At 43.1% G+C, this 288358-nt stretch overlaps 5 protein-coding genes across 8 annotated transcripts; 3 read left to right on the forward strand and 2 right to left on the reverse strand.

Annotated features, from left to right (window-relative positions):
* Positions 1 to 15449: 15449 nt before the first annotated feature.
* On the reverse strand, positions 15450 to 16763 carry FOXD1 (forkhead box D1; the record flags this gene model as incomplete). Its single annotated transcript, XM_082497044.1, has 1 exon — positions 15450 to 16763. The coding sequence occupies one exon, from the start codon at positions 16761 to 16763 to the stop codon at positions 15450 to 15452; it is 1314 nt and encodes a 437-aa protein (XP_082353170.1).
* A 9620-nt stretch (positions 16764 to 26383) lies between these two features.
* BTF3 (basic transcription factor 3) lies at positions 26384 to 34248 on the forward strand. 2 transcript variants are annotated; one of them, XM_082497880.1, is made up of 6 exons: positions 26384 to 26486; positions 26930 to 26998; positions 29864 to 29977; positions 30173 to 30374; positions 33449 to 33505; positions 33888 to 34248. In XM_082497880.1, exons 2-6 carry the CDS (start codon positions 26930 to 26932, stop codon positions 33932 to 33934), a joined length of 489 nt encoding a protein of 162 aa, XP_082354006.1. In that variant the 5' UTR covers positions 26384 to 26486; the 3' UTR covers positions 33935 to 34248. The 2 variants fall into 2 exon arrangements, with proteins under 2 accessions (XP_082354006.1, XP_082354007.1); XM_082497881.1 differs by having other exon boundaries at positions 26480 to 26555.
* A 13309-nt stretch (positions 34249 to 47557) lies between these two features.
* ANKRA2 (ankyrin repeat family A member 2) lies at positions 47558 to 55001 on the reverse strand. 3 transcript variants are annotated; one of them, XM_082496933.1, is made up of 9 exons: positions 54982 to 55001; positions 53844 to 54247; positions 51632 to 51790; positions 50881 to 50946; positions 50124 to 50221; positions 49829 to 49954; positions 49367 to 49433; positions 49195 to 49275; positions 47558 to 48141 (listed from the first exon to the last, which is right to left on the reverse strand). In XM_082496933.1, the coding sequence occupies exons 2-9, from the start codon at positions 54130 to 54132 to the stop codon at positions 48086 to 48088; spliced, it is 942 nt and encodes a 313-aa protein (XP_082353059.1). In that variant the 5' UTR covers positions 54133 to 54247; positions 54982 to 55001; the 3' UTR covers positions 47558 to 48085. The 3 variants fall into 3 exon arrangements, with proteins under 3 accessions (XP_082353059.1, XP_082353061.1, XP_082353060.1); XM_082496935.1 differs by lacking the exon at positions 54982 to 55001 and adding an exon at positions 54669 to 54721; XM_082496934.1 differs by lacking the exon at positions 54982 to 55001 and having other exon boundaries at positions 53844 to 54377.
* A 183-nt stretch (positions 55002 to 55184) lies between these two features.
* On the forward strand, positions 55185 to 67313 carry UTP15 (UTP15 small subunit processome component). The gene is made up of 12 exons (XM_082497413.1): positions 55185 to 55421; positions 55969 to 56061; positions 56146 to 56330; positions 57492 to 57670; positions 59636 to 59761; positions 60389 to 60524; positions 61685 to 61769; positions 64325 to 64474; positions 64654 to 64755; positions 64955 to 65088; positions 66107 to 66165; positions 66659 to 67313. Exons 1-12 carry the CDS (start codon positions 55332 to 55334, stop codon positions 66886 to 66888), a joined length of 1569 nt encoding a protein of 522 aa, XP_082353539.1. The 5' UTR covers positions 55185 to 55331; the 3' UTR covers positions 66889 to 67313.
* An 18816-nt stretch (positions 67314 to 86129) lies between these two features.
* Positions 86130 to 204458, forward strand: ARHGEF28 (Rho guanine nucleotide exchange factor 28; the record flags this gene model as incomplete). Its single annotated transcript, XM_082497905.1, has 36 exons — positions 86130 to 86162; positions 107384 to 107531; positions 109376 to 109669; positions 119818 to 120001; positions 121201 to 121381; positions 124682 to 124754; positions 128776 to 128822; positions 130359 to 130419; positions 149857 to 149987; positions 153317 to 153618; positions 156062 to 156206; positions 157470 to 157581; positions 160135 to 160215; positions 161171 to 161210; positions 161742 to 161862; positions 163252 to 163384; positions 163762 to 163817; positions 165336 to 165387; positions 166014 to 166161; positions 166268 to 166389; positions 167278 to 167418; positions 167893 to 168143; positions 169185 to 169307; positions 169700 to 169817; positions 170691 to 170945; positions 171265 to 171341; positions 172124 to 172302; positions 172978 to 173066; positions 173945 to 174127; positions 176778 to 176897; positions 177620 to 177705; positions 181322 to 181360; positions 181448 to 181495; positions 183324 to 183803; positions 186741 to 187041; positions 203218 to 204458. The coding sequence occupies 36 exons, from the start codon at positions 86130 to 86132 to the stop codon at positions 203376 to 203378; spliced, it is 5115 nt and encodes a 1704-aa protein (XP_082354031.1). The 3' UTR covers positions 203379 to 204458.
* Between the last annotated feature and the right edge of the window lie 83900 nt (positions 204459 to 288358).

Genomic DNA, 288358 nt, shown 5'->3' on the forward strand with positions numbered 1-288358 from the left:
TACTGGAAAAAAATAAATGTGCGTACGAGGTAAAAAGTTTCCGTTACAGAACTGCGCCCCACTCTACTTTCCTCATCGAAGCCTTTCACAAAGTGTTATTTCCTTGGGAGGACGGTATCCCTGGGCAGAGAGCACCGTCCCTTAGCGTGAGAAACCCTTTCCACCCAAGACATCTAATGCTCTGAAATACCCTAGGAAAGCAGTCCTGTTCTCCTCGAGGAGAAGAGGACATCTCCGCTCGGCCCTGCAGTTGCTCCCGCCCCGAGCAGGCCCGCTCTGTCCCCACCAGCCCGGCATGGCGCACCGGACGGGGGCGGGAGAGGAGGGGACACACCCGTTCAGTTCAAGCCACCAAACCCCTCTTTATTGCTTTAATGACATACAGTCTATTTTCTTTCCCTGAAGTATACAGTCAGAGCTATCCCGTTTGAAGCAGCCGCTGTGCAGCCTGACCGCAGGCCAAGAGAAGAAGTTTAACAATGTTTTTCGGGGAAATGTGTGTACTCTTCGCTTGAAATGTGCTCCTGGTCAGAAACACGGGTATCCCTCACGCAGCAGCTCTGCTGCCGGGCATCTCTGCTTCTTTTGGAGCAAGGCACTATCACCTTCACTTCGATCAGCAATGCCAAATCAGGAAAATGAGGTGGCACCTGTACTGGCTCGTGCATAACCGCGATAGTTTAATGTCGTCTGACTAGCAGACCTGCTATTTCCGACAGCCCAGTGTTTTCGGAGACCGGAAGCATGCCAGGGTTGCGTGAAGATATCAGGTTGGCTTTCCAGCGATTAGGGAAACTCAGCTGCCTTCAAGCAGCCTGACTCACCCACCCGCACTGGCACTGCCTCGGGGGGGGGAGGGGAGGGGGGACGTGGACGAGGAAGGTCCCCTTCCCGCCAACCCTCACGGAGGGGAAAAACCCATCGACGACAGCTTTTTTATTCCGCTGCACAGCGGGTGCCGGGTCGGGGGGAACACCAGGAGCAATGCAGGGAGGCCCGGCGCACCCCTCACGCCGGGGCGGGGGCGCCGTGGGCACCGCCGCCCACGCAGGAAGACCGAGGGGAAAGGGATGCGGGGGAGCACTGATGTATTTCAGAGGGGAGCCGGGGGGCCGGGGCCGGGCTGTCGCTCGCCGGCGGTGCAGAGGGGAGAGGAGGGAAGCCGGGTTCCCGCGGAGCGGCGGTGGCGGCAGGGATACCCACACCCCTGGGCTTTCGGTACAGACCGGCAGTAGCGAAACTTCGAGTGGGAGCACCCGCGCCGTGGCCCCGCTCCCTGGAGACCAAACCTGTTTGGAAACCGGTGCGGGGTAAAAAAAAAAAAAAAAAAAACAAAAAAAAAAAAAAAAACCCTAAAAAAAATCAACCCCAAACCTGCCGCAACATCAGGATGTGAAATTGGGATTTCGCCAGAGGCACAGTAGGCGGGCACGGCTGCCTGCCGCGCATAGAGGCTGAGAGCCCACGCACCGGCCGGGGACCGCTGCAACCCTCCCGGGCCTCCCCGTAGCCATCGCCCGTGGGGCTCCTACCTGCCGGCCGGCTCCGCGGGCTCCCCACGGGCGCTGCCGGCGCGTCCCGCCGTCCTCCGCTCTGCCCTCCCCGGGCAGAGGGCTTCCCTGGTGGGGCGCCTCAGTCCCCGCTCCCTCGGCCGCCGTGGGGCACGCGTGGGGGCAGGGCGGGGGGGTCCCGCCGCGCTGCCGGCACCAGGCCCGTGAGCACTTGCCGCGGTTTCTGCGTGTCTCGTAGGGCAAAAGGCATTAGAAAATAAAATACCCCGGGCCAATAAATTCCCTCAGCGCGACGCGGAGTAGGCTTCTCATTTTAGAAGTTCTCCCCGTGTAAAGAGGTATTTGGGTTGTCTCCGAAATAATAAATCCCAACAGCAGACAATAAAATTTACTATCACAGGAGTAACAGAAGCCTAAAATATTCTGAACATGTTCCTTGAACAAATAACATAATCCCTGGCACACTGGAACACATGGTTTGCTTCAAACATGTTTCATTTTGTCATCGCATTGAGTGTACAGTATTTCTCTTTGGGTGCAAGAGTGATTGATATCTTTGGAAGAATTGTTTGCAAGAACATGAAAGTTGCCAAAGCAAACACGTTGGAGGGAAGTGTGCAGAAGGGGGAGCAGAAGTATTTGGAGTAGATCTGGGTTTGGGGAGTTCACACAGAGGTGAGACAGCTAGAAGTAGAACAAATAAAAACATTCTGCACACTTCATCTAAATAAATTATATACAAAAATTGCCCTTTTGTAGCCGGCAACAGCACAGTTACCACGCTTCCCTCATGCCCCTATAGAATGTGGGCTGGAAGCCAACTTTCTTCAGCTAATGATTTGTAACTTTTGCTCCACTTGAATGAATCTATTAATATTTAGATCTCTCCAATTCTGCACCATACGAGCTGTCAGCATTGTTAAACAAAATAATCTATTTACCTTCTGTTGTACGTGTCCAGCAGTGGCTTGCGTGGCTCGATGATGTACGTTAATAGGTTTTTCTTACGCTCCACTGCACCGGCCAAAGGCAAAACTTCACATATTTTGATCTTTCTTTTTAAAAAATAATGTTTGACAAAACTCATTAGGTCGCGCAAACTTTGGGGTGTTAATTTAATAACTTCCATTCCTGAAGGACAAATATTTATTTTAATTCCCCTTTTATCTCTTTCTGCCATCAACATCTGGAGAAAGTCCTTGCTCTGGCTGGTTGAGACAGCCAGACCACAAAGGGTACTTTGGCAGGGCATGGTGAGGGTTGCCGTATTTTCAGACACGTATTTCCGAGGCAAGACCCCTTGTTTGGGCAGACGTCAGTCCCTCCGAAGCTCCCCTTCGTAAAGCCCCGCATCCAGATGCGCCCCACTTTCACCGCGGCAGCCGCCCCCGGAGCCCTGGGAAGGGCCGTACCCCAGCGGGGTGGGGTGGGGGGGTGTCTCGGGGCCTCCTGCATCAACCCACTAACCAGTCACTTTTGGTATGTTTCCCTCAGGAGCACCCGGGGGGCGGGGTGGGAGGTGGGAGGTGTTGAGGGGGAAACCAAAACAACCACCCCAAAAAAACAAAAAAGCCCACCCACAGCTCCGTACATCTCGGAGAGTTCCCACTTCCCCCGGGAAGAAATTCCCCGGCCGCGGGGTGGCTTTGACCCTGTGCCCCCCTGCGCGGGATTTTTACCGAGGGCTGGATTTCAGAAAGTCTTAACCCATCTTTTCCTCCTGCCCTCAGCCTCCCCGCCCCTAAAATATCCAATCCTCCACCTCTTCCCTTCCTGCACAGCCCGAGGTGAATGGCATAACTGCACAAGGGACCCCCGGGGCGAGGGCACGGCCAGGACTCGCAGTAGAGGAGCGGTCTGGTGCCGGGGCACAGGTTTCAGCTAAACCTTTCAAACCGGAGCTCTGGCCCTATGTTCTATATCACTCAGAAAAAGAAAAAGAAAAAGAAAAAGAAAAAGAAAAAGAAAAAGAAAAAGAAAAAGAAAAAGAAAAAGAAAAAGAAAAAGAAAAAGAAAAAGAAAAAGAAAAAGAAAAAGAAAAAGAAAAAGAAAAAGAAAAAGAAAAAGAAAAAGAAAAAGAAAAAGAAAAAGAAAAAGAAAAAGAAAAAGAAAAAGAAAAAGAAAAGGAAAAGGAAAAAGAAAAAGAAAAAGAAAAAGAAAAAGAAAAAAGAAAAAGAAAAAGAAAAAGAAAAAGAAAAAGAAAAAGAAAAAGGAAAAAGAAAAGGAAAAAGAAAAAGAAAAAGAAAAAGAAAAAGAAAAAGAAAAAAAAAAAGAAAAAGAAAAGAAAAAGAAAAAGAAAAAGAAAAAGAAAAAGAAAAAGAAAAAAAAAGAAAAAAGAAAAAGAAAAAAAAAAGAAAAAGAAAGAAAAAGAAAAAGAAAAAGAAAAAGAAAAAGAAAGAAAAAGAAAAAGAAAAAGAAAAAGAAAAAGAAAAAAGAAAAAAGAAAAAAGAAAGGAAAGTTCCCAGTGCTAAGAAGGAAACTTGCTGTATAACGCCCACGAGGAAAGCAATGTGAAACATGTAAAATGTAGACAAACATCAGCCACCTGCTGATTGCAAGGAACTACCAGACATACAGCTGCAGCTGCCCCTTGGTCTGGAAAGGGAGCATCCTCATCCTTCATCTACTTATTTTCCGAAAGAGAGAGGTCGCCAGCATCAGGGTTTCCCCTGGGGCTCCAGAAGTGTAGATACGGACCCTGGGAAGATGCTGCACTCTCTAAAATTAAGAAAACTAAAACTGAGTAAAACCCAGCAAACTCTCAACTACTTCTCACGCTGTCCTTTGATCTTGGCAGGCCGGGAACCCTCTCCTGACTGTCTCTTGAGCACCTCCGGAGCTGCATTCCGTGGCAAAGGGCCCCAGAAGCTGTCCGTGCTGGTGCGGGCAGGGGCAGAGCCCACGAGCAGGGACAAACGACAAGACCGCCTTTTGGGAAGGGGTGGCCTCCCTCCTTCCATCCTCAGCGTCCCGGTTCGGCAGCCGGGAGAAAGTTTCCTGCCCGGCCCCCGGGGCCGAACACCCCTCCCTGGCGGAGGGGGCTCCCCTCTCACTCCCTGAGGTGGACGCTGGAAGCGCCCCTCACCCTGCGGACCCCAGCGGAGCAGGGGTGAGGTCCTCCGGGAGCATTAAGTGGAGAGATGCGCTCTCTGCAACTGAACAGATCTGTCCTCTGCAAGGTTGGGGGGGGGGGGGGGGGGGGGCGGGGCGGGGGGGGGAAGTAAATTCTATATCACTCAGGGAAATGTTTGATCGGTTTTGTCCCTCGGACTTGTCCTGTTGAGTTCACTGGGATTAGACGTGGTACAGCGTGCGCAGCTGCCCGCCTGGCCGAAGGCAGAGGACAGCGCGCTTGAAAGAGCGCGGCAGACGCGGGACACGGCGGGGGCTGCCCGGTTTCCCACCTGCCTGCCCACCCGGGGGCTCAGCGGCAGTCCTTCCCCCGCCGGCAGCGCCGCCTGATTGCTGGGGCAAAGGGAAACACACCAAGCAGATCCTTCCAATTCTCCCCCCCTTTCCCCTCCCCACCACAGGGGTCTCTGGAGAAAGTGACTCCGGACGCTTGGAAGAAAAGGGAAGATGCCACCGGGTTTTCCGCACTTGCCACTCCCGTAGGTCTTTCTCCCACAAGATCCCACCCGCCAGCGGCTCAAAGGGGCCTCTCCTGGGGGCCGGCAGGGAGAACGGGACGCAGGTAATTTCCCCTGGCAGGGAAATTACTGTTTCTCCAGAGGGGCCCACACGGTCGTTCTTTAAGAAAAACAAAACAAAACAAAACAAAACAAAAACTGCCACCCCAACTTCACCCCACTCTGCTGACACGTGGTGCGCTGCAACCACCAAAGACCCCGGGGAGAAATCCGCACCGCCGGCCTCCCCGGCCCCCGCCTCGACGGCACGGAGGGGGCCGCAGGCGCCCTAGCGCCCTTGTTTGAGGGCACAAGGGGGGTGCGCCCCCCCCGGGTGAGCGCCGTTTCGGCACCGGCTGTCGGGGGTTCGCCGCCTGCCAAGTCATAATTGCGAGCTCTTTTCAGGCACTTTTGGTGATATCTATCCCGTAAATTAAAGCATCTGGGTGTAGCAGGCTAGTGTTAATGAAGAGAACATTTTCTTCCTCCCTTCCCCCGTCAGCACCAATCTTTTATTCGCGTTTATGAGGACGAAAATCCCTCTATCGTACAGGGAAGAAGCGGCGCCGCAGATTTACGAGGTGCTCAGTCACCGCAGTGCTCCGCCGGGGCTGCCCTCCCCCCCCCCCGCCCGCCCCCTCCAGCAGCAGGGCGCCCCGAGGGCTGGCAGGGGCCGGTGCGGTAGAACACCCAGCTCTGAGCTTCTCCGGGGGTTGCACAGGCGTGTGTGCCGGTTGAAGAGCGCCGGGGGTGTTCCCCGCTCCGAGCCGGCGGCACAGGGCACCCCGGAGCGAGTTCTCCAGCCGCCCTTCCTTCCTCACCCGTTGGAAACTGCTGCTCCTCCTGGCTTCCCGCAAGGCAGCGTTTTGGGGGCAGGAGCCGCACCCCCCCCGGTGGGTGACCTTTCCCTACCCGCCCTCCGCCCCCTTTTTACCCCGGCGGTGCTTTCCGACCCAAGACAGAGCGGCACAGCGCAGCGCGGAGGCGGAGCGTGGCGAGGCGGGGAGCCGGGACCCGGTCTCCGCACCTGCGCAAGCACGGCGGCCGCGGGGGCGCTGGACGAGGGGACGGGGGGGGGAGGGGGGGGGCGACAGGGGAACAGCCTTCTCCCCTTCCCCGAGCTCCCTCCTGGCTGGCAGTAGGCAGCGGAGCAGCAGCTGGGGAGCCCAATCCAGACCCCCTCCCCTATCGCTCCGCCGGGGCGGGAGCATCCCAGCCTCTGAGAAACCCCGAGGACAGAGAGCCTGGGCCTGTGAGGACAGGGAGGACCTCGGCCTAGCGCCATTTTTCTGCCTTCCATTTTTATAGCCACCTTATCTCTCCCCCCCCTTCGCCCCCCCCCCTTTCTTTTTTCGAGGTGGGGGCTGGTTGGGGGTTGAGAGAAGTAATTCTGCTGCACAGAAAAGCCAGGCCCGGGAAGGAGTTTCTTTTGACTGCTCAGGGTGATCTATCCAGGCCCTCTAATTAGAGAGGGATCCAGGGTGGCATTAGTTTCCAAACATTTTAATCGAGCTTTAAGCAGAGCTCTTTTCAATGGCAGGAGATAAATGTAGCAACTGTTACCGTCCCCCTGAATGGCCGCCTCCCATGGTGGGCATTCAGCCTTCCTTTCACAAGCCCTAAGCAGTTTAGTCTATGGACCCAGCAACACTCCACATATCTTCTAATTAGTCTAATTAGAAAGGTGGATTGATAGATGCAAGGAGGACAGAGTTAAGTTAGGAAGATGCTCAATGCTGCCAATCTGCGCCGGGGACCGGCTTATTCTCTGTGGGAGGAAAAAGAAATAAAGGAAAAGAAAGAAAAATTAAAAAAAAAAAAAATAAAAAAAAAAGAGAGAGAAAGGAAAGAGAGAAAGCAGGAGAATCTCGGAGCCTAACACGAAGGACAAGTCCCGCAGAATCCGAGGGGCAGGAGCTGCTGTCTCTTAATTGGGGGGGAGGGGGGGAACGGACACGGGACACGACGACACACAATTAAGGTGTCTTTCCTGGCCGGGTTTTCCACCAGTGGGTTTGGCTGTTTGCCGTCCCGGGCTGGAAGGGCTCCCCGCAGCACGGCACAGTCCCGGGCCTGGCCGTGCCGTCGGGGGACCGCTCCGGACCCCGCCGGCTCGCCGCTGGGATGCGGGGCCCCGCGATCACACATGCGTGGAGGAGTGTGAAGAGAAAGGGGAAGGTGCAAAGAAGCAGCTTGCTTCCCGGATCCCCATCTCGGCCCGTCGCCTCTCAGTCTGTCGGCGGGGAGCCGGGACCCGCGGAGACCCCGTCGAGGCTGCGTTTGGACAGAGATGCGTGATAGGGGTCTGGTCGGGGTGCAGGGGCAGGCAGGGGGCTGAGGAGGGTCTCCGCCCCACATTCCAGCCCACCACCGCCTCCTCGCAGGGAGGAAGGTGCGGAGGGAAACAGCGCGGGTGGCTTGAGGAAGGCTGAACCTTTAATTGGGCGATAAATCAGGGAGAGGAGCATGGGGCAGTGCGCGCAGGTGTCAAAACAGAGGAAAAGTCGGTCGGCCAGCACGGCAGGGCAGGGCCTCCTGGCCCCCTCCCCCGCTAATGTCACCCTGGTAAGTCCGCAGACGGGACGGGGAGGGGAGCGGGGGGACAAGGCAAGATCGCGAGTCCCTCCGGGCCACGGAGTGGGAGGAGGACTGGTCCGCGCCTGGGGTCCTCTCCTCGCCACGGCCTGGGCAAGCGTGACACCGGTGGTCTTTCCCCTTCTCTTTCTCCCGCCAGGCCGGCACAAAAGCCCGCAGGAGAAGCATGGCGGAAGGAAAGGCCCCCACCACTCATTTCGTTACCCGGAGGCAACTGCGCCCTCACCCCACTCCCCGCCCGCTTTCCTTGCTCCTTCCCCCCCTACCTGTCTTTCCTCGCACTTGCTCGCTCTCTGGCAGATTGGGATTACGGACCAAATTGTGAGCGATTTCAAATTCAATACTTCGCTCGAGAAAAGGGGGGGTGGGGGTGGAATTAAGACCCAGCCTGTCAAAGTCCCTAATCAAATTGCTGGCGAAAGGGGAATCGTAGACAAAAGGAAACAATGGAAGTCTCGTTAGATCATTTTTCTGGACATTGTTTATGGTCTGGAAGGGATCAATCGTTTCAAAATGTTACCAGTAAAAATGATCCTGTGTGGAATGCAGCTAATCCTTTTAGGTTCCTGTCAACTGTTTCCACTCAAGGAATCCGATTTTTCAAATCAAAGGTGCAGAACTCAATTGCCGAGGGATTTATAGTGCCGGCACCGGGCTCCCCGCCCCCTCCCCCCCCAGCCTCCCCGGCCCACAGTGTCTCCAACCGCCCTGCGTGGGTGCCGAAGGCAGGACCGAGCTGGGCCACGGGTTGTCCGTGTCGTGGCAGGTTATCAACGCCGGGGGTTCCCTCGACGGCAGCTATGGTTTGCTCTGGCGGTTGCCCAGCGCAGCCGAGGCAGAGCGGCAGCGTACCTGGGGGCGGGAGGAAGCACGGAGACGCCGGTCCCCCCCCAGCCGGGCTCCCCGCGGCGCCCCCGTCTCTCCCCCAGCTCGAAGGTTTGCGCCCTTCGCCCGGGCGAACCGCGCCGTCTCGCAGCCGCAGCGCCGGGGCTGGGTTCAAAAGCTCTTGTGGGAGCGCTGGGTTTGGCTTGCCCGTGTGTTAGCACGTTGTTGCGGGCTTCTTCTGGGTGGGGAGGAGACTGGAGGGGAAGGAGGTCAGTTTTAGAGCAGAGACATCCCACGTCGCTTGTCGGGTGTGCGGGATGGTGATCTGCTTCACGGGCGAGCGGGCGGGACCGGGGTCTCCCCCGAAAAACGTGTCCCGGTCGGCAGATATGTGAACACCCAGGGAAGAGCCATCGAGAGGGGAGTCGTGCTGAAAGCGATCTAAAGAGGTTAATTTCCCGAGAAGGGCCGCCCTTTGGCTTCTCGAACAGAAGCGGGAGGCAGAGGGGAGGAGGTCTGCGGTTTGGTGTTAGCGGGGCCGCCGGCTGCCCAGCGTTTGCGGGACACTACGAGGACACACACCCGAGTGCGCTGCCCCACACGCAGCGCCGTCTGCACGGGGAAAGACAAGCTAAGGACTTCCAGGAAGGCGAGGAAGATGTTTGACAGAACCCACCGAGCTGCCCCAGGCGGGATTTTGTGCAGAGGCAGGCTGGAATGAACAGTATAAATTATTTTCCACGGTCCGTAATTTCCGACCCCGTCCACTTTCGGGCAACCCGGTCACCTGACATACCCTACCCCTCCTCGTTCTGCGCTGGACAATGTTTTTTTTTTCCACCAATGGTCCCTTTAATCGTGAACTATCGATGCGAAGAGACTGCTTTCCTTTACCCCTCCCTTCGGGCAGCCGACAGGTGGAATTTCACTGCATACACCTTTATTAGAAAGCTATCCGTTTCGTCTAGCGGTTGCTAAATAAGCAGACGTGACAGTGTTTATTTTACGAAAAGAAAACCCAGGGAAGACACCTCATTTATCTTGATTGTGTGTATTTAATGTATTTGGTGTATACAGGTGTGCATATGCTCTCCCGTACTGAAAGTTGAGAAGCAGAGCTACGTCCACCGCGGTAGGAAGAGACATATTCCCGGGTTTTACGAAGACTTCCCAAAGCGTGGGCATTTGCTGGAGCGACCACAGCAGTGCCACAGATGCGCAGGCGCGGTTCGGTGGCACCACCGGGGCCCGGGCACACACGCCTGAACGTACAGACGCGTTTCGATGCACGCAGATGGTTTTCTGTTGCGCGGAGGGTAAAGAAATACCTTCGGGTTAACTGTGGATAAGGCTTTCCCAGTCTGAGACAACGAATTAATGCAACAACTGAAATCTCTATTTATCCTTTTGCGTCCAACATAAATTGTATAATTTATCATCTAAATATGGGGCCCCGCAGACTTCTGCATGCCGTTTTGCTCCATCAACGAAAGGGAAACTTAGAATCAATTCAGCAGGTCTCTTGTGGTTTGGAGAAGGGCAAGTTTAATTATTTTGATTAAAAAAAACAACACAACTTTCCCTCTGAATTCAGCTCAGTGATATAATTTCTGGAATTGGCTAGACATTGCCTTTAAAAAAAAATAAAATTAAAAAGTCTTCCTTACAGTCCAGTCCATATTTTTTTCTACTTTCTGGGCACTCCGGAGCCTAGCCCGTCGGTCTCTCCTCTCCTCCGAGGCGGAGACCGCAGCGGAAGCCCCGCGGCCCCTCTACGCGGCGGCCCGCGGAGCCGGAGCCCTGCACTGAAGGCACACCTTCATACGAGGTGCATCTTCCGCGGGGTTCCCGCGGTGATTCCCGCCCAGCCGCCGCCGGGTGCTTCCCCGCTCCTACGGGCGGGCTGAGCGCGGAGCACCGCCGGGGCCGCGGAGGCTCTGCCCCGCTGCGCAGCCGCGCACAGCCCGCGGTGCCACCCGCGCTGCTACAGCCGGGAGGGCCACGAGTTTTGCCGCGGGGCTCCCTGCGGGACCCTTCCCCATAGCCCCCCAACCCTCTGCCTCTCCTCTTTTGGGTCGCGCCGGGAGTTCGATGGCGAGCTGGGCCAGGCGGCGGGAAGGGGGCCGGAGGGCCTGCGGGGCCGATAGCCCGCAGCACCCCTCCAGGTGGGCACCGGCGGCGGGGCACGACGCTCTTCTGCAAGAGAAAAACAGGAACAAGGAGTTTACCGATTTGGGGGTCGCCTGCAGGCCTCCTTCCCCCTCTCCCCCCAAATCGATGGGCACCCATGTACGCTGCACATTCGCTGTACGAGCACATTCGCTGCCGCAGCGCGCGTCCGAAAGCAGCTCGTTACCGCCGGGAGTGACATTTTCCTGCCCACACGTACACGCACACAGTTGTGCACGAATCTTCCCTCCGCATCTCAGTCGTGCTTTGCAGCGAGGGAAGGGGCGGCGAGCAGATAGCCCACGGCGGCTACTCGCCCTGGCTCCCACGGTGGGGGCTGCGGCGGGGAAAGGACTTACGGAGAATGGCGGAGAAAGCCCTGCAGTCACCTGAGGCCGGTGACCGGGGCCGTGCGGGTGAGGGGCGGCGGGAGCGGAGGGCGAGCAGACACCTACCTGCTGGGGAGGCGCCCGGCTGCGGGCACACGGCGGCGGGTGCCCGCCGGTTCCCGGGTCCCGGCGGTGCCTGCGGCCCGATGCCGCGCCGACAGGGAAGCGAGAAGAAACTTCGCTGCGGATGGGGGAGCCGCGGGTAACAAGCTGAAAAACGGATCTGCTTTGGTTAGCAAGTCCCAGCGCAGGGAGCGTTTGGCCACGGTCATAATTTCCATGATTTCTGTCAAATACAATATTATCAGAGACTACCGAAATACTTACTGTAAGTAATGAGTGAAAGTATTACATACGGAGCGGAGCCTCCGGGCCGTGCCAAGGGACTATTAAACCACTTTCCAACAGATCCCCCGCACAGGCCTCAGTCTCGGTGGAGCCGACCGTGTGCTCTGCCCTCGCCACCAGCGCTACAAGAAAGGGAGCAGCTGAGAGCAGGTGAGGCCCTCGCCCCCCCTTTCACCCTCCGGAATCGGGGACGGGGCTGGCCCTGTGTACTTGAAACCAACCCGCAAGGACGGGGGGTACACCAGCCGACACCCCGCTGTCCCTCAGGGGTGCCTCTCGCTGCACCAGAAAAATAACCAGGAGCGAATGTATGGCCAGAAGGAGCTGCTGATGGGGAAGGTTTGGGAGCAGACCAGCTTCAGGCCTGGGGAGCCGCGCACGGGGGCCCCGCGGCTCTGCCGGACCCCCGGGCTGCGCTGCCCACGCCGGTGCCGGCGGAGCCGGCGGGGTGTCGGTCCCCTGTGCACAAGGCGGGGGGAGCGCTTCGGCGGGAAGGGCGCAGTGCGCGGACGTGCAAACTAATCAGCTTCGAAACGGGGGAGGGAAGGGGAACCTTCTTTTATAGGGGATGTGGGAAGGGACCTAACACAGTCCTGCTTGCGAGAAACGTTATACAAGATGCTTGAAAAGAAATAATTTAAAAAAACCCGTAATTAAAAATATATAAATCACCCAACAGAAACAAAGAAATATGTGGAAGGAAACGTTTCTGGATAGAGACACTGTGTGTGGCATAAAAAGCGATTGAATACATAAGGGCTTCATTAAATTCCCAATAGATAACATTTGGCTAAATCTATCCCTAGATTAAAACTCTGCATAATAGCACCATAAACTAAAAAGTTTCTTTTTGTGTGGTCCTTCTGGAGGAACTGATTGAAACATTAGCCCCCTTTTAGAGCAATCCCCTCCCAATTCAGCTCCAGTAATTCGTCTCTCAGCCCTACGGGGATATGATGAGAAAAGGAGACGGGTTAATGAATCCACACTTTGTAGCTGGGAGGAGGAGAAGGAGGCGACACCATCCTGTTTGTCCCACCAGCTTGTTTATTAGGGGCCAGCCTATTTTGGAGGAGTTGTTCGTCCTGCGAGGACTACACGTCCCCTCTGTTCGCCTTGAAAGCCGGGGGGGGGGGGGGGGGGGAGCACGGCGGGCCATTTGCATGCGAATGGGGTGCTGCGGCCCGGCGGTGCTGCGAGCCCCTCAAAGAGCTGCGGGGCCGCCGCCTTTTCTGGCGGCACCTGCTCCGCCGCCGCCGCCATCCACCACGCAGCGTAGCGGCGGGGGGAACCGGGACCGCCGGTTCCCGGGGCCAAGGCCGGCTGTTTTCCACGCGGACTCGGAGAAAACTAGCGAAGGGGTCTTCCCCCAGCACCACAGACCCCTCCCCTAACCTCTTTCCTCAGCGCTTAAAAAAAAAAATATTAAAAAAACAAAGCTACACCACGTATTGCAACTTGCTCCTGCCAACTTCCCTACCAACTCCCAGGTGAAGGCCCTGCCCGCACAGGGTGCAGACGACCGGCATAAAGCGTGGAAGGAACAAGTGGCCGAGCCGTTTCCTTACCATATATATACACCTTTGAGCACGTTTTTCCGCTGAAGAGACCCGAGGGAAGGGCGGCGGGCACGCCCGGACCCCGCCGCCAGCCGGGCCGGGCCGGCCTCCGCGCAGGGCAGGTCGCCGGGGTTTGCTGCGAGAAAGCCAAAAGAAACAAATACCGGGTCGCCGGGACCTGCTCTTCCCGTCTAACTGCGCGGTGACAGGACTCACATGGCCTCTCGCCCTGGGCCGCCGCTCCAGCAGACAGCAGCCGGACCGACCGCAAGCAGCATCCCTCCTCGGGGAGCCCGGTACTGCCGCGCTCCCGGCTACAGCCGCCTTCAACCTCTCAAAAACCTTTCCCTCCTTCCTTTTAGCCGCATCGCCGAGGGGCGCCTCAGACGAGTTCGGTACACCGCGCTGGACCGGCCCGGAACATCCCCCGGCCGGGGGCCCGGGGAAAGGGAGTTAATCGGTCCCTCGAGAAAAGGATGCGTTCTCCCCGAAGGGTATGTACGCGGTGCCTCTGGGATCTTTCCCTTTTAGTTTTAGAAATTAAACTGGACGCTACTTCCTTGTCCTCGAAGGGACCCTGGATATCCAAAGAGGCCCTCCAGCTGCAGACTGCAAATGGAGCCCAGCGGAGATCTCACGTCCAGTCTTTTCTGCTTATTGAAAACCATTAATTTAACCCTGGATCGCTACAAACGAAACAGAAAAGCATCACTTTTCTATCCACGAGAATACTTAAAGCCAAAGCGATGAGGTACTTCCATATGTAAAAGCATCTAACCGCACAACCTTCCTCTCCTCACTCCAAACAGTACTAAAAGGCATCCGTCCCATTTCTTTTTCTTTTTCTTTTTTTTTTTTTTCGAAAATTCACGTATTTTATCCCTGAATCTACTAAATTGTTATAAACACAGTCGTACTTGAAAAGCACCTCCCTGATTTGAAAAACGCTCGTTCCTAGTCCACAACAAGCAACTACGTGCCTACTCTTAAAACCTGCCGTTCTCTTTTCATGCCTAAGCTCCGAATATTTCAGGCGGGCTTTTTGGTTAAAAATTAATTTTAGTCTATGAAATAGATATCTATCGGCCTTATGCGGGTTAAGATGAGAGTTCAGAATCGGAAAAAGCTGCTTTCACGGTTTGTTTCGTACACTTACATATATATCCTTATTTCAATAGCTCGTGCACTTAATCAGCTTGTCACACGAGGATATTCCAATGCTCATTTTATATTATATGTATTGAAAAGTAGAAACACATGTCCCTATTATCGTCACAGAAACATAAGTCTCTAGGACAAATCTCTCTGAAGTTCAGTACGTGCCCCTTATTAGTAGTATTTTCCTTTGGGCCTCTTGGAAACCAAACTCTGATGCAGTTGTGACTTAGAACACACCCAAAAGTATAAAAATAGTTTTAAAACGGCTTTTTAATCAACCCCCTGATTGGTGCCTTACAGAATTGGGCTTTACTCCCGCGAGCGAGACCTCTATTTCTATTTATCTCCTCTTTTGTCCTTGCTCCTTTTTTTTTTTTTTTGTCTTTCATTCTCTGATAGGGTTAACAATGGTTTGACTGCAAAGATCATATTCTGATCTTCTTCGCTGTCAAATCCAGACAATAAATTTCAAGCTATAAAATTCCTTGTGCTATTAATCCCGAAGAAAAAAATATCAATGTCCCAAAGAAGGGAGAAGCATTAAGGAGGGAAGGGTCCGAAGCCAATTGTTTGGCTGGGCTCCTTTGGTCTTTGGGTTTGGTTTTGGTTTTTCTTTCTTGGTTTTTTTTTTTTTTGAAAATTAAAAATTTTATTTTTGAAAATGTGTAAAAATTTTACATTAAAATGGTACAATAATACTTGCCAGTAATTTTTAACAATATTCCTTGTAAAGAATACGCATAAAGTACAAAATAAAAAACTCCGTAAGTCTATTATAATACAAAACACAGGTTAAAATAAGAAATGATAATCTTGACTTTCTTCTGTGTAAACATGTTAATCTTTTCTTTTATAAAAGTACATGAGACAAGTGTACTAAAATGAAAAAGTATTGCTTTGCTGTCCTCCCTCAAGCCTTTTTTTTTTCCTGTACATTACTGTTTTCAAGCTCCTAGACCTGAGAATCTCTGAACTTTTACGGTTTAGAGACATTATTTATCACCAATTTTTTTTTTCTCTTTTTTCTTTTTTTTTTTTTTTTTCTTTTTAAGGAGTAAGGAGTAACTTTCCAATAGCGTGACCGCCTGCCCGTGCAGCATCTAGACCCGGCTTTGCAAAAATACCGCGGCGGTCGCTCCCCGAGCCCCCACCGCGCAATCCCCGTGCAAAGCCCGCAGCCTGTCCGGGCGGCGTCCGCCGAGCATCCGAGCGGCGGTGCAAGGCGACAGATCCCCAGGTCCTACCTTCGGAAAGACTCCCAAACCCTTAACAGTTAGAGATCCGGGCCGCGAAGCCGGGGGCGGCGGGCAGGGCGGCGGCGGGGGGCAGGCCGCCCCCGGCACTCCCCAGCGAGCGGGACAGCCCCGGCGCCGCGGCCGACTGCGAGGCGCAGCTGCTGCCCGCCCCGGGGCCGGGACCCGGACCGGCGCCGGCCCCGGGGCCGGCCCCCCCCCCGATGATGCTCTCGATGGAGAAGGGCGAGCGGGCCAGAGCCGCGCCGCTGCCGGGCTTGGCGGCGTGCAGCGAGGCCGCCAGCGCCGGGCCCAGCGGGTGAGCGTAGCCGAAGGGCGTCCGTGCCAGCTCCGCCGCCGGCAGCAAGGGGCCCGGCGGCGCGGCGGCGGCGGCGGCGGCAGCGGCGGCGGCGGCCGCGGCGGCGGGGGGCAGCGCCGCGCCGGGGGCGCTGCCGGGGGCGGCGGGGGGCTGGCGGGGCGGCGGGGTGGGGTGGTGGAAGGCGAAGAGGGCGGAGTGGGGGTGGTAGGGCTGGAGCTGGAGGCCGTAGCCGCAGCCGTAGGGTCCGTAGGCGCAGGGCGGCTGCTGCGGGGGCTGAGGCGGGGGCTGCGGGAGGAAGGCGGCGGGGTCCACGGCGCGCAGCAGCAGCTCAGGCGCCGGGAGCTGCTGCCGCTTGAAGCGCTTTCGGCGGCGCAGGAAGCTCCCGTTGTCGAACATGTCGGCGGACTCGGGGTCCAGCGTCCAGTAGTTGCCCTTGCCCGGGTTGCCGGGCTCCCGGGGGATCTTGACGAAGCAGTCGTTGAGGGAGAGGTTGTGGCGGATGCTGTTCTGCCAGGCGGGGAACTTCTCCCGGTAGTATGGGAAGCGCCCGCTGATGAACTCGCAGATCTCGCTCAGCGTCAGCCGCTTCTTGGGGCTCTGCAGGATGGCCATGGTGATGAGGGCGATGTAGGAGTAGGGCGGCTTCACCAGGCTGTTCTTGCCGCCGCCGCCCGCCCCGCCGCTGCCGCCGCCGCCGCCCGCCCCGCCGCCGCCCGCCGCCGCCTTCTGCGGGCCGCCCCGCGAGGGGGGCCGAGAGCCGCCGGCACCGTCTCCGCCGCCCGCCCCGCCGCCGCCGCCGCCTCCGCCGCGCACGGGCGACCGCGGCAGCAGGGCGTCGTCGTGGAGGTCGCCCACATCCTCCTCGTCCTCTTCCTCCTCCTCCTCCTCCTCCTCCTCGGCGTAGGAGCGCCGGCGGCGGCGGGGCTGCGGCTCTTCGTCGTCCTCCTCGTCGTCCTCCTCGCCCACGACATCGATGTCGGTCTCCTCAGCCAGCGCCGACGCCTCCGACATCTCCGAGCTCAGGGTCATGGCGCGGCGGCGGGGCAGCGCATCGGTGGCGGCCGGCGCGGCGCGGCGGGCGGGCGGGCGCCCTCCCAGCCGCCGCCAGGCCCCCGCGCCGCTCGGCGGAGAGCCGCCCCGCCGCCGCGGGCAGGCCGGCCGCTCCGAGCCGCGCCGGCCACCAGCGCCGCCGCCGCCGCCGCCGCTCTCCCGCCGCTCGCTCGGAGGCGGCGGCTGGTTTGCGTTTTGTTTCGGGATATTTTTTGCTGCTTTTTGGATTTCTCTCTCTCTTTTTTTTTTTTCCCCCTCTCCCCTCCCCCTTTTTCGGGGTCTTTGGGTTGATTTTTTTTTTTTGGTTGGGGTCGGGGTTTGGGGGGCGGGGGTGGCTGTGCTGCCGCGCCTGGAAGTCAGTTCCCCCTTCTTCCTCCTCACCTCAGCCCCCAGACATTAATGGATGTGGGGCAGGAGGGAGCGCGCCTAGTCTTGGGAGGAGGAGAGGGGAGGAGGCTGGCGAGGAGGGAGGGCGGAGGGGGCGGCTTGCCGGGCCTTAGGAAAGACGGTGAAAAGGCTGGGGCCGAGTCCCAGAGAGGGCGGCCTTCCTCCCCGCCTTATAGCGAGGGGGCCATCACATGGCTCCCGGCGTCAGAGCGCGGCGGGGCGAGCGGTGGCCCCGGGCGGCGCCGTGGCCTGCCCCCCCACCTCCCCGAGGCGGGGTGCCTTGCCGCCTGCCCCGGCCCCCCGCCCTCGCCCCGCCAGGAGGGGCTCTGGGGGGCGGGGGGCGCGGGGCCACCGGGGATGTCTTTAGTGGAAAAGGGGGGAAATAAAGACAACTCCCCTCCCCCCGAGGAAAAAAAAAAAAAAAAAAGAAAAAAAAATCAAGTCTGTCCCAAAGTGCCGGAGCATCTTCTCAGGAGCCGTACGGAGGGTGCCGGGAGCTCTTGCGTCTTCCTGGGCTGCCCCCAGGGACGGGGTCCTGCTTCCCGTGGGAAGGAGGGGGAAAAAAAATCAGGCCGGAGAGGGAGGGAGGCGGTGAGTTAATAAACTTCAGACTTCTGTCCGCGGGATGGTTTAGAGACATCTTCCTTCCCCCTCAGCCCCCCCCCCCCCCCGCCCCCCCCCGAGTTTAATTAATTTAAGAATGAAATCAAATATCTTTCGATGTCGACCTCGCAAACTCTCAAAGAACGGCCTCCAAAGCACACCGCTAATCTCGTAGTTTATTTGTAAGACTTGTTTTTAACGGGAGAGAAGCAGCTCCCTCCATTATGGGAAACACTAACAGACAATTAGCGTTACCTCTTTCGTATGCAAAGGGAAACAATCCACCGACCTTTAAAACGCTAATTCTGCTCTAAGTGTAGGAGCAACACCTCCGAGAAAGCGACACAAAGGATCGCTTCCTAATTAAGTCCCACCGTTCCCAGTTTCAGGTGATACATGCGAGCACAGCAGCAGAACGGGCACTCTCTTTATGCGAGGGCTGGCAGGGGAAAAAAAAAAACAAACCCCAAACTTGGACATAAGTGCAATCACCGTGGTCTTGAAAAGAAAAGCTTTGAAAATTCCTATCGCTCCCAGCTCTGGCAGGATAACCCACGATCAGGATCCGATTGGGCTGGGAGGAGTAGGAGAGCATTTTGTGTTCCGGCAGAAATCGTCGTGAGAAGGGCGGACTGATGCCTAGCGTCTTTACTGCTCAAATCTCGCTTCTCAAACAACTCTCACACACCATTTTCTTGAAATACGTTTTCGATATATTGTCCTAATCCAAAGCTACAAGCCACCCTGTTTCAAACCCAGTTCCATGGATTTACAACATAATCCTTTCTACTATTTCCAAATAATCCTATTTACATTTTGTTCACTACTAAGGAGCCTGCAAGAGAATACCAACAAAAGTTACAAAAGAGGAGAAAAAAAAAAGAAGAAGAAAGAACCCCCAAACCCAGTAACTGACTACTATTTTTTCCTGTAGAAGGATTGATAATGTCACTCGAGATTTACAGTTCATATGAAGTAAAATGCCTCTTTGAATTATTTTGGGGGTCCTAGGGCAAGTTACTTAAAGGAAGGCAACAAGAGGACTTTTCGTCTCCGAGAGGTTTCTCCTACTTACAAAGAATTAGTATTTTTCCTTTTTACTCCCTTTTTGTTCTTTTTATTCTTTCTCTCCTCTTGGTCTTTTCAGATGTGCCCGAACGTTTAAAACCGTCTTAAAAACAAACCCCACACTCTTAAATAGGAAGAACGGTGGAGTTTAAAAATTTATGGGGAAAAACTGCTATGGCGAGAAACCAGAAGAGCCGTATCTTCCCGCCATCTCTCGCTAACGCCCACGCAGGACGCTCCAGTGTTTCACTGAGCGTGTGACACCGGCGGCTCTACGGCAGCACCGGGTCCCCGGGAGCAGCGCGGGGGAGCCCCGGCTGGGACGCGGGTCCTCCTGGACGTGGCCGGCCGGGGTGGCTTCGGCGCGGTAGGGGTGGTGGTGGGGTACGGGGACGACGACGCACACTGGGGACCCGCCGGCAGACTTGGGCAATACTGTAAGCCCTCGTCTGTCGCCGTGGTGGTGGCAGTGAGGGTCTTGCTTTCTGGGGGTCATCTGAGCCAGCTCCCAGCGCGGATAATTAAGACCTGGTGTAATTGTAGCCCCTGGAGATCGCGACTTGTCGTTGTGCATCTTCCGCTCCCTCCCGTCCCAGCCCGGCAGGTGCCTTCTCAAAGGGGCAAGAAAGAAAAGAAGGAAGGCGAGCAGCAGCGGCACAGCCATGAGCAGCGTTTCCGCGGGTGAGACCCCGCCGTCCGCCGCCCCCGGGGCCGCGGGGTTCGCCCTGTCCCCCGCCCCGCTGTCGGCCCCGCGCCGCTGCCGGCGGTGCTCTGCGCGGACGGGGGATGCCACCTACCGGCAAGGAGCGCCGGGCGGAGGCGGGTCGGCCCGGCTCCGGGACGCCGTGTACCGGAGCAGGGTGCCTGGCGTGGCCCTCTGCCCCAAAGCAGCCCCCGGGGAGGGCAGGGCGGGCAGGGCAGCATCTCCCCTCCCGGGGACTGAACGGGACCCGAGACTCTAAGGAAAAGCAGCGTTTTGGGTGGAATCCGAGAAACCCCTCTCCATGGAAAGGCTGGAACTTCCCCGACCACCTTCCCACCCCCGCCCTGCGGCTCTGCTGTCCTGCAGTCCCCCTCGGGGCAGCGGGGTTGCCCCCCTTTTGGGCCACACGCCCACCCGTGAAACAGCCACCCCGGGCTCAGGACCTCGAGGGCTGTCTTCCGTGATTTCTTGTTGGTTGTGAATGATGTGCTATTATATCATGCACCTAAAACCACAGCAGCACAGATGTGAGATGTGCAATACAGGTACGCAGGTAGGGTTGTTTGGGTTTGGTTTTTTTTTTTTTTTTTTTTTTTACTGCTTAGGTTTATTAATATTAATTATGAATTTGAATTATATATTATACACACAATTACTGCATGCATGTACACAACACCCCACATTCTATCAACGCAGTGCATGCATGGGATCAAAGCCCTCTGATAACCCATACAAGCAATCCTGGTGGCTCCTCCTCTTCACCCAAGCCCATAACCTTCCCTGGCAGCAAGGCAGGGACAGCCCCTGCTGTCCACAGCTCCTGCAGGACATCGAGGACAGGAAATTCCCCCCAAAGCCTCATCCCTCAGGTCCAAACCTGAGAATGGGTTGGGTATTTTTGCAGCTCTGTGCTGCTGGAGGTGGCCAGACCAGGGACATTCTGGCTCAGTTGGTGTGTCCAGGGAGACCGGGCAGGAGCCAGACTAGGTGGACCTACCATTATATCCCCTTGATATTCCCCTTGTTCTGGGGGCCAGTGTCCCTTGGGACCCCCACAGAACCCCAGGCCACACACCTTTCTACAGCTGAGGAACCTGTGCCCAAGTAGAGTACCCAGGAATCCACACTGGGACAGGGGATAGATGACCCTACAGACCTTCCGTGGCCCTTTACTCAAAACCAAAGAGCACTGTGGGCACCACCTAGGGTACTTTCAAGCAGCCACACTGGCACACTGGTTGAGGTGCTCTGGGTTTTTCAGAGCTGACCCTGATCATGAAGAAGGACTCCAGAGCCGCCTTCATCACCACATGGGTCAGGTGCCTGGTGGTGGTGTGCACCCCTGGGTGATTTGTTGAGTATCTGGCTAGGTGCAGCCTGTGGAAAATGATGTAGATCCTTGCCACCACCTACACACACTGGAGCTGCAGAGCCTTCTCCAGTCCTGCTGCACCTTGCAAGACTCCAACAACAAAGGCTGCACTTCTTTTGGCACGCCTCGTACATCTCCACACCCAGATCCGAGTCTTAACTGCAGAGATGGACTTTCTGTTATTGAAATAAAACCATTTCCTGAATATTTACACTTTCTGTCAATGTAGTTCCTTGGGCCAAAGATTGGATGGGATTCTGAGCTGCTTGTCTCATGGAAAGAATAAATCCTTCAGCAATGACCACACAACAGGATGGTGACGTCCATGACAGGGACCATTGCAGCGATAGCTGTGGTCTCCGTTGCCCAGTATCACAGTGACCACCATTTTAGCTCCACATTTTTGTGGGTTTATTCCCCCCTTCCCTTTCTGCGTAGTTTTGGGGGGAGGTAACACTTCCCTTAAGCCTTCTGCAGAGGCAGGCTGGAATTACAAACAGTGTCTGTGTGACCAGGCCAAAAAGCAATGCATCAGTGAGAGGTGGCAGCAGTCACCTGCAAAGCTGTAGAAGATCCTCGGGTCTCCTGCCACACCTACTGCTGAAAAAGAGTTTGTTGCCTTTGGACATGACCTTACTTCCCCCCAACCCCCTTTGCCAAACTGTTTTTTTCTTCTTGACCAAATTCATGGCTGGTTTTTTAATTTTTTTTTTCTTTCCTTTTGCCTTTTGTTCTATTAATTCTTGCAGGGCATATACATTTGCTTGGACAGGCGAAAGTCACTTCCTTTAAGGCCCTTTTGGGTCTTTAATTTCTGTAAAATGTGATTCAATGTTCTCAAGACCCCTCTGCACTTCTGATCTAACAGAACACAAGAAGAGTTTATATACCAGTTTAGATCAAGACCCTTCTAGCAGCATAAGCTGACCTCAACATTGGCCAATACCAGATGTTTAGGGAAGAACATAAGAACAGCAGAAGTGTGTAAAATTGATTCCTAGCTGCCAGAAATCTAGGTTTCTTTTTTTTTTTTTTTTAAGCCAGAGATAACATCTGAATTTAAAAGCTTGTGATGAAATTTCTTCTGTGATTTTTTCCAGTCACTTTTTGAAATCATGTACATTTACACCTCTGAACATGTTCTGTGGTGAAATGTTCCCCAGCTCTAACCACGCTTGGTGTGAAGCGTCTCTTTTTGTTTGCTTAAAGCCAGTCACCCGCTCATTTAATCCAATGTGCTCTCATTTTTGTACTAGGAGAGGCAAGCAACAACTGTTGTTAACCACCCTCTCCCTGCTGTTCATGACTTTGTAGATTTTATCACAATTTTTTTCATTGGTCAGATCTTTTTCAGGCCGAGGGGTTCAGCTTCAGAATCATTGGATTAGGCAGAAGTAATTCTGTACCCCTGACAATCCTTGCCATCCTCCCCACCTTTTTACATTCAGCTCAGGCTGATTATTATTGTAATAATCCTCCAGAACAGCATGAGATGCCTGAATTTATTTTTCCAGTTTTCATTTAAACTTATTATTTCTACTCTTTTAAACCAGTCTCTATTCCCAATGCTAGTGGAGGGCTATCTGATTTTCAAAATGGAGCACTGGCCACCAGAGCTGATACAGCAGGGCACTTGGCACATGAACAAATCATATTTGTTTAGGTTACATTTGATTTCATGACTCCACTGACTGTTGGCCACCTTTCTAACATTCTATGCATAAGCCCTGAATTCTTTGTTGTAGACAAGCTCTGCCAAATTAGGAGGGAGATTCCGTAATTATAGTCTCAGATATTTGAGATATTTTCCATTTAATTCCTTAGTGATGCAAGTAAGCCCCAAAGGAGTATGAATCCATTCATAAATGCAGTGAATATTGGCAGGTATGCACTTTGTTCACTTAGAAATCCTTGGGGACAAGCTATACTGTGATCAAAGATAGAGAAAATTGATTTTTCCATCTAAAAGTAAGTGGTTGGTGCATTCCTGCCTGGCTTGAGCAGAAATAACAGATAGCTGCTGCAGAAGGAGGAAGGCCCTCGCCTTGTCCAGCCTCCCCATCTCTGGACACCTGTGCTCACCACTTACCTCCTGCCAAGCACCAAGCTGGACCAGGAGAACTAGAAAGCCAAAGGCAAAATCCAGGATGAATCGCACCCTCACAGCTGCCAAGATGTTAGTCAAAGGTGACACATTGACAGCTACTCATCTAAAGCTGGGCAAATTTAGTCCTGATTCATCCTGGGCTAAACATGCCATCTTTGGGTGGGACTATGCTGATTTTGGGTCATGTCTTAACGACGTTTCTGACTTGTAACTAACTGTCTTAGCAGGGGCCAAAACATTTCTGTGATCATGGCTTAAATGATCAAGTTCTCTTGAATTCTCTGTATAGGATGTCTACAGGAATAATCTGTTTGTTTGGGTCCCTGACACCTGTGCGTGTACTTGTACTTAAGGTACCATCTTTTTCATGCACAGCCAGTGAGGAATGTGGTGACTTCTGACTTTCACCTGTTCTCTAGCAAGATCTTCATTGTTAACTAACATGAAAGCCTTCCTAGGCGGGCCTTTACCAGTCCCATTGATGTGAACTCCCAAGTATTCAGCAAAGCCTGTTTGAACCATGTTGAGTGAAAGCAGGGGATTCTTCATGTAGCACTTCTCCGACTACTCTCCAGTCGACCCCTGCAGGGTGTTATAAACAGAGAGAGGCATCCCACAGCTCATGAAAGGCTTGTGATGTGGCTTGAAGCCCAGGTATTTTGGGTTGCTGAGTTTAAGAGTTACAGGCATGGTGAGAAAAGGTGTTTGCTGAGGAGCGCTGTCTCTTCCTTGACACTGAAGTGTGTTATGGATTATTCCATACAATTCACTAGCACGTGGTACAACGCTGTAATATATGAGATGAAAATAAATCTTCACTTAAGTTCTATCTTCCTGGGCTCCATTCAATGTTTATATATTTAGTATCTCTCAAAAAGTTAAGAATTCTTCAGTGAGCTTTATGTCTAGACTTAGAGATGGTTTCTTTTCTATTCATACCTCCCACAACTCTTGCTCCTGTACTCCATAATGTCGCTACTTTCCTCCGTTAAATTACTACTAACATATACACATATTTTTCCAAATAACTTAGTGCTTTTCCCCTTATGTCCTGGAGCATCTACATTAGGAATGATAACATTATTATTCCCTGTGGTGCCCTGCTGATGTGCCATATACTTCTGCTTTCTTGAGTGCTGAATACGGCATTTTTTTGAACAAACATTTCCTAACAAGATTTTGAATATCAGACAGATTTCCTTCACTCCCTGAAAACACTCTGAATACGTGTTCTTTGTAGTCACTGGCAATCAGGGCAAATATTACTTCATTATAGCCTGATCACTTATGTTTATGACCTGTGATTCGTTTCCTGAATACGATAATAACTTAACACTTCTTCTCAACATACCCTGTTATTACTTATTCGGCACTGGCTGTGTCTTTCAGGAGAGCTTTTCCACTGGCATTTTGACAGCAAATGTTGTCATTCTTCTGCCTTTAAACTTCTATATAATTTAGGAGAAAATTTTCCTGAGTAACTAAGTTAATGGTCTTTTTTCCACTCCTATGTAGCTTCTGTGCAGCTAATAAACTTTACTTTAGCAATGTATATTCTTTAACGGTTTTGAGATCCTAACTTTCACCCTTTTTCAGAACGGAAAAGATGTTTACTGAGCTCAGGTTCTGTTTCAGTGCTACAGGCTTTGGATCTGTTTAATTTCTCAACAGAAGTTCCTCAGCTACATCTAAATCCAGGTTTACGTTTATGTTTCCCATTATGCAATTACACAAAAAGGACTGGAGAAAAGAAGCCAATACTATTTTAGCATTCTAAAATTGTTTTTCTGTGATGCAAAGTTTGTTTTTTGAAGGTCTGCTGTTTGATCCAGGAAATGTAATCAAATCTTGCAGAGTTCCTTGAACTGCAGTTCTTGAACTGCTCCAGTTGATTCCTGATACAACTCAGTGATGTGGTTTTCAGCATAATTTGTCTTTGAAATCTCACATGAGGGAATATGAGATCATACCTCCAGCCCAGTTAATCCTAGGCTGACAGCTGGGACGGCACTTTCTACAGCTTCTATCTTGGAATAATCTTTCTGTGACTCATTTTCACTTCAGTATTTCAGCCTATTAAAACATTTTGCGTGTTTGTAATCATCAGTTGGCCTAGTAATTCTGAAATCTTTCTTATATATTGATGGCAGACTGTGTTAAATCTGAAGCTGAAGTATTTATTTCTTTTACTTTCAATATCCTGCAGTGATTCAGCTTTTTTTTGGTGGTGTTTTTTTTTTTTGTTGTTCATCTTGGCTGTATTCCCTTTTGCTGCAGGTACATTGCCAATTTCATCTTGCAACAAATTTATAAGATTTCTTTTTACTTTAGAACAAACTCTGTCCTCCACAAATCCCTCCCCAGATCCCCCCTTCTCTGAAATCCATTTTGTTCCTTTCCTTCTGAATGAAATACTAGGTTTGCTAGTTCAGATACAGTAATATGGGCTTTTGCCTCCCCCCCCACTTCTTTTCTGAGCAAACTGATTCACTTTTCCAGTTTTACAGATATGCTGGATCAAATTTCTGCAGGTCCCCCACCATGCTTTACAGCTGTTTGACTGTTCTTCAATTTTCGGCTGTGATGTCAGTCTGCTGAGAGGCACAGGTTGCTCTTCAGCAGCACTTTTTGAATCATAACCTCCCCGAGACCTTCTGTCGCCACCAGATGGCGTAATTTCGTGTTTAGCATTCATTTTCACTAATTGCATATGTCTCGATTTTAACAGCGATCAGAATCTTCTGTACAAATTAACAATCAGGTCTGGTGTAGTGAAAAGATACCATAAGAGCAAATAAAATTTATACACACATGAAAAATAAGCCTTGGCTCTGGGAATTACTAACATGGGAGCCTTAACATTAATCAATAAAGAAGGATAAATTAATTATTAACATAGCCTTACAGAAACAAGAACAAAGGGAATAGTTTATCGAGGCTACTCCAGAGAAGAACCGGTTTAAGAGCCATTAAAACACAGGATGAGATGGCAAGGCCAGCAGTGTTCCTGACGCCAGGAGGCCCCCCAGGTTCGGTGGTGGTGATGATGGGGGCCGGGGCCACGGGAGGGGCACGGCTTCTCCTCTCTTGTGTCACCCAGTGAGCACGTGTCGCACGGGTGGGAACGCCACCCTTCTTCCCCCACACATACCACCTTTGGGCGACGGGTGGCACCTCACAGCCCCCCCCGCACCGGCCGCGCTAACCGAGCGCGGGGCGGTGGCCCCCACCTCTACCGCGCCCCGTCCCCCGCCGCGGCCACGCCCCTCGCCGAGAAGGCTCCACCCCGCCCCGCCCATCCCGGAAGTGGCGCATGCGCGGTGCGGTGCGCTGTGCCTTCCTTCCGGCCGCCATCTTGTTTCCCTCCTCGTGCTGCGCCCGGTCCTGCGCCCGGTCCTGCGCCCCGCCCGCGGCCCTCGTCTTTCTCTCCGGTTCCGGCGCTGCCGCCTCCACCCCGGGAGGGTACAAAGAGGGCGCCTGGGAGGGGGTTTTTGCGTGGCTGAGGATTGATGGGTGGCGGCGGCGGCGGAGGTGGTGTTGGTTGGGGGAAGGGAAGGTAGTTACGGGCTGGGCCTGAGGGGAGCTTTGCCTCAGCGGTGCTGCGCGAGCAGACCCTTTCCCGCCCTGTGGCGTGGCTCGGCCGCCCCCTTGCTGGGGCGTAGGGGTGTGGGGGCGTAGGGGAGTGGTGGGGGTGCGGGTGCGTGGGGGGGTGCGCGCGCGCGTGGGGGGGATGCGCGCGCGCGTGGTGGGGGGGGGTGCGCGTGTGTGCGTGGTGGGGGAGGTGCAGGTGGGGGGTGCAGGTGTGTATTGAGGGGTGGTCGGGGAGTCCCTTGCGCCCAGCTGCCCAGCCTGCTGCTGTGCACTGCCTGACCCGCTTTCTGTGGGCGCTCTTGTTGCTTCCGCAGATGAAAGAAACAATCATGAACCAAGAAAAGCTCGCCAAGCTGCAGGCCCAAGTGCGGATCGGTGGCAAGGTAGGAGCCCCCTCCTTACTTTGCCCTCTGGACTACATGTCCCTGCATGCACACCAGGCCTAGCACGAGGGGCCTGAAAACGGGTGGGGAGCAGCCCTAAGTGCTCTCAGTGTGGCTTGGATGTCCTCAGGGGAAGCTGTGCTGCTGCAGGGATCTTGAGAGTCAGTTCCGTAGAAACAGTATGTGGTAGCTGAACTGCCAGTCTTTTCTCTTTGGGTTTGTTACAGTATGTTACAGGAGATTTGCAGCCTATATTTAGAAGGAGTGTAGGATTTGAAGTGAGTAGACCGTACAGCAGGTGAGCTCGGGTATAGTTTTCATAGCAGCTTGTAGAGAGTTATGTTCCAGACTCTCATGAGAAGTCTTAAAGATGCCCATGGCTGTTTTTTTTTTGCCTTTTAGGACAAAGTTGGAAGTTATGTTCTTGTCATGGTCTTGTAATTGTAGAGGAACATGCTCAGATGACTTTTTTATTTTGTTATGATATCTGAATATAAGTAGCTGTGTGATTACTTATAATCTGAAAATAAAAAAATGTTTAATGTAGTCATATGGTAGTAAAGTTTTTAATTATAGTGTCAGTTTTAAGGCAAGAATTGGTAGTAATTTTTTTATACCTGAGGAGGTGTACAGAAAATATTTTAGAATACAAGCTATTCAACAGAACTCTTGCTGGCAGAGTTTCCAGGAACTTTCATTCCCATGTTGAATTTTTTTTTGCCTTTAGCTGCAGATTTAGGCAGCCTTAAGTCAGGGTTAATGCAGTAATTAACTGGCTTGGTGATTTTGTGTTTTCTTTGCATGGGTTACTGGTTAAGTAGAAAACTGCTGTATTATATTGATGTTTTTGTGCATGTTAGCAGCGTATGTTTATTGACTATAGAGCCTTTTAATGTTTGTCATGTAAGAGTATGCATTCAGATTAAAGCTCTTACAGCTCACTGGTCAATATAGGTCTTTTAGAGATGTTAAGCAAAGCTTAGAATATGCTGGTAGTGCTGTGATTCAGTTTTAAAATTGGCCTGTGAAGTACTTTGAATGCTTGAACTTGACTTCTTTTGTGTTTTGTAACTGGAAATTATTATTGGGATTCTTCATGGCATTGTCACCATTTAAGTTGAGATGGGTGTGGAGGGTGCAAAGGAGCAGGAATCGCTTTTCCCTGGGGGAAGAGGTTCCACGTTGCATCCACTGGGAGATTTTCATAATGTTGCAAGGCTTCAGATCTTGGAAATAAGCTAAAAATTATGATTAGTTGTAGGGCTATTGAAGATTTTTGTGTGGAACACAGCTACAGGTAAGTGTCATGGTGCTTCTTCCAAATGTTTTTAGGGGAGTGGCAGATGAGTCTGTAGTATTCCATTGGTGGCTTGCTGTACCCACTCCTTTTTATTATAGAGGTAGAGGGGTGTGAAGAGCATGTCTCAGCACGATCAGGGTAGAATTTGCTTAGTAAAACCCTGTAATCTTCAGAAGCTTAAATCTCCAGACATGAAAGCAGCAGCCGTTCATTTAAATTAAATTCAGATTATCTGAAGTTTGATATCTATGTTTAATACAGGTAAAAAGGAGGTATACGTTCCTACATAGCCTTTGATTCAAAACGTCATTTTTTGAAATTAATTGAGAGGTCTTTTGTCCAGAGAGACTTAATGTATACCTTATGTGGCTCAATTCCTGGGTAGTCAAGGTACTAAAGTAAATCCATTTCTGTTTTTTTAGTAGTTTTCAAATCCCTGTATGTGCTAACCTGACAGTAGCAGGGAATGAATACCAAGCTTTCTAGACAAATGACTAAACTTTTCAGCTGTAGTCTTCCAAGTGTTAGTTTCATGTGAATTTCATTAGCATTCCTCATTGTAACTGGATTATGTTAGAGGGGTTAGTGTCCAGCCAGTTTTCTAACTTCCGCTAGTTAACTGAAAAGGTATTGCAGCTATTTATACAGCTAGGCAGCAACACATTCCCTTATTGCTAGCAGGTGGCAAGTGGGCAAGTGGAATAGGAGGACTTAGATTAGTAGTTACAGTGTGTCAAAAAGGAGCTTAGTTTTACCTATACTGAGACATTTTATGTCAGATTTTACTGAAGCGTTATGGTTGTGCGAGTAAGTATAGAATGACAGTTTCTGCTTTTTTGTACGTTTATATATCTTCAAATATGGGACAGTTATTTCCCTGGAGAAATCTAGTGCTCTGGGTCTGTAGGGTAACTTAACCTTTGCTTGATTTGCTTTCTAAGCAGAAGTGGTCTGGAATACTATGTAGAAGTATTTGTTTAAACACGTTTATAAAATATTTTTGGAAAACAAGTCTTCTTCAAATATGTAAGTCTGTCAGATGGGAGATGTCTATTTGGAATAAAAATTGAGTATTTTGAGTTTTCTCATATTCATTTAGTAATGATGTGTTGATAACTTTATGGCCTCTCACTATTACCAAAATTTGGTTACAGTTTAAGAATGGTGGTCTAAGGGAAAATTTATAAGCTTCAGAAGTTACCTGGAACTGTGCTCATTATTCTGTTTTATGCCTATGATAACAGACAAAGGTAAACCTGTAATTTTTCTTTTGTTATAGGGATTCTCCAGCATCTCAGAATTGTAGAATAAACATTCCCTGACGCATTGCTTCCTAAAACCTTACGCTTCTCACAGACATGCAAAGCTTGCCTTACAGCAAGCGAAAGACTGCTGCAGTGCAGTTGGAAGGGTGGGGTTGTGTGCACTGCAACACCCAAGTAGAACTTTGTATGTTAAGTTGATTTGTAGATGGCTGCAAAGTAGTTACACTGTCCTGAGGATTAGAATTTGAAGAACTACTTAAGTTTTCATTTGTCACCTTTTATTTTTTTCTTTTTGCAAAGGGTACTGCCCGCAGAAAGAAGAAGGTTGTTCACAGAACAGCTACAGCAGATGACAAGAAACTTCAGTTTTCTTTGAAGAAACTGGGAGTCAACAATATTTCTGGAATTGAAGAGGTAATTGCTTCAAAAGAAAAAATAGTTTTGTACATAGAAATAGAAAATGTATCAAAATCAGATTCCTGGTAAGTAATGTCTTAAACTTGTCTGTAAATTAACAGTAGGTCTTTGATGAGCTTTAAGAACTTCAGTTTCCTGTTGAATTGAAAAATCTTGTTAAACTGCTTCTAATAATGGATTTTTTTCTTGCAGGTAAACATGTTTACCAACCAAGGAACAGTCATTCACTTCAATAACCCTAAAGTTCAGGCATCTCTGGCTGCTAACACTTTCACTATCACTGGCCACGCTGAGACAAAGCAGCTGACAGAAATGCTTCCTAGCATCTTAAACCAGCTTGGAGCTGACAGTCTGACCAGCCTGAGGAGATTGGCAGAAGCCCTGCCCAAGCAACGTAAGTTGAAACTTGAAAGCGTTTCGTGCTGGCAGCTGACGTGAAGCTCATTTGTATAGCAGGAGTGAAATTCAGTGTGCTCTTGCATTCTGCAAGCATATTATAAAATGCTTATAAAGTAAATGGAACCCTTAGATCTTATTTAAAGTTCAAATCCAATGACAAGTAAAAGTGAATAAAGCAGAGACACCTGTTAGCATATTTTGCAGATGGTTTAAGACTGGAAAGCTGTAGTCAGACTTGATTTTGTGCTAGTTTACTTTTTGATGTGGCTACCATATTTTGACATACCTCTTTCATTAAAGCTAGGTAGATGAGTTATTCTGGAAGAGTTAGGTTTTGAAGAAAGATAAACTTTGAGTATGTCTGTTTTCATACTTTGAATGGAAACAAAAGTAATGGGGAAAGGGACTTGAGGACAGACATCTTGCAACTGCTTTGCTGTCTCACAGGTGTGGTGAAGGTATTTCTTGCATGGGTTTTTTGATAACTAGGAGGGAATGACAGTATTTTAAGGAAGCTACACACAAAGCATCTTTTGTGTGTAGAACAGTGTAGAGACCAGGACTAGCATGAGGGTAGATACACTAACTTCCCATTCCATCCTCACGTTAGTAAAAGAACATGAACACTTGTTCTTCCTAAAACTGTGTGGGAAAAGTAGAGGAGGGACTTAAGCATGTGGTGTTTGGCAAAGGTGCTGCTAGAGGGTGAGATTTAGGAGTGAAAGACAGGCTTGTTGACACTGGAAACATTCCTTGTGTCCCGCATGTACTGTCTTCCAGTTTTTCTGAAATATCTTAAGCCCGTTCCTTCCAAGGTATGTAACATCCTAAACACAGAGAAAATGGGAGAAGCATATCATTATGTCCAGTTTCTGGTAGTTCTAAACTTGATTGCTATATTTTTTTGTCTTCCTGTGCTTTGCTGCCAGCAAGACCACCTCTTTTTCTAAAGTTGATGATACTTCCTTTCTGTCAACTTTCCACTGAAAAAGTCCTGCTAGAAGTAGTCTTCAGGAAGTGGGGTAGACTGCTTCTTTCCCCATGGGGCTTAGGTCCTTCCTTCCAACCTGTGTAGCTTCCTTGTCGTAGTAGTAGGGCTTGGGTGGAAAAAAAAAAAAATCAAAAAAACTCAAAGATCTCTCATAAGAAGGTGGGTATATTGTGGATAAGCTAAATTGTGCAGTTTTAATATTAGGGAAGCTTGTTTAAAGTGCTTGCTTTGTATGACCTAGTAAATGGCTATTCCTTTCCACTTTGCGTGGATGCCAGACTAGTTGCACAAACCTTTCCATTCAGCATTGTCCGCTAGATTTGTTGTGGTTGACACTGAGGATGTCGGGCACCTCAGATGGGACCAACAGATGCTCCCCTTCACCTGTCTCCAAAGAGAGAGGCAGAGGAGGGAAAATACCAAGCTCCCAGGATGACAGTCACATCACTGGCTTGCACTGGGGAAGCCCCAGACTGAACTGGATTCTGGATCTGCATTCAGGATCGGGATCAAAGGGAGAGTCTTCTTCAGACGTCGGCCATTGAAGAAAGAGGCTGACCCTTTGATCCCTCAGCTTTATACTGAGCATGAGGCAGATGGGATGGAATACCCTCTTGGTCAGTTTTGGGTCACCTGTCTTGTCTGCTCTACCCCACAGGTGGGACCCCTCTACTCTTTTCCACTTCCGACCCTATAACGGGGCAAATAAACAAGTTATCTGGCCTTGGGTATTACAGCAATAAGTATGATAAGCAAGAGCCTCTCTGCATACTCTTCCTCGGCATCCACTATAAACATAGGTCTTACCACTCTGAGAGCGAATATTGTCTGCACAATATGCTTTTAATTTCAGTAGTTAGAAGAGGCCCAGCTAAGAAGCAGAGTTACTGAACAAAATTGGTTCTGTTTGACCTCAAGCCAAAAAGTGTTTGTGATGACAGCATTTGCAGGTGCTAAAGTAAACTTAGTCTGGTCTTGGGGATGAGAAAGAATGCAGACGATTTAGGAGGAAATAAAATGGTTTGCTTTTAAAATGTCATATTTGACATTGAGATAACACTTAAGCTGTAACAATTTTCTGCTGTTAAAAAAAAAACAGAAGGAGAACTAGTGGTGACCTTGTCCCAAGCCCTTTCAGACCAAAGTTTATGCATTCATCTGGTTTTGTTCTCTAGAAATCAGGGTACAGGTCTAGTATCAACCCATCTCTTTTCTCATGGATTTTCTTGAAAACTGAGGAGGATTAATTAGGATAAAGCTGAGGTGCTAGAGAGTATGAGACAGCTTACCCTTGGTAGTATAGCTAAGAATAGCAGTAAAAGTAGTGGCACAGGCACTTGGGGACCTGAGATACCTATTCTTAGCATTGTACTGCTGCAGTTCAGCAGATGCTCGTTGGTTTGCTGCAGTGGACATGGTTAAGTCTCACTAGATCTACCAAATATGATGGGAATGGTTAAGAAGTTACTGAGTCAGCAGCAATGTGGACCAGAACATGTGGTTACGTCAACCACCTAAGTGTAAAATTGTGCATCCAGTTCCATATTCCTCTGATGTTGCCAGGAAACAAGATCTTTAAGTACCTGTAGTCATGTGTATCTGTCTGCAGCTTCACAATTATACCTCAGTTTTCCTTGAATATCTAGGATCATTAGGTCCTTTCTTTTCCTTAAAACTTCATGATGTCAAATACATAAACCTTGAGAAGCATGGAGTAATCAATAAACCAAACTGCTTTTAAGAGAAATTGGTAAAATCAGTCTCTGCAGTCGTGACTGAAAATTATTACCATGCAAGGTGCTCAGTATACCTAGATGCAAGATAGTGACTAGTTAAGTTGGTTCAGCATGCATCTTCACATTTCCCTGCTGGGTTGTTTGAGCATTATTGAAACAAAATAACAAAGGGAATGTGAACTTCCTAGGTTTGCTGAATATTTTTATTCAGCAGGGGAACTGGATAAAGCATTTCAGTTTAGCTCAGAATCTTTAATTTTTCAAAAAACACAAAGCAAAACCAACTAATTAAGATGCCTATGGTGAGCTAGACTGATGCTCTTGAACTACTTGCTCTTGCAGCTGTGGATGGAAAAGCACCACTTGCTACTGGTGAAGATGATGATGATGAAGTTCCAGGTAAGAACAAACATGCAGTGGAGGAGAGGGAAGTGAATTTTGCTGAGAGATTTTGTTAAGATAATTACTTAATATTCAATAAGAAGGGTGGGAAGAAACTGCCTTCTTGGTATCGCTTTGCCCAGTTGTGGGTATAGTGAGGTTAAATGCTCTTAGAATTGTGCTTTATATTGAGCCCTCCAAAACTTACTTTGTTGAGCAAGAAGAGTGAACCATGAAGCTCTTAAATTATTCTGTTTGTATTTTATAAGCTGAAAATTTTTTATGTTGGAAGCACTTCATACGAAGTGGAGATTTGGGGGGAAAAAAAAAACCAACCACCAAAGCATTTGGCAAAGCGGCAGTGAGTCAAAATTTAATTTCAACATTCTTCTTTTTCTAGATCTTGTTGAAAACTTCGATGAAGCTTCAAAGAATGAGGCCAACTGAACTAAGTGTCACTTTCTGAATAAAGTTAAAACTTGAAAATGCTACATGGAGCTGCTATTTTATATTGTGACTGCTTTGGTTTGATTTCTATTTCCTGATGAGATCTCAAGATCTGTGATATTTGGAAACTCCTTGAACCCGCAGCTCTTCAGTTACTGCTTGTACACAATATTATTTTTGTGGCCCAATTGAACAAACCTATGCTTTGAAATAAGTCAGATTGCTAACAAATCTCTGCCTAGACACAATTTTTGAGTAACTTGTATACAAGCAAAACCCTATCTTTAATGAACTTTGGCATACAATAAAAATATAAAAGAAACTTTATGGTGTGGCTTTTTATTGGAAAGCAGGAAAAAATGGCCATAAATATTAAACAATCATAAAAGGTTGTGCTTTTTTGCACAGCATCTTCCTTTTGTTGTGTTAGAGAACTGGCTTCTAAAAAAAACTTTCTGTACATAATGGAGCATTTCTGACTTAATTGATGAATTCACAGTGTTTGCAAGTCAGAGCTACCACCTATTAAGAAATAGATCTGTATTCTATAAATAATTATGGGTGGTTTAATATTATATAAAACATGCAAGTTGAGTGAGAACTTTGGCCTTGAAGAACAATGGCAAGCTCTTGGCATCTTGGGGGAACTAGATAGTAATGTTAAATTTTTTTTTTCTTCAGGGAATGTTTAATAGGGTGTAAATATTCAGTGAGTTAAATAGTAATTTCCTGGTATTTTAATTTTACTTATCTTAAAATGTCAATTGTGTGGGGGAATAAACTATAGAAGGGGGAAAAGCCTTAACAGAATTTATAATGGCTCTTAATTTCTGTATTTAGCATCTTCCGATCTGTTAACTAATAACTACATTTGGATGTTTTCAGGAGTATGTTCTTTCTATTGCTTTTCTGTGTTCCAGAGAAAACGAGAACTTGTTTTTTGGGTTCAAGGAATACTTTTCAAATTCCAGTTTGACCTTTGCATAGCTGGAGCCTTCAGGGGTGAGGGCTGAACTTCATGTCTGGGAGTCTTTGGTGTGAATGATAGATGAGAACGCTTCCATAACAGAAGCTAAGCTAGGACAGAAGAGCACTCAACTAACAGCCTTCTAAGGTGGTCTCTAGAGCAAATACTTCCAGAAGGGGAAATTCATCCTGACTTGTGCAGGATAAAATTCAGGGTAGAACTTTGCTATAGCCATAACAAGAGTTCTCCTTGTGCCTGGGAAAGGGTGGGGCTGTGCCTGACTTGCCGAGCATGTTTGTCATAGTGTAAGTCATTGCTCTTGGGAAACAGTGGAGGAACTTGTTCAAGCTGTGCAACTCCTGTGGTTTGAGGTAAGACAGCAGTCGTGACATGGCTGAAGTCAGGTGCAAGAACTTGCAGTAAGAATTTCAGTTTACTTGTCATAGTTTGCAAGTACTTTATCTGTAAATTACATTTTTAGCATTGAATTAAAATAAAAAAGTGCACTCATTGAATTGTGGCAATAAGGTAGAAAAAGTAAACTGTGCAAATTTTGAGTTTTGAAATGAGATGGTGACTTTAGGCTAATTGCCATGGAAAAGGTAAAAACCAAATTCTCCGGAGTTGTTTACCGCACTTTGTTACCTGTCGAGTCAATAAGTGTGCACTGACTTTTTTTTTTTTTGAGAAATCAATAAACTAATTGTCCATTCTGTGACTCAAATATGTAAGTCCTCAGAAGTACATCCTTTAAGCCACTGTAGACTTGCTTATGAAATGTTTCATGCTGGTTTCTGTCTCATGAAGTGACTTTGTGTCTTGCATAAGGTCCTTGCTAAAATAGTATCTTTGAAATGCAAAATAATGCTAATCCACTGATAAGCAGCCGTGTGACATGTCTGTGGAAGTGTATGTGCTAGGTGCACTCACAGTCAGGAAATACTGGCATATTTCCACATCCCTGAACTGTCACTGAGGACCAACATATAATCAAAATGCTTTTTTGATTATAGCAATTTTTAAATGGAACGAGTTCTCTTGTTGGAAGTTTATAGTAGTCTTTATGTCTAACAATTAAATGCTCAGACCTGGACTCAACGCTGTGATTATTTTCTCTTAGTAAGGAGCTTGGTTATGGTCTTCCTAGTCTGTCATTAACTGCTAGAAACTGAAAAAAGTTGTGTTGATGTTTTTCATTAGCTTGAACTTCTATGTAACTATGCTGTAATTATGCCATTATGGGTTCACATCTGTAGTCTTGCTCAAGGAAAGTGGCTTCATATCTCCATTCCAAATATCTTGGATAATGGAGAAACTAAAACAGATGCCTGCATTTCTATTGAAACAAAGGTTGGTTTGAGCTTTTTATTTTTAAAAAGCTAAGGGAATGTTCTGGTTCTGTCACATTAAGCTTTGCAACAGCTTGGCTCCAACGCAGTAGTGGGTACTAGTGAGATTTTTTTCATTGTTTTTGCAATAGATTTGTAGAAGTAGCTTCATAATTGTTAATCTCATTCGTCAAGGGATTTGCTCTAGGTTAAAATTAGTATATTCTAATAAAAAAAAATCCTTTTGGAAGATGGTGAAACTATGTATTTTATTAAGGTAGTGTGGTGCCTATATAAAAAGAAAAAGCTTCCTGCTGTGGTTTTAAAATAACATTGTTTTTAAATCTCTAGAAGGTGTTTTTTTTAAGTCTTGTGAGTTTGAGGTCGTGTCTCTCAAGAAATGTTCCCAGTGAGAATTTCACATAATTAGTAGTGCATATTTAACATATGTGACCAAGGAAGATCACTTGACTTGGTTTAAAACGTTCACAGCTCAATAATTCAAATAACAAATCAATACTTGAGTATCTCACTGTGTTGATTTGCTGGGGCTCTGGGGGGAGTTCATGCAGTTCCCAGTTCTGTGAAATTTTGTGCTAATAACTGTGATTGAGAAGCCAGAACATGGAAGCTGGTTGATCATCCTTTTTGTGAGAATGGATTCGAACAAGTCATGAAACTACAGAGTTAATATTCAACACTGGTAGGAAAGCCTACAGGGAAGTCTGTATTGATGATGACTAGATTACAGCCTTAGGTGATTGGCAAGATGGTGGTACATGTAAAGAAGAGAGATTTTTAAGGTAGGTATTTTAAATGTTAGTAGGTACTCAACATGTCTTGGACTTCAACACATGCAGTGTGGCTCCTGATTTTTCTAAGCTACTCTTTGTTCCTTTTCAGATCTATCATTTCAGCTGCATCCAGCAATTTGTGAGAGTTGCTGAAAATATTTTTCACTGGATGTGATAGCTGAAAGATCCTGACCTGTAATTGAGATTGGACTCTGGGAGGAAGTCTTTTTTACACAAAAAAGAGCTGATAGGTGAACAGTCTGGCACGAGGGAGTAGCATGATTAGTTTGACTGTGAGTTGGACTCTTAACTTTAATGATGCATAAAGTGGATGCATCTACAAGCTCTGAGAATCAGGAGTGTAACTATTTCTGAGTATTCTAATAAACTTCAAACTGTTTTTTGGTAGCATAAACTACTTGTCTCATCATGAAAGTCTTTCAGTGCTCTGTTAATACTATGCCTTCATGCATGGATAATCATTAGAGAATAATGTTACTGAATAGAAGGAAGAAATCTTAAGTAATACTGTTACTGTTTTTTTTTTTTTTTTTGTGAGAAATAGATTTAACAGATGCAATTTACGTATTGCCTTTATATTGCAGTGAAGGCATCCTGGCGATGAAAAAGTCATTTGAACAGTGTTTCTGTAGTGCAGGGATTAATAGTACTTTTACAGATGAGTTACAACGCAACCTTTTGCATTACTAATGAATCTGAACAAGTCATGGGTTAATTAGTGTTGTAATGGTAGAAGCACTAATCATTATTTGTTATAGTGTATGTCTAGTATTTCTTATGTAGATGGAAGGCAGAATTCTAGGACATCTGCTGTTCAGATCCTGGGCTGGTTGGAGGTCAGTTTGATCTTGCAACACAGTACTTTTGCTTTTGATATCCACTAACCAACATTTGCAACACTTTACTCAGAGTCAGGGATTTGATGTGCTATGTAGGATATTGGCAGATAGTGGTGCAAGTCATTGCTGCGCTTGAAATCCCTGTTCTACATTTCTGTTAAGTATGAGTAGTGAGTTTAGGGTGTTTTTTTGGGTGCTGGAAAAATGTAGATGTGGGTTATGCCCTACTCTCCCAGTTTTTAGAAGATGCCTGAGATTTAGTTGTACAAGTCTTACTTTCTTCAGTTGGAGGCTTCTATAAGCGTTCATGGAGCTGCAACCGAGTTAATGATGTCTTTTGGGCTTGTGCTGGATTCGCAAAAAATTTAGCCCTGTACATCTGAGCGATCTCCTGCTTCACAAGCAAGATGTAACTTGGGGCAAATGTTCGCACCTGCTTATTATCACTGGGTTTAAAATGTTGCAGTAAGATTAAGCAAGATTTGAAGGTGTTGGAAGTATCTACTTAAACAGGAGGAACTCTGGGTTTAAGCCACAGCTCTAGGAACTGTGGTTAGTCCTGCTATGCTTTCCTGCTGTTTCCAGCAACTCCATCAGGCAATTGCAGAGGTAACCAAGTATGGCTTGAGAGTCAGATCTCTCAGCAGTAGCATTCTGTGGGCTGCAGTTCTGCAATGAGTTCCTAATAACCTTGCAAAAGTAAGGCTACCATTACCTTTAAGGACCCAACTGAGATGCAGGAGGGCTTCTTGCACTCTTAACTTGTGACTATGCAGAACAAAGATAATATAAAGGTAGTTGTGTGAGCCAAAATCTATGCTAGAACTGTGACCTTAGTGTTTGACACCCGACATCTGTGGCACTACACATCTGTTGAGTGTAACTGGCAGTCGCAGTAGAATGGTGTTGGTAATGTGTGTGGGGATGATCTTCCTTGTCTCCTCAGTATTGCTGCCTCTGCAGGACTGCCAGGAGTTAAAAGCGGTAATGCCTCAATAGAGCCACTTACTGATAAATAGGGAGCAGACTTGAGTGGGTAGGAACCATGTTTACAATATTTATTATGATCAACTACCTTTTAAGGACTTCTGCATTTGTGCTCATTTCTCACATGGTTTGGCTTCACCTGTACAGGTCAGTCAGCTCACATTTTGTTGTTACAGTTGGGGGATTCATCTGCCCCCACTGGGCATGAGTCTTGTGTAAACATACGGTGAGAGACAGCTACTGCCTCAAGGCTCCTGATCCTATAAAGGTAATGCAAACATGAGTGTTTGCAGTATCTGTACCTGAACTGAAAATGAGATTAAATGAAAAAATTGAACAGTTGTGGCAGCAGAGTGGCAGATTCATTGATTTGAGGTGTCTGTTAGAAGTTTTTATCCCTGACACTTGGTGTCCAAGCAGCAGGGAGTTAATGTGCAAATTCACTTATTTCACTTCTGGTTGCCTTGCATCATTTAGTGATAGGAATCGGGAGATGGTGCAGTTCTTTCTGGTTTAGGGAAGTTCCTAAACAACGTGAAACCAGCATAGCCAGCTCTTGCAGCTGGGGTTTGCCTTCAGCATATGTCGGGGGCAGCATTTAGATAAACAATCCTCACATACATCTGCAGCATTTCATGCTCCAGTAATTCCTACCCGGCAGTGATGATCTTTAAGATTTTTTTTTTTTTCTGTGTGTTTTTTAGTCTTTGTAGAAGCTGGAGTAGCCTACAGGTCTCAGGATCCACTGAGTCGTCTTCTACCAGCATACAAAAATCAGACTTGCTTAGATGTGACCTCGTGCACGTATACACTGGTGTCTAGGCTGACCTCTGTCAGGAACTGTTGACAAGATGGATTGTCATTCTGTTTTAGTGTGTCAGCCTTCTCACGTTTGTAGAATAGACCCTCTACTCCCATTAAACTTGTTCCTCGTATTTCAGCATTGTCTTATTTTAACTATTTGTACCTTGAACATTGAGCACTATTATTTGTTTCAAAACCTGAAATTGTTTTTACTTTTGCTTTTTCAATTTTGTCTCATCTCTGTAGGTCTCTGGTTTCATTAGGAAATGCGGTATATTTGACAGACAAACTATGTCAGTAGTCTGTAAGTTAAATTCCAAGGGAGACTTGAGCCTTCAAGGATGCATCAGTATATTTTCTGGGAGGCTGTGGATCTTCTTGAAACCATCGCATTTTATATGAGCAGAAAAGCATAACGCTTCTAAACAAAAGCCTTTTTGGAGACAATGGCAATGTTGTTATGCCTGTGATCTTACCCTGTACTCGTGACAGACGTTATAACGCAGATGCAGAATAGCTAGGCAAGCTGGTTTTGTGATGCATTTTCAGAAGCAATTGTATTTTGAGTCCTTTAGATTATAACATTTAAGATAATCTAGGTGTAGACTAACGGCTACAGGTGCAGGGATTTATAGGGTTTAGCCTGAGCTCGCTCATTTTTAAGCTGTGGTAGAAGCCTGGCTAAGTGCTAGCAGATCAAGTTTGCCTGCAGATTGCACATCGTCCAGCGTCCTCTAGCTGACAGTAATGTAGAAAGGTTGAGTCAAGCCATTGGATGGTACGATAGGTCCTCCTGAAATACTTGCAAGTGATATATACTAGAATTCATGTGAAAATAGTACTGTCCTGTAAGCTATATTTTCTGTTTATGAAGTAGAAATGCTGATGTGCTAGAAAATTTGTGGGCTGTGAAAAGCCTGTCATGTGGCTGTATTTGCCACGTTTTGATTTCAGTACTAAAACAAGAGCATGTGCAGTTGGCGTAATGAATCAAAACAATATTCCCCACAATGCAGGTCAGGATATTTTTTTCAGAGGATTATTCAGAGATTATTTAGGCTTCTTCTCGCAGGAAAGAGATGAGCTGTACAGTGTGGTCCCACAGCTGTAATCCACCTTGTTGCTGTGCCCAGTTTACATCTCCCTTTCTGTTGGGCTCTGCAACCTTTCCCGCAGATTTCTGCGTGCATGGTTGGCTTCATCACTGCTCATCTGCTGAAGACTGACTGACATGCTTTACAGTCCTGTATGCCTGGAGAGCTGCTAGCTTAATTTGGTGACAAATCAACCCCAACAGAACAATCTATTCAGACGTCATTCCTAGGACTAAGCCCTAACAATATCTTTGATCTTTAAAGTTCCAAGTGACTGGATTCCTAATTCACCCAGTTATACATTCATTGCCAGACAGAGCAGCGTACTTCCTGAAAGCGTTATGTGCTGCACAGCAGGAGGTGCATGCAAGCGGAACTGCTATAACAATACTAATGATGATCATTCTAGTGATGGGCTGTGTCTGCACTCCAGTGTTTTATACTGTTGTTGTGAAGGAAAAAACGTCTGGTCCACAACATTCAGGAAAAACTCTGCTGGAATGCCTCTAACAATCAGCTTCCTCGTGAAAAATGCAAAACAGATTTAAGACTATCATCCCAGTAAATACAATCTTTCTCCTTTTTTTTTTGCTATCCCTTATCCTTGACAGGTTCATGAGAACATGGAATTGCATCTGGTTCATGCTAGGGATTAGCTAGAGCTGTGAATGTGAACTGCTTGGGCAGAACAAGTTACCTAGATTTAGCATAAACTTTCATGGTTGCTCTACTTCTGACACTTTTTGTTCCAAGTACTGTTATAAAACAGTTGTGGAAAATAAATAGTAGTTCTGGCCTTAGTTTACAGCTGTCTCTTCAGGCCATGAGTTAAGTAGCATCATCAGAGTTTAAAGAAGTGAGCTTCAAGATTGCTTAAAGGTTACTGGAAGACTGTAGGACCAAGGCACAGTAAACCAGCTTTGGAAATCCAAAACTGGTGCATGCCATAAGTAAAAGTTTCTCTACGTTGTTTCTTAGCCAAGTAAGAATAAAGTTCAGTGGCTGATTTCCATCTCCTTGGAGTTGAGTCACAGTATTGCTCTCTGCAGGAATACTGTTGGGAATTCTCTGAAAGAAGAGAGTGGCACGGGGGAAGCCTTGCATCATGGCCCTGGGACAGTTCGCCTCTGGTGCCACAGTGGGGACCTGTGATCACCTTGCGTGGGTCTTGGGAAAGGTAGAGAGCAGCGGTCCAATCTTCAGTCTCTTAGCTCCCTGCTGTGGGCACCAGCTCCCTGTGTAGCATGAGGTGTAGGATACTGATACTTTTTTTTTAATACCAAAGAAAAACCCAGAGGAGGCTGAAGGGAGGTGAGGCTCTACCCTGGGAAGATCTGGTAGGAGGTTGCTGCTTTCTGTAGCTGTCTCAGGAACACAAGTGGGGAATTCAAAGTACAAGGCAGCTGAACAAAGAAGGCAACAGAGTGGAACTAGTAACAGCCCCAGGGAAAACCAGAACAGACAGGGCTGGGGTGTTACAAACTGATCATCAAATTTCCATGCAAATAGTAATGCTAACATTGTACATTATTAACTCCTCATTTGACTGATCCTGCCTGGATGAAAATGTATAGATTTAAAGTTATGTTTCTGTCAACCAACACTGAGGGGTCAGACAGGGTCTTTTAGGGATCTTTGGCAGAATGATGGTGGCACTATGCTGTAGTTAGAATTAAAACCTTTTTTTTCTTAACAGGCTGTTATGAATAGTATAGCACAGAATTTTTGACTAGAATGGCATAGGATTTCTTCAAGCAGCATCAATGCTGTATGATTTATAAGTAGCATAATACAGATTTGTAATACAGCTTAATTTATAATTTCTAATCTGTCGGGAGAATTGGAACTTTGACCTCTTTTGCAGGTAACAAGATATTAATACATGGTTTTCTGTATCAACATAGCAATCATAATCTAGACTACAAAATCATGTAAAAGAAAACGAGCCGCTCCCTCAGGCCTCGGAGGAAGCAAACGATGGCGGAGGCTTCCCTGGCCACCGGGAGGTCACGTTCTCACTGTCCGGCAGCAGTTCTGGTCCGAGTCCCCTTAGGACTTGCAACTGCTTGGTTTTACTGACAGTGCTCTGGGTGCTGTGACGCTTGTCCCTGTTCTGTGGTGGGGTCATCAACACCACCAGGTTGGCCTGGGACCTTCAAGGCCAGCAAGGAAGGGAGTGATTGGCCTGGCACCCAGGAACCTGGAGGCCGGTAGGGAGGGGAAGCAGAAATCTGTTTGGTTTGTGTACTCGGTGCACAGGGCCTTCAGGGCCTGATGATGAGGGGAAAAGAAATCAATGCGTGGCCCACTGGGTCCCAGAGAATGGCCGCTCGCCTTATAAAATGGTGTTAGTTATGATAACCGCATTTCCAGGGTGGGGAGCAAGAGGTACTGGTCACCGTTCCTTTCAGAACGGCTTTACAGACTTTAGCATCTTAAACTTCTTTTAATCAAATATTAACAATCTATTTATGGTTATTCTTCATTGTCTTTGTTCATTCAGTTTCTGTCTCAGCCATTGCCTAACTGTGAGAAAGTAGAATTCCTTTGAGCAAAGTGGATGTGTAAATTTTGTTTTCTCCTTCTTCTTACTTTACACCTACGTTATTGCCCTCTATGAACATAGCTGCTTGCTTCTTTAGCTTTCGTTTACCTCCCTGCCAGACAGATAAAGCCTGCCTGTCTTGCACTGTAAGGTTGCTGAGCTGTTTCAGCCAGTAGCAGCTGTGAATGAATGTTAATTCTGACAAATGTCATACCCACTGCATTGCAGACTAGAGTTCATTTGTTGCGTACGCCTGCTGTTAAGTAGACCAGAATACCCTGCAAAGTCAAACGTGAGTGAATGAGACAAAGACTTTGTGCGACTCTGAAGCATTTGGCTGTTACTAGTACATGGAAGTGTGCTAGCCAGTCTGCTTTGTGAGGCAGAGTTCATGACATCTGTCATTGGATTTGGCAAGAATAGTTTAGTTAATTGGGAAAAGCAACTTGTTTGCTCACACTCTGGAATACAGTATGCTGTCATTCAAGTTCAAATGTAAAATACTTTAATAATGCTCCTGTAAGAAATTACATTAGCAAGAGCTTTAGGTAAAAAGTGTTGGCGAGAATCAACTTGGAGTTAAGATTTTAGCTGCAGAATTTTCAGACTCCTCTGGTCAGGTGGCATGCAGTGGCAAGGAAACCCTACTGCCTCCAGACCTGTGTGTGTGGTTCACAGGTCGCTCCTGGTGTTTTCTCCCTGCTGTCACAGAAATTGGTCACTGAAACAAGATCAGCAGGCTGACATTTCAAAACAGTTACCAATGCTGAATCAGGGGCTTTACAATTTTTACCACTATAAACAAAGAAAACTGAATGCTGAGAAGCATTTACAGCAAGAGAAACAAAAATTCATCGTTGTGCCTCAGAGAAACACAATGTGAAGCATGCTGTTAATATTGCATAATCAACAGTTGTCTGTGCTTTCTTGACAGTGATTTTTTTCCAGTGAATAAAGCTTTATCTTTGCATAGATTTTTTTTTTTTTTTTCCCCTCCTAGTTTGCTAACTCAAAGTTTTCCTCAGGGTGATTGAATCATAGCTTATGAAATACTGCTGGCTGTTCCCTGCAGGGCCCTCACAAGAGCCACAGCAAGCTTCGGTTCCACGTTTATTGCCTTAGCAGCATCATGTTATGCTATAGAAAGGGCTCCTAATGCAAGAAACAGCTTCTTGAAGATGACCATTTTGTACTCACTTCTGTGGGATGCCTGGTGATGACTATGTGACAATTGCTCGAAATTCTACAGAAAAAAGATGGAAGCAATTTTCCATTTTGCTGTCTTAATCTACATTTCTTTGTTTCAGTATCTTCCCATGTAATCCAAAAATGCATTTTCTAGGATACATTTTTGGGCAGTAGTTAAGAATCGGTCAGTTTATTTCCTATATATTAAATCAATGCTGACTGAACTTCAAGACAAAATACAAAGCAGATATTGAAGGTTCATCATTTAGAACAAGTACTTTCCTGTAACACAAATAATACAGAAAAGGAAATTCTGTTCTTTATGCATACTTATATAACATGTCTACACATAAGATGTCTTAAAAATTAATCAGAAATGGTTCAGGTTATGCTATTTCAAGAAAATAAAGGGTGCATTTCATTTGTGTTGCTTTTCAACAAACCTGGAAGTCCAAGATTTGTTTTTACAAAGGCTGTTCATCATAGTTTCAGTTAGGATGGAGGTGGCTTTCTTACTAGCAGCTGGTATGGTGCTGTTTTGGATTTGGGATGGGAAACAGTGTTTGTAGCATGCTGGTGGCTTTGGTTGTGGCTAAGCTCTCAAAGCCTTTTCTGCTCCTCACACTGTCCACCAACGAGGAGGTGGGGGTGCACAAGAAGTTGGGAGGGGACACAGCCAGGACAACTCACCCCAGCTGACCACAGTGATATCCCATACCACATGACATCATGCTCAGCATATAAAGCTGGGGGAAGAAGAAGGAAAGGGGGAGGGGAACATCTGGAGTTATGGCATTTGTCTTCCCAAGTCATCATTATGCGTGATGGAGCCCTGCTTTCCTGGAGATGGCTAAACACCTGCCTGCTGACGGTAAGCAGTGAATGAATTCCTTCTTTTACTTTGCTTGTGTGCCCAGCTTTTGCTTTACCCGTTAAACTGTCTTTATTTCAACCCACAAGTCTTTCCTCACTTTTACTCTTCCAATTCTCTCCCCCATCCCACCTGGGGGAAGTGAGCCAGCACCTGCATGGTCCTAGCTGTTGGGGTTAAACCACAACACTGTTAAATTTCAGTATTTCTAATATGCATTTTTACAGTAATTGCCATTTCATGTTATTTTAAAATCACTTAAAACTTATTTTTCTAGATTTTTATTATTTTCCCTCTCTTGCTTCCAAAGCCTGTCGCATTTACTGTTTATTTCATCTGATTTAGTCATGGATGATACAGTAGAATTGGTGTACTTTTATGTAGGGTTTACAAGTGTCAAAGCCTGGGAGACAGGTAATACTCACTTAAATGCAGCATGGATTTCATCAACACCCATGAGATGAGTTACATTTTCTTGCTTCGACTCCCTTAAGGTTCATTCCATTTAGGATTTCAGCTTCATGAAAGAAATGGATCTCTGGACTGGTTCTCACACAACCAACCTTTCAGAGCTTAATTCTCACCCGATTTACACCTTCGGTACACCACAGATGTTTCAGTACAGAGTCAGAGAGAAAATTGGCCAGAAATTCAGGTTTAATCGATGTTGGTTTGAAATTCTTTTTTTTCTACATTTTCCCCTATTGTGTATTCAGTCACTTCGAAATAACAAATTTAGCATTTTGAATTATTTCTCTGGCTCTGACTCAAAGAACTTGGCTGGCTTATTCCCCAGCCTTCCAGTACCTTCAGTCAGGACCACAGTGCATGTAGTTTAAACAGTATTGATTTCCTTTGCATATGGAATGATTTTCAAGTAGAAAAATAAAACATGGTAGGAGACACTATACTAGGTGTACAGTAAGTTACCTAGGTCCACTCATGTCACGTGAACTCTGGGTGGAAAGTCAGTTGGAGATTGAGCTCGCTACCCATGGCCTGGGGAAGGAAGGTGGGGACTAGGGGTGTATGTACGTGAATAGATGCCAGACCTTTAGTGGACACAACAGATAAATGCTTATGGAAGCACATCAACACCACATGGGGGATGCACATGTACTATCAAGGGAAATGCTGAAAAGTCTCTTTCACAAGCTTATCTGTTATTTGTGCAAAACTATCACATGTCCCATCACTCCATGTAGTTTTGATTAAGTGCAGGGGTCCCAGAAAATCAGTTAACATTGCCTGCTTTTTCAACTAATTTCAAAATCATACTTGCTGTTCTAACTGAACAGCTACACTAGGACATCCCTCCAAACAAGAGGCAGGAGAGCAGCTCTACAGAAGGGGTTCAGGTTGATGGCAAGTTGAATATGAGTCAGTGTGCTCTGCTAGCCGAAAGGGCCAACCACATCCTGGGATGCATCAAGCACTGCATAGCTGTCTGGTTGAGGGAGGGAATTGTCCCACTCTCCACTGCACTGGTGCAGCCCCACCTCAAGTACTGTGTGCAGTTTGGGGTGCCTCATTATAAGAAGGACATCAAACTATTAGAGTTTGTCCAGAGGAGAGGAAGCAAGGTGGTAAAATGTCTCAAGGGCAAGACTTAGGAGGACCAGCTGAGGTCATATGACTTGCTCAGCTTGGAGAAGAGAAGGCTGAGGGGTGATCTTATCACAGTCTACTTCCTCAAGGGGCCAGCAGAGGAGGAGGTGCTGATCTCTTCTTTCTGGTCACCAGCAACAGGACATGTGGAAACGGAATGGAGCTGTATCAGGGGAAGGTTCTTCATCGATAAGGTGGTCAGTTGCTGGAACAGGCTCCCCCTAGGGAATTGGTTACTACATCTAGTCCAGGAGCATCTGGATGACACTCCAAGTCATATGATTTAGCTTTATGTAGTTGGACTTGATGATGCCTTTTGGTCCCTTCCAACTCAAGATATACTATGATTCTGGGATCCAAAGGACTACACTTTGGATGAAGAAGACTGGAATGCAGTAGGCTCTGGCTTCTCCTCCTATGTCTACTTCCAGCGACTGCAGGGAAGATATTTAATGAGCTAGGAATTCTGCACTTGCAATTAGACTTCCTTACTAGAGAAATTTCTACTGGCCTACTTGTTTCAGGACTACAACAGGAAGGCAGAGGCAGCTGGAAAGAAATTGAGTAGGAATTAAACTACCATCAAAGTCCTTCAATTTATTACCAACTTCTTAAAAATCAGACAAAGCCAAAAGCTGACACAGTAACATTAACTAGGGATACTGAAAACAATCACACATGGTGCACAATTTGGTATTATTAACAGTAAAAACATCTATCTTCTATGGTGAGATACTTCAATAGCTAAACAAATTTCTTCCTGTGACCATGTACCAATAAGGTGATGAAGTAGGACACTTGGCACAGTGCCACCTACTGCACTCAGTGTAAACATTTAGATGGTCAAAACTGGTTTTATTTACAAAAGTTTTTCAAGCACAACTGACTTTTTCTTCTAAAATTATATACAATATATTTTAAAAAGGATGACATATTTCTATGAACAATGAAAGAAGAAGAATAAGAATAAAAAGCTTAACTAAAACCAGCAAATAGTTGAATTGAGGTAAGGTTAGAAAACAACCAACCTTCATCACTGATTAGAGGGCTAAAAAGCACTTCAAATCTCCAAGCCAAGAACTGACACCCGCAGAAGAGCCAACCATTATTCCTTGATATTTTGAAGTAGCCTTAATAAATGAGACTCAATAACCTGTTGAACTAAAGCAGAGGAAAAAAAAAATCATATTAATCAGCATTCAATGTTTTTTTTCACATTTTTCAGGTTGTACTATTTTTTTTCTTGGCAGATGCTGGCTTGTCCTGTACAATCATTTAATAAAAAAAGACATGAATAAATTCACCCTGGGAAGACAGTTTGCATCCTTTCAGAAATAAAAGTCTCATGTAATGCAAAACAAATACATGCAATGAAGCAGATTATTTTTTTTTGGAGGTTATGATCTGTTCTCTGGTTTGAGTAGGCAGATAGCATACAGAAAGCAAAATTGTAAGCCTATAAATGGAAAGTAGGCAAAATATTTATTAGAAACTACTTCTCTGGAATGTTCTGAGATTGAATTCTTGAAGTAGTCCTACATCTAGACATCTGTGAAACTACTGGCCTTCCCATTAGCACAGGGCTCTGCTTGGAGAAGCTACACATGCAGTGCTGGGCTTATTTTAGGAATCAGTTCATTTCTGTAATGGCAGACATTTCACAGCTTTCAAAATGAAGGCAGCATGAGGGAAAAAACAATGGTGAGTCCCTTCTTCGCCTCTGTTTTCCAAAATCAAGTAAGGTAGCCTAATTCACTGATTCTGGCAGTACTACTGTCTGCCTCCAAGATAAACTGGAGCTAGAAGGGAATGTTTTGCAAACTAAATCACATCATGCCTATCAACAGAGCACCAGGGTGAGGAGTTCAGGAGGGCTGCAGGCCTCTTATCACTGTCCAGTGCAACACACACTCCTTTGTACAGGGTGGGGGAGGAGCAGCTCAGCTTCCCTTGTCCGGATCATGGCTGCATCAGCCTTACACACCATTAATTGTGCCCACGCATGCAGATCCAGGTCAGTGACATTCTCTTACTAGGTACCTGGCTTTCTGAGACAGGGACAGAGAGCTGAGAGCTGATATATTTAGCTGTATTAACACTTGTACGACAGGGATCTTCCTACAGCTGCAAAACCTCTACTAGGCCATTACAGCAGCTATATAAACAAGGAGCAGTAAAAATAAAAATCAAAGAATTTACATTTGCAATACTCACCACTCCGATAGCCCAAGGCTACAGCCAAATCCATGGAATTGTAGCCAGCGTCTGTTTCAATAGTTGGATCAGCACCACTTTCTATGTAAAATAGGAAAAGAAACTCATATTTCCAACAAAGAGAACTGACAGTAAATTGTTACAGGTAATTCAGTTTGGGCAGTCTGCTTACCAAGGAGAATTTTTACACACTTCACGTGGTTCCCATGTACTGCATATAGTAAAGGTGTGCCTCCATTCTGCAAAAGCAGGGAAAAGCCTTAGACATTTAATGATTGAGTAATCTGCAACTGTGATTCCTTAACACATGAGTATAATTCTTTGGCTCAGTAAGAGACTTCACAGGTTTTCTAAAAATTAGGTTCTGTTTTGGTTCTTCACAACTTCCACCTTTTTTTTGTCTACTGTTTAGACTGCAAGCTCACCCTTCTACAAGGACTCAGTGTTGGTCTCATTCTGTTTTTACAAAGAAGTCAGAACCAGTAGGGCCAAATTCTCTTATCCTGTGGAAGTCTTTAAACTCTCAAGTATTTCAAAAGAGGTAGAACAATTTTCAAACCCAAGCCAGTGCTGTGGCCTGTTTCAAATTTCTGACCAAAGCACCCTCTGATATAAACTCAAGCTAGAGTCTTACCCAGTCATACTCATTGACATCAACTCCACAGTCAAGCAGCATTTTGACAATATCTGTGTATCCTTTACTGCAAGCCAGTGAGAGGGCACTTTCTCGTCCTTTCCCCAAAATCTGAGGATCTGCACCCTGAAAAAAAAAAAAAAAAAATTAACCATGCTTTTTTTTTTTTTTTTTTAATATGAGGATTTACACAGACCTTAACTTAAAAGTTTTAAGTGTGTAGCAGTATTGAAAAACTTAGGAAGGCAAACTGAACTAAATAGTAAGTAAGTTTAAGTGTGTTTTTTTTCCTTACATTTTGGAGGAGAAATTCCACTACTGCTATCTGCCCATGAGCTGCAGCCCACATCAGAGGAGTAAATCCTTCTTCATCCTTATGATTGATTACATTTTCTGTTCAAAGAGAAATATGCAACTTAGTAATCCCTTTCACTAAAGCACTGTAAGAGCTGGTGAAATACACTGACAGTACTCATAGTACAATAAGAATATACTATTAACGGTCTCAATTCAGTATGTTACATAGACAAAATCTCAACTGTACATATTACGGATGCACAAACGTCACACTGAAGACTATCCCACAAATCAGAATAAGTAGCACTATTATATTGCAGGTGTGAGCCATGGCTTAAATCACCAACATATAGCTCTCTATGTCGATTAATTAAATAGAACTGGAAAGCCACCATTAATAAAAGTGTTTTCTAAATTACAAAGATAATTTTAAAAAAATTAACTCTTCTGATAGAACTAACAGATTCTCCCTTCTCATTTCCATGGATTACCTATCTAGCTGGGGAGCAGTGGGAGGAAGGGATCTACTTACAACTCTCATTAACGTTAATGTTTAATTAAAAAGCCAAATCATAGCAATGAATGAATAAAAAAAACTGATGTGAAACAACAGTCCACATCTGCGAAGAACAAATACCTCAAATATCCTTCAATTTGTACTAGGACTGAGGATTTTTTTTTTTTTATACAGCTTTGGGGAAAAAGTCAAGCACAACAGGGTATAAAGGAAGGCATTTAACCTCCCTCTGTCTCACCTTGTTCAATACGTGTGGCCAGATATAACATTTCTCCCTGAGCAGCCAGCTGATGAACTGATAAAGCTGTAAAAAGGGAAGCAAAGGCATGTGTTACACCCACCAATTTTCATTCTGCTCTATTTGGCACTGGGCATAACACATCCATTAGCTTGAGCAATACAGAACTTGGATTTGCGAGTGTAGATAGGTTTCACCTTATACTCTGAACTGGAATCACTATCTTAAAAACAGAAAAGTCTCCCAGAGTTTTATAGGTTTAGGTAATTTTTAACCAATGTATAAATCATACTAGAAAGCAAAGATACTTCCTACACTAACTCTTCACAAGGCAACATGCTCTCTTCTCTGCTGCTTGGTCAGCAACAATCCATGACAATCACGACATTTGTAGTAGTCTATAGCACCAATTATCTAAATTTAATAAATTACACAAGATGCACAACTTCTGAAAACAAACATATGAAGTATATTAACTTAAAGCTTAGAAAGGATCAGAAAAATCTTTACCTATATTTTTTAAATCAAGAATTGAACCATTTCCGGAAAATATGCTGCAGTCATGAATTCAATACAGCAGGTGGATTACTATTTTATGGTAGGAACCATGTGAAATTAGACAAGAGTATCTCAATATTTTCTTCCTATATTAAAGTTTATTACAACACCAAAGAAAAAATGGGAAAAATCTGTCAAGCACCTAACATACAGTTCACAAAACAATTATTAACAGTAAGGCAAAGATACTTACAGTTTACAAGCAGAGGTGTTGTAGAGACTTCGTTTCCCCTGTGTTTGTTAGTTAGGGTAGTTGATTGTTTTATTGGTGAGAAATGCTTAGTAGTTGAGGGAGTATAAACGTGTCTTACTTGGATACCAGGGGAAGGAGAAGTGTGGATGTTGCATTCAGCTACATTGAACAGAGAAAACAGACAGGATTTTAGTACTAGTAAGAGCATTAAAAGCAAGCCACAGATTCTAAGTCAAACTAGAAAGCACCAGTATCAAAAGATCTTTAAAAACTGCGTTAAATAAGCTTTGTGATGTGTGGTTTTTCCACTATGTATTATAAAAGTTGAATAAAGGGCTATATTCATTTCTAGCATAGAACAATGCTGCTACCCCGCACACTCAGTATGGCGTAATGTCACCCAGAGACAAGGTGGTGTCTAAATGCAGTAAGCCTTCGTCTAGACTTTCAACACGCCTGGCATGGATTTACCAGGAAAGATGACCCCACTTAGCCTGTTATATCCTTACTAACACTCTCCAATGCAATAACATGATGCAGCTCTGGTCAGCCATGCAGTCAGGTAACTGCTCAGCTCATCCCTTTCCCCACTCCCTAACCAGTTTATCAAGCAGAGATGACCTTCACTAATTTTCTTCACCAGGAATTTATCTACTCCTGTTGGATAAAATTGTAACTGCATTATAAATACTTATCCAGCAGGAAGAGAGATATTCCATGCTAATTTACATAAAATGCAACAGCAGGTCACCACTTAGACTTCCAGAAGTCAGTGCTGCTTAATTTTGAACTAACATTTGTACTAACTTTCCTAGCTTTCTATTAGAATCTAATGGCATTTATTACAGAATACATATACATTATCTTGACTTCTAATTCTCGAAAGTAGCTTTAGATTTTAAGAAGTAGCTGAGAAGCCAAATAAGATGCTAACTGATTAAATACTAGAAAGGCATATTGAAGGATTAAACTCCATTATTTGCTAAATTGACTCAACACCAGTGTGCACTAGTAATTAATAACTGGAAGCTAATTAACATGCACACTGAATTCACACCATAAAGAACTGCATGATCATAAACCCAAGTGCAAATCTAGGGAGAGAACCAATTAAAAGAAGTAGAGGGTAACAAGATGAAAATGAGATTACATTTTGTTTGCCAATCAAATTGCTACAGCTGATATGATCAAATTAATAGACCTACCAGGGGTTTTTGACCTGCGGTCCCTGGATCCGCAGGACTACTTCTAAAGGGTTCACAAATATTACCTAAGAAAAACAACCCTATCGCTGATGGGTCTAAATTTGCCATTCAGGTCTGCAGCTCCACTAGTAAGCATTTAGGGCCTGCAAATCAAAAAAGTTTGAAAATTACAATGGCTGAACTGCAGCCAAACAATACAAATCAGAGAAACCATCAAAATCCACAACAAGTCAGTGTTTGCATTTGTTACAGGAAATGGGTCAAATTCAACCTCACAAAAAGATACATCACTAGTAGTCTGAAATACAGCAGTGAGCACTGGAAATCACAATTGTTAAGGGGAAATAGATGGAAGCCCTAATTCTGTTGCCCGTTGATATGCTCAGTCATGAAAAAGTACGGATCAATTCTGATGAAGCTGCCCAGCAATGGCTGGAGATTAGCTGCAGTGATCCAGAACTGGAGCAACCTTCACTTTTAAGTACTGCGAAGCTAAACTAGCAAACTAATCACTACAACTACTACAGGCTTTGTACAGCCATATTGATAAAACAAAGTCAACCACATGACCTATGTTATTTCGCTATTGCACTAGTGAAAAGAAAATGTGCTGCAGAAAGCTGAAGTTCAAATGATCATATAGTGTTCAGTAACGTTCTGTAAAGACACACACATTCAACAATGCGTAGCACGTTGTAGGACATGTGACACAAAACACGTAAGCGTTTTCATAACCAGCATCACCTCTTATTAAATTACACTAGAAACTTTCTGTGCTTCTACTTTTTCAATTAAAAAATAATTAAAATTTTGATTTTAAAAAAATAATCTTGGGGAAAATTAATTTTAAATTAATATTCCATTAAGCATAGAGTAAAAGTGCTAGGGGAAGAAATCTTAGAAAACTATTACTGATTAACACACATAAGGCAGAGGCTTTTAAAAAAAAACCAAACATAACAGGATGACAGAGTTCACACATAACAATTTGTACTATAAAGTTCAACCTTTAAATAAGACAGATGCCACTTCAAGGTCAGAGTTAACTTGGTCTTGAATATTTTTACTGTCCTCCTCATTCAAAGATTTCACAAATCGTGAGCAGACATTCATATCAAATCTATTGGGCAAAATGAATTTCATTCCCATTGCGACACTCTGAGCTGGGCCTTCCTCTGTGCTAGAGTCAAGCTGATTCTCCACTTTAATGTCCGGCATAGGCGGAAGGCTGTAGCTAGTGGGACATTCTTCTACAATTAGCTGGGCCTCAGCATCTAAGTTTGCTGAAGATGCCATGGCCTCAGTCACGTAGCAGTCTTATGGAAATTGTTTCTTCATAGTTTCTAGCCCAGAGCAGTTCCAGCCAGCCAAGCTGTATCTAAAGAGATCTGGACGTTTGAACAACCTGCAACTGAACACATGTAACATAGGTTAACAACATTCTGGTGAAGTAATACCTAAACATACACCAAACTTGACTTAGTTTAAGCTTATGGTATTTGGTTTTGATAGTCAAAACCTTGGGGAAATAATAAACTTACTGCTGTCACAAGATGTTGACCAAACCATCCATTTAAATTTTACCACATGGATATCTAAGCCAAAGTCCGTAACGAAGCTAGCAGGAGTTTCATCTAAGTATCATTTCAGAATATTAGCCTGGTTGCAACAAAAAAAACCTCACCACAAACCCAACCACATTTATAGCAAGACAGAAATAGGCTATAAAAAGAAGATGAGTTCATTTCCTAAAAACGTTACACTTGAAGGAAAAATTAAAGTGACTTTATGTCTTTTCATAACCTGAGTAAAATAAATGGCTGCTACCATACACGTAAGAAATCAACAAATCCCTTTTACACGGACGACAGCAAAAACATCCCAGGATACCGGGTCTTTTTCACAGCGCCGCGGGAAGCCTAACGTCGGGCCGGGCTCAGCAGCAGCGCCTGGCAGGCGGAGCGGCCTGGCAGCCCTGGGCGCTCCCGGAGCCCTCCCACCGCGCCGCTGGCCGCCGGCTCCAGGACGAAAGGCCCGAAAGCGAGCTGCCGCTGCCGCTCTCCACGGACACCGCGGAGCACCCACCGCCCAGGAACCCCTCCGGCCGAGCGGGCCCATAACCCCACTCCCACAGACCCGCCTCACCTGGGCCCCTCCGTTTTGGCCGCTGGGGGAAAGGCGGAAGTGACGCATTACCGCCACGCCGCGGTGGCGATTGGCTAGAGAGAGTCGCCCTCCGATGACGTGTGGCGGAGGCGGAGGTGTTGGCTGCGCTCGAAGCAGGCGTGGGGCTCGCCATAGCGGCGTTGACGGCGGCGTGGCCCTCGGCCCTTGAGGCGGCGGGGATCGGTTCGGCCCTCCCTGGTCTCTTCCCGGAGAGCCGCCCGCCTGCCCGCGCCCGCAGGCGGCAGCGCGACTCGGCGGCGGCCGCTGCTCCCTGAGGAGGCGCCGCGCAGGCCTTCACCTCGCCTGGCGGCCCCCGCTCCCCGGCGGCCATGGCCACGTACAAACCGGTGGTGGTTCAGACCTTCCCCAAGCTCGGGGAGAGGATCACGCAGGACACGGTGTACTGGCGGGGCTACAAGGTAGGAGGCCGCCCTCAGCGGCGCGGGGAGACGTGGGGCAGCGGGGCGGCCCGGCCCGGCCCGTGCGACTGGGTGGCTGGCGCGGGATCTGCGCTCTGCTCTGTGCCCGTCCTGTCGGCTCCTGCCGCTTCGGCTTGGAAGGGGGTCTTTGATACTGCCCTGAAGCCTATTAAACGGCTTCCTGGGAAGCCAGGCTGACTTGTGCCCCACATTGGCCCAACGGACGTAGTTACTGTCTCAAAATATTATTATTTTTTTTTTACTTTCGTGCGACCAATTAATGTATTTGTAAGTGTTCGTGAGTGAATAAGGTTGTTTTTTCCTCAGAACACGTAATGGGTAAGTTGTAATGCGTGAATTGGAAAAAAAAATTATAAGAGCAGGAGTAGCCTGGCAGAAGAGAAACTTAGAAGATTGTATTTCAAAAATAATCCGGTTCTAAATGGAGTTTTGACCTCTCTGCAGGAAGACTAGGTTTTGTTTTGCTGTTTTCATTTTTGATGGTGTGCTTATGTGTACTTAATGATCTTCATTACAATTGTTTTAGACACCTGTTCAGATAAAGGAATTTGGTGCAGTAACTAAAATTGACTTCTCCCCGGTTTCTCCATATAACTATGCTGTCACAGCCTCCTCAAGGGTAAGTGGCTTTTCCGAGATCTTTATGCTCCTGTCCTTCAGTTGGTATCATGTGAGCAAACTTAATGTCTTCTTCTTTTGTTAGATCCACATTTATGGCCGTTACTCTCAGGAACCAATCAAAACATTTTCTCGCTTCAAAGATGCTGCTTATTGTGCCACATACAGAGATGATGGCAATCTGCTCGTTGCTGGCAGCGAGGAAGGGAGTATTCGCCTCTTTGACCTTAGTGGAAGAGCACCGCTGAGACAATTTGATGGTCATACTAAGTAAGACAGTGTTGTTTTTTTCTTTGTGTGCATAAGCTTGTTTGGTGTATTTACATATGGCTGCTTTGCACGTTGCTGGAAATCTGAATAATACTGATCTGTGTTGCTCACAACTGTCTCATGTAGATCTTACTAAAAATAAGATTTTTAAATTGAATTCAAAACTAGAGTGATTTTTTTTTAAATTCTAAGTATGAATTAAGCACATGGAAGAATAAATACATTTTCTAATTCAGGTAGGTGCCTGTTAATACGTAGTGTAGACATAGTCTTATCACTATCTGGCACTGATAAGTACATTTTCTTTGATGCTGGCAGGAAAAGAGTTCTAAAAATTTGTTAAAAAAACAGTGAAGAAATACTCCAGGAAGAGCAGGAATCCCTTAAAAAACCCAACAAAACCAAAGAAAAAAAAAAACAAAAACAGAAAAAGTGCATGATGGCAAGGTGGGCTTGAGGTGGGGAAGGAGTTAGAAGAGTTCTGATGTACCGGTGAGAAGACAATGATAATGCTTAGAATAAACAGATTGCTGTGCTATGGAAGACCAGTACGTGTTTTATGTGTCTAGAACAACAACAACAAACACCCTTTCACTGGAAAGCACACAGGCAGACCTTGAGATTTTTCTACTTGAGGTCTGTGTTTGTGGATTGGGTATTATCTTACATCCTAACCACTAGGGTAATGGTAGTAAGATTTAGGGTATCTGCATTTTCTGTCAAAGTCATTCTCTGTTGGGATGTTATGATGATAATACAGATTCAAATAGTGATTTTAAGTGATGAGAAGACTGTCCAACCTAGTCACGCTTAAAATTCACTATTATAATCTTTTTCTAAAGGACAGTGCTGGTATACAGACCTCTAAGTAACAAGTGCAGAATTTACAGCTTTTGAATGAGCATCTAGTAGAACTGTAAAACATTCAAGGCAGATCACATCAGTTCTTAGCTAAGCATCTGTCAGCATGATCCTTTTCTGACTGGAAATATGGTAACTAAAGTGTTTTTAACTTCTAAAGTGAGGCTTTGTAACTTCCAACAGTAAACACTTTGCACTTTTAAGTTAGAGGGAACACTTTAATAAGGTCTTCGTACAGACTAACTCTTCTGGAAAGAAGTGTGTATTTTAACTTTGGCTATTGTGGACTTTGGTTTCTAGAGCTGTTCATGTAGTGGGCTTCCTATCTGATAAATACCGAATATTTTCTGGTGGTGATGATTATTCATCAAGTCTGTGGGATATTCCGAGTGCTACAGAAATCGTCTCATACAGTGAACATACTGACTATGTGAGATGCGGCTGTGCAAGTAAAGTGAATGCAGATGTCTTTATAACAGGTTTGATTTTATTTTTTATATATGCTTCTTTTAGACTGAATTGAAGAAAAAATGCAGGAAGGTAATTTTTGATATAGAATCACAGAATGGTAGGGGTTGGAAGGGACTAGAGAGATCTAGAGATCATCTAGTCCAACCCCTCTGCTAATGCAGGTTCACCTACAGCAGGTTGGACAGGAATGCATCCAGGCAGACTCCACAGCCTCTCTGGTCAGCCCCTCTGGTCAGCCTGTTCCAGTGCTCAGTCACCCTCAAAGTAAAAAAGTTTTTCCTCATATTCAGGTGGAATTTCCTGTGTTCCGGTTTGTGCCCATTGCCCCCTGTCCTGTTGCTGGGCACCACTGAAAGGAGTCTGGCCCCATCCTCTTGACACCTGCCCTTTAGATATTTGTAAGCATTGATGAGATCCTCTCTTAATCTTCTTTAGGCTAAACAGACCCAGGTCTCTCAGCCTTTCCTCATAAGAGAGATGCTGCAGTCTGTTGATCTTCTTTGTAGCCCTCCACTGGACTCTCTCCAGCAGTTCCTTGTCTTTCTTGAACAGGGGAGCCCAGAACTGGACGCAGTACTCCAGATGTGGCCTCACCAGGGCAGAGTGGAGGGGGAGGATGACCTCCCTCGACATGCTGGCTGCGCTCTTTTCAGTGCACTCCGAGATACTATTGGCCTTCTTGGCCACAAGGGCACATTGCTGCCTCATGGTCAACTTGTTGTCCACCAGGACTCCCAAGTCCTCCGCAGAGCTGCTTTCCAGCAGGTCAACCCCTAACCTGTACCAGTGCATGGGGTTATTCCTCCCCAGGTGCAGTACCCTACACTTGCCCTTGTTGAACTTCATTAAGTTCCTCTCTGCCCAACTCTCCAGCCTGTCCTGGTCTCGATGGATGGCTGCAGGGCCTTCTGCTGTGTCAGCCACTCTTCCCAGGTTTGTGTCATCTACAAACTTACTGAGGGTACACTCTGTCCCCTCATCCAGGTCCTTGATGAATATGTTGAACAAAGCTGGACCCAATACTGACCCCGGGGGAACACTGCTAGTTACAGGCCTTCAACTAGACTCTGTGCCGCTGATTATAACCCTCTGAGTTCTGCCATTCAGCCAGTTCTCAGTCCACCTCACTGTCCACTCATCTAACCCACACTTCCTAAGCTTACCTTTGAGGATGTTATGGGAGACAGTGTCAATAGCCTCGCTAAAGTCGAGGTAGACAACATCGACTGCTCTGTGAATGCAGAGGACACAGTAGAATCTTGTTTATTGTATTTTAAACATGGGGGATCTGTCTTCCTACTCAGTGCTTACTTTGTTGTTTCCTTGCTTGACAGTGATATTTGCAGGGAAATTCTTGAGTGAACTAATTTTTAACATCTTTTTGCTTTAGCCTGTTAGGGCTAACAGGACTGTTGTGACTGGCCTTTGAAAGTTTTAAGAAACTCCTGTGAATGTATCCTTTAGTTAGGATTGAATGAAGTGTTTTATTAGGTTTACAGAGGAGGACGATAGTTCTATTGCAGTTTGTACAGCCCAAAACTGTCAGACGCAAAAATGAAAGGTCATGTGAGGAGTTACTTGAAACCAGTTGCTTTTGGTTTTCCTAGCAGTAGCTTTCTATTAATCTGTGGTAAACTGCTATGAAAAAACTAGTATTCCTTACTTCTGGAGGCACAAGAGACTAGGTTTCATCAGGTTGCCTGATATTTATTGTTATAAATACACTTGATTAATGGAAGGGAAATTAAAACTTAAATTACTTTTTAGGCCTGACACATTGCTAGGGCTAGAATTAGAAGACTTATGTTGCCTGAAGGCTGAAAATTAACCAAGGTAAACCACAAGGTATTCTAAGTGTATGGTTTAAAACTTTCCATTTGGCAGAAAATACTTTAGATTGTAGGATGCAGCTGTTTTAGTTCCTGAAATAATTGAAATTATGAAACTGAAGCTAATTATGGTGGTGTTTGCAGGTTCCTATGATCACACTGTGAAACTATTTGATGCACGAACAAAAAGCAGTGTCATGACAATAGAACATGGCCAGCCTGTGGAGAGTGTGCTTCTTTTCCCTTCTGGTGGGCTTCTGGTATCTGCAGGTACTCAATAAAATCAAATTTCGTTTCTGTGGCCCTGATTTGTGGGAAATAGTTCAGCTGCTTCTTTCTTGTGTGGTGTTTTCATTTGGTAATGAAGTGGTAAGTGATGTAACTGAGGGGTTTCTCAAAGGTCTTCTTCAGGAATCTGTGTTGATCTGGAGGGTGAAGTTAGGGGTCTTTTTATTTCTGATGTGATTTTCTTGTAGTTGGTCCAAAAGAAGAAAAAAGGACATTTTTAGTGACAATATACAGACTTTAATTAGCTGAGTGCTAAAGTGAAGGCATGAACATAATTAAGAAATTTTGAAAAGATGAGACTATCTTTTTCTTAATCGTGACAAAGTTTTTTAGTCTTTTCTTGCCATTTCATCGGAAGTCCTGTATCCCAGTGGTGTCTGGATTTCTTTTTTTGGTAAGGAGTATCATTCAGCTGTGCCTGCGGAATGGCCTAAAAAAGAGCAGGCTTGTAATGTGTCTTGTCCCAGGAGATAGTCATAGTGGATGGGGATGGTGAGTAGGTACAGAAAACTGTGTCACGAAGGAGGCACTGTATCACTGTGAAAACTTCTGCAGAGAAGCGTAAATGTGTATGTATGTCAAACTGTTTTGTGTGCTTCCTTCTCACAGGAGGTCGATATGTCAAAGTTTGGGATGTACTAAAAGGCGGACAATTACTTGTTTCACTTAAAAATCACCATAAAACTGTAACTTGTTTATGCCTAAACAGCTCTGGACAAAGGTTATTGTCAGGATCCCTGGACAGGTTAGTATATTTTGTGGCTTTTTGTGATTTAAATTCTTTAGGACTTTTTTTCCTTTGAAAGTTACTATTCATCAAATCTGTGCATGTTTTTTGTGCTTAAACACTTCTTACTGTTAGAGATGTAACTTACTTGAAAACATGTCTTGGGGTTAAGGTACATGCTGCGATATACGTTAACCTTTTCCTCTTATTAGCCTGAATGTCAGTAAGGGTTGCACGTGCCATTTGAGAACGTGTACAGGGAACTTCTGAATAAGCATTCATTTTTCTAAATCTTTAAATTGACCTTTGCAGTCTCCGTAAAGTAACTCTTCTTAACTTCACCTTAATACAGTTTAAATAACTGAAAGTGTATTGGTGTTCACCTTTAAAGAGCCTGGTTTTTGTGTCTCTGTGCTGTTGCCTTTTGAACGCAAGGTGCAGAGGTGAAATATGTCCTCCTTGCTTTTTTGTTTGGTTGGGTTGAGTTGCTGAGTACTGGTACACAATCTGTTGGCTCAAACACATTAGAAATATGAAGTGGTCTGAAAGGACAGTAGTCTGTTTTCTTCCTCCTTCCCCCCCTCCTGTACTTCCTGGGCTTCCTCAGGCTTTACAATTACAAAGCACAAGCTGAAGGATCACACTAGCTGTGCAGCTATTTGTCACTCAGTGCTCACAACAATAAAGTTCATTGTTGTAAGATAATGTTTTGTTTTCCCATTAGTTTAATATTTCCTACCTTCAACCAAATCATTAAAGAGCAGCCATATACAAGAATATCTCTCTGGATTTACTTCCAGAAATTGTCAATAGATCTGACATTTAAGTTTTAAGAACAAATTTCAAGAAATGCTGTCTTCGTGTTTCCTAATAAGCATTCCTGAAGTCAGATGGTCACTACATCTGCCTTCAATTTCTTCTTCTGTCCTTGCCCCATTTTCATCTTTTTTGGGTAAGTCCTTTCTTGACTTTTGTATATCTTTTGTATATCTTTTAACAGAACTTTTCTGTTGCAGGAGAGGTAATAACGAAGCAGCTCAGTGGTAGTCTGAAGAATGCTTTGTATAAATACTCAGTTTGCTTAAATGATCTATAGAAGTTGAGAGTGATGAAATTCCTGTGTGGTGTGTACAATAAGGCATTAGTAACGAGGTTTTAATCATTACTCTTCTGTACAGGCATGTGAAGATTTACAGTACTACTTCCTACAAAGTAGTCCACAGCTTTAACTATGCAACATCCATCCTCAGTCTTGCGTTGTCAGTAAGTACATTAGAAATCTTTCTAGATGAGGTAATTAGTGCTATCTTTTAAGTCATGGAAATAATTCATTTTTGCTTTCATTACTATTGGGTTTTTCAGAAGAATGCTGTACATGCTAGGTGTGATGACTGAATATAGTCTTCCTGAGTAGAAAATGCATTAAGAGGTTTTAAACATTCAGATACCACGTTACGTGATTAGATCTGTGCAAAACTGTAGTTATCAAGGACGGTATATATCATAGGGAAAGTATACAGTATAGAAGGGAGGTCCTTTGACTTTAAGAAGATTGTACTCATCTTTTGCATTTCAAGAACCTTGTGAGTCCTCTTGTGTGGCAGTGATAAAAGGAAAAAAGCAGTTCATTTGTTGAGAAATTTAGAATAAGGTGAACTTGCCTTAAAAGTTGTTGGTGTCAGGTTGGTCTGAGGAAGAAAAGAGGAAAGGCCGTGAGGTATGAGCATAAACAAACTTGTTTGCCAAGGCATGCATCTTACTGTCTTGGAGACGGAAAACAGACTCATCTTTCTGAAACATTTGATTTCTAACAGGTAAGTGACCTGCTGGCCAGAAATTTGGACACTAGCACCCCTTTTTAATGTAGTCACCATCTTAAGTAGCCTCTGAAGGACGTGTAAAAGGGACTGAGGAGTCTTCACTACCCTTGCTACTTTACTATTGTCCTGCCCTTCTGGAACTTAGGGGAATGCCTGTGAGGAGGGGGTGTCTTCCTTCGTTTCCCACCTTGCTCCCTAGGGAGTAGAGCTAAATGAGTTTTGAATTATTTTGGTTGAGGAGAAGAGTACAGAACCAAAATACCCTTCAGGCCTCTACAGCAGCTGCAAAATGTGCAATACCTGTAATTTGGCATCTCTGGAGCTGTGTATCTTTTGAAACATAATCTTTTGTTTCTTTTTGACTAAAGCCCTTGAGTTTTAAATGGTCATATGAGAACATAAGACTGGCTCTGCCGAGTCAAACCAGCGGCTAGTCTAATTCCAGATGCTGCTTCTGACTGTTGCCATAAGCAGATGCATATGGAAAATGAAAAACAGGGCAAGTGTATAGATAAGTTTCCTGATATTCTCCCAAACTCGCATTTTCAGATGAGAAATTAGCTCAACAGAGTGTAATTCAGTCTGTGCAATTCAAAGAATTTCTCTTACATAAACCTGTTCAGTCTCTCCTTGAGCTTGGACAAACTTTTAACCTTCAGTAGATTCCTTGACAAGGAGTTCCACATTTCTGCTACTTGCTGTGTGAAGAATTGCCTCCTTTTGTTCAGTTTGAACCTTCATTAGCTTTATTTGATTCCCCTAAACAAGACATTGATGAGACATCTCCATCCATACCTGTAATAATTCTGTAGGCTTTTGTAGTATCCCTCCTCAGTTATCTTTCCCATGCTGAAGAGTTCTGTCTCAAATCAAGCCAATCTTTGATTCTTCTTGGTGTTTCTTTATTCTTTTAGTCTGAATTTGCTACTGTTCTTTGAGAATGACTCGTGTAGGATTTAAGGTGTGGGTAAACAATGGATTCAGTGGCATGATGACTTTCTAGTTTTTACTTCTTCTGTAGTAATTCCTAACGCTTTTTTTTTTTTTTCTTACCAACTATTGAGCGTTCAGCTAATGTTTAATGTTTTCATAGAATTATCTGTTAACAGGCCAGAACTTACAGTTTTATATGTGAAGTCAGTGTTTTTCTCCAGTGCATCATTTAAAATTACAATGTTTAGCATCAAATACACGCAACCTTTGTTATGTAGGTGAAATTTATACCAATGACTGGTATTTTGAACGACTTTCACTTGTTTGTCAGAATCCTGCTGTTCCATGATAGCTTTCTCATAGGTGGTGTTCATGTCTGCTGTATGGCATGCAGTAGCAAAACGCAGTTGTACACCATTGAAAAAAACCCAAACCCGTCATAGATTATACATACAGAACGATGTTAAAGCATATTAGAGCTTGATTCAGTAGTCAAGCTTTAGTCCCTCTAGGATTTTGTTAAAGGTTTATTAAATGGATAACGTTGCTTACGATCATAGCCTTGAATTTGTCCATGTTTTGAACAAGGTATTTGACCACAGACCCTCATAGAGGTGCCTTCTAACTTAAGTTATTCTACGGTACTGTGATTAGAGCCTCGTCATGAAGTGTCGGAGATGAAGGGGCATGGACTCCAATATGCAGGATCGAAATCAGCTTTATTAAGCAAGCATGCTCTTTATGTACTTTTCTACCAAGGCCAGTAATTTTCCACTTTACTTGTTTACACCATAGCGTACTCTGAAAGATCATGTTCGCACTGAAAAGGTAATCTCTCTTCTGTGTGAGCAGCACCTCCTTATCTAGGGAGTAGCTTCACACAACTTCATCGTCTGCCAGAACAGTGCTGCAGCTGCTTATTCCTCCCTATTAGTTCTACCACACTTAACCCTTCTTTTGCCTCAGTCCCCACAATGAAGAATAAATATTTAAAAATCTTCATGGTAGAGCATGCATCATCAAATAAAACACTAGGTTGCTAACTTTGTGATTTCTTCATTTTAGCCTGAAGATGAAACCATAGTTGTAGGCATGACCAATGGGGTCCTAAATGTTAAACACAGAAAACCTGAAGAAAGAAAAGAAAAGTCTGAAAAGAAGAGACAACCAGCATATAGAACCCATGTGAAAGGAAGAACTTACATGCCTAAACAGGTACAGGGGGCTTAGAAAATGTATACTGAGGCACTCCTCAAAATTTTTTTTTTTGAGTGCGCTAAGTTAAAGAAAGGGAAGGGAGGGAAGATACAAAGACATACAAGATTGTTCATGGTAATATATGTAATTCATTGTGTGCATGTCTGTCTTATTCTGAACTTCTCTTTCACTGCTAGGAAGATTTTTGTGTCAGTAAACCTGTAAAACGTGTTTTGAGGAAATATGACAAGCTGCTGAAGAGCTTTCAGTCTTCCAAGGCTCTTGATGCAGTACTGGAGGTAAGGCATTGTTTTTTGTCTCATCAGAGATGTGTGCTGTCATCTGACTTGGATTTTTTCTGTATGTCGAACTAATTTTATTTCAGTCTATAACTAGAAAGGAATCAAACTTGTGTGGTTTCCGTTTTGGTTTTGCTGATATCAGCCCTGTTTTGTGTGTTAAGATGTTGCTTTGGTACTAAACTCTGCTTATGTCCAGCCACCCATCAGGCTTTATACTCCTGAAGTTACGGTTGCAGTCATGCAGGAACTGCATCGCAGAGGAACACTGAGGAGCGCACTTGCAGGCCGAGACGAGAAACAAATTAATCTCCTTCTTACCTTTGTGGCAAGGTATGATTTTAACCTTAGTTCTCTCTCACTATTTTGAGACCTGTATTCCTTAATAGCTTTTGCCACAGTCTCAACAGATCATGGGTGTAACACTGGTACTCTTGAAATCTCACATGCCTTCTACTTTCTGATAACATGGTCTGGGATAGTACTGAAATAGCTTGCTTGTTAGCACAAAACAATTTTGCTGATAGTGTGAGAGAGCATATTTTACTTCTTTGCCAGGCATTCTACCCTTAGTCTGTTATTTTCTGTCTCCTCGATGAAACTTGTGTCTACGTGTACCTGAGCTTTTTGCCAGTCCTCTAGCCCCCCCTGCCTTCCTGAAAGGAGGAGGGTAAATACCACATATGTAGCTTTTTTTGACTCACATCTCTGCTGTTCTGTGATCATAGAATCTTAGAATTGCTGAGGTTAGAAGGGACCTTTAAGATCATCAAGTCCAGCCATTAACCTACCCTGACAAAACCACTTCTAAACCATGTCCTCAAGTGCCACACCTACCCTTTTTTTAAACACCTGCAGGGGTGGCGAATCCACCACCTCCCTGGGCAGCCTATTCCAATGTTTAATAATCCTTTCAGTGAAAAAATGTTTCCTAATATCCAATCTAAACCTGCCCTGACATAACTTGAACCCATTTCCTCTCGTCCTATCACTTGTCACCAGGGAGAAGAGGTCAGCCCCCACCTCTCTGCAACCTCCTTTTAGGTAGTTGTAGAGAGTCATAAGGTCTCCCCTCAGCCTCCTCTTCTCCAGGCTAAACATTTGTCCTCCAGACCCCTCACCAGCTTTGTAGCCTTTCTCTGGACACGCTCCAACAGCTCAATGTCCTTCTTGTAGTGAGGGGCCCAAAATTGAACGCAGTACTCGAGGTGGGGCCTCACCAATGCTGAGTACAGGGGGTACTCTTCATGAAGAAAATGTCTGTAAGCCTATATGACAACGCTGCTTGTTGGTGGGAGAAGGAGGGCTGTTGGCAAAACCAGTAAAATTGGGCGGTCTTCTAATTTTGCAGGCGTGTGATTGAGCCTAGATTTACTGCGGTACTGGTGACTGTTGCAGATATGATCACTGGTAAGTAGAACACAAAAAAGATTCTCAAAGCCATATAGCTAGCTTGGAAATAAAAGTGCTACAGTCTTAAGAAACCAAACCTTTATGGGTTTGTTTATAAGTATGAACTCAGGGTTAAGAGAATGATCCAAAAAGAGACATTGCCAGATAACTTTTACCACAGTCAGTATCTGATTTGCACTGGCTGCAGGAAGCTCCTCATGATCTCTTAAGTATCTTTGATACTTCATGTGTCTATACTTATATAGTACAAGTGCCTTCTGCTTCTCCATTGAAGTAAAAGTAGTATTTGAGTTGTAAAAACTTCTGTTTCTGTTAGTTTGACTTGTTACTGAGTATATACCAATAATTAACAGTTTTCAGAACACCACTGAAGTTGTCTTATTTATCCACAATGCTGGACTTATGCCAGACTGCTTAAATGCGTCTTACTCATACAATTTTCATGGTTTTATAGATATGTGGATTCTTAAGTGATGTTTTTTCTTTACAGACATTTATCAGCCTGTGGTTGGGCAGTCAGCAATTGTTGACAGACAATTCTTGAAGCTTCAGGAAGCCATAGGAAAAGAGATTGACTATCAAGAGGAACTACTAGAAGTTTTGGGAATGATGGATACGCTGTTTGCTACTTTTACTAAGAAAGGAGCTACTTATCTAGAAGAGAATAAAAGTAATGGTCTTAAAGAGACCATTGAAACAAATACGAATAATACTGACTGATAACCTTCACAACAAATTGTGACAAAAATAACGTGGACTTGAAATACATGACCTGTTCTCCTGATAACTTTTTATAATAGTGACTTTCAAAATAAGCCCCTCTATGTTGAAGTCCTGTCTTCAAAACTGTGTTTCTGAATAGGCTGAATTACCGAGGACAGAGAAAGAACGGCGATTTCAAGATATTTCCATGCAATATTTTTCAAACAATTGAATTTTAAAGTTTTATTCCAAAGTTATATAACTTTTAAAGAGTGTTTTGTGCATCCAGTACTAAGTCATTATTTGGTTTAGAGAAACAGTCAACTGTTTTCAGTTTTTATTTACCAGAAAATAATTGAGATTTGTCTAATGTTGTGTCGTCCTTATTTAAGGTTAATATCCCATCCCTCATACTTGGACGTTGGAATAAAACCACGTATGCATTTGATAAAACTTGACTACATGTGTTGCTTCATCTCCATTTCAGACATCCATGAATTCATAGGAAACAGCAAAATTACTCAAGAAAACAACTGCACGCTAATGTATATGGAAAAATTTTAGTTTAATTTTTTAAATGTTGCTTATACATTTATGAATTATGGTTCTCTAGAAAATAGATAATTCTTACTTCTAAAGGGAAATAAATTCAAATTAAATTAAGGTAGCGAGTAAGTAAACTGCATGCCAGTGAGAAAATCCTCAGTTAAGTAAAGAAACTCAATTTTTGTGTAATTCTATCACTTTCAATGTACAGTAGGTGCGGTTTGACTCTACAATTGTTATCAGTGTGTGTTTGAATGGTGGGGCAATGGTTTCTTTTAACTTCAAGCAGTGCTGGAGAAGGATGGTTTACTTTGGAAAGACAGATGTGCCAAAGGCTGCTCAACACATACAGGATGACAGTAGGGTAGAACTTTGGCCTTAACCTATTTTCTGTGACTTGCATTTTCCCCCAGGCCTGGAATTTATTTGAGATATAATGTGAATTTCCTGCAAAGGGAATTTGCTCAAGTTTGGCAGTGAAAGGTGGGCATCAGTGGTAGAAATAACTAGAACTATTTTCCAAGTTCTACCTAAAATCTTAGCAATCTTTGACTGAAAAGTGTGGAGTGGTCTGCCTTTAAATTAATAGGTGACCAATATATGTTCCTGTTTTACTGGGATTTGCTGTTTTTGAAGACTGTTCTGGTTGAGAAACCCATAACAGTTTATTGTCATTTAGACAATCATTCTATCACCCGATGACCCCTCCCCACCCGGGAAGGGGAATTGGGGGAAAAAACAAGGAAACACGGGGGTTGAAATATGAACATACTTAATAGAATGAGATTAGATAATTAACATTAATAGCACTAAAGAACCAATATTGATCCCAATACCAATACAGAATATGCAAAGATTATACTCAGCCAATTCTATCCGTAGGAAGCTGTGCACTCCCAGCAGTGGACAGTAAACATGGGACACTGCGAGCGTGGTGGCTTTGGGAGGAAGGAAAGGGCTCAGGGGTCTGGCATCAGGGCAAAAGGTTCTCAGGATGGCAGCCATCAAGGAAGAGAGAGAAGTCCTCAGCAAACTTTCTAATTCATATTGAATGTGACGTTCATAGTATGAAATAATCTGTTGGCCAGCTTGGGTCAAGTGCTCAGGTCTCGCTCCTCCTCATCCCTGCACCTGGCTAACTTGAAAACACTGGGACCTTGAAGCCCACCCACCACAGCTGGCTATAAAGTATTTTCACAAATTCAGACACGAGTCTTCCAAAAAATGCTATCTTCCCAAGTATTAGAAGATAAATTAGTTTGTTCAAACCAGGACAAAAACTTAGGATGATAATAGGTAATAATGAGGAGAGTGTTCATGCAAACTTTAAACTTTTAGTTTCCTTGCTGCTTACTTACTATTTTCCTTTTATTTCTGCTAATAGACCTGAGCTTACTTTTGTCTTTTAGGAAATATGTGTGCTATTTTTAATTGTGTGACTTAATCAGGCAGTATCTCTTAGGACACTTCACACAAAGTGGATTTTTGGGGTGGGGGTTCATAGAGCCTCCTTATTCCATGACCCTTCAGTAGTGCTTGGAGTTTAAGGTGAACATTTCTCTTAGCAGCCCAGTTTTCCATAGCTTGAGAACCACTGACCTTGACATCAAACACGTTCTTAGTTCTTATGGACAATACTTATGTCTAAAGTATGATCCATTGTAGTGCCTCAAAGTTTGGTGTGTGGCTAGCAGAACCAAAGGAAGAAGTTAAAAATTGCTGATTAGTTTGATCTCAGAGAGGAATGGATTTGATGGATGGACTGTTGGGTGGATGAGGAATTGGTTGGATGGTCGCATCCCGAGGATAGTGGTCAACAGCTCAATGTCCAGATGGAGATCGGTGACAAATGGTGTCCCTCGGGGGTCCGTAAAGGGACCAGTACTGTTTAAGATCTCCATCAGTGATGTAGACGGCAGGATCAAGCAGACCCTCAGCAAATTTGCAGATGACACCAAGCTGAGTGGAGTGGTTGACATGCCTGAGGGATGGGATGCCATCCAGAGGGACCTGGACAAGCTTGAGAAGAGGGCCCGTGTAAACCTCATGAGGGGGTCCTGCATGTGGGTTGGGGCAGCACCCAGTATGAATGTGGGCTGGGTGATGAAGGGATTGAGAGCAGTCCTGCTGAGAAGGACTTGGGGGTACTGGTGGATGAAAAGCTGGACATGAGCCGACAATGGGTGCTTACAGCCCAGAAAGCCAACTCTGCCTTGTCACAACTTTTGGCTGCATCAAAAGAAGTGTGGCCAGCAGGTCAAGGGAAGTGATTCTGCTCCTCTACTCTGCTCTGGTACTGCATCCAGTTCTGCAGTCCTCAACATAAGAAACAAGAACCTGCTGGAGTGGGCCCAGAAGAGGGCCACCAAGATGATCAGAGGGCTGGAGCACTTCTATGAGGACAGGCTGAGTTGGGGTTGTTCAGCCTTCAAGAGAAGGCTCCAGGGAGACTCTGTTGTGGCCTTTCAATACTTAAAGAGGGCCTGTAAGAAAGATGGGCACAGACCTTTTAGTAGGGCCTGCAGTGATAGGACAAGGAGTAATAGTTTTAAACTAAGGTAGGGTAGATTTAGACTAGATAGAAGGAAGAAATTCTTTAGGATGAGGGTGGTGAAATTCTGGTCGGGTTGCTCAGAGAGGTGGTAGATGCCCCATCCCTGGAAACATTCAAGTTCAGGTTGGATGGGGCTCAAAGCAACCTGATCTAGTCGAAGATGTCCCTGCTCATTGCAGGGCGGTTGGACTAGATGACCTTCAAAGGTCCCTTCCAACCCAAACCATTCTATGAATCTATGATCTTACAGTAATGTGATTTCTTACGACATTTACCATTCATATTATTCTACCAAGTGAGTTTGCCAAGACAGAGCTGGAAGCACATGCGAGACGTCATCTACCAAATGGAAATCTGATCTGAAAGGAGCAATTGTGTCCTGGGGTGCATCAAGCACAACATAGCCGGCTGGTCAAGGGAGGGGATTGTTCCACTCTCCACTGCACTGGTGCAGCCCCACCTTGAGTACTGTGTGCAGTTTGGGGTGCCTCAGTATAAGAAGGACATCCAACTATTAGATTTTGTTCAGAGGAGGGCGACCAAGATGGTGAAAGGTCTTGAGGGCAAGACTTAGGAGGAGCAGCTGAGGTCACTTGGCTTGCTCAGCTTGGAGAAGGCTGAGGGGTGACCTTGTTGCAGTCTTCAGCTTCCTCAAGGGGGCCAGAGGAGGAGGAGGTGCTGATCTCTTCTCTCTGGTGACCAGTGACAGGACACGAGTACATGGAAAGAAGCTGTGTCAGGGGAAGTTCAGATTGGACATTAGGAAAAAGTTCTTCACTGATAGCATGGTCAGTTGCTGGAACAGGCTTGCTAGGCAACTGGCCACTGCACCAAACCTGTCAGAGTTCACGGAGGATCTGGATTGACGCTCTTAATCATATGGTTTATTTTCAGGCAGTCCTGCAAAGAGCAGGCAGTTGAACTTGATGGTCCTTATGGGTCCCTTCCAACTCGAGATATTCTATGATTCTGTGAAAATACTCAGCAGTTTGAGTGCGACCACATATTGTGTGTGTGTACTTTATATTTGGATTCAGAAATCTGATGTTGCCCCCATTACCTTGTTAAGGCCTATTGAAGACAAACAATATGAGGTCAGACTGTGCCTCTGAAGATGACTCTGTCAGATTTAACTATTTGGACCAGAACGAGGTCTGGAATGCAGTTCTGGAGAGCTCACTTCCCTGCATGCTCTCTCTGGGAAGTTGTTCTGACCCCTTCTGTTCTTTGGAATGCAAACTGTGGTCTTGTCAGCAGTTGCATTCAACTGGTTTTGTTGCTCTCTGCCAGAGTAATTCTTGGGTTTGTGTCGCTAGTGTACACTGAGAAAAAGAGTACGCTCCCTCTGGTGTGGGTGAGAGGCACTAATTCCACATTTCATTTGCCAGAAGGAGTGGAGCGCTAACATAACCATGGGGGTATTAAATTGTCCACTCTGTCTTTGCCTTTCTGCTCAAGGAGTTGAATGTGTGGGAGTGGAGGGGAAGGATGGCTACTAGATGAGCTCTCAAACCTCAACTATTTTATGAATTATGATGCTGTTTGCCGAGGCTAAAGGGAACTTAGGATCTGATAGGTTTGTTACATCGTCGCCTGAGTTTAGAAAAAGATGTTAAATCTGCACTTATGAAGAAACTGTTATACACACTTCTATTTTTTCCTGCATATATTTCACTATCAAATGAGGTGAAAATAGATGATGATGATTAGCTCTGGCTGTTGGAGATCTGGATTGATCAGGTATTGCGTTTCAACTACTATTGCTGGCTTTCTCTGTACTTTTGATTAAAAGGTCTTGTCCCTTATTACATCTTAGACATGTTATTTTTGTTGCACTGTAGTTGAACAGGTTCCATTTAAAGACTTGGTGTTTGGTCATGGAAACTGAAACAATTTTATTTAATAGACACGGTTGTTCTTAGATGGTTACTGCAGTATGCTGTGTAAATTGAAATAATGGGATATACTTTTCTCTCTCCTAAATGGAGCACTTTCTCATTGTCTGCCATCATCATCTGCAACTTGTACAACAATGTGATAAAGTGCGTTTGCTTGCTCTCAAGTGATGCAGGGCAACTGGGTGACCATTTGAAAAGTCATTCCACAACCCCTTGCATGTTTCACCATTTATAACATACCAGAAGTTTGTCATTTTAATGCAGTAGTTTTGATACCTGCATACAGAGAGACAAGCAGGATGGGGAATGGAGTGTGCTTGCTCTCTTATTTAGCATTATTAGCTGTACCTGGTGTTAGACAACCCATTAAGAATTTCAGGGATGAAGTCATAGGTAGCATCGCCAGGTGGCTTTTTTTATAGATTGTGTATATTCAGTTTGTTGTACAATTTAAAGACTAACTGCCAAGTGAATGAGGACATGGCTCATCACAAATGAAACTTTTTGGTGGCATGGAAAGGGGCATGTACCTGGAGCCCAAATCATCAGTGAAACTTAGGGTGTGTCACAGCCTGAAAGGCTTACACATCCTGCAGGTGCACAGAGATCACAAAGGTGGGTTTGCAGGATTCCTTAATACCCAAGAAGATGGAGGCTGTATTTCCTAAATTTCTTTACTGTTTTACAGATTACTACAAACCACCACTAACAAAGCAAGTATACTTATAGCTAGTAAAGTAAGTAGATACATATTACAAGTTCCTACCAGGAAAGCAAATAAACAGTCACAACAATCAATATTAAGAGCGATCAATAACAAAACAAGTATACATTTCAGCACTACAGGGTATTACAGACTATTACAAAATTACCACTAGTAAAGCAGCACACAAACTTATGATTAATTGCTTAGAAGCACACATACAAGCTGATTGCAAAATTGGCGCCAATGAAACCGATCCCAAAAGTGGGACCAACTGACAATGGACAATGTTCTTCTTCAAAGATGATCTGCGCCATGGGGCCTGGAGGCATCCAGGTGTCCCCAGCGAGGGCCTGATCTGCCTAGGAAATCTGATAGAAAAGGATGTGTGCATGGGAAGTTCTTGTAGACAGAGGCTTCATTTTGGGTAAAACACAAGTAATTTTTGTATTACACAGACATAAGAGGGCACAGGACACCACCATGTGGGACAGCCAATAGATAATGCTGTTTTCTAGTTTCTTGAACCAGGTTTATTTTTCTTTTTTCACGCTGTTTTCCTGGTCTTTCAGTTAGAACAGCCAATGCCATTTGCCAATTCTTACTTTCTCAGGATTTTTTCCTGTTTTTTCCAGACTATTTTTCCCCTTTGCAGATGATAGGTTGCTGTTAGGTTTCCTTGTTTTTGTGCATATCGAGGATATCTCAGGATATCTCCAGTTTCTTGGTGCCCAGCTGCACTTGAAAGACGTGCTCCTCAAGGATGCTCTGGTTCCCAGGCTGACAGGCACTTCCTTGGTTAGTATTTCAGCAGACATCTTCTGTTCAGTGTTTTTCCCCTGCTAATCAGGTTATCTTTATCACTGCTTCCATCAGGGTGCCAATAGCATATGAAATAAGACAGTTTGAGTTAGGTTTTTGAAGCTTACTTGATATAATAAATATATATATGTTTTAAATAAACTTATCTTGCCGAATAAGATAACATGATATTTGAATGCAAAATTTGTACTCAATTTTTTTGTTGCAGAAAATATTCATGTTCCTGAGTAGTTTTCACATTGTGCGTCACTAACCTGTAGTGGAAGGGGCTGAGTGATATTTTTTGTGAAGGTGCACTGGTAATGGCAGTTGCTAAAAGGATGCTATACAAAGCATACAGAATTTGACTGAGAAAACAGTAAAATGCAAGGGAACGAAGAGTGCTGTGGAAGTGTTATATTGAAGTGACTAACAAAGCAAGCAATTTCTGATTGATTGATGTGGCAGGAAGTGCTGGGAAATAGATGGATATAAAAGAAGATGGAAATATTCTTGCTGTGTACGTACCAGGCTGAGCTCCCCCATGACTTAGTGCATGAGCTGTCACAAAAGACTTGTTTCAATTCTATTACTGTGCTTACTCCAGCCCTCCTCAAATGAAATACGTTCCTACTTACATATTTGTCACTTTTATTTAATCACTGATGGAATTCTGCAGTTGAGACCACATAAATCGGTTCATGTATTCCCAACAGTAAATGGCAATATTACACACCTAAAATCTGAAGTTTTGATGCAGAATAGGCTTCTGGATGCTTTCTGATCATTCAATCTTCTGCCAAGGGTTTCTGCTTTAAGTTTGAAATCTCATGAGTTGACCAAGTGTGAAAGAGTGGGCTGTGTTAGGAAAAATTTTGAGCACATCAAAGCAGGCTTGAGACATCCCTTACTTAAAAGAGAACAAGCAAACAAAGAAATAAAACATACCTCTTTAGAGATTCTAAATTTTTTTCTGACCCTGCCCAGACGAAGCAACCTCCTTGTACTTCAGATCTGGATGGTGAATTTGGCATTGCTATTGCCAGCAAATAACCATCATTAGTCTTCAGATTCTCTCAGGTCTCTGCATTAAAAGCAAAGAAAAAAGGTTTATAATGGTTGTAACAATGCTTGTGCAACACAAGCAAATCTTGCCAAATACTTGATTTTGATTTGCATATGTACTTGAGCTCAGAGTTTTTGTGAAGGTTACAGTTGAAATACAGAGCTGAAACATTTTCAGGTTGCTCTGGATAACCACAGTTTACCTTTCAGTGTCATTCCATGGTTGGAGCCTGTAACCTAAACTACTGAAATACTGCAAAACAAGTCAGTCAGAGGTTTTATGGAAAACCATCAGATTTTACAGGATACTGCAGTTTAGGATTTAAAATATAAAATTCTGTAGCTACAGAGCAAATTTTCAGTGAAGATTACACACATTTTTACACTTGAAGAACAGGCAAAACTAAAGAAATTAAAAAAAACCCCATACATAGTTTTCAATACGTCTTCATTTACAACCCCCTTTGAAAAAGAAGGAAAAGGTGTATAAGAAATGTCAAAACTCTGTGTTGTAAAAAGATTTGAATGTAAGTTGTGATTTTAATACAGAGCTATTTGTAGCTACAACATATTCTAATGGAAGATGACTTAAACTGGCCTGTCTTTTTTTTTTTTTTTTTTTTTTTAATGTCTTCAATTAGAGTTACTTTGCTTTCTGGAGCTTACTGTACCACAACTTATAACATCATCACATCACCTTTGGTCTTCAGGAAAGGATTATTTCAGCATTTTTCTTATTTTAGTAAGCATTTGTTAAGACTGTAATATCCAAAGTTCCCTTGGAGAAGTTTCTCCAAGCTGTGTCATGTGAGGGACAGGGAGGGGTGAGAAGAAGAGGAGTAGGAGGAGGAGTAGTAAGTAAGGACTAAGTAGTAGTAATATTAGTAAGCTCAAGAAAACACCTCACTGGCTTTTTGCCTATGATGCCTTTCATTTTGTAACATTACTTTCTTCATGTGCGTGTTGAAAGCTAAGCATTCATCTAAACATTTCAGTTCTTATTTATTAAGGTAGTGGTTGGCAGATCACGGATTCTTTGCTTTAAGCTGTTTTTAATAACCAATCTATTTAAGCAGAAACCATTCTGTGCCTCGTGAAAAATTGAGTAAACATCAGTAAGTGACATATAAGTTCTGGGCAGCAGTCATTACTTTGATGCCAGGATGTTCTATGTGATCTGAAGACAGTCTCTGAAGCATATGTGGTTTTTTTTTTCTTTGATATTTGAACATGGTCTAGCAAAACATACTTGTCATCTTGCATACATAGTCCCAACATGTACAAAAAGCTTACCTAAATCCTTGTTTGCATGACGAAAATGCAAGAGGTGGTTTCCTCTGGAATTGAGGTTTAAGTCAGTATCTTAGAGTAACACTGCATAGTGTTGGAAATCATGTAAATTAAATTACAACTCTTAATTAGTTATTTTCATAACTCTTTCAACTAGGAAAATTTGGAACTGAAATCCTGAGGATCTACAGCCGCTGCAGATGCACTTATGCTGTCTTTAATAATATGCAGTTGAATAGCTTGCTATATTCGGTGGTAAGTGAATATAGCAACTGAAGTAAAGCAATCCTTATTTATACTTCCAGTAAAGTATGCTGGGGCTGGACGTAGAGGAAAGGTGCTGTGAGAAAGTCACCCCTAAAATGGCTGTACCCCATCAACCTGTATCTCTTATTTTTCCCCCTTGCAAATTTTAACTTTCCAAAGTCCTGATCGCACCGTAGCCAGTGAGTGTATTAACTTTGCAATCTCTGACTTGTGGACTTGTTCTGACAAGTACAGCACAGAAAGTCCCTGCTTCCTTGTACCCTGCACAGATGTTTGCCTGTGTGATAAGCCACCCAAAGCAAACCAACAAAAAGTTTCAAATTTTAGAGATGGACACGGAACTCTTGCTCAAACACAAGGGGTGGTTTTACTGGCTTCATTCTCACCTTCAGAGAGGTACCTTCATGACTTGTGCTCTGTTGCAGTAGTCTAATATACTTCCTTTTAAAAAATGCTGGTGAAACTATGACGTGTTTAGACGGGTGAAGGTAAGTGAATTAGAGGGGGTTAACTGCATTAAGAAGACAATAACAGAGAAGCTTGAATTTTTGATTCTGAAATGTGAGGTTGTGATACGATGCTCTTAACTAGGAGTTTTCAGTGTATTTACAAGCTTGACTACAGCTTTTCTCTTAGTTGAATATGCAACATGTAGGCCTTTGAATATTAGCTAAGGAAAATGTCAGTCTGAATTGTGTTGCTGTTTCCCAGGTAATTTTTTTTTTTTTTAAACTGTCAACACAGATTATTAAAGTTAATGTATTTAGTATTCTTATTGTAAATGGGTTTCAGTTTAAAAGTCAAGACTTGCATGTATCCTTTTGGGTATGGGAAAAGAGTACAGGGTGCAGATGTATGGTAGTATAGCATGCTTTCATCTCAGATGGTACTCTTGGAGGACCTAGATAACATTTTTTACTGTTGTCTTAGTTTTAAACTGGCAGCATTGCTCAGTAATCTCAGATCCTACTTAAGCTCTAATTCTGGACTGAACAGATCCAGCTCTTATGTTTTCTCTTCCTTTGATTACCTTTATCCTTCTGTTTCCCAGATGTTTGGGATACTAAGGAAATACACACTTTCACAGTGTTCCAGCAGGTGCTTCACAGTAAACCACTAATTCTTTCATGCGTTGCTACACACGTGGGTAAACTTTTTTCATCCCCACAGCATTGTGCTAAAATGTTGCGATTACGAAGAAAGCATGCTGTCCACCTACAGCAAACAGGACATGAATTAAGTTGAAGTGCAGCGAGAGGGAGCTTGGTAAGTCCCTACCCCTAAATCTGGCACTCAACACCCGATCTTCAGTGCTCTACTGTCCTTACTAGTGAAACAGGTTGTCAGAATGGGCTTAGGGAGTCAACGTTGTAAGATGATTTTAAGAATAGCTGAAGTTACATATCGTGTATGTGTAGCAGCTGGAAAGCCAAAAGATGGGGTGGTCTGTTGGCATCAAAGTCCTATGCCGCATCAAACATCCCTGTAGCGACCGGGCAGCAGCGAGACCAACCAGCCCCTTGTGTGGGCAGCGCCCTGCGGGGGTGCTGCGGGCTCCGGGACCGCGGGCCGACGGCCGGAGGAGGCGGGGAGGAGTCGGGCTACTGCGCGGGGCTGCAGGGGGTAAGAGGACTGACCCCGGCTGGCCTGCCCCGCCGGTCGGCTCTCACCCTGCCGCCTGCAGCCGCTCTCCGGCCGGGAGAGGGCAGCGCTCCACTCCGAAAGGCGCTGGGTGGGGGCCGGTGCTCCCCCTCCCGGGGCCGGAGCGCCGCCGGGGCCCCGCGGGGGGTCTCGCCGTCCAGCCCGCCCCGTCGAGCAAACGCGGCCGCCGGTGGGGCGGGCTGCCACCCGGGCAGCAACCTCCTCTTGCCCGGGGCCATCACAGCGCGGCTTTGTTCCTTCGCCCCGCGGGCTGCCGAGGCCCGGGGGCGGCGCATCCGCGGGGCCGGGCGCGACCCGCCGGGGCTCCCGCAGGCGCGGTCCCGGCGGCGGCTCGGCAGCGCCGCCTCCTCCCCCGGCGGCGCGGGCGGCGGCGGCGGCGGCGGCGGCGGAGCCTCGCCCGGGACACCCCCGCGTAGGTATGGCGGCCGCTGCCCTCGGGGCGGAGGGGGGAGCCCGGCCCGCGGCACCTGCCGCCCGGCAGACCCCCGGCTCCGCGGGGCGGGTGGGCGTCGGGGCCGGGGCCGCTGGGCTGGGCCGGGGCGGGCCGGAGGCGGCGGGCTGCCCTCTCCCGTCTCCGGGGCGCGACGTTCCGCCGGTTGGGACGCGGTCCTGGTGCCTCTGTGGGCGGTACGGCCGGGCGGGCTCCGCTCGTATCCGGGGAGAACGTTTCCCGTGCGTTGACAGTCGCTTTCCAAAGTCCCCGAAGTGGGGAAAGGGAGGATTTTTTTTTTTTTTCTTACATAAATTCTGGGGGGTTTTCTTTTTCTTTTTTTTTTTTTTTTTTCTTGTTTGTTCATTATTTTGCCGCTCATGGTTTTTACAGTTCCAGCCCCTAAGTGGACAAGGTATTTGGTTTGAGTCAGGAAAACGCCTGCCTTTCTCAGCTGGAGCATAAGAAGTTTTTAACTTACTGACTTTAAGTTTTCTTAACAACCAAAAAAATGTAAAGGAAATGAAAGGTTTTCTAACAGTAACATTCAGAGAAACAACTTTTGAAGCAGTTCTTTGTAGCGTTTTGTTAGGACACTGGTCTGTGCAGCTTAGAGTTGTGCAAGTTTTCAACCTGCACAGTGATTCTTATACAGAAAAAAGGCTCTAAAATACTTCTTCTTACTCCTTCCTCTGTATTTGGTCCTATTAAAAAATGGAGATCGCTCCTCTTGTAAGTCATTACGAGGCACACAAATGTAATAGAAAGCCTAACAGATGACACAAGTTGTTTTTTTTTTTTTTCTTTTGTAGAGATAATTTGCTGTCTACCACACTTTGTGGAAATAGGATTTCAGGAGACATTTGAGTAAGAGGGATTTTTCCACACAGATAAAAAAAAGTAACTGTATTCTGTGAATAAAGTATGAAAAATTGACATGACAAATTGTGGTGAAAAGATTTGAGTACTTAAGTGCTTGTCTTTTTCCAAAGTGGTGTTTGAATGTCGAGTGCAACAAAGAAAGTGATCGTGTAGATGTATCTTAATAATAATCTAGCAGGAAACTCATCTGGCCTTCTCAGCTGACTTGTAAATTAGACATTTCTGCCAACATTTTGTTACGTAATATCAGGGAGGAGTATTCCTTTTCTCGATCTGAAACTGCTGCTGTTATTCAGGAGAAGTTCCCATTGGCTCCCCTGAGAATAGTTCCTTTGTGGGGCTGTTTCAGATGGGTATGGTGTGTGAAATGGCCCAACATTCTTTTTTATCTGAGTAACACCTTGAACAAGAATTTGCACCAGGATATAGGAAGGGTAGCCTATGACTAATATAGTGACTCAGAAGATCCAGTTCCAATTTTTGGCTTTGCCAGGCAAGAAACAGCTCTCTGCATGGCCACATATCAGTCAGTCAGCACCTGCACGTCTTGATTTCCTGTTTATAGATGGGGGATACAGTAGTCTCAGGGCAGGAACACACATTCTCTGTGCCTTCTACAAGTAAGGTGCTAAGGTGCTACCTAGAACAGCAAGCAGAATTTGTATCACCATGCATATTTGTGCCCAACTATTGAAGTTACAGGAGTCTTCCATTGCACCAGGAGTTTTCATACTTTTTGACTGGAGCGCTCCTTTTTTTCTCTTCTGTATTAGCTTGAATATTACTGCATCTGTAGCATCTTCTCACTCCTGTCTCAGGAATGTTTTTGCAATTTTCCTCAATGTTGTGTGCTGAAATTCCTCAAAAAATTACAGAATTTTCAAAAATTTACAGATTTTCCTCCTGACTAGTTGAGCTGTGTGAGTTATATCTTTCAGGCTCAGCATCATTAAGACAAGCGGGTACCACTAAACTACATTAATAATTAGAAGAGGGCTATGAAGTGGAATAGTTGCCCTTCTCAGTGGAAGCTGCTTCTATAAATATCAGTATTATATCTAATGACTTTTGGTATCGAAAATTTGTTTCTTGCTCTTAATGGCTGTGGAGTTTGTTGTGCTGTTCTAGCTGTTCATGAAGGTGGAATGGAAATTACAGAAGTGCCATTAAACACACAGTATTTTCCCTAACTTTGTTAGTTACAGCAGTTTTGTGGATGGCCAAGCCTGAGCGATGATGAAGTGTCACAGATAGCATTGGAGTGTGCATTTGAATGCATTTGTGGAACCGAAAGTTTCTAGTCCACTTCTTTGCTACCTTGTCAGTAAACTGTATAACTGTGCTGTGTGAACTGTTGAAAGACTTTGCTTTTGCTCTGGTCTCACGGCTTCACAGTGCCCAGACTAGGGAGTAGTAAATTCTAAAAGCCATTAAAAATTTCATCATTAGAAAGCTGTGATCTCTGTCGAAACAGGCATTAACAGGAGTAAGGGAGGTGAGACATAGCTGGTAATGGTATCAAACAGATTTTATTTTGTTTTAGTGACCTTACATATACATTTGGTTTTATTTTTGTGTTTCAATAGTGTATAACCCATGTTTCACATTTCTGAGATTTCTAAAATCTAGAGCCCCATTTTATTTTTAGTTGAAATGAAAATGCTACTTTAAGAATGTTAATACAGGAATGCATAAAGAATACACTTTCCCAACCTCAGGAGCAGGCTTCTGTCTAAGAGGCATTTTTCTAGAGTTGTTTTTGTATTTTAAACCCCAAATCTATTTTTAAAAGGTTAAAAAATGTGACCCCTTTTGGAGACTCTTTAAATATTTTCCCTGCTAAGGAGCACAAAATGGCTGTGGCTTTAACAAATTAAAGAAATAAGATAGCCATGAATGGGGTGATGTTTTTCGGAGGAAGATTTAAGTTTCTTTTTGTCTCAAAGACAGCTGTTTTAAAAGGTGTCTAGATTCATTTCTTCTATTCACTTGCTTCAAGAGCAACTAATGCGTCGTGAAGTAATCAACAGTAGTGCAAGCCGCTTCATTATAAATTTAATAGGCAAGGGTTTATTTTACCTCTCAGTTTGAATACTGTTAGAAGGCAGTAAATGAACGTGCTTGTGAAGCTGCTAGCTGAGGGTTTTGCTTTGTCCCCTCTCTATCCCTCATGCTCTAGATGTTCAGGAGAGCCAAATGTAAAAAGGAAAGATCATGTCAAAAATCTTGGCCATAAAGACATAAAAATCCGACTTTGGGAATGTACTGTTTATTAGGTATGTGTTTTGCTACCTTTTCCCTTTCATTTAATTCTTCCAAGGTCCTTTAATCAGGTCCAGAGCAAGGATCTGCATGTAAGAGAGTGTTCTGTACCACATTAGACCTGATTGCTGCGCGGCATGGTTCCTGGTGCTTGGGGAGGTGTGGGTGAGCCTTTAGGTATACGTACGTAGTAACATACCTCAGATGGAACCTGTAAATTCAAAAACATAGTTTGGTTCAATCGCTGTGCTTGTTGAGAGGAAGCCGTGGGATGAACATTATTAATGGAAACTGGCTGGTCTGTGAGCACCTCACTGGAATCTCACTGGTTTTGACTAGTATTAAGATCTGAGAAGTATAAACACAGTATGTACAATAGTTTGTATCCATCTTAGAGGCTGCCCTGTGGGTTGATGTAGCACCTACCTCCTGTGGAATACTACATAGTAAAAAATAATAAAACAGTGATAATGGTGATGTGTGACAGTTATCCATTGGAAGAGAGCTTGGTAGAAGACTTCTTAATATGTGTGTGTTGCTAGACTTTTACAATGCACAAGACATTTTGCTTTGACAAAGATGTTAGATTTTAAAGCATCACAAGTGATGCTCTGGGGATTCCTGCCTACCTTCCAGTGGCCTCTGGGTGGGATGCACCCTTACTTTCTTTGTGCTCCAGTTGATCAGAAATAAAGATTTAATGTGCTTGTCTTGGTGACAATGAGAATAATTCTCAGTGTTTTACAGACACGAGTAGCAATATGGCCATCACCAAAAAGAAATATAATTAAAAAAGGAAGAATTGAGCTCCAAGGCAGCTGTGAAGCATCATTGGGGGTTATTTACATAGCTTGAGAGTTTTGACCTTCAGTCAGTTGCTTTACAATTTTTTGAAACAGCAGTAGTGGTCTGTGGCACAGAGGTGTCGGCTGTGGTCTGAAAGTAGAATATAGGGAGCAGGGTCCAAAGACCTCATGTTTTGTTGTATTTGAACTGATACGTGGAAGAGATGTAGGAAATATATATTTTATACCACTGCTTATACTTTGCAGCCATTTGCAAGGCTTGCACAAACTGTGGTCTCGTGCTGCATAATGAGCCCTGGAGGCTCGTTACGGCAGCAGCGGAGCCCTGAGTTAAGAGAAGTCTGTATGAGTGGCTACCGGATGACAGAGCAGCATCAAAGCCAGAATCCTGTTTTCACCTTCTCTGTGTTTTTCTCCCACAATTATATGCTTTATTTACAGGGAAGAGGAGAAAGTCAAGTTGCAAGCCAGGTTGCTGCAGGATGAGGAAATGTCCTTTTGTGTTTAGGAAAATGCTGCTGATACACAGTGGGTGCTAGGACAGCCAAATAGCAGTCATGGTATTGGCTGAAGGGTCACCTTGTCAACCAGTAGAATTGCCTTTCTGCTGAGATACAGATAATGCTTTCCCGTATCTAATTTCTTTGGTGTGTACAGAGTAAAATAGTTTGATAACTGACGTCTTTTCCATTTGAATGCAGTTAAGTCAATACCTGCTGTTTTTATTTTCCACCAGTTTATTTCCTTATTGTGGTCCTTCTAACATGTCTTGGTAATTGGGGAAACCATGCTATAAAATGCTAAAATTTGTAATGTTGAAAGAAATTGGATCTATGAGAGTCCCATAATTGGCAACCAATAAATGAAATATTCGGTGAGGAAAAGTGTTGGAGGGATTATTGAAATGTCTTGCATCTTTGATAAAACCCGAAATACTTGGTGATGTTCATCTCAATAATTTGAGCTGGTCAGGAGACCGGCAACAGCATTTGACATTAGGTTTAAGGGAAGATTGTAGACTGAAAGAAAAGTTAGTTAAATAAAATTATTTTCAAGATTTTTTTTTTTAATATATATTTACCTCTGCTTGACTGAAATGTATACTGCAAGTCTCTCCAGTTTGCAGCACATCACAATAAATGCTTCCATTAAATTTATTGCTAAACTGAATGCTGAAAAGTTTTTTTTTTCTGTGTATAGATGAATCCTGCTACTTACTGCTGACATTGGTGTGACCTCAATATTTGTGGGCAACGCCTGAAACTGGACCTGTTTGTCTGTTAGATGCCCATCCTGCTGGTTTCTGTGTCAGAAGCACAAATGTCAGAGGAGGAGATCAGGTGTTGCTCTGTGAAAGGATGTGTATCCACGATGTCAGGCAGCTCGACCCTGCCCTCGCTGCGGGGAGTAGGACTGCTCCTCAGCACCCGAGAACGGTTGTCTGCGTGGCACCTCTTGGGCACTCCGGACCCTGCTTTTTTGGGGAGCTGGGCAGAGGAGGTGAGCGGTAGGGTACATGTCATAGCGTCTCACTTCAGTCCCTTGCTCTGAAATGGAGGATGCACGAGAGCTGCTCTGTAGCCAGAGCTGAGTATTTCCTCCCTACGTGCATCCTCTTCTTCTTCCTGCCCCTCCCAGCCACTTCCAGCAGCCAAGCTGAGTTACTGTAAGCCCCAGATGGAGGAAAGACGTGAGCCATTCATGTAAAACTTTTTTCTAAGCAACCAGCACTCTTGAGAGTGTGAGAAAAGCAGGAAAGGTCACTTAGTGCTGTGTGTCGACCTTCATTGGTTCTTCTGCAGGAAGCAGAAGGAGTACCATTGGGTACACCTTTGTGTCCAGGAAACACCGTTTTAAGCTGGTTTGTCAGGAGAATGCGTGTCGAAAGTACCGATCACATTTCAACATGGTTCTAGTCAGTGCTGTATGGAAAAAGTTGTTTGCTTCAGATGAGCTGAATCTTCAGCTTATTTATCCGCTCAGGATCCATATTGAGCTGGGTACTTAGTATTTCCGAACAGACAAGCTCCCTGGGGATCCACAGTGTGACACAAGCAGAGGGTGAAGGGGGCGAAGTTGGGATGGCATCATCTCTCCAATGACTCGTGTTTGTATTAGCCAATAAAAAAGTGGTTTATTGTACTGGTGGTGCAATGATAATCCCCCGAAGGAAGGGCTAAATTATGCCTTCTTGTGCACACTTGCAATAGGGTGGGTAGGCCAGACTGGATACCTGCCTTTCTTACCATTGCAGAAGAGGATGTTGAGATATGTCTCTTGAGGCTCTGGACATCAAGACAGTCGTATGACAGAAGTAAGCAGAAGTAGGTCTTATTCTGTTGGCATGGCATAACGGTTTGAATGTGCTCGTATTTTCTGGCAGTCTTGGATGTGTTCCTTAAAAGAGGGAGAACCATTGCAGGTGAAGGCATTTTATATAGCAGAATAGAGCAACTGTATAAAACGGCTGGCTGGCATGTCTATCATTTCAGCCAACCATGAAGCGATGCCCCTTATATAATCTGTGTGTGGCAGTAATTGTGAGTTGGCGGCAGGTCTGGGATAGAAGTTAATGTGCTTCATCCCTTTTGTAGGGTGACACTTGTGAAAAGGTCCACCTTAAAATACTCCTTGTGGAATTAATGTTACGGTTTCTTAATTTCTCTTGTAACCCTCTTTTCTTCTGTACAAACAGGACTGTCCTTCCCATGCTGCTGCTCTTAAGGTTGGGCTCAGGATGCTGTTGCTGGAGACTGCAGAGCTTTGTCTCTGTCTGTCAAAGCGAGACGCCTTGCAGTCAGCTGCGGGATGCCTCCTCCCTCCACAGAAAATAAGAAAGCCCTCTGTCTGACTCTCGCTGCTGTCTAGGCTGGATGGATTAGTGTTTGCCTTTGACACCCTTTTCTTACAATATGAAAGGTGGTTTTTTGTTTTGTTTTTTTGTTTTTTTTTTTTTTTTTTGGCTGAACATTTGTGGCCAGTGATTTTGTAAAGGGTTTTGCCTTCTGTTTTAAAATTATACTGAAGTCAAACCTCAATAATGTCGGTACTTGTGAATATAGATGAATTGGTGGACGCCAGGAGATGAGTATTAACAAACTCGTGGTTTAAAAGGAGTGTGTGCTCAGGTGGTGGGTGCGTCGTTTTTGATTGAAGCGGTCCGGGTTTGAGGCTGTGCATTTAATTTCTGCAGTTTGTAGGCAGGGAACTTCTCAAATCCTATCTGACTCATAGCAGGCTGTACCTATGCATTAACGAGCAATGAGCTGCACAACTGTGTTGTTCTTGGAAACTGTTCAGCTGTAAGAACAAGGCCACATCTAAGCTGAGACAGCCTCCTCTTAAGACAGACTCTCTTTTTTCATAGCCTGTTTCAGCAAGTAGAAGGAGACTTGTGTGTAGTTGTTGAGCCCACCTTGCTGTTTTAGAGATGTGGAGTTGCTTCTCATATGCTTTTGTCACTTGACAGGAATATTATTTTTAGAGTATGAATTTTGAGGATGTAGTGAGTTTGAAATACAATAATAGAAATCAGAGTTGCTGTGATGATGGTAATCACGGTAATTCCAGTGATGACTTGTGTCAGTAGCTTGCTCTTTAGGGTAGTTAACGCAACCTACCTTGGGGATATCTTCTATGAAGTTGCTAAAATAACAGCACCATACACCTGGGATATTGGTGTGGAGTAAAAGTTGCTACAGCTACATCTTGAGGTCAAATTCCATTTTTTGCCTCTAGAAATAAGAAACGCTGCAATTCCCATTACTTGATTTGCTGCAGCTGTGAAGGTCTGAGCGGCTGGGCTCAGCCTGACCTGTTTTGTTTACTGTGTCTATTGTGTGAAAAGCACACAGCATCTTAACTAAGACCGGCCACCCCTCCTCCAGCCTTACATGGGCATCTTTACAGCAGCGTTTCCTCATTCTGGGCGACTTTGGGGCAACTGGATAGCTGATAAGCTTACTATCCTTTCTTTCCCCTAATTCTGGAAGATGTCAACTTAGTTTGCATGAATGGGGTATAATGATATCAATGCCTCCTGATGGGTGTGTAATAATTCCACCGGTTTATTCTGTTTCCAGATGCTGTGACAATGGAGTTGAGCTGCGCTGAAGTACCTCTTTATGTAAGTTCTACAACACTAGGCTTCTGCCCAGAGAGTCGCTTTCTTTTGGGTAATGGCTCATTCAAAAGCAGGGTGAATGACACCAAAACCCATTCTCTGGTTGCCTGAGACCACAGGCTGTTGAATGTTGCTGTCTGATGCAGGTATGTGTGTGGACGATGGTTTTCAGTATTGTGGCTCAGTTCTCCGAAGCAAGTTTCAAATTATTTCCCCTTTATGATTATTGTTTTCTTCTCCTTCAATAGTCTTAATTGCAGTTTTCAAAAGCAGAGTTACTGCCTGTGAAGAGGCATCACTCTCTCTTTCCCAAAATTTATGGCTGTTTTTTCCCTATAAAATTCCAAATTACCATTCTCTCCACTTCCTTAAAGCAGGAAAATGTATGTTGTCAAGAAATGAGTGAGTTGAAGTTTGTAATTGAATGGATTTTTTTTTCTGCAAAACCTGAAGCGATTGCTTAAATAGGTGAACTCAAGAGTTCAAAACCAGGTAGCAACAGGAGTAAGGACATGCATTAGATATACTTAATTTACTTGGTGCCTTTAATGGGGTGTGAGTATGAGGATTAAAACTTGGGCAATCTAGTCATTATTAATAAATCGTGGTTGTTTTTTATCGGCTTGTTTTGCCGTGGTTTGCGATGAAAACGGTAGTAGCAGGGGTACACGAATGTTGGTGTCTAGGAGTGTAGTGGGAAGACACTGAATGGTTTTCAAAACGGTGGTAAAAGGTGAAAGAAAGAAACAAAACAATTACCTGCTTACTATGTTGAGATGGGGATGGAAATGGGGGAGTACAAATAATCTGTACCCCAGAATATTGAAGGAACATAGGATTGCTAATGCAACAGTACTGAGTTTCCATTGTATTTGTCAGCTTGGCAGTGGGAACCTCAGGCTCCCAAAAATTAGATGCAACACCTTCAAAGGCGGTGGGGAGGAGGGATTTTGTGAGGCCTGCTTATGTGATATGGGTTGTACGGTGCAAGGGTTTAAAAACAAATTTTTACAGAAAGAATAATCAAGAACATGGTGCTAATGGATAAAATTCAGCATGGTTTTATCATAGGTGGCTGCATCAGACAGATCTGATATCTTCCCACGATAAGATAACTGGCTGCTTAGAGAAGGGCAGTGCAATGAGCTTTATCCAAATTGTTGAAAATGAAACATTTGATACTGTGTCTCACAGGAAACTCTTAAGGAAGATGAAGAAGGTGGAGATTAATATAAAGAGATAAGGATTTTTGGGTACTGCAAGAACAGTTATTAGGGTACAGAGAAAGATATTACAAGTGATACTCCTTAAGGGTCATATTCAAAGCCAGTTCTGTTTAATATTTTTATTATAACCCTGAAAGCCGAATGTAGGCTTGTGAAATCTGTGTAAATCTCTGAATATCATAATATTAGGAGATGTTGGTTAGTACTGAGGAGAATTCAGTTACTATGCGGGAAGATTGAATTTTCCCACCTTTCATTTACTCCAGTTAATAAGAACATAGTACAAAGCTGTGCATTTGAGCACTGATAGTGATACATTTCTTATGAACTAGGGACTCATCAGGTGGAGGCAGAGAGGCCTTGGGGTGTATTACTCACTTGTAGAGTGATGGATGTGAGAATGTGATCTTAGCTGGGAATGCTTGCCCTAAGCTTTGCACAAGCCAGTAGTGGACCTGAGTTTTGGTAACTTGATGGTTGTGGTCCGCAGCCTGTCACCAACCCGTGTGGGTAAATCCCAGCGCAGTCTCCTAACTTGCCAGAAACCCGATGAGAGTGATTTGGATTGCCATTAGGCAGTCACCAACTTGTTTTCTTGTGGGAGAAGCAGGTGGAGGTGTGTCTTTCCTTTGGGTCCCCAGTGTCCTACAAAGCCTGAGGATAGTGGTGAAACACGGACTTCCAGAGACTTGCAGTGGGAGCACCTGGAGTGAGTTTCCCAGAACCTGGGGCTATAGTCATTTTTTATCAGCCTCCTATATTTTGTGTAGGTGGATGTATGTGTGTATCTGAGAATGAGGGTATGTAAAGCTTCCAGGGCTTTTGCAGGGAATGGGAAGGGGTTATGTGAACACCCTAAGGTGACTGAGAAAGATTCCAGGTTGTGTCTCAACCCCTATCTAAAACCAGGGGTGGTCTTGGCAGACCTTATACTGATCATCTGAGGTTCATGTAGTTACTCTGGTGGGTTAGCATCTGAAAGTGTTGCAGCTTCACCATCTTATCTGTCACAATATTGCTCCTGATCTGAGTACTTCTCAGTGCATCTGGGAAGATCAAAGATAGCTGTCCATCTTGAAAAAGTCGTTGAGTCAAAGTGTTTCTTTTCTCTTACTTGGGTCGAATTCCTTCATCGGTTCTGGAAACTCCTTCCAACTGCTCCTGCTTTCTTTGCATGACTTTGCTGGAGAACACAATCAAATCAGCATTTAAATTAGATGTGAAAGTCCTTTCTGATTGTGCAGTTCCTTAGACAGTTTTCGTTAAGCAGTTCTCTGGCTAGCTGAGCTTGTCTAAAATCTGTTGAATCTTCATCCCTCAGCGGGGATAGAGAAAGCATCTCTTGGGAAGAATGAGGGAGCATGACAAATATTTGCACTGCAGTGATTTCAGGTATTTCTGTGATGTGTTCCCGGCCCTTTGGAACTACAGAATACCATGTAATGGCAATTGCATACTGTTCGCATGCAACTTTAACAATGTCAGCATACAGTTATAACACGCTATTTTCCACAGGAAAAGTGGAAGTGGTCAAAAGGTAGGAAGTAATCCCTTCTTTCCAGCCTCTATGAAAACATAGGTTTTTGTTCTTTGAGCAAAAAAGAGTTCTACTGTATGCTGGGTCCAAAATTAGGATGCTTTTCACACTGTATTTAAACACACTTAACATCTGTATCAAATGGATTTTACACTCATCTTTATTCCAAGAATGTCTGTTTGAGAGGCTTGTCAAATTAGCCAAGAATAACTGCAGTTCTGTGTTTATAATACACATTTTTAAAGATTGTATGCAAGGTGCCTTGTTGACTTGCTGTATGTGAGCAGCTGTTACACAGTTGGAGGATGCATCCATACAGAAGTGACTCGGGGAGTTGGACTAGATGATCCCTAGAGGTCCCTTCCAACTCTGAAAACTCCGTGATTCCCTGTTTCCTTGACTCCAAACTGTCACAATTTGTCAGCACTGCATTTCTTTGCAAATCTAAAATAGTATTTGTAATCTGGTCGGCCAAGTGATGGCTGTTTCTTTTCTGTTACGTAAGAGGGAGTGCATTCAGAAAGCTCAAGGACCTTACTGGGTAATACAGTTTTTGTGAAATATAATTTAAAAATACTCTATGAAATTACTCCGTTTCAAAAAAGCATTATTTTGATACACTTCTCTTTATATGTAATTTTTGTGGCAGTGATACGATTAAAATCTAGTTACAACACACATAAATGTCATGGTTTAAAAAATAAATGGTAATGAAACAAAATTAAGTATTTGAAGCACATGCTTTTCAGTTAATTTGAGGAGCCTGCTTCCGGCTTCTAGACAGCAAGGTACTGTTAACCACATCATAAAATTACTTCTTACAAGCCAGTCTAATTTTCAGGATTGACTAGCCACGGATAAATCGAAACATCATATGTGTTGTTTCTTCTTTCAATGTTAATAATACATTGTTTAAGTAAGTGTAACTTGATTTTAAATAGCTTTTGCCCTCCTAAATTATGCTTTGTTAACTGATACAAATGAAATTATATTTGTCCAGTCCTTTCTGTAAGGAGAGCAGCAAGCTGAGTCTTTTCAGTTCATAATGTACTAAACACAGTATATGGAATAAGACCACGCCGTTTTCAGGCAGCTGCTGGTTTAATTGTAGATGGGAAAAAGACTATCCATGAAAGATAAAAATCAAAATATATACACACTTTTCAGATATTAAAAAATTTATGTATGGCAGTTGTTCTTCCTATTGAAAGCAGTTTCTAGTGTGGAAAAACAAATAACTCTCATGAAAAATCCTTCCTTCTTACTTAATGGCTGGTGACTGTTTTTTGTTTGGGTTTTTTGTTTGTTTTAAAGAAATGTTATTGATCACCGACATTGATCTTTGACGGTTGCAAAGAAATACCTTGCTGCCATTGGGCAAATGTACCGTGGGAGCAGTCAACTCTCAAGAGCAGAAAATAAGTGATCTCAGAAGTTTGTAAATTATTCTCTGCTGAGAGACTGATGAATGTTTCCCATGGGAGCAGCAGGGACAAATAAAGAGATGCTGAGCCACGGAGGATGTCCACAGCAGTTCCCTGTAGACATCAGAGGGGACTCATCTCCCAAGGAGATGATGCTGGAGGTTACGTGTCGATTCAGTCTTTCCAAAGGAGTGTTTGGAGGTTAATTCTCTGGGAAGAGACAGAAACACGGGATCCTGGCTTTGAGACTCAAGATCTCCTGGAAAATAAAACTTCCGCTTGTCCTGTACTGTATGGTGGTTACCGTTCTCAAAGTGCACTTTCCAAAGGTATCACATGCTCCTGCCTACAGCCACTGGATTTGGCTAAAAGTGCTTGAGGTCAACGCTTAATTAACTTCTCTTGTATTCTGCTACACCAAGTCTCTCCCTCTTAAGTGTCTACTGGTTTGTTCTTGTTTGGGGTTGGATTTTGTTTCTTACACTGTTACAGCTTCTTTGGTGAAGTGTATGTGCCAAGGAGGGAGGGCTGCTTATGTATTCACTGCTTAATACCGATGGATTGAAGTATTCCTACAAATGGTGTGGGTTCAACAGGTTTTCCTCTGACTGGATCAGGGAAGGTGGAGGGTAAGATGTAGCACCAGGCTGCTTGCAGCACTCGAGTGCCTCGAGACTTCCCCACCTTGGATAAGCTTGGTGATGGTCTTTGCCGGGGCTGGGTCTGCGGACTGCCAAGCATGTCAACTTTTCTAGGGTGTCTTTTTCTCTGACTTTTTTCTGTCTAGCAAGTTTCCTCATAGTGGTCTTTACGGAGTTTGCATGGTCATTCCTGTTCTTTGCTTGTCCAGCTATTTGTTTGTTTGGGTTGGTGATGTGCTCCAGGCAATGTGATATTGGCTTAATTTGCTCTGTTTTAGGAGCCTGTGTTTTCCATCACTGTAACAATGTCAGTGTCTGGTGATCTTTGTAGTGCACCATTCCTTGCAGTGCTCTTTTGTAGTTTGGAAATGATGTTTAACTTCATTTACAAAGAAGGTCTGAGGTGATATAAGTGCAGCAATGTCCCTAAAATGTATGAAAGGTGTGGTGAAACACACTCCCATCCAGGTTTCTCAGATACTATCCTAGGATGATAGGATGGGGCAGCATCCTTCTTCTGTAACCTGATTAGAAGTTAAAAATGTCTGTATGAAGAACATTTTTGCACATGGTAGTTTGCTTTGCTTTTATGGTAAGTGGAAACTGCTTCTCATGCAGCTTGCTCATGGTATGTTCCATCAGGGGAGGCACATCCCATGGGATGCAGGTGCATCCCATCTCACTTACAATTGCAAAGAAGGGGGCAGAGAGGGGGAGGTGCATCGAGTCTGCATTCACAGCCATCTCACCTCCAAGAATAAACAGGAGCCAGAGGAACCATGTCTCAACCTTCATTCCCTCGTCCTGCAGTGAAGCAGAAGGTACGGAGGCCAAGGGCTATTGCCATGAGTGTCTGGAGCGCTTGAGGCAGCATGTCTTGAACTCATATGCTAGTTTATATGCACGTACAGACCTGGGCCCCATCCACACCAGCATTTTCCTTCACCAGTGCACCAGTGGAGCTCAGCCTCGGTAGCAGTGGAAGAGGAGGAGCAAGTGCGGTCTGGTGGCCATGGGTGGCCTTCCAGGTGGACTTGCTCCGAGCAGGTTGTGATGACAATGTAGCTTCCCTGCTGCCTCCACATTAACTGCTGGCCCAAGAGGTTGGCTGTTAATAGAGGGTAGGAATGCAAAATTGGAAATTTTATGCAAGACAGTCTGGCAGCTTTTTTATCACATGCAATATACCTGTAGCCTATCCCTACAAAAGCATGTCTGTATTACAGCCTCAGTTAATTATCCCTTGAATCCATGCTGGTTTATTTCCTTCTGTCATTAAGTAACAATTTTGAAGTTCTTTTGATCTTTTGTTATTTTTTCCAAGGATATACCCTCCCTCAAGGAGTTTTTGGGCAAACAAGTGGGCTACAGCCGGGCTCATTAGCATCTTCACTATTTTCTTAATCTGTGATCTTGTGGTTCCTCAAGGATGAGCTGGTGTAATTCCCAGGGACCCAGTTGAAAACACAACTGCTTATTCACAGGTACCTTGGCCATAGAAGGTATTTGATTAAGGAACAGAGAGGAAAAAGTGAAATAAGGGACATATTTCATACCCAAGGGGTGCAGACAACAACAGCAAATTCCTGGACTGATTTTTAAGGTTCTTTTCAGCAAAGCCTGCTGTACCAATGGACAGTTTAACTACCTGGATTTCTGTGGGTGAGAAACACGGTGAAACAGAATTAACTCTAAAATGTTTTAGTTCACAAATAAGCTCATTTCATTATCCAGTAAAAAAGACCTAAGCCAGTAGGTGCTGTCCAAGGAATGAAGCAAGGGAGCTCTGTTCAGCCAGCTGCCAGGGGCCATTTTGCTTTGCCCCATTGCTGGCTTTTTTATAGCAGAGGAAATTAAAGACAAAAGTTTCAGATTGGAAGTCAAAGTCCTTTTGAAAAGATCAGAAAGCAAGGGGTGGTAGAAAGTTCAATTTGAAAAAAGGATTGTAATGCGTATCCAGGGATGGGATTAATTTGGTATTTTGTCAGCAACTTCTAGTTGTCTGTGCTGTTTTTACCTCAAAGGTGAGAGTTTTCCAAGTGCTCTCTATTGGTTGATGTTGCTACAGCTGAAGGCAATGGTAAAGTGCACTCTGATACTCACAAAATCCTGAATGCTTCTGAAATTTTCAGTTCTGCACTGAGGCCAATGCAAAAGGTGATTAAATAAATACACTAGCAGTGTATTCCAGAATAATTTGAGCATATCTGCTGGAAAATGTTCAGAGGTCCATAGGCAGAGGGACTCTGAAAACACGTGGTGAGACAGTTAAAAAGTTGTGAATTATCTTGTCCATCAGGAAGAAATTCCAAATGTTTTTTTCTGAAGCGCGCTATTTCTATGCCTTGTTAGAGCTAGGGGGACAAACGAGTTGTAATTGTTACCTTTTTCACAAGTGCATGGGTTTCATGTGCTTGAGAATTGGGAAACAGAAATTAACAGAAATAATTCAACAATGGTACTACTCTGCTTTCTAAATAATTGAAGTTCAAACTGATACATGATTCCAGCATAGTTTTGTGTGATATGGATAGGATTTACATACTGATCCGAAAGTGAGCAGTTGATCATCTACCTTGCCAAGCTGTGTGCCTTCCCAGTTCCTTCACGCTGAACTGAGAGAGTTGAGGTGGGAAGAGGGGTAGAAAGGGATAGAATTTTCCACGGTGGGATACAGCTTTTGGATTTTCTCTTGCCATGTGTTCAGTCTCTTCTAACCAGCACTTTGCGGACAGAAGCCAGTTCCTAGCCTGTCTTGCCCATCCTGTGCTTTCACGTTCCTTGCTGTTGCAGTAGGATTGGCCATATGCTGGGCCAGTCTGTGTGTTCAACCAGGCTGAAACCACTGCCTTGTTTAGACGGTGGTTCCAAAACACAAAACAGAAATGTGGTTTAAAATGTAATTGTGTGTTGGCCTTCCAGCGTGCATTTGCTAATGCGTGGAGCTGTGTTTGCTGGCCTGATCCAGCACTGGCTGAAGTCATCAGTGTTTTGTTGTTGACCCCCGTGGGAGCCTGGTCAGGTCCGTCGTGGGCGGCTTGCATGGGGGCATACAGACGAGTGTGCACAGGCTGACCTGCGTTTGGATGAATAGTTGCTGCCAGAATGAGACCGAGGAAATACATGTGAAAGAATGGGATCTGTTTTAAAAGATATGAAGGAAAAGAGCGGGTACTTCAAAGCGTGTCCATCGGCAGTTGGATAATTTTTTGCTCCCACGGTGTATTATTTTTCCTCCATTTTTTGTTTTTCTGTTCAGTCGTTAGACTGGGATTTTTCTGGGCATTGGTTTTTTGCTTACATGTATTTGTGTAGTGTCTGCAACAGTAGAGCCCTGATGTCATGTAGAATGTGAGAATTATAAGTAATCTGATCTCTATATTTTAAATCAAGTCAGCTGAAAGAGGTAACTCCTTTTCTTTAGTTAACATGTCAGAATGGATGTTAATTTTCTATTAATATGCCTTATTGCAGAAGTTTTTTGATGCGTGTATGTGAACAGCTCATTCCCAAGCTTCTTAATTCCTCTGTATGTTTTTATGCAACAACATAAATTGTGTTGCCATTGACAGCAAAACACTGAATATTTTTAATGATAGACAAGCAAGAATGTTAATACATGTTTTGGCACTGTGTAATGCTTGAAGATTTTTTTTCTTCTTCTTCCTTTTTCTTTTTTTTTAACTTCCTTTTTATGATAAAGGCATCCAGGCTATTTTTATTTCTATCCAGCTGTTCCAGAATCAGAAGATATCCCATTCTCCACAAGTATGGATTATTTTGCCTTATGGGAGACCAAAAACTTTTCTCCACATTACCTGTTGTCACAGTTTGGTGGTGTACTAAACACAGCTTTAAGACCACTGGTGACAAGTTAAAAAGAATATTGGCCGTGTGAAGCAAACTGCTGATTTGCTATAAACTTACTCTCTGGTTCAGATTATTTAAAAACATTGGTAGGTTAATTCTGCACCAGCAGCCAGATGCGGTACTGTCTCTTTTCTTACTGCTGACATGCAGCAGGTGTAAAAAGCACAAACCCAGCTTAAGCTCCGTATCGTGTGCTCTCGCTAATTCGGTAAAAATGAGATTGCGTGCCCAGGTCTGGCACAGGCCAGGTTAGAGCAGCTGAGTGTTGCTCATGGTGAAGTGTAAATGGTCTTGCTGCCAGCTGTACCTTTAAATGAAAGATTAGTGCTGCCAGGCTGTGCTGAGGAAGAAATTAGTGGATGCTTTCACTCTGTTCATCCTTATGATTTGCAGAGTCGTTTGGGGGGTTTCTTGCTCGTGGCTGAGTTCCTGCAGCCACCTACTTGTGATCCTATAAAGTGTCTAATCTTCTGTGTTTGGCGCTAGAATATATTTCTGAAATGGCCTGCTGTTAAAGTTATACTATATTTATGTGCCTTTTGACCTTCCATTATGAGTTAATCCTTTCAGTACCCTAGTTGTCCCTTTGCCCTGACATCACCCTGTATACCAGTACAGCAGTGCAGCGCGAAAGCTTTATGTGACACCTGCACTGCAGCTTTATGCTTTTTTGACCACCTCCATGCTGTTTGTTTGTGGCCTAAAATTGTGCTAGGCTTCCCTTGCAACCTTGGTGAGCTCCTGCTGTGTTTGTGCTTGACATCTTTTTGGGGATGGTGCTTTGCAGCAGGGATGAAAGCAATGTGAGCTGGAAGAGCTGACAGAAGCTAAACAAAAAGCAAAGGGCTGGCTGAGAGGGTCCAACAGTAGAAACAGGACTGAGGAGGGCAATAAAGATGATGCTGTAGAAAATAAGGACCTTGGAAGTGTCTGGGCATATTGCACGTGCACTGAATGAAATGCATCAATATGTCTAATATGTATTTCTTTTTAAAGTGGGTAACATTAGAGGCAACTTAGCAGTGCAGAGCAGCACAGAGACTTGCAGACATATGTATGTCATTACCTGTTACTGGGTTTCTCCTTTTTAGAGGAATTGTATTTGGTTTTGCAGTAAATAAGCAATATTTTAGATGCCTTCATTTTTATTTTTTTTTTAAATTCTGTTGGATTCTGATTCCTTTTCCTGGGGCCAAATCTTGCAGTTCTCAACAAGAAACTTGCTCTTCTGCATGTGTCTGTGAAGAGAGTGAGCCTGTGTTGAGGCCAATGAGGAGGCAGAAGGTGTAGCTTATTTTGAAGCATCAGCTTTGGGAAAATGCCAGTGTATGCGATTTCAGAAACTCCCAATACAGCAGGTGTACTTCAGTTTGTCACCGAGGGAGGAGTATTGCAATAAGCTTGACTGAAAACCCACATGGTTTGAGACTGATGTCCTACTGAAACCCAACAAAATAAAACAAAATCCTTCATCTGTCCTCCTCTTCAAAACAAATAAGAATATAATCCGGCTCCACAGTCATCAACAGGCTAGAGCTCGGCTTGCGCATGAGAACAGCTGTACAGGAATGGGGGCTGCGCTGAATTATTTAGTGCAGCTTTCTGAGGAATTGCTTGCCATTTTGTGTCAACCAGCTATCGTGTTCTCAAGGCCAAAGGCTTGTTAGACCCTTAAAAAAGCCCAAATATGTACCAGCTGTGGAACGTGGGAGAGACCAGGCAGGGAAAATTTTCATGGGAACAAGTTAGTTCCCAGTGCTGTTTGTTAGGTGACCGTGCAGCAGGTGCTTTCAGAACAGGGTAGACAAAACCTGTCTTTGAGGAATAACTTGGGCAGTGTTGATCCTGCCTTGAGGCAGGGGAGTGAACTAGTTGACTTCTCAGGATCTTATCCATCCTTCTTGTTCTTTTTTGCGTGGAGTGTACTTTTGTCATCAGTTTGGATTTAACAGAATGCTTTATTTTTTTTCAGTTTGTTTAGGCTACTTAACAGTCAAAAGGTGGCAATAGCTTCTACCAACACTTATTTTTCCTTTTAAAAAGGCATCGTATCTAAACCAAAGTGATGAACTTGCTGATATTTCATATTAAAAGAGGACAGCTTATCAATCTTCATTGGGAAATTTCTCTGTTAGTGCTTTTCTCTTCAAGGTTGTGAGACCTTGCTAGAAGCATCCTTCAGATGACAGCCAGCATAGCTTCACTAAGGGCAAATTGTGCCTGACAAATTTGGTGACCTTCTATGATGGTGTTACAGCGTTGGTGGATAAGAGAAGAGCCACTGGTGTCATCTACCTGGACTTGTGCAAAGCATTTAACACTGTTCTGCATGACATCCGTGTCTCTGAATAGGAGAGACATGGATCCGACTGATGGAGCATTCAGTGGTTAAGGAACTGGCTGAATGGTCGCAGTCAAAGAATTGCAGCCAATAGCTCTATGTCCCAGTGGTGACCAGTGACGAGTGGCATTCCTCAGGGGTCGGTACTGGGACTGGTGCTGTTTAACATCTTTGTTTGCAACATGGATGTTCGGATGGAGTGCACCCTTAGCAAGTTTGCTGACAACACCAAGCAATGTGGTGCTGTTGACATGCTGGAGGGAAGGGATGCCATCCAGAGGGACCTGGACAGGCTGGAGAAGTGGGCCTGTGCAAACCTCATGAAGTTCAACAAGACCAAGTGCAAGGTCCTGCATGTGGGCCAGGGCCGTCCCAAGCACAAGTACAGGCTGGGTGGAAAATGGATTGAGAGCAGCCCTGAGGAGAAGGACTTGGGGATGTTGGTTGATGAGAAGCTCAACACGAGCCAGCAATGTGTGCTCGCAGCCTGGAAAGTCAACTACATCCCGGGATGCATGAAAGGAAGCACGGCTAGCAGGTCGAGGGAGGTGGTTCTGCCCACCACTCTGCCCTGGTGAGACCCCACCTGGAATATTGTGTCCAGCTCTGGAATCCTCAACATAAGAAGGACATGGACTGTTGGAATGGGTCCAGAGGAGGGCCATAAAGATGATCAGAGGGTTGGAGCACCTCACCGATGAAGGCAGGCTGAGAGACTTGGGGTTGTTCATCCTGGAGAAGACTCCGCGGAAACCTTATAGCAGCCTTCCAGTACCTAAAGGGGGTCTACAGGACAGCTGGGGAGGGACTCCGTATTGGGGAGTTGGAAATAGATGATCTTTAAGGTCCCTTCCAACCTAAACAATTCTGTGATTATATTCTGGGATTCAAATGGTCAGTGAACCCTTTTTTTCTCAGTCTTTTGACAAGAATGGAGAGCTGCCTCAACTGCTAGTCATCAGGCTTCCCTTGTGCTGTCTAAGCGAATGTGAGGGAGATGCTTCTTACTTGTGCCCAGAGGTATCTGCGCAAATGCTTTCTCTGCATTTCTTTCAAAGCTTCCTCACACTGAAGAAGTACCTACACATTCTTGGTGTGTAAATCTGCTGTGGTGCATTTCCTGCATACAGGTGGTGTCTTCTGCACAGGTTTGGAGGCTGAAGGCTGGTGTTTTACCTGGTGTGAATGAGTGAGGTTCTTGGGGTGCTGGTGGAGCTTTGCAGAGTAAATCAACAGAGCACTGGCTGTTCTCAAAGCAACTGTACATGCATATTTACTTTTTATAAAAATTTTTATAAAAATCTGTGTGTAGGCTTTTGGGCAATGTGTTGTACTAAATATGACCATATCATTGTTGTCTTATAGCTAAAATTTTCGCGACTTTTGTTAGCGTTAAAGTTATCTGGGCCTGATAACCATTGGCATTAGCTGAACTTTTGATACAAGCATTTTGTTGTGTACTTGGTCAGATGGTCGGCCTTGGGGATGTTTCTTTACAAGTGGCGGGGATGATTAGTCGAGGAACTTCTAAGATGTTCTCATGGACAATAAGGATTCTATCCTTGAATCCATAGTGAAAGAATTCCTAATCAAGGAAAGCAAGTATTGTTATCATTCTTGAAGTGAAACATCCTGGAGCATATGAGCATATGGACCCTGAAAATGCTACTAATCTACATGTTTTGAAACTTGGCAGAAAAGCAAAAATTCTGAGTGTCCAGAGTCGAAGTACTTTCATTATAATGCTAAAAATCACACCCATAGGTCAAGAAGACCCTGGCCCAGGTGAAGACCTTTCCCCTGAGTATGTGTAGTAGCTATAACTTGATTGTGCAATCATATGTAAATTACTAACCAATCAAATAGATATAGTAATGATACTGTAAAATGTGTGTATAAACAGCGTGAAGAGTCCTGTTCAGTGTGCATGATTTGTGGAAATATTCCACCTTGCACCCTGGCCAGAATAAAGCAATGTCTCCTCTCTAAACGCAGTCTTTGTGTTTCAGGAGAATCAGAACTTTGACCTTTTTACAGTTAACATCATCCCATACCTTGTCTCCAGTCTGGACTTGGAATTATGTTTGTTCTGTTACTCTGGATAGAAAAGAAATTAATTATACTCGTTTGCTTCTTCTCTTAAGTCATTCAACTGGGGACAAATCCCCTATTTTCGTTTAAGATGTCATTAGCTATACAGTTAGAAAGTTGATGGTTATAGAGAAATGTTCATCTTTTATCTCCTATTTTGTTTTTTAGTTTGTTACTCTTTTCCTTCCCCGGGTGTAATTGAATTGTTTAGCCTTGAATCCCATTCCATTCCATTCAAATAGGGCACATACTTGCTTAAACAAGTGCATGCTGATGTCTACTGCAATCTGTAGACAAGAGCTGTCTGGTGGTCGTTAGAAAAATATCACTGAACATTAGAAAGTCATGTTTATAACTTTGTCCTTGTTATTAATGATTTGAGTGTGGTTGTTTTGTGTTTATTTACAATTTCCCTACTGCTTTTTTAGCATCTTTTGTGTAGTATTGTTCCTAGTTGCAGCTAAGTTGTTGGTTATTAAAACTCTATGGCTGCTCAGGGAAAATGTCTTGCCACTATTCTTGTCTAAGCATAAGTAAAATATGTTTAAACATTTCACCTTAAAATATAAAGATTTTCTGAAATGAGTGTTTTGAACAGTGAAGAAAGATTTGTGCTAAATGCTAGTGACAGCTGTCATAGAGGAAAAAAGCCCCTTTATTGCTAGGAATACTGGGGAATTTGCATTTACTTCAAGATGTTGGGACTTGCAATTTGGGAACAAAGAAGCCTTTTTTTTTATCTTTACACATAAATATTTTTCCTAGAGCATGTAACTACAAATGTGGGCTCAGTTTGTACCATTATACTTACAGGTAATATCCTTGAAAATGCTGGATAAAAAGTTATTTCTTGAAGCTATTATGTTGCTTATATAGTTTGGTAAAGACATTTTAGCGTACTTTAGAATGTATTATTTTTATGGTAATTGGCTGTTGGGAAGATAGATTTATCCAGGCCGTGTATGCGAGGCTAGGGACAATCATTGAATCATAGAATCATAGAAGTTTAAGTGTTATTCGGCATGATGGCCTGGGTCTGGAAGCTCTCTAAAGGTCTTTTTGCCTTGCATCTGTTTTACTGGGACAGGCTGCTGGTGAAGAAGATGGTGTTACCTAAATGAATTCAAAGTGGAAGAAGCTCGGTTCAGGTTAAGGGCCAGTTTTTTGTTAGGGCATGGGGTGACTTGCAGCCGAGTAGGGGTCAGGCATGCTGGAAGTGCCACGGTTGCCCCTGCGGCCTGTCCTGCCTGCCTGGGTGCTGCTGTGCCTCAGCCGGGGGGGTTTGCTACCTCCTTCTCCTTGCAGGAAGCCTGACCCAGTCCCTCACTGGGATGCAGAAGAGGGTCAGAGCATGGCTTGAGGTGGGAGCTCTTCTCCTGAGGCTGTGGGAAGTCTTTGCTGCTCCCTAGCCAGGAAGTGGGGCTCCGGGGACCTTGCTGCTACGTACCAAACCTGGTCAGCTCTTGAGCGCCCTAGAGAAACCAGAGGAAAACATACATCTGAAAAACCTGTTTGGTTACATTGAAAGAGTGCATAGACCTATAAATCCTGTTAAAAACACAAACCTTCCTAATCTCCTCCTTGGCGCTTGTGCCAGGGCAGTGTTTTCACCGGCAATAGAAGGTATGCTTTCCTTTATGGATCCCAGAGACGTCAAAGCTGCCAAACACTTGCTCAGTCACAGGTGTAACGTGTTGAGAGTTGGGTCAATGTCTCTCTTAATGCCACTGTAGCTGCAGCCTCCTCTCCCTAGTCCTCCTGCATGCTTTTTTTATTTTTATTTTTTTTTATTTCAAGGATTGCAGTGATAATCTTGGCTCTCATTGAACTGGGGTCAAAACTGCTCCTGGCTTCAATGGACTGAGGGTTTCTCCCATGCTCTTTTCTTCTTTACAATTTCTGCTATCTTTTTGCAGTTGGAGATGTTGGTGCGGCTGCCTGACATTCTCTGCTGTTACAGGTCTCGATGGTGTTTGAGTTCCTGTGTGTCCCTGTGGTGGTTCAGTAGCACTGAGGTACTTGTTTTGAGCCACTCAGGTGTAAATCTAAGGAAGGTAATGGCCGGCTGGTCTCAGTAAGTGCCCTTTGACTTTAGAATTTGCTTCCTCTGCCAAGTCCATGAGAATCAACACTGCGAGTACATGAGGGCAAGGACCTTCCCCAGCATCTACCTGAGAAAAGAGCTGTGGCCAGGGTCTGTGTTTATTTGCTGGGATGCTGAAGTGGCACATCCTTCCTTCTGCTTTGATTAAATGGGGATTGAAGTATCTGAGGTCCACGTGGACCCTGAGAAGCATGCTTAAGCATACCTACACATAGAAGTAAACCTGTAACTCCCTGTTATGTTCTTCCAAGTTTGTGACGATAGAAATAAGCTTGTAACGGTGAGGAAAGAGTGGGAGAGAGTTGAACTGTTGTTCACAGTGAACTTGTGAAAATAGTGTCAGAGACACTTAGCAACTGGTGGATTGTCAGGAATCTGGCCCAGCCAAGTTCTCTGGGTCCACACTCTCACAGCTGCCCTGCATTCAGGTCACTTGGCCGGTTTTCCAAAGATGAAGTGCCTGCGTGATTTAGCTAGTTTGGGGTTTGGTACCTGGAGGATAAGTGTTAAGCCTAAATTTGTTCTATATTTAGAAATGCAAAAGAAATATGCCAGTTGGGATGTGTTTCCAGCTTCAATGTCTGGAATGAGCTCAGAACAAACATTGCTCTGTAGGATCAGAGTGTCCCCACTTCAGGTAGTGCGTATATCATAATTTATTTCTGTTGTTTTTGCTCGTTTGTACCGATATGTGAATTAGGGCTTAATTACCTACTTTTAAGTGCTGATAACTGTAATTTTAGTCTCTTCATGCTTTAGTGATAGGTCAGTGTCAGTTTTTTGGCAGACTTGAGAAGGTGTTTTGGTTATGCCTTGCAAAATGGGGTGGGAAGCAGTGGAGGAAAACTTTGCCCAGATGTGAGAATGGTGCTGAAGAAATGTTTTCTGTGAGTTTGAATTTCTCATGGTACTCCTGGAAATGTGTTTCGCTGTTGTTTACCTACATTATTTAATTGTTGTAATAGTTGAGTGGTGGATATAAGTTTTGATTGAGAGCCTGGATTGAGCACTCAGGCTCCGCCAAGAAGAAGCTCTGTTAGAAAAGAGGGAGCATCTCCCCAAAAGCTCTGGGAAAGCCTTGTGAAGCAGAGAGGCATTGCTTTGGTAAAAGAGTACATTACTGAGTCTTCTTGCAAGATCCATCCCACTTCCCCCCTTCCCGTGTGCCTTGCTAGGAAAGGAGGAGGAGGATGGAGCTGGAATTGCTCCCACTTCTGTCGCTCTCCGAGTTCATCTGTCTGCAGACGAAAGATCTGCGCAGGTAGCTCCTGCTGCAACCTGGGCTGGACTGGGCTTGCCCAAGGGAGCCAGGAAATAAATGCCTCTGCAAGGAATGGGTATAATGGAAAGATATAAATTATCCCCTGGATTTAAGCTAATAAAATAAGGCCTTTTCTTAAAGGACTAATGTACAGCTTCTGGGTTTCTGCCTAGGTGAGCTTGTTTTGTATGTGCAAAGAACCTGATAGAGGTCAAGTTTGTACACGTTTCTGAAGCTCGGTTGCACTTTTCTAATGCTGAGCTTTAACAATTGCTACAAAAAATAATAATCCAAAGTAGACCAGACTAGACTAGACTATTTCAGTTGCAAGAGACCTACAACGATCATCTAATCAAAATGCCTGACCCCTTCAGGGTTGACCAGAAGTTAAAGCATTCTGTTAAGGGCGTTGTCCAAATGCCTCCGAAACACTGACAGGCTTGGGGCATCGGCCACCTCTCCAGGAAGCCTCTTCCAGTCTTTGACCAAAGTAGTTGTGGCACTGAAATTTTGTTTTATTTACAGTATACACATTTTTCAGCCCTTTTTATATTAGTCTTTCCAGGCTGTTCTTATATGGCTTGGGACACCCTAAGTTTAAGGTTCTCTGCATGAGTCTCTTCCACAGACATTCATGTGACAAATGCTGGGGTGTATCATCCTTGAGAGAAATTTTTGGCCCAAAGCTCTTCAATGTATTGATCAAAGTTGTGGAAGAAATGTACAGTCCTTTGAGTAAGATTGGAAGCTCTCAATGCTTCCACACAGGTGGATTGCCTGTGTGCAGAGCTGATTGCCTGGTAAAGACAGCGCCCTCGAGTGATCTGCATTTAAATGCAGCTAAAGGCAAGGCCATACAACCAACAACAGAGTGCAAAGAACTAAACAAGCTGGCAGACTTTTCCCTCATCTCCTCTTCCTCTTTCTCTACCCTGAAAGGCTGCATTTTGGCTTGGCTTGGGAGCTGGATCAATCCTTCTGCCCTTTTCCAGCTGCAGAGTCTGGAGAAGGCTCATGACACGCATTACTTTCTCCAAGTATTTTTCTACGTAGGAGTTTTCTAGGATGGACTGCAGGTCATCTTTGTTTGAAGAAAAATAAAAATAATCAAATAGTTCCGCTAACAAAGTTGGCTTCACACAGGGCAACGAACAGTGTGCCAGTTACAGTGCTGTCTCACTGCAGCTCCGAAAAGGAATGGGAGAGCACCCTTGGTGTGTGCATAGACATACACGGGGACACCTCATAAAAGCATCCTCAGAGTTCAGTGGTATTGTTATTTTCACGTGTGTAATGAATGACCTCTGCCAGCAATGTTTGGAGGGAAGTGCAAGTGGTCGTAAGAGTGGGAGAGACTGGTCTACCAAATAAACACATTTGTGCCAGCAGTGCAAATGGGTTGTGGGTGCAGCCATCTCCATCCGAGTCACATCTGTTTGTGATATTGTCTAGCTGCGTTACAGCATCTTTTTTTTGTTAGTGTGTATATATAAAAGGATGTAAAGTATATGTATGTATGCTACATATGCAACATATTGTCTAATAGCTATATTAACTCTATTAAAATCTAAAAGAAAATATTTTGTAAATGTAGGAAAAGAATTGATCAAACATTGTATAAGGTTCTTCTTTCTGGTTTCACTCTCTCCTATGAACTCTGTTTCTTCAGCAGTTTATAGATCCCTAATGCTTTTATTGGAAGTATTGCTTTACATTCAAACCTGGCATTAGATACATGTAATTCTGCACTATAGGAAGACTGTGCTGAAGGATGAGATGCTTAAATATTCAGATTTAAATGTAGTATTAGATACATTTTGAACAGCCACAGCGTTCCCGTTAGCACAAATGATTTTACTTGTTTCATGTCTTTTCCAAAGGGGAGCTTTATAAACATCTCACTGTATAAAGATCAAAGCTTCCACGGAGTTTGTTATTAAAGTGTGTCCAAAGTACAGTAAGTATGCCTTCCCAAACACAGGCTAAGACAGGATCTGCCATGTGTAGATCTGAAGCCAGGATGAGGGCTGTAGCTCAGAGGGGAGGAGGAGGGGGGCAGAAGGACTGATGTGTGGTGGAAGAGGAGTTGTCCTGTGAGAGGGCAGGCAGCCGCGTGGCTGGCACGGGGCATGGACAGAGGGGACAAGTGCTGCGCAAAGCAGTGGAGGGACGGGAAGGGATGGAAGTGTAGGGGTGAACTCCAGCAGTAGTAGGATGCTATTGTAAAAGATTTTTAGGTGGTGAGAAGGGGAGATGACATAACTGCACCAAGGGTATTTTGGAGAGTAGTAGGTGAGAAGAAAAAAGATGCTTTGAAGCTAGAGCAAAAGGCGGTTGTGGTGGCCGAAACAGCGAACTGATGCATGTTTTAGTAGTGGCAGTAGGGAAGAAGGTGATGGAATTGAGCAAAGTGAAATGAGAATGTCTGAAGACGGGATGGATGCGATGGCAAATGGGAAGTGCTGGAGATGATGATGGGAGCTTGTCCTTCATGAAGTAGCTGTTTCTGATGCTGATCATCCAGCATCAAAAAAGGTGCAGCTTTGCATTCCTCTGTGAAAGTTACTTTCTCTGTTATCTTTGATTCCTCTCTAGTAATACAGGGTTTAATCCTCCTTTTGGATCATGCAGGATTTTCCAAATGAATCACTTACTTGTTTGGCCAGATGCAAGGTAGCTGCCAATTTGCCTTCCTTCTGTAAAATCTTTGCTTGAATTACCAGCAATTTCTTCTTTTGGAGGGTTGTAGGGAGTGGGTTATGAAAAACCTGTTTTTATCATATACACGTGAGCTTTCCACCCTGTCTTTTCCACTCTTGCTTTTTTCCCTCACCCGTTATAAGACAAGGGGTTGTGAAATTCTCCCATGTCTGTACATTATGCAGTGTGATCAGTTTAAGATGTTCCACTCACCTTACTGAGTCTAGATTAACATTTTTTTAAAAACAACAAACACAGTGTAAGCTAATGGCTACAATGTGAGCCTGATTATTTTTTTTCCCCAAGAGTAGGCTTATGAAATGAGAAATATTGCCACAAAATATCTCCCTTGTTTCATATAGTTAGTGCAAAGAAAATGTGAAAGCTGGCTGGCTAGGTAGTCCCTCAGCCTTAGGGGTCCAGAGGGTATAGAGGTGATTTGGGAGTTATGGCTGCAGGTGCCCATGTGGAACAAATTCTGCTGTGCTCCTGTGCATCAAGAGCTGTCAGTGAAGAACCCGCTGGAGCAGTCTGTGGAGTGTCTTCAGGGACTTACACAATTTCTCTCTCCCCAAAATAGCCATCCGTAGCATTACTCAGCAGACAAAAAGGGATATTCACAACTAACATAAAAAGTTTTTTTAAAAAAGATAATAATAATAGTAGTAGTAATAATAATTTTTTTTTTTTTTTCTGAGTATAACAGTGCGAAACCCAAAGAGAAATAGGAGAAAACACTGGCAGTTATAACACAACTTCCGGCTACTAGAAAGAGGTGCATTATGAATTTTTTGGGATGACAGGCATGTATGATCTCAATACTGAACTCCTAATGTTGTTTACATCTATCCTTACAGGAACAATCCTATCTAAGGAAGATTTTGTGCCTGAAACTAGCCTTTGCCTCTTCATCCCTATTTGAATAAACCTGCTTCTACTTAAGAGGAAAACAAATGCAGGATTTGCATTGTTACAAGTGACGAGAAAGATGTCCTTGGGGAAGGCAGGAGAAGATGTCATGTTGTGGGGGATGGCAAGAGTCTTGCTGCAGTAAAGTGTGTGTTTGCCGTATAACGAACAGGGGAAGGAGCCGGATGCTGTTCGGGACAGTCAGGGGCATAACTGCAGTTTTCAGCCAAGGAAATTTCTGTGCTACCGTGTTGTGCTTTGGTGCAGCTTTTTACCAGAATTCTTTATGGAGCCGGTGGAGTCAGTGCTGTAGTAACTTTTGAATAGAGGCAGGGCAGGCATGGTTTGGAAGTGTGAATGGCTCAGATATTCTTCTGCAACGTGTTCTCCAGAAAACACCATTTCTGCCAGATGTTGGGGCAGTTCTGTCTTGTTTGGAACAACTGTGTCAGCCAGGGACCGTGGTGGTGCATGCTGTCCTCCTCTTCGAGGAAATGCAATTTCATCTAAATTTCCTCCCTCAGACATGTCAGACATTTGTTATTGTTTGCTGCTTCTCAGATCCCTTTCCTGTTCTTTTTTGAAGCTATTGTAAGACAGATTTTTCTTGGCCGGTGGCTTTCTATTTACTATAAAGAAACCCATGGGCAGATATCTGGGAACTAGTATTCTTTGAAACCAGCAGAGTCAGTTGTAGAATTACATCAGTGCTTTTGTTTTGTAAACCAAGTCTAAGATCATTTCAGGCACTTTTGAATTTTTTAATTTTTTTAACACAAAGCATGCTTTTGTATATAGCAAAATACTTGGGTTCACTGACTCGCTTATTCTGATGCATTTTAAATAAAAAAGTCAGTCATGTTTGTGTGGGTCAGGATGAAAAGGATTAGTTGAAAGACACTATTTAAAAGGCATTTTTAAAAATCACTTTTACTTGTGCAGGCATAAAACTGGTGTTATTTTCTAAGTGGAAGTAGTGAACTGCAGGTTTTCACTGGATCACAGCCTCTATCGTAGAGTTGAAAAGGTTATAATAAATTTGCGTATGAGGTATATATCAATGGGTTTGTTGGAGATGAGAAATTTACTGGATGTTTCTGAAAGTGCTTTCATTTTTCAGGGACAGGTGGCTATAAGTGCAAAATTTGACAAAGGCATTTACCTCCCAGAGGACGCTGAGTTTTACTTTGTTTACGATGGGTCCCTGAAGAGACACGTAATGTTTGCTGAGCGAATTAGTGACAACGCTCTTCAGTCCATTGTTCCAGGTGAGCGTGAACTCCTGTTTACGTTTTTCATCTCTTTGCTATACCCCACCCCCATTTCAAAGCTGGGCACAAGTGGAGGATTTGGTATAACCCTGTTTTATGGCTCTGTAATGGAGGAAATGCAGGGATGGAATGATGGCCTTTAGGATCCAGGATGAGTTTGACTGACCATAGGTGATCCTGCCTTTCATAGCAGTCCACACCAGCACAGTGTCAGGCGTGGGCAGTGTTACTGGGCTTGCATAGTAGATTGTGCATTAAAGTGCAGTCTTCAGGGACAGCATAATTTTTAACGTGAGTTAATTCTGTGCCACAACTCTTCACCGCCAGGCATCCTAACACCTGCAAAAGTCATGTTTTTGTCTGAGCCTTGCCCAGCTTTCAAGGCCCTCATGGTGGAGGTTGTGTGGAGGTTTAAAGCTGTGCTGGAGCTGTACGCAGTGCAGAGGTGTTGGGGGAACCATTCCAGGGGTGCCTCGCTGCAAATGGAGGGGATTTGTCTTGCTTCCCATATGGCTGTCTGCCTTGGCTTTGTGCCCCTGGGTGGGTGTAACATAAACTCTGTTTGTCACTTTCATTATGTGTGTTTTGTGACCTTTTCGTGTGTGTGAGTGAGTGGCTATAGACATGATGAACGTGTGCAATAGGATCTGTGTATTATTTGTTCTTGTTTTCTGAAGGTGATTTAGTGATTTAGATTCTGAAAATAACTGCTGCGTATAAAAAGGGAAAGTTTGCTGCCGTTACGTGGTGGCTCCTTTGATCCTGTAAATGGTAAATGATTTTCATGGAATACAACTGGAGAAAATGCAATGCTTATTCCAGGGTAGCGCTCTTTTTTTTTTATTTTTTTTTTTTTGAGAGGCCTGAAATGACACTGTTAAATGATTGCTTCTGGGCTAGGAATAAAAACAGGAGGCTACAGGCAACACTTAATCCTCTGCCTGTTTCCAACAGAAGCCATGAGCAGAGGAAAATAAAGTGTGAGGTTAAAATATGGCCCTGCTCATGTTAGTGTTGTTTCGTAGTGGCCAAATTAAACATAAGGGAACGCAGAGCACTTTTTAAAAACAACTGCAGATGTGGTAAGTACACGTTTCCTTCTGCAGTTACTAGATTGCATAGATACTTGTAGTTATTCAGGGATATTTTGGAAAATTTAGATTTGCACCCGTAGTATGTCATGGTTAGCTCTCCAGTGAGAGGCACAGCTTGCACCTCTTTTACGTGTATGGCATCCACCCTCACTTAGATGGGGAAGGAGGAGGAGGAATGCACGAGGTTTTAAGAAGGTTGAGAGACAAACTGCCTTAGACTTCGAGGGTCCCAGCTGTAAGTTTACAGCATTTAATCAAGTCTGCCAAAAGCACGAAGCATACATTAGGTAAAAGCTTCTGGGTTTTGGTCTACATGGAAACACTGGGTAGGTACAAAATGGGTGTTAATAAATAGGTGTTTTACTCAGAGTTAATGTTGGCACTCTTTTCATGAGCATCTCATTTTTCTTAATTTTTATCCAAGAACCTTCAGGCCTTTGATTTGTGGGATTTCATCCTGATGTGGTTGCCTCTTCTTTCCATTGTGGTTAAAGAACCTTAATGTAGAAAGGCTGGTTATAGAATTAATTATGTCAGTATAATTAGGAGGACCGGCTGTTCACAGCCTAGTTCATCCTCAGAAATGGTTGGTGGATGCCCTACGACAAACAGATGTAATTAGAGGGAAGAATAAAATAATTCTGGATGAGTAGTCACGGCTCTTAGAGGCAGGGGAGGAATGAGGAAAAACGAATGTATTTTCTGACGGTAGGTAATGATACTGATTATTTTACATTGTAATTACAGGCCATGGATGCCAAGAAGCAGTTTCTGTCTCTGTGTTAATGTATACAAAGGGATACTCACCTGTGGTCCTCGGCAGCTCTCCTGTCACTTACAGAGAGAATCTGTCTTGCAAGTTGTCTCGCTTTCTGGTCAGTCATGCAGAATGCGTCACTGCTGCTAGTCACAAGATGTTGCTGGATAAGTTTGGGCTAAGGATAGAAGATCTGCAGTCCCTGGATAATGATTTGATGATGGCCGTTGCTCATGAAGAATTGCCATCAACCTGGAACATCCTTGGAAGCTGCTCAGAAGGTGGTAAGGTTTTATTTTGAGTTGGAAAGCTTTTAACAGTGGTTTGGTGCACAGTTCAGAGCAGAGTACCTCACCGTTTCATCCCAGGTTCTCAACCCTTGTGCTTTATTTTGTGGTTAAGATGAAAAATTGTTCAAGTATGAGAGGGGTGGTCAGAGATCTGGTTTGTGCCCAGGTTTAAAAAGGTTAATAATGGTTATTGTAACTCAGTCTCTCCAGCTTTTTGTGCCTTGACTCACTGTGAATGCAGTTCTTTATTTATAAATAGACTCTGACTTTGCAAGATTAAAGAGCTGTCTGCTTAAAAAAAGCAAGAATTGTAGCAGAGGAGTGTTGCCACCATGATTCCAACCAAGTGAGATATTTTAATTATGCAGACAAAAAGGAGATGGTTATAAAACAGAAGAATGTGTTACTGTAGGCATTCTGATGTACAGAGTAAACATAATTTTTATTATGGTTCTGTCAGTGTTTATGCTTTATTTATGACTATGATCGTTCTTTGGGGAGAATATCATTCAACAAGTTTTGTGGCTTTTTTTTATTGTAGAGGAACCGGGATGAAAATATAGATGAAACCTTACATTAGGATATGCTATTGAAAAATTTTGTAACAAAATCAGGTGAAATTTTCCTGGTTTCAGGTTTCATTGCAAACAGAAAACTGTAGTTAGGTTTTGCTGAAGAGTATAATTTTTTTTGCAGACCCAGCTGATTTATAGTTGAGGTTGGAAACAGCGTTAAACTTGATGGCTTCACATGTTTTTCATTGAAAATTTGGTACTTTTGGCTGTTTTTCTTTTAGTACTTTAAATTGCTAAAAATTGGAGGACAGGCAGTTTCCATATGAGCCAAACTGAAAGAGAGATTCATGCAAACTTTTGAGAAGTGAAAACACAGCACTTAGCCCATTTCTTTGGGTGAGGGTTTTTTTCCTGTCTTAAATCTTTCTAATTCTTAATGACAGATAGCTTGAAATCTGCTACTGCCTTCCTCAGGAGAAGGATGTTTTTTGTCTGTCTGTTGTAAACAGCTCTTTCAATAGATGTAAAAACAAATGGCAAGTCTCATTCAAATATTGGCTAGACAGGAGAGAGAAAAAAAAAAAAAAAGCCTTTACTTGTTTCATTTTGGTGTGTAGTAAATATTTGTTCACATTACTTAACTGCTGGAACAGCTGTTGGATCTTAGCAATGAAGACCTTGATTCAAAGCCTGAAGAAATCAGCTGTAGTTTTGTTCACAGGCTTGGCTAAGCTTTTCATCAAAACCAGTTGAAGCCCAACCCAGAAGCATCAGCAGGATACCAGCGGTACTGAGAGATGCTTGGGCAAAGCCAACTGGGTACCTGCTTGCTTGAAACATGGAGGAGTTTACGCTGGGTGTGTTGTGGGTCTGGAGGGTAGGAGATAGCTCAGTTGGTACCAGATTAAGCTCTGCCAGGGCAGCTGCTATCTAAATAGCAGAATTCTTTAATTTTTTATTGTGCTAATTGTTAATTTTCAGGTGTACCGCAACATTTACACGGAAAGGAGCATGTTGCCCTCATGAGACTTCTATAGGACTTGTTTGTTTTTTGTTTCTATGTCTTTTTCACACTTTGTTCATTTTTCAGATTTAAATATTACACATTAACAAAATTTGAATACAGCAGAAAAGCAGGGATGTGTGCTCCAGTCACTATACAAAGTCTCTGTGGATGTTTGAAATGTTAGACAAGCGTATCTTGAAGATGCTGCATTAGCGGTTGCCTCATGGGCGCTGTTGCACTGAAGAGGTGACATGTCCCCTTGTACCCCAGTCATTGCTCTTAAATGAAGCTGTAATCTTTACCCTTGTTTCTGAATAAAACAAAAACTGATCCAAATTCCTGGGGCCTGGTCGCGATGCTCACATACAGCGAGGAGCTCTTGATGAAGTCCTGCCTGGGCAGTGCTTGCTGGTCACCCTTGTTGATTGATTGGCTCCTGATAGCTTTCCAGACAGCTTCTCCTTCAGCCCAACGGAGATCAGTCATTCTCTTTGTCTCTCTCTAAGGGCCAGATTTGGGCTGGGTGGGCCTGACATCCATTTTTGTATCCTCTAAGGAGTTTGTATGATTTTTCTTTGGCTCCTGTATCCTTTCTCTCTCCTTTCTGAAAGTATAGTTTTGATCCTTCTTATGGCTATATTCTCTTTTCACCTGACTCTGAGAAGCACTAACTCATGTTGCTTCCTCACGGTGTCCCTGTCACTGTGTTTTTGTCCCCAAGGCCAAGAGGCCAAGTACAGCTGAGGGCTGCATGTGGCTGAGGGAGACCTGTGTGTGCAGGGGAAGGAAAGGGAGAGAGAAGGGGTTGGACTGGGGCAGGAGGGCTTCAGATCTCAGCACAGGTGAGGAGGACAAAGTTCTTCATCTTCCACCATGGGGTGGTCAAAGGCTGTCCCAGCACTCTGTTTCTTCCCTCACCTCCAAAAGATCAAAATGGATGAGAAAGAGGGAATTTATAAGGATTTGGAAAGAGGATGAGACCTTCTTTTCTGACCTGTTGTCTGTGCGACTCCTTGCCTTGACAGTGTCAGAATATTCTTTTTAGTATCTGTATTGTGAAAGATGAGGGTGCTATCATACATCACTAGTTAGGACCTCATGCTTATGAGATTCTGTCAGTTTTCAGAGCTGCTGGACTATTTTTATTGGAAAAAAAATACTTTTGAGTGACACATCACTGGAGAAAATTATTGCACCATCTGGTGTTTTTGGACCTTGTTCATTTTTGTGAGGATTTAGAGACGTATGGGTTGATGGAAAGATAGAAGAATAATTTATTCTTTGGAGTTTTGTTATTTGGAAAAAGTGTTTATATTCCCTTTATAAGGCATAAAAAGGATTGGATAAAGAGAGAGCCTGGATTGTCCAGGGAGCATTGCAAATAATTCAGGAATTTAGCGCAGTTGCACAGGTCAGGACTTGTTAGCCACATTATTTAAAGTTCAACAAAAGAAACAAGAAAGCATGAACCTTTTGGTAACCCTCAGTTGTGCCTGTGTGACAACCATGTCAGGAGCTGCTCACTCACACATACTGGTCAGATGTTGAGGTCACCTGGCCCACAAGCAGTTTGCTGCTAGAGGAAACTGGGGACCCAACAGAGACATTTGTTTGTTGGTGGGTATGAAGAAAGAGGAAGGAGGGCTAGGGAGGAGGGAGAGGGATAAGCTGATTTTCTTGTTGATTGCACCTTCATAAAGGATATTTTCCTTCTTAAAACTGGATTATTCAATTTATGGAGACAATCAGCATTTAGTATAAAGGCAAATAACTTGTTATAGAGCTGCTGGAAAAAAAAAAAAAGAGAATCTTCCCACAGTTTTTCAGTTTAACCCCTCCCCCCCCCCCCCCAAAAAAAAAGATGGAGTAGTTTATACGAAAAAAAATGCTTCCAAGTAACTTTCCTGCTCTTCGTACCATCAGGTTAGGGCAGTCTTTTAGGACTGGCAGCCTGCAAGGATCATCAGGCACAGGTTCAGCATCTTCACTGCAACTTTTTTGTCCTTGACACATTCAGTCTTATGTCCTTTGGCTGTTGGAGGGGGAGTGGGAGCACAGGAGTGCGGACCTTGCAGGGAGTCTGCCTTTCTGGTTGTTTTAAGGGCATTGCTAGGAGGGTGAGTTCAGGTTGTCTAGGTGATTTAACTGTGCTGGTAATCAAACAAGAACAGTTGCTCCTGGCTTTGCCACTATTTACAGTTATTTTCAAGAGGAATAGTGCTCTTTTAGGCTCAAGGCTATTCGTAAAAGCAATTAAATTACAGCCTGAATGATGAAAATTAATTGTGGGTCATAGGGAAGGGAACTGCGTCTATGCTTGTTTAATTCCCTTTCATGAAGAAAGAGAATTTCAATTTTATTTCATAAATGCTTTGTAATTGTTTTCTAGGAATAGGTCTTTTGGAGTAAACTGAAGTACCCAACCTCACTGCTTTATAGTCTGCCTTCAGGCAATGCAATTCCATTTTCTGTGACGTTTTTAACTTTATTGCCCTCTCCCCTCTCTTGTCTTTGTAAATCCTGTTACTGTTTCCAGCTGGTGTTAAACACATTCCTGCTAAGCTGTACCAGTTCAAAGCTGGCTGATTTTTGGTCTAAATTAAAGAAAATTCTGTCTGTGTCTTTTCCTCCGTTGGAATTTTAGATTTCTTTTTTGATGCAGAAGGGAAGGGAGAGAGGGGCAAAGTGCCTGCTCTTCATGGAAAAACACTGGGAGCAACAGGTAAATATTTCTAGGTGTGGTGAGATTTATGAGGAGAGGTGATATTTTTTTTGGTCAGACAGTTTAGGGGGTTAGAGAAACAGACAAATCTTTGACCCCGTAGGAGTTTGCCCCTTTGGAAACTGCATGGGGCAGAGGGAGGAGAATGCTAGCCTGGGCATTGGGAAGCAGAGGAGCGTCTTCCAGTGCCTGCTGCTGACCAAGAAACCTGCAGCATGAGGCAAGATACTGGCAAGCATGCTTCAGCCTCTGGTTCCCCAGCAAGCGTATGTTCCTCATCTCCTGGTCAGTGGTAATAACAGCAGAGAGAAGATGTTTGAGATCCCCATGAAGGGGCTTTTTGGGAAAAGCCCCGAGCACTTGGATGAGATGGTGATATGCAGAAGTGACAGTAGAGGAAGTACTGTAAGAGATACAAGAGATTCAGTTTCCTATTTAAGGCAATATATAAGTAGTGGGGCTCATGAGCCTGCTGTGCTGCTGGAGAGACCGGGTATGAAGCTATGGTCTGACCTGGACCCCAACCTCGGGCCAGCACTGGGCTGGAAACCCTTTCTCTGCTCCTGCGAGAGGGTGTCCCTGCTTGGTGTTGAGCACTCTGGTGGTGCTCAATAAACAAGTGTCTTAAGCCAAACAGCTCCAGGGAGTGCTTGGCTGCAGTACAAAAGAACAAGGAATATCCCTCTGCTAATAGAAACCATCTCTTGTAGTGTTTTACATCTCTGTTGGGGTCACCCAAGCTATAAAGTCAATTAAAACTTCACCTGACGGTGTAGGTGGTCGCACCATGCGCAGCCTTTACTGCATGGGGCTGGTGGATGGGAGCCTTCTCTAACCCTTATGCTGCTAAAACTGCTGGGGCAAGAATCCTTGAAGTCCACCTTTGCAACGGAGCTTAACCTTCCCCCGCCTCCTCCTCCTTTTCTGCGGCATTGATGCCAGCCTCTGGTTGTTAGTTGATAAAGGTATGATGAATAGGGGGAACTAATTAAAGAAAAGGGGGATGATCCAGATATTCGGTAAGTGGAAAGGGGAGATGCCACTGCAACCCTGACCTCAGATGGGCTGTCATGTACCTGACTCTGTGCGTCGCGGCCGCTGGCTGAGTCACAAAAACACTTGTGTGTGTTTGTGCAGCAGCGGGGTGCGCTGAAGACGGCTTTATAAACAATCTCATACCTAACGGAAAAATGAAAAAATGAGCAGTAATGCATAAAAGTACGAAGCCAGGAAAAACTGGAATTTGTCAGCCAGTTTTGATGTCTCCCCCTGCCTTTCAAGTCACAAGTCTTGAGGTTTTTAGTCTCCTTCCAGGAAATGAATGAGATTCATAGCCCAGAAAGGGCTTAGTCATTTCTGTCAGAGAGAAATACTTGTTTTTAGTTTATTGTTTTGGACATAGGAAGGGATTCAGGTGCAAGGAAGAACAAACGGATTTATTTAATGTTTAAAACAGACTGTGTTTGGCTCGGCTCTGTGTAACTCACAGTGTTTTGGCTGGAGAATGGGGATGCAATGCAAAACAACGTCCGGATAGTGCATATCTTTTACAGTGCCACCTGCCTTGCAGTAGCTGACTCCATATCAATCAGCCAGCAGTGCGTCTTTCAAATCTCAGGAATTGTCACTTATGTGCCTTGATGGAAAATGGTATTTTATACTGTTTAAATATGAATATGATGAAGCAGCCTTGTGTTTTCATTTTTTCCTTGTTCTCTTCCTGTTTGTCACCGAATGCATTTGAATTATGTTGTTTTTTCATAACATGGGTTTTTGATTTCGTGATTTATTTATTTTTAAAATATTTTTTATTAATTAAAAAAATAAAATTAATTTTATTTAATTTTTAAAAATAAATTTATTTAAATTTAGATTTATTTAATTTTTTAAAAATTTCTTGATGGTCATTGTTGTTTTCTTTTTAGGTGGGTCTATTTTAAGAGCTTATTATCAGTCATCATATCTTTTTTTTTTTTTTTTCTTTTTCTTTGATATTACTGATCTTGGAATAGAACCACAGCAGAATTTGGATGGAAGGGGTCCCTGGAGGTGGCCTGGTCCTACCCTCCACTTGGAGCAGGGCTAGCTTCAAAGCTGGATCAGATTGCTCAGGGTCAGGTTTTGAGCATCTCCAAGGACAGACAGTTTGTAACCTCTCTGGGTGACCTGTCCCCTGTGTTTCACCACCTTTGTAGTGAAAAATTCTTACCTTGTATTGAAAGAACACATTTACCTTTCCATTTATCCTTATGACTTCACAATTTGTATTTCAGATTTTAGTATTGTGAAGCTATTATCAATTGCTTTATGTCATCAGGCAAGCCAGGTGGGAGAAGTAAGAGGAGAGTAGCCCAGCAAACACATAGTCTGTAGAGATGAAGGGTGGGGAGAAATGCGAGTGCTGTTTCTAACTAAGTGCATCAGGGGTGAATGCAGCCGATGGAGCTGACGGGTGGTTCTGTCACGTGCAGTCAAACTAGCCATGAACAAATTTAGCTTAAGGTTAGATGGAGGTTGTTACGTTAGGCAGATAAAAATTAGTTACTGGAACATTTGTGGTGAGATAATGGGAGTTAATACTGTAGATGGTGTTTTAGGACCACAAAGATTAATTACTGTTCATTAGTTAGTTTTAAAACTAGGTTCTTTTGTGGCAGGCTTATTTCGCTGCCAGAAGAGTAACTTTATTTGCCGCTGTGTCGGAGCAGAGAGAAGGCTATCCCTGGTTGGGGAGGCTTCCTAAGGCCTCCCTTTCTGCTGTGCGGGAACGTCCTAATCTTATCTTGCTCAGAGCAAGTTTATCTGGCTTTTTTTACAGTGTTACAATATACATTGAAACCCAGTGGCCCCAGGCCAAAATTTTAATTGGAGGATGGAGTTCAGAGTAAAGTTTGCCTTTTTGTTTCTGTGCTTTTTAATCTGAGGGTTGGGATGTGGTTAGTATCTAACCAGATGCTTAATGTACTTAATATTGGTTGATGTCTTTGCCTGTGTTTTAATTAGATGGCCTTCAGTGCTGGCTACTTATTAACACTATATATAGAAAAAATCATCTAGTTGGAAACATCCAAAGAAGCCACTTTGATGTCCAAAGTGGGACTTTAGCAGAATTTAAGTACTTCAGACCAAGGAACAATTCTGAAAGCTCATTTTTGAGTGAATATTTTAACCTGGAAATGCATAATGTTTGTTCTGGGGCTGTGTTTTGGACCACAGCATTTCCTGGGCATCTAAACTTGAACTCCCTCGTCTACATGTAAACACACCAGAAAAGGGAGTGCTGGGGTCCAGACCGGTGCCATAGACTTGAATCTGCTGAAGTCGTCTCAGGGGAAGACTCTCTGAAGTACATAAGAGCACTGGAGTCAGTGCAAAGCACAGATGAGGTTACCAATGTTTATTAAGAAACACAGCTAGGGAAAGGGGAGATAGTGGCACACATTTTCATACCATGTCTGAATGTTAGGGCATTCTCTGAGCAAGTGAGATACTCGGACTTCCGGCGTTGTTTTTCACATCTGATGACATAATGAGAAATGCATGTGTGTCCAAACAGCAGAGACTTCTCCCAGCTGATTGTTGTATTGTAGTCTGCTGCTTTTGTTGTCTTCTCCCCCTCATCCCTTGGCTTCCTTCTGCACCATGACCCATTTTCAGTTACTCTGCAATGGAGGGCACAGGGTGTGCGCCCACCAGATGGGTGATGAGAGGAAGCTTGAAGATGTGTGTGGATTCAAATCCCATCTGGCTGAGGAAGAAGTTGAACTCAGGTCTACCGTTTTTGAAGTGGCACATCAGCCATCATTTCCACTATCTCTGGACAGGTTTTGGGAAGCCTGACCCCTTCTCAATTTAAAACTTCCGCTGTAGAAGAAGGTCTCTGATCCAGGCAGATCCAGTGTTTGATAAGTAGTGCTTGGTTTGGCTTTGGAGCTGTGGGTTGGAGTCAGATCCTCATGCCTCTGTGTTCCCTATGGGCTCACTTTAGCCAGTCACTCACTCACTTTATGGCTTTATGAGATGGGGAGATACAGTTTGGTTTTGTTGGTTTTGATTATTTATTTATTTAATTTTTATTAAAACACTTCAGGTCCAATGTTTTCAAAGGAGGCTAATGATTTTGGCTCCAGGCTCTGTGAGGAGATTCCAAAAGGTCCAGCTTTGCAGAAGTCAGCTCTCCTATCAAGATGTCCGGAGAGGATGTACTCAGCTGAGACATGACAGCAGCCTTCAATTATGTAAAAGGAAGCTGTGAAGGGAAAGGAATGAGGTGTTTTTCATGCCCGTTTTGGATGGAACAAGAAGCAACAGGCTTATACTGAGAAAGGGTGAAATAGGTTAGGCATTTCAGATCTTTGTAACTACGAGGGTAAAATTATCGCTTGCGTAGATTGCCTCTGGAGGTTATGAAAACCTGTCATCGTTGGAAGATTTTTAGAACAGATGAGAGAAACATCTGTCAGGAACGATTTAAGTTGAGCTGATTCTGTCTTAAGGCAATGAGTGGACTAGAGAGCTCATGAGGACTCTTCAAGGTTTTTAGTTGGTGGTTTGTTTTTTTTATGGTGCTACAAAATAAATATTCCCAACACTTTCAGAGGGAGTACTCAAACTGAGTAGGAGTCAGCCATCAGCCACTGTATTTGTGTGTAACTACATGATACCTTTGCCCAATGTGTGTTTCTGAAACTACTCTCTCTGCTTGGGGATTGCTTTGCATCAGACAATTTTATCCTGTAAATATTGAGGCAGAGAGGAAATTTGTCAGCAATTTGCTGTTGTATTATTTATACAAATGTGTGCATGTACCTACATACTCTTCAGGAGCTTCACTTTTGCTTTGCCACTGGAGCGTATAATTTTCAATAACTTGTTCTGAACTGGTTGGGTAATGGGAGAAAAAGTCCATTGAACCAGGATGATAAGTTTCAATGGGATTTCATAAATCACTGGAAACCTAATAGATTTCAGCCAGTTGTTCTGAGGGCTGTAGGTTAACAGCCTTTAAATACTTGACCCTTGTGAAAGTACCCTTATATTTAACTTCATACCAAAATATCAGTGTAGGAAACAGGTTGAGTGGCACTTGAGCTTAGTTTTATTTATTGCCTGTAAATTGTAGGGGCTTTGTATTTGAGAATGTATGCAGACAGGTAAACCCTTCTTTGAATAAAGGCCAGGGAAGGGCTTGAGTGGAGAATCTGCATCTAGTGACTAAGTCATCATTGTGTACTCTTTTATTTTAAGCTTCATCCCATTGAGCTTGATAATGCTGCACTAAAAAGCGGAGAGGAAGTATTGGCAGATTACATCACCTTTCTGAAAAGAGAGATGCAAGAACTATCTTGTGTGTTTTGCCCCCATGTGTGTTAGCTTATGGCTTGCTGTGCTGATAGGGTTCTCTTACCTTGCTGATAAGCAGCTTGCCTTGAAAAATCACATCCTTACACTCTTATTTATTTATTTATTTATTTATTTATCTATTTATTTAATTTAGATACTTGGCCATGGTGCCAGATATTGTGTGTCACTGAGGCAATGCAAAGCAGCTGGAAAATTGCCTCTTAAATATCTTCTGTAGTATATTGGGGCATCTCTTGTGCTGAATGTTATACTATACAAAGAAAGAGAGAGATACTGAGATTATCTGATTCAGACTGTTTTCTTTGCTGAAATTAGATGGTGTTTGGGTATCCTAGTTTAGCTGCACAGATGCAATTAAGTATCTAACTCTGTTGATTTCAGCAAAAGACAGATTTTGCCAAAGTACTTTTATAGGTCTGAACGTGAGCTGTGATATTTCTGCAGATGATAATAAGTTTCTTTTGATGCTTCCTAGCAAATACAATGGTGGGTTTTGTTACTGATTTTTTTTTTTTTGTTTGCTGTGTTTTTTCAGACCCTAAACATAAAGAAACTCTTCTCCACCTTGCGATGAAATTGGGCTTGGTTAAGCTTTCACAGTTCTTAGCAGCCCAGCCTGGAGGGTCATCAGCGTTAGCATTACCTAATCAGGACGGAGCAACGCCATTAGATTTGGCTTTACAAAATGGGCACTCCGAACTTGTTGAGGTCTTCACAAAGTGAGTATAACAGTTTGCTGCGTCCTCTGAAAAACTATCATTTAAGGGATGTGCAGAGTACTGTTGTTTTTCTCAAAAGAGTTTCCTATTTTGTGTTGGTTTCTGTTGCTTTTTTGCTGTTATTACCACTTTAAGTGGTAAAATTGTATTTACAGTTAAAGGAAGTTTATGATTTGCACCCTTCATTATGTTTGCAAGTCAATTAAAAGTCATTTAAGTGACAAGACGACCAACTGCACCATCAGGTACCTCTCCCAGCACTAACACAGCTGAATCCTGACACATTGCCAACAAGTCAAGTCATCCCTTATATCTAAATATGTCTCTCTATATAAACAGAACCACAGAACCTGACTTTCACAAAACCTCAGCAGACTTTGTGACCTCTGTAAAGCTCAGGTTTGAATGAATAAGGATGAGTCAGCAGCAAAGCCAGCACTGCAGCTGTGACTATTTTGCTGGAGAGCTGTCACACTGACAAATGACTTAAAGGACAAATGCTTTCCAGCATAGACCTAAGGAGCTGCATGGTGTATGTGTGTCTTGGGGTGCCAAATGTTCAGCATCAGATGCCCCTTCTTGCTGTTGACTTTTCTTTGCAAATAGAAATTCGCAAGAATTGGGTTACACTTTTATTTTGGTATGTGGCTCTTTTGGTTCTGGCTCCATGCAGTGTATAGTTTATGTGAGACTTATCTGTACTTCAGTTTGAAAAAAAAAATAATACTCACAACACTGGTGCAGTACATTATGTTATGAATGTCTCATTTGTTTGTAACGTCCAAACAATGCTGTATTCCCTTGGGATACGTTCTGTTTTTCACTGTCGTGGGATAACAAACCTGATAGCTGCCAGTCGTGTCCTACTGCTATATATGGCAACGTTAACAGGAAAAGGTACTATTGCTACTGTACAGCAATAAGGAGAAGTAGGTATTGTCACAGCTTGCTCTTTCTGGGGAATTTTACTGGTAAGTAACCATCTAGAGTAGCTGCGTGTTCTTAGACCTGAACGGAGTCACTGGTAAGTGCTTGTTTGCCCAGCTGCGTTTTCGGTGGATGTTTCAGATTTTCTGCCTCTGTTTTTTGCAGCGGGTGCATTGGGATCCTGACGGGCTGTGCTGAAGGCAAGCAGAAAGCTCACTGTGGCTATGTTTTTGTTCTACCTGTGCTTTGGTTTAAAGAGTGTGTTGTTCCAGTTTCCAGGGCAGTCACTCACTTGACATTTCAAGAGCACAGATCAGCGAGGGTGCTTGCGTGCAGTTTGTTCATTCATCAGGAGCTCTGACGCTGACATTTAGCCACACTGCACAGCATTTGCTGGAGTCGGACATTAAACTGTTCAGAAAATACTTCTGGGACAGACCTCTTCTTTATCAGGTAGGTACCTGCCTAGCTCAGGGCATTGTCACAGATTTTCTACAATAATTTCCAGCTACAGACTCTTCAGACTGCATTTGTTTTTCTTGAGTAGCCTTTTAGTTTAAGCTGCCTGTGTCGCTAATGGCCAGTGTAATTGCAGGATTAATGCTGTGGGCTTCTACTTTGTGTAAGTGTAGCACATTGTACACGTGAATCTACGGGATAAGAGATGCTGAGAACTTTATCAAAGCCCTCTTTAACTCCCAAGTTGGTTTTGAAACATTGTGGACTCTACAGTGAATATCTTCCCTGAAATCTCTGTGTCTTCAATTGTATTGCCATTGTATTCACATTGGTTCTTCGAAGTACTTAATCTAGTTCCATTCTTTTGTCTGGTAGTGTAATGGGAGCCTGTAGCAAGAGCCAACCCCAGTCTGTTATTTGTAGCAGAAACAGAGTACAGACTTTTGCTATAGGGTTTAGTTTTGGTGTAGTGGGTCTTATTTTACTGTAAGGTGTCTGGAGCACTGCTGTGATATTCTTCAGGACATCTCTCAATTTCACTAAAGTAAGGAGGAGAACACTTGAAAGCACATGTTCTTTAATAGCAATGCAGGTGCTCATGTTTTTAGATTGAGACTGCATGACTCTATAAAACTAGTGAACTAAAACCACACTAAAAATAGGCTTTTCTCTTTTTCTGGTCTCAAATTCAGCTTTTCTTTTCCATGCTTAACTTTAGGTTTTCTTATTTGTGCACTGATTTTCCTTGGATTATCTTTATTGCATTCTGCATGTTTTTTTTAAACTTAGAATATGATCCACCTGTTATGTTTAACACAAAATCTTAAGGTGTGATGTATTGTATAGCCCTTATGTATAATCTTGTGTAACTACACTGCCAAGATTTTGATTTGTTCCAATACAAAGAAGCTATTCTGTGTTTGTAGCTCACAGAATACCTACAATATGTGTGTGGCTTTTCTGTGGAAACAATAGTAAACCCAATAACAAAACCAAGATTGTAATGAAGAATGCATTGTTATTTATATCATTGGCTTTTTCTTGCACTCATCAAATCCTTGTTCTTCTTTCAGTCTTTGAAATGGAAAAAGAAAGTGTGGTATGTTAGATGTTTGCACGTCTCCCAGAGACAAAGACGCTTAAAGGCTGCAATTTCTGCACTTGCTATTTTTAGGAAAAAGCCTACTGCCTTTCACTTGTGGGTTTCCCTTTTGCTCATTCCTCTAGTTGCAGCAGTCTAGATCCTCCGTTGTGGGGACCCTATTTCCCCCCTGCCCAGCATCAGTGTTGCACTAATTTTAATAAGGCAGAAATATGCCAGAATAATTGGTAAGATCACATAGTTTAGTTAATTTCCTATATACCAAATATCCTGAAATAATGTGGGGGATGATCAAACTGTCATGTTAGGCTATGTATTATTTCCAAAGGGTAAGGTAAAATTAATTTTCTTTCTGTTGCAAATGAGGACTTGCAGCCCTTAGTTGGATCCAAAGCATAAGGTGGACATTACAGGTTTCAAGATATGTAGCCTTTTTAAGATAGAGGTAGAATTTATTGCTGTACTGAAGTATTCAGCTCATCTACAACAGACTAAGACTGTGCATCTAGTTTCTTGTATCTCGAGACTGCATAAATGACCACATTGCTATTTTTAGGCTTGGGTCAGAAAGATGGGACTGAAGAGAAGGAGCTTGTCTCAGCTATGGTGGCATGCAGCGCTGGATTTGTGTGTGTTAAATGAATGACTTAGGGACCAGCACAAACTATTTTGCATTTATTTGTGTAAGAAAATCCCAGTCTTTCCCAAATATGTTCTTCAGGGCCTGGTCTGTGGGATCTTTTAGTCCCTTGACTATTCCTTACAATTCTAAAAGAGTAATGGAAAAGTTAAAACAAACAAGCTGTCAGTAGGCTAGAGTTGCCCGTGCCTTCACTGGAAACCTTCAGGGGCTCTGCAGTTCAAAAAGTGTAAATCCACAGGTTTTGTGGCTGTGCTAGGGAATACAGAGGAGAGATTTCTCAAGAAGATGAGGAAGAGTGTGGAATTGATTGAGCTACGTGCAGCCTCCTTGGGGCAGAAATTACTGTGATGGTAGTAGTGCCCATCAGTGAGGCCGTTGTGGTTCATCGTATGCCTCCAGCAGAGCCCTAAAGCAACGTGTGGAGGTGATCTGTTTGTCTGTCTCAGTTGCTGGAGGCAGGGAAGGTCCTCTGTGAGAGGGAAAGAAATCTGGGGACTAATGGACGTGTGTGAAATAGTGTCAGGGTAATGAAAAAAAAAGAAAGGCCACATCAGGAAAATCATCCAATGTGAATAAGATAATTTATGATAATTTAGGTGATTTTGTTGCCTGGAGATGGACAGATTTGGTAATTTCCCAACAAGGAGTTGACTTATTTCTGCCTAGTAGGTGTGGGAGTAGGAAAGTGTCTTGCACACCAACAGATGAGCAGATAAAAATGCAACTAGCCCCGCTGAAGTGGGGGATGTAGCTAACTTAACAGTTGCGTGGCTTTCAAATCAGTTGGGCTGCAATATTCAGCCCTGACTTTTTCTTCAGTTCAGGATACCATGCCTTTTCTGTTTGCTGCTCTGTTAGATGGCGAATACACAGGCATGGTAACTAGAGGGAAATACTAGAAGCAAGCAGAGTTGTAGAAGCAATTATGCAGAAGGAGACATTCTGTCCTCCTCCGCCCCCCTCCTGCCCCTATAAAATCTTTGAAGGCAATTGCTAAAATAAGGGACTGGATCATAGCCCCCTCTTCCTTTTGAGCAGGAGTGATATCTGAGCGAGGGGTCAGCCCAGCCAGGGGCCACGGATGCAGGGAGGGAGCAGCTCCTGCCTTCCAGTCCTGGTTTAAGCTGTTTGTATCACCTGTCTGTCAAAATTGCTTGCTTTATAGGGATGCTTTCAAGGTTAACCAGGCTTCTGAACAGAGCTGTTGTGCAAGGCTGCTGTGCTGTTTTTCTCATAGAGAAGGAGGTTATAAACAATGAAGTACGAATGCTAAATCTGATCCTTTAGATCCCTTGTGTATTGTAAGCAGGAGGTAATTTCTCTCGGTAGTTGAAAATATTTTATCATTTTCCCTCTTGAGGAGTGGCTATCAGTTTCCTCTGGAGGGTAACTGATATAATACTCTGTGGAATCTCTATCAGTCATTTTAGTGTGGCTTATAACATATTTGTTTGCTAGTCTTTAATATTGTTTTTGAGTTTTCACGTAAATGTCATGGGCATCAAATACAGTTACTGTCATTTTGATTTTTTTTTTTTTTTTTTTGTAGAGTATTAATTCAAACCGAGTTGAGACAGTGGAAGGTCCAAAAATACCCTGCAATACAACAAGCTCTGTAGAAGGTACAGTTTTTTATTCCATAATGTTGCAGTCTTTAAAAGCTCTGGAAAGTTGGTACATAGTTATTTATCTGCACAATATTTATTTGCACACTATTTATTTATTCAGGAGGATCCCATGCTTCATATGACATTAGAGACTTGTAAGTAGACAACAGTGGAATATGCAAGTCGTGCACTACAAAAGTTGTGTAAATCGTGATATTCCCTGCAAAGCATCGGTTTTCCAATGTCAGATTGAAATTGTTCACGAAATATTATGGCACTTACAGTGACTGGAAAAGCCTTAACTAATTTTAAGAGCCAGAAAAATGCCAGAAGGTTCCAGGAGAGGGCAGTGTTTAACTGAATGAACGCTCCAGCCTGCAAATTCCAGTAAAGCCAGTAAGTTAATAAAGATAGAAGCAGAGTAACGTTTTGTATGAATAGTTTTGGGATCCAGCCCAGACTTCTTCATGTGGCAAAATTCCCATGTGTTTCAATTAGACATTCAATATTTTGGTGAGCGGTTTACCTCTGTAAGGATTGCGGGACTGTGCTTGCTGATGGGAATGCTCTTTTGTTACTAAAATACATCCCTGTGTACCTTGGAGCAAACACCTCTTTAGACCTGAAAAGAAAATCACAAAAAAAAGGGTCATTCTTCAGCATCAGAAGTGTGACACTGGGCGTTTATGTGTGACCGTTAGGAATTAATAATGAGTTTTCATCCGTTGGCCATTTGCTTATGTGGCTGGTGCTGTATATTTGGGTGAAGCAGCAAGCTGAAAACTGTGAGCTCTGCGAGAGGCTTGGTCTTGCTTAGCGGCTGTGCTGGAGGCAGCCCTACTGAGGGCAGCAGAAGTGCGAGTGCCTGCATTAACTGCCGACAGGATCGGGACCAGACTGTGGGAAAGGAACGGCACTGCAGTTCCAGGTGGCATCAGCTAGTGACTTTTAGGTGAATGGATAAAAAGGGGACACAGTCGTTGCGTATCTCGTGTTTAAACATATCGGCTGCTATTGCTAGTGCTGGAAAAAGGGTTTTGTACCCAACTTCTCCAGCAGCGTTCAGGCAACAAGTGTTCTGCTATTAGAAGGTAAATTTGCAGAGAGATGACAAGCAGTTGCAAACTATGCATCTGTTATTGTAAGTGCAAGCAGCAATTTACCATGCAAGGTTTGCGAATGACTTTGGTGATGCAGTGTGCAAATGCATTGACTCTGAGTATTCATCGGAGTGCCATGATCTTTATGCCGCTCCTTGGGGATAGACAGTGAATGGCCTGGATTGGTAGCACTGTACGTGGCAGTAGGTTGGCCAGTACGACTTCCAGGTGATGATTACTTTGATGTGTTCCGCTAAAAGCAATTTTAGTTCAGGCTGACTTGGGACAAGCAGATAATGAACATCAGGGGATATTAATTGTCTGGAGAGAGAATCACCAGTCAAGGACATCTGGTCCCAGTTTGGATTCTGGCTGTAAAACTTCTTGTCCTCTCTTTACGCCAAAGATATTTGGCATAATATTGGCATAGGCACACCTACCTTCATGTCATGTTTTTTCAATGGAAGCTATACACTTCTGTGCCTTCATGCATCAGAGTTATTTTGTGCCTGTTTGAAAAACCAAACAAACAAACCCCAAACTCATTTCAGTTCAACAGCAAGAAAAATATGCCATGTTTTGGTAGTATCCAGCATTTATTCAAACAAATTGTAGTAATCACAATTGCATGTGATAACACCCTGTGTAATCTACTTGTAGACATGAGGAGCCTGTAACTGTTGTTTGTACGCTGATGGGCAGCAGTTTTTTAATCTTCTTGTGTTTTGATATTGTCATTGGTTACCATATTTCTATAAATGAGACCTTTTTTTGGCCTTTTTTGCTAACCACCACCAAATCCAGATACTGAAAAATCATGAGTGATCGTTACTGGTGACTAGTAACCTGTCTTACACTCTCCGTTTGTCAGCATTCAGAAGACCAAAAGAACTTTTTTCAAGATTGACTTAAAATTGTTGCTGCTAGAAGCAGAAATGATATGAAATGATTGACAGAGTAATGTTTACTACATTCTCAATTGCGTTCAGTGAACTCCTTTATAAAGTGGCTGCTAAGCTCAGGACATTAATTTGGCCGTTCATGTCATGAAAGGATGCCCCTCAGATTTTAAAACTGCTGCCATTCCAAGAAGTAGTAACTACTCACTTCTGGGTGGGCTTAAAGTCAAGATCAACAGACCTTTAAAACACAATGCTATCAGAAGCCCTGAGCTATTATCGAGTAGAGGTTGCTATAGCAGTACGTTTCTTCTTGTGAAATGCAGTCATATGAAAGCAGTGGGTCAGTGTAAGGCGATGCGACTACCTTAGCAGTGAATCTCCCATAGCAACTTAATTAAGTTCAAATACATGGAGTGATACATTATCCAGTGAGGATGCAGAACAAAAGGTGAAATAGATGGTATTTTGGCTGATTCAGTAGTTTGTGCTTTTTTTGTTTTCTGACCTTGAAATTCCATGCCCATGAATTGTCTGAATACTATTATCTGGAGGATAAGCCATTTGCTTCTGCAGAATATTAGATATACAGGAAACAGCTTTTTATTTCTGCAAATTATGAAACTGAACAGTAATGCCATTGCATGGCAATACTGTAAAAAATGCCTTCTCACTGAAGCTTTTAAAGTAAGTTTCTGCAGTTACAGAAGTAGTCTGTTTCTTCTAGCAGAAAGGTGATGCCTGGGATGCTTTGTTTGATGGCCCTAGTGATTATGTGCTCTGTGATTGCACTCTGTTAGAATGCCAGTGGAGATGTATATGTGGCTGTTGCAGAAGGTTAATTAAAGAAGGTGGATTAAATAAAAATTAACGATTGAGATACTGATCAGCATGGATCCAGTCCTGACTCCTGCTAGTGTCCACGGGCACTGCTGAGGTCAGGGACAGCAGGCACACTGATTGCATATGCAGGCCCATAATTGCATCCCAGGACTTCATCGCACAGAGACCTGCAGGTTAGGTAGGGTCGTTGTCGCTGAAGATTGTGTGATTTAGATAATAGGCATCCGCCTTTGAATTGTTTTTCCAAAGATATATTGATACAGCTCTTTTTTCTAAAACTGGAGTATAGACTTTGTGCAGATAGGACAAAGGAGGACAGAGGTACCCAAAAGCCCACATTCCTTAAAGCAGTCCCCTAGAACATCCTATACTGCCTTCTGAGTCATACTTAGTTTAACTGTTTGCTGGAGCTGGAGAATGGAGACGCATTTGTGTATCTGAGAACAGATGTGAACCTTGAGTTGAAAGATAAAATGAAACTTATTTACCAGCATAGCTCTGGTTATATAATTATTATTATTAAAATATGTCTACCAAATAATAATATTGCTGGAAGCTTAGGTGATGTTGATGTTCATTTGCATTCTTCTAGCCAGATTACTCCTCTTTGCTGTTTCACAACAGTCCTTGAGGCTGCGTTTGGTCAAAACTTGCAAAGTGTGGTCATTGTTTTTCATGTGCTGTGTCCTTCCCCACGGCCCTGGGAAGAAACCATAAAAAAAAAACCAAAACGAGTGACAGAAATGAAGGTTTGTTTTTTTTTTTTTTTTAGTTTTTGGGGTGAAAATGCAAGGTCTAATTTCAGAAAACGCATGAAACCCCTGCAGAAGAAAAGCAGAGCCCAGCTGCTCTGCAGAGTTGGTGTGAGGCATGGTGCTACAACTGTTGAGTTTCTGAGCATGTGGGAGTTAATCAGCAGCTGTCTGACAAATCGCTGTACTTGCCTAGACTGAACATAACTGTGACAATAACATAGCACTTGTTGTGCATCCAGTTCGCACACTGCCCATGGGAACGCCGCTGTGGGGAGATGCATGGGCTGCCCGTGTCCATTGTTGTACCTCCCCTGCCGGTTTGCCTGTTCCTTGTGTCCCCACTCCTATTTGAAAAAGCAGAGATACCAGCAGCAGAAACCAAAGCAGACCCAAACTGAATTTTGCTTGCTATTAAAGACAGGAATCTTTGCTTCTACAGGTCCTGTGAACTTGGCATCTGACGAATTGTCCCAGGATTACGTGAAGGTACAGATTTTTCCTTATACAAATAGCTAAGCTTCGTTTAGGTTGAGAAGCAGCAGCCTCTCTTTGGTTGTCTGAGCACCTCCCAGAACTAACAAATAAGTAAGGTGGCTAATGCCTGCCAGACAACATTTCCTGCCTGTTCCTATCCTGTGGGAATAGGTACCCATATAGATGATTATTATTTGAAGGAACTTATTACATGGCTGTGGGCTGGAAAGGTGGGTTAGAGAAGCAAGCTCTGCTTTTGGACCAGAAAGCTCTTGTGTTTATGGTGAACCTTAGTGCCTTCAGGGAGCTTGCAGCTCAGCTGCCAGTCTGAGGGGAGCGCAACCTGTCTTGCACAAGCTTCATCCTTGAGATGGCATGAATCATTATGTCTGAGGAGCTAGCCTCCGAGAGAGACCTTGGGGGTAATTGCGAGTCCTTAACTGGGCTTAACTGGGAAAAATGCTTGATGTGAAAAACATGGCAGTTCCCACTGTCTACATGGAGGTATCTAACAGCTTTTGGAGGGGACCAATATTATTGAGAAGTCCCACTATGCTTAGTCAGTCAGTTGTATTTGATCTCGTCTTACATTCTGCTTTTTATTTATAGGTATCTGCTTACAAACCCAGATAATCTTTGTCTCAGTGTTTTTTTTAATCACCTTTTTCTTTTTTAAAGCGGGAGCTTGTTTATTAGCTCAACTGGGTATGAAGCGAAAACAGTCATTTAGGTTGAGAGAAACAAAATCAGGTAACATCTGGCAAATCTGTTAAAGGTGATATCTTTTCCATAGCCAATGACTATTGATTTTTTTAATAACATTTGAATTTAGTGGAATGTTGTTGGACTGCCACTTTTGTTAGGTCATTATTATAAAAGTGATTCCTTCTTTCATTTTTTTTTTTTTTTAATTGCCAGCTGTGCAGAAAGTTGACCATATGTTTGGGATTCACATGTTGCTATTGTAATCTATGTCACCTCAGAATTATAACTCTGCAGTATGCCTGCATTTTGGAGTCTATGTTGAAAATGTATGTTGGGGCAGAGTGCTGCAGCTCATGAGTGTTGCTGGGGGAAAAAGGTTCTGATACCATATCGACTGTCTCATGTTTTGATCTAGCAGAAAGGCCGTCGTTGACGCTATAAAGAATAATGAACTAACCTGTGATATTTCTACAGGTGTGAACAGCTCAGGTATCAGAGAAGAAGGCATCTTAGAAATGTATTGCTCTTTCCTCCAAAACACTGTATATTGGCTAGTCAGAGCACAGTTACACTTTGAAAACGGGAATTTGCATGGAAAGTGAGATATGACTTGGTCTCTTCTTCTATTATGTTTACTGCTTGAGTCCATAGGGTTCACGTGCTTAACTTTAGAGTCTGGGAGTGGCATGCCGTATCTGTTACATTTGTTAAAATGGCTAAAAAAAAGTGACTGATGCTTGACAGTGTTTGAACTGAATTCTGAAAGCCTATAGCACAGCTTGCAACTAAGCCCAAATGCAACTATTTGTCTGCAAAGATACAGCTCAAGTTTTCTGTTTCTAGCCTTTCCAAGACACTGTGGTTCCTTCTAAAGAAAATGAAGATCGTGTCCTGTTGGGCATAGGTAAGAAATAGTTAATCTTTTTGACTTCCTACAAGCTACTGTGGTGCCAATTACACACGAGACAATTTGTTTAAAAGAGGTGAAGGTCACTGACATTGCAGCCTAGCTTGGCAAAAGATCAATCAGTTATACCTATATCAGAGAGGGAACCTCTTTCAAAATGCCTCTAGTATAGGCAGATGGTGTATCCAACAGCATCATGATACCCTAGGATTTTTCAGTAGTATATTAACTGTTGTAGGAACTACAGTCTTGAAAATAATTTATGATAGAGCCAACACATGTGACTGAAGATTACATGAAGCACGTAGAAATGTTTAAGTGCCACAGTGGTAAGTGAGTTGTGGAGCTGGTAGAAGCATAGAGCCAGTTGCACTAGACAGTACATTTAGAGACAAACGCAAATGGAAAGGTGAGTATTTTCAAGTTTGGGGAAGGCTCCAAGAACAATGTGCAAACATAGGCTGCTGCAAAGCACAGCAAGGTGGAAAAAGACAACGAGTAACTAAGCTCTGCCGCTGGGAGCTGCTGTGCCAGGCGGAGAGAGCCAGGCTGGCATCATTTGCCTCTGGTCCAGCGCTGAGCTCAGAAACAGCAGCCCAGATGGTGGCATTCAGACAGCCCATGTGCAAACTTTGCTGGCTGCAAAATGAAGAGTTGCACTGTGTGTGTGGAAAAGAAGGGCATATGGGGGCGGTGTATGTTAGAGGAAAATGAGCTGGCGTAAACTCAGAGACACAGTTGTAAGGTAAGAAGCTGGCAGACTATTTTAATAATCTCTCATTAAAATCATCACTTAGTTACCTATTTTTCTAGTCATTGTTATGCCAAATGACTGTACTTCAACCGTTAAATCATGTTTGTCTCACTCTCCCATCCAAGGAATACAGGAGCTGCATAAGGAAATTTGCAGTAGTAGCAAAAGTATTATTATTCACAGTTACCCTGACTTCAGTGCTTTTGAGCATAGGACAGCGTAGCAGTCCTTCCGTTGCACAGAAATGCAGTGCACAGACATGAGATGTGTGCCCATATGATCAAATCTGTTTTGTCAAGCAAGACCAAGTTTTTGGACTGTATCTCAGTGTGGGAGGGTGTGGAGCCATTGGGGAGTGATTATGGTTTGCTAATCTGAAGCCACATCTGCTCCAGTCTCTGCTCCTGTTATACCATCTGGAGGGAACATAAGGTAGCGTAAAAGCTGTTAGAGTGGAAGTTCTCCACCCTGAAATTATCGCTGATATTTCTTTTTCTTACCCCTGAAATGCCTTTTCCTTCTAAGGCATCATTTGCACAGCGCTGCTTGTGACAGCTGGAACAGGAACCAGGCCCTTTGGCTTCAGACCAGCTCAGTCTCCTCTCTGATGCTTGGATGGGCATCTGCAGCAGATCCCGAGTCCTCTGCAGGGAACAAGCAAGCGACTTTGGCCATGGTTCATACTGCTAGTTATGAGTGGTAGGGTGTAGATTCTTAGCGGAGCTTTTGGGTAAAAAAAAAGTGAATTTGCATACAGCTTGGAACAAGATTTAGGTGCTTAAAATTTGATTTAAATATATTTTCTTAAGCATCCTATGTATGCACAAAGTAAAATTATAAATACGGATATAAATGTATATATATATATGACTGTACCTATATACATGTATATAGATACCCTTTGTCCTGAGCACAGGCTCAGGTTGTAGTAAACTAGGAAAAATTCCCTGTTGTACCTCTTCTCTGAAAAAGAACCAACCCTCTCTCTCTTCCCTAAATTCTAATTACCTTGTAATACATTTAAGAAGTTGACTTGTTTGTGGAGAAGCTGCAGTGAAATCTGTTCTGCTTGTTTTATAAGTAAGTCACCATAACCAAGAATTTTATTACCCTATGTAAGGACTGGAGCATGGGCTCGCTGCTGGCTGCACCGTAGCCTCTCCTTGCCCATCTCCCAGTTGCGTACTCAAGTTGGCTGAAGAGCTCGTAACATAGACATCTGATGGGATTTTGCCATTCATCTCATCAGGGCTTCCAGTCAGCACCATGTGTGAGATCAGATGGGGCTGAAGTGCAGGCTGGGGAGTGAGTGGGGTGTGCATTAAAAGGTGGAAGTAGGGAGGGACGAAGAAAGCTGGAAATAGAGTTTGGTGACAACCAGAAATTTATATTTTATAAAGTGAGTTTATATTTTATAAGTAAATTTATAAATTTATATAAAAAATTTATATTTTATATTATATTATAATTTATAAATTGACTTAAGTTGGTTTTAATGGTTTATTTTAATGTAAAAATCCATATATGTTCTAACCTGGCTCATATAACCATATTACTAAATATCATAGTTTTATTACCCTGGGCTGTTTTAAGCTACTTTTTAAAAAATTGTTTGCTTGGCAATGTTCTTAAATGGCGATGCTTTTGTCAGGAAAAGCACACAGTGGGGGATAAGGAGAGAAATGAAAATGGTTGTCAGTGGGGGAGAGGAAGAGGGAAAGCAGCTAAGGGGGGTTCAAGTGAAGAAAAATGAATAGAAACGAGCAAACTCTGGAATCTCACTGGGAAGTTGGATGCATAAATCAGAGGACTTCTGAGGGCGAGAATGTGAATGCTCTTTGAATGGGTACAAATTCCCTCACTTCTGCTTCTCACTTCTTTTTGCATGTGGTTCTTGCTTTTAGAAACCTTTACCAAAAAAAAAATCAGTCTCATCGTGGAATGGTTTGGGTTGGAAGGAACCTTTAAAGAAGCAGTGGCTCCTGGAAGGGCTTTGCTGTTTCTGCTCTCTGTGTTCTTCCCCAGTCTGCCTTTTCAAGCATAGTGATTGTTCTGTCTCTTTCTCCACACCCAACATGTTTGGGGAGTATCTTTGCACTCACAAGAGCTGGTAGGATGCTAAGAGGGTACCAGCTCTCCTTGCTCCCTGTCTTCTGCACCTGGCTGCCTTAGGCACCATTTGAGCCTTGTAGTTCAGCTTTATGTGCTAGAGGCTTCTCATCCTCCTGGATCACTGAAGAGCCTCTGTGGGGTCCCACCCCTGTGAGTGTCATGGTGGGTATGGGCCAATAAGAAGCCATGTGAACTACCGACGATGTTTTTTGGGTTTGCCGTATTGAAGAACTGAAGGAATCGGAGTAAACTGTGGGGCACAACAGGATGCTAGACCAGGCTGAATGGCGAGTTGTATGGAGACTCCTGAGTTCAGTGCTAGCCAAACCTGCCAGTCGTCTTCCCCTGCTCTTTGTCTCCCCTGGAAACTGTTGAGAGATCTGTTTTGTGTTTACAAGAGAAAAAAGAAAAAAAAAAAAAAAGACTTTTTTTTTCATTGAAAGAAAACACACTGGAAAGATTGAGAGACAAAAACAATATCCAGTAGGGGAGAATGAATGAAAGAAACAAAATGGAAAGCAACAAAAAAAGGATTTTTTTTTTTCCTTTCAATATTAAGCATATGTGTTATTGCCAGGCATTGTCATCCTCAAAGTCAGCAACCCTGTACATTTTGAGACAGAGTCTAGGAGGTGACAGCTGAATGCTGTTACAGTTGGGCATATGACACTGTTAACTGGGCATGTGTTTTTAAACATTTATAATTCCTTCCTGTTTTGCATAGCTGGTCTGGAAAGAGGATGTTAACAAGGCCATTTATAAAGCTGCAAAAGTTTCTTTTTTCCAGTAAGAAAAATCTAACCCCCAGTTTTTCTTCTCCCCCCCCCCCAACTTCAGGAAGGCACGATGATGTTAATTTCTCAAAATATTTTCCCTGCTCTCCTAGTTACAGTGCCAGTGACCTAGTGGTGTCTGTCTAATCTATTCTGTTTGCTCTGCCGGTGGTGAAAAAGTTCTGCGAGCCACGTTTTGCACTTCGAGAGATAAAAATACTGATGCCAAATTTTTGGCAGTTCGCTGTATGTGACCAGGCAGCTACAAAGCATTTTTAGTAGAGTCTGCCCTTTGATTTTCATGGTTCCACAGAAATCTCAGTTTAACCACAGATCAGTTTAAGGAACAGAACATTATGATCTTCCTTTCTGTGTAAACCAGTAGAACTGCACTGTAATCTGCAGAAAAATCTGGTTTCAGTGTTGCTGGTTTGTTCTTTTAGATTTCCTTACTGTAGTTGGTAAGACTTAAAAAGGTGGGTTTTTTTAAGATAGAAAAAAGCATGGTCCTGCTGTCTGGAGTCCCACCTTTGTGCAGTTTTTGTTAGATCTGCGAAATGATTAGTTTTTCTACTTATTATAGTAGTACTTATCTTCCACTCCTTTTTTAGTGTTCATTTGCTTTTGTTTTTTTGGTGGGCAGAATGTTTGCATTTGGAAGTGTTTTGAGTCCAGCCTGGCTGTTTTGACATTAGAACTGCAGGAAATAATTTTATGGTTATTGATAGATAAAAGTGAAAGTTACATGTTCAGAGTTGCCTATTTGAGACAGTTAACAAGAGTCGTGGTATTAAGGCTGTGCAGATCTTTTCTGTTTGTGGTCATTTTTATGTTTTCCTGGCAGCTTTCAATCCTATCTTTCCCTTATGTATGCTCTGAGAGAGGTTGGGTGACCCAACCGTAGCATCTCTGGCCCAGGAGCTGCAGACCTTTGCTTCAGTTTCTCTCCTTAATGGATTTACAGTAGGACCTTGGGCATGTCACTTATGTTTTCCCTGTGTCTCAGTTTTTCACCTGAAGCAGGGAAAACCATAGAGAGTGAAGTGAGAAAGAGGCACTCTAATACTTGGATGATTGGCGATGTGCAAATACTCAGACTGGTTGTGTCAAAAGAAGTCCTGGAAGGTCAGTTTGTTGTAAAAGAGGCTTTTCTAAAAACTAATTTTTAGTGGAAAGGTAGGTGGTCTGAAAATTGCAGAGAAAAGTAATAGCTGAAGAAAACTGCAGAGTTATTACTGCAGCTGATGACTGTGGAAATTGCGCTCTGCCCTGTTCAGCTGCAGCTTTCAGAGACCTTTATATCGCTGCCTCTGCTTTTGCAAAAACCTTTGCACCTTGCAGAAGAGAGGCTTAACTTGGGGTTGATCTGTCAGAGTCCTGCCAGAAACAACCTTTAAACAACATTTAAACATGGCAGTAGTTTATTTCAGTAGATAAAACATATTCTCATTTTTGTTTGGAGTGTCTATAAACAACTAAATATTGAAGACTGCAGAGCAGTTGAGAGCTACAGAAGATGTGGGAAGTAAAATCTTCCTGGGATGTGAGCCTGAACTGAGCTTAATTGAAGAGCCGTGGAGAAATCTGGAAGAAGCAGCATTAGGCACTAAAACAAGCTTGTTCTTGTTTCTTGGAGTTTCCTCCACTCTTGATTTTCTGAGACGTTATAATTCAAGTTAACCTCAAAAGGAAGACAGAAAGAAAAATTAACAAGTTACAAACATGTGCTGTCTGGCTTCCCAGAACTTGTCCTCCTCCTCTGCCTAAAATCCAAAACAAATTTGCTCAACAACATAATCCTTCAAAAAGAGGCTCTTTTTTCCCTGATGTTTAAATAAGCTCTTTTGCTTGTCTTCTGCCCGGTCTCATTTCATGCTAACATAAATAAACAATCTGGGATATATCTAATGTCAAGTTACTCTTTAAATGTGAAATATAATCCAGAAATACATTGTGAAGAAAACAGTCATAGTCTTGAAAGTGCATGCAGCTTTCTTCTTCCTTGAGAGGCTGTCCTTCCCTTGAAGTCTTCCCTGGAACATGGAAAATTGGATTTTTAACGAGGTGGGTCTTTGGTGAACTTTTTGGCAGCGCGGGCTGCCAGCGTAAGTGTAGACTCAACAACCAAGTCATTGGCGAAACTTCAGTAGGAGCGAGGTCCAAGTTAAACTTGGGTTTGCTTTCATGTGAGGCCATGGGCGCTCTCCACGTTGCTGGGGCTCGCACAGGCCTCCGTGGAGCCGAAACCAGGAAGAGATCTTTATTCACTCTAGCCCTTAGTTCTCAGGCTTTTGCAAATAAACTCAAGGGAGCTTTTCATCAGCGTATGAGACAAAAAGCAACGAGCTTTCTGTCCACATTTGTACTGCATACCCCAGCTAGTCTTTTGATGTGAATAGATACCGGACGAGGAGAGCATTTAGGCAAATTATCTCTTTATGTACTTTGTTGGAAGTGCTTAGTGGTTGTTTCAAGAGTCAGGGCATACCGACCCCTGTCACGTGAAAGTAGTATTAATGAGCTTGTTATCCTAAACCCCATCAGGTGAATGATGCGGTAAAAAGAGGAAAAAAAAATATCTGCAGTCAGTCATGAACTGGACATCAGAAAGATCTGAGTTGGAGGAACACTATGAAAGCGGGACAGTCAGTGAACTGGACAACATGAAGAGTTTGGGACAAAGCCTGAGATAATGCAGTGTGCGTGCCCACTGGCTCTTTGGAGCCACCTTGAATTGGGATTGGGCAGAGGTCATGTTTTTGCTTCAGTTTTGTAAAAACTCTGAGCCCTTCTTCATCCCAGTCTTGTGGGTGTTCTGTAAGGATCTTGCAGTACTAGTATAGTTTAGGCAAAGCTGTTTCTCTTAAATTTTTATAGGTACATTGCTCCTTTAGTTTATCAAAGAAACAAGAGTTAAGTACCACCACTTACAAAGAGCTGCTTTTCAAAAGAGGCAAGTATTGATAATAGCTCTTTGTAGGATAATGCATCATTCTTTGAATATCATGAACATGGCATTTTTAGCATGGAAGTGTTATTTTCATTATAGCTGTTGTAACTGTAGTTGTCAGCCTGGTTTCAAAGAATACGTTAAAAGAACAGCCTTAAAAATTAATTTCATAACTCACATTGTAAATAGAAATGTACCTGCAGGGGAATAATAAGGAGTGAGGTATAAATTTAGATGACACAGTCTCTGCTCCTTCTGGATGGTTTGCAGCAGTACTGTGATTCTATGTGCCCTGTGAAAGGATATATAGGATATGTAGGATAAAAGGATACATATCCATGTGGAAGTAAATGCAGTGGAGTATAAAAATTCTTGGACCGGCAGTCTAGCTTAAAGCAATCCAGAAAGTGGTGCAGGTTAACTGACTCTGCTTCTCCTGCAGCCTGCCGTGACTGCAGAGTGTTTCAGTAAACGCGGGGGTCTGTGTAGAACAGCGTTTCTGGAGACGGGTGGGGTGGCCTGCTGCTCTCAGCAGTGTGTCTGTGAAGGCAGCAGCTGTTCTGTGCTTATTTCCAGGCTAGTGTCCAAGAAACTGCACAAATAAGTCAACAAAAAATGGACCCAAATTTATAGTAGTGTGTTGTTATTTTGTATTTTTTGTTAATATTTCTGTTACCTGTCTGCACAGCTTCTATAGAGGACGCTTGTTACAGAAAAGGGGTCTCTGGTGTAGGTGGGTTTTGTCATCAGCTGTTTGAATGGAAGTGTGGAGAACACCCGTACGAGGGGTGATGTGAGTGGGAGGTTTGTGGGCTGGAGGGGGGGCGGTCAGGGCCATTTAATCTCATGTCTGAACACACCTAGGTTTGATACCTGCATTCACCCAGGACTACGCCTCTCTGGTAGAGCAAAACCTGCCGCTTTAAACTGGTGGTGGGAAGAAGAGACACCGCGATGCTGAACGCTAATGATCATTCAGCCTGTTGAAACCTGTGGCTTCATCGGGGTTGAAACAGCAGAAAGCAGGCGTGTTTGCAATGGAAAGTGTGCAGTGGAAGAAACTAAACTCCCTGTTCCTCCTTCCCCTGCCCTTCTCCCTGCCCTTCCCAGCCCTGCCTCCCTGCGGGTGATGCAGGATGGGCAGCCTGCCGCGGGGTGCTAGTGAGTGAGAGAGGTGGGATCCACCAAATACTGTCATACGTCGGGCAGCGATGATGGGCAGTGACTGCCTGACTGGACCTTTTGGGATGCACTGCTGAACAGTTTAAATCCCAAACTGCCGTGTTGCTTGTGGCAGGCCTCAATAGATCTCTGCTCACAAAATAAGGAAATAAACAGGCCGGTTCCCTAAACCGAATGTATGAATCGCCCATCAGAAATTTAGCAATACGGAAGATCATAAAAAATAGTGGGGGAGGTTATCTGCAAAGATCTTAAGGATCTTGGACTTGGTTCTGCGTTTTTCAGTGATTGGTTCATCAATGATTTGGGAAGAGGAGAGGGGGAGAATAATAATGTGACAAAAATTTTCTGGTTATTCCAGTATAAACTTCCGTAAGAAAGACCCAGGTCTCTGGTAGAGAAGAGAGGTGGTAAAAACAATGTGTGGGACAAGGCATCCTACGAGATATGTGAGGCTGTTGCTGACAGCAGGCTGCACAGCCACTGCATCATCGTTGTGGGCAGGTGGAAAGAGTGTTGGAGTTGGAGTTGGGTGCTTGGTGTGTGAGATCTGGTTGGTAGCGTTTTGCTTTTAGTTGCCTTTTAGTTGCTGAGTTTTCAACATGATTGTTAAGCCTAACGTAGGGTAATGCAGATATTTCGTCCAGGTACATTGGCTGATTCTCTCTGTGGGAAGATGTGCTCTAATTAATAAAAACCATGGAGTAAAGAAGGTAGGAAGGCAATATGTGCCCGTGGGTCACAGAGGCTGGAGGAGAAGATCATCTAGCCCTTTTTACACCATTTTTCCTTGTCATAGCCTTCGCCGCAGCTTTGGGAAATGATTGCAAGCTCTGCTGGTCCTGGGGGGAACCAACTTCATCCCTAATGCCAGGGGAGACTGCCCAGAGCAAACAGGCAGGACATTTTTGGCGGAGCTGTGGTTCAGGCAGCTCTCATCTCACCTGTGTCCATCAGTGACCCTCTCCAGCCCCTGGGGTCGGTAGCCGCCCTTTCCTGTGTATATCCCTTCTCCATCTGGGGAGGGGGCACTGGGCCCACAGGGGTTGTCTCCTTCTGGTCTGCCTGATAGAGAGAGCTGCCAGCCCATGGCTTAGCAGTGTTTGGGGAGAGGGAGCCCACCCACTTGGTACCACAGGGCTGACCTCTGAGCGCGCCGGGGAGGTGACAGTGCCATTCCATGGAGATTGCGGATGCTGGTGACATTCCTGTGCTTCCTTCCGTCTTGCCACGAGCCGCGGGAATGGTCAGACAATAGACAATAGACTCTTAATGTCTCTGAAAAACATTTTTATCATACGGATGTGTTTTGGCAAGCATTGAGTGAAAGAATTTAAGGCATTACATTATTTATCAAAAGCATTAGCCTTAGGTAATGCACACAACCCCCCCATTTGTTCTTTCTTTTCACATCTATACCTTGGTATACATAATTGAAAACATTTTTTCAGTGGAAAGTAAGGTTAATGTTTTCCAGCTAGAAAGCACCTTTTATCTCATAAGCTGCCAGATCTCTCTGCCAGCTGTGTGCAAATGCCACCCCTTTGGAAACAAAGAGCAGCAGGTGAAAAGTGGGTTTGATCATCCCACAAACTGCGAGAATGGGGAAGAAAAATATTTTTAGCCAAAGACTGTAAGGCAAAGCACTTCTTTGTGGCAAAAAGCAGCATGAGGTCTTTCACGGCTGCATAAAGGAGTTTTACAAACTAGAAAAAAATAATCTTTCACAAAGACCAAACAGAGCAAATAACGTGAGTGATATTCAATTAACCCTTCAGAAATAGGGGTTAAGGTTGATAATTTATCTGCACTTTCAGACTGCCATTGACAAATTCCCGTGCAAGGTCCTATTCAGGGGAGATTGCAGTAAGCAGGTGAAAAGTGTAAGAACGTAGCCAAGAAATACAGGATAAATGGCAGGACTAAATGATCACGTTTTTATCACAGCAGAAATTTAGTGGCAGGATTCTCTGAGTGTTATGTAATAGGGCTGCTGTTGAAAAATTATTTAACAATCTTCAATTACTCATTTGTATTAAAAGGTTCTAAATGAACGCTGCTAGTTTAATGGAGGAGCAGGCAATAACTGAGCAGTCACTAAAAACATTTATGCAGTGTACAGAGGTCATTCAGGAAAGTAAATGTCTCGGCATGTAAAATATTTTAATGCTATTAAATACATTGGCTGCATTTCCGCATTGTGAGTGTTTTGTTCAGTTCCAGTTATCCCTCCCTGGACTAAACAGAAGTCCAGGAAGATCAATGGGAGTGAGTAAGTGTATTTTAGTTGAATGTATAAGTGAAAAAGCCAGAATTGGTCAATTTAGAGAAAAGATTCACCAACTGAGGTCTCAGAGGAGTAAGCAAAATTTACCATTTCTCATAAAGTAGAACAAATGAGTAACTGCTAAAATCGAAAGGTGAGAAATTTAAAAGCCAGTGTAAAGCATACAGCTCTCTCTAAATGTAAACTGCTGTTTACCTGTGGAGCGCTGCCTTCTGTACACGTCTGAAATTAAGACTTTTATTCCAGCTGGTGTAAATACATGTGATGAACGAGAGAGCAACGCTTGGGTAGGGCAAATTGCTGCGTAGAGAGGAAATCTTTTGTGTTGGAGCAGTTGGGAAGACATTTCCTAAGCGAACAAGTTGTCCAACAAATATGCTCCTTCCTTTCCTTTTCTCTCAAACTGTGGCCACGATGGGAGGCAGGCAAGTGCCCTGGATGGTGTGCAGGTGGGAAGGTGTACGTCAGCGCCTGCATTCTCGTATGCCCAGGGGATTTATCAGTGCAATTTGAACCTGACATTCCAGGGAGTGGAGATATTTTGAAGTGGATGCTTAAAGCATGGATTTATATCCTCTCTGTGTTTTCAGTCATGCATTGTCTGTTGTAATTCCCTGGGGCTGTTAATTATATATATAAATCAAACAAAGTCTATGGGAGTGTCTAATATTTAAAGTGAAAGTCTAAGGCTTCCAGTGTCTGTGGCGAATTATTCTTTTCAGGCCTAACAAAGCTGGCAGAACTTCAGTTAAGGAAAGGGCAGAACAATGATGTGTTTCAACTGTGTTTTATGTAATTTGTGCACTTTATGAAGTGCTTGTATAATAATTATTTTATCCCTGAAAACCTGATAGATATTTTTCTAATGGGTTTTGAATTAAATTTGCATTTGAATTGCATTATTTTCTTTCAACAAATACATTGTTATCTCTGACTGAAATGTGGATTGAGGAATCACTTGAAACATAATACAGAAGTAGCGCTGCAGACCTCAGCAGCCTGAAAAATAATTGAAGTGAAGTAAGGAATGTTAACAAGCTCAAATGTCATCATCTTCCAAAAACTGACATTTAAGCTGGTCCACATTCCCTCTCCTCCTTTATGTGGAATACAAAAACACATACATTGTGGGGTAACGAAAAGAAATGTTTGGTGGAGTTGGTTAAGAAACAGTGGACATGTTATTTTTGTATTAGCTATTGTATAGCCACATTTGAGCCTGTTTAAAAAAAAAAAAAAGTAGTTTGTGTAGTGTAAAGATGTTGGGGGAAGGGATAATGAGTTCCTACTGAATACTAATTGCCTACGAGTTGTTCAGGGAGACTGTATAAGAATGGAGGATTTGTTGTAAATTAGTGACTAGCTGTATTGTGCATTGCTGTGAGGTTAGACCAGAGCTGTAAAGGTGCCAGCTCTACAAAATCCTTATGATTCACTGTCTAACTTGGTGACTGTGTGAAGGAGAAAATACTATTCAGACTAAATATTATTGGAAAGAGAGGTCCTCTAATGACAGTGTAATCTTTCTCTGTAACACTTGAGCTTGAAGCTCATTTGAGCTAGAAAGATGGGAGTGACAGATTTTGAGTGGGTTATCGCTGCTTTTCCAGCTGCAACATCCCAAGATCTGCCAAAGTTGTAAACCCTGAGAAGAGGGGGTATTGCTCTGCAGTAGTACAGGGTCCAGCAGATTGATTAGTGCATTTAGCTTACGGTTAATCTTTGGCTTCTTTAATTTCAGCATTTTGCCTGTCCTTAATTTGAGAGTCCTTGTAAACCCCACTTTTAACATGGAAACAAAGCTTTGAAAAAGCTTGCAATAGTTTGTTTGCTTTTGAGACCTATTTTCTCATTCCTCACTCGGCTCCTATTGTTTTCATTTACATCAAAATGGAAAGGTGAGTTAATGATTCATTGGCACACGGTGACCTTTCAAATAGCTCTGGACCACGATGCAACAGCTCCACTTGAAGCCCTCATACTTTAACCTCCTTGCTTCTGCCTTAATATTTGCAGCCTGATCTGTCTACATGCCTGGACGCCTGAAGAGAGCAAACATTTACAGCTTCTCCCTCCCCTGTGTTTAGTGGGCAATTTGATCCTTCTTTGTCCATTCCTTTATTTTACATCACTCTTAGATTTGACTTGCTATTGAGAACAACAAAGTGCAACTTTGGGAATCTGCTCTGTGTTTATTAAGCACAAAAATGGACTCAGACTCTGATTCACCTTTTAATTACTCTTGGCCATCCTTACCTAAAATGAGGATTCGAAGAAGGGCATCCAAACCAGGTAGAAAAGCTGTCTTCTTTTAAATGACTCTTGCTTAATCGCTCTGCTTCCTTTTTAATGTCTGGTTGTGTGCAGGTGGCTATAAACAGCTCGCGTGAGGTAGATATTCTTTCTGTCTGTAGTCTACCTCACTCTTAGTTATGCTTTTGTAGATATTGGTGTTGGAATTTGTTAAGAAAGAAGAAAGTGTTTTCTCCAAATTATGTGCTATTCTTTAAAATTGCCTTTATTTCTTTACTCTCTTAGGGCTTTTTTTTTTTCTTCTGGTTGCATGTGTAGCTCTCACTGAGCAGCTTTGACACCCTGGGAGCTGCACCGCACGGCAGTGGCTGCACGAAACTCTGCTGGTTACAGTTGTTTTCATTTAGAGAGAATCTGGTAATGGACATATGCCTCAAGAGCTAACAGGATTTTTTTTTTTTTTTTTAATTATGTACAAAAATCTTATCAGAATGAATTGGGAAATCTTTTGCTTTCTGTAAAAGAAAGCAACAGGGTCAGTTACTCTCTTTGGTAGCAGGGTCAGTTACTGTCTTTGCACAGTTAGACATTGTCATTCTTTGTGGAGAAGTCTTTGGAAGGTAAGCGTTATAAATGTTGTCAATATGATAACGGGGGTTTTCAGGAGGTTGAAAGGCACTGGCCAGCAAGTTTATGTCAGGAAGAATTATCATGGAAAGCTTTAATGAGGAAAGATAAGTTTTTAATATATTTAGAAGTAAAGAAATGAAGAGAAAGAATGGCAAAAAATGTAATTTGTGCTTCCTTCCATAAAATTGCTTTTTTGTGTTTCAGAAAGTGGAAAAAAACAAATAAGAGAAGTAAGCTCCATCAGTGTCATTAAAGTCAATGAGCCAGGACAATCAGGTTTACACAGACCAAGACTTTGACCTAGTTTTAGAGTGAAAAATGTGTACACAATGCACATTTTAATGTGCAGAACACTTTCTGAACTTTTTACTTGTATTCAAGGGGAAATCCAGTATTTTCCAAGAGCATAGGAGTTTCCGCAATGTCTATGGATGCACGTACAATTTGCAAAGAAGGTGAAATGGGTTGCGAGCTGCGTGGTGTTTGCTCTTTCCATCTCTCACGAGGACTCATTTTATCTGTAAATGCTGTAGCCATGCACCCATCCTCCATGGCCCTGTTGTTATTTATTTTACCTTTAGACAGCTTTTTTTTTTTTTTTTTAAAATGCTTCACCTGTTGTAAAGCAGCGTTTACAGATCTGGTGTTCGCATGTTATAGTATTGCATCGTGTTTCCCATCCCTGCTAATAGTATACCAGCGCATGTGGCTCGTATGCACAGCTGGCCATATGTGTGGGGTTGCCGGAGCAAGAAGGTGCATGTTTTAGTGGTAAAGTCCAAAGGTTCCCTTGTGTTGGGGGAATTGAATCCTGTCTGCCCATGGGGTGGGAGAAGTGCCTCTGCAAGGGGACAGCCGGCTCATGATCTACGCTCGTGATCCGTGTTTTTTTTTTCTGGTAGTATCCGAACATGGCCAGTGTATCCTGGCACGCAGGTGTGGGGCATGTACCTCGCAGCTGCTTTTCCCTCATGCAGGAGTTCAAGTCTCAGCAAATGAGACTTGTAGTGCCCGGCGGGAAGCAGTGCGGGATTCTTCCTCCCCACCCCAAAAGTCATGAAGCCCTTGTTGTGTACCTGCACTGGGTGCTCCAGCTGATCTGGGTAATGACGTGTCAGACTCCTCCCTTCCCCTCCAAACCAGCAGGCTGTTGGTGTCCTGGTCTGGGGTTGCTCCCCCCCCCCAGGGAGGCAGGGGAGCTGGGCAGACCTCCAAGGGCAGAATCCAAAGCGGAAAGTCTCACACCCCACTTTGCACCATACGCATCAGTGTTTTCAGACTGTAAGTTCCCTGTGTGTCCCAATGTCAGCTTTTGTCCCTGCTGGGGGACCTCTTGGAGCGGGTGATGGAGCCCCTGCCCTCCCCCTGAGCTCCTGGGGACCGGCAGGAGCCAAGCGCAGGCTGCGCACCTTCGGGGCCATGCATTGCAGACTCCCGCCCTCCTGCTGAGGCTGCCTGTGCGTGGCATAATTAAAGGTTAATTAGGCTCAACAGAGAATGTGAATGTGTGTTTTAGTGATTGGTCTGGGGAGGGGGGCTAAGTTTTATTCCTTGCTGCAAAACCTCTAACAGTATTTATTTTCTTATTTAACCTGAAATGGCCATAAGGCAGGTATTTTCTCCCCTCCCTTTGCGCCGCGTAGTCCTACCTGTTCAGAGGCAGTGGCTCTCAGAGCCTTTTTGGAGGCGTTAGCAACCTTCAGAATATGAGAATATGTTGAGAATATCTGTCTCTGGTTAGTCTGTTCCACTGTGCTGGGAGGTGGGAGTTATGCTCCCAGTCCACTCTGGCAGAGGTAGCCATTGCAGCCAAGCATCCTGTATCTTGGGAAAGTATTTTATCTGTTGTGCTCTTGTATAAAATGAGACACCAACTTATTTCTGGTTGTATGTTCATTCGTATAGTAAGTAAATGGCCTGCTTGAGGGAGGGAGGTCAGGGCTGTGAATCCCATGTTGGAAAGGGATGCTTTCTCGCATCTGACGTTTAGGTGACAAAGATCAGTCAAGGATTGACAAGTGCCTTTATAGGACCCTATCTTGAACCCTATCTGTTTCTTAGGACCCTATCTTGAACACGATGCTATGATCCAGATGCCTGATCCTCTTGACACAGTATGTAGCAAATGCAGTGCTTTGGTTTCCACTCCATAGATTTAGGACAGCTAAATGTCTTTATGACAGCAGCACTTGAAAGCCTACCTCGCTTTACCCTCCATGTAATGCTCTTCTTACGGACTTGCTTAATTTTGCTGTCATGAGTAGTTGCACTGCCTGAATGAAGCACTAAGACACCTGAATTAGGGGTGCTGATCCTCCATTGAAACTGGTTGTATGGTCCACATCCACAGATGCGCATGTCACTTTGGATGGCTCCTTGCCAGGAATGTGTGGACTTTTCTCCAAATTCAGGTCACCACTTCTGGATTTAGAGGAGTGTTTCTGCAGTCCTGCATGGCCCACGCGCTTAGCTGTCTACATTTTTTGGTGACTTCATAGCTTTGTTACTTCCAGTTATACATTAACCCCTGCTCGGATTGCTGGGGGTAAATGCGATGAGCTGTCTGAAAACTATTCATTGTATCTAGAGAAGGGAATTTGTAATTTCTTTCCTGGCTCTCAGTTTGGTCATGTTGATGTATTTAATTTCTCTTTTGCTCTGTGCTGTCTCATGGAATGATTTAAGTTTTGATTTTTGTGGAAAACCAGGCAGTGTTATGTTCTTGCCGTTCTCTGACACAGGTCATTCAAGGCTATACATTTTCATACGCCAACATAAAGCATGTTTTGAATTATTGCTGTGATGATCATGTGTTTTTTTTTAAAGTTAAAGTGTTTTTGTAGGCTTTTGTGCCTGGTAAAATGTGCAGCCTTTGCTGTATAACTTTGATGACAACATTACAGAAGATGTAGAGAACTTGTGCCTCGTTATTCATTGGTCAAGGTCTTTTATTTTATCCATGTTTGGAGATTATCCTTCCCAGCACTGTGGCTGTTGTTCACCTACATCTAAATAACGCATACATCTTTCTTGACTGTTTACCAGGCAGATGGCAGAGAGCCACGGGCTCTGCTAAAGGAGACATGCCTTTATTTTATTCTTTTTCTGTGGTCATGGCACGTTATACAGCCAGAGAGTGTTCAGCTCTGGCAGGAGGACCAGCTCGGTGAGCTGTGCTTGCAGGGTTGTTGCAATACCAGAGCCAATTCTGCTGTGTCATATTTGGGTCATTTTTACCTTAGTAAGCATCCTGAAGTCCGTTACTGACACCTTTAAACTAAAACTCTTTGGGACACCTTCACTCTCATAAGAAGTGCCGGTTTTCCCTGGCAGTCATATCTGTCTTTCCATAAGCTGTGGTGAAGTTTTGCATCTGCAGTGAGAATAAGCATTTTGAATGGGTAGAAGAGATTTTTGAGACATTTTGTTTGAAAATGCATTTTGTTGATACTCCTCATCGTTCAGGCAAGGACAGCCTTGCTGCATGTTACTACTGATACCCAGCGCAGGGAGCTATTACCTGCTGCCATGTTAAGATGGAGGAAGGTCTGCTGAGGTCCCCGCAAGACCGAGGTGATTTGTAGCTAGCGAGGCAGGCTGGAGGCAGTTAGTGGGGCTGTAGGAATGCCGTGTGTGATCTGGACGTTTGTGACGGTTTTGTCACTTTTTAAACTATGTGGGCCTGCCCAGTGGAAATAAGTTACTAGCACAGTCAATGTGTAATTAATAATGCTTTCCCCTGCATTCAGCAAAGTCTTTAAATATTTATCTTGTTACAAAGTTAGTTTGATGTAGTTGTCCCTTCATTCATGTTTGAAATTGGGGGGTGGACAGGGACTAAGGAGGTACAGTGGGGGTCATATCGCAACGTGAAGCCCAAAATAACCTGCTACCTTTTGTCGGATCATTTAAAACCCAAACAAATATTTATTTAGACATCTCACCTTTAACAACAGACTGACTGGAGCACCACCAGAAAAACATATGACATTTAGCAGTGATAATCAATAAAGATGTACTGGCGGAAAGTACTGTGGATAACATATTCTGTCTTGTATTTGCAGCAGCTTTTGTCAGGGGTTGTTACTTAGGTTGATACTCTCTTACAGAATTTTAAAATAATGTGAAATGTATTATTTTAAAATAATGTAAAATAAATAAAAATGTGAAGTAATAGGGGGATTTTGCTGTTTCTGGCTCGGGACATGTAATTCATAGTGCAGTCCATTAACTGACTGTAGAGATCCCAGCAGTGGGGACTGTTGTGGGAGTCAAGAAACTGTCTCCATAGGCTTGGGTTTATGCCGTGATTTTGGAATCCCTAATGCCTAGGCTGTTTTTCAGGGCTATGTATTGAACCTTTGCAGCAATACCACCCTTGCCCGTTGTACCCAGTGGTTTTATATACAAGACAGAGTGTGTTCTGGGGAAGGTAATAAGCATACAAGAAGCAATGGAGAGCCTGACATTTTTTTTTTCTTCCTGGCTGTTGGCTTAAGACCAGCCCTTGGAAAGCTTTACTTGCCACAAGAAAGTACTGCCAGTTTTGCCAAATCACATTTCCATACGATCTTAGCTGCCAAAGTCTGATGAACTGCTGTAGAAAACAATGCTTTTATACTATTTATAAACAAAGGCTTTGGGATCTTGGCAGACATAAAGAAATGGTTTGTAGCTTTAGCAGTTCTCAAGATGGCAGTCACTAAAATCGTGTTAAAGTTCCTGCAGAAGGGAGAAGCGAAATGCAAAGCGTAAGGATGTTTTAATAGTATGAGATCCCTCAAGGCCTGCCAGGACTAGAAACCAAATAGTTCATAATGTGCCATTTCTAAGTGGGAATTTCCAGTTTTCTCTAAGTATAGAGCTTACTGTTCTTGGGATTTATGAGACAGCATCTTAAAATTAAATAAATGATGTGGTGTAGCATTTCAGTTTTGACAGTGGTCCGGGTCTTTTTTTTTTTTTTTTTCAACAGAACAAATGTCCCAGACTTTGACAAGTGTCATTTCTAATCCAGTGCCATTTCTTCATTATAACTTTTCTTGCAATCTGATGGCCATAGGCAGCTTGGATAGGGCTTTGACCAACCTAATCTGGTGGAAGAAGTCCCTCCCCATGGCAGAGAGGTTGGACTAGATGATCTATAAAGTTCACTTCTATCCAAAACCATGCTATATGATTCTGTCATCTTCCAAAAGCAGTTACATTGCTTTAAGAATACAGACTGGAGAGAGTCTTTAGTGTTATCTCTTCCTTTCCACCTTTGCAGAAAATAAATTTCTGATGCAGACTAAGAAGGATTTTTTGCATAATTTTCAGTAACAGACAAACTGGAATTAAGTTTACTGAGAGTTTTGATTTTTTGAGTTTTGAGTATATTTTGCTGGGTATAATACTTTGTTCTATCACATCATTCTTTTTCTTATCTCAGTGCACTTCCAATGGCAATGCTTGACTTACAGCATCTTAAAATAAGGAAAATTACATTACAACTGGTTTTCTTTAAAAGCCTGTTTTCACACAGTCTAGAACAAGACTAGTTTCCACTTTGTCAAATTTTGCTCTCAGAAGATAGTATGAGGCCTTGACTACCAGCTGAAATGCTGGATTAGTGCATGGTCTTCATACTTACAAGCAGTTTTAAGAGAAGTTAGCCTGCATGACAGACTGACAGTGTTTTCGTAGCACTGCTCAATTCCATGAAATAAAAGTCTCAGCCCATGCAGCTCTTTATAATATTTGCAGTTATGAACACACTATTGAAAACAAAACTCTGAACTTCTGTTAATGATTTCTGGTGAAACTGATAATTTCTCATTTCAGTACCAAAAGCAGGTCAGATGCAGTCTTCCTCCCAAACGTCTTGTTCATGGGTCAAACCTTGATTGATTGCTGTCACCCTGTAAAGGCACTATCAGTGGTATTTTATGTATATCACTCTTATGATTTTGTTGCTGTTTTTTTTTTGTTTTAAGAACAGTAATCTGCGTTATTGGTTTATTATTAGTATTTATGTTGCTCCCAGTAGGTAGACTGCTTTAGGAGAGTCATTATTTGACTGCAACTGAGCAGTATTCCATTCATATAATGTATCCAAAGTTAGGTATTTAATGTATGGGCCAGAATCATACATATTTCATCCCAGCCCATAAATCCTGTCCTATGTACTTCAGCCATAGATCTCTACAAAGTTCTACTTTGGGTGGAAGGTTTTGCTAACCAAGACGCAGGAACACTTATTTTTAAGTTATGTGAATGATTCTGTGGTACCTTTTAGAGTCTTGTCAACTGTAGGCTTCTTTGAACATATAGCAAGCGTTAGGCAATTACGAAATGGGCAGGTTTCTGAGTGGCCACACAAATATTACTCAAATTGTAATCCTGAGATCTGGTGCTTAGTGTTTAACTTTGCCATTTTTACGACAGTATGTATACATGAGAAATAAATGGTTTGAGATTTAATGGCATGTTTTCCACAATTTCTTTTTTCCAGAGCAGAGACTCTCGACTCTTGAAGTTCTCAGGAAACTCAAGGCTCCACCTACTTTCTTTGCTGCAACCAGACATTCTGCCATGCTAAGTGGAAGTGATGAAGTATATGCGAATTGCATGGTAGTAGACCAAGTAAGCTTTTTTATGAACTTTTGGCAATTTTTTCATCGTCTTCCGTTAAAGTAACTTATTTGTGTGATAGTAGGATCTTCTGGATCTGTCAGCAGCGGTGTATGGCCAATTAGTAAAGCTCTAAAATGAAAACAGTAATACCTTACACTTCTCAGCTATATTTTGTAACCCATTTATGAGGTCCCTTTTAACAGATTCAGTTGATGATAGGAATTATTTTCCTTAGGCTCTAGGGAGAACTCTAAGGCTTACTGTCTTTTCTGTGTGTTTGTGAGCTATATAGTATTTACTTCTTTCTAAAAGATATTAACACAATGTAACGCTCTTGTGCACTTCATATTTTCTGAATTCTATGTACCTTCACAAGAGAGATGAATTTGCTGGTGTTGCCTAATTTCAGAAGTTAATTATAAGCTCCTAGCTAAGCTTATAGGCTCAACAAAAATGAGATATTGCTGAAACAGTGAGACCGATGTCCTACAACTCACATGGAGTATTCTGATACTGGAGATCCTGACTTAGTATTCATGTTTCTGATTTATTTGTCACCAGCGCTGGAGATGAGCCAGAGTGTCCAGACCAAATTATATTTTACATCACCATGTTGCACCTGAAATCTTTTCCCCATGGTCACACTCAGATATCATAACTTGGGCAGGGAGCACTAGTCCAACTCTTGTGTATAGTGGTTATGTATAGTTAAACAGCTGTCAAATTCTGGTGGCCTGTAGCTATGTTTCAGTGATGGTTGAAGTGACTTATTTATTTGTAACCTGCTGTGGGCTCTCACTGGGGTGAAAGTTGGAATATAAGGGTAAGAAGTGACCAGACCATAATGTTAGAGGGCTTAGATTTTGCCAGTGTGATTTTTTTTTTCCTTTTTTTTTTTTTTTTTCATTCCCTGAAACACTTCAGCCGCTGCATTCACTGCAGATCCAGTTCATTGTGTCAGCTGAGATGGGAGTTTCAGTCAGAGCCCAGCATGTTTAAAATGCATCTAAGGTTACTGAGAGATGCATAAAGTAATAACCTAGGAGTGAGCAACTGGCAGGGGACTGTACGTGCAATCTGTGAACCCTTGATTTCAACAATACCCAGGTTGGAAGGAGAGAGCTGCGGAAGTGCAGCTCTGTTACAGATGCAAAGGTTACCTGAGTATATTGCTGGGGGGTCCTTCAGCTTGGATTACTAAGCTTTGCTTAATATGTAGCTGCACTCAACTTTGTTAAATTGCTGACTGCGGCTAAATTCTCCCTTAAGCACCACGCAGCAGGAGAAGCAGCAGCTGCCAGAGGAGGTCCCTCTGGTGCTGAGGGGAAATGCTGCCCAGGCAGGAATAACTTTGAAGGGAGGAACGGCTGTGTAAGACCTGGAAGAAGCATTTTAGCTTCATGCATCTCATCTGCACAATGCAACAGAAGTAATTCCAGAATTGCAGGCACCATATTCATCAATGACCTGGATGAGGAGACAGAGTGTATCCTCTGCAAGTTCGCTGATGATACCAAACTGGGAGGGGTGGCTGACACTCCAGAGGGCCGCGCTGCCATCCAGCGTGACCTGGACAGGCTGGAGAGCTGGGCAGAGAAGAACCTAATGAGGTTCAACAAGAGCAAGTGCAAGGTCCTGCACCTGGGGAGGAAGAATGCTAGGCACCAGTATAGGTTAGGGGCGGACCTGCTGGGAAGCAGTTCTGAGGAGAAGGATCTGGGGGTCCTGGTACACAGTAAATTTTCCATGACCCAGCAATGTCCCCTTGTCGCCAGGAAGGCCAATGGAATCCTGGGCTGCATAGGGAAGAGTGTGGCCAGTAGGTCGAGGGAGGTCATTCTCCCCCTCTACTCTGCACTGGTGAGGCCACAACTGGAATACTGTGTCCAGTTCTGGGCTTCCCAGTTCAAGAGAGACAGGGAACTGCTGGAACGAGTCCAGCGTAGGGCAACAAAGATGATTGAGGGATTGGAGCATCTGCCTTATGAGGAAAGGCTGAGAGAGCTGGGACTCTTTAGCCTGGAGAAGAGAAGGCTGAGGGGAGACCTTATTATGGCGTACAAGTATCTCAAGGGTGGGTTGAAGGAGGATGGAGCCAGGCTCTTTTCAGTGGTTCCCAGTGACAGGACGAGGGGTAATGGGCACAAGTTAGAACACAGGAAGTTCCGTTCAAACACAAGTGAAAAGAGCACTGGCACAGGCTGCCCAGGGAGGTTGTGGAGTTCCCTTCTCTGGAGATTTTCAAGACCCGCCTGGATGCAGTCCTGAGTAATGTGCTCTGGGCAATCCTGCTTTAGCAGGGGAGTGGGACTAGATGATCTCTAGAGGTCCCTTCCAACTCTGAAAACTCTGTGATTCCATATCTGTGGATGCAAATATGGGCTGCTGTAAAAATGCCAGCATTTCTTTCTGTCTTTTACTGAGAGAAACATAATTATGATGGGGATGAAAATGCATCTCAAGTGGGGCCAGAGAGGAGGAATTCAACAGTCTGAAAGACCAGGGCTTTGGATACACTTACAATCTTTCCTTTCTTCTTGCTTTTATACAGGTGCTTTTTGGAGGTTGAGGGTTTTTGCTGGCCATGTGACTTTTTACTATTATTCAGTGTCTTTTAGTTAGTAGCATCTAACTAAAAGACTGACAGTAAACTATATTTTAATATCTTATGCAGAGTTGACAGTAGAATTCAACTTCAGTTGCATAAAGATTTATTAGTTGCCAGGGTCTAAATCCTGATCCCTGTACCTAAGAAAACATAATTCCCAACTCCATTCCTGTCTCTGTGCAAGAGGAGGAGTGCTTCATGCCCATAATTGCTTAATGGCAAAAAATAAAGATTCCTTTCCCTTCCTTCCCTGGAGAATCTCTGTTCCAGGTCATATCTCAAAGCTTAGTAAATTGGTGCTGGAAAATGAAAAGTGCATGATGTATAGGCTGATCTTTCCAAATTAAACTGGACAACGTTTGAATTATCCTCCATATGTCTTCCACACTAATGTAATATGCATATTTTTTGCTTGACTAAAGGATATTTTTTAATAAAAGCTATAAATATATGAATTGATACATTTAGCAAAAGGTATAAATATGAATGAGAAATCCATTAGACTTGTAAATGCTAGTTCATGGCTACTCTAATTATGGAAAAAAGTAATGCAAGGTCAAGAATCTCTTAGCCATATAACTTGCCTTCAATTCATGTCCCGCAAAAAGTAATAGGGGAAAAAAAAGGCAAAACATATAATCATACGTAAAATGGCAAACTAATCTGGTCCTTATTCCCTGACAATATGTCTTGTTACTGCCTCTTACCAGCATTCATTTTTTCTCTGCAGGCTGGAGATTTAAAGACTAACTACGTTCATGGAGATGGTGACAGCAGTGAAACATGTCTGAATCCCACCAACTCAATCCCGATGGCTAAGAGTTCTTCCTCTCCCTCCCTTGAGGAGAATGACCAATATATATATGTTCCAAATGAAGGAAATCAAAGGCCAGTGAAAATTGGAGAAAATGTGGGTTTAATACATACTGTTTCCCCTTCTGATCCATATGGAGCAGATTCATACCTTCCATTCAAGACCCATGGATTTATTAAGGATCGGGGCCAACTTAATGCTGACATGAAAAGAAGAAGGTATGGAATTTACTGGTATGGCCAGAATAAGGATTATTTATGATAAACTTTTATTTCAAAAGATGAAGCAGAATCTGGAGTAATAAATACTATTACTGAAGTAAAATCACTGTTTCCAGTCAGTGATATTTAAATTGTCCTAATGATCTGTTTTCATAAAATAGTTATGAAGACATTTTTAACAAATACAAGGTGTCTTCCAAGAAAATTTAGCTTTAATGCAAATTTATATTTGTATACTTTTTTTTTTTTCTTGTATGTGTTCTTTAAAAGAAAAAAGAATCAGCTGTTCACTGTAAGAATTTCTGTTGTGGAGTTTTTGTCAGAAACCAGAATTTCACCTTAGTTTTCTTCAGTTATATTTTCCGTTAAGAAAATAGTTCAAAATCTGTTGAAATCTCTGGGAACCTTTCCATTCTTTGCACTGGCCTGGAGATGGACTAACTTATTCCTGATTGCATATGTTTTTTTACCTCAAAAGACACAGTGGAGTACTGCTCACATTTCCAGTAGGTTCAGACTGTTTCCTACTCTTTACTGGTGCACAAGGTTTGCTGCCAGCTGAGTCAGTTGTCTCAGGGCCTTCCTCCAGATGCCTTTAGGTTATGCTGGGAACTGTTTGGCTTCAGGAATGCACGGAGCTTTGAAGATTAAACTATAATTTTTGTATTTAACAATCAGTAGATTTCCTTGATAAAAAGGCTTTATTGCTTCTCTGGATAGAAGAGACATGAAATCAGTTCCTTCTTTTACAGGAGGAAATTTGAATCTGCCTCCCACCTTCCAAGAGTGTTTAGACTAGTTGGAGGTAGGGCATCAGATCTATGTTAGAACAGTAAGGAAGGAGTAGCGTCTGTCCATTGTCAATTGAAACGGGCAATAACATTTTCTCTACCATAATTTTGAGTTTCTTATGCAACTACGACGTCCCACTAGGAGGAACCTTTTAACACAGATAAGAAAACAAACATCAGACTAAGAGTTGATCTTTCCCAAACCTTGTATTTTTGCTAGCTACAGGGATACCATGTAAGTTACTATAAATAATCTTCTTCTGCCTCTCTGTCATAAACATTTTTCTGCTATACATTTTTTAAGACCTAGGTCAGGTACCTATATATGAGCTTTAAGAGCTTATAAAAATTTTCAGAGACATGTGATTGACCTTAATATGTCAACTATAAATGATCGAGACATTACACATAAAATAAGACTATCAGTATTTAATTCCAGCAGCATCTTCCTTGAAGTATCTGAGGTGATGTGGCAAGTTACTTAGCAGATCTTTAAACCAGCTTTTTATGTCAGAAAAATTCCCTGGGTAAGTTATCCCCAGTAAGACACATATGCTTGTCTGTTGACATAGACGTGTATTACTTTTCCAATTTGAAAATGTAACAGTAACTGATAATGCAGTTAAATGACTCGTTTCTCAGACATCACATGGGCTATTACTAGGAAACATTGCGAAAGATGGTCTCCAGAAGTGTAATAAGGAAGTAGTTTTGGGCGGTATTGATAGATTTGCCCTTCGACAAAGTGAATTGCAGTGGTGTGTGAAGGAATTGTTGTGCTATTATTCCTGGTAGGAACTCTGGCTATTTAGAAATACCACACATAATTTGAGTTTTTATGTTGTAAGGCTGATATGTTATTGCAAGCAGTCAACCGTTCCTTCCAGTCATTCTGATGAAGAAGTCATTCTGACCCATCCTAGGAAACTCTGGTACTGCTGAGAAACCTTACTGCACTCTCCTGCTCAGGAACCCTCACCAATCAAATAGTCTCTGGGTGTTTGAAGTATTGATTTAGCCAGAAATTTTTCAGTGTCTTTATAGTCCTATGTGTTTTTAAATTTGTATCTTTTGAAATGAATCTCATAAACTGCCCCAGACCCTCCTTCGTCTGTCTTGTTAGTTTTCTCTTCCATGCTCCATCAAGTCACAGATGTAGAAAAAAGGATGTCTGTGAATAGCCACATCATATCTTTCAGATACACACACTCATAAAATATCCATATATACCCATATATCTTAATACTGAAATCTGAGCTAGTCATCTCAGTTCTCCTTATCATCTATATAGAGAGGCAGGTACATGTGTGGAACAAAACATCTCATTTTAAGAGAGATGCTGAATATGGATCTGAAAGTCCTCCTCCAGCGGTGGTTGACTGTGGTGGGAGTCTGCGTGATCATGGGTGATGTCTGTACTGCAGATCCACAAGGCCGGGTCAGATGAGTCCTTTACAAAGTGACTGAGTACCTTGACCAGGCGACTGCAAACCTGAGAGAGGACTCGGATTGTGACTTACCTGACAATCATGGTGGTTTGGGTTGTCATTGATCAGAGTGTACAGCAGTTATCTTTGCTTGTTGCGTTAAGGTTGAGATGGATTATTACTAGAATTCATGGGAATTAAAGACTTTGTTGTCTGCTTCAGTTCAAGTCTCGATGACCTTGAAGTAGACAGTGGAAGTGGAGGTGTTTCGGACAAATCCCACGTTCACTACCCTTCCCTCGCCTCTTCAGATGCCATGGTTGGTAGCAGAGATGGATTAGATTTATCTGCCAATCTACAGCCAAAGGTATTTGATACTATCTTGGTTTGCATTGTTTTCCTTTTAAGTAAATCACTGAAAACATGTGAGAAATACCTGAATCTGAAGGGGGAAAAATGAGTTCCCAGTTGGCAGTGCTAGTCCCTCAGGAGAGAAGCATGCCCAGGGCTGTGGAGCAGAAACTCCCTGGTTGTGCCCCGGCTCGGCAGCAGTCATGGGAGGGATCCATCAGACATTTGTTTCAGCTTTGAAAAAAGCATAATTTATCAGAAGCGTTTCAAAGGAAGTATCTCGGGTTCAGTGAATCAGCATTTTCTAACCAAAATACATTTACTGAGGAAATGTTTAACCAGCTGTCATTATGTGAAAGGGTAACAGCTTTGTAAAGTATAAAACCAGCCTGCTGCCTGTTTTAAAACAATTGCTAGACTCAGGGAAATTCAGTTGGGCTTTGTGCATTGACCAGTGCAAATCTTTCTCCTTCATTATGGTTTTCTAAAGTACCCTGGCTACAGTCATTTTCTTTAGACTGTGGTGCCATTTCTGAGATCTTCAGACACACACATAAAGTTATTTTTTGATCATAGGGTTTTTTTTATGTTTTTATTAGACAGACTTCTTGCCACTGTAAAGCTTTATCTGACCTTCAGCAAACGATTACATGAAGGGAGAAAAGGAGTCCAGCAAAAACATTAAATTCTGTCAGGGCTACTTTTAAAAAAGATAAGGTAAGCAGTAGGAGTAGGGGGTTTCCTTTCCAGCCTTATCATTGACATATTTGGATTGGAAAATCTTTTCATGCACAATAAATAAAAAAAAAAAAACGCAGAGAGAAAAGAGAAAGAGACTAACTCCTTTCTCTGGAAACTTTGAAATCAGTAATTACCAAGGCAGTATCCACGAAATATTTTCGAGGTATTTAAGTACTAAGATTAATGGTTCCCTTGGTAAAAGAGGGTATCTTGGTCATCAGATATAATGGCCAACAGCACTGTTTGGGTGGCGCCTGACACCAAACCGGAGAAGAGTGTAAGCTTTCTCTTGCATCCACAAATTATTTCCTGTAATATACAAAAATTGATCATAGTGGAATTATGACAGACTTCCTAAGAATTCAAATGAAGATGTCAAAAATTGTACTTCAACTTAAAGCTTTAACGAAGCCAAGAAAATGTATGTGTGTGTGGTCAGCCGTCTTTCTTTCAGAAATTCTGTCACTGGTTTATTTTGTTTCTGTTGCTGACACATTTCAAAACAACACGAGTTTTAGTTTGCTGCAATTTCTTGTAGGAATGCACGATGTCTGGGATTCGGTCACGCTCCTATTCGTGCTCCTCGCCCAAAGGTTTAGTAGGAGGACCTCGCATTCCTCAGGACTTCGCAGTTGGGGATTCGAATGAAGGTCAGTGCTCTGCCTTTACACCTGCGCAGCCTCATCCCACGCCTGCCTGCTTCAGGCACAGTGCTGACGGCTTTACTCAGACCTGTCCTGTACACAGACCTCACCAACCTGTGTGAAAGCAGGGTTCGGTTGCCTTTGGGCACCCTTACCATCTTCCCTCGCTCTTCTCCCATCTACTGCCCTCTCACGTCCTCCCCTGATACAGCAGGTGGTCCTCGGGAGGGCACACAAACTGGGAGAGCACTGGTCAGAGAAAGTAATGCAGGCAAGGGCGATAATCGTCTTTTCGGAAGATCCTTACCCCAGCCTCCCGCTGCATGCCTGGCAGAGACCGTGAGGAAGCTCAGGATGACAGAGAAGAGGCGTCAAAGAGGGCGGATGGCCCCAGCTTCTGTAGATCCCAGGGAGTCTCTGAAATGTGGACGGGGGATTGTCATCTCCACAGGCTGGGGAGCAAAACCCACCCTCTCCATGAAATGGAGTCAGAGATGTCTCTGCAAGAAGCCTGTAATTTTTTACAAATTGTTTCTAACATGCTTTAGTTCTAGACACATAGTTTCATATTTAGAAGACAACCCACACTTTTCGCAATGAGAGTATGGGTTATATTTGAAAACCACACAAAACGTGAAATACACATACTGTACTTTTCATAAAGATCACTTCACTTAAAAAACACTTCCATTTCAAAAGACTTGGCCTCTGTCCCTATAACCCTGTCCATTGCCATACTTCCAGTTTGTCTCTCCCTGCAGTGTACCTTTAGCTTTCCACTAGTCCTGAGCAAGAGGCAGATGTGAGTTACAGTGAACCAGATGGGATGGACACCCAGAGAAGTTATGGATGCCCCACCATTGGAAGTGTTCAAGGTCAGGTTGGATGGGGCTTTGAGCAACCTGATTGAGTGGAAGATGTTCCTGCCCGTGGCAGGGTGGTCGGACTAGGTGGTCTGGGTGATCAGGGGGTTTGGACAAGAGGAAATGGCCTTACATTGTGCCAGGGGAGGTCTAGGATGTATATTTGGAAAAATTTCTTCACAAAAAGGGTTATCAAACATTGGAACAGGCTGCTCTGGGAAGTGGTTGAATCACCACCCCTAGAGGTATTCAAAAGACAGGCAGATGTGGTGCTTATGGCCATGGTTTAATGGTGATTTTGGCAGTGTTAGGTTAATGCTTGGACTTTATGATCTTAAAGGTCTCTTCCAACCTAGACAATTCTATAATTCTGCAATCTTTGAAGGTCCCTTCCAACCCAAACTATTCCATGATTCTACGACACTGAATGCAAAAACACAGAGTTGTGGAAATATTACCATTAACTATGAAACCGGTTAACAAATTCAAAAGTGCATGGGAAGGTGAGATGGAGAAAGCTGATTGGAAGACATACAGTGACTGTAGACATCTTTTTGCCTTAAGAAACTGTGTTAAGCAGTGCAGCAAATAACTTATTTGTGTTTGCTCAAATTCACTGTAAGATTTCACAACCCCTTCTAAGGTGGAGTATATACTGCAGCCTGCAGCACGCAGCTGTGTTGTATTTTTCCACATAACTTAATATATTTGTAACCATTTTTATCCAACAGATTAGGTGAGAAGTCTTTGGCACAACAAGGCAGAAGAAAAAGAGGGAGCTATGTCACAGAAGTAGTGGATGGCAGATCAGCAAAGCCCTGTGGCCTGTGCTTAAAAGTTAAAACAGAATTCCTTTGACCTCGCAGCTAAGGGAATGTTGGTGTCACAGCCCATTAAGCTTCATCCAGGCACTATTATGTGCTCTGACCTGATCTGGGCTTGGGCCTGTGTCCTGTTCATTCTCTCTTCCCTTTCTCGTGGAACAGTCAGTGTTGGACCTTTACCTGTCTTGTGGAGAAGGTGGAAACCCTTTCCTGTCCATGCCTTGCAATCAGGCTGTTCTGCAGCCTGCACCACAGATGCAGCGTGCTGCTGGGAGGGAGGGTGCTGGTCTGCTGAGGTCCTTGCTGGTGCTTCTTGGCCACCGGCACCTCCTGCCTTGTCCCTTCCTTGCCAGCATTTTGCAAGGATGGGGGCATTGAACAGAGTGTTTGGCAGCTGGCAGTGGTGGTGACCGTGTGAGGCAGGCACAGCTGCTCTCGCTCTGAGCAGTTGCGCCTGGGTACGGGGCTAGCCCAAGAGCTTGGTCCAAGAAATTAGGTCAGATAATTCATCATGATCTCTGTGGGCTGTAGTGGGGTTCTGTCTGGGTCTGTGCAGGTGTCCACATACTGAAAACCTACCCCTTCCCCTCTGCCTAGCTGCCACCGCTTTGGACATCTCTCTCAGGGCTTAGCTATGTAGGGGGGAGCCACATCTGACCCTGTACATCGCAGTGAAATGTAAGCCAAAGCAGATGAGTGCCGGATGGCAACAGAATGGCCTTTTTCACACAAAGTATGAGAATAAAGTGGGAAATCACTCTCCATTTCTAATGGAAGCTTTTCAGTATGCTCAGGTTTAAAACAACTCCCTGCTTTTATTTGAGAAAGTACTACCAGGCTGTAACAGTAAAGGATTTGTCCCTGCTCTGTAGATGATGTGCTCATGAACAGTGGTCGATCCCTCCTTCAGGCTCTTTCACTCTCTAAGTCAGTGTCTCTGCTCCAACCTTGTAGTAAGTATCTCAGTGCCAACCCCGTGATGCTGTTTTGCATGAGGCTGTCTTCATCTCCCATGGGTACATGGCCTTCGTTTCTTCCGGAAGCATCCCGCGGCGCAGGTTGTGCCTGGCAACTAACAGAAATGCCCTTTTAGTCTTGCGGCTTCTTTGGTAAATATTCTAGCTCTCACTAACCTGAAGTCTACGTTTGTGTGAAGACACGCTGATTCAGCAAAGCGTGTTTAAGTTTAGGCAGGTGTTTAAGTACCTTTCTGAACTATACCTGTGGTAGCTTTGCAAAAAATGTCTGCAAAACGGAATGGCTTCTAATATGGAAATGGCAGAATGGTCTCTATCATGTTTTTTCCCTTCCAAAACAACCCAATTGAATTATTTATCTTTTGTTTTGCTTTTTTGACAGTTTGTTGCAAAGCATCTCCTTGAGTCCTCTACTGTTTCTAGGATGTAAACTTGTAACATATTACACATCCTGTGCCATACATAGACTAGTAATATTCCTCTTTATGTAGAGGGATTTAAATTTTTTTAATACTGTAGATAAAGCTGTGTAAGACAGGTAATTGCAAGTGTTAGAAGACTATAATTAAGAAATTTTACAACAAATTATGTAAAGAGCAAAAGGAAGTGTGAATCATTCAAGTCTGGGTTGTTAAGAAAACCAAAATAATTATTTTTTGTTATTCTTAAAAACAGACTGCTTTCAGAGGCTGGCATTCATTGATACCCGTCTCAGTTCTGGCAGATTCTGTCAACTAAAGAAAGCCTAGTGGGCGGCGGTCTCACCCTAGGAAAAGCTGCTTCTAACATATTTACGTTTTTGCTTTCCTAATTTTCAAATGACATCGCAAGCCCTTAACGACAAGCTTATGGCCTGCTAGAGGTCGTGCGCTTCAAATAAACCTGATCGACTTTGCAATCTGAGTGCCCGGTAACTCTTTATGTCTTGCAGAGCGAGGGTACAGTCTGCCCGAGCAGTGCGGAGAGAAAAGGTACGGGAACTTGTCGCGCACCTCCCGCCTTTGGAGGCGGCGGGAGCGGGTCTGTGGCAAGAATGCCATCTAGGGAGCAGAGCGGGGAAGAGACCCCGGCACCCCTCGCAGAGGGGTTTTTTAGCAGTGATTTAGGGGAGATCCGTAAGCCCACGCTTAAACCCTGTGCTGACCCCAGCCCGGCATGCGTCCTGCGGCGGGGATTTGCTGTGCGCCGCTGCGGGACATGCACAGTGGGGATGTGCCGCTCTTTGCTATAGGAGCTCCTATCCACTGTGGGGACATCCAGAACACCGTAATAAAAGCAAAGAGGCTTTAGATCCCAACCGCGATCTTACGCAAGCTTGTAACGCATTGCACATTCAGAGCGCTCCACTGGTTAGCGTTACTAGAGGGACATCAGCTAAGCCCACAATAAAACGTGTAATTGTAAATGTTAGGTGAAACAAGTGCCATCCAGATTCTGCTTTGTTTTAAGGGACTGTTCCCACTGGAATGAGTTTTTTTTTTTCCCACTGGTCTCTGTTTTAGGATTCAGGAGGAATGGAATAAATGTATTGTACCCTCAAAAAATGAGCCTGAAAAATGTAAAGTGAGTCGGACTTTCAGCTTTCTGATGAACAGAATGACCAGCACACGGAATAAGTGCAAGGTAATTTGGGATTTGTGTCTATATTATTATGTATAATTATGTCACTGTAATTAAATTAATTATAGATGAGAATCTAAATTTGTATGTAAAGATAAGTTTATTACAAAACCACATAAGTAATAGGAAGAAACTTTTATCTTTATTTTTTATTTTTAAAACATACACGGGATACCTTGAAATGGCCTTTGTATTAAAAACCAGCTTTCCTTTTAAACAGTAGCTTTAGTTGGACAATATCAAGTATTTCCCTTGCCATTTTTTGATGTTATTAATAATCTCATTTGATGATTCAGCCAAAGTTTAAATGTATAAATTGCCTTTAAGAAATAATTTTCATTGCTAAATAAAACGAAGAGGTATGGGCCTGTTCTTGCAATTAATCTTAATATGTAATTAAGTCTGTAACTTCTACATCGGTACATAATCAGTTGAATTTGCCTTATTTGAAGTTAATGGGACTTCTTGCATGACTAAGCACTGCTTACTGTTAAAGAGCTGCAGACTGAAGACCTGCATGGTCAAACATACATACCGTGGAAGGTAGATTAGAACATTTGTGGTTTAATTTTGAGACATCTGAAATTTAGATTAATGGCATCAATTAGCAGCTTGAGATGTAGATTTCTTCTACGGAACTTTCCAGCTGTCATTTTGGCAGTTTCACAGGCTTTCTAGTATGCCCTCCTGTGCCTTAGGATATCCTAACATAGGTGGATGTGAAGATGGTTGGCTGATGGGGTATCTTTAAGAGTGGCAGAACTGGCTGTGAACATGTATGTCTGGTCCAGAAGCCATACATTAAGCTGTGTGTGTGTGGTCTCCTAAAGTGTAACCACCAGGGCTGCTTGGACAAACGTGTACCCACACCAACAGGAGTACTGTAAAAATAGGCAAAATTTATTAAATTCATTAACACTTATTTAAAATAGGTTATTCCTAATACCTCCTAATATCTAAAGACAAGTTTTCTAAATTTACATAAGTGCAGCTTTAACTGCAGAGGCACGAGTTTGCACATATACCTCAGGGAGATGTAGGCACTGATATTGGTTTGTGTGTGCAGCAAGTCAATAACACTTCTTAAATTTTATTTTCTGGTCCTCCCCTTTTTGCAGCTTTATAATTGTGTTTCTGCCAGTCTTCCTTGATAATGCTGGCTGGCAAGGCTGCCAGTGGAAGCAATGCCTGCACCATTTTAGGACTTGAGCGATGTTGGATATAATAATATACTGTTATGTTACAAGTCTTCCAGGACAGGGAATAAATGTTTTAGAGTAATTTGCTTTTAAAAGGGAATGTTATAGTGTTTTTAAGATTGTATCACTTTATCTTCTTTTCTAACGTGCCTTTTTCTTTTCTTTTTTCCTGCCTCTGCTGTTGGGGGTGAAGACAAAAAATAAAGATACCAAAGATAAAGAGAAACTGAATAGGCACAGTTTTACAAATGGGACCTTCTCGGGGGTTATCCCATGTATGGCCTGTGAAAAGGCCCTCGTGGGAAAGGAGTCACTGCAGTGCTCTCGTAAGTAGTCGCTGGCTCTTGTGTATGAACTTACAGTGCTCCAAATCCTGCTTTGAGATCCTGCTTCAGTGTGTTGTTTCAAAGAGAGACCTTGCCTAGATTTGGATGTACCCCCTTTATGTAACGAGCTGAGGTTGTCAAGGGAGAGGGAGGAAGGATGGCAGGTGACAGCTTCAGGAGGGACCATGGCCATCTCCTAGCCCCAGCACATTAGGCAAAAACTTCTTCCTAGCCAGGGGCTGTAACATCAAAGCATCTTCAGAGCTACTTTAGAAGTGGACCTGGAGGAGGGACGAAGGTGAAGCCTCAGAGTAACTTTTTCTGTGGGCTGGGGACCCTGTTTGGTGCCAGGCTTTGAAACATGGCTTCTCTTTCAGATTGCAACGTGATTGTGCATAAGAGCTGCAAGGAGTGTGCTCCTGTGTGCACGAAGGTAACCTCCTATACCGCACTGTTCATACTAGAGCATATCTGCTTTCCAAGGGGTCTAGAAACATCATGAAGGAAAAAAGAAAGTACATGCATCCTGGCCAGACCCAGTGTCTGTATGCAAAGGGCTGCAAGGGTGTCAAAATGTCTAATGTGGGCAACAGAGCAAGCACTGTGCTCAAACAACAATTTTTAGAAGAGGGTCAAAAGTGAGTTTAAAGAGATGTTTCCATTTTTGAAGAGTTGCAAGCTCAAATTGTGAAATGGTGTGCCTGGAGGGATGCAAAAGGGATTAAAAAGAAAGGCTCGTCAAAACCACAGATACCCACTTGTGTAGGAGGAGGAATCCCGTATGTTTGGAATAATGGAAAGCAGAGATGGAAGGGACTTTGGGAAGTGAACTAGTCCATCTCCTCACCCTTGAGCAGGCTTACTTCTAGGTAACAGTGTGGGCAGATGTTTGTCTGACATGTTCTGGAAAATCTCTGGAGGAGAAGATTCCACAGCCTGCCTAGGCAGTTGCTCCCAGCGTTCAGCTGCCACTGCAGACAGGGCAAAATCAGCGCTAGAGTTGATGGATACTGCCTTCTTTTAAGTAGAAATACACACATGGTGAGGTTCTCATGACAAAGACATAATTTTCAACAACAGATGTTTAAGGCTTCTGTCATGGAATAAAATGGGACTTGCAGAGAAGTGTGCCACAGTGATACAGGTAATTTTTCAAATTAGTGGAGCATGTCTTTCTGGTGTAGCTGGGTTTTGCATCATGGTGACTTGCAGGGAGAACATTTTTCCATACAGATGCTTCAATGTAAACAAGTCTTAAACTGGACGTAAATCAGGTATTTTTATTTATTTTGGTTATAGCTGTCACATCATAGCACAAATTTCTGGGTAACGTTAGGGCATTAGGACAGCTGAACTTGCCGTTTTAATTACTGGGGCTGGTGGGTTATTTGTAAAGAGCAGACAAGAACCCCCACCACCCCCAATTCATCTCAACAAGAATGAGGTGCAGAAAATGTTCCCTGAACCAACTCAGGTGAAATACATGCCTAAGCACAGCAGGCTTTTGCTGCAGGTTTTGCAAAAGTCCACTTTGGAAGGGGGATTGATTCTGCCTCTGCTACCCGGGCTTCCTCAGGCAGTGCCCTGCCACAAATGCTTCAAGGTTATTTGAATATAAAGCCCTGAATGTGAACTCCTTTTCTTGCAGCCTTCACAGGCAGTTTTTGTATAGAGAAAGTAGAATGCTGTAACTCGGTGACTCGGTTTACAATAAACAGATTCAATTTTGTATTGCAGTACAAGTAGCATCATTCTACTTTGAATACCGTTATCTTCTAATAATTAATAAATTTGAATTTATTAGTTACTGTTAGAAATTAGGGCCATATTTTAGGACCACTTTCTTGAAGCCCTTTTGTGTGATGATATATGGGAGTGAGTTAGTGGGTTGACTATTCAGTGTATTATCAGCTACAATTTCATTACAATTTCATAAAATTCTTCATTTCAGAAATGCCAGGAGAGGTACCATAATAAAAACAAACCCCAAGCTGGTGTAACAAGTAAGTTAAGAGGTGTAAACCTAGCACTTCTAAGTTAAGCCTTTGTTAATCCCCTAAATTAATCACAGGACTGACAACATAAACTTTCCTGCAGCATTTATTTTTCTATTTTTCGTTTCAGTATCTATAAGAAAGTGTGTGTGTCTCTAATACAAGTAGAATTTTTTGAAGAAATTACTGTTGAATTACCTCATCTTCTACTAAAATAAGTGGGAGATTTACGATGTTTTGTTTTCAGTGAGAATCAAAATCCAAAGTAGTCAGTTCTGTCTTGTGCTTTTGAGTATGTCATTTACCATATGCACAAATATTTGGGTCTCCTATGTTCAGGTTGCAATGTTAGAGCAGGTATGATTTCTTCTCAATAATATCCATGCCTGAGCTTTGCCTACAGGCTTATCTTTATATTCTGTGGCACAGCATCACGGTCTTGTACCATGGCAAGCTGATATTCTTGATGCCCAGTATAAGTCAATATGAACACCAGATAGCATAAGTGTGTATAATATATATATATTATATTTATATATATATATATATTATATATATACAACAGTATAAGTGTGCTGTTGATGATGTACTCTACATTGTTTGTCAAAATGTTGTGTTGTGCTTTTGCCTTACAGATTCCCTGCCTGGAGACATTTCACAGGCAGTGTTTTTCCCAGTGCATCCTTCTTCCTCTATGCCTATCGGACTGTCGGCTGGAAGGAGGGAAGTCTCACAGCAGTCCCACTTCTTGTCCAAAAGTGTCCCCAGTGCCAATTTTGAAAGGTAGAGGGCAGCTGCTGGGGGACTATGCTAAATACATCATTCAGCATTTCTAGGAAAATTGAAACCATTAAATAAATGCGGGGATTTTCTTTTTTTTCTGCTGTAGAAGATCTATGGCATTTTCTGAACAAGACACTGAGACTAACACCTGGAGGTCCAAGTCACGCTCTGTAGAGATGTTACAAGCATTAGGGACCTTTTCTTCAATGGATCCTTTTATGATGGAAGGTGAGAAGTATTGCATGGACGTTGCATTTTATAACCTGTATTGGAAAGCATGAAGTAGAAAAACTCCATATTTGATACAGGAAGCCACTTCATCTCCTATAAGAGGAGCACCTATTTTTGATAATTGCAATTGTATTCCTCATTAAAATGATACAATCAGATACAGTAGTCTTAAAATGCAACTTTTCCTTTCTTGCTTGTAAGTGACTGATAACTTTTAGAATATTTTTGTACAGTGTTACCGTTTTAAAATAATAGGGATACATATATTTGGCATCCTTGCAGAACCAGGTCAGTGACATACTATTCTTCTGTACTAACCTAATCATCTCCATTGAAACTGCAAAACGTAAACCTACATCACTTGTATTTCCTCAGTAGCCCCAGATTCTTACCTCCCACTCATGAGCTGCCCTCCTAAAATGGCTACGTATCCTTGTGAAGTGAGTAAAAATAGGCTTTTTCTGTAGCCAGGTGTGAGACTGAATTTCAAAGCTGAAGGGCATTCACTCACAAAGGATGGCACAGATATCTCTCACTGGACATCTACTTTTGAAAATGTTGGGTTTTATTTTTAATTTTTAAAAGGTTTCCTCAAGCAAAGAAGTATAAAAAGGATTTAATCCGAGAAAAGAAGAATGTTTTTTTTTATTCTCCTCCCCTGCTGTCACATTTGCATTTCAGTATGTTGGTAATGATTCTGACATCTGGCAAGCTTCTCAGTTGTAATACTGAGAATGAGAATACTGCCAATGTTTGCAGAAACCTTTTCTAAAGTTCATCCCTGTTGTGTGTTCCCCTTACTATATAAATGGATCCGCATGTGCCAAGGGACTTTCCTTACTGTTCATATGCCTGGCGTTAATGAGATATTACGTTTTGTCATAGATGATGTGGATTTGTCTCAGTGGAGTGATCTCTGCACAGATGCACAAGAGTTTGAGGCAGAGTCCTGGAGTCTTGTTGTGGATCCGGTGTTCTGTAGCAAGCAAGAAAAGGATGTCATCAAGAGGCAGGATGTCATTTTTGGTCAGTATTTGAACGCTTCAAATGTAGGTTTGAAAACAATTTGGTGTAGAAAATAGAGAGGAAACCTACACATTTTATGTCCAGAAGAATGAATGCCTCAACTCGGAATAATAAGAAGGTTCAAAGGAAATTTTTGTCACAATTACAATGTGTCCTAGAGCTAAGGAAATGGAGAGTAGTGTCTACCAGAGATATGTCTACCCTATTCACAGAACAGTTGAGGTTGGAAGGGTCTTCCTGCATTCCCCAGCTCTAGCAGTTGCAACCCCAGCATGTTCAGCAGGGTACAGTTGAGAGAATTGTGCCAGAACCAGATAAATTAAAACTTCCTACTGACATAATCTGTTAGGTTTGAGGCTCACACAGAAAAAAATTATTATGACTGTATATTTGAATGTTGCTGAAGTCTGTCTTAGAAGGGGTGCAAAATGTCCGCGTGATTGCTATACCATGCTGTTTTCTTTTATACTGCAGAGCTGATGCAAACAGAAGTGCATCACATCCATACCCTGTTCATTATGTCTGAAATATTCAGGAAAGGAATGAAGGAAGAACTGCAGCTGGACCACAGCACAGTGGACAGAATATTCCCCTGCTTAGATGAGCTACTGGAGATGCACAGGCAATTCTTCTACAGAATGAAGGAGAGGCGGCAGGCATCGTATGAGATGGGGAGCCAACGTAATTTTGTCATCAACAGAATTGGAGACGTCCTTGTGCAGCAGGTAGAGGCATCAACTTTGTTAATCCTTTATGTATTTTGAGCAACCTGGTCTAGTGGGAGGTGTCCCTGCCCATGGCAGGGGCGTTGGAACTAGATGATCTTCAAGGTCCCTTCAAACCTAAACCATTCTATGATTCCATGATTCTATGTACTCAACTTTCCAAAATTAAACAATTTATTGACTTTAAAACTTTTGTGGGCAAGAAGACAGTTGTGGTTGCCTCACAGAATTCAAAGACTGTCCCCTCCAGGTTCTTGCATTGTGAAGTAGCTGTGAGAGAAAATCATTACAGACAGGTAACTGTGGCGAGCATGGGATGAACTTCTACCTACATGGTACCAGTGTTGCGGAGAGTGGTGAACTTGGTCCTTTTCACAGTAGAAGGCTGCTGCCGTCATACCATGGACTGCAAAAAATGGAAGCAATGGACTAATTTTTTTAACAGCTGAACAGAGGTTGGAAGAATTGACTGATGGTGGAAAAGAAACTATCCTGTTAATTTCTTGTAGTGATCTGGCATGGTGCATCTTGAGTTGCCGTTCACTAGAGAAGGGGTCATCACAGCGTGTCTGTGGTGGCAGCAGAACGAAAAACTAACTGCTTGCTGGTCACACTTCAGTTCCTTGCAATCAGGAGAGTGTGGTTTTCACCTTCAGTCACTCAGTTTTCACTCCACTGAAATAAAGAAGCTGAACTGTGGTCTTGTCTAGAAGCGGTGTGGAGATCAGACGAATGCAAATAAGCCTCAAAGGGATTGTGTTTGCAAAGAGGTGAAGGAAACATCGTTATAATAATTGTTCTAGCTGTATTGGCAAGATTGAGTGGAGGTTGCTCATGCCCTCTCCAGCGTATGTTCTTCTTGCTCCTGAAAACAGCTAGCCCATTTTCATTCTGTAGTGACAGGCCCTGTTAGTGAAATTCAGAGAGCTTGAGAAACAGGTAGCATAAAAGTTTTGTATTTGTACAAAATACATTAATTAAAGGTATGCAGTTTCCTGTTAGGTGGAAAGTTAAGCACAATTCACTTATTAATTTCTTCAGTTTTCAGAGGAAAATGCAACTAAGATGATGAAAATATATGGAGAGTTTTGCAGCCATCAAAAAGAAGCTGTTAATCTCTTCAAAGAGTTGCAACAAAACAAGAAGTTCCAGAATTTTATTAAAGTAAGTTTACATGGAAATGTGACCGCTATTGACAAAATGCTCAGGAAAAAGATATGTAGCTTTTACTTAGATTTAGGATTGAAATTGTATTCAGTAACTCACTTTTAATAGCTAATAAAAATGGCAAAGTTTTTTCCTCCTTAACCAGTGAGCTGATAAATTAATTTTTTCTTTCAAATTTTAGAGAACTTTGGCATCCGGTATGTATTACACACATATTCCTGTTATAGTACACCTCATCCCTCAGGGCAGCAACTGTTCCTTGGGGATGGTTCAGATAACCCAGCATTTTGTTTTAGCTTATCCTAATGCGTTTAGATCATATTTCTTATTAGTCAAGTGGTGGCGTAATATGCATTTACTACTTAAGGTATATATTTCTATCTGTGCAGCTGAGAAATAGTAACCTTTTGGCGCGACGCCGAGGAATCCCGGAGTGCATTTTGCTCGTCACCCAGCGAATCACCAAATACCCCGTTCTGGTTGAAAGGATACTGCAATACTCAAAAGGTGAATAAAAGCTGAAGTGTTGCTTCATGTCTGGAATCCTAGCGCATTTTTGGCATAAGGAATGTGCACTGCTGCAGTATAACAAAAGATGAAATTCACTGCTCTGTAGAGAACCAGGGCAATGTACATATCTACTGTTCAGACAAATGTCACCCTGTTTAGGGGTGTCGGGTGTATGTAGTCTTTGCCAAGGCTGGGCTGTGAAGATTTCCAGTATTCCAGCTGGGTACACCATACAAGTGCAGAAAAGCGTGCTTGTTGTAGGAGAAGATCTTGACTAGAGGATGGGAACTGATTCGGGCATGCATCTACGTGTTCTTTGAAATTAATTCTGGTGGAGTCTCTTGTAGGTAGGGCTAGGCAAACGTTTTGTAAATTGCTCTCCAGTTTTTCAAACAAAGCTTGAATGATCCCTGGAATTTCATAGAGCGTTTTAGAAATACTGATAGCTTACGGATATTGTCACCCAAATGGGCAATAAATGAGCACAGTAGAAAGTTGCATATCCAAATGCAAACCCTTTGTGCTTTCAAGAGTTGTTTTTTTTACTTAGCCAGAACAGTAATATACTATGTGATTTACTTAGGCAGTAAAACTTTTTAAATGCTAACAGCTCATAAATATGTCAGAAACTATTCAACATGTTATTTTGGCTAATAAATAAATTTCAGGTACATGACATCTTTTAATAGGCAAGTCAGACAAAGGTAGAGGCCTCTAGTATTTCTAGTAAATTGATTACCATGTTCAACTTAAAATTACACGGTTATCAATTTAAGCTTTGCATCATGTTGATTGTTCCCAGAAAGTAAGGAATGATATCTTCTCTTGAATATGCTGACTACTATCGTGTTTATTTTTTGTTTGATACAGAAGGAACAGAAGAACATAAAGCCCTGTGCAAAGCCCTTCGTCTAATTAAGGACCTGATTGCAGGAGTAGATTTGAAAGTGAATGAATATGAGAAAAAGCAAAAGCTATTGGAAATTCTCAGTAGAACTGAAAACAAAACATACACAAAGCTGAAAAATGGCCATGTTTTCAGGAAGCAAGACTTGATAGGGAAAGAGAGGATGCTTCTTCATGAAGGCTTAGTGTTCTGGAAGACAGCGACTGGTCGTTTCAAAGGTATTCCATCCGAGCAATAAAGTCCTTTAAGTTTTTATTTGCAAATAACATATGAAGATTGTTTGGTTTGAGAATGAAAATACTTTATTATGCTGCATTGCAAACACAAATTTCTGAGGTAATGGTGTTGAGAATACGCCACTAATTGCTAGAAGAGTTGTTCCAGAAGCTGCCATGGTTTGTGGGTAATCTGCTGGGTAAGAGACAAGTTCACATACAAAGCCATCAGCTGCATATCTTTTTAAAGATAAAAGAAGAAATTAATGATAATTGTAATAACTTTAATTGAAAAACGTTATTTTCCTTTTCTCATTTTAAGACACCTTAGCTCTTCTTCTAACTGATGTGCTGCTGTTCTTACAAGAAAAAGATCAAAAATACATCTTTGCAGCTGTTGTAAGTATATTATCAGATGTTTGAATATATACATTGCACTTTCATTTGTTTATTTCTTGAAAATTGGGTTCTTTTCTAGGTTATTGCTACATAATGTAGTTTTGGTGGGGTTTTTTGGGTTGGTTTTTTTTCTTTGTCTAAAATCCTGGTAGTGTGTTCAGAACAGTAATATGCCAGTATATGGAAAATTAAGTTTATTTTCAAAAAATAAATAAGAAGGATGAAAATAACAGTATGATATTTTTAGTGTCATCACTCATCTGACTATGAAGGCAGAAAGTAGAGCAGGCTCTTTTAGTTATCTAAAATAACTTTTTTTAACTTCTGTTTCTGTAAAACAAAACAGAAGAATGATTTTAACTGAAAATGTAGTAGTAAACACACATAAATGTATGAGAGGTCATGGAAAGAAGTTCCCAAACTATATAAATATAATCATTACATGGATACTGTACCTCAGTGTCATTGAGCCAAACTGTATAAATATAAATGTTACATGGGTACTGTGCTTCAGTGTCATTGAGCCTCTGGGATTTACTTTTTAGCACATATCCAGTGCTTTACTTGTTCATAAAGACTATAATGTATTTTTTAAAATATTTTAAAAACATGTCTGAATACACAAAACTTGCAGCCTCTTAAACCTGGTGAGAACATACGTGGTTTGACTATACCAGGGCTAGAATTAGTCCAATTAATTGAAAAATTGTACTCTTCTAGAAGTGTGATGTTTTATAAGAGAGTAATTTATTATTTGCATGTGCTGTGACTGTTTCCCCCAGGACCAGAAGCCTTCTGTTATCTCTCTTCAAAGGCTCATAGTAAGAGAAGTAGCCAATGAAGAAAGGGGGATGTTTCTCATTAGCGCTTCACCTGCAGGGCCTGAGATGTATGAGGTTCATACCAACTCCAGAGAGGAACGTAACAACTGGATGAAGCATATTCAAGATGCAGTGGAAAGGTAGAGGAAAATGCTTTTAGTTTTCATTCTGGCTGTCCAAAGCAGATGGGAGGTCAGTAGGATATTCGTGGCAGCGTGCGCTCTGTTCTGCATTGCACTAGATCCATCCTGTGAGGCGGGGTTTTCCTCTGAGCTCAGGATTCACAGACCGCAAAATCTCACCATCGCTTCTGCCAGACTTCCCACGTTGCTTCTGTTTCACACTGGATCAGCAGACCCTTCTCACGCCCCATTAGATGTCCTTACCAGCCATTGTAAGCTTCCCTCACCTGTGCTTTTGGTACTGGATGCTTTCCAGAGTCCTGCAGGTGTCCATACAACCATTTTGGGGACATCACGCCTGATGTCTTGGTGTCAGCTCCTTAAGAATGTCGGGGAAAGCATTGCTCCTCGTGGGGCCCAAGCTTATGCTTAGCACAGCAAACCTGTGTGAGGGCCAGCCACCCATTTGCTACAAGATTGCAGCCTTACCAGGATTAAAAGGAGTCCTTCAGTCTGGCTTATGTCCAGTTACTGCTTTTTAAAGAAGCAGATAAATGGCGTGGTTCTGGATTGTAGCAAAAGTTGGTGCTGATGTTGTGTTGTCTTTATTATAAACGCAACACTGTACTGAGGTTGAATATATGATATGCAGATTTTGCTTTATCCACCTTCATTTGTCTTTCATCTTTGAAGTTGTCCAGAGGAAGAAGGGAAAAAGAGTGAATCTGATGAGGACAGACGTATTGCTGAGGCCAAAGCATCCAGAATTCAGAAATGTCAAGGTGCAGTATCTTTCCTGCCACTCTGAGAGCTCCTGCATCCTGAGAGTTCAGGATAAATGAATCATGCACCCACACTGGCTGGTGCGTTCAGAGTGGCTCGATAGGCAGAGTCACAACAGAGAAATCTGGGGTTGCGTGGTGGTATAATGTGAGTTTATTGAATTAGAACCATTTTTTTTTTTCAAACATTTCATATTTTTGTGACATTACTGTGAGTAAAAAAAAAAAAAGAAAAAGAAAAATGGATGCCTTCAAAATAAACACTGAATTTCCCAGATTAGCATCAGGGCCAGGTAGTTCCATCTTTGTGGAAATACCTCAAATCTTCAGTAATTCTGTGGTTTTGTGCTTGTTTATGGCATTTCATCTTCTGCTGCTATTATTTTTACCTGAAAATGTAGCTGATAGGGACAAATCCTGCTTCTTTGGTTCCCCCACACCTAACTTCCACATCTGTATACTCCTGTGAGGACAGAAATTCCGGCAATGTTTTTACTGGAGAGAGCCACAGGGAAGGGCATCCTCTGCTGAGTGTAGGTGTTCTTTGACGTTGAAGCACAGAATCAGCGCATCTTCTGGCTGCCTGAGCCAAGTGCTTTTCCATCATTGATCATTGTGAGTTCAACAAGAGGTAGCTAAGAGCCCCAGTGTGCAGCCAAGGCCACCTTATCAGGGTAGGGCACTGGCCCACCCCTCTGCCAGGGTCTGTGTCAGCGTTAGGGCAGACTATGGGATGAATTTGGTTCCTGGCCCTTTAAAAAAAGCCTAGCTCAAGTTAGCAATGTCTTTGTGGCATAAGGATTAGAAGGGTCAATGAGGAACATGCTTTGCCTGCAGGATAAAAAAATATTAATACGGTGTTCAATTTTCGTTGACAGAATCACTGAGTAACCAGGACCAGCAGATCTGTAGTTATTTGGAAGAGAAGTTGCACATCTATGCAGAACTGGTAGATATGAACGGGTTTGAGGATGTTCATGTAGAACCCTACCTCCTTATCAAACCTGATTCTGGAGAAACTCCACAGGCTGCTTCATTGTTGGCAGCAGCACTCAGAGAAGGTGAGTCTGAATGGGAAGAGTGGACTGCTGGCTCGTCATGTAGGCAGTTAATTCAAGGTAAACAAAGTACAGCAGTGTTGTCTTGTGCTGCGACTTTGTCAAGTCTCAAGAACTGGCAGTGTCAAAACTTGGCAAAGGGTGTTGAAGAGAAGTCTCTCAAGTTTATTCTTGTCAGCTGCATGAGATGGTACCTGTCAGATTGTAAGATAGGGCTATATTTAGTGTGTAACATCATATGCAAGCTGGCAGGGACATGATGTTAGGTTGCACCTGAGGATTGTTTCCTTGGCTGCCCTCCTTGCAGCACAGCCCTGTGGAGCAGATCACAGGATGCAGTATGATACCGCATCTGGTCCCTGACTTTCACCTACCTTGGTTGCTTTGATGACAGATCAGAATCATGTAGGGTCATATACAGTCCAAACTGCAGATGATCTTGGCAGATCTGCCAAGAAGCACCTGCCAGAATTGCTGTAGGAGCCGTGTTTTTTCTGCGTACTATCTAACAGAGAGATGATAGTCTTGTGCTACCTACAGTGCTGTCCTCCAAAGGAAGGAAGGGAATGTTATTTGTGGTCTTGGTACCTTGTCTAGTTAGAAGTTCTGCTAAACTGCTAAACTCAGCTGAAAAGAGTCCTGGTAAACTGAGATATGTCCAGCGTAGGTTGTATGCTCTTCAAGAAGGACTACAAGATTTTAGGACCACCTAAGTTGATAGCTGTGGGCCGAGAACCACATTTTACCCAATAAAGCAGTGAAGGTTGTCCTCCATCATCATTATTAAGTTAGGGACCATTTTATTGATAAAATTGATAAAACTTGGGTAGGGATTATACGTCAGCGATGCAATAGTAAATGTCATTTTAGCTAAAATGGCAGTCTATAATTACACACCTTATTCTGCCTTTTCACGTCCTCTCATGTAATGTTGATGTTGAGGATGTCTTGGATTTTGGGACTCTTCAGCACACTGTAAGGAATTTACAGTTGCTGGCACTGCAGGCAATTTGTGGGGATCATTTTCCAGAACAGAAATACTAAGTCACTGAGCTAATAGCAGACTCTGTAGGAATAAAGCATTGCTCCCACTAGTAAAGGATAGAATTAGGGAATGCTTAAGCAAATTGGATATACACAAATCCATGGGATGAGACGGGATAAATCCAAGGCTGCTCAGGGAGCTGGCCAATGTCATTGTGAGGCTGTTTTCTATCATCTTTGAAAGGTCACAGTGATCAGGAGAGGTTCCTGATGACTTGAAGAAGACAAGCACACAACCTTCTTCAAGAAGGAATATATAGAGAACTACAAAATAGCCTCACTGCCGTCTCTGAGATGGTGATAGAGCAAATCCTCCTGGAAGCCATTTCCAAGAACATGAAGGACAAGAAGGCGACTGGGAACAGCCAGCACGGATTCATCAAGGGCAAATTGTGTCTGACCAACCTGACGGGTTTTATGATGAGAGGAGAGCAGTACATGTTGTTTACCTTGACATCTGCAATGTCTTTGACACTGTCTGCACTAGCTGTAGTGTCCTTGCAGCTGAATTGTTGAGATGTGGACTGCATAACTGTGTGGAAAATTGGCTGCACTGCTGGGCTGAAAGGATTGTGATCAGTGATATGAAGTCCACCAGGCAACGTGTTACTAGGGTATTCCTTAGGGATGGATCCTGAGACCAATACTGTTCAACATAATTATTAATGAAGTTAACCAAGGGATTCAGTACGCTGTTAGCAAATTCATGGCTTTCACCAAATGAAGCAGAATGATCAATGTGCTGGAGAGACCTCTACAGACTGGGAAAATGGGCTAAGAGAAACCCCTAGAAGTCTGACAAAGACAAATGTGAAGTCCTTCATCTGGGATGGAGTAATCCTATGTGTTGGTGCAGGCTGGACACTGACTAGATAGAAAAGATAGCTTTGCAGAAGTGGACCTGGGAGTCCTACTTGACAGCAAGTTGACCATGAGGCAGCAATGTGCCCTTGTGGCAAAGAAGGCCAACTGCCTCCCAGGCTGCTGCATTAGGAGGAGAGTTGCCAGCAGGTTGAGGGAGGTGGTCCTTTCTCTACTCACTCCTGGTAAGTCCTGTCTGGAGTGCTGTGATCAGTGCTGGGCTCCCCTGGACAAGAGAGGCGTTGACAAACTGGAGCATATCCAGTGAAGGGCACCAAGATGACTAGAGGGCTGGAGCATATGACATCTGAGGAGAGACTGTTCAGCCTTGAGAGAAGAAAGCTTGGTAGGATCTCATTGCTGTCCTCAGCTGCCTAATGGGAGGGTACAGAGAAGCCAGATTTTTGGCAGAGGCATATGGTCATAGGACAAGAAGCAACAGGCTCATGTTGGAACATGGGCAATTCCAGTTAAATGAAAGGAAAAATTATGTACTGTGAGGGTGGTCAACAACTAGAACAGGTTGCCCAAAGTCTGTGAAGTCTCCATCTTAGGAGATGTTAGAAGCTTGTCTGTGCAAAGCTCTGTGCAACCCAATTCAGTTTGGCCAGCTTTGAGCAGGTCATTGAACTAGGTGACCTCTGAAAGTCCCTTCCAACCTAAATTATTCTATGATTCCATGTCATTGATTTATGCATTAAGGAGCTATTTAAGGGACCTCTGTAATTCTGCATGTTTTCCTCTCTAGTTGAAAGTCTCCATGTTGCTGTAACGACATCACAAATGAGTGAAACAAACAGATCACGAGAGGAATTAAATGTGAAGCATGGATTTAGTGCCAATGAAATCTTGGAATTTGTTCCTGGTGGTGAGTAAAATTTGATGCTTTTGCATATTCAGAGTCCTAAAATAATTGATACTGGATTGTTTTTTTGGAAAGCTTTCTCAGTCTGTGGCAGAATCAGTAGAAAATAATGTAATAAAAATTGTCTTTGGGAAAATGCTTCAATAGTGTAAATTGTCCTATAACTTCATTGAAGTAAATGGATGGTTTGCGTCCACTGTACGTTTTCCATACCACATGCCTGCATTCAGCAATAATGAGTCAGATTTATGTATCACCCTACTCTTTCTCATCATTCTTGCTCAGCTCCAAAGCAAATCTGTATTGCAGTATTGGCCATTTCCCAAGTCAGCCAATTTTTGTCAGAAGGCCTGAAAACCAGGACTGACATTCCAATAAGTTCAGCTGTAAAAGGTAGCATGGATTTCTTACAACAAAAATGCAAATAAAGTCCTGTAAGAAACATTGTTGCAAAGCGTTTTTAGTGATATGGCTATACTTATTTCCAAACTTTCATAAGGGAAACATTATTAATTTTTAAGGTAGGAAAACTGGATTGTCCCACCTGAGCAAGCCTGGCTTCCAAATTTGTTTTTCCGCAGCCTAGAATCCATTATGTAAATCCAAATTATGTAAATCTCTATTTTCAGCATCCTGTGCGTAGCTGTAAAAAAGTGTGCCCTTTGCTTCTCTAGTCAGAATATGCTTTGATACCTTTCTCTTGCATTTTATTGGTGCCTTGTTAGATGCAGAAATAAAAGAAGTTGAAGAATCAGCTGATGTCCATCTTGCTGTTGAAAAGGAAATGGCAGATGCCCATCTAGAGGATGAGGTATTGTAACTGATTTTTCTTCCTGTGTTGCATATACCACTGTGGACACTGGGAATGCAAACGCTGTCCAAATTTTTATGGGGTATCTAAAGACTGTTCCAAAACACAAAGCGCGAAATAGGCACGTTTCACCCAAATTCAGTTAATTCAATTTAATAGAGGTCACTGCAATTAATAATGAATTTTAAAAATGCAATCGTAAACAATCCAAAAGCAGAACAATTTTCCTGCCAGGGTTACGGTTGGTGGGTCGTAATTACAGCCACAGTGTTTTCGTACCACTTGTATGAGCCACTTGAGGGCCTGGTTCTCTGCTGTCATCATTCAGTACATCCATCTCTATGGAGCTGACAATAGTATTCCCTCTACTCCCCCCTCCTGTTCACAGGATGATGAAAGTCTCCTGCAATGACAGAGAACTCAGCTAATGCAAGGAAGACTTACACATTGGAAGAACTTCATCCTGAGAACAAGCACATAAAATAGGATGGATTGTCTTACACCGGCTTGCTTCAGGATTTTGAATTAAAACAAAATGGAGAAATTAGAGAACAGAAGAGACACTGCCCATTTTTCAAAGTCCTATAACTCATAAGCAAATCTGGGGGAAAAGCAGAACCAAAAGTCAGTCCTGGGCAAAATTAGGAAAGGCAAATTTCATGTAGCAGTGGAGTGTTAGAGTAAGAGCTGTATGAGTTACAGTGTGGAAACAGAGTGAACTGCAATTGTGGAGTCCTTAGGTGGAGGAGCAGGACAAAAAAAGGAATAAACAGGAGAGACAAGAATAGAACATACATGACCTGAAATGGAAAGCAAAGTTTGCTAGAAAAGGAGATACTTAGCATTAGCATACCGTCTTTGCATCAGATCTGAAAGAGGGCTTGTGTGCCTGAAACCTTGGAGGTTTTTTTCTAGCTGTTTCTGGAAGGCTTTTGGTAATACACTAATCTCCCCATAACCTTGCCTCAAGTTCAGCTGCAGGTCATCTTACCAGACTGCTGTCTTAGACGCGAGTAGGGAGAAGAGTGTGTGTGGAAAAAATGGGTTGAAATCAAAAGTCCAAGCGAGGGACCACAGAAGCTAGGTGAGGGGAAATAAAATAACCTAATAGAGGATAGAGGGGCTCATATCTAGCCCATTAAAAGTTCCAGTAGCTCCACATGAAAACATTGCTATTGGGGTTATAGAGAAAACAGAGCCAGGCTTTTCTTGAGAGATGCACAGCAAAAGGATGAGCATCCAAAACTACAAGTTGCAGCAAGGGAAATTCTGACTATATAAGGAAAAAAAGTCACTGTGAGGATGATCAAGCAGGAACAGGTTGTCCAGAGAGGTTGTGGGGTCTCCATCCTTGGAGGTTCCCTGGATTTGACTGGAGAAGGCACTGACCAACCTCCTCTAACTTTGAAGCTCGCCCTGCTTTGAGCTGCAGCTGGACTAGAGGTATCTACAGCAAACTCCTCCACCCTAAGTTATTCTTCTGTTCTGGCCTATAATTTGGGCAAGACTCAAGTCACATCTTACCATGTCAGAATTAGACTTACCAGGAGGTGGCAGAACAAGCAAACAAAACAGGCAAGGCAAGGGCTTTCAAGGGCAGAGGATGTTCTCCTTCCTGCCTTTGGTGGCGGGGTGTGCAGTCCTGGGGTTGTGGGGTGGCAGCACCGGGCTCAGGCCAGCAGGCCTGGGAAACCAAGAGCCACACAGCCAGAGCGAAAGCCCCCAGCTCGGGAGTTAGATGCTGACCAAGCATCAGAAGGAAGAGAGTTGCCAGTGCAACGCGTGGGGTCCCAAGTGGGCAGCTGTGAGAGGTGGTCCCCATCTTGTTCCCCCTGCTCCTACCTTGTAATCGCATCTCTTGGGGGATGTCTGAGGCGCTGTGCACGCAGCCTGCCCTGGGATCTCACCTTTGTCATCTCCACTGCTGCGCGTTGCTCTGAACCAAGGTGCTAGGGAAGAGTGGCAAGGAAGTGGCGGTTGCGCGCAGCACAGCTTAAACAGCTGAATACATTGCTTTGGACCTAGCTGGACCTGGCTTGTGCTGAGGCTGTAGTGGTGCAGCTGCAGTGCTGCTGTCACCCCGGCTACCTCAGCTAAACCTGCCTTGGGCTCATCCCCCAGGGCTCCAGTGGTGCTGCAGTGGGGAGAGCAAGGGCGCTTGGGCTGTCCACTTGCGATCCCTCGGCCATGCCAAAGTCAGCTAAGCCTTCAATCCCCCTGTACTCCTCCTTTACTAAATTAGAAAGGCCTTCAAAAACTGGAAGAAATCCCAGTCTTGTTCCACGAGGCCTCTCCTTTGTACACTCGCTCTTCCTGATGCTGTCAGCATCTCCTTCTCCTCTCTTTCCTTCTTGGCCCTGCTGTTCCTCCTTGCCCACTGCTCGTCTTGGCCACCCATCACGGGGAAAGAGGAGTTGCCTTGTGTCAGACCTTGTGCTGCACAGAGGTGTCAGTGCAAAGTCCTCTGCTTCTCACAGCAAAGCCGAGCAGTTATGTGGCTCGTGGGTGCAGTGAGAAGCAGACGAGGAGGAGGAGGTGAAGATGTGGAGAGAAATACTGAAGGGAGGGAAATACTGAAGGGAGATAATGAGAGGGAAAGAGAGAGGAGTGGAGGAAATGCCACAGCTGGTGCTCCCTTTCCCCTAGCTTGTCTGTGTTGAGCTGTGTTTTGGGGCCTGGCCTTTTTCATCTTTATTTTCAGTTATCGCAGCTAAATGGAGCAGCTGCTTTGCTCTCTTAGTTGGAAAATGAGACCCAGTAGAGAACTTAGGAGAATCAGAGAGAACAAAAATATCCCCCAAACCCTCCTCTGCTCCTTTGAAAGAAAAAAAAAAAAAAGGAGAAAAATCATGCAGGAAGTCTTTTCAGCGTAGCCTCAGAAGGGATTGTGTTTTATTTCTCCACCGTTTCACCTTATCTTTCTCAGAGGAGCTGTTCTTCCTGCTGAAGGGATTATGGGTGGCTTCACCCCATAAATTTAGAAAGCTTCTTAGGAAAAAGGAGCTGGGTGGAAAGCGTGAAGTGGTTGAGCCTCACTGCAGTGGACAATAGTAACCACCCTGGTGCGATGTGCAGTGTATAGCGAGCACACAGCCTTTGCTCAGCAGCTCACAGTACATCTAAGGCATTCACCATAACCCACTATTGTAACTTCTGATAGCTTCTTGCTGCATTAATATCTCTATTTTTGAAGAGTCTTGTGCTGGTTTATCCTACTACGAGTAATCTAAACCCACTGTGCTGTGTATACAGAAGTCTGGTTACTGTATTTCAAAACTGTCAAGTAAACAAAGAATGAATGGAAATGTCTTTTCTGTGTAGCTTTAGTCATGAGAGGATTAAAATTGTGGATGAAATATTTTTGTTTTTACAGTTGTGCTTAGAATCTCTAGTGATTTCTACGGAAACTGCAGTGTTGATGAATTATTAGTCTTCGTAGGTTATTGCTTCTGTCTTTTTTCACATACCCACAAAAAGGTTTGACTCAGCACTGCATATATTAGTGATACGAATGTCTTTACTAGTTAAAAAAAAAAAAAAAACCAAAATGAGAAAGCTAGATGATACAATTCTAAAGTTAAAAACTACTTTTTAAAGCAACATGTGTTTATTCTAGGGAGGAAGTATGAGTTTCCCAGGATCTACGGGGACAGAGGTGAGTTTATTTAAACCCCAGACAGAATGTAGTAACTATTTAGTTAACAGTGGTCAAACCTTTGAAAATCTCTCTTTTATTTTCTAGATTGTACAAGCAATCCAGAACTTAACCCGTCTCTTGTACAGCCTACAGGTGAATACTCCACTGCTAACTTTGTAGAGTGATTAGTATTAATAATTTACTTCTTAAGGTTTGTTTTCATCTTCCCCTACTTTTAGATGTTATGTCAGTGGATACTTATCTCTGCTGACTGTTGCATAAGTTGCCATATAATATATTTTTATTCTACAGTAGTGGTAGGTTTCTTTTAAGAAATGGATAATGCATGTTTGGAGTTCAGTCTCCCCTCGAATAAGGATGTGTGTACAGTCCAAAAATCCAGGGAGAAAGTAAAATGATGGCTCTAACTGAACTGCTGCCATTTCATGTACTGATTTCTGAAATTATAGTTCAAAATATTGATAAAAACAAGTTTTTTGTTTAGAATATTCTTCTAGCTATTAGTGAAGTGTGCCTCTGACCCTTAGGTAGCAAACTCAACTGATTTTAGATATTTCAATCTTAACTAATTATGTGCGTAATATGTAGGGCCTTAGTCTGCAGTTTTTGCCTCTTTCATGCTAAGTTTGAATGTTTTAACTTATTTTTTCTTATTTAGGTGCAGTTTTATAGTTTTATTTTAAAATGTTTCATTTGAGTATGTTTAATTTTTAGATCCTCTTGACATTAGCATATTTCATAATAATCTGGGAAACCTTGGACTTAGAAGTTAAGTGGATTAAAACAATGCAAAGGCAAAATAAAAAGCTTGTAATTCAGGCAAAATTTTTGAAAAATGGAAAACAGATAGCTTAAGACCAGAGAGGCAGTAAAATAAGGCTTGGGATCGTGCCTCAGTTGTCCAGACCATGAATTGGCAGTATAGGTGCAGAGAAACAAGCAGACGATCCTGTCCTTGCCCTGTTTACACATCACTGGAACTGACCCAATACTGGAGGAAGAGCCAAGAAAAGTGGGAACTGCACATTGCACAAAACTAAAAACTCCTTCTGGAGTGGACGGCATGGAGTAACGGGCTGTTGGGAATTCTCTGGGAATGTCTGCTGAAGTAGATTCCCATGTCAGCTCTTGAAGATAGGCTGTGCAATAAGTGCCTCAGCTGATCTAGGGCTTTCTTGCTTTTCTTTCTTCTTAATCTCAGCTATTTATTTTTGTGTTATTGGAGGATGTCACAATCTTTAATGCAAACAATGTCACAACATCCTTGTGAAGGACGGAATATAGCGCGCTCAGTTGGAAAATAAACTATTGAAACATCAAACCCGAAATCGTTACTATATTGCAGATTTCTGCCGGCACAGATATCTTGGTCAGGTGCACGTAGCAGTATGGTCCTGGTGACATGGTTATGTTGGCAAGTGCCCGTAGGACTGATGTTAGTAGGACTGATGTTAGTAGGACTGCACTGTTGCAGGTTAGCAAGGAAAGCCTTAGGGCTGGAGTGAACTGTACTGGAAACAGTATGGTTTTGTCTGTATAAGCCGCATCTGTGTTAGGAATACTTTGTTAAGTGTAGCATTCCCAGTGCCTTAATGCCCTCTTTAACCATGAAAAATCATTTTTCCTATGTGTCTTAACATCCTCTGACAGAACAGGACCCCAGCTGTAACTGAAGTGCATATGCACAGCTGCAACATAAACATATATAATACTACTAAGTGTAAACCAGAAGCTGTGTTAAAAGTGCTCTAAATGGTTGAGTGCTTTTGGAAACATCTATGGGTAAAGGCATGAACACAGAATTTTCTCTACTTGCATGAGGAATAACCTCCCAAAAAGCATTAAGTGCTGATATTACGGGAGGTTGAAGCATTTTTATATAACACTTCTATGTAAAAATACAGAAATGTATTAATGCTAATTTTTAAACATTTGTGTCTGATTTTGTCGTGGTGTCTAGGCAGCACTAGGTATACAGGACAGCCACAGAGAGCTCCACAGGTTACTCCTGCAACAGAATGAGAAGACCGGTCGGGGCCACGGTTCTCGGCTAAACCTCCTTCTGGAACAAGAAAAATACCGGAATCTGGAAAAACAAAGGGTGGAGCTGGCCAACATACACAAACTGAAGCAGCAGTTTCAGCAAGAGCAGCAGTGGTGGCTGCGTGAATGCGAGCAGCGGCGGTGGGAGCAGGAGGCGAGGGAAAGCCGGCTGGGGCAGCGGGAGAAGGAGTGCAGGTGCCAGGAGGAGCTACTGGAGAGGAGCCGGCAGGGACTGGCTCTGCAGCTGCAGGAGTACCAGCAGAACCTGGAGAGGCTCCAGGAGGGCCAGAAAATGGTGGAGAGAGAAAGAGACAGGGTGAAAATGCAGAAGCAGCTCCTCTGCCACTGGAAGCACGGTCTGCAAAGTAGCGTGTTGTCATCCACAGGGAGATGCGAGGTTTGTAGTTCCTTGCTGTAATTATACCCCTGACTGCAGGCATAGAGAGACTTTTCTTGACAAATAGACTAGTACATCTGGGTTTTGTTGGTTGGTAACGTAACTAGTGAGCATGTGGGAAGCTGAGGTTCAAGCATATCTAAGGGCTTGCTTGGAAGCTCATGAAGTTTAACCAGGGGAAGTACATACATCAATATGTGCTGGGTCCTACCCATCTGGAAAGCAGCTTTGCGGAAAAGCACCTGTGGGTCCTGGTGGACACCAAGTTGAACATAACCCAACAATGAAGGCCACAAAGAAGGCTTTTGGTGTCCTGGGCTGCATTAGGCAAAGTATTGCTAGTAGGTCAAGGGAGGTGATCCTTCCCCTCTACTCCGTCTGCACCTGGAGTACTGTGTCCAGTTCTGGCTCCCCAGTACAAGACAGACCTAGAGCTGCGGGGTGGGGGGGCAGAGGGGGTTGAGGGGGAGGATGGATGTCCAGTGATGGGCCACAAAGATATTTGAGGGACTGGAGCATCTCTCCTAGGAGGAAAGGCTTAGACTGTGCACCCTGGAGAAGAAAAGGCTCATGGGGATCCTTATTAATGTATATAAATACATAAATGGAGAGTGTAAAGAAGATGGATCCAGGCTCTTTTCAGTGGTGCCCAGTGACAGGACCAGAGGCAATGGGCACAAACAGAAACACATGAGGTTCCCTCTGTACATTGGGAAACACTTTTACTGGGAGGGTGACCAAGCTCTGGCACAGGTTACCCAGAGAGGTTGTGGAGTCTCCATTCTTGGAGATACTCAAAAGCCATCTGGACATGGTCCTCGGCAACTGTCTCTCGGTGGCCTTGCTTGAGCAGAGGGGTTGGACCAGCAGAGGGGCTTTCCCATCTCAACCATTCTGTGATTTTAAGCTGGGTGCTCTACAGTACCCAAACTCAGGTTGATGGGTATTAAATGGAGGAGCTGGAAATTTTAAGTGTGAGAATCTTTGTTTTATTCTGCTTTGCTGCTGTGTTTGCAAGATTCATTGTGTGTCCTGACTCTTGTAGGAAAGCTAAATTATTGTAATGCTTGAGGCATATAAAGGCTTTAGTGAAGTCTTTGGTTGCTGTCCTTGTTCCTGGACAACAGCACTGCCTCCAGTGAGGAACAGTGATTGCTCCAGGAGTGGGAAACACCAGGCTCCTGTGAAACCCATGTGTCAGGCCCTGCTGTCCTGCTCCTCTGAAACAAGCAGCCCCTTAGGGGAAGAGGTTGGTGTGCAGCTCCATCCCTGACAGTATAATTCCCTGGAAATGGTCATTATTAAAGTAGCTCTGAACCTGCTTAAGCATTGAATACTAAAAATGATTAAGTTTTTGTTGAGGGTGGAGGGTAGAGGCTGACTCTGAACTCAACTATCAGGGTGCTCACCTGCCAGGTGGGACCTGGCCTCTAGTCCCTGCCTTGGTGGATCTGGTCTTGATTTCCATTACTGTTCTCTAAACCACCTGAAAATCAAAACATTTTGCCTGGCTTTTACATATATTGAAAACTCACTGACCCGAACAGCTTTTTTTTTTCCCCCAGGTTTTCGTTTTCACAAGAAAAACTGTAGAGCCTTTCTTCACGCCATCACCTCCCTAGTTTTTCAGCTAGCAAGTGACCCATAACGGGCAGTGACCATTCGGCGTCTGAGCCTGTGCCTGCATGAGGGAGTGAAGGATTGGCCTCTGACCTCCCCTTTTTCATCCGTCTTTTGTGAACACCATGTGAACATGACTTATCTGTATATGCTTGCCCAACCCAAACAACGAAGGCACTTCTTAACTAGTATAGCTTGTGGTACAATTTTCACCTGTTTGGCAGTGCTTAAGAAGTGGATGATAAAACAAAACCTTGACTTGCCCATCAGCTTTAATGGGTGGGACTTCTGAAATCTTCTGAGGAGAGGAAGTTGAAGGGCGATGATACCCTGATGCAGGAATGGCCAGGATCGCACAGGCAGAGAGGCAAAATAATGAAGTGCTGAGTGTCAAAGAGCAGTGGTTCTTAACCTAATATTTAATGTTGTAAGACTACTTGTACCTTTATTTCAAGTAAACTACATGGCTTTGGATGCGTTCCAGGGCTTGGGATCATCTTTGTCCTGCATTTCCCACTACCATGCTCCTTGCAGCAGCAGAGCTGGCTGAGTGGTTGCCAGTCAGCCAATACTCCCAGCCCAGAGCTTTTGCCATTACTCTGAACCTAGAAACTTTTGGATGGCTAAACGCTGCAGTAGTTCACACTGCTACTCCTGCTTTTTTGTGAGCTTGGCCTTGATAAACACCTGCGGGCAGGGAGTCTTTGCAGGAGTTGCATTTTCAGCCCCTGGGAGCCATGGCCACTCGCTGAATGCTGTTTGCCATCCCCAATTTGACTGCCGCAGTCCTGTTCTCTATGATTACCCGTCTACGTGAGGTACAGTGTTATTTTTGGATTGCAGTGTACACAGATTTACATATGTGAAGTGGTACCTCATTGAGCCATGGGGCAAAATATTAACCCTCTGCAAGGAGTCAGCAGAGCTCAGTGCATCCCAGGTAGCGGCCCGTTGTTATTTGCTATTTTGCAATTATTACTGACTTTTCCTGTGTTTTGAGGGGAGCTAAGGCAAAACGTACTAGGTTATTGCTGTTTATTCCTGAATGCACATCCAATTTAATGTATTTTGAGGTTACCTTCTGGGAAATCAGGTGACTATTTGCTGTGAATCCCCATTCTGTCTGGCATTTAATTTTATGTATCATGGTATAAGGATTCTTCAGGACAATGGTGATAGTCATATGATTTAGTTTTAGGTAGTCCTGCAAGGATCCTTATGGGTCCCTTCCAATTTGAGATATTCTGCAATTCTATGATTCTGGTGCTGGACAAAGGTGAAAATGCTGCTCTCTGATTTTTCTTTCCCCTTCTGCAGATAATGGGACATAATCAATTGGATGGTTTACATGGCGAAAATACATTCTACTTAAATGAAGCTGTAGTATGTGTGTCTCTAAGCAGTCTCAACAGATCAGATTCTTCTCTTGTTTATGAAGATGGTGTGTATGAGCTGAACATCTCAAATTCTGATATAGCAAGGACTACTGAAAATCAGGTGGACCTCAAAATGGACACTTCTTGTCAGCCAACGTTAACCAGTGCACTGTGGAAATCCACTGGTCCTTACCAGCAAACGTCTTTTTCCTGCAAAAGCAACAAGGATGCCATTAATGATGGTAATTAACACTTTATTTAATTGACAAGTAGTATGGGCAGTTTGCCACCTCTCAGAATGAATAGTCCTAGGTACCAAGACAGCTTGGTAGCAGTGGAAGCAATAGATTTTGCTAAAACAATTGCATCCCACTTTGCAAGCTTGTTAAGGGTAGGTGAGAAAATGAACAGAAGACAAATACAGAAAACTTCTGGAAAAAAAACCCAAACCTCTCTGTGTCTGCATAACAGTACTTGGAAGGTTGTTCTCTCCAAATCCTTTCCCAATGCTTCTTGACTTGGTGGTTTTGTTGTTTTGTTTTTTTTTTTTTTTGCGAGCTAAAGTCACTCTTGCTGTTTTGAGTGCATTTTATTGGCTGTTTTAGAACATATGTGCATTAAGTGATGATTTCTAGTTAGAATAACTTTTAGAGCAGTGCTTGAGCTCCCATTTTTTTCAGCTGGCAATGCAGGATGAATTCTGTCCTCACATCAGCTGCATACAGGTCAGGTCACAGCAAAGACTGGTGGGCAGCAGGATCAGAAGTTGAAAACATACACAGGTACAATGTTTGTTAATTGTCTTAGGTCAAATCTTGAAGTTGTTCAAATAGAAAAAGTCCTTGATTAAGGAACTTGCTCCCTGATACTCCTTCTAAGTATTAAGCAGGCATCCACTACAGCCTTACTAGTCCTTGGTACATGGATTGCCAAAATAGCATTTTATAATCAAAGGTAGGGCAGGCTAGTCTCATCACCACAATCAGCAAACCAAGCTGATTAGTAAAAGAGATTAATATTTCTAAAAATGCCTAAATAATTAGCCTGGTGGAACTTGTTCTAGTTTGACTGAAGTTGTCATTTTAGTAATAGGTTAGCTAAGTTAGTGCAAATTTGAAAAGGAACACATACGTGGGTTTAAACCTCTCAAAAGTGGATTAGCTTGCACTGGCAAATGTTCAGATGCAAGCTAACCAGGATACTTTCTATTGAGCCCACATGAGAGCGTCTGGTTTAATTAAACTGGCTTGTACCAGTTTAATTGCACTGATTCTAAGATAAGCTGGTGGAGCTTCTGCAGGTAAAGATGCCCTTCATCTACAATGGGCCAGCTTTGTGTTCAGCTGCTATCACGGCATTTCATGTAGACATCCTTATTTTGCCCCGGTAAGAGGGCACCAGTACAGTCCCAGCAGCTTGGGAACCGGCACTGGCTACAAAGCCTGCCCAAGAGGCTACTATAAGTCTTACAGTATAAGTCTCTCTGGCTGAGTTACTGCCTTGATTGAGTCACAAGGTGCCCTTGGCGACGCAGTGCAGCAAATCCTTGCAGCATCCTGATGGTGCAGATGGTGCTGCGAAGCCCCCCGGCGTGTTGCTAGAGCAGGCAGGGCTGGGAGCCTCCCCACAGAGAGATGTGCCGTCACGTTCCACAGTCGCATTTGTGATTCGGAGGGTGACAAGAATGTTGTGCTCTGGTCGGGCAGTGCATGAGTCGGCACGATTCAGACTAGCTTCTGTCATGCATCAGGAGCCACTGTACGGGGAATGGGGAATGAGAAGAACGCTAAACTTCCCCCTGAAAGACAGATGGCACCCGAAGCCCCAGCAAATGGCTCTGCACATGGAAATGGAGTACATCACTTGTTCCTAAGCAATGTGAATCGAGCCGAGCAGTACGAAAGTTTCATACAAGGAAGTGGATTTCCTTTCTGTTGTTTTGCTTGGGTTTTGTTTTCCCGTACTTTTTCCCCCAGACAGCTTAGCAGAATTTAAGAAGATCTCTGAGCTTGTGCCTCCATTTCCTGACACCTCTGCAGGATATAGTTAGTTCTGATCACTGTGAAGCAAAACCAGCAGACATGCAATGAGAGAAAGGCTAGAAAGAATTTGAAAGTTATCTGAAACTTTTAATATTTTAACGTGGATGAATGTTTCATGACATTTTCCTGCATTTTTCAACCAGCTCTACGTATGAAGTCTCATAATCACCTTTCAACAAACATTCTTAAATAATAAGTCAAAATAGAACTAAGAAACAAATACTGAGTATGGTTTACTGGAAATAGCCATGTACCAGATACATACATGGCCAGATCTTGGATATAGTAAGTTTTGTGTGTACACAAAAGAAATTTTTTGGTTTTGATTAATTTTCCTAGAATTATTAGGAACCCTGTCAGAAGCCTGGTCTGTCAAAAAAAGCTTAAATTATTTAATGAGAAGCATCACCTGAACGCGTTGTCAAGGAGTTAATCCTGCTGCATTCTACTGTATGTTAAGTACTATGCAACTTAGCTTCATAAATATACTCAAATGGAAAAGGTTACAATCCTCCAAGTGCATAATTTTCCATTCATATTTTCTAAGGTAAGACATATGTCTCTTCACATAGCTAGCATCATGATTATATATCATTGTTTTATGTGTATGGGAGGGAACTTCACTAAAGACCTTGGGGCAAGTTCCCACAAAGCTGAAACTGGCACAAGTACACTCACTAGAAAAGGTGTGTCAGTCAACAGGAGGAAAATATGATTGAAAGAAAAATGTGTTAATGCTTTACACTAATGGTTATGAAATTATCTGCATGAAAGAAGACAAGTACTTTGGCTAATTAGGAATCAGGGGAAGCATAGGTTTTGTGTCAGCCTAGACTGAGAATTGAATAAATTACTCTTGCATTTAATTGACATGTCAGGTTAACTAGCCAAAGTGATGCCTAAGGATTTACCTATGGATTCACCTCTTTGATTTCAGGAATCAGTGCAATTTTAATTCTTTTGAGCTTTGAAGTGAACTGCATTGTTCACTGGTACTGCCTTTCATTTTTTTATTCGGGTGTTGTAGCTACAGGAATAGAGTTGAAAAGTGATAGATCTGGAAAGCTGCACTGAAACTTGATTGTGGGAGGTTTTTTTTCCCCCAGACATTTGCAGTGTTAGCATGAAGGAACTTTATGTGTGATGTAGGGAAAAATGTAGTTTAAATCTTTATGGGGAACATAGAAAAACCTGTGATCTCCATAAATGTCCAAATGCAAAACCAGGGAGCAAAAAGAGGGCTCTATTTGACTAATGTGATTTTAATCTATTTTAAAGGACAGAAATTTGTACATATATACATATAAGCAAATGAGATAGATTGATTTTGGCAAAATAATCTGTTTGTAGTGGTTTTCATCAAAGAAAGTGGTTTCTAGAGATGTAAAATATTTAATTTACAATCGAAAAAGCAAAAACCCCAGAAACAATGTGTAGTATCCTGTAACTCCGTTTTTTTTCCTTAGTCTTTATAAGAAATGCCCTTCTTATTCCTTAAGTCAGATTGTGCTAATGGTGATTGCTCTATTGAACCTGTTCTTAAAACTGTACATCAGATTCATTTGTTTTAGTTTCCCATTGGTAATTGAGATGAGGTTTAGAACAACACGTTATTTTTTGGTTACTGTAACATCAGTTATGGCCTAACGTTATTGTATAAAAGTACCTGCATATGTTTGCATCAGTGAGGTTGAGGAGGGTGCTATATGGGCCTGGCTCTTTTCTTGTATTTGGGTAAGATGAATTTGTTGCAGGCAGAAGAGGTATATAATGTAAAGCTGATGCAAGTGTGATAAAAAACAGGTGAAATGTGCTTTGCGCTACAGTGTTAAAAAGCCATCTGAAGACATATAAGCTGTTTCCCCCTGGTTCCAAGTCAGCATAGGATTTTGGCAAGGGGCGAAGCTCAGTAACTCAGGGCCTTATCCAAATAAGCATGGCTGCTGCTGCCAGCACTGGAGGTGGTTAATGGGATCCCATATTGAGGACTTTGTTGAATAAGATCACTTTTATCGTTTGGAACCTGATAAATAATGACTAGCTCCCACAAAAAAAGTCATCACAGTTCTGCATATGTGACTGTTGTGAGTTAACTTCTGTACTGTTGTTGCTGTATGAACTCTTCCTGAGCACATCTGACCCACTCATGTTCTGAGCTGGGACGTGATTGTGCCCTGTAGAGCACACACTTTACAAGTCTCCCATTTACAGAGCATCCTTGGTAGCCAATAGCAGGCCAACCCCTTACTACCTACAGAATGACATGTGAAGATGCTTTTCTGCCTATTTTGATTTTTTTTTTTAGTGTTTCACAATATTTTTAATAGTGCCATTTTTTCACTGTTTGTCCTGCACAGTGAGTGAATTCTTTCTGTTGTTCTTCCACTTGAGAAGAGGGAAGGAGGGAGATCTCTTAAAAGCAAAGGATGACATGACTGTGCAGCTCCCAGTTTGTCAGGGAGTCTCCTGAGCAGATGTGATATTTTGAGCAATTTTAAACTTTTTGTCTTTTTTAATTGAGTAGATGCCAAATTAAGAACATGCAATTAATTTCAAATTGCCCTTTCTGCATTCAATATATCCCTTCTACTCTTAGCATGGATGGCTGCATAGGTGACCACAGAACCCATTCAGTGCTCAACGTAAGTTATAATGAGAATAAAATGAAATGGTAAGATACAAGAATATGAAGTTGAGCATCAGCATCTCCCAAGTTCAAAATCGCATCCATTTATTAGAACAATAAGATCCTACTTTTAACTCTGCAACAGATAACAGCAAATTTGCCTCCTCTCCATACCACAGAACACCGAGTTTCGTGCTTTGCCATAAGACATCAGTGCCTGTGGGATACTTGGTGGAAGTGAATCACAGGGGAAGCATTTTTTTCCTCTTGGGAATAACACTGCCATTTGTTTAAACCAGATGGCAAAAGGGATTAAATCACATGGCAGTGTGATACCAAAGTGAAAAATATGTCGTTATATGTCATCTGCAATTAGTATATTTCAAGTAACACTTGCTTTTCAGCTCTGCAGCACTAGGGTTTTGTAGTTCTGTTACTAATTTTCTCATCTTAAAATACTTTTTCTCATTTCTGAACAGAACCACAGTAGATGCAGCAGTATTACATAACCTTCTAATTAAGGAAGTTAATGATGTTCTGGTTTTATTTTGTACTCTAATATAAGTACAGAATTTCCTATGTAATGCCTGCCTGATTTTATTCTTTCTAATATCTTCTCATTTAGAGCTTATCCATTAGGAGGGAAGTTTAAAGTAGTGTGCATCCTTAAGGTGATGAATGGAGTGAAGAAATTGTCCATCCCTGTCTTGAGGTACCACTGGTGTTGGTGTAAATCTGCACACCATACTCAGGGTTTCATTGCCTCAGACTTCTTAAACAATAACAGGATGATGGCCAAATCTTTCTCATTTTCCTTGTATTTATGGTTCCAGCAACTTCAGTGGAGTGGGTGTTGAAGTCAGTGGAATTACTGGCATCGATGAAAGTGAAATGATTTGGACCGTATCTCTTACCCGCAGATTTATTGTTTAGTTAGGTAAGGTTATTCCAATAGATATGGGTTTCAGTGAAGGAGAAGGAGGGAAAGGAGCACATTTCAAAGCAGAAGACCCTGGGGAGGGGGTCTTTTGTCAGACAGATGTTTTGTAGTGAAGCAGCTCCAGCTTGGAGTTGTGCAGGGCTGTGATTTTGTCAGCAAGTCCTCAGGGAGAGAGGTGATCTCTCAGGAAAAGCAGTCACAAAACAAGAGTCCTGCTAATTGTTGTTTCATGTCAGGAAGATACCTTGGGAGGTCCGTGTTTTCCTCCGGCAATGTGATCTGTGGGTGGAGACCTGGTTGCGTGCCCTGCTTTAGTACATTAAAAATGTTTTGTATAGGTTTTGTAATACAGTTAGAGCCTGAAATAGATGCACAAGTATGAATAAATAATGCATCCTAATGGCTGGGAGAAGCCGTTTATGGATGATCAAATTTTGCAAGATACTGAGTATGCAAACACACCCTGTAAAATCATGTCGCTGAATCACCAAGTGTATCTGTCTGGCTTATTTTGAAAAGTACAATCTCATTTTAATTATTTAGCATAATACTTTACATATACCAGGAAATGGCCTGTAGCATGTTGTGTAAAAGTAATGAAGTCTTAGTAATATGAAACCTCCTTAGCTCCTTAGCAGCATCCGCTGTTAAATATTTATTGAAAAACTGGGGAAGATTGTCTGTCTGTCTTTTACGGGCATTCATCAGAGGAGCACCCAATTGCCTTCCACATAAATTATATTGGCAGTAGCCAAACTGCTAGAGAAGACTTCATGGAGTGTCTTGTTCTGCCTCCCCAAATGCTTTAGAAAACTTTCCTTTGGGTGTAAATTTTTGGTGAGGCAGCAGAGGGGAGGAGCCTTTGTGCTGGTATGGAAGTTGTTTTTAGTTTGATCAAATAGGAAGAGTTCCAACAGTCACCACCAAGATTCCTTGAGTGTCCCTTTGAAGATTGATCAAGAGCTGGAACATAAATGATACAAAAATAAATGTGATTTGGCTGTATTCTTTTCGGGTCGGCCATAAAAAAAAATCAAAGAAACCCATGTGCCTTTAAAAGTCATTGAACATATTCTGTGTTAAAGAATACATGACAGACAGCGAAACTAGTGTATTTGGCAAGGATGAAAAGAGACTTTTTTTTTTTCTTTTTTTAATTGAGGTTGAGAATTGCAGGATAGTTATTAGTGACAGCAAGAACTGCAGAGAGCTGTCTGCTGTGCAGGGGAATTTGCCGTTACAGCACAGCTGCAACGGGAAGGGGATGGTCTAAGAAAGGCTTCTGCATTAAACACAGGCAGTTTTGAATTGAAAGTGCAAATGGATGCAGGAGGGTATTTTAAAATATAGCATCACTTTTTTTTCTGCTGTGGGGATGTGGCCTGCTCTCTGGAGTGCTGGGATGGGACTGGTGCAGAGCTGCAGCAAGTGAAGCGAGGGGGTGGGAAGGCAGCGGAGGCAGTCGGACCAAAGCAGAGCCAGGGTCTACAGAGGCGCAGCTGCAGGACTGAATACAACTTGTAGTAAAGGCAAGGTAGAAGGAGCTGGAGATGAATTCAGGCTTAAGGGTAAGACCAGTGTTTACCAGAGAGAAGTGGGAGCAGAATAAAGGAAAGTGGATCCAAGTACGTTCCATGCACTCAAGGCTGATGGGATGAAGGCACATGCTCATTTGATAATTGTGCTTTTTTCTCGCTTTGATGTACAGTTTTCCCTTTAGCTTTTATGCAAACTGTTTTCACAGCAGTTCCACGTCCACAGAGCATTTAGCAAAACAATTAGAAAGGGCACACATTTCAAAATACTTGATCACACCCTGAAACTTCCTATGCTTACGATGCAAAACTTGGGGAATGTGCAGCGTTTCAGTTGTTGTTGTGTTTTTCAATGACTTCAAGAAGAAAACATCAGTGCATATACTTCCTGCCAACCTGACTAAAAATGGATGAAAAAGGCTGTGCTAGTACTCAAACTGCAGTCAAAAATAGCGACTATTTACCTGTGTTTTGAGCTAGGGGAGAACAAGTATCTCCGTAACTATCAGATAAGAGGCTTCTCTCAGATGCTCGCTCTTACAGTAATGCCCATATTTTTTCTGTATTAATCAACAAGCAGCAGCTTCTATTAAAGGGTAGGATTAGCGTGTAGTTGATTTGAAACAGGTGCTTCGCCTTATTTTTTGCTTCTGCAGCAATTCTGTATATTGGATTAGTATTCCTCTGCCACTTACTTTGAGTTTTGATCTCGTCAGCTTTTATGAGTAAGAAGTGATGGATCTGGTCTGTCCTTGGGAAACTACCATATGAAACCAAGGTGCTTAGGAGGAGCCTTGAGAGTGTTTTATAAATGACCTCCCCCTTTTGGTTTTTGTAACAGAGCAGCCCTTCTGCTACTCAAGAAAGTGTTTGTCAGAGTCCAGAGCACACTCCTTTGTGTTGCACCTGAAAGACTGGCCAAAAGCTGGGGACTAAACTGATTGCTTGCCAAAGTCTTTGATTTAATATTTATTTCAAAGCAAAATTGTAGTTTAAAAAGCAAAACAAAACCAAACCAAAAACCATCCATAAAATATGAAGGAAAGTTAATCAGCACAATAATGTCTGTCTGTGGTAACAGAGAGCTCAAAGGAATAGTTTTGATGTGTAAATGTCCCCTTTTGGTTTCAAAGGGAGTGAATTCATCTGCCAGAGACACTGTTTTTTCAGGGTTAACCCTAACTGTTTCTCTCTTGGGGAGGGAATGAGAAGAAGCTTCACCTGCGGGGTGCAAATGGGGACCGCAGGCCAGGGAGACGTGGGGACATGCTGGCTGGCGGCAGAAAGGGGGACTGGTTTCATCGTCTCCCCAGTCTTTGGAAACGTTGTTTGGGTCTGTATAGGAATTCCGTTTCCCCAGCAAAGATTCAAGCAGTATCGTTACCCGCTGACCCCAGTTTGTTTTGACTTCGGCCTGCTGGCCAAATGTCTTCTGCAGATTATGGGGCGGGGAGGGAAAGAGTTGCAGCCCACTTCAGATATGCCTGAATGAAGAGGCTGCGGGAGTTCCCCGCTGCTGTTGTCAGCGGATGGATGAGTTGCCCCTGCCCCTGGAGAGGCGCCCTGCGTGGGATGGAGCACGGGGCCTGCGCCGGCAGCTGGTCACGTTCCTTGTGATCCTTTGTAGGAAGGGTGTTCTTGGGGTTTTATGGTTATTTTCTCTTGATCATTTGAGTGCAGCTGTGTTTAATGAGCTGGAAAAGAAGTAGGTCAATAAAACATGTGTTCGTTGTTAGCAGAATACCTGTTGGACCATGTGTGTGTCTGTAATTGACCATCTAAAGCTTCAAAGCTTAGCACAAAGACAATTTAATAGAGAATTCATACCTAAATAAATTAATATTAAGCAGAAGCAGACAGCTGGCAGGCAGTATGCCCTGCCTAGGTGAGACTGTGGGTATTTAATGCACAGACAAGTTATGATTTCAAGTCAGACCTATTTTTAAGTCTCTCTTATTGATATGCATTAAAAAACTGCATGCCAAAAATAGTTTAGAAGCTGTGTGCTTTAAAGCCAACACAACTGATAACACAGTTCTGTAAGCAGGTTAAAACTTTAAATTATTTGAACCTAGGGGCGTGCTGTGAACTTGATGTTAAAGTGGTATCACTGACAGTGTCTGAACTTGAGGTGTTTTTAAAATCTTTTCTTTGATAACACCGGTGTTAGAACTAGTGTGTTTACCAGGCTTTAATAAAAGATGGCTGCATCATCATGTGACTGGAGCTTTAAGACAAGTATCAAGTACATGAGTTGGAACCATTATGGAGCTTTATGATAAAGCAATTTCAGTGGAATAAATCTAAATTTTGTCTCAGCCAAGAATTTGATCCAAATTCTCTGGACCAAACTTCTCTAAAGAATTATGATGCAAAACCTGAAAACTGAATTGCATTGTTTTACCTAAGCCAGCTACTAAACAAAGAACAGAAACATGTAGAATAATGGCATTTCCAGTAACTACCATGATCAAAACCCTAAAGTACAGACGTGAAGAGTTACATTGCAGACCTTATTCATCAGGGGCTTTGAATTCTTTGTGTTCTCTGTCTTGTAACAAAAAAAAATGCACCAAAAGCTGATGAGACTAATTAACATAGGATCTATTGTGATATAATTGTTCATCTGCTTTTTGTGAAAAGACCTCTTATTTATGAAGGTGCTTGTTTGCCTAAGAAATGCAGCTGCTGCTTTTTCACTGGGTTGGGCTGGTTAAAAGTAAATAGCAGCATTAAAATTCTCAGATTGATTTCCCACCGTATTCAGTCAGCTGGGAAGTGGATTAGGCTCCCCTTTCCTTGGTTGCTGCAGGGTCAAAATAACTTTCCCAGTGTTTTTTGAGACCTGGTACCAAATTCTGTTCCCACTGTGAAATCGTATTTACTGAGGTGCGAAGGCCTGGTTCCTAGATGGTATTTGAGATCTCGACTTGCAGTGGAACTGCTGGGAATTATCCTCAGATCCTCAAAACTTATAGATTGCCTTTTTGATACCAAGTGGTCTGAACCAGTGCTGCAGCAGCGACAGCGATGTCCGGGCTGTTCCAGGGTGAAGGGCTGCACTGCCCTGGCAGGTCCCGTGCTGCCAAGTGGTGTTCCCTTTCTGCCACCAACCATCAGTTCCATAAATAACTGAACCTGCCGTGTGGAAAATCCATTGCAAATTAGGAAAGTCTTAGCAGGCACTGCAAAAAGCACTCAAACCCCATCACAGTGCCTTTCACCAAGAGAAAAGGGAGAGGGGCTGAGGTGCCTGGAGTTCCCTGGGAAGTCGGCTGTCACTAATGAACCTGCGTGGAAACCACTGGGACCATCGTTAGAGACAAAGAGGTGCCGTGGGATTTGCCGGTGGGTACTTTCATTGGAGCTCATGGGAGTTAGGCTGCCGTTTGCTATTGAACTGTAATGGCAAATGAGAGCCTGTTACCCTTGAATTACTTTGAATATCCCAGGCCGGGTAGACTTAGCACTGGTTTTTAGGTGCCTGCTTGTGCTTTGCATTATGCATGAGTGCTAGTGGGAGGATTAAATGCAGCAGCTCTGCCACTTCAAATAGCTTTGGCCTGAAGTTGATGTGTCAGCTGTCAGTCTAGATGAACTTGGTATAAAAACTGGTACCAGATATTATAAATAAATGGTAAACCCAAAACCTAACTCTATGAATTATTTTCAGAGTCTTGAGAATCTTTAACGTATTTGTTGCTAAAAGTGGCATAACTCTTTATTTAATGAAAATTTTGTTTTGTAAAGAGGGCCAATGTGTGACACGAGTCACAGCAAATTAATTCAGTGTATATATGCAGTTTCTGCATAATCTCCACCGTCCCCCCTTTTTTTTTTGAAACCGCCAGGAAAGAAAAAAACCCAAGTATACAACCGGGTCTGACTGCAGAGCTGACTCAGCTTTGAGCAGGAGTTTGAACCGGAGGCCTCCTAAGAGCCCTTCCAACTCGAATTATCCTGTGATGCCGTGAAATTAGGGTCAGAGCTGGAGGAGAAAAAACGAGGGCTTTCTATTAAAAACACAGAGATTTAGGAGCGGTTTTTTTTTTTGCCTGGAGTGTTTCTTAGAGCTTTGTTAATGTCTTCCTATCCTTCCCATAATCATCACTGCGGGCACTACAGGCTTACCTGAAGAGCTGATGCTCGGGGGAGAGAGAGGAGGGGTGAAGGAGAAAATCTCTGGCATTTATTTGATGTGGAAGTGCTTACATCCTATGACAAGAGACAGAAGGTGAGAATCAGTGTGACTAATGAATTGTTTACTTGGCTTTTGTATCCCGCCCCCCATTCCTCCCCCTCTCCAGGAGCACGGGCTGTGTTTGTTTTGGTATGTATTGATCTCAGATTCCTGCAAATGCCATTGCTTTGTCCTTCACCTTCGAGCAGCTTATGCGATGCCACTAATCCTGTCTTTTAGTGCTACAGGAGGGGTAGGGTATGGTAGTTAGGATGCAGAATGCCACTTTTTTTTTTTTTTTTTTTTCCTGTTTCCCATATAACATTAGCACATTTTTAGCCAGGAGTTGTCGTTTGGACCCAGATCCCATTTGGAGAACTGGAGTCCCCTTAGAAACTCCCGTGAAAGCTGGTCCCACATGCTGCAGGCCTGCAGGTTGGTGTTATTGTTAAATATATTTAGGTTGTCTAGAAAAGTATTTTTATTTTGGGGGAGTAGAGTGTCTCTCTGTAGTTTCCTGATACCTGTCCTCATGGTACCAGAGCTAAACTCATGGAAAACAGGGTGGAAAAACTGGATTTGTTTTTAATTTGGCAGTATGTGTCCGTGTGCATGAAACAGTTTGTGATTTTTTTTCCAGAATTTGGTAGAAACATCCTTTAACTCCTTTTGAGAAAATTGGCGGGGGAGACAACAGGGAATGCCTCGGTTTTCTTTCTTTAATGAAATGTTCTCAGCTGAGATAAAAAGGAATTAAGTGGTATTTTTTGCTGCGGTGTGGTACTGCTGGGCTGAACAGGCTCTAGGGCCCCAAAATGTTGAAGTGCTGTCACAGGTCACCTAGTACCTGGCCTCCAGCCTCTTTGCTGGGGAATTTGACCAGCCCAACATTGAAAGAGTGGATTTTTCTGGTCCGCTCTTCAGTTTTGTCTATGTTATACATGGTGCAGCTGAGGATATGGCTATGGCTCTTTAGGAGAGAGTTACGTGGAGTGTTGTAGGAGAAATAAATTTTGCATGACTGAGAAGAAGTTAAAGGATGTTTCAGTTTGCCCATAAGCTCCAAGGGCTGGGATGCAGTGAGATGCTGACAGCCCTTGGCCGCTGCAGAAGTGGGAGGGAGCGGGGACCTGGGAGTCTCACAGAAGACCCTGCGGGAAGGGTCTGAGCCACAGCTCAACTTCATTAAAGCTTTGGAAATCTGGAATTATTTTCTGCACTGATATAAATATGAAGGAAAAATTGTGTTCCTTAGGTGTCAATGAGCAAGAGGAAGGCTGTGGCTGGGTGCAGTCACCTTCGCTTGTCCTTTCTGTGGCAGGGGTGCAGGATCAGGGCAGCGGGCAGAGCCCAGCCCAGGCAGGAGGGGCGCAGGCAGGGGCAGTGGGGATGCTTTTGCTGGGTGCTGGTGATGTGGGTGCTGGTCTGGTGGGCGCGCTGTTGAGCTGAACACAGCCTGGCCAACCATCACTCGGTAGGTTGGAAGGGAGCAGAAGAAAGGATAAGTAAATGCTGAATTTAAAGAAAGGGAATAGTACAAAACTCATTTGGTGGCCAATGTTGGCAGGTGAGTTAGAGTCAAAGTGAAGGAGGCTTGTAAAAGGCTGATGGTTCTTATTTACTTAGCTTTTGATCCATACTGAATTCTGACTGTCAGTGTAGTGCGGCAGAGGACAGGCCTGGAGAGGGGCTGGGGTGGTTCCCGTACCCTGGCTACCTGGAGACCACGGGAGAGCTTCCTGGCCATTGCTTTCTGGTAGTAGCCCCCTTCACCAGCCCTGCTCTGCCTTGCTGTCTACATGGATAATTGGTTTGTTCTCCTTTGTGTGGTTTTCTTTTTTTTTTTTTTTTAGCATCCTCAGCTCCTGGAGTTCTGTAGTAAGCAGCAGCTGATGCTGTCAAGGCTGGTTCTGGAGGGTTCTTCCCTGTTTTGGGAGAGCATTTAAAGAGGAGGATTTCTCCCACCCTTCTCCTGCTTAGGGCCAAGGGCAGCCCAGTTTCCCAGTGCTGCACTGGGGAGCTTGGGGGAGGCTTCTTGGCAGCTGTTGCTGCTCTGCGTAACAAGAACCAGCGCTGGCTGGCGGATTGGTCCCCTTTCCCCACTCTCCCTTCACCTGAGGCTGTTATTACGAATTCTGGCAGTTCTTCCACCCTCCCTGAGCAGCTGCTCTCGGGGCGCATTGCAGTGCCGCCTGCGATACCAGCTGGTCTCCTGGCTCGGCTGCTTCCAGCATGGCACCAGGCAGGGAGACAGCAGGCATCCTCCCCACTGGCAGGCTGAGTATGTCGTCCCAGGGACACATTGTGCTTTTATTAGGCAGAGCCTGCGTTGAGTGCCACCCGAAGCGCAGCCAAAACCAGCCCCTTCCCTTCTCAGTTGGATTAAGCACAACTTTTCCAGCCTGAGAAGCCACTCGTCACCCCAGTGGCAGCTGGGCTCTCACCTCCTGGGTACTCTCCTGCTGCTCAGGGTCTGCGGATGCAACAGAATTTAAAAGGGGGGGGGGAAAAAGAATAAAAAGGCAGCTAAACTAGTGATAAATCATTTATTTCGATAGTGACAGAATCTGATATGTTTTTCTAGAACGCTGTCAGTTTCTACACTGCTGCGTAGAGTTGTAACAGTTAATGAGAAATGGTTTGGAAACAGCTACTGTTTTAATTGGTGAAGCAATTACTGTTTAGTTTTGATGGTGGAAAATAACTGCATGTAAGGTGTTTCTCTTTCTTTTCTGGGTTTTTTCAAATTTGTAATTAGGCTTCTCCAATTATGTACTTCATAAACTTTGGAAACAGATCTTTCAAATAAGTGCTTACTGCCTGGTATTCTTATGCACATAACTGTTAAGGTGAATAGACTCACAGGACTTAAAAGGAATATTAATGTGGGTAAAATTACCCTGAACTATAAGTGTTTAGAGGTTGAGGACCTTTCACTGTTAGGGCTCTTTTTAATAAATAAATAAAACTGAAGTATCTAGTTTCCATAAGAAAAGTGGATGTAGGATATTTCTGGTTTTCTTTTTTTTTTTTTTTTTTTTCTGTTGCTGCAAATTGTAATCTTTTTCTAATATGGCTGTCAAAAAGAAGTAAATACAAAAGTCATCTTCAACAAAGTAGGGTTTTTTGAGTAACTTAGGGAGTCAAATCTTGCTGTGTTATGTATTGCAAATAAGTCACCTGCAATCAAGACTTACTCTGGATTTTCACCAAGACCAAAACGTGATCCTTTAAATCCAGTGTAAAACAGTAAAAGAAAGGGAATTTGGGATTCATTTTCTTAACAGCCTGTGTCATCTCACTATGATGAAGCACTGCTTGTGTATAAATACCTTGCCCCTGCCACCGACCCTGCAGTCTCAGCAGCAGGTATAGCATACGTGTGGCTTACGCTGGGAGCTGCAGCCCCAAAGCCCATTCGCTCCCCCCAGCTGTGTGAATATCAAAGAGGAGAAGATGCTGAAGGCAGAGGCAGCAATACGATGTGTTCCCACATGCCCATCGCATAATCATCTCCCACCGCTCCACACGCCCCGTGGCAGGGAGCAGCCGGGGAGCCGAGGCTTTGCAGGGTGCCAGCGAGCTGGCTTTGCCTTAAACTCCTGCCTCAGTGAAGAGACTGGTGAAAGCCACGTGCATCAGGGGAATGCTAGATGTGGACAGGTGTCATTTTAAATTGCCACCAGCTAAAGTGACACAGCATGTGAAACCCCCCAAATCTCCTTTATAATAGATTTTCATTGCACATAACATGTGAGAAGGGGTAAGGACTGGAGCAGGCATGAAATGTCTTTTAGCTCTTGGCACGAATGGCCAAGGCACTCTGAGGACCCCAGTGCTGGGTTTGCTTGCTTCTGGTGTTACCCATGCTGTGGGAGGGGTGCCGAGCTCCCCTCCTTCCTGCAGAGTCCTTTTTGCAGAGGAAATAATGAAAAGTTAACCCTCCTGATGTAATAGCAGAGGTTGGTCGGGCCAAGGTTACAGTGAAAAGTATTGCAACATGTCCATTGCAGACTTCTTTCATCCCTAGGTATGAGGATACACACTCCCTTGTTGTGCAGCTTGTTTTTATGGTAAAAATTGCTTTGCAGAAGTACAAATGTAGAAAAGCTAAGTACTAAGGTGTAGTTCCTGAGAGCCTGAAGTGGTACAGAAAGCTGACTAGGGAGAAAACCCAACTGTGGTTATTTTTTTTTTAAAGTAGTGCACAGATCATCACAAAAGCCTTCAGAGCTCAGTGCTGGAAGACATGTACCTGACTCCTTCGAAGTGTTGAAGGCCATGCTGGATGGGCCTCTGAGCAATCTGGTCTAGTAGAAGGTGTCCCTGCCCATGGCAGCACTGTTGGAACTAGATGGTCCCTTCCAACCCAAACCATTCTGTGATTCTATGATTCTCTGCATTTGCAGGAGAAAATTGGAAAGGTAACAAATTAAAATCCCTGTGAAATAATTTCTTAGTGTTTGGGTGCAAGTATTATCTCCATGTCACACCTAAAGGATTGAGACAAGAATAGAGTAGGTAGTTTGTTCAGGTAAACACAGATAAAATTGGCAGAAAAAGCTGAAAGTTTACACATCTGTTACAGACTGAAAGTGGCAGTCAAGTAGACTTTTAACTGGCTTTACTCAGTTGATTCTTTTTCATCCATAAAAGGAAGGATTGCAAATAAAATTCTGTATAATAATGGAAACGATATTAATTTTACAATTGTGTTATTACTAATAAAGGTACTAATTATGTGCTGTATGTTTCCCTCCAGCCCAACTCTGACAGCATTTATGCCTGTCTGTTATTGTATGTCTGGTTAGTGAAATATGGATATAAATATATTTTATTGTAAAAATAGTGACAGTGATCATCCCTTGGATGATGGTGGACAGACTTGAACGAATTTCAGTGAATTTGGGTAAGGTACCTCTCACCAGGCTGTAGTATAATTTGTAATACAGCAGTGTATTTTTCCTATTGCACTTTCTAGGCAGGTGCAGCAAACTAGAAAATGGTGCTAATGAAAAAGTCAGAATTTGCTCTTTACGACGGCATGGGCATGGCAGAAGATGCATTGTCACATGTCTTCTCTTGTGCATTACAGATCTGAATGCATCACAGACCCAGAGTCTCCAGATGAGCATTCCAAACCAGGGGTCCATCCAGCCGCCACAGGTAGACACACTGCTGCTGAACCACCAGCCTGAGACCCTGCAGGATGCAGAAAGTGGAGGCAGAGTAGAGGAGAAGATCGTTTACCTCTGATGGCTTGTTTTCTAATCTCAGTAGCACTTTGAAAATACAATTGTGTTTGCTTTTCTAAATGTTCGTAGTTGCTCTCTGTATGACCAAATGGCTTTAAGGATAGTATTTAATATTCAATGCAAGATTTTCCCCGTGATAAATATAACAATTAAGTTATTTTAAAGCCTGTGCTTTATAATCTGTAATTTATGCCATGATTTCAAATGCTTTGCAAGAAGCAATGGGTGACAGGGCAGACATAACATTTTAGAATTTTAAAGATGCCACCAAGAGCTGTGAAAGCTAGTGTTGATTTTCTCTTGAGTCCCCTTTTTAAAAGGGCAAGCTAAAAGAGATGGGCCTGCTATTTGAGATTTCAGAGTATGGATCAGTAACCTTGTAACAGTTGTGATATAACAAGAGAAGACAGCAATGTAAGAATGATGGCTATAGTCTTTGCTGAAATGTGCTATGTACCCTTAACTATCAGGTCATTTGCCTTATCCTGTCGCTCAGGATGTTTTCTATGGTCTCAACATAATTGCATGATTGTAAGTGTTTGTTCATGTCCCAAAGCTTATCATCCTTTTGGTACTACTGCCAGTTTCTGTGCAGATGCTGTAAATCAGTTTGTTATTGTTTTGTAACTGTACCTCATTTCAGTAAGTGCCCTTATGCATTAAAATTTACCAGATGAAACCATCTCACTGGTGAAAAGAAAAGAAAAGAAAAGAAAAGAAAAGAAAAGAAAAGAAAAGAAAAGAAAAGAAAAGAAAAGAAAAGAAAAGAAAAGGGAAAAATAGTAAGCTTTAACAGAACCCTTCTGAAACTCTGCTGCTTTCCCATGTAGGGGTGAGCTAGCTTCCTGCTTTCAGGTTCATGGAATCATCGGAGCGTCAGGCAGTGAGAAACCAAGACCTGTTTTGTGCCTTTTTGGCTTTCAGAAATATTTGTACACTTCTGCTGAATTGAATAAATGTTCTGTGCATTTCTGCAAAACTGTAACTTTGATTCATTGTCAGGTCACAGTATCACAGTATCACAGTATGCTAGGGATTGGAAGGGACCTCAAAAGATCATCTAGTCCAATCCCCCTGTCGGAGCAGGAACACCTAGATGAGGTTGCACAGGAAGGCGTCCAGGCGAGTTTTGAATGTCTCCAGAGAAGGAGACTCCACAACCTCCCTGGGCAGCCTGTTCCAGTGCTCTGTCACCCTCACTGAGAAGAAGTTTCTTCTCAAATTTAAGTGGAACCTCTTGTGTTCCAGCTTGAATCCATTACCCCTTGTCCTATCATTGGTTGCTACTGAGAAGAGCCTGGCTCCATCCTCATGACATTCCCCCTTTATATATTTATAAACGCTAATAAGATCACCCCTCAGTCTCCTCTTCTCCAAACTAAAGAGACCCAGCTCCCTCAGCCTTTCCTCATAAGGGAGATGCTCCACTCCCTTAATCATCCAGAGGTCCTCCAGAGAAGTTTGATAATTGGAGGGAAAAAAAAAAAAAAGAAGAAATCTCCTTGCCTGGTTTGCACTCCAGCCTGCTGCAGATGCTTCTGCTTTGGTCCAGCGCAGCCAAAGCTGAGCTCCAGGCACCTCAGCCGGCAAAACCAAGGAATTCCTTATTGGAGCAGGGGTGGGCAGCCCCCTGGATCGTCCAGGTGCTGCGTAGCGTGGCTGACGGTACCGGTACCGGCAGCGGTGCAGCAGGGATACAGCTGCACAGCCCCTGTGTCAGAGCTGCCTCACATCTGCCCAGCTCACGGGCAGAGGAGCGCAGGATTGCCCCTGGCTCTTTGTCTGGGCAAGCCCTAAGCGTCATATGGTTTGCATTTTACCCTAAGCCTTGCGTTGTGCAAAATCTTTTGCAGGGGGCAGAATTTTAGATAGTAGGGGCTTGTCAGCAAGGGTTTCCTGATGCGGAGGATTCTTTGCCAGGGACTGGTGTGCTATTGGGGATATTCAAAAGCAGAGCTTTTCGAGTTGCATCTTACTGGGCTACCGGACTGGCTGTTTGGTTGGTATCTTGGGCTGACAACTGAGCGTCTGGCCTTCTTGACGAGCAGGACCTGATTCCCAGGTGGTATTAATTGGTGTGCCAGTGTCATCAAGGAAAGATTGGGTCTGCAGATGAATTTTCCAGTTTCTACTTCCAGCCTTCAAGATTCCTGCTCACCTAACAGCAATATGTCTACTTATAAGAGAAAAAAACTTTTCAGAATTTCAGGAAATGTTTTACCTTCTTTACTTTTCACAGTTAAGGCTAAAATTAAAATGGGAATCCAACCTCTCTTAAGGGTCCTACAGTAAGGACAGTCCACAGCCTCTCACTTTTACCAGTCAGCAATGAATTCAGAGTTGCCATCTGGACAGCTTTTTGGCAAATTTCTGAATAGCCAGACCAGTTTCTTGGGATGCAGTATATCCCAGGATATGTGTGTTGCTGAGGGACCAGCCGGAATTTGGGAAAAAATGAGTAGTTTTCTCCGCAATTACTTTCTCTGCATTTTATTACGCCTTCGCTGAAACATCTGGTGCTGGTTACTGTCAAATCCAAGCTGCTGGATGGATAGCCGCTGTCCCAGCCTGGTGTGGGAATTCTCGTGTAAGTGTCTTGCCACTGGGAGAGGAAGAGAGGATACTGCTTCTCTCATCAGTTTTAATTGAGGGGCTGGGAGTCAAAAAGCGGCTGGCCGGGACTTCAGCTGTTGTGCAAATTCCTCGAGTCCCCTAACATCAGGCAGCATCTTATTTTGCTCACCTGTGTTTACAGTAAAACTTCTGGCACTTGAGGAAGGCAAAGGCAGGAAACAGGTGGCCTCTAGATTTAGGTATTTTAATTGTAGAAAATGTTTAAGCTATAGGCCAGTATGGTCTCGGCAGGTGCTCTTTATAACAAGATGTATTGTGCTCCCCTGAACTCTGACCATTATTTAGGCATTTCTTAATACTTAGCAGAATTTAAATGCAGCCCCAGTGAGACTCAGCCGTTTTAGCAGGCTGCATTTTCAGTCAGGCAGGCATATATTCATGATTCATCTTATTTTTTAATTAGAAAAATATATTCAGAAGTTCTCCCCTTGACCTCTATTATATTATTGTGAAGTGGGGTTATTTGTAAGGCCTGTTGTTTTTATTTTTAACTCATCCCATATATTTTGTTTTCTTTTTGCCATACTTTTCCAGGCATCTTGCCTCTGAAAACTCAAAATCGAATTTAGTCATCATTTCAGTGTTTAATTTAAAGGAGCAGTTTCTGTACTGCAAATCTTCACTGCACTGTGCTGGGCTTTCTCTTTGTTTTTTTTTTCTTTTTTTTTTTTTTAACTTTCTTCCATCATTTAACAAAGGGGGAATTTCTTTACTGTAATACCTAGACTTTGTCCAGCGTTTTCTCCTTATGTTGTTGTATGCTAATAAAGCTGTCATATCTAACAACTTTGAGAAATTTTTTTAAGGGAAACTTGCAACAAAGCTTTTTCAGCAGATCTATAAAAGTGGTAAAGAAGGAATTAATAAAGAGCTCGCTCTTACAGTAAGCTGGATCCAGAACCTTGGTTTTATGCATTCAGTCATTTACAGAATGAGGCCAGAGTACAGCATCACTTGGCTGCTGTTTGAGTATTAAGGTAAACAACACAGCTGCATTTTAAAGAGAGTTTTCACAAAGCTTGTGCATGTAATTTTCATACGACTAAATTAAATACAGATTAGACTCTCAGCAAAACTCCCCAAAGATTGTTTACTAAAGTGATTAAAAAAAAATATCTGTTAATGTTTGCCATGTAAGGAACATGAATCATTTTACTTAGAGTGCCCTGTGGGCTGCATTAATTTATACGCCATCCATTTGGGTTAAAAAAGTGTGTAAGATTTTTCACTGCAGCTTAATCAAGTAGGTGCAAATTCGGTAATAATGTGCCATAACACTGGTAAAATCACGTTCATGGTGTTCATTCAGAGAAAAACAAAGAAGCTGTGCTGTGCTAAGTAACATGTACAACTTGCTCTGAATTTTGAAAACAAGGGAGAGTTGCAGATGAGGCATTTTTCCTTATGTATTTGATGACAAATGGGGAAATAGCGTGGCTTCTTGGATACCTTCTAATGAATATTCTGTTTGAAAAGGATTCCAACCCCAAATCCTTCCCATGCAAAGCCTTCACTGTGCCCAGTTTGTGTTACAGAGGCAGAAAGAGCATAGGTTGTGGGGCATTAGCACACTGTAACAGGTTGGATGTCTGCTCTTTCTTATGGAATTGCAGTGACTTTTTTTGCCAAGGTAAATGGATGTATTTGTTGTTTTTTTCATCCCTAGCAAAGATCTGTACATAGAAGCACTGCAGAAGTAGCTGTGAATATTCTTGATAATCTTAGTCATAAGGACAGCTACATGTTAACCTCCTAAAAGGTTTTCCTGTCTTGCTGCCGGGTTTTGAGATAAGACTGTGAGGATGGCCTGAATTCAATGGCTTGAATTTTGCATAAAGGGTCCCTTTGGCAGGCTGAGGTGAAACTGTTTCATTTCTTCAGTATAAAGGAAAAACCTCCAACGATAACCTTGCCGGCATTAATCTAAAGTGTTCTTATTAATACCTTTGCTCTGCGAAAGTGCACCAGGCAGTAGACTACTAGGCTTCTTGTATTAGGAGACCACCAAAGACTAAGAGGATTGTGGAGGAATTTGCAAGTGTTTTGAAGGCCATGGTGGTGAAATGGTCCAGGTATATCATCTGGGAACGTCAATGTTTTTCACTGTAATGCAGAGCAGTGCTGGCAGCAGCTCTATCCAGGTTGGTAGTAGGCTTTCAAATTCCCAGAGAGCTAAGTTTCCTATCCTCGGGATCAGCTGTGCAGAAACTTCTTCCTCTTCTCCTCACTTGCTCAGTCTTAGGCTCAGATGAGGATTTCCCACCCCTTACATGGAAGGGCTATGCTACAGGCAGGTCTGCAGCACCCATCAAATTCTGAGGTTGGGTCTTGAAATATGCTGGTTGGAGACCAGGAGGAGAGAAAAGAAACAGGAAAAAGGCACTCTGGGTACAGAGAAGGCAGGAAAAGTGTCCCCTACCCTGGGATATTTTCTAGGCTCCTTCATGGAACAAGTTTTTTATTTGGAGAAAAAAAAACAGTAATTATCACACTACTTATTGTTTGTTAGTCTGATAATCTGAGAACTGGTTAGATGCCATATTTTTTAAATTCAGTGCCAGATGGAGCGAGGATCAGATATTTACAAAAGTGACAGTGAAGCAGGCAATTTGAAATAATTTCTCCTTTGGAGGCTGCTTATCAGACCCAAGGGAACTTTCCTATCAGCTTTCTATAAAACTGCCAAGCTGCCAAACCATGCTTACGGGAACTGTGCAGAGGTGTGAAACTTTCACTAATCCGGGTTACCACCGCTAACAACAAAGCCCTGCACAGATCAACAGTCCCATGAACTGGAGACGGCTTGTCAAGACCAGCGTGAGTCCCCTGCCCTTCTCTGCAAGTGAACGAACAGGATGCCTGCATTCACCGTGTTCACCTCATTGAGGATGCTCAGGTCAAGCTGTAGACCGACTCATGCTCCTCTTGAGTGACGCAAGAAATGTGAAAAATTTTTCCTCTTTTCCTACATGCACACAGTTGTCCAAGCATTGCTGAATGAATGCTACAACAAGCCATTGTAGGTCAATTATAAAGTCATCAAACCAAGCCTGATCCAGATACAAAGGCAGCCAAGAGGACAAAAAGAACTTTAATAACGCTGACTGAGCATCTCCTGCTTTCAGTCAGTGGAGGGTAACCATTCCCATCCTCTGGGGCCTCTCTCCAGCTTTTGATGCTGTTGACTGATGTGCTACTGCTGATGTCCCATATGTGTAAGAAGCAAGGTTTCAGTGTGATGTACTCAAAACTGTCAGTGAAAAGGAAAATATCAGAAGCAGTGAAATTACCTCTCTGCTGATGTTGCTTTCCTTTGCAGAGTCCCACATGACCAGATATAGTCTGATTTTAAACTTGTGCCCAGCCACAAGGTGAACTGGCAAGGTGGCATGGATTTCATAAAATTATCTCCAAGTGCCTGATGCTTGAGTAATATCAAATTACTTTGTTTCTCAGTGAAGGCTGGTCACTGTCAATGCTGCAGGTGAAGGAAGGACTTGAGGCTCCAAAGTTAAGGAGTGGCCTCCTTTGGAGCACTCACCAAATCAGTCATTTACACTGAGATCTGACAGTGCTTCTAGATGCCCTATAGACAGATAAAGCTTGCACATAGCTGTATCTGTGAGTAAGATTCCCTTCCTTCTTCCAGATGGTTTGAAGACTCTATTCCACCACGGAAATTATGTCCTGGCTTCAGCTGACCATCATTTGGTATCTAGACTACAGCCATGCAAAATGTCTGGGCAATAAGTCATGAGACTGTAGGAAACCCTGTTGCTGCTGTTGAATGCTGTAGAACACATCTTGAGCACATGAGACTACCTTCTAATGGCTGCACAGGCTTTCTGTAGGAAGCAAATTTTCCTTAGCTTTAAGGCTTCAGTAAACATTTGAAGCTCCAGACTAGAAGGAATGATTCATATTTTTCTCTGTCTGGCACAGACGAATTTTTTACCATCAGGTGAAACTCAGGGGTACAGGAAGCAAAGCTTGCTTGTGGCTGATCCATGGATGGGGAGTGGAATCCCTGAGAAACTACAGGTGCTCGCTAATGTTGCCGGTGAGTAACAAGGCATATTCCCCCTGATGCCCCTTAACGGTGGGGGCAGAGGGAAGGGTTCCAGCTCTGGGTCTGGTACAGCGCTGTCAGCTGGACAGTGCTGGCATCTTGGCAATCCAGAAAACCTAGCTGTGGGACAACCAAGCCATTTGCTGCTGATGAAGCTGATACCACAGGTCATGCCGGGAGTCAGCTGCGTGTTCAACCCTGCTTTGTGCACAGCGGAGTGTTGGGGCCCTCTGGGAGCCCGTCTGTCGGTCAGGTCACCCCCCTGTCTGGCTCTCATCCCTCCAGTACCTAACCTGGGGTTGAACGGTTGTGTGCGGGTTGTGAAAGGTGTCTGACAGCCCCGGGAAACCACTCTTGGCATGTAAAACGAATGCTGAGCGCTGAAGGGTATTTCGCAAGAGGAGGTAATTATTGACAAAGAGTAGGGCGCATCAGCTGTTTCACCGGGAAAACTTGGTTTGCACAGCAGAAACGGGTTAATTTCTAATTCTGACTCCAGCTGTTCTCATTTGATTTACAGCATAATTCTTCAAAGAGATCAGGATAACAACTTTCAAGGACAGTATATCAGCATTGTATGAGACCACCAAAAAGAGGGGAAGCAGTTTAATTTATTTGTAAGGTGTTAGTGACTTCTGCTTGTCCTGCAGAACTACGTTGGAGTCTCATGAGCTAAAAACCCCATGAGATGGCTGGGGCTCCAACATGCTTCTTGAATATTCTGAACATGACTAACAGAGCATGGTTTACAGATGCCAAACTCAAAAAATTCTTCTTTCTGGGAAATTGGGAGCTCAGAACATCTGGGCAACTGAAATCCCCCAGAATGCAGTCCTTCCATCTATAATTTCAATTAAATGTAACTCAATTAGTGCTCACCATTTAATTTCCCGATTGCCTTCTGATAAGCAGAAACATTTCCCTAAACGTTGCTCAGATGTTTCCAACCTATTATTTCTGCAACTTCTGTCAGCGATTCTGGGGTAATTACAGAGATGGGCCTGAACATAAAAGAGATCTGAAGGCCGTCAGATATTTGGAACATGCAGACCTGAATCCAAATTTGAAAGACTCAGACAAAATGCTCCACTTCAACAAGATGTTTTTCAAACTTAGATTATGGACTGTCAGACAAAGCGATACAGAATAAAAAGTAAGTGATTGGGGAAATAAGCGGCATAAGAAATAGTGGAAACTGCTTTTTCTGTACAGCGTTCAGGGAGTTACTGCTGAAAAAAATACATATAGGCATTCTGTGAAATTATGTTACTATAACAATAATTTGTTATTTGATTGGGGGTTTGGTTAACTGGGGTTTAGTATAGAATTAAATTACTGGGTAGCTCTAGCGCTGAAAGTAAAGCTGAATATGATGGACTGGGTTTAATGTGGTACAAGAATTCACAGCCAGGTAGCAGGATGGATTACCTCCATCTACGGAAAGGATTTCATGGACTGGGGATCCACAACTGGCAGAAGAAGAGTGTGAGATTGCACTGTCTGGTCCTGCCAGAGCTGCTAGACTCTCCTGGACGTGCCAGGTCTTGCTTCTAGGTCTGTCACTATGCCATGATCACCCCCCAGCACAAACCCAGGATGTTCAGGGCCCTTTCCAGCAGGCATCTGATCAGGGCTCTTCTTCCCATGGGCAGAGGTGTGAGTGTGCGGGGAGCTGGGCCATAAGCCTGGCCCACAGTGGGTGAGGATGGTTTCCCCATGCTGCCAGTGTCCTCTCTACGCTAAAATGGGGGATTCCTTCTGTACTGCAGACGTATGTGTACTACACATATCACACAAGAAGCTTCTCATATATTTGGTGCTGTCTGTTTTGTTGCCATTTCAGCCACTGTTAAAAGACATTTGACAAGGATATGAAGTAGTGCCTTCTGAAATGCAACATCCCTGTGAAAATTCAAAATTCTTTAAAATTTTTTACAAAGCAACAAGAGTCAAGTATGGTTATAATAACTAACAACATGTGTGTTGTTTAATCTTCAAAGCAAGTTTTACCTTTAGAGGTCCATAATTTACTCAGTAAATATTGTTCCTCTTACTTCAAAAGGAAGCAATAATTAGATTATCCCTGAACTCAGATTAACATTTAATTCGTACATACCTTCAGAGCAACATACTTGTCTGCATACAATAGCAAAATAATTCTTTCCAACTCTGTGTATGTTGTCAGTGTTTAAAGTTGTAATTTAATACCCAGAGGAAAGAGGTGGCAGTGTATGAGATGCAAATACTCAGAGGTTTTCCAAGCCAATGTGCCCTCCATCCACTTGTCACTGGTGTGCAGTAATGGCCTGAAGCTGCCTGCTTCTTCCACCTGCTGTTATACCCAAGTTCCTTCTCAAGTCACTTGTCACTTTTTGTTTGTTTGTTTGTTTGTTTGGGGGTTTGGGTTGTTAGTTTTTGTTTGTTTGTTTGTTTGTTTTGTACATGGAAATAATCTATGGGTTTACAGGATGATAATTGGTGGGTGTCATTCTGGCCCCATGCAGCACTCTGCTCCAGCCCTACCAAGGGACCCTGGCCCATGGACACAGGGGTCTTCTGCTGGCCCCTTCCCACAGCTGTCCCTGGGGAAGGGGCTTGCAGGGCATGTGCAAGGGGGAAAACATTAGGGACAACTCGTGCCTCCCTCTTTCAGGCTGGCCTAAGAGGTTTTACCTGAACATCCTCCCAGTGCCATGCTGTCTGTGGGAGATGCTGGTTTGGCAATAGGTTACTCCTGACCTTTGGCCATCAGGACTGCCTTCGCTGGGGGGCTGAGATGAGCTTGTTTTTTCTGGGAAGCAGGAGGTCCTGCTGCCCGGCTGTCAGAGCAGCCTGATGCCATTGTGGTGGAGACATCCAGTTTGATGCCTCGTTCAACATGGCTTGAGGGGGTGCAGCCAAAAAACAAGAATGGGAGTCCCTTGCCCACCCAACAACTGAAGTAAGCAGCTGTTCCATTAGCTGTAGCAACCGCTGTTACTCCAGCCTCCATTAAGTTTTAAATAATGGGTATTGCACCTTGCCAAAACACATTCTTGGAGCCCAAGCTGATAACATAACAGGACTAGAGAGATAGAAAATACACCAAGGAAATACCTTTTAGCTATTGATATTTTTCATAATTGCCTTTATGATATGAGTTGCAGTCACAGCTCTGCAAAATACTCCTATTCATTTTCTGAAGTCCAAGAGTTTTTTTTTAAACATAAAAAAGGTGGTACTGGGCTCCTTGCTAGACTTTGAAAAAGAGTGTGTCTGCTTTAATGTAATTTAGCTTGAATGCCATTATCCATTTTAATGAGGTGATGCGTGAGGAGGGGTCAAGTAGAGCAAGGACTCGTTCTATTACCATCAACAGCGACACTACATTGCTAACACAGAAGTAATTCTGTGGCCATAATTTGAATAAAATATGTAGTGTAAGATGCTCTATTGAATATTCCAAGTCAGGGGAGTCTGTTGAGCATCGTTGCCATGGGGACTGTGTGAAGGTTGGATTAATTAAGGGCTGAGCAGATGCTGTGGAGTTTGTAGTGTCATTTGTGCTTTCTGCTTGTAATTAGTGTGCGTGTGGGGGGTAAGAACAAGGGAAGAGAGAGATACGCACCTTAATTTGTGTGTGACAGCTTTCCAGGTAAAATGAATGATTGGTATATGAAAAGTGATGCCTCTACACATGCTAAAAATACATATTAAAAAAGAAAGAAAACAGGAACTATCAAAATCAGCATCTAGCTGGGTCATCACATTTCACATGGAAATGCCAGAATCAAAGACACAATCTTCCCTCCTTGTTCCTACAAAATTCAGGAATTCAGAAGAGCTGGTTCACCTGTGAAATAGATTAAGATTAAAGAGTAGCATGTAATGTCAGCCTAAAAAGCTCAAACCTATCATAGCTTTTGGGGGCATTTATATGCATAGATAAATTTATGCATGCAAAGAGAGAGGGACTAGCTTATACACATGCATGTGTATGTAAAGTTTAAGCCTTCTTGCTGTTTTACTGAAGTCTGTTGGGTACTGCTGAGCTCTAAGGAAGCACTGAAGCATCATATCAACCCCCTTTCTCTCCCTGTGCTCAATGAGCATTTGCTCTATTGCTATAGCAGGTCTTGAGATCTTTAAGAATGCATTAAATTTTTTCCTCTTTGCCTAATGATGAGGGGGTAGTGCCCAGTTCTCTACTGGTGCATCAGCACATGCCCTAAGCTTCACAGGGAAGGTTTTTTAGGCATAAGGGACCACACATAGGAGCAGCACACTCCAAAAAGTTAGGCAGACGTGATGGTGGGCATCTACTCTTCCACCACTGCTCCTTTTCTCCCTCCACCTTTGCATGAGGAGGTGGACAGTCTGAAATTTTCAAAGCCTCATCTGAAAGCAAGAGGGAGGAAAAAAGTCATAAGCTATCCCATGAAAAAAAGACTACCTGAACTTTGTCATTTGAGCCTTCAGGAAGTGGGAATACATTACTCTGGAGCAGCCGTGGTTGATTTGTGAATGACTGGCTGCATTGGGACTGCAGCTGCTTGAAAATGAAACGCAAAAAGTGTTCACAGTGTTTTCTATGAGTATTTCACTGAAAAGAAATCAGCTTCTCAGAACTGCACACATTTTTTACAGTGGAGGGAAGGTCTTCACAGTGTTTCTAAGCAAAATTTTGCAAAAGCCCAACAGCTCCATGTTTTAAGAGGATAAGTGTCCAGCATTTCTTGATTAGAAAATGTGTTCCTACCACTCCTAGTAGTAAGACAAAATTTTTTCATTTTCATCTAAAGAGGCAGAGGGCAAGAGCAAGGATATTAATTTGCTGAGAGCTATTAAATAACATTTCTGTCACACAATTCTCATCCTGGATCCTATTTTTAAAAATTGTTTTCTAAACACTTTTGGCAAAATTTCATACCCGAGTCTGCTGCTCATATAACAATCAGGTACTTGAAATACTTTTTTTTTTTTTTAAATAGAATCATTCTTAGTGTAAAACTCTCTGAGTCATCTATGTGACTGAGGAATGAAAAGTGATGGATGTTTTTTTCCAGACTGCGAGAAATAACAGCCAGTCTAATGAATGCTGAAACATGTGTCTTTCCCAGGTGCTCAATCCTCTCTTTCTCTCCAATTTGCCTGCTAAATCTGCTGCATTTTCCGTTTGTTTCTTAATATTCAAGGATTATCTCAGATGCTCTCTTGGGAAATGTGGCTTCCTTAGGGTTATGGAAATAATTAGAAAAGATTACAGCCTGCTTTTTGAATGAGTCTAGATTTATTTCTGTTTTTCTTGTTGCTAATGAGAGGCTTGGTTGTTCTTACTTTGATTTAGAAAACATTTTTGCAGAAAGAAAAGTACAATCTAATCCACAATGTGAAAAAATAAATCTTTGAAAGTTGAAAAATCAACAGAAATGGCTGAATGGTTTTGATCAAATGAATATGCTTAAATTAAACATAGATAAATTTTTAAATAGAAAGGACTGAAATAGACTGGAAGTATTGATTCAGCTACCATGTCACTTGGAAAAGTCAGAAATTAAATGAACCATCTAGCAGGAGTGTCCCCAGATTTGTGATGAAACTCAAGTGAATTTAGTTCAAGTATATTTACTCTTGTCTCTGCCCCGATCCTGAACCTTTAATCAAATGAAACCTGCAGCATTTCTATAAGAACATGTGGACTTGTCTCTTTAGACGCATAGAACAGTTTCACCCAGAGCATATTTTCCTAATATACTACTTCAGACTTTCCTTATATAGTTTGTGAGCACTTTTATTTAATTACCAGCTACTTGATTTCAATGGCAATTTAAATACTTTCACAGTTTTAGGTAGATGCTCAAATACCATTTTGCCCCTGGTCCTTGCTCCTTGGCTCTGTGGTTTTGTATGCTGTTGGCTGATCTTACAGTTATTTGCCATCTTTTTCTGTCAAGAACTAGTCTTCCTTTTCATTAGTAATAGACAGTGAAATGTTACGTGAAATTAATCTTTATTTTCCCTGAGATCCTTAATTTTCTGTCTTCCTTAATGAAATGATAACTGAACGATAATTCTTGAAATGATCTTTGTATCTGAAGGTCCTTGGAATATGCCTACACCAACCAACACTATTAAGAGCCTTGAGCTAGGTGTAAATCAACTATCTGAGACACCAGACAAAATGTAGGTGTGACAGGCCCCGCACGTGCTAAACTCTTTGGCAGGGATAATGACCTGTAGTGAGAGCCATTCAGCTGTGTCTGAAGAGTTTGTGGTATCCAAGCTAACTTGATGAAATAGAGTACTCTATTACTCTATTACTGGAGTAAAGCTAGACAGGAGCAGAGGCTGGAATCTGGGATATCCAGCTCCAACAGACCTGTAAACGCAGGAAAGGGGTGGTGGACCATGGTGGACCAGTTGAGCTGCATCAGCAACGTACCCTTGCAGAGTGGAAGGTGGTGCTGCAAATTCATCAGTGTTAGCAAAAGCATAGCCAGCAGGTCTAGGGAAGGAATTATTTCCCACCATGAGGTACTCGTGAAGCTATTTCAAGGATACCATGTCCAGCTTGAAGACCCAGTACTGGCAACAAGGCAGTTACTGGAAACTGAAGTTTGGGGGCCCATAGGAGGAAGGAGTAGACGCCATACAAGGAGAGTCTAAGGCAACCACGATGGCTTAGATCATGGAAGAGAGAGCTTAGCAGCTTTCTTACTGCTGGCATCACCTGCCTAATGGGGGATATAGAGGAGATGGAGCCAGACTTCTCTCAGAGTTGCCCACTGAAAGGAGAGGAGGCAGCAGATGTGAATAGTGACAAGGGGAATTCCTACTGCATTTAAAGCAAAAACTCTTCGCCATGGGGGGTAACACATGCTAGAATAGGTTCTGCAGAGAGACTATGGCATCTCCACCCTTGGATGTTTTCAAAATGTATCTAGCCAAGACCCTGAACGACCTGACTTGACTTAACCTAGAGTTAGGCCTGCTTTGAGAAGAAGGTTGAACCAGCCACATCTGGAGATTTCCTTCAACTTAAATTACTCTCTGATTTTGTGCAAATTACTATTAAATCTATCCTGTCCCATCTCTTCTACCAGCATGTAAGAGCTTTATTGTCTGCATTGCTCCACTAGAGCCTTGGTGCTTTGTTTGGATTTTACCACCTCCTTCACTTTGATTCTGAATTAAAAGGCATATAACAGATATTTACTGCTGTGAACAGACAAGTGGCTACTCTTATTTTGAATTCCTTACTCTGCAATAACACAGAATTATTTTCTATCAATACAATTCTGGTGGTCACCGTTCTTTATCCTGGATTTTATTACATAGTCACTGCTCTCTGTAGGGGACGGCAAGTAAGTCTGTTACCTTAAGTATAACACCGAAAGGGAGTTTTGCTTCTCTGGATTATTTGTTTTGTTTCACCTTCAATTTAGCTGATCTTCTGCAGGTGGTAGTTTCAGGAGATGAGCTGGAATATTTTTTCTTAAAATATTCTTCTTGGACTGAAGAACATAAGCCTTGGCTTCACATGATGTCTAGAAATAATACCTAAGGCAACCAAGGATCTGAAACATGATAAACATCAGTCCACATTGTTTCAGTTGTTTATCAAAGCTACAGAATAAAACCTTAGCTAACACAGAATTTGCTGCTGAGGACCCGTGATCTGAATAGGTATTTTTGCACACAAGCTACGATACATACTTAAAGCAATTTGTGTCTCCTTTTTATCATTTAAATCCTACTAATTATTTTTAAAACACAGAGGATTGAATTTCAAGTTCTTTCACTTGCACTGACATGTAGTTTGAGGTTACATGGGGTTTTCTTTAAGCTTTTTAAGAAACCCATTAAAATGAGGGGGAAGATTTGCATTGGCTTTAATGGACCCAGGACAAACGCCCTAGTGAGCGTTTGGGAAAGGTGCCAGCCAGACACGCAGGTGTCGCTTTATTTACCAGGGATAGAAGCGCTGGTAGTGCAAAAGCCATTGCCAGACCACACAGCGTGTCACCCATGGGGGTGACAAAGAGGGTAGGGGTGTTTGGTCCTTCTTCCATTGACCTCCGTGGGGCTGCCTGGGACTGCTGCCTGCAGCCATGGCTTGGGGTAGGAGGTGAGCATCTGCCTCCCAGGGTGACATGGAGATCCCCAGCTCCCACCTGGAGCTGGCAGAAGGGGATGGAATCATATCATTTAATAACTAGCTGGGCAGCATGCGAGGCATTTCTTTCTCAAGGAGGTTAAAGTGTTTGGCCACTGCTGCTGGGGGCTGGTTCAGAAAGGCAGAGCCTGAGAGTTGGATCTAGCACCGTGCAGTGAAAGAAATGCCAGATCTTGCATGCTGAGTGTTAGGACGGCTTCTGGGGGGAAATTTTTCACGCTACTTCTGCCACAGTGTGCACCTTCTACACGGATTTAGCAAATGGAGATGGGGACATGCTGCTGAGGGTCAGGGCATGCCAGCAAAGACTCCAGCATTTGGGTACTGCACTGGTTTTAGCTGATGTTTTAAGGATAGGCTGTAGGAATAGATGTGACTGATTAGTTAATAATAGCAGAGGGGAGATAATGAGCTTTCTGACAGACTGAGAGCGATTAGTAAAATCCTTGGAAAATCAAATCACCTCTGATATTCCTTGGTATGAAGAGCAGGATGTCAGGGCTGCGGTGACCTGAGATGACGTATTATTTGATATTTTCAATATGTTTATTCTCATTAATCAGGAAAGTTGTTTGTTTTTTTGTTTTTTTTTTTTTTTTTCCAGCCTTGCTAAAGGAAAGAGGAAAGGCTAAGGGGGGTATGTCTGGGGTGTGTCACATTTGAGGATGATGTAACCATTTGTTCAGTTTCTTAAATGTCACCACTTCTTTTGATATTCTAGTATCAGGATCTGAGTGACTTTCCCTGTTGACAGCCAGGAAAAATTATTTGGAAAACAAAAGCAAATGACAAATTTTAAATATTAATGGGAGTCTGGCCAACATAGCTGCATGCCTCAGCCCTCCAAACTCAAGTGGACTAAAGATGTGAGAAAGGGAGAAAGACGGGAAACTGGTTTAGTGATGGGGTATCATTCAACCATCCATGTGCTAGAGGGAAATGAGGGACCTCCTGGTTTCCATCTTTCTGTGGCTGCAGAAGGGCAGGGAGGGAGGTGTCTGCCTCATTCCTGGTTCATCCTGTCCATTCCTTGTGGGACTCTTCTCCCACTGCCAGTGCTGGATGCCTCTGGGAAATAGGGGGTATGATCAATCTCTCTTCAGGTAGCAGGGTTATCTGGATGTCTCGCTGTGGAGCCAAACTGGGTTCAACTGCAGGAGCAAGCGAAGCTCGTTTCCGTTTTATGGGTGGAAGGTGAGGAAGTACTGATTTACTTAACCAAGCATTGATACAGTTTTGAGCAGCACCCATGACCGCTCTCAGAGGTCTGGTCCTATTCATCACATGGCCATGCAGACAAGCCTTCCTGAGCACAGAGCCATTGGGAGGCCACGGATGCTGTATGCTGGAAAAGCAAGGGCCCGGGAAAGTTGTAATGGAGTTCCTGAGGCTACTGAAGGGCTAACAGCCAGGAATTCTTCTATATGTATTTCCCAAAACTTTCCTCTCTGCCTGATCATGGCTTAGCTCTTTGGCATGCCAGACTGTAGCAATTTTTCAGGAAGAACAGAGATAAGGTATGTTCTGGGGAACAATGAATTCAAAGTCCAGACTGGGGAAGTACATCTGTGTCCTTTCACAAAAACAGGTGCATACAGAGGGAATACATATAAACAAATGAAAAAATCAGAAAAAAGCAGGCTTACAGCCAACATCAAGCCTCCTGTATCTCCACCAGCTGCAAGGGTTTTAACCTGCTATCTGCAGGAGAGAGCTGATGCTTATGACTATAACTGTTCATTGCACTGCTAATTCAGATCAGCATTGCACTGAGTGAACTGGACCTGCTGGCATAGAGGGGGCACGAAAATTTTGATGCATTGGTCTATCTATCTGTCTATCTACCTGTCTATCTATCTATCTATCTATGTCTGAACACATCTGTATTTTCTTGTCTGACCATATTTCACTGAGCAGCTGTGGGACCAGAGTCTTGATTATGCTGGTAACTGATTAAGCCTGTAACTGTATCTTTGACCTCAAAGAATTCATGCCCATCTACGTCTCTGGGGTTGAGAGGGAGATTTTTGTCTCACTAATTCGCCACTTCTCAAGCTACCTCCTGTCACCCCATGTGGAAGACATGAAATAGTAGACCAGTGTCTCTGCCGTGCTGCTATCCCTCAGTAGGATGTCGCTTGGCGAATTTATCTCAGGCTGCAGAAAAAAATTTAATGATAATTGTTTCTGTTTCAGCAGTTCTTAGTTTTGTTGCCTTTGAACTGTGTCTGGAAACAAATACCTTTCTTCTTTATTTTCCTCTTGGGACTGTCAGTAGATCTGCTTTCAGGTGGTTTAATGAGAAACAAGCCTCTGTTGACAATGTTTAAGGAACATGATTAATTGCGTGAGTCAAGGGCTGCAGCATGCCTCCATCTAATACCTAGAAGAGTAGAAGTCGGGGCAGAACTGTGCCCTTTCGGAAGCAAGGCTTTTCCTGGGTCCAAAAAAAGCCCAAATGTCCCCCTCTACACTTCCCTAGGCTCTAAGCTGCGACACTGCAAACGGGCAACTACTGCCCTGTTTGGGTGCCATCCCCACAGTCTTGCAGATTTGCCACGAGGACGTTTCTTTGCCTTGCAGACTTGGAGTTTTGGCTGCATACTGAATATCCAGGGGAGAGTGTGTTGGGCACTTTGCAGCAACCTAGCCACAAGGAAGCGAAAAGCAGCTTAAAAATCCTGTCTGCACAGAGAGGATCTTGGCTCTTCCAGCTCAGCTGAAAAGCAAGAAGGGAGGCTCAGATCAAGGGCTATAAGTCTAAGTGGGTTCAGGGACAAGCTGAGTAAGCTCATGGTCCTTGATCACCAGGACACGAAGCTGTGTTTCTGCTCAGGACTAGAAGCCCCTGGCTGTGGGATCATTCCTGTTTGCTAAAGCAGGGCTTGGCACAGCCCTACAAACAGGTATCATCACAGCAAAGGAGCCTAGCACCAGTTTGCCCTCCTCACAAGGGTAACTTAAGAGACTCAAAAATCCTGGAAAATAGTAACGGTAATTTGGGGATGATAGGGCCTTCAGGGCACTTCTTGTCCTACTCCTGCTTTGTTGACGCATGATTTTCTTGATGTCTCTGAGGTGGAGAAGATCCCATGAGAGCCTTAGGAAGGGTCCTCAATAATTCAAAGGCCTCTTTCATCCAGGAATCCACTCTCCTCAGTCCATAACAAAGATATTGCACGTATCAGGAGCTGAGTCAAAAGTGCCGGGAGGCATTGGCAGGGCTTGAACATTCTCTGACCCATCTCCTCACAGCATGCATGCCTACCCCACACCTCAGCATTCTCTTTACATATGGGTGAGTGCTCTTTAAATCCATTTATCATTTTCCCCCTCTCATGACAGCATGGCAAAATGGCTTAGTCTTTGTGTTTGATTGCTGGAGTAGAAAATGAATGGCCAGTTATGGTGCTGCTAGGTTAAAACTGGGGCCTCAGATTGTCAGCAGAAACATTGCCACTCATTTCCTTGGGGACCAAGTCTGTGCCATTGCCTGAAAGGGAATGATAACGCTTTGAGCTGGGTCCAGTTGGCCCCTGTTTTGCAAACCAGCTTCCAGCCCCTCGAGCCAGGCCAGAATTTTTCCAGCCCAAGGAAGTAAGTGTCACTGTCTCTGTACTATTTGGGAGCTGGGAGCTGAATCAGAGCAGTTCTTTCCAAGCAAGTGGAACTCCCAAAAGAGGTGGATAGATTGAGAAAGTGGTAATCCCCCCTGGAGAAATTGGAGAGAGGCACGTTTAGGGGAAAAATCTCTGTTTAGGGCTCTGTGCATCGTTAAATCATCGTAAGGGACCAGGACATGAGTCTTTACTTTTACCATAACTCTGGTTAGTTTTCCTAGGGCCAGTCTGAAGTAATTTAGTTCTTGTCACCAGACATATCCTGCTTCAGGAAAAAAAAAAAGCAAGCAGTAAGTCTGCAAAGATTTGCTGTCATTCACATTCAATTACTGGATGGACAGCATAATGGTGCTTAAAATGAATCATCTTGGCCAGCCTGAATAGGGGAAATGTGCTGAAAAAGGGGCTACTGAAAGGGCAACATTTTCTCTCTTGCCAGCACTGGCACCTATTGCTGTGAAAAAGTAGGGATTGTTATGAGGTAAGTGGGCGAGAAAACCGCCAAGCATTGGGTCTGAGGGAAAGGTGTGGCCAACACACTGTGTGTCTCAGTTGTGCTGGATTAACTGACCCTCGTGTACTTATTGCATGGCATTTTACAATGAGAAGTTATATTGCAAATGCTACTGAATCATGCAGTAAATTGTTCAGAGCCAGCTACAGATTTTGCTTCATCCACCGGGCATTCATTAAGGCTTGGGCCTGCAGCAGTGATTATTAGATAATTGTATCTGATTTATTCACCTGGTTGTATCATACAGAGTTATTTATGATTTTGGGAAGAGTGAACTTTGGCTGTAAAACAAGTCACATCAGATCAGTGAGGTTTAACATTCATTCTCTTCTTACATTGCACATGGACTGCAGAAAGCTCAGAAATCAAATCCATGAATATATATATTATTTCTTTATGAATTATATCCCCTGTAAATGCTATGGCATGCTTACAAAGCTTTGATTACTCATCCCACCCCGAGCTGAGAAACTGCTGATCCCCACAGAAAAAAAAGAAGACTTTGAAGTCTACCAACATTGGCATGTCATAGAGTGAATGAACCTGAAAGAGAAGTGCAAGCCCTTGCTTCTGATATAGTAGAAAGCTGGCAAGTTCCTACAGATTTTTACTCCCAGATGACATCAGATTCTCTCTGGCAACTTGCAGCTTGTCTAGCACTGCAGGGTAAATATAGCCATGCCACGCAGTGCTAGGACTGAGAGCGTCTTCCCATTCTTAATCCGGGAAATCAGCAAACTGCAGAGCAGACGATGCATGAACCTGCAAGGGCAGATCTGCAACCAGTGTGCGTTGGCATATCTCACATATAGTGGAGACAGAAGTTATGCTGATTTATACCCTTTGAGACTCTAGCCCAAGGTAATGGCATGTTCCCTTCTGACTTCAGTAGGAGCAGGCGCTTGTGTCGGGAGCGAGGCTTCCTTACACTACAGGAAAAACACAACTGGAACATGAAGTCCAAGGGAGAGAAGCATCAAAAGCTGCTTCAACAGCAGTGGTTAGATTTAAACACTGTGCACACCTTTAATGTTTCTCAGAGCCAGGTTTCAGATGTGTAAGTGCATTTTTTGTCTGATGCCAAGAAAACAGATGTGAGAGTTATTTCCTAACAGCCACAGGCATCATCACATGACTAATTCAGCATCTTCCAAAACTGGGTGCCTGCCTAGGCGTGCGACATAGAGGTGGGAGGAAATCATCTGGGTATGTACATTCCTTGTGGTAAGGCAAATTTAGCTCAGTGAAGCCCATGACTAACAAATACCAAGCACTCAAGATCTCAAATTATAAAATCGCAACACCTTGAAACCTGTTGATAAGCTTTTACAAAGCTTGTAAAATTTGCATGAAAAGGGAGCATTATAGGGCTCAGAAAGAAAATACCACGGTGGCCAATAGGTGTGTTCTTTAGATGTTCTGTTTTGTGATTAAGCCATAGTAAAATCCCTCTTAGAGAGTTAGTACTTTCTGCCATTCTAACCAGTCTAAGTAGCAATGCTAAAAATAAGTAACCAGCCTCTCTCTGCACGTAATTGCCCTGAAACTGATGTGAGAGTATCTGATGGTACCGCCCGCTGGCATGGAGCTGCGAGGAGATCACGCTCAGAACAAACTACTAACAGACCATTAAACTAAATTTTTTTCATTTTAAGAAAGTGTCTTAACTCTAATGATGGAACTGGAACACCCTCCTCTGATTCCCTTGTAATTTGTTATCCCCTAATTACCCAGCAAGTTACATCCTTCAGGGGATGCTCCAGCTGCCTCCTCAACTTTCTGCGGTACCCTGTACAGCTCTGCTGTTGGCTGCCTTCTTGTTTCTCCCTACCTCTTATCTCTTATCTCTAGCCAGAAACATAAATTTAACCCTGTCAACTCTGCAATGTTTCCTGAGCTACATCTGCATTGCAGAACCACCTCCTTCAGTCCAAGCTAAAATTTTCACAAGTCCTCTTTAAAATTCAATTTTTTTCATGGTGTCTTGCAAAGACATGACAGCTGCTAGGTTGCCAGTGGGCCACAACAAGAGTATGTGATGTTGACCAGCACTGTCTTCTTGTTTGTCTGTACCCAGCACCAATTTTCGTGTCTCTTGTCTCTTTTTTTTTTTTTGTATTTGGCTTGCTGGGTCTTTGGAATAAGGCTTGTCTGTGCTAGCTGTGCCCACCAAATGGCTCTTGTTTCAGGATTGCAGCTTACAAGTGCTACAGTAACACAAAGAGCAAATAACCATGGAGTAATATTAATAATGCAGTTGAAGTGTGTGTGTCTAATTTGTATGTCAAACTCACACTGAGAAGGCTCGTTGATCTATATTTGTGTAAAAGACAAGGTGCTTTTCACTGAAACTCATTCCTGAAAAGCCTGGTCAATACAGGGTGTTATATTTTGCTCACAGGCATATGGGAAAAAAAATCTCACCTTAGCGCAACAGTAAAATTAAATGCTTTCCCTTTGCCTTTTTTCATTTTGTAATAGAAATAAGATATATATTCACAATTCAAAAATACAGCTGATATGATCCAGCAGATCATGCTTTATAAATGTTTTTGGTCTCATGAAAAAAAAATCCCATGCAAATAGCTGATAAAAACATTGCAGTGGCTTCAGTATTTTTCAATGATAATAGACTACAAATTCAGGTTCCTGTAAGTGTCTTTTGGTCAGTTAGCTGTTGAACTGCCTGTGGTGTAGAGCTGTGCTATCTTTTTCTTTCTTTTTTTTTTTTTTTTTAATTTACTTTTTAGTTATATCAGTTAAGCTATGTAAGTCCTGCTTGAGAGGCAAATGAAAAAGGCAGGCTACAAAATCCCACCTATGCCTGGAGTCTATGGCCTTCTAGGCAAAGATGCAGTTAATATGCCAGGACTGCTGTGGGAATTTGGGGAGCCCCTTCATACAGCTGGTGGACCCTGACAGGAACAATGAGGTTTTTGCCCTGGGAATTGCTGTACTTGTCACTGCCTAAGTAACCTGCACAGACAGGCAAGCTGGGCCAGGTCTGCACCCAGCCAGAGGTGGTGGTGTGAACTCTGTCATGACCTACAGACGATGAAGGGCTTGGGGATGGTGCTTTTGCCAAAGCTGGGGGGAAGTTGTCCTCCCTGTTGTCTGAAGGACTGGAGAAAATGAAAAACTACCAATCTCAAAATAAAGAAAGGCAAACTGAAAAATATCACTGGGAGGGGGACAGAGGAAGCGAAGGACATAGGGCAGGTGTGTACTTGCTGACCATGTAAACTTGGCTTAGGGAATCATTCTAAGGTGGAGAAGTCAGGCTCTGGTAGAGTCCCAGGGATCTCTGAGGAGGGGGTAGCTGGGTTGGGGGATTTTACACATAAGGGGTATGTTATTTTTTCCAGTGACTTCTGATCTCTTGTGTTTTATTTTGTAAGGAAAAACAACAGTGTCTTTACACGGTCTCTGCAAAGGCTATTTATATCCACATGTCTGCTTGCTCTTCTCTGTCCAAGGCTTCACAAAGATATTTTGTAGGACACAAGATTCAGCCTTTTGGTAGAGGATGCACTTACACTCAAGAGCCAGGACTGCACCTGAGGAACACAGAATAGGAAAGGGGCTGTTGGGCAGATGTTGCACTGTGGTCGTATGCCAGAGGCCCCAGGGTTACAAGGCAGGTGCCTAGACATGGGCTAGACTCCAGATGCCCGTAGACCCCCTCGGAAATATTAGGATCTCCTAATAGCTAGGTGATGAGCATTGAGGACATTTGGACAGGTGCCATCACAGCTGCATCATTCCTTGCAAAGTTGAGTCATTACCAGTCTCATTTATAGAAGTGGCTACTTCAGGAGCATGCACAGCTTTACCCTGTTTAAATAAGCAAACTAGCTTTTGAAAGCAATTGTAGATGCTTGTGTTGCTGTCCTGCCACACCATTGCATACCCAGCGGTAGATTAATGTGCACAAGTCGAGTGGTCACTTCGGAAGAAACAGACTGTGCTGCTGTTCAGCAGCTGTCATCAGTTAGTGGCATCTTGCAAGAGAGGGGAGACTGAAAACCAAAGCTCATCAAAAGATAGAGATGAATGTGGCATTAGCATCCTCCATGACTACATTTCCTGTCCTTCCTCCTGGGGCTGTCTCCTCAGAGCTGTGACATCAGTGTGGATGCACTGCAGAGGACAATAAGGTGGTCTTCCGTGTCCTTCCCTGCTTGTAGCCCTCCATATCCTTTTCAGAGCCCTGACAAGGGAGGCAGCTCTTCTGCAAAACAGCCAAACGGGTTGGTTAGTTTAGCTTCTTCTCTCTTAAGTCCTTTTTAAAATATGTTCATGGGTGATAGGACAGTAATTCGCACATGTTTGTTGTAACCCTGATGGTCTAAAGGCATAAACAGGGCTTAGGAAAGATAATACGGTGAGGGTGCCTTGTAGGAGACTTTCAAATGAATAATACTTTTGATTAAACACAGAGATCACATCCCACTGGGTTTTACCAGTAAGTCTGCTTTAATCCTGAAAAATAATAAATCCATAGGAAAGCCTATAAGTGTAACCAGTGCTGTTTGTTATATTTTGGTCCAGAAGCATGTAATTCTTTTTAAAGGAGATGCCTTTAAAGGAGTTTTTGGATCAAAACTCGGAGGTTTCTTTTAAAAGTACTGCAGTGCCTTTGTTTAGGTAGCAGGTTTTTTTCATGCGGTGTATTTCATCATTTCTGCTCTCATGCATCATTTTTCAAATCTTCCCTCATCAAATTACCACAGCTCTAGGGGTCCTGAAGAAATGAGAGTAATCACTCACTGTAATTAAATGTTTCATATTTCATTAGACACTGCGTGCAATATGCAGCCTGGAGATCTCATATGAAACCTGCCATATTGTTATATATATCTCTCATACGCCTGATTGAATCAGTTGGGGCAAAGATTTATTTACCTCACAACTTTTGTGTTGCAGAGGTGATGTATTGTGTCAGGGAGGCTTTGTCATCCAAACTGGCAGCTGCCAAGAATGGCCTCACCTGTGTCTGAACATGACAGAAAGGGAGACAACACGAAGTCATGCTGTACTGGCAAGGGCCAGCTCTTCTTACCAAGATGGAGATAATAAAAAAGGACTGAAGAGAGACCCGCAAAAGCGCAGACCTTTGCAGTGCATCGTGGTGAGCTGGCAGTCCTCAGTCAAAGATTTGAACAGCTCTCAAGCGAAGCTTTGTTTCTTTGTCCAGGGCTCAGTCAGACAGGCTAAACAATTAGAATTGTCTGTGTAAGTCTCAGAAAGCTCTCAAGTAGTTAGGACTACTGGCATTAAATTGTATCACTGGGAGGATTTTGTGGTCTCGGATTTCAAAAGCTGAGGTGTCATTAGTGAAGTTACGGGGGTACTTTGAACGGCAATTTTCACTGTTGAAACATAAATTATTGCGAAGACTAAGAGATCTAGCTCAGAAATAAACTGAATAAGTGCCCACAACCAGCAACTCATAAAAAAAGGAGAGAGAGTGATGCTAGCTATAAATGCCTCATCTCCTGTGTTGGTCCTGAAGGGCCTGTTCAGGAGTTGCTGGGAAGTGATGCTGTTGCTCCTAAGGGAATGAGGCTCTTTACCACATTTACTTATCTCTTTGGATGTGTTCTTTAATTTCCAGATCTATCTTTCTTTATCGCCTGGATAGAAAATAGGGAAGGAGAAACACTGTAAGAGCCACATGAAATGTATTTATTGAAACCCTGATCTCCAGAGAGAGATAGAGGAAACCATGCGAGCCGCCCTGTAAAAAAAAATATAATTTAATAAGTTGCAACAGAGCAGGAAGTTCAACAATAACAAAAAAAAGAAGGGAGCCACAACTATAAAATTCACAATGAAAACAAAGATACCACATGAAATACCTATTCCAGCACAGAAGAAGAAATAAAAAGGGAAAGAACAACCATAAAGGAGATATATTAAAAATGACCTTAAACATAATGTTGAATCTATACCACCGCACTAGGTTGCTTGGGACCTGTATTTTGAGACATCAGCACATTAAGCTCCGGATATTGCCTTGGAAACCTGAGCTAGCGTTGTGTACTTGGACAACTGTGACCACGTCATTGCTCCTGAGGTCCAGTGTGTGCTAGTGAGAGGGTGAGCATTTTCCTCTTAGTGCACTGCCGAAGTCCTCAGTCTTTTTGTGCAGCAGAGGAGGCATCACACAGCTACAGGACATCTCCTAGACATCGCAAATCTCAGCACCCATCAGATCATGTCCTCCTGCAGCCCTGATCCACACCGCTGCCTGTGCTAGTGCTGGCTAGAAGGGATGTCATGGTCCAGCGAGGTGGCACTGAAGCCCGTCCGTGCTGCCATGCCTGGGCACGGCAGGGAACGCAGCTCAGTTACCTTCACCGCTCACTCCTCCGTAGGTTTATCACCCAGAGTGAGCAGTTGAAAAGGTCTTTCCCAGGTAGGAAACCCTATTTCCAATGTCAGTTCCATAATCAGACAGGGGAAAAAAATAATCAGTCATTTCATAGCTGAGGTGCGCATGTGCCATTGTCGCTGCCAGCAAATCCGGTGTGGGCAGAGACAGGGGCCAGTGTTGGGAAAGTTGCTGGCTCAGTGAGTAGTGACAAAATGCTAATTTTAACCGTTCATCCTTTTTTGAAGCATTTGAAAAATACATTGTGGGCAGATGTCTCATTTGTGTGAGGGGGTTTTAATAAAGTCTTTGCAGCTTTGCAGCTCTCGCTCCCTGCTTTGCTGAGCAGGCTGAGACCCAGTCTGGCACATGTTTCTTTCTATGGGACAAGCACCTAAACCCAGGATATTGTATTGGAAACCTGACCTGCCTTATACGGCCTCCCTGTATAATACTTTCGAGAAGAATTAAAAGGGCAGCAATGGTGAGGCTGTACAAATAATATGATGAATGCATGGGTATCTTTTTTCCTCAATGTTTATATCACAACACCCACGCAGATGAGTAACTGTGCTGAAGCACGTTATTAAGGTTGCTATATCAATTAATCAAAATGTAGGAAATGCCAGAAGGAAGATTGCCTGTATGCACTTACCTCTGTTGCTCTTATACCTTATGCAGCATGCACAGTTTTAAGAAGATCACATATTAATTTTCCCATATACCTATGCACAGGGCAGATGAGTCCCCGTAGTGAGCAATTATTCAGTGTTTTATTCCACCCTTGCTATTTAACATGAGGTTTTATACCTTATTTAGTACTCATCCATATAAATCCTGCTGTGAGGATGAAGTTATTACCTGCTTTATAGGCTTTTCTGTGGTACTTACCATTATGAAGCCTGAATGTTTCACAAACAATAATGAATATATTCTCCTACTAGCTCTGTAGGATGATGATAAGACTTATCTCCATCTTAGAGCTGGCAAGTTGAAGCACAGGATGATTAAGATCAGAAGTATTCCCTAAGTTTAGACACTTATTTTTGAGTATATGGGATACTAGACCGTTTATAGGCATTTTATGTCGTTATTGGAAGAACATTTTTTTCACCCTTGAGGTTGGTCTATCTTGCACATTAGATACCGTTGAAAATAACAGATTGTGACTATGTACCTGAAGTTTGTACTACGCTGTAGTTGCTGCCCAGATTACAACAGGGTCTTCCTTACAGTCCCCTGCTTTTGGGTTAGGTTTATTTTTGGTCCTCTTAGGTGAAAGATGATTTTTTTTTGTGGCTAGTAGAAGACAAACAGTGAGCACTTCCAGCTTAGGGCTTAGATCCTGAGCCATTCATCCCAACTCCACTTTGGAGTCAGGGCATTTTTCTCCATGCTAAAACTCCAGTCTCTCCCGTTGAGCTCCTTGTGCCAGCTGTCTTGGTCGGTCTACCAATATTTCTGAAGCCTTCAAACATAGCCAAGAAAAAATACCTGAGCAAGAAAACCACTGTTAAAAGGCAGTATTGGCATGAAAACAAATAGTTACAAACTTCCTATGAAGACATTTAGGCTGTAATTTAAAGGAAGATGCATAAACATCAGAGAAATTTGCAGTGGTCTTCTACCCAGAGAATGGGCAAAGAAAGGTGCTTTTAAGATGCAGGTGAGTGAGATCCCAGATGAGCAAGCACATATCACTCCAAAAGCTGGGGTCCCTTTCAGTCCCGTGGACACTGTCCCTTGCTCCTGCCTCAGCTGAAGCAGTTTCCTTGGTCTCATCAGATCCCTTCCATCCCAAACAAGGTGGTGGAGGTTGCAGGGGTGCATGTAGCACAGCTGGGTGGATATTGGCTTCTTTGGCTTGTATCTAGTGTTCATGGCTCTGAGTCCCTGGTCATGGCAGGCAAAAGGGTGAGCTTCGTTCCCCCACCGGACTTGGTCACTCAGCTACTGAAGGTGGATGGACAGGGGACCGAAGAGCTCTGCAGGTGTGAACACACCGTGGTGTGTGGAGGGCAGGTGTTGCTTAAATAGTCTTCAGGATTTCAGCTGATAAAATCAAGGTCTCCACTCGATAGGGGTGATTTTTTAAACTTACAAGCTGGACAAATTTGGGAACAGTTGCACAGTATGGTGGAAAGCTGATGCGTAGGGCGAAAGTAGCCTTGTCAAATGTTTCCCAAATGTGACAGGACACCCTGAGATGCTCAGAGCAAAGGTGTCAAGAATATTTTTTTAACAAAGACAAAACACTACATGCGACAGAGCCCATCCCCATGCTGGCTACTCTTCAGACAGTGTGGAGAGGACTGCCAAGGGAGAGAGGCAGCTGGACCACATTTTGACATCACAACCCCTGCATCAGAGATGCAGAGATGTGGAAATACCTCCTATGGGCTGCAGCAAAGAGAAGCAGGACAGCAGCATCATTCAAAGCAATGCAGAATCACTGGCAATCTGAGAACATTGGTTATGTACATCAGCGGGTGCTTGTTTGTCCAGTTGCCAGGTGAAGGACAAGCCCCAGTGCCTGCCTGCATGGCCCCAGCTCTCATTTGGATCTGCGGGGCAGGAGCAGCCACTCTGCGCAGGTCTGGGGCAGGTCTGGGGTCCAGCAGCCACAGCTGGAGGGGGGGGGGGGGGGGGGGGGGCAGGATTGTCTGGGCAGGCAGACCATTATTACCATGTGAGTGAGTCCCTGCAAGGCAGTGGTGCCCCAGGCTTTCAGGTGCATTGTAGAAGCCATCTGAAAGCGTGATCCCACCTTTAAATTACAAACTTGCTGAGTGCCAAGCGGCAAGGACACATGCACAGGAAGGGAGATGTTTAATACTTTCTTCACAGAGGTATGAACCCTCATTTCCCACATCTCAAGAGGCTGTCCCAGCTGATGTCCCTGCTCAAGACTATAGGAAAACTGGTGGCACCCTCCTCTCCCCTGTGGTTGGTGCTGCTTCAAGGCAAAGAAACGGAGCTTCACCTGGTGAGCAAAAGAAGGGCCACATGGTGAGGACTCAGGGAAGGGAAAATCCCAGCCTTGGTTGCCAACACTGTTTCTATGTTTCACCCATGTCTGTTCAATGTAAAATGCAAGAATAATGCAAATTTTGTTTAATTTGTACTTAATTAAACTTCAGTTAATTCACCTGCACCACTAAATGCTTTTACTGGATCTAGATCTGAGTCATATTGCAGATTCTGACCAGGTAGTGACTGGGAGAGGAGTCTTTGACAATATCCTCTAAATGCCTTTTTAAGATAAAAATCAATTTTTTTCTACAAGCAGAGTAAATTACTGGGCTTTGTTCCTGGCACAATGAATATAAAAATAACCTGGCCGTAGTCTCAATCTATAAACCTATAGCAAATGAGAAAAAGAATTGCTTTAAAGTAGATTTTTTATAAAGCATGTACTTGGGATGGCCTGAAATGAAAAGGAATTGCTTTATCTAATCTTGCCAGGAAAAGCATTTCAGCACAGAGGAGTATGAAAGTGAATACTTGACCCTCCTTGGAGGCCAGTTTCCATACGGGGTCAGGCAGAAAGACAGCACCTGATGAAGGCTGAAGATAAATCCAGGATAAAACATGGAAGCTGACTGAGAGTTCAGGCTTTGTGGTTTATACTTGAGCCTTATCACTGCTGAAAGAAAATTGAAGTGATTATATAGTACTTTGAACTTAATGGAAAGAAGAAAGATAGCGAATGGTTGATTACATCTCTTCTTGAAGTCATTCAAGTACAGGCCATTGCCCATTAAACTGTTGCCAAGGCAGCATTAGCTGGCAGCTAGATAGCTCAGGATCCCTCCTCTAGCCTTCCCTGGTAAAGATTAACCATATCATCTCGCTTGCTTTCGTCTCCAGAGCAGGACAGAGCAAAAGCACGGCGGGAAGTTTCAGTGCCTCTCCATTGCGTTCAGCCTGGGTCCAGAGCAGGCTGCAATGAAAACAGCAGGATGCTTGTGCTCCCATGGGAATGGGGCAAACTGGTTCACAGGAACACAAGAACAACCCTCCTACATTTCTGTAAAATGAGTCGCAAGCCATAGCTCTCCAAAAGTTCCCTAAGAGTAAAATTACCAAGAATTACTGGGTTTTTTAGGAGACTCTCACATGGCACTGAGGCCTGGCTCATGATTGAGAACCCTCGTGCTTGGCAGGGTGCCTCATGTAAGAGAACAGCTAGAGACAAGTGTGTGCTGGGTGCCCCGAGGTGCTGCAGGAAGGTGTTTTCCTGGGACCTGATACGAGGACACAGCTAGGAGCAAAGGTGGCGAATTTTAGCCACTGCTAAGAATAAAATAAATTGTCACACAAGTTACGTAGCCATCACTAATTCAGACCAAATAGGCTACGAACTTACTTGTGGTGGAACTTTAAAAGACGTAATGAAACTGTAGTAGAGCGGAGAGACAGCAGAAAGAGGACCGGCATTATAGTGACATTGTGACTGTGGTCAAATCACTGCATCTTCCTTTCGCAGGTTTGTCCCGTATGGTCAGCTCAATGCCTCATAACGGCACCTTTCATCAGCATTAATTATGTGACTGCAGAAAATGCTGCAGCTGGCCATGAGGTGTCCTCCACGGCTCTGCAGAAAGCTTGTATGTGTTCACAGAAAAATGCTGTCCTGCTGGGAGAAAACAAAACTGAAGCTTGCACTGGACTCCACATCTCAAAGAGCAAAAGCGCTCAGTGTTCAAATGATGGGGAAGAGAATAACTTTGTGCTGAAGCAGGCAGAGCACTAGTGCTAAAGATGGTGCCTAGGCATGAATCTGAGCTTATGAGCAGCAACAGCGAAGATTTGAGCCTGTCAACCAAAAAGAGCAAGCGTGAACACACCCACTTTCACACAAGGAACTAAAAAGTAGTTTTGATCTTGCTAACATTGGGTTGTACTGTTTGTACAATACTTGGAGCTGATCTAGCAGTCAGCGATGTCCTCTTGCCTCCTGTTTCAAAAGAAGGGCACAAAAGACACTTGCACTACGTTTCATTCTAAAAATAGCTAAACTTGGGAAACTAATGAGAACTTTATTATTCTTCCACTGCAGAAATATATCAAAAAGAGAGAGATTGCTGGCGTGCATATAGGTTAATATCAAATTTAGCCACAGGAACCAGGCATTTTTATATGAATCCAACCAACCAGGAAGGTGCAGAAGAGGCAAAATTATTCTTCATACAGAAAGAGAAAAATCACTTCCAAGTGGTACATTCTTGCTCTGCTCTCACTAATACCGAGATAAATGGGAGCTTGTTTAGTGGAATAGAAAGAGTGTCTGGGAACTGTTTAGATACACCAGCACTGCTTTTGAAGGGAGCGCAATACCATTTTCTTCTCATGTTTACAACGTGCCCAAGTTGTCGCATATTTCTTACTGAATTCAGAGTGCCATATGCTAAAATGTTTCAGAGTATGAGAACAGCCTACTCTTACCTTAGAGCAACACCACCAGTGCCTCACAGTCATGGTCCCCAGAAAGGCTCCAGCTCCTTCTTCTGCCCTCCCCAAGTCCTCCCTTCTCAACTCCTTGCTGCGCCCCTCCAGCAGGTAGCCGGAGGGCTTGGCATTCAGGTCGGATGTGCTGGCTGGTGGAGGAATTGGTGCCCTGAAAACTTGCCTTCACTGAAGAAATTAATCTTCTCCTCTAAGTAGCTACTAATTTTAACAAAACTAGGAATTAAGACTTTCTGTCCCTGTATCAAACATGATTGCAGCTGGCAGTGAGCTCAAAAACTCAGAGGAAGGATGGCCCAAGAGAAAGGTAATAAAATCTTGTTTTCTTAGGAAACTGGTGAAATAGGGATGCAAATAACCAATTTGCCTGCTCTTCAGTTGTGAACTGTCAATGCAGGTGTACTTCCTGATTTTTAGTTATGAAAAGATGGCAGTTCTTTAAAGGTGGAAAAGAAATATATATGGGCATGTGTATGCATAAGCACGTAGGAAAAAATGATGGAATAACTTAAAAACTGAGTTTAGACACTGAAGACAAAGAACAAGCTTTCTGGAGGCAAGCTCAAACCAAACTCCTGGTTAGAGTCTTTTCTGGACTTTATGGAAAAGATGATGCAGATCTAGATCCACATTCAAATGCATTAATTCAGTAATGAACCTAATGTGGCTGACAGACCCTGACATCCCTAATGTGCAGAAAACTTTGCTTTTCACCAGAGACAGAAGCTAAAAGTCCCAGCACTAAGACTGTGGCTCCTTTCTCATGATGACTTTCTTGGTCTTACAGTCATACTTGCACTTCCAGAAAACATTAACAGATCTCTACTCCTAGAAGCCAATACTTACTATTGCTTCTGAAAAAAATTAGGTGTTTGTGAAACTGCTGTGGTCCTTGGCTCTGTTCAGTTAAACAATGTGTTTTTAAACACTGGAGGTGTTTCAGGGTGTTGTCCATGTAGCAAGAGCTTCACCTTGGCGCAAGAGTCAAAGGAGGCACAAGACTTCTGTTGCTTAAACCAACCTCACAAGTATTTCAGGGTGAAAAGTTGAAGAAGGAGCAGTCAAAGACACTTATTCCTTCTCTGATGGCACCTTTGCAATGCCGGGTACATCTGTGCCCACACAAAAAGAATTGTAGCTAACCTCTTCCCATCCTGGGTGCTGGGTCACACTCCCCACAGTGTGGAACCTCTGAAGATGGTACCAGAATCTCCACCTTAAGTGCTGCTGAGCCTTCACTATTGCTTTTCCCTGTGAAGTGTTTTGAGCTGGGCCATTTTCAATCAAAATCTGTACTCAAAAGCTCTCTGCTGCCTTGGAAAATGCTCTCCAGAGCAGCCATGCTTCCCACCCTATCCCATCCCACCCCATCTCAGTGGGAGCCTGCAGAGACTGCCTGTGGGTAGCTCGTACCAGAGCTGTGCGTAGGCAGTGGGTGCACTTGCTGGAGATGTTTGAGTGCAGGGGTCCCGGGTGCCCAGGAGGTTGGCTTTAGCTGGGCTTTCCCCCAGGGCTTCAGCATCTGTGCTGTGTCTGGCACACCCTGGGGCAGCTGGGGCTGCCCTCTGGTTGCAGAGTAGGCATAACCCCCCATAATGCTCCCTCTTAGCATTTTCCTTGTTAACGTACTTCAGCTCCTTCTAAACCATTGATGTGTCCAACGAGCTCAGAATTACTTGGCAATAAGGAGTTAGCTTGGCTTACCTGCTTCTTTCTTTATATTTGACTTATTCCCAGACCTGCAGGACTCTTCTTTGTTTATCTACGCACGCATATCCCTGTTACGTAAATGCAAACAGGAAAATGAGTAGGTGTGTGGTAAGTGAACTCCTGCATCAAACTGGCATCCCTAATTATTTTGTCAAGTCATTTCCCAATGGGAGGATAATGAAAAGTGAAGCATTAAAGTTAATGAAAAAAATCAGGTTGAGAAATCAAGCTCTGAAACAGGAAAGATATTCCTGAAGTGAATGTTGCCAACTGTAGAACAATTACAATCTCTGTGGTCTTGCTACATGTTGATGATAAACACTTCTCACAGAAAGCAGAAAGATAAGTGGGATGGAATTATTTCTGCAGTGGGATCTCTGATTTAGGGGAGATTTCCTGGGATTTGAATGCTCTATTTTTTAATCTTAATGGTAATTGTTTACTTTCATTTTTCTGCTGTTTTAGAGGAAGAAGGAGGGAAAGAAACATTTGAACTACTTGGCACTCATAACACATATGCTCCGTTGGCTTCATCTGATCACGAAGGTTACAAGCTCCACCAGCTGCGCCAGGAGAGCTAGTAAATTTTCTAAGTTAAATGAAGAGATTAGGTTTGCTGAACATGCAAAAATCTATCATCTTTGCCAATGGAGCTATTAAACTCTTTGATCCACAGCTGTTTGGCCTGAAGTCTCTCACAGGCAAGCTGATCTTCATTCTCCATCCTGCCTTTTGCCAGGTACAATTCCCAAAAGCATCTGAACCCCAGGGGAGCCCAAGTCCCCATGACTTGGATCTTTGTGTGCTAAGGTCTGCACAGTGGGATTTGTCCCACCTGGTGTTAGCTCTCAGACACAGTACTTTAGCCGGCTCCCTAGCTCTCCCTGTAATCAGCAGAATTGCCTGTGAAGACAGCAGGCTGGTTTGCCTTCGTGTGGGATGAGCACACCAGGTAGGTAGGAGTGCTGAACCAACCATCTCCTTTCACCTATCATGGGGGAACCTGGTGAACTAGCTTCCACTTGATGCCCTGTGTTGGTCAGGTGAGGTGAAGTCCACCCAAAGGACTAACCTAGATGATGGACAGATAAGCTGGCCAGATGTGTGCCCATTTCAACACCTGAGTGTGTCTGCAATTCACTAGCTGTGTGTCTTTACATGTAAGTCCTTTGAGCGATGTGAGCCAAGCCTCATTTCACCACATGACCTTATGCACAAGGACACGTGTATTTCTCTTCCAGGGCTTCTAAGGAATTATTATCTGTTTATAACAAAGATCATACAATAGGTTGCATTCCTGACTCCGGGAAAAGGCAAACTCTTTACTTTAATTACTATTTATTACAACTTCTTAAGGGAGCAAGGCTCATGCTGTTGCTCTGCCCGCCTATCTTCCTCTCTGTCAAGCCCTCTTAATAAGCTCATTCTCTCTTGCTTGATCCCTCCATAGCCTCACAAATACTCAGTTTTCAGATGCCCGGTGACATGGTTTTAACATAAAAGGTGGACTATCTCCATACCCCAGATTCAGCTACAGCTTATAGGTTAGGGCCCTTGCTTACGAAATACAGAAAAATACAGGTTTGAGCTTTCCAGGCTAAGGAGGGTACTCAGCCTGCCTCACCCATTGCCTGGAAAAGTACTTTAGACATTAAGCTATTAAATCAAAAACTCCCTAAAAGTCTCCCTACCTCAGTTTCTTAGAATAAGAAAGCACACCCTTGGATCTAGTCCTTAATGTAGGAGTCATGTATCCTACCTTTAGTCCTTTGTAAGACAGGCTTCTGGTCACCTGTACCCAGATGGATATTTTAGGTACCTAAATCCAGGTATCATGACAGATTTCAAAACCACCTTTCTGATTACTGCATCCTTTTATCTTAAGGGTGTCTATTCATCCCTTCCCAGGTGTGATAAGTGAGGAAGTCCAGACTCGATAGAAAACAGGAGATGCCTTACCAAAGATGGAGACAGGCACCATCAGGTATACACACCTTCCCTCCAGTCAGTACCACCCCAGACATTTCTGAGGAAACCAGGACTGGAAGGTGAAGTCTGATCCCTAGGAGGACATTTGTGCAAGGATACCGTTTTTTTGAACCCAAAATGTTCATTGGGCTATACACTCTACTTAACCAAGACATTAGTATTTCAAGCACACTAGAGCTCTTGATTTGTTAAGCAAGTCAAACTCCCTCAGCCTCTGGACACAGAGTAGCGTTTTTCATCTTACCTCCTCCACACAAATTTCTCTCTCCTGAATGTGGGTTACTGGTCTTCTTCTTGATATTCTAAGTAACACTGATTAGTGTGATGTGAAAGTCTGTGAACATTTCCCTACATCTACTGGAAGTACTTTCCAGAACAAAGTCTAGGATGACATTTGCATTTCGTACAGCCATGTCACCCTGGTGACTCATAGTAACTCCTGTAAGTGAATAAAATTCCCTGTTCTTTCTCCTTCTCTGTCACTTCCCCAGACTCCTGCAGAAATGTAGTGGTGAATTCCCTGGGTGAATCCCCAGACTACTGCAGAAATCCTGCTGTTAGATATTAAAGGGATGATCTTGAAATGGGTGTTAAATTTCACACTACTAGTATTATTCCAGACTTGCAGGTTATCTGTTTCTACCTGTACCATGCTCAGATGTCTTTCTGTGGCGAGTTGTCTCCTGCAAGTGGCTAATGAGCAAATTTTAACACACACCCACTTTTTCAAACATAGTCCTTGATGGAAGGAGCTGGAAAGATCCTGGTTCCCCTGGAAAATACTAGAAGTTCTCCTTCAGCACAACCCGTTGCCATCCCCATTTAAAGCCATTTCTTACTTTTTTGCTACAGCTTGTGTGCTTTTCCTCCCCCCCCTCCCCGCACCCCCCTTAACTAATGATTTCCCATATCATGAGTCCTTCTCTGATGTTCAGATAGCTTCACTCTGCTGCAATTACCTTCCTTAAAGCAATCAATCAGCTCTCTTGTAAGGAAAGGCATGAGGCTGGCCTGGTACTGTCCAGCTGGCAGGCCCAGGCTGTTGTTCTTTCTTTGATTTTTCATTAATCATCACATCATTAATTATTGCTTTCCTTTAAAGTTCGCCCCATACTCTTGCATACTATTACAATCAAGGTAACGTGCCTTTAGATGCAAGTTCACTTTCTTAATTACAGTTACTATATTTGCTGTTCTCAAGTCATGTGGATCCCTCTCCTTCACGGCTTGACAAAATTATTTGGAATGTCTGCCAGGTCTCTGAGTGTCCTGCGGTGAGGGATTTGCTCCCCGCTGGCTGAGTGCATCCAGCTCTCTGCATTTTGCTTCTCCCTCGAGGAGGTATTTTAAATTTCCTGACACTCATCCCATATCTGTCCTCCTTTTCTCCAGATTTCAATGTTCTTACCGAAAACCAAAGCTGAGTTTCATTTAGAATTTTCACACACCTACGCCAGCTCTAATCCTCTCAGCATAAAAACATCACTTCTTTTCTCCTTTAAAATCTTTGTGTTTCAATAGCTGAATAACTTTTTACGGTTTCCTTTTATTATTACTATTTAATTTCCTCTGCAAATTTCTAACTCTGTTTGACTTTTGGCAATGTTTAGTCCAGCCCTGGCCTCCAAAATGAAGTTTTCTTTGCTGATTAGCTTTTTCTTCCTTTCCAAATGGGTGCTGTGCTGAACTTCCTAAGGTAGCTCTCCATCCATTTTGGTCTGTAGCCCCTTCCTGCAAGTTTTCTTCCTTCCCTTGTGAAGTGAATTCTAGAGAGCTCTTTGCAGCTTTTATTGAAAATAAATTATAGGTCTCCTTCAGCTGAAGTACCTTACAACATTTTGGCCTAATTGCCTTCAACAGTTCACCTTCTGAAATCTGTGCTTTCGAAACTGAAATTCTGACTTGTTTTTGTATATGCCTCCGTTTCATCTAAAACGAATCAACTCAGTTTAGGTAATGGCTCAGTTTAGCTCTGAAATTAACGTTAGTCTTTCCACTGGCTGTAGAAACTTGGATCTGCCCTGTTTAAATGTTCTCCAGGGCTGAGGGTGTAAACACAGTATTATGGGCCACGGTTTCAGCTGGTTTAAATTGCTAAAGCTCTGCTGGACTCTGGCCAGTCAAGTGGAGTCTCCCTTGTCTAAGAAGCTGAAGTTTTCATCAAAGTATTTTGGAAGCAACTACAGTCTCTTAAATTACTAAGAAAAGATATATTTTTGCCATCTTTCCACAGATGAAACTGTAATAAAATCTATGTTCTCACACTGTTTATAGTAGTCTCTAAATTAATTTACTATACCTGTCATAATATATTATCAATGCCTGCCATGTGCATTACCTCATTTGAGAGCCTCTTCTTGTTGTATATAGCAAATGGCAGGAAAAATTTAATGTGATACGAATAACCTTTGGATTGATTTAACTCTGCATGCCCAGACTCTCCCAGTCCTCCTACTTGCAGTGGTTGCAAGTTAGCATTCAGACAGCGGCAGCAGTAATGAGAGAGGGGGAGACCAGCGCCAATCTTCAAAATCTCCCATGAGTTAAGCAGAGCAGGCTACAAAGGGGCGAGAGGCTAATTATCATATCAAAGTTTGACTAAGTGGTAGCACACTGAATTGGATAGCAAGATTACACAGCCTGAGAGTGTTAGATCCTCATTGCTTCTTCCCCTCCATTACACTCTACCACATCCCTATCGCCAGGAGCATCTAAAGACACACCAGAGGAGAGAAGAGGAGGACAAGGAAGTCAAAAGGACCATAGCACAAGTAAAATGTGCCAGTTGCCTCTGAGGGCATTTTGTATCTTACAGCGCAATAATAAATTTCCGTAAGGTTAAGGGTGAAGTTTTTCAACGCAAACTAATAATAACAAAGCCTGTAATGGCTTTCTGCCACCCACCACCCGATGCTAATATTGCCTGATAGCATCCTGTTACTCTTTCAGTAATAATACAGCGTTAGCTGGTCCTGAATAGCTGCTCACACTTGACATGCTTTGAAGTATTTGCATGGGTAGCTCCTCTGTACTGGGATTTAAACAAAGGGAGGCATGAATTCCAGCATTTGGCTTGTCCTTTCCATCCTGCATCCCCAAACTTATACCTGCTTTAAATACATAGCAACCTTATCACGGGCTGCTTGGCTCTTTGCCATAGGTAGGCTAAGAGAGCAAACACGGGTTTCAGTGATTACCTGCCCGGTACAGGAACACAGGTCGGCAAACATTAGCCTAAGAACAAGCCACTTCATTTTTGACAGGTATTATAGGCTACTGAGGAAAAGAAACCATCCCTCTTTCTATTTTTAACTCTCTGATTGACACAGTGCCCACTTCAGACTGACTGCAAGCCTGAGTGCTGGGTGCTGAGCTGATGGAGAGGGGCAGTGCTCACAACTGTGACTGCTGCAGGGCAGAAGGAGGGAGCCAGAGGCAGCAGCATGGGGAGGAAAACAGAGGCAAAGATGAGTCCCTGGAAGGCAGGGGCAGCCCTTTCATTGGTGGATGTCTGCCTACGCTCTCTGCATGCTGCTCAGTAACATCACTGCAGCCATGGATGAACTGAGGCTGAGCTGAAGAGACATGCTTGAGTTCGAAAATGTGTCCATTTTGTTTTTTTTTTTCTTCCCTTCACATAATTTCTTTCTTAAGGTATTGAATCCAGTGCAATGTTAGGCTAGTGAGACTCAAACCACTTGGACCACTCCAACACCAAGCTAAACCCTCAGCAGTCGAGTAACCAGTCCATTCCCTCTTAGCGTATGCTGTCTACCTGAGGCACAGCTCACACATAGTTTTCTAAACATTGAAAACATTCAAAATAAGTAGGAGTGTCACCAAAACTCAAACACTTCTTGATCCTCTATAGTTTATACTGCACTTATTTCTGACATGGACTGTAGATTATTATTAGCCTCCAAGAGCAAATAAAGAAAAAACCTCACCCTTTTTTCTGTCTTATGTGCAAAACATTGTTACCCCTTTGGAAGAAAAACTGAAGTTCCAGATACCTGCACACTAAGGCATAAAAGTCATTGTAGTTTATATTTGTGCTATACCAGTTGTTTTCACTTGTTGAGGTTTTGTTTTAGTGAAGGCACAGATGCCTATATAGCAAATTTTACCCTGCCTACATGGTTTTACTTTTCTCAGTTGCCTTCTGCAGTATCTGTAGAGTTATCCCACAGATTCCCTGAGTTTTATGGGGTGCTCAGTGTAAAAAAAAATACCCACTGCACTATGCAGCAGCACAGACCTGAGGCTTTGGTGCACTGTGGTTCTGGATTTCTGCACCAATGATGGAAAGCTGTATTCTAACCTCTTTGGGTGAGGGAAGACTTATGAAAAAGCTGAGAAGGCTGTTGTAGTTGGAAGTTAAGGTTTTTCCTTTCCTCACCAGGAGACACTGTGGGAAAATGGAGAAAATTATATCATTAGGGTTTATCTAACCTAGATAATTTAGGATAGTGGGAAAGTCTGACAAAATCTATTGCTTAATGTGTCATGTTTATGAGCTTAGCTACATGAGGTATTTAGGGGACTGTTAGTGTGTAAGAGGTGAAAGTGGGAATTTAAAAGCCTAGTAGCTACTTCTATGCTTGTGTTGATCCTATGCTTCTTCACTGCTATGCCACGTAATTTGCATATAGTTTAATGCATGTATTATTTATGCATATTCTATAGTATGCATAGACTTTAATCTGATGATCTGCTGCCATTTAGCTTAATCCAGTTTGGAAAGGCCCGCAGAAGACACTGGAGCTAGTACTGTGCTGGCTGTCTCCCACCAATTATCATGCATTTTCCCCACTGCTTTTCAGCCAGAACAAATACATCAGTTCTTCATTTTCCCACACTGGTGCCAGCTGCAGTGTCAGAGAAACACACAGCTCTCAAGGAGAACAAGTGCATCTCCCAGGCTGGAGACTCACCAAGCAATGATGGCTGGACAGTGCTATCCTGAAAACTTTGGGGAAAGGTTTCCCCTCCCACCAGCTTTGGGAGGCAGAGAGCCCATGGGACCTGCCAGCACTCTCAGCAGAGGCTGGGTGGAGGAAGCAGCAAGTCCTGGCTAGCTCACTCCTGTCATCTCCTGCCCGTGAGCAACTTCCCAACTGTCCTTTTCCCTCAAACAATTGCTTACAGTTTGCAAAGACATGAAAATGTTGGTACGCTGCTCATGCGGTCAGCAAACAGCCTTCCGTGTTTTACAGTTCACACTCAGAAGTGGCTCTTGGAGTGGGAATAAGCCACTGCAGTGTCAGGCAGGGTGTGAGCTTGCAGTGCATCAGCTGCTCCGGGCAAACACTGCATGCTCTTGCCTGGTGGGTTTCTGCAAAAAACAGGAGGTAGCTTCTCACTCTGGGGAACAGGGCACGTCTCTGTCTTTATATGTCATGATGTGGGGTCTGGAAAGCTGCCTGCAAGCTCATCTGGCCACGATGGAAGTCTGAAGCCTCTCGATCAATCTCTGATGTCCTTTTTTTGTCCTTTTCCTATAGCTTGCTGTGTTGCTGTCATGCTGCTTTTTACATGAACGGTGTTGATGTGAATTTCACTGTGCAAACTTCCAGCTATCAGGCTCAATCTTGATTGTTGTCTCAAATTGATATTCCAGCGCCTCATTCTAATCAGCATCTATTGCCAGAGGGTTTTTTAAAGAACAAACAAATATTTAGATGCAGGCGTTCACTCACTTGTGGAATAATTTATCTGATAAAGATTGGACTTGATATTTTATGTCCTTCTTCCTCACGAGGAAGGGTATTAAGACTGTAAAATTTGCCATGTGCCTACTCCCAGTGTAGAAAACACAGCATCTGAAAGCAGTAATAAACCAACTTTTCCTATCCATCTCCTTAATGGCCCTGCGTATATTCATAGGTCTAGGATAAAGCGGTAAAAGATTTCCCTTGGAAAGTGTTGCCTCTTTCAGCAGACCAAGTTCTTTCATCATTGTGAAGGATGTACATGGAAAGAAAATTGTACACACTTTTTATTCTGCTGGTACCTGGAGGAGCTTCTAATCTTTCCTGCCATTACTAATTCATGTGGGCTTTTTTTTTTAACAAGCACATGATAATGCTCAACCAAATCCATAGTTCTCAAGCTGGAAACTGCAATTAAAATATCAGTGATGATTAAGCCCTTCTCAGACTGTTGTCATGTTTTTGTCCCTCCAGCTCACCATTAGAAATGAATGCTGAGCTCATGACGTTGAGGCCGGGTTTAAAATCTCATGCTGTGATTGGGCCTGTCTGGTTATTCCCACTGGTGCTGGTGCAATGTCAGACACTGGAAAATGAAGGATTCACATATACTGTCTTCTGTTAACAAGTCTTCAGTAGGATGTCAGCTATGGAAGGAGTGGAAGAACTCAGTCCTGGAGTGGTTATTACTCTGCTGGACCAGTATGTGTGACTGCTTGAGAGAGAGCAGTTTACACACATGTGGCTGTATGAGGATCTCACTCCTGTGTAAACCTTGTCTGCTTTGAAGTCAAGGAAATTCCATTAGCAGGGAACAATTGTGAGATCAGAATCAAACACCAAAAAGTTGTGATCTTCCTACTGCTAAGAGGCAAGCACAGGGATTTCATTTTTCAGAAATGAATTTTTCAGAGGCTGCTGCTGTGCGAGTTGACATGTTTGCTTTGTGTAACTACGCTTGACTACAGCCATACCCAGGGAAAGGAGTGGTGGTGTTCAATGCAGGCACACACATACAAAAGCTGAGGGCAGGCGCCTGCAGAATACTGATAACACAATAATGCTGGTTGGCAGACGAGTGAATGTGAGGCAGCAAATCTCTGAATGTCATTTACATGCACTTTCAAGGCCATTGGCACGGGGGCTTATGGAAATGCAAAGTATTACTACTCTATGGTTCCCATTTCCTTCCTCCTGGGTTGTTCTTTCAGACCAAACACTGCACATGTGCCAAAGTATCTACATTAAGCAGAGAAGTGCAGAGTGAAGACGGGGGTCACCTTTTCATATTTTATTTGTACGTGGATTGTGAGACACAGCGTGTTTCATGAGAGCACATGAGGGAGTATCAAAGTCACGGCGGCAAAGTCTGAGACTCAATGTGGCAAGGTCAGGTGCAGCGCTGTCTGGACAGCCCATTTGAAAACCAGTGGCTCTAGGATGGTCAGAAACCTCCTTATGCATCACCGAGTAGCTAAGCTTGAATCCTTCACCACCTTGTTCCGGCGCAGACAGCTCCTGGCAGGTTTCTGTCCTTTATAGCTGGTGTGGGAGGCAGGAGCACTTCAGGCCAAGACAGCATATTTTCTGGATGTTTTATAATTCTGCTCCAGGGATTGCTGGTCCCTGATTGCTCTTCTCTCTTTCCTTAGCTGTCCTGTCAAATTTGACAGCTGGGAGATTTGAGGGAGATCTTTGTTCTGCCTACCCATATTTTTTTCTCATTTCTTCTCCCCAGAAATTCAAGAAAGCTAAATGCTGAGCTCCTCTCCCTTTCAGACGACTAGGGCCAATGCAAACACCAGGTAATGGCTTCCTCAGCTGGAGCTCCTCCATCTTGGCAGAGCTGCAGCTGCTCGCTGACGTTCCCCAGTGGGGAGGGACCTCTCTCTTCATGGGATGCTGGTAAAGCCGTTAGGAACACCACATGCACTTTGCTTTAACTCACCACAAATAGTTTTTTGTGGTGGGCAGTAGATACAGATTATATCATCTTCTAGATTGTTCTAGGGCTCTCTGGGGCTCAGGCCCAAGTAGTCCATTTCAACAATCATTTGACAGTAAAGAGCTTTTTAAATATCCTTTCTTTTCCCTGGGCTTTGCTGGGGCGGGCAGACACTGTCCTTTAAGCTGAAGCATCTGCTTCTGCAGGGCTCTGTCCAGGAATTAAGAATGGAGATCTTTATTTTACCCCAGGCGTGTGATGTAAGATTGAGGTTATCATGCTAAAATCAGTTCTTTTTTTTTTTTTTTTCTGAACAGTGATCTAGACCTCCTTATGTTTTCTCACTGCTAAACAAAAGGGTTGCTCTGACCCCTACACCTGGTTCTGACCCCCTGCTATTGCCCCCAGCACCTACTGGGGCCAGGGGCTGCACACAAAATGCAGCCAACAGCCCTGCAGTCGCGGCCAGTCATGAGGCTTCTGCCTTCTGCATTTTGCGGGTTTTATAGGTGGCAAGAGGTGGTGGGTTGCCTTGCTAAGAGTCAGTAGAAATACTGAGGGGGCTGTAGAATGGTAACAACAGCGTACAGTGTGAAAAATGAGGCCATCAAACATGTTTGCCAGCGCTGTGGTGCATCAGTGTCGCTCTGGCTTTGAAATGGGTGACGTTGCAGAGCAGGGCATACGCCTCAAGAGCTGGGGTGAGCATCCCTGGTCAGGCATCAGCGGCTCTGCCGCTGTCCTGCCACCTGCCAGAGGCGAGGACACGCTGGGGGACAGTGGGTCTTGGCATGGCCCATAATGTGAGTCTCACCCATCTGGGCGGGCTGGCTGTGTTTCTCTCCCAGCTGCGTGCAGCATCTTTTACAGGGGAAAGAGCTGCTGGTACAGTGCTAAGGATCTCCCTTTATTTACTGGCCAAGGGCTTTGTTTCATAGAAGCCACAGTAAGAAAGCAACAGCTCTTGTTGAGAGGGGAAAGTGAACAAAAATGATGGGTTGTATTGAATTTGGCACTGGCTTGCAGAGTTTGTCAGGAGGAGTCATTGCAGGGGTTGGCTGTCATTTTGTCTCATTTTCTTGAAGCATCGCACTGTGTAAACGATTGAAGGAGAAGGTATTGACTTACTCCTGCTGTTGCCATCCTAAAACATTAGGCCAGTGAGAGGGCTCTCACTGCAATTTATGATCCCTCAAAAGAAGATCAAAATGTGATTAAAAAAAGCTCCAACAACAAATCAGAGGAAAGGGAAGACTAGCTGCCCAAGAGGCCGGCAGTCTCTTTGTACCCATCTCCATCCTCCATCCTGTAGTTAGATGAATACTACAATCTGACAGTGGCTCCTAGATGAACGGGTATGTTCATCTGCAGAATTCAGCTTTCGTTATGCAGGATTTTTGTACTTTTTTCAACCCAGAAAGTTTGCTTGCTGTGAGCTTAGTCATCTGACATGCTAGTAAGGGAGGTTTTGCCTTTAGCAAAAAAGTTTCTTTTGACCAAACTGAAGGTTGCTTGTGTCAGCCCATTCCTACCCAGCATATTTACCCTCCCACATGCAGCCTCAATGGCAAGAGGAGAGGTTCAGAGTGTCCAGCTTCTCCCAGTCCATTTGCATGAAAGTTCCCAGGGTATCTCACAGCTACTTGGTTTTTCAGTTGTGAGGAGTCTTTCTAGCTAGTATGAGTGATAATGACAACTCTCATAAATGGAATGACATTGAAAAAGTAGCATCCAGTATCCAAACTACTTGCAGTGAAATTGATTTCTACCTAGAATTAAAACACAAGATGCTCTGCAGGCATGCAGATAAAGATGGGATTTTAATTATATCCACTGTGATTTGCTGTAGAGATAATAATGAACTACTGTTCCTAATGACTCGGGTACAATTTTGACTTGGTGAAATATCTGTCCTTTTGTACCTGCACTATGAGGAAATGCACAGCAAATGCCATGAAGGAGATCTTCTTCCTGTCCTGCAGAGAGCCCAGGAGAGGTCTTCACACATCAGCAACAGAGCAGAGAGAATAAACCCAAACATGCTATTGCTTTGTGGCACTGGCTAGAGAAGTTTGACATAGGTTGTCTTTTCTTTGAACTCTTTCTGAATAAAAGCAAGGCTTTTGACACTGTCTCCCATAACATCCTTACGGGTAAGCTTATGAAGTGTGGATTAGATGAGTGGACAGTGAGGTGGATTGAGAACTGGCTGAATGGAAGGGCTCAGAGTGTTGTGATCAGTGGCACAGAGTCTAGTTGAAGGCCTGTAAAAAGTGGTGTACCCCAGGGATCAGTACCAGGTCCAGCCTTGTTCAACATATTCATCAATGACCTGGATGAGGGGACAAGTGTACCTTCAGCAAGTTTGCTGATGACACAAACCTGGGAAGAATGGCTGACACAGCAGAAGGCTGTGCTGCCATACAGTGAGACCTGGACAGGCTGCAGAGTTGGGCGGAGAGGAATCTAGTGAAATTCAACAAGAGCAAGTGTAGGGTACTGCACCTGGGGAGGAATAACCCCATGCACTGGTACAGGTTAGGGGTTGACCTGCTGGAAAGCAGCTCTACAGAGAGACACCTGGGAGTCTTGGTGGACAGCAATGTGCCCTTGTAACCAAGAAGACCAATGATCTCCTGGGGTGCATTAAAAAGAGCGTGGCCAGCAGGTCAAGGGAGGTCATCCTCCCCCTCTACTCTGCCCTGGTGAGACTGAATCTGGAGTACTGTGTCCAGTTGTGGGCTCCCCTGTTCAAGAAGGACAGGGAACTGCTGGAGAGAGTCCAGTGGAGGGCTACAAAGATGACCAAAGGACTGGAGTGCCTCTCTTATGAGGAAAGACCGAGAGACCTGGGTCTGTTTAGCCTGGAGAAGAGAAGACTGAGAGGGGATCTCATCAATGCTTATAAATATTTAAAGGGCGGGCATCAAGAGGATGAGGCCAGACTCTTTTCAGTAGTGCTGGTGACAGGACAAGGGGCAACGGGCATAAGATGGGACACAGAAAATCTCAATATCAGTAAAAATTTCTTGACTTTGAGGCTAACAGAGCATAGGAACAGGCTGCCCAGGGAGGCCGTGGAGTCTCCTTCTCTGGAGGTATTCAAAACCCACCTGGATGCATTCCTGTGCAACCTGCTTTAGGTGAACCTGCTTTGGCAGGGGTGTTGGACTAGATGATCTCCAAAGGTCCCTTCCAACCCCCACCATTCTGTCATTCTGTGACGAAAAGCCCTCTTCAACAGCTTGGCAAGCCTATGACTGATGGGTAAGAGCATCTTTGGTCAAAGGCTTTGCCAGGCTGGTGAAGAGGGCTTTAAACTAAGGTTGCTGGGGGAGGGGAACCTCAATCCATCCCACTACTACCAGTTTGATGCCAGTGCCAGCAATAGAGGCCCAGAGCCTGGAAAAGGATCACAGGTCAGCAGCAGAGCAGCTGGAGTGCAGCATGAAGGAATTACAGCCACTTCAGCCTCTAAGTCAGCTTCATTGAGGGCCCAACTTCAAGGCCTCTATACAAACACACATAGCATGGGTAATAAACGGGAGGAGTTAGAGACATGCACACACATGCCAGGCTATGATGTTATTGGCATCATGGAGACATAGTGGGATGGCTTCTATGACTGGAGTGTTGAAATGGAAGGATACAGGCTCTTCAGGAAGGACAGGCACACAGGAAGGAGACACACTGGAACAGGTTGCCTAGAGAAGCTGTGGATGCCCCATCCTTGGAGATGTTCAAGGCCAGGTTGGATGGGGCTTTGAGCAACCTGGTCTAGTGGAAGGTGTCCCTGCCCATGGCAGGAGGGGTTGGAACTAGATAATGTTTAAGGTCCCTTCTAACACAAACCATTCTATGATTCTATGAAAATCAGATTCTCCTCCCAAACATGACAGTCAACTGTCTTCAATACAAGATAGCACAAATTTCTGAACCATGTCAAATCATAATATTGTGTGTTTTCATACAAATCAATGGTTCCCAAAGTTTTGGGATGAAGAATCAGGATTCCTCCAAGGTCATGAGACATTTTTATCACTAAACTGCAAGAGCTGTGGTTCTGTGGACCAGCTGGAGACCACTTGTGTTAACCCTACAGCATGTAAAAATCTTTGTCTCAACTTCCATAATTTAATAAGTGACAATATTTATCTGTTGTACTCATCTTGTGAGTATTGTAAAGACTCATTCATCCTCACATTGTGCAGCACTTTTGAAACTATATGTGCTATGTCCACATATGAAATACTTGAATACTATCATTATTTTTCACACAAGACAGATTTGGACAATATTTTTAATGGTAGCACTTAACATGTAATACAATGCAAAAGGTGAGTTGAGGTTCATGGAAAACTGTGCTGCTTCCTGTAAGGGTTCAGGACCCGAGAGTGGGAACTGTAGAAAAACAGAGTGAGGGAGTACAAATGGAGCCAGTACAGATCAAGTCTAATCTTTCTTTACAGACACTGTCTGCTGAGGAATACAGTAGCTATTGATTCCCCACCATTATTTCAAGCAGCACAATTTATACTATTTTTTGAAACATTACTCAGATTATAGAAGACTTGGAGCAGCAAAGACCCTTGTGCTGTACCCAAGAGTGGTGTGGAGCCCAGTGGGGTGCTGTGGAGCCCAGCCGGGTGCCTTCTCCTTGTTTTGACTCCCTAAGAACCGCTGCAAGTCAAACACATCAAATTATGATAATCATAATAGCAGAAGTAGAAAATCTTGTAAAATTCTTTCTATTCAGGCTATTTTACTGGAACTCATTTTCTAAATCTGCTGTTTAGAGCTGAAGGTCATGAAATATCTATTTCTTTCATTTAATTTGAAGATTTCAAAGGAAAAGTTATTGCAGTGACACCAAAGTTGTAAATATCCCAGCATGAACTTCCCTTGAGAGGCTGCAACACGTAGGGGAGGCTTCATTCCAGAAAGTAACATGGCATCTCTTTCTCCCAGATGGGACACAGGGAAGGATGGATAATTGCTCTCCCAAAGGTTGTAATCACAGTGAGAATGGGACCTAAAGATTTACCTTGTGCTTGCTGTTTTCCATCAATCAGCTAATCCTGTAGGGTCAGGATTGATTAATTCTTGCATATATGTGCAGGAGAAAGTGAACATGGGAAGACTTTTGTCCTTGCACTTACATCTGTAGGGTTTGCCACAGCTAAAGCTTTGGTATCCCCAAGGCCAGAACACTGTTGGCCCTTGGTATCCTCTAAACACAAAAATCCATGCCGTACCCCAGAATTTTTTGCATTGGCTGTAAGATGCAGTTAGTGGAAAAAGGAGCATATAAAAGATCGTTCAGAAGCTTATTTAATTCTGAATTAGCAATGTCATTGCTCAGTCCTGTGGGAGTGCTGCAGATCCTGTGCAAGCTTCCATTTCTATGTAGGGACATACCCTTAAGGGACAACACCAGCTTTTCACCAAAGGTTTCCATATTTGGATATAGTTGTTTTGCTGAAGCCAGTACAAATAAGGTTCCAACCATTAAGTAGTATTACTAAAGTACCTGGAAATTTTCACTTTATATTGCCATCCTAAATCTCATATGGGTGTCTAAGTGACCAGCCTGGGAAACTGCTGAGCAATCAGCAGCTCACATGGGATAACAGCAAATCACATGGGATGTGATCTGATCTGTGCTGTGAAACCAATTGCAACCTTACAGCTGCTGTACCATCTGGAAAATGCAGAAGGATAAACTACTAGCAGCTCTTCCATTTTGCGTCAGTATTTGGAGAAGTTCAGAAAGGTCATCTTCCTTGTGGTGGTGACAGTGACAGTATTTCCATCTGGGGTCAGGGGATAGGGTCATGAGAAGCAATGAATCCTAAGCTGCAGTGACATTTCCCTATTGCCAAAGTCAGGTGACCGATACTATTTAAATGTCAATTTAAAGGTCAGCAATGCCATGGTAATGCTTTAGGTACATGGAGAAGTGAGACATGGGTGTGTTTTCCTTTGTTCTATTAATAAACACTGAATAACTTTGAATTAAACATTTCCTCATATGAGCAACACCATGAAGAAGCTATGCTGCTGGCCAACCTTAAACATCAAAGTGAAGCTGTCTTACCTTAGCTGGCAGGTAAAACAGACAGCAGGTGACAAGATGCTGCCTGCTTTGAAGACAATGATTAAAAATCATAGCTCTTTGTGTCAAGCCAACACCCTTTGCTTTACCTCCTCATGACTCTGGTTGAGATGACAAAAGGGAAGGGTAGGAGCCTTGTGCTCCAACAGCCACATCTGAAGAGCATCCCGTCAGCCTGCCTCTGGAAGATGAGGAGAATGTTGTGTGGTTAGTATTGGAACTACACTAAGGCAAGTTCATGTCTCCTGCCTTGGGCTTTGGGTTGCTCTAAAGGCATAAGCTGTTTGTTTCCCAAAGGAAGAGAAACGCAGAGTACTTTTATGTTTTATGACAGAAGGATATTCTGTACTTTCTTATGAACATAGAGCTTAACCAAGAAGCAACATTGATCAATTAATCCCAGAGGGAGAGATTTTAAAAACAGCTGAACAAAGCTGACCCTCTTCCTGCAATTTTCTGAAGAATTAACTATTGATAGTGAGTTATGAATAACTTGTTGCTACTGTTTTTGAACATCACTGGCAGGATTAACCATCAATTACAAGAGAAATAACTACGACATAAAGCGAGTTAACTATGGAAAGCCCATGCCCCTTATTTACTTTGGATTTAATTTTAATCTCACCTCCAAAAATGCAATCAAAATTCTTCCTACTCTTTGGGTATTTGATTTCAGCTTTCTGCAGCTTTCTGTTAGGACTGCAGCTTCCAAGCCAGCGCACACTCATCAGAACTATCATAATCCCTAAGGTGGACACATTTCAAAGATTAGTAGAAGTTATCTTCAAAGGGTAAACAAGGAAAAGGACTGTCTTAAGGCACTGAATAGCACTTTTACTAGAGTAGGATTTTACTGCTCAAGATTGCTTTGGAAAAACAACCCTTTATTGTTTAAATTCTAGCTATATTTTACAGAATAACTCAAAATTAATTTCTTACATTCGTGTTTTCAGGCATAGTTTGTTCCACAGGATGCACTTTTGCTGCAGAGTTATGAGCATCAATTATTTTACAGAAATTCAAGTGAACTGTCTTATACTTAGTTCTTATACTGTCACCATAAGAAGTAGGTAAAATGTGAGAAGATACTCTGGCACCTTGTTACGTGGAGTTTAACAGGAGAGAAGTACCTACGTCTATTTTAAAAACAGACCCTGCAGGCAACATATGGGGTACTTCTGAAAATATTCTCTGGTCTTCGCTCGTGCAGACTGTCAGATCCCACATGCAGGCTTTTCATGTTAATGCCTTCCACAAGCTCTGGCGTAGAGGTCAGGTTATAAATGCATGTTGTTAATTTACTTGCAGAGTCTGCAGTGCAGCTAAATCTGCATCAGAGCCTGAGATGAGTGATGTAAGTGATTACACTGTATCAAACTATGCTGGGAAATTTAAACAAAAGTTTTCTAAAATGAAAAATGTATATTTATTTTGCTTTTTACTTTCCATTACAAATTTGTAACGATTTGTTAATGCTGTTTATTTTAACTGCTGAGTCCTTGAGACTGAAATATTCTTTGCAAGCCTGGAATAGTGAGAGCAGCACCACAAACCTAAATCCTGACAATGTCCAGTAGTTTATTTGATTTATACAAGCTATGTGGCATTCACAGCACGTAAGAAGATGAGGCTTGCTCTGTGGTAACCTAAAGCTGCCTTTGACTTACAGCTGATCTATATGATCAGACCAAAGGTTCTTGTATAAAAAGTTACAGTGTGACTCATATAGAAACAAGCCAGAGATTAATGCTTCAAACACAGGAGGAAAACACATAGCTGATTAAGAAATTTAAAGTCCATGTAATTATGGTTCTTGCCAGACTGAGATATCCTAAAAGAGTGTCTCCAGCGATGCTGCTTCTCTGCTCATGTGCTGGATTAACATAATTAAAAGGAAAGAAAAGGAAAATGATAATAGAAAAGACTCCCTTTTATAAATTAGGACTGCACAAGAGCTTGTTTTGTCTGGTAATACCAACCTACCTGAAAGTGAGAGTGCGTGGCTGTCACCCTCATACAGCAGGTTTGGTCGTCAGTTTCAGTGAAATGCATCTTATGGTTTCTTATACGGAGTTGACCCCAGGAGAATTGCAGACGACTGCTGTACCTGATGGCAGTCCTCCGGGCACTCTTTTACAATTAGATAGATTTTCAAATGAACTCAAACAAAGAAACAAGGCAATTTGCTGATATTCTATGATGCCTTTCTTGAAATAAATAGAACAGATGCCACCTTAGGGTCTGAGTTTTATTAATTGCTTTATAAAGAATGCTTTTCTTTTAAAAATACACTCTCTGCATTGGCCTGCTGACCCTGGGAATTCAAACCTTATTATTCCAGTTTAAACACTCGCCAGTGCTCAGACAGTTAACAAAGCTAAGGCCTCTCCCAGCTGAACACCAGATTCCCTGGGGAATCCAATCAGGCTACTTTATTCTGGTCTTTTAAAAAGTCAGGTCAAATAGCTATTTGAATTGTAATGATCTCCATGTGAATTCTGGTTTTGATAGCAATTGCTGATATTTTCTTAGCTTCCAGACAGACATACTAGTTGCATATCTTCTGTCATATGCAATGCAATGCTGCTGCTGCTGTTGATGATGATTTTTCACTCACAGACAAACTTTTAATTGGGGGGGCGGGGGGAAAGAAAAGATAACCATGAACTGTGCTACTTCGGTGAAACTGATACTGAGTCTCCTGCTACACTTATTAGAAATTTTAAGACTTGTGACTGGATTAAAAGGTACTGTCTATATCCAGAAAGCTGCAAAGCTTTGGAAAGACACATTGAGTCATTTCAGCTGCAACTTCCCTAGGCGTGGTGTGAAGAGCAATATCATGGAAGGATCCCAATATGGCTATAGCAATCCTTAAGAGCTTCTCAACAGACTGTAGGGGTGAGAAAGCTTTTCATCCTTTTTTTTTTTTTTTTTAGTATTTATTATTTGATTCTTTTTTACATCACTCCATCCTACCCTTTGAGCCAGCCAGCAAGTAAAGGAGGATGAGCAGCGAGGGGGCACTCAGAGTCTGACAGTTTTCACTCATTAGGTCAACCTTATAGCTTGGAAACAGGAGTAATCTATTTAAGTCAGTATGGTTATGCCTCCTCCCAGCAAGGTTAAATTTTTGTTCACTTTTTAAAAATTATCTAGCTGTCTCGCAATATTTCCTTTAGCAGTTGTCACCATAGTAACCTGCTGCTAGATGGGAGTCTAATCTTCTGCAAACAATGAGAATAGCTGCCTTTCTTTACTGAAAAATTCTGCAAATTAACTATAATTCCAGAAATATAATACTATAATTTCTTTTTGAAGGGTAAAAATAGATGTACTTTTCTCTTTTTACTCTTTCTTTCTTTGTCTAATTTTTTTTCTGGAATAACTGTTCTGTTACCTCTTCAAAGGAGTATTTTCACTAGGCCTGTTTGGCTGACTTTTACTTCAAATCTTTTAAAAAAACGGTGATACATGTCTGCTTTAAATTAAAGTTGTATATATGCTTTACTGAGCCAGCTCCTAAATAAGATTTATCATGGTTAAAGACCTGCTGGAGGAAAAGGGCATGTGTGAAATTCTCCTCAGGTAGATTTTGTAGGAGTATAGCACAGTAAGCTAAAGGACAGTTGTGCATCCAAAAGAGACAACTCCTCACCCGAAACTGGCACCTAAGGAGTTAGGTATTGGCCCACACTGTACTGGGGACATTTATGCTACTGGGATGTTTGCTGTATCCACCTGCTTGGAAGGAAGGATCCAGAGCATTCAGTAATTACTTTAAACAGCTGTGCCCAGTTGCATATCAAGATTTGAAAGGCACTGACTTCATCAGTAATGAAATGCCTCATTTGAGCAACAGTGTTACCATTTTCCTTGACGTTCCAGAGAAGACGTCTAGCCAATGACATAGAGACTTACACTGAGACCTCTGAGAGTGTTGATAATAAATTTATCTAGGAATGCATATGCTGAGTGTTTTCCTAACTCATGGTGCTGCTATACCTTACTTGGAGTGAATTCAGTGTAATTCAAGAAATGTGGAGACAGAGGGCAAAATATATTGTAATGCTCCATTGTTTCATTTACAGTGACCTCATAGATGTTTAATGTGTTGAAGGGCCATAAAAGCAAAAGTCCCATACAGAAGCATATCTTGAAGGGTTTTCTAAGGCTGAGTCAGTGTCTGTTAAATGTCATTTCTTCTGTCGGGGTACATCAGCACTGGCACTGGAAGGCCCCAAGTGCTACAGTCCCACCTCCCAGTGCAGTGCAGCCATACCCTACATCTCCTGCGATGGTCAGCAGGCACTGGCTGTTGCCTGGCCATTCCTTCAGCATACATATATACACGCTATACCTCCCCTTTCAGCCCTGGTTCTGGCAGACCATGTTGTTCAGAAAACTCAGAGGTCCCTGATTCACTGTAATATGTCACCTAAATATAGACAGGGTCATAATCTCAGCTTTTTAGATGGGGCCATTGCATACTCTGCATTGCCCCGTTTCCACCTACCAAAGGTCTGTAACTCAGGATTCAGTGGTAGGAGGAGTGTGATGCATCCTTCCGGCCATCTGTGTTACAAGCTGTGCCTTGTCTCTTCTAGGGTTTTACAGAAGTGTTTTACTTGTGCCACAGTTTAAAAAAAAAAAAAAAGAAAAAAAGAAAAAGAAGAAAACAGAGAATTAAATAGTCCCCTGTCTTATTACCAGCGGACAAATGAATTTTGTCTTCCCAGTTAGGCAGTTTGGGAGCAGCAGAACAGCAGCCTGGACATTCATTTTAACAGTCATGGATTTCTGCCCTTAAGATTTTGTTCATATTAAAGCAACTTACTTCTCACCCAATTGTCTGTGCTGAATAATAGTGGCAGATGGAGAGAGGAAAATCTGGATTTTTCTGCTTTCAAGGAACCACAAAAGCTAATGAGGTAATGTTAATTGTTCTGCGGCTGTAACTGAAAGAGGTCTCTGCACAGCAAGTAGATGGCTTCCTCTTTCTCTTGAGGGTGGAGAGAATAGTATATGAAAGAAATGCAGCTCAGTCATTATGTTAGGGTGTGATAAATCAGATATTTTTGTGCAAAATTATATACTGGGGTAGGAGGCAAGGAGCAATTTTACTTTTCTTTGTTCCTATTAGAATAGCTAGTAGCACTCTAGGTGCTGCTTGAGTTACGAAAATGGCTCACATTCCAAGAAAAAAAATTTTTTTCCAGATGATGTCAGTGCCTTTTAGGCCTTTTAAGAAGTAATTAAGACATCTTCTCAGAGTATCAGTGACATAAAATCCAATCCTCTGCTCACTTTACTGCAATTTATCTGTGCAGTGCAGTATTCTAGCCAAACACAGCAGTGAATGCTATTTCGTGGCAAAAATCCTCATTTCAATAACCATTTTGCTGTCCCTGCTTTTTACCATGGGTATGTGAGATGCAGGCCTTTACCTTCTTTAAGGATATGACTAAATTTGTGATATGGTAAATAATTAAGACTGATAGGTATGGGCAAAGTAACATTTCCTTCCACATTTCACCATTTTCTGATCTCTTTGGAGGCATGGTGTTTTATAATGGATGAAGCTTTCACCTTTAATAAGCGTTTTCTCTGTTGTTTCCTAAAGAGCCATTCACGAGATTAACAAAACAACAGTTACGAGCTAATAAAGGTCCTCTCAGCTCGACTTGAGAGAAGGACATGTTAATGCCCCTGGGCAAAATGCCGTTGAAACCATCATGTCAAGACTGGTCACAAAGACTTTGACCTGTAATTGTGTCCAGAGAGTTCAAAAGCGTGAGAGAGTTTCCCGGGGAGGAGAGGGGAACAGATTTGCCAGAGCATTAACCGCCTGCAATTAGGGATGGGTTTTCAAGAGAGCGAGTAGGCACCCACCAGCTCCGGATTGCTCTCAGTGGGAGCCTCTGAAAAGCCTCCCTCCGAACGCCTTGATGAGCAGGCAGTGAAGGTGAATTTTGGAGACCTAAGTAAGGCTCGACTGCCATTCTCACGTGTGCCTTCGATGGCCCCCCACAGCTCCCCAGGGAATCCCGGGAAATCAAATTAAGGATGAGAAAAGAGTAGTTCCTTCCTCTCTGTGTGCAACCACAATGAATAATGGCCCAGTGTGTTTCAGTTTCCTCAGTGCTAAAGGTTATGTGGCTTCTCTTATCACCTGGGGATTTAAATGTTCAGGGTTAAGACCAACGGTTCCCATGGAATAAGCGCTGACTGGAATTTGCATCCAAAATTCAAATCAAATTGAATGTTAGTAATATTTTAGCATATATTAGGCTAAGAATCCTGCAGTCCTTTACTATACACAATATTTTCATCTGGGAAATGCAGCCAATTCCAGCATAAAATATGCACCACAGCAATATTACAGCTGATTAGGAAAAAAAAACAAAACAGGCTTAAACACAAGGGCAGAAGGAAGGTTGAGAGAAACTGGTTACTCAGTTATAGTTTAGCCTGAACACTTCTACTTGCGCTGCAGGTACCACACAAAATGACTACAGGTAAACAGAACTTTTTTGCTACTTTTTGTGAAAGCTGACATCCAAAAGTTGTCTTCACTAGCCCCATGCAGAGATAATGGTCCAATATAAACCTCAAGAAGAGACACCTATTAAACTACTTCCTGCAGTAAGAAACCTAACCCAGCCAGGTCTCTATTTTGCCACTGTTCCTTTTAAGTGCTACTTATTTTTCTAAGGCTGTTGCCCTTTATCCATCTCTTAAAATTATAGTTGGTACAGCCACATTAAACTTCATTTCTCCTGTTTGCATTTTCTTCACCTTGCTAGCTGGACACAGGTTTCTTTTGTTGAAGGAGAAATGAGTTGTTAAAACTCCAGATTTTCTTCTTGTGTATTATGCCACACTGAAGAAAGATCTGTTGAGTGGTTTCTTTCATCGTGCTTTTTGCTCTCTCTGAGCTTGCCATAGTTAAATCTGGCTTCCCAGCAGCCCGCTCTGGTTGGGATATGCTTTTGTCCCATTGCTGTGTATTTTTTGTGGCATACAAGGCTGGAGAAATTGCAGTTCATCTCAACAGCAGACTATTAGAGGAAGAGACATTACAAATACAAATCATAGTTTGTGGGGTTCCCCATCTGTAATGTTTCCAAGGCATGCCTTGGAAAACGTGCCTGCTCTCCCTTAGACTGGCAGATATTGCAGGCAACTACATAACAACCACCTTCTGATAGACTTTCAAGATTTGGGAGAGTGCGGTGCCTGTTCTTCATTTACAAATTTGTTAATCAGAGTTGTGTGTCAGTAGCTACAGTTGGATGTTTAGAATTACAACCTACAGCTTAGCAGTCTACTAAGAAGACTGATGAAGTGGGAAGATGTGCGTATTAATATGAAAATTTAAAGATATTTCTGAGTGCAGGATATTACAAAATTGCAGCAGAGTCAGTTCAAGGATTTGCATTTCAGCAGACATGCACTAGCTTGTAACAAAATCCGTTGTGTGGCTGTGAATTTTGAGGAAACAAAATGTTGAATCTTGGTGACAATGTGCACTGAAAAGCAAAGCCATAAATAAGAAGTCTCATATTTTCCAATTCTGTCTTGGGAAGTGGTAAATGTGGTCGTACTCCAGCATGCCACATATGTCCATATGCAGAAGTCCTGACAATGAAAACATTTGCACAAAACTTTATATTCATAAATATTCTAGGTGTAAGCCCAAGCTTGGACGAAGGTTTCATTTTCCCTTTAGTTTCTTTCCACTCTGAAATGCTCTGAAAGTTTTTACCCCTATCCTCTGTCCCTCCAGTCCCTGCATCTAACGCACACAAATGACTTTCCTAGGATTTGCCATTAATGAAAACGGAGCATATTTTCTGCAGCGTGCCAGATGGTGCTTGTGAAGACCAGACATGCAGGAGGTTCCTAATTAAAGCTTTAAACCTGGGGATGAGAAACGGCAGGCACAGTCTGGTGGGTGCTCAGATAGTGGACACAGAGGCAGGCTGCCTAACAACCTTTTTGAGAGCACCCTCACACCCATCCTGAGGGAACTCATAATGACAAGAGGCAGTTAATTTAAAGCTAATTGAGAAATCTCTTTCCAGTCTTCACACAATAAAACAAGGTGCCAGAGCTCAGCTGGCGTTTGCACCCTGACAGGAAGAAAATGGCCAGAATGGGGCCGCAAAAGCTGCCACCTCGTTCTCACCCCAGGCAAACCCTTGAATGTTTATGGTTTCAGCAGCACTTCAGCCCATAAATAAGGACCGCCGATGGGGAGCGCCTGTGGCTAGAAATAGAAATGAAGCCTGTAGCTCCATAAGGGGTGTTTCTTCAGCTGTAAGACCTCGAAGAGCAAATGGGTGCCCATCGGGACAGGCTGATGCCACCCCCCCTGTAGGTAGGAGGGACACCTGGAGTCACTGTCTAGGACACTACAATTCTCTCATCTGCTGAAAGTGTTGGGTTTTATCCTGGCCTTGCTGCCCTCTGACACCTTTCCTTGCTTTTCTATGACAAACAGTGCCTCATCAAGGACTTCTGCTCCCACTGCTTGACGCTTGAAGGCAGCAGAGAAGGAGAGATACTTGCACTAGCTTATAACACACAGTTACCATTAAATCCTGAGAAATTAGTGCCAGTCTCTCCACTGTAAACCCAGTCCCTATACTGAGTGTTACCACAAGTGGACAGAGGGGAGGAGATGACAGCAGAAATCACAGTGTCTATATAGCCACAAGCACTTAGCTGGTTGTGGCTGTCCAGGTGTTCCTCATGACTGCTGCTTTGCTTTGACTGCTATTGACTGGTCTTGACCTGCAACATTGGCATCTGAGGCAGCTCTTAGGACACTGAATAAGTTGGTCCTGCTCTTCTACAGTGCTGCACTCCCAAGCTCCAGGGGGGCCCTCAGTCCTTAACCTCACACTGTGGACCAGTTTACCTCTTCAGTTTGTACCAGTTGAGCCTCTGGAAATCCAAGTTCTCCATGAAAGCCTAGCTGGGACAGGTGGTAGGAATTGAAGGGAAAACAGCTTTGGGACTGGTGCTGGATCCATACCCTCATAAGACGAGGTTATGAGCTCCAGGGGAACTCATTGAGGAGAAGGTTATTTAGAGGCATGTAGATCTTTGCTCACATCACAGTGTAGTTTAGGAACCTATTAGACACACTATGTCCTTCCCAGGTCTTTGGTCTGCCGGTGAATTTCTTTCCTTGTTGACCTTTCCTCGGTTCTGCCCAAAGTCACCAGCCCTCACCACTATTTTGAACAAAATTTCACATTTGTTAGAATGAAGTGTTCTTAACAGATAGTAAACATACTAGAAGGGTTTCTATATCCTGATGAATTGCTGGTTTCTCAGTCCAGCTAAAGACCTCAGCTTTCAGGGAGAGGTTGCCCACTGACTCCCAAACACATAGACAAAATATGAGGCAAAAGAGACATTTGTCACAATTTTTGGAAGGGATGGCAAAATCTGAGCTTTATCTCTGCCTCGTGCTACGGAGCAGTCACAACTGCTGGACCCTGGGTGTACCTGAGCTAAATCACCAGTGCTTACTATAGCAGAGAAATTGCTCTGTATAATGCTTCCCCTGGCCTGACTGAGGGTGTAGCTCCTTATTAAATTAAAGTTGGTTTAATAGATTCCCCACCTTTTCCTGCCTCTGGCCACTCATTCCAATCCCTAAATAATACTTAGCCTCACTCCCTGCCAGACTGGTGATACCGTGGGACTACACTCAACGCCAGGTCAGGGATTCAGGCTGAACCTCACAGCCCCCTTTTTGTTTGTTTGTTTTGGAAAACACAACATAGAGCAGGATTTTTCTCTTTCTGAGGAAGCCAAATGTTTCTGACTCCTGAGCAAGTCCCAGCTACTGCACACAGATAAAAGGACTGGAATTGCTCAAGCTCCATCTGCTTTCATTGGCTGCAGCGCTGACCCTCCGCTCCCACTGAAGCTCTGGTCTGGACACCAAGTGTTTTATAAACTGTGAGGAGTAATCCAAGAAGTAGGTGAATGTACTCCCATCCTCATTTTCCCCAGACTCATTCTTTGGCTAGTGCTGCGATATTATGGAATTATGGGTGTCCTATAAATACATATTACCACAGATACTCCTGCATAAGCGCACCATAAAATATGCTACAGCAAATTGTAACATTTATGAAACTGAGCAAGTGAGAGGAACAGTTTCATTTCTTGGAAGCTTGGAAATCCTTAAGAACATGATGGAGAGGATTTGCAATGTGAGTAGATTCATAAAATTCCTATTCTAACAGAGGAAAGTAAATTAGCCATGAAAGCAATATCACAGACCTGAAAAAGAGCCTGTCTCGTCAGAGAGCGGTGGAAATGAACAGCAAACTAATCTGCAGGGTGCAGAAAGTGTGAGATTAGTTCTGCAGAACAGGAAGATTTAATTAAAGACATATATAAACCAAATTGCAAAGCATGTATTATTCTGCTTTTGAAGAACTTGGGAAAGACAGCCATTAGCAGAAGATGGGAAAGAAGGCATGAGAGCTGGGGAATAGCATGGACTGCCAGTCAGTGGCAATGCTGAGGGCTGATTGCTCCTCCAGGGAAGGCTGAGACAGGGTGCAGGCAATTTAGGGTGGAAAAGAGAAATTGAGGTAAAGGAACCTGGTCTTACCTGAATTTTACATTTGTCACCATCCCTATGGGGCCAACCCAGCTTTCCCAAGGCTGAAGAACCCACAGGGGCAAGTAGCAGAAGGCATCAAAATAGTGTTTGGCTCCAAGAAGAGACAAAGGTCAAGGATTGTATTTGTTAGCTACAGAAATGCAAGCTCATTGGTTTCAGCCCAGTCAAGAGCAGTATTTGCCCCCTACAATACAAGGAACTGATTTGTGCACTCAGAGACCACAAAAATTAGCTGTTAATTTTTCCTGGTCTGCAAGGATTTGGTTGTGCAGTGATTTGGAACCATGATTTTCTGGACACTAATGTTATGACTTCTGTGACAGTATTTCAACGGAGTCCATACATGGAATATGCAGAGGGATCAATGCCTTATTTTGTGCAGTTTTACTAGTAATATTTTAAAATGCTAAATTCAGCAGACCTCCTTCGTTACTAGAAGCTCAGCTGTTTCTTAAAAGGAAGGGCACCTTCAACCCCTCCAGCTACAACACCCAAAGCAAGCACCCTGCCATTGAATCTTCCTCCAAATTTCCTATGAGTAAAGGGGCAGCAGGTGCCAGCTGAGCTACATTTCAGGGTGCAGCCCTTCTTGCCCCCTGCCAGCTTTACTTGTTGTTTAGTGGCAGGAATGGCCCATAGGTCATCACAATTTTGTCCCTTCCAGAGAGCTGATGGGAGCTCAGTGAAGGACACTGCTGCCAGTTCTTGTGTAGGAAGCAGTGTGTGGGGAGCCTGCTTGTGCAAAGCTTTCCTCACTTTGCAGTGAATCACTAGCTGAGATTACTAATTCATCTTAAATAGTCCTTCAGATGTCATTCTCTTTCAGGAATAAAGGAACTATGCAGTTGCTTTATTATTGAGGAACGAAAATGCTTGGTGGCAGCCAAGACAGAAACCTTTTTGGAGTGAAAAGAGATTTCTTGTTTTAGAAACAAAAACTCACAGCTATTTGTTTGAGCTGTAAAGAACGACCCACCCAGAACAGAGTGCAAAGCTTGTAAATGTAATATCCAGAAAACAATGGCTACAGAAAATGAAATGTTGTACACCTGAGTCAAATTACTGAATGTGAGTAAAGGACTGAATAGCTTACTGATGGAGAAGTTAGCTGGTTTTGTGGTTTGTTGTTGGTTGGGTTTTGTTTTTTTCCCTTCCACTCAGGAAGGCAAATTGGGTGTCTGCACATTTTCATTTTCCAAGTGTGTTGGTCCCCGATAATCTTAGTTTACCCAATATGTAGAAGGTTTTATTCCCAATCTGTTATGTTATCTTTCTGTCACTGCTTTCAGTTCAATAGATTCTACTCATTTAAGCCTGGCAGATCAAAATGGGCTGTTTTGTCTGGCTGCCAGAGTTCACCTTAAGCTGATGCTAATAGTGGTTGTAAAATTGATGTGTCTGTGTGTATGTGCATGAATGCAAATGAGATCAGGAAGAATAAATATACAGCTAGATCAAAAAACAGCTCAGAGGAAGCCAGAGGGAATTTGTACTGATGATTAACAATTTGAGGAGATGGTGCACCATGTGTCAAGCAGAGGAAACGTGGAGAGGGAGTGAAATTACAGTGTCATTCTCTGTAAGAAGCTGGCACGTATTGGAAAGGAGAATTTATGCCAGCCCCGTGGGCACGGTCTGCCCCAAAGGGCATCAGGAAATGCTGATTTCCTGCCGGGCAAGTCCCAGCTACTCCATTTAGGTCTGGCATCATGCCCAAGGGCAAACGGCTTCTGCGGGGATGCGGGAGGTGCAGGGAGGCAGCAAGCTGGGCATGGAAATACCCACCAAACACTCACAGAAAAGGCATGTTTTGGTGCCCTATTCATCCTCACCCTCCTCCTCCTGCTCTTTCTCTTTCATTCGTTTGACACAGTCACCTCCAGCCTCAGGCTCATCTCGCACACATCAAAACAAAGTCCTGCTCCGAATGAGCTCAGTTTCAGAAGCTTCGTTGTCTTTATGAGCTTGAAGACGTTTGAATTTCCTGCCAGTGTGGGTGCTGCCAGAAATTTTCTTTGGCTTTTTTTCTAAACTTGTAATTAAGACGGCACAGTGGTCCTTTGTGAAAAAGGCTGCTTTCAAGATTCTCAGCAGATGAACAATAGAAGTGGTACAGATGGTGCCCTGCAGATTTCGGTTCTTGCAGTATTCTAGGAATTCAAGACTATGCACTGTCTATATATGGCCCTTTCTATTTCCAGGCACTCTTGTGAAAAGTTACACACAAGCAACAAATTATAATCCTAATAAATATAGATATAGTTTTTTTTTTTAAAAAAACATTTTCTAACAGTGCAAAATGCTTTTTCACTTCTTCTGATGTTTCCATTTCTATTTTTATATTTTTGTGTTGCAGGTCAGAACCGAGTCCTTTCTGATCCGAAGACCTCAGCTGAAATATCACACCTTGTGCTATTTTTTGTCAACTGCCAGGTAAAAAGATTACTGAGAAGGCTAACACAACACAAAAACAACATTAATAAAATCTGCCACTTCCCATCATCAATAAGTTTAAAAGAAAATCATTATGCCGTCATTGCAATGAGAAAAGAAAACCTGCCTGAGGTTTCACAGCAAGACAGCGGACAGTATTCTGAAATGGCTGAAATAGATGGTTGGAAAGAGAAATTACAACACCAATGAATATCACAGGGAAAGTCTGGGAGATAGGATGATGTCCTAAAATAGGACTGGAAAACATTTCTGTTCCTCTTCAACATTAGGCAGCATTTGAACGAGACTTTGTGCGAGGTTGGTGTAGTTTAGAGCTCAGATATAAATTGAGACTAGGGCCTAATCCTGTCAAAATTTCAAAATCTGTGTTGTCAGATTTCATCCCAAAATAAGAACGCCAGGGAAATTGTTGAATTTGTGAGGACTCTGCCATCTCAAGAAGCAGAAAGCCTTCCATTTTGGTCTATATCTAAATGAGAGACATACAAGAAGATTAAACTGAAGCCATAAACTCAGGAATTTCTGACTCTGATCCAGGCATATCGTTGTGGGGGGAAACTGTATAGAAAAAGCATTTTAAACCTGGTATTTTGGATTTGCTTGCTGAAGAAAACTGTGACAGCTGTGAAGTTCAGAACCACATCTGGATTTTGTCCAAATTAAACTTTTTCTGGCTGGTGTGGATCAGAACATTCTTTGAGGTTAAAAGAGTTGTTCCTTTCACAAAATACTATATGGGTACAAAAGTGCATATGTTTATACATACTTATGAGTATAAAGACACAATAATAACAGACATTAATGGCATTTCACATAGGATATTCATTTCAGCCTTAATTACTAGGTAAATTAAACCTATTTCTTATACTTTTGAAATATCACCCTTCCTTATACAGCAATTTAAAAAAATGTAACTCCTAGCTCAGGACAGAGCTTGTAACAGTGAACCAAACAGGAGTGCTGCTGAGTGCCATAGAGAAGTGATTAGGGAGGAGGGTCTCAAAAAATTAACACCAAGCTTCACATGGCTACACAAATATACACATCGAGCTACATACACAGACTATATTGTTGCTTATAAAGAAACTCTGGTGTTTTGCACTTTATTTCCCTCAACTTTTGATGTAGGCAGAACAATAACCTCCACACAGCTAGGTAATTGCTTTCACCAAAAGCTCTGAGGGCAATGTCGTCTCTTAATGACACCCAACTATTAGTTCATAGATGTTATCATAAAATTAATTACGTTCCCTACGAGATGCCCTTAACGTTAATTTCCATGGCTGTCTTATCGATTGTCTATTGAACTCCTCATTGTGTGGGTTCGCCAAGGTCTCAGCCTGACTCTGTGTGGAGCGCTTTTGCCCTGGGCTAGCTGCCAATCTCCACGACAAGGCACCTTGAAAAGGTCAGGACTACCAAAGGCTGGCCGAGGGTGTACTGCCTTTGACTCTGCTGAAAGAGGACTTCATTAGGACAGAAATAATATTTTTGCTGAATTTCTTGTTATGAGGCAGTCATTTAGCTGATGATGAGTAAATTCAGGAGACAGGATGTCTGTTCTTACCCCTCGTAGGGATTAACATTGAAATTTCATGGCTTGACAAAAAAACAAAACAAAACAAAACAAACAGCGAGCAAGGGAGCAAGAGGAGCACTGGCAGGAGGAGGTGAAGGCATAAAATGTGTTTCCAGTCACTGGGCCCCATTACCAGACTTCTCCAAGGAGCAAAGTGCTTGCAGCTCCCTTTTCATTCAATTGCAAGTGGCTCTGAAATGGAAAGGAAAGCACACGAACATGGTTTTCAATGTGGCAGGCATAGGGTGCAACTACACTGTGAGATGGAGGATGGCAGGGCCAGCGCTGGGGAAGCCTGAGGGGGCAGGGAAAGCATTGGGGGAGCACAGGGCAGCATGGCACGGCGCAAGCTCAGCTGTGCAGGGCTGGTGCTCACTAGCTCTGTCAGTCTGGAGTTCAGCTAATAAGCCCTAATTTTTGGGTGGCCTCCTCAGCTGAGCTGGTGTTGTAGCAAGAGCTCCTGCATCTCCACTTCTGATGCAGATATTTGCCCATGCTCTTGGGCACAGCCTGGCCCCAGGCTCCTAAGGCCTGGTTTTCCCTGCTGGAAAACACTGGCTTTCGGTGCCTCGGTGGGCAGTGCCTTCGTATTGCCTCCCCTCAGGGGTACTTTCACCTCTTCTACATTGAACATCTATACTCGAGGGGAAATAGCAGAGCATTACGTCCAAATTTTTTTTTGGCTTCAGGACCACACATTAACAAGATTAAGCTGTTAGTGAAAAGCTATCCTATGCTTTATATCTCAGCTTTGTATAGCATCTGGGGTGTTTTCCTCATTGTAGTTCAAGAAACATCTTCACACAAAATTCCCATTCTAGCCACAGCATATCCTATCATCAAGTTGCTTCACAGGAAACTCCTTCTGACCCTCCGACTGTTAGAAACAGTGAAAATCTTTATTTCTTTGTACATAGTCCCTCAGTGCTCTGATTTTCCATTACCATTGTGGGCTGGCTTTCACAGTCTGCTGGAAGTTCCTGAATGGGCAGAAGACCACAGCCAACCTGAAAACCAAACAGAAGCAGATGCCTGCTTGGTTATATGTGCTGATGGCTATCAGTAGCCATTTGTCCATGGATTTAGCTATTCAACTGAGGCACCTCACAGGATTGTTTGGGCCAGAAGAGTGGGTGCAGAAGGCACCTGAGTGAGAGGCTGCAAGGCGAGGGGGTGCACAGGGGGTGCTGGGGGCTGCCGCAGCAGGGGAAGGTGCACCTCTCCAGGCAAAGGGAATGTGGCAGAAGAGGATTTGCTCAGTGCCAGGAAGGAGACAAGAGCTGTGTGTGCACATGTGGGTGGGTGCAGGGGTGGAAGGGAACATGTCACACATATCCTGTGCCAGGAAGTAATTTCATCCTTTTCTTGGAACAGCAAAATTCAATTTTTTTCTGTGCTTCAGAGACACTCACGCCCTCCCTGCTAGTGTAATATAACTCAGGCAGCAGGCTGAGGGTGAGGTCTAGCTATGACAGCAGGACAACCAAGTGTCATCTTTCCTTTGTCGGTGCTACTGGCATGTTGAAGAAGTTTATGAAAGTTATTGGTCTCATTTGCAGGAAGGCAAGAAGAGAGAGAGCAGGGAAGTTGTTTTTGTAGTGATCCAAGCAAAAGGGAAAAGGACATCTCCTGCTTGGTTGCTCTTCCCTAGTGTGCAGTGGTCATAATGAAAAGCATGGGGTTTCTCTTTATCCCTGCATTTCTGAACTTTGACCTTCATTTTGTTCTGTATGGAGAGTCCCCACAGCTCATTTTTCCCTTTATTATTGTGGTATTTTTTCCCTAAAATTAGAATATTAATTGAAATCTGAATTAGAATCTGATTGCAATCTAAATTGAATAGGGAGCTGTGACTTTCCAGTTTTCTGCAATCATAAAATGACATGGCTGAGAGAGCTAAATCTAATTGTGTGAGGATTTTTTTTTTTTTTCAAATCTCTTCCTGCTTCTGCACTTGGTTTTGTATTCTAATAAGCCCAAACTCAGGAGGCATTTCTAATCAAATAGCTAGAATTTCATGTCTGATTATGGATGCATATTTGTAAGAAGAAATAATCTGGGAAACAACTGTGGTTGGAGAAGCATTTCTAAATGATATGTATCTAATTTCTCCCAGCTGATAGCATTTTCAGCATTTCTTGGGTCTATTAGTTTTGTATTCAGTGCACAGCTTCAAACTCCAGTGGCCCGAGAGAATGCATTACTGTTCCTACAACAGAGCAGTAAAAATGTCAGCAGCGGGTTTGATATTCAGTACTATAAACAGTACTCTGTAAGGAAGCCCCAGTGATACTGGGCTGGTTCCAGCCACCAATTTGCTGAATCCTGCCCGTTTTTAAACACACATGTAGTACTATTAATTTTATGGAGAAAAAAAAATGTGCTGGAGAAAATCCATAGGAAGGCGCTCAGTAGTGTGTGCACGAGGACTCTTTTTTAAGCAGCTGCTGCATTTTGTAAGGTGTGAAAGACAGCCAGTTTACAAAGAGTCCCTTGTGTGTGCTTTCGGTTTTGTAGCCTGATCTGGACAACGTGGTGTTGGTGACAAAGCTCCTCTTGAATTCATTGCTAGCAGATGACAGTTTAGGTCCTCATCTGAAGTTCTTGGAAAAAGCTTTTGTCAGCTTTAGCAGGTAGACCAAGATGGATTGTCCTTTGCTTTGGTCGTTTAACTGAGGTGCCTATTTCGGGAGTTTGATGACCCTCAATTCTCTTTGAGCAATAGCGAATGTGAGATGGGCACCTCTGGAGGCCGTCTGACCCTTCAGCTGAGATAAATACCCTTCCTTCAGTGCCTGTTTCTCTTGCCTGGGATGGCGGGGCCACCTGTGTGCCACAGTCAGGTGCCTTGGTTTGCGAGTACAGCTAGAGGCTGACCAGATCCCACATGGGAATCACCAGATTCACTTGCCATTGGGTCAGTGGGAGCCCTGAGACTTCACCAATTTAAAAGGGATGCACAGAGTACTCCTGGAAGAAACTGTGCTTTGTTTCTGAAGGGGTTACAATAAGGATTACTCAGACAGGTTCTTCATTAAGTTTTGAGCTATAAGCTTGGTGAAAAAAATTGCCATTGCCTAAAGGCATGTACAATATGCTAGTATCAAGGAAAAATGTCAGTTCCTTGTCATTTGTATACAAATTTGCTGTACTCTTATTTTGCCATGATACAAAAAAAATATTAAAAATAGATATGTATAAAAATATTTTTGGGGTGCTGTCTGCATTAGGCGAGAGTCTCACTTCATGCAGGTTACAAAGCCACAGAGCTACCTGCCAGTGGTGGTGGAGAGTACTGTCAGAGTCATTTCTTTGCCGAGCAAGCCTGCTGGTGGTCACGGACTCTGTCCTGCCCCAGTTGCAGTTCCATAAGGCTCTAAATTGGCTGCTTTAGGCAAAGGTCACATTGTGGTATCAATTACTGGCTACTACCTGGAAAATTTAATTTCATGCCCTGCAGTGGGTCTGCTTTCTTCTCTAGTATGATTGGCAACTGTTTCCCTGTTGGTAACTAGAATAGCTCATTTACTGAAGTGATTAAAACCCAAAAGCTCACTGATTTGGAAGGGCAGCTTCGGGTTGCTAGTGTAACCCAGAGAGCTGTTGCACAAATGCATTCGGATGAATAGAACAAAGGCTACTTCTTGCCCTTTACAAGGCCTTTTAAGAAATTGCATTGTTTGTGATTTCTGTCACATCAGTCCATTCCTTGTCATGTAGTTGGTGTTTAGCTAACACACTGGGTATGTTTCCTGCACGTTAATTGTACAAAATGAAAACCAGAGGAAATTAGTGAGCTAAGAAGTGCCTAATTTTAGATGACAAGACATCAAAGTCCTGTAATGTTACTTATTTTTTAACCTAAACGCTTTTGCTTGAAGATCAATTGTCAAATCTTTTCTGTCTTTTAGAAGCCTCTGAGGAGCTTCTTAAACAGCTGGTTTGCATTTTAACAGATCTTAGTGCTATTTCCAAGATCCAGAAAGCTGGGCCTTCATTTATTCTCAGAAATTGTTTCCTTCCCAATGGATATATTATGTCTCTAATTTTAAAGTGGAACTACTAATCAAAGTAAAGGGGTATTTCTGCTTGAAAACTGTTTATGTAACATAGGCAGTGACAGGGATTAAAAATAGGTGCACAGGAGTGAATCTGATCCTTCTTCATGTGTCTAGAAGATATTGGTTTATATTTTTCCTTAATTGTTTGCTTGAGATATGAGGAGCTCTTCCAGCTCCATGAAGAGCAAGGATTTGAAAGAAAATATCTGTGAAGAATATAAGGAATTATTAACTATTATTTAGGTGAAGAGGGGCTTATTTTAAAATAATTCATGGCTACCATGACAATGGAATTTTGCTAGTCCAAGTACTCCAACCCTCTCACAGTTCAGATTAAAGATAATTCAAACAACCATAGCATGGTGACTGGAGTGGCAGTTGGCAATCTGCAGGTGCAGTGCAGAGGCCTTCCTCAGAGGATACATATTTTGGTGTAACACAAAACAAATGAACATAATTGGAAAAGTATTTATGCCAGGTACAAACACTCCTGTGGTGGCAGCAGGATCAGAAGCTTTTGATAAGGCAGTAAGTTGGAGTTTGGCTAACTAAAGGATACAGGACACTGTTGTGGGGCCCAGTGTTTCTTTACTAGCAGACAAGAGGTTCTGCTTGTCTTTGAATTCAGATCAAATTGTCTAATCAATGCCCATGCATTTTTTAGTCCTACTTTCCTGCAGTGCACCAGGTCCTGAAGGTCTCCAGTGGCATGTTGGAAGTTAGTGATGATCACCTTCCATTTCATAAGCCTGCACACTTCTCCACGGTAAGTCTCCAGAGGAAGCAGTGACACCTTTGGATACTTGTTTTGATGCCTAACCATATGGGGCTTAGCTTTGGGATTTTAGTTTTGCAAGCCTGGCCCAGAACCGCCACCCTCAGTAGGAGCCATGAAGCAGCTCCAAGGCGAGGAATGATCAGAGTAGGTCAAGCTTTACATTTCCTCCTCTGCTCATAGGTTACACTGAGAAGGTAGGCTCCATACTGGCCATGTCCCAGCAAGGCTGTGCTTTGCCTGTGGCCCTCTCTAGCTCTGCTTCCAGGGGCAGGGGACGCAGGCATGCATACCAGTCAGTCTTCACACAGCAAAAGTTATGGAGCTTACTGTCTCTATGCAGGATCTCTCCAAGATGGAAGATTTTAGAGCACACAATCAAGCATTTTTACAACACTCAAGATAAAAACCAACAACTGTAAGTCAAGTGGTAATCTAAATGCTAATACAAAGGATGTATGTTTGTCCTTCAAAAACAATGACGTTTTTCACATTTGAAAGTACGTGTAGACGTATGTGCTTTGTTGGATGGCAGCTGAAATCTACTTTTTGCTTTATTTGTTTGTTTGTTTGTTTGTTTTTTAACTTCCTAATGGGATCAGAAATGTGTCTGGAACACACCTGTTACAAATAGCTTTACTTAGGATAATAAGTTAATATTGGCTACTAAAACACTCAGTTGCCAGATGCAGGCTTTGCTGGTAGGAGTGTAATGAGTTGCTAGCGGTTTGGCGTTGTGGTATCATAGACAGCCTGGAAGAAATTTGCAGGTCTCCAAGAAATGCCGTAGCTCTGACCCCAAGAAGGTGAGTCAATTCCCCCTCCTCATTCCTTTTGCGGAGGCTACCCATCTGTCACTTCCAGGAGTTATTCTCACCCAGTAATGCTTGCCATTTCTTGGGGTTTTTTTCAGTCAGTGTACAGCTGGAAGGTATCTGCTCTGGCAAAGCCAGAGCACTACCGCTCACAAAGCAGTTTGCTGATTTCACCACTGATGATCCCTCACTTCCAAACTGTGAAGCACCCCTAGAGCTACCTGAACTGCACACTGCTCGTATGCAGGGACTGAGGTACACTGCCTCAAAAAATAACGAATAACGTTAAAATAATGAATAACGAAACACTTTAAGTACAATGCATTAAACAGCATTTATTTACTGTAGATGGTCAAAGAACAGAGACAAAAAGCAGGTCCCAAAGTGTATTTATCTTTCAAATCCTTGGTGCAGCATGTGCCACATCTCATTAAAGATTTAAAGAAACAGACACTTTTTGTTTTCTCTATAGGATGAAATGACTTAGACTTCCTGCAAAATGTGGGCTGATACTTTGGGAACACTCAACTTCTCTAACATTTCATAAATGTCACCAAAGCAGATGCCTGCAAACGTGTGGGCACCTGCCAATCACTCCTTGATGTTTCTCCTCATCTTAACTTTTATATTTATTAATAGGGAAACCTCTAACAAAATTCTAGTGAGCCTTTTTGAAAGAATCCAAACGTGAACTATAAATTCAGTACTTTGCCGCTGTTGAGAATTTCTAGTATCATAAATCCAGCTTCACATCTGGAAATGGGTTCTTCAGAGTTCATTGGTTATTCGTCTAGTGAGAGGTCTCCAGTGGCACAGAGGGGATTTAGGCACTAGGTAGGAAGTAAGTACCCAATTCCCTTTTGTGTCTTTGAAAAGTTTTCCCACTGATGCCTCTGATGAAAAGAATTGGTGTAGCAGGTTTTACCACGTGCACTCTGTTAGGATGCTCTAGGCAGTCCCCATATTTTTAAGATCCTAAGAAGAATTCCAAGTGGAAAAGGAATTCTTGAATTGTGCATCCTAAATATTTAAAGAAGAACAAGGACTGTGCTCATTTCCAGGGGGAGGCAGTACAATACTTTAATAATTTCAATTCTGGTCCTGTTCAGAGTCTACTAACTCAAGAGTAGGTATTGACAGGCATCCTGCAGTTTTATTTTTTCCAGTCCTTCTTTCACCCTGCAGAATACCCCCTCTTTCCAGCTGAAAGTCAAGACCCACAGCTGGAGAAAATAAAACAGCTATATTGCAGTGCTTTAAAATTAGCGTGGTTCAATTTCAGCTCAGAACTAATAGAGGTCTCTGCAGAAAACATTGAAGCTCTTGCTCTGTGCGTCTGTCTCTCATATAATGGAAAGAACACAAGCAGCTGCCCTATTGAAAAAATATCAGAAAAATCCACCACCTAACTCTTCCCTGCACTCAGCAGCTAGTGTTTGTCCTAGATCAGTAATGAAAGGCGATTCCATGCCCGCAGTATCACATTATCAAGTAGCTTCAGGTTGTCCTTAATCACCTTATTATTTTTCTCTTTGAAAGTTTAGATTAAATGATTTAACAATGCCCGTGTGATTTCCCCATAAAGACTGTGGAATTGGTGTCCATATGCTGTAAGTTAGGACACACCAGAATGGGAAAGTTGAACATAGTTGTTCCACTGCAGCAGTAAGAGCAACCTCCCTTCCCTCCCCCCTTTCCCCTGCCCTTTGCCAAATGCTCTTCTCCAAAACCACATAACCATATGGCCAGGGTTATAAAACATCAAGGCCTCAGTCACAATAGCAATCCCAATAAAAAAAGCCAAGGTAGAAGCCTTCACAAGGCTTAACCTTCGTTTACAGCTGATCCCTGGAGTGTCTAGCTCTGCAGCTTTTAAACACTGCTCATATCCCCCGTAAAAGATGTTTCCTATTTAAATAATAAAAGATTTACTACACAAACACCCTTCTCCCACACCCCTGGATTACACCTCTCTGGGGACAAAACACCAGTTGGGCTGGGTAAAACACCTGACTTATTAATACCGTTCATCAAGAAACAATGGTGAAGGGCCTGACAGGATGCAAAACCCTGGCCCCTCTTTGTAGCTGAAAGAGTCCCTGCTGGGCCACGCAGGCTTCAGCTGGGAGGAACAGGTGCCTTTCCCCCCAAATTATGGCTTTCCACCTTACGATAGCACAAGAAGCCAGGGCAGCTGCGCTGCTCAGAGAGCTGGTATTCCCCCTCACACCATCCTGGTGCCAGCAGAGCCAGCTAAAAGCATTGCCAGCTCCAAGGAGGTCCCCAGCGCTCTGCCTGATGGGGCAATATGGGCTCATCCTCCCAGTCCAGATGGTCCGGATTAAGGAGGCTCCTTAGCATCCCGCAACTGCACTGCCCTCTCCTGAGGCAGAGCAGGAACCTAACTCGGGCAGGCCAGAGCGGCACTGCTGACTTCCTCTGTTATGGCCAGACCGTACGTCTGGTCTGCACTAAGCCTGGCTAAGCACGTGCTGCGTCTGCGTTAGAGGGTGTTTCAGGCCAGCCAGCATTTTCCTCTGCCGCAGGCTCCCTCTGTTACCGGTACGCCGAGGGAGTTAAATATTACAGTGCTTAAGATGCCCAGATGGTTTATATGGTACAAATCCTTGTTCCAGACTGCCTGCAGAGAAAGGTGGACAATTATATTTTCAAGGTGTGCTTTGTATCAGCCTGGGCTAGAAATGGATATTGTATCTTAAACACTAATGAAAGCGAAAATTAGACCCTTGTGCATCTGAAGGAGCTGGGGTCCTGTGAAGAGAATTTACAGCACCTTTACTTTAATCCAGGTCTAAGCACAAAGAGGGACCTCCAAAAGTATCAGGAGGACTGTAGAAAATCTGTGGGTTTAGATGTCGGCATGAAACTATGTCTCTACTGAGGCTTACTCACTACTGCTTTAAAAGAGTAGTTGTCCATTAAAAATACGTTTTAACAATCCAGTGCCTTTTTTCATTGTGTCAACGATTATATTTTTCAGTCTACAAAATCCTCTGGAAATCGGTGACACGATTCAGTAAAAATCTAGCTGTAGTTGCAGACCTATTTTGAAAACTTCCAGCAATGAAGCTCACCAATAGAGCTACAATCTCCCTCCTCGTTCCCTTTACTGTAGGCAGCTTCTGCTATTTCTGCACTGCAGTAGCATTTGCTGACATTTCCATGGGGATGTCATATATTAGGTAGCACTCCAGACTTTGGTTAGCAATACATGATACATCTTGAAACAGTTAAATTCCTCATGCCATTTTGGAGTTAAAACCCTGTTTCATTTAAAAGCTGGACTCCTGGCTGGTAACTTGTCTGGAATAGTGGGTGGCAGGTCAGTGCAATTTGAAATGGCCAGGACAGAGTAGGAAACCATGAAAAATGGAGCAATTACGCTGCAGGTCAAGGTTTGTTACAGGGTGGCATGGTTTCAATTTGGCACTGAAGCATGGCAACAGGGCTACTAGGCATGTTCATGCATTTTTGTTATCTGCCATTTGCAAGCAATATTTGGGGAGGGGGAAGGGCGAAAATGGAGGAGCCCAATACAGCTCTCCTGAAAAGCTAGCTCCTTACCAGGCTTGCCTTTTTTTTTTTTTTTTTTTTTTTTTTTTAAAGGAAACCATTGTTAACCTAAAGTTTGGAATAAAAACTTCCATATGAAACTTTGAGAATTGTGAGATGTTTGCCAAAATCTAGATCAAAGGTGCTTGAGTGGATTGATACAATTTTTTGGAAAATAAAAAATGCACATCTGGCCTGAGAATTGGTCTGCCAAGTTTTAGCCTAATGAACTTTGAAATTAGCCTCCTACTAGCAATCTTCTAGACCTAGTTTTCTAGTAGAGTTGCTGGATAGTTGTTTATAGTATATGACAATGTATAATGACAATGTTCTGTGCTAGCACCTAATTGACAGACTCCTGATACAGTGTTGTTTCGTGCTAATGAAACCGTTTTTAATTTGTCCCCCATCGTTTATCAGCTGGCACATGAAGCCTGGATGTTAAAATTTTATCGCATCAGAACAAGTTAATGTAGCTGTAAGTCCAGCTGTGGAACACACATCAACAGCAATCTGTTTACACAGCACAGCTCTTCACATATTGTACCATTCCTTTTGCTTTATGATGCAGACCCAAAATTGGTTGAAAACTTGAAAAAAAAAAAAAACAACCCGCTTTTGCTGAAGCTGGTATTTGTTGGAAACACCCTTTTGTTCTGCACTTTCCTGATTGCCAGATGGGAGGAACTCTGACAGTCTGAAAGAAATAAAAGATTCCTGCTATGCTCAGCCCAGAGTTGAAGCCCACAGAGCCAGACGCTCATGAAGAAAGAAGTATTTCCTGCCATGACTAAAGTGCAAAGCGTATTAAATAAACCCTTTAAAAAATCCTTCACTATTAGAGTCTCCTCTTGAAACTAGATTTCATCACGAGATGTAGTGGCAGTCATCACAAAAGGAGTTTGGAAAAAACTGTTTATACGAGCTGACACTTGCAAAAATCCAACCAGAAAGGGAGCATTTATGTGCACAAAGTTTCTTTACCACCAAGCAGGTGAATATGTTCTTGTCCAATAATCTTTTTGGCAAATGCCCCTTGTGTGGACCAGCAAAGCTTCTTTGGAAATGTATTTATCTCAAACCCAGTTATCTGAACTCTGGTTAACTTCAAGTGAGAAGGTAATTAAGACTCAGTGTCATTTGGTTTTGACCCAGACAGGGAAGAGCATGGACAGAATCTCTTTCATTAAATGATTTCTCTTATTGCTTCTCCACCATTGTTAAGGCTGGAAACGTCTTCCTATGGGCTCATTTGATACTAAAACTTTATATTCTCCTAGCTAATCATATCCCTGAATTTACAGAAGTTAAAATTATCCTGACACATTTAGGCACCTAGTTAAATACAAGATGACAAACACTTGAGACTCCATTGTTTGTACTTTCCAAATTTTCACTGACTCTAAAGACCAGATCCCCTCAGTCAGATTCCCTAATGGATCCTAGCACAGGCGCATATCTCTGCATCTGGAGACATCAGTTATAAATGAATTGCATCCAGGGGATTCCCACCCACTTTCACTGGTACAGGATCCACACAGTGCATGGTCCTTGTGTTGACAGGCAGGGTCCACCTCTGATAAACAGACCTCTTGAGGACATCCACCCTTCTCAGAGCTCCAGCACCGTAGTATTAACTCGCTCAGAGGTTCCTACTTTGTCCTCTCAATAGACCCTATGTCATAGGATATACGCGCTCACAGACAGAATGATTGGGGAACGGGATAATCCTGTGTTCTCCTGGAAGCACTGTGCACTGAAATCTTTGTTTCTTCAAACTAGAGCTTGTTGATGGCGTAACATGATGCTGAGTCTGTGCAAGAGAGAAGCCGGGATGTGCGTACTATAAAGGAAGCTAAAGTACTGCATCTTAGTACATGAAATGCAGGCACACCATTCGTGTTTTACAGCCACAGTCTTTGCAAAGCACTGGGTGTCTGAATGGGTCGCAGACCTTTACCCTGGCACTGCAGTATGTTCTGGCTAGTGGCCTGGTGGCCAGATCCTGTTCAGGTGGTGCTTTCATCCAGCATGATACCTTTTCATAAGAAAATACAGAAAATAAATATCCAGACAGCAAATACATATGGGTGGAAAAGGTGGGGGGAGGCATCCCTCTTTCTCAGGGTAGATAACACAGCAGAGAATGGCTCGGAGATGCTGTTTCTACTTTTTTAACCCAAAAGGAGAAAGGGAGAGAAAAGGACTGTTAGGAAAGGGGTCCAACACCTGTTTTGGTTATACTGTCCTGGCTACAGTAGAGAATTTTTGATAGTGATTTCCAGATTTTAAAAGATTTCAGAATAATGGACTCAATTAAACAGATACTGTAACTTCAGACAATGGCGTTCTTGTACAAATCCCTGTTGTTATTTGTTTTTTTTCTTTGCTGAAATGCTGTTGTCTTGAATCAGGGTTTGCACACCCCAGTGCTGACATCCACATTTTAAAATTTATTCTTTTGCCTTTGAATAAATTTTAAAACCAGCAACACAACTGAGCTGCCTGGGAAGAGGCCTATGGGAATATATTTTCCAAATCTCTGTATGGGAGGTAGGTGCACAAATCTTGTTTACAGGTAATGGGATTTGTGCTCTTTCTTTTACACACATAGAACTATACCTGTTTTTGCTGGGGCGAAATAACTGAGTTTCATGATCTGTTGAAGTGACAGTGATGCAACAGCAGGCTATGGGCAGAATAATTAACTCTCTTTACTTCTCTATCCAGAGAATTATATTAAAAATAAAAAGATCTGGCTCCTTTTCTCAAAGTTATAATGTTGTGTTGGCACCAGATGACCAAATATACGTGAAAGCGGAAAAAAAAAAAATTAAAAGTTGCCCTAAAGAGAGGAGGAATACAGTCCTGCTGCAGGCATGTCCAGCTTAGAATAGCTAACGTATTAGTGTCATACAGCAGCATTTCCTCCTCTATACACTGGTGCTCACTGGGCTGAGAGGTAACCTCTGTGCTTTGTTATCGCTTTGAGTATTGCTAACTACAAGATATTCCTGGGCAAGATAGTGGGTGCAAATGGAAAACATCCTGCTCACATCAGGTATAAAATCTTCCTTGTTCTATACGGATCTACAAGAATGGGCTCCTTTCAGCATCAGTCACTCAATAGATTTTACATTTAGATTACAAAGATATACCAATAAATATTGCAATAGAAATCACAGAAGTCTGAATGGCTACATCTTGCTATATATTGCAGAGTATAACCTACTGTGTCAATTGAGTCTGCATGCCACCATGCTCCCAGGTGTACCAAAATCTGTGGAACTCCCTCAAACAATTTACTGTTGCCCAACAGGTAAGAGAGGCAGATTGTCTGTAGGTGCAGACTAGAGGGAAATGGAGCAATGATAATCTGAAAATCCGCCTATACAATTTTTCAAAGCTTTATAAAAGAGAATGATAGCAAAATAAGGGCTGGCAAGAATGGTTATCATTTTTGGAAACACTTAGGAACAGCTGTAGCAAGCAGCAGTAACATATTCTTCAAGGGAAAACTGTTCCTATCTTTCAACAAATATTATATCTGAATGCTTTGAAATCAAGCATCTGCAGCAACCGTGACCATTATTTTCCAAATAGTGCTGAACTAGTTCGTGTCCACAGAGGACTGACCTGCTTAAAATCATCTCCATTTAAACTTCTAGTCAAAATGTCTCCTGAGAATGGAGACAACCAGTGTATGCAAGAAGGGTCAAGTCATGTCTCACTCTTCCAGTCCTCACCTTCTGCAGCCCTCACTCACGACTGGGTCATCCCCATCCCTTGCTGTGTCGTGTCTGATCCAGACTGGAAGCAATCTATGGTCCAGATCTGCCCTTTTAAAATTATCTTTAAAGCAACACACACACCTCTGGATTTTTATGGAGAACAATTAGACAGTTGGATAAACTTACCACCTGGCATTTTAAAGAGTAGCAAGAGATTTAGAGTTGGAAGTATACCGTTTGCTTTTAGGCAGTCTCCTGCCTGCACTGCTGCTGATATCAACCTTAAAATTTACGGTGACACTGTTTCACAGCAGAAGGCAGTTATCAATGCCTTCCAGAGATTTAGGAGGAATCGTGCCAGCCTCCCTTGGAGACACAGACTTCCCTTAATGAATGTTTTGAGGCTCTGGGCTCCATTGCCTCAGGGTTGACTCTACAGAGGTGTTGTCCATCCCTTGCTAGCAAGGACCCCCACAGTTTCCTGGTGTGGAGATGAAGAAACTACACTTCCACCTCCTTCTGGCATCATTTTGGGAACCTGTCTAGTACAAGATGAGCATGTGAATGGTGGCTGGGGATACAGCATGGATGGGGACAAAAGACACGTCTCAGATTTCTCCTCTCTCACCCACAGAGCATGGTGTCATTCCTTCATGTTTCAAGTGTCTTTGAAAAACCTGGTGAGATCGAAGTGTTTCTTGAAGGATGTACATGGCACTGGGAATACCTGCTTGAGGAAATTCCACCTTGTGTCTATAAAATGAGCATCTCCCAAGATGAACTCCCCATAAATATCTGGAGAATGTCACCATCAACTTACAGTTAAGTCAAGACATGAACCTTGGCTGACCTGCTTGTGTAGTTCCCTGTAATCCCTCACTTCCTCACAAAGCTGGGTGAATGGTCTGAGAAATCGATGGACCTCTCAGTAAATCATAAATCCACTGGGTTGTTAGTCTGGGGGATTTGAGGAACAGATTTCAGGAAGTAGTGAGGAATAATGATGCTCTGGGATGTTTCATTATTTTCTATCCACAAAAGAGTTTACACGTGTTGCCTGTGACTTCCCCAGTGGATTTGAATTTCCTCCTTGGAAGGAACTGAACTATCTCAATGTTTATTTTTTGAGTGATATTAATCAAAATTGTATTTTAAATGATACTGCTCTGTAATGTGAGAATTGCCATATCTCCAATAAAGAAATAGGCTGTCCATACAAATAAAAGTCTGACCTGCTTAAGAAATAGTCCAATAGATACATATTCTTGTCTGCAGCATTATTACACCCTTTCATTTTGTGTTTTGACGGATCATTTTCCATACTTCCAATCTGCAAATGGCTGACCTGATTTAAAGGATGTGTGAAATCCAGAAAGATACACAAGGATGGGCATACTGTGATGCTCTGCACACATTATTGTCAGAAACGTTCACACATTTAGCCCATGGTTACCTGCTGTTTGCAACCATCCCAGGGCTCCAGGTACTATGGTTGTTAAAGAACAGAGCTAAACAGCTTTGAAGGTTTGTTAATATGCTGTGGCACTTTCAGGCATGTGTTTGATCAAAACCCAGGCAGCGAGAGTGTGAGAGTGTGTCTTTTCAAAAGATATCTAGACAGGAAGACAGGGACAGTGAAAAGAGTCTGAGGTAGCTTTAAATTGACTAGTTTGAAGCTGATAATAGCCTTGTCATGGCAGCTCAGAGTTCAGTGCAGGCTAGTTTACCCTGCTAAAGAGCAATCAAGATGCATAATAATAATCTGAAATTGTATTCACTTTCCAAAAGGCTCTCTGAACTATTTGCATCTGATTCGGTATAATTTTGTGAACACCACATTCTCACCATCTTCCAGAGAGCAGGGTCTTGGCAGTGCAAAGGCAACACTGGGGAAGGACTTCTCTTTTCTGCATTCACAGCTAATTAGAAAGGATCTGCTGCAGCATTTCATCCCTGCGCCGAGCCGAGACAGGATTATTTCTGAGGAACAGCAACTGAGCAGTTCTGCCAAAATCACACATCTGCGGTGCTAGAATTATCTGGGGCTTCCTCTAGAGCTCAGGAGAGGGTAACACATACAATAAACGATGTGGAGAATAACAGGTAGATGACAACTAACTACAGAAACACAAAGGGATGTGCTAAAGGAATATCTATCATGCTTCTCACTTAATGAGGTTATAACAAGAAGCAATGGATTTAAGATGCATCGGGGAAAATCTGTCATTATTATTGGCCAGTGTTTACAAAGCTCGATGGCTAATGCTAAGCTCCTAAATCTACTTTCAGGTATTTAGAGAAAAATTGTTCATGTTTTCAGAGGTGGTGAAAAGTTGCCTTTCCAGCCCTCCTTTTCTACTGCACCAAGCACAAATCAGCCTAACCAAAAAACTTTCAAAACCGTCAAAACCTTCATCTCTTACAGACATTTCTCTCCTTTACACTGGTAATATGCTTCTTGTTCTGTCATCGTAGTCTCAGTAAAGGAACTTGAGTCTTTTTTAAGCACCTGGGCCAAATCTTTTCTTGGATGGCTCTTGTTTGCTTCCACAGTGCTCTCCGAAGCAAGAGCATCAGCACGTCGTGACATGACCAGCTCTTTTCTATCATTAAATTGCACTATGAGACACACTAATACTGAAGGCTGTAAAACTCCCTCCTTTATAAAGCCATATCCTATAACCATGTGTGTACAATTAGTGCGTGCTGCTAGGTTGTTGGGAACACTAAGCAAATGCAGCAGAGGAAAGCTGGACCCAGCTGGGAGGTGAATAAGATCCATGGGTGTATAAATTAAAAAGACATTCTGAGGCCAAAAAACCCACACAAATGTAGATCTGGGGGTTTTGTCGGATGTAACCATTGCTGGGCAGCCTTGGCTCCAAATCATACTGGGCAGGGAGGCCTGTAAATAAAGAGCTGCTTTTTTTTTTGGCAAAAGGTGGATGAATCTTCTCCTCAGGCCGTATCCTGCAGAGGTGACATGGCAGCCAGGTGAGTACATGCTTGAACAAGAGGGAAAAACAGTTCTTGACTGAAAGACCCCTCTTCTCCCATCAATACATGGCTTAAATCTAGATTACATGTGTGACAGAGTTGGTACCGCCATCCAGTAAAAGTGATGAGATTTATTTGTAGCACAAGATATAAGGGGGAGCTATTTGCAGAACTGGTAAACAAGAGAGCACAGTCCCACCCCTGGTATCGCAAGTGGCTCTTCTGCCCTTGTGACCTCCACTAACCCCAAGAAAGGTGCCCACTGCTGCTTTATGGCCTCTGGGTGAAGAGGCCAAGGAACTGTGCCCTTGTGCTTCAGCTTGCTTTTGCCTGCCTCTACCTGAGAGGTCATAGCCCTCATTTGAAGATTAGGCGATGCTTAGGAAATGGCAAAGGCTGTTTCCCTTTCCTACCCCCAAACCGAAACCCGAACCCGATGGCTCAGTGCTGCCTGGGATGAGGGCTGCCCAGGAGCGGGAGGGGACCAGCCCTTGAGAAGACCCCATGGCATGGGGGATGGCCGTGGGCTGGGGTCCCAGGCAATAAGCCATGGCAGGAGCCGCCTTGCACAGTTCCAGTGCTCACCAGGAAACCAGGCTAAAAAAAAACCCCAGCCAACAACTCTCTCCTCTCCCCTCCAGTGTAAGTAACTCTAATTGCTTTTGTTTTTTTCAGATGCCTGCACCCTGTGCCTATCCTTCCTTCCTGCTGTTTGAAACAGTGCCTGTTGTTCTCCACAGCTGCTGGGCTGATGGGGTCAAAGGGGAAGCATCATCATCCAGATGCTGCAGGAGCTGGAGGTCCTAGGGAGGTGACGTGTCCTCTCCTGATCCCCCTGCAGAGGCGGTCCCACCAGTAGCACTCACCTTTCCTCCCAACAGTATGTGCATCCCCCCATTGCCTCTGCTCTCCCTTTTGGAGAGGAGCTGCAAGGGAGGACACCTGTGCCCTGAGTCATACCTCACTGGCAGAGTGTTGTGTATGTGGAGAAAATACTGGACAGCGGGAGCTCATGAGATATGGTTAAATTCCTCTTTCTGCTTCTCATGAGACTCTGGGCCAGATAGCAATGGTCTGAAGGCTTTTATGAGCTTGAAGATACTCATCTATGCTGAGAAAAATGCCTGGCTAGGGACTTCTGGATAATCTCACCAGGAAACTCAGCCACTTTAGGGGCTCAAATGCCTTTTTAAATACCAGTCTTTAAGTCTCTGTGCTTTGGCTCCTTTTACGAGGACGATTGCAGTGACGGTTGTAAAACCCTCAGATGCTCTGTAATGAGAGCCTCATAAATGGAGAAGCCGAGCTTTGTTTCCTTGCATCACCCAGTGTAAGGAAGGTAGGAAGCTTTTTAAAAAAAATTTGGACAAGCTGAGTTTCCTTGCTGTAAAAGGGCTGATTTGTATGAAGGGCTGGGTGGTTATATCAAACAGAGCCGGACTGAGGTCCCAGATCCCGAACCTGTGGTGTTTCTGCAGATCCCACGCCCAAAAAAGTGAAACAAACAATGGGCAAGGTGTGTTGTCTCCACCCATCTCACCCCTTCCAGAGCTGGGAATTTCCCACCTCACCTATTGGGAATTACTCCTATTGGGAATAATCAGCTGACAAAAAGCACATCGTCCTCCTCCCTCTGTCCACGCAGAGCGTAACAGACTGTCTCTGCCAACAGCTGCTGGCAGAAGCCAACGCTGATGATCAAGGCAATCAGTGTGAGCTCAAACACTACATACCTATCCGTGAGAAATCTGTGTGTACTGGCTGGGTGCCTTGAGTGATTCCTGACTTTTAGGTAATTTGCTTTGTGGTCTTAATGTTTAGCGCCTACTAGATGGGTACAAGGAAAATTTTTGTGATAACTGTGAAGTGCTGCAATGACTTTATATAACAAAACAAATGTAAAAGCAATTTTTTTCATAGAATTAATCCATATTCTGTTATTTATAATCACATTTTATTAAAGAAACAAGTACCTGGTTTTAATATACTGTTCATTCTAGCCTTTCATTTTACCAGCCTCATTAATTCATTTTAATAAGGGTGCTATAAAAAAGGAAAATTCTGTTTATAGAGATGAATATAGACACAGAAAAAAGTTAGGAAAACATACACCTACTCTGGTCTTGAAGTATTAAAATGTACTATCTCAAGCAACGTATTTACTACAAGCAGAAGAAGGATAAGCAAATGTTTATTGCTTCTATCAGCACTAATGCTGAGTCCCTTTGGTTATTTCTTTAATCCAAACAGCTTCCTGGTAGATCCAAGATGTGAGGCCTTTCTGTAACGACTTGGCAAGAGAAAGGGTCCAGAACTTCTCTGCAAACACAATTAAGTTGTCAAAGACAAGTCCCGTATTTGAATTAAAACTATAAATCTTTCATCTGCACCTACTCTACATCAAATAGCAGGAAAAGAGGCCCTCCCATCTAACAGTCTTAATTACCAGAGCACTGCAGCCTTTGAGCATGACAGAGCCAATGATAGCTGACCTTGTGCTCCAGCCCCAGAGTGGGATCAACGTGATGAATGGGAATCCCTGCCTGAAATATCACAGCAAAAGGAACAGCCTCAGATGGCAAATTAAGTGCCTAACACACTGTTGGGGCTACACAAATATATAATAATACCCTTCGCTTTGATCCGCTTATACTGGAATGAGCAGTATGCTGAAGGCTTCAGTGTAAACATGTCAAGCTTTGCTTAGTAATGACCAGCCTTTGCCACCTCCTTTCCCACACAAATGCACAGCCAGGCGGTGGCTTTTCCCCTCTCTGATGCCACTGCTAGTTCTATTGCACTTGGAGTAGGAGAGAGAGGTGCTGTGCGTTTGATAGGGTTTTCAATAACATTCCCACATAATTCCCCATGGCCCAGAGTAGCCAAGATAACTGGATCTCCAGGGAGAAGAGGGGTTATGAGGCTTCATTTTCCTTTTCACAGCACTCAGGTAGCAGGTGAGTCAAACATTGAGGCAGCTGAGCATTCTGTTACCTTAGAGCTCCCACACTGTGTAGTGTGGTTGGTGAGCATCCCTTGAGGTCCACATTGGGGTTTTCTCTTCAATTCTGAACGTTTACAGCCCAAAGTTTATGAATAACAACCATGCAGTCCATGAGAAATGCTTACAGTAGTTTGTTGGCCCGAAACTTGGCAAATGCCATTTCCTGTGGTCATCTCTGAAACCACTACATTTTAGGATGGCACTGTCATATCTTCTGGTGTACTGATGTGACCTTTTGTCTTTCTGAGACATTTCTGAAGCTCTTTGTCTCTAATCGCTATAGTGACTGCTACTGAACATTTCCTTCCTGGTGTTGCTTTTATTTTATCTTAAGGATTCACAGTGTATTCCCTCTACTAATGGGCCTTGCTAGCTCAGTTATTAACTCTGGCATACAGAAGATATCTTGCTGTTGGACTAGTAGTATCAGTTATGAAGAAGGAGCTGCATATGCCCTGTATAAGAACCCATCTCAGGTACGGCATACCAAATATAGATCACAAAATGTTTTAATTGAAAATACATAGAAATGCCCCTTCCTTTTTTTCCCATTTTTTTTTTTTCTTCTGCAAAACCATGCACAGGAAAGGTATCATGAATATGCACGTTTGCTATCATAAAGCTACAAAAATCTGCATGTGAAAAAGTTCTGTGGCAAATGTTTTACCCCAGTAGTGAATTCTTCGAACAGTATTTTCCAGAGCAAAGTCCAGAGTGTGAATGCAAAAATTTCTTAGCACAGAACATATTTATGCAGGTAAACCAGCTACACTCAAATATTACATTCTTATTGTATTAGGTTTCTATGGTAAATAGAATACACTATCCTGTATTATATAAAAATGTATCTATACGCATATATGTGCTTGTGTTTCTGTATTTATATTTGTTACATTTCACAAAGAAATAAGTCTGCATTTAGTCTAATGCATGGTAGTGACTATGCTTGCCACAAAAGCATTTGAAATTCCCATCAAAAGCACATTAAAGCAATAAGGAAAATAAAGAATATTAACCCTGGAGGAAAATTATTTGAGGCATATTTTGAATCTGCAAGGCTGCCAGATTACACCCGCAGGCACTACCCCCATGTCAAAAAGGAACTATTCAGCATAAGAGCAGATGGGAACAACAACAACAACAAAAAAGGTGATGTTGAAGTCTGTGCTGTCAGATCTGTGTCCTTCACATACTCCTCTGGAGGTGCTCTGTTCGCCTGCTATGTGTTTAGGCAGCAGTGTGTAGGGCATTGTTGGTTGCTCCAGAGCTCTCCTGGAGGGAAGCAGCTCCCGATGGAAGCTGCACATCTACATCAGAGGTTAAAAGGGCGGGAGAGACTGTGAGATTCAAAGGATATAGCCAGACCTGCTTGCTTTGAGGAAAAATGATGTGACTGTGTTTTAGGGTTATAGACAGACCAGGCTTTCCCCTCCAGTGCAATTAGTGGAGATGCTTCATTAGCTTGACAAGCTGAAGGGTGTGGTGGGAATGCAAAAACCCTGATGGGAACTCAGCCTTCCCGAATGCCTGGGAGGCCTGCCACTGACTTTATCGCAGGCTGAATTTCACCCGTGAGCTTGTATTCTCTTGGTACAGAACGTGAATAATAAGGATGGGAATGGAGTATACATAACAACATGTTGCCAAAAAGGGACACAATCCTATTAAAAGCAATCCATTTCTGGCAGGAGAATAGTTACTATGGAATTTAAAACAGGAACTCATGTAATTAACTGCACATTTCAGAGCAATAATACGCTAAATACAATAAAAATACAGCATGAAATAAGTGGCCGAGATCCTCAGGATAAAAATTAGTAGAAACCCAGTTTACTCTAATGTCCCAATGGAACAAAGTACGTTTATATTAACTGCAGAGATTGGTGTGTGCCCTATTCGTGCAGCATTTGCAGGAAGTAAAATTTGCCCTGCTAGTCACAGCTTCACTCCCATCTGTACTTTGAAGGATATTTTATATTTTGCCTTTCAATAGGTTTTCCCCAATGGTTAAGGTTTAAGGGCTGAAACAGGAGAAGAGTAACTCTACTTTGAAAGGAACTGACAAATCCTTAGAGAGAATTAGTGTGACTCTCAAACTGTAGAGCATAAACAGTCCTCTAGCATCCCTCAAACTCTGTGCATGGACATGTTCCCGCTTGCACTTCTTGTCCACACTACCTGTGTACACAGGTTAACAGGGTCTACCTGTTGTGGATGGACATGATCAACATTCAATTTGTATATGTTAAATGATATTGCTTGTGGACACAAATAGTTACTCAATGGAAACTGAACTGCCTGGGGAAAATGGCCCCAAATCCGTGTGCACTCAATTATGAAGAGGGTTGAGCTATCACTGTCAGACCCAGTGGAGCTTTTGTGCAACATATTTATCCCAAACTGCTTTGACGACAGGTGCATTACGGTTATGAATACACATGTCTCTGTATTTGCAAATATTTGGAGCTGCCATGTATATAAATCGTCTCACATCGTGTACATTTCATGAGGATGAAAGTGTTGTCCAACGTAAAAGATATTTCTCTCCCAACCGTACCCCTGAGCTGTCTAACGCGTTTTGCACAGTATACAGAATTCTTTCACAGAGGTTGCTGGTGAGCTGCCATCCTTGCTTTCTGTTTGCCTTAGGGAAAAATGCTCAAGTAGCTCTAATTATTAAAGGTTATAATTGCTCCATAGAGTATGAAAAATGGTAGTGGTGAGGCTGGACACTGGAAAACTTACAGAGATGATGTGAGATAAGGAAATCTGAGAGGACTGCACAGAGAGGGGCTGGCACTCATAAAAGGGCAGGCTTCACTGCTATTTGACTACGGTCTGTGCTCCTCTTTAGTTTCCATGTGAAAGAATATCATTAAGAAAGAAACTGGAGAAGGGTTAATTTGTTTGTTATTTAAACCCTCCCCTCCCCTATGCAAGCCCACACATGCTAAGTGTTTGAACAGGGGCCAAGATGCTAACCCAGGCACCCCTCCCTGGGCAGCATGGGACAAGCAGGAAGCCTTGC

Source organism: Vanellus vanellus (assembly GCF_965231255.1).
Source record: "Vanellus vanellus genome assembly, chromosome: Z".
NCBI classification, from domain to species: Eukaryota; Metazoa; Chordata; class Aves; order Charadriiformes; family Charadriidae; genus Vanellus; species Vanellus vanellus.

Excerpts from the sequence above, each read along its gene's own strand:
- BTF3 (XM_082497880.1), top strand. The coding sequence starts at position 26,930 with ATGAAAGAAACAATCATGAACCAAGAAAAGCTCGCCAAGCTGCAGGCC. Across the intron at positions 29,978-30,172 it reads ATATTTCTGGAATTGAAGAG|GTAAACATGTTTACCAACCA; the intron begins GTAATTGCTTCA and ends TTTTTCTTGCAG. Across the intron at positions 33,506-33,887 it reads TGATGATGATGAAGTTCCAG|ATCTTGTTGAAAACTTCGAT; the intron begins GTAAGAACAAAC and ends TTCTTTTTCTAG.
- ANKRA2 (XM_082496933.1), bottom strand. The coding sequence starts at position 54,132 with ATGGCATCTTCAGCAAACTTAGATGCTGAGGCCCAGCTAATTGTAGAA. Across the intron at positions 49,276-49,366 it reads GTGTGTAAAAATTCTCCTTG|AAAGTGGTGCTGATCCAACT; the intron begins GTAAGCAGACTG and ends TATTTTACATAG. Across the intron at positions 48,142-49,194 it reads AGCCTTGGGCTATCGGAGTG|TTCAACAGGTTATTGAGTCT; the intron begins GTGAGTATTGCA and ends CCTCTGCTTTAG.
- UTP15 (XM_082497413.1), top strand. The coding sequence starts at position 55,332 with ATGGCCACGTACAAACCGGTGGTGGTTCAGACCTTCCCCAAGCTCGGG. Across the intron at positions 56,331-57,491 it reads CAATTTGATGGTCATACTAA|AGCTGTTCATGTAGTGGGCT; the intron begins GTAAGACAGTGT and ends TTTGGTTTCTAG. Across the intron at positions 59,762-60,388 it reads TGGGCTTCTGGTATCTGCAG|GAGGTCGATATGTCAAAGTT; the intron begins GTACTCAATAAA and ends TCCTTCTCACAG.